The sequence below is a fragment of the Neoarius graeffei genome, chromosome 3 (assembly GCF_027579695.1).
Source record: "Neoarius graeffei isolate fNeoGra1 chromosome 3, fNeoGra1.pri, whole genome shotgun sequence".
Classification (NCBI taxonomy): domain Eukaryota; kingdom Metazoa; phylum Chordata; class Actinopteri; order Siluriformes; family Ariidae; genus Neoarius; species Neoarius graeffei.
In genome coordinates, this window is record NC_083571.1 from 19978072 (window position 1) to 20232553 (window position 254482).

A 254482-nucleotide genomic window follows, 5' to 3' on the forward strand; every position below is an offset into this window, starting at 1 on the left:
AATAGGCATAGTATGTAGAAAAACTGTCATTTTGGGTCTGGATGATCCTGCATGGTTATAGCACTCCCTCAAAGATGATCAAAATTTTATTGGAGTTTTTGGCTGTGCTCTGTTTAGGCCTTCAGAAGACACATTTTTACCCAACATAGGCTCTTGATTTTTTTCCCTTATTGAGATAAGTAGAAACACTCTCAAAAAAAGCAATAAACAGAAAGGAAACTCTATCAGTGTTTGAACAGAAGACCTCACAAGTCTGACAAATCATTTTGGATGTCATTTTCAGAGTGCCGTAACACCTTGTGGGAATGTGCGCAGATTTTTAAAAATATTTTTCTTTATTCTCCATGATCCCTTTTTTTTAAAAAAACACCAATTTGACTTGTCTTACTCGAATCATTTTTATTTTCCACCCTGAAAATGGGCAAAATGCACCATTGAGAGCAATATGTTTTCTATATCATTAATGTAAAGAGTAATTAACCAAAGGCCAATTTGTCCTAACATGGCCTGATGGAGCTAATGTGATCACCTGAAGGTACCCGAGTAGAGGTGGGGTAGAGGCCTTTTATTTCAGTGATTCCAGTGGCACCTTTTGTCACTCTTGAATCTTAAAATGGCCACAAATCTTCTAAGCTGTTCTTTTGGTTCTGCTGAAAGTGAATGTCATCTGTCTCATTATACAAAGGTTAGTAGTCTTTTATTCACTTAATTTATTTATTAATGATTCAACTCTGGAATAAAGTCTTATAAATATATTGTCACATCTCTTTGAAGGAAGCATGACCTTCTGAGGCTGAATGATTTGGCTGAAACTGATGTTGAACTCCTAATTATTCTCAGATTGCAGAATAAAGCTGGACCAGATGCAACAATATGCATTCATCACTGGAAGTTCTACATTGAAAAATATGAATACATGCAAAAAAAAAAAAAAAAAAATATATATATATATATATATACATATATATATAGACCCTCTGAGGCAACATTTAAAGGCAATACAAAAAACCTCAAAACTCTGAGCAAGGAGGATACTGACCAACTGAATGTGCTTAGTGATATTTCAGTGAGCCTTATTCCTGGTCAAAAAATGTGTTATAATTGTTGGTCAAAGCTCAACGCCCTGAATATCCCTTCAATGGAGCCAACTGAAGAGGTCACTATGGACTTCCAACCTTCAGGAGGTATCAACACTGAACACCAGCCTAAAAGAACTTGGAGTGTCTCCTGTCAGAACTTCTCGAGTCAGTAATATGTCAAGCTATGCCAAAAGAAAAGCAACGGAAGTTAATAAGGCCCTTGTAATGAAGATCTCCTTGGCTTGTGGTGTGCCTTCATCCATATTAGAAGAATGCTCAAATTGCAAGGACCTGAACATTCTGATGGACCTGCTGAAAGAAAAGATTGCTGTTTCCCCAAGGAATGTGCAGACCCAACTTCTTACTCTGGTATCTGACAACTGGACTGTGGAGAAAAGAACAGAAAAATTTGAAGCAAGTCCAAACATGGTGAAAGCTGCCTGAAAATTACGGCAAGAGCATGGTATCCTTGCAGAACCTCAGGCACGGAGAGGGAAATGTATATCACCAGAAATTCATGCAAGAGTCAAAACTTTCTATGAGAGTGATGAATTTACCAGATTACTTCTAGGGGCAAAGGATTACAAGTCTGTAAAGTCCAGTGAAACAGGAATGTGGGAGCACAAGCAAAAACAACTGATCCTGATGAATTTGAATGAACTCTTTGAAAATTATAAAGCCCAATTTCCTGAAGACAAAATAGGACTGTCCAAGTTCTGTATGCTACGACCCAGCCACTGCATCACTGTGGGGAGTAGAGGAACACACTCTGTATGCGTATGCCAAATTCATCAAAATATAAAATTAATGCTGGCTGCCCTGCCAAGTGGAGACCAGAGAATCACCTACCAAAGATTGTGTGTTCAGGAACATCAAAACTTTGTATGGTGCACAGATGTCCATGCTGCCCTGGGGTTGGTGTACTCAAGAGCTACCTGTGTGCTCTTGAGTACTGTGTGTTGTGTGCTGTGTGAATTAGATGACATGACTGAAGATTCTGATGTTTTGTTCAAGCAATAGATTTCAACTGATCGCACCACAATTCAAACATGCTCTAGCACATTGGTGGAATTTGTTGATACCATTGTGAAGAAGACTGACAAACTGACAAGTCATCATTTCATCTGGAAACACCAAGCAGCATTCTTGTCCACCTTTAAAGAACAGCTGGGACCAAATGAAGTGATAATCATCCTGGATTTTGCAGAGAATTACAGCTTTGTGGTACAAGATGCAGTTCAAGGATTTCACTGGGAGAATTCCCAAGCAACAATTCATCCTTTTGTTGCTTATTTCAAGCAGCTTGGTGAACTGCGACATGAGAGCATTTGTGTCATAAGCAATTGTCTGCAACATGACACAATAACTGTTCACAGATTCCAGAAGGATGTCCTGAGCTACCTGCAAAAGACAGCACCCCAACTAAGCAAAATCTTTTACTTCTCAGATGGAGTTTCATCTCAGTATAAACATTTCAAAAACTTTGCAAATCTTGTGTGTCATCAGCATGATTTTGGATTTGAAGCTGAACGGCATTTTTTTGCTACATCCCATGGCAAGAATGTCTGTGATGGCGTGGGTGGCACTATTAAAAGAGAAGCAGCAAAAGCCAGTCTCCAAGCAGCAACTTCAGGACACATTCTGACACCAGCAGATTTATATGAGTGGGGCGTAGGACATATAAAAAAATGTTCACTTTTTGTTCATATCAAATGAAGATGTCATATCTCATGCTGCTGAACAGAGGATGCAATTCTTCACGGCCAAAAGAGTACCTGGTACTCGAGAATACCACCGTTACATCTCTACAGAGGATGGCAGACTCAAAGTCGGGTGTCTGGGGAAGACAGTCAGCTGACTGTTCAAATATTCACTGAAGGAGCTGAGATGCTACTGTTTCCTGATCACATTCATGCTGCATCAGCAGTGTCCGTCACATTAGACCAGTGCCATATTGGAGGCTATGCTGGATGCATGTATGATGAAAAATGTTGGATTGGTATGATTTGTGACCAGAGTGAAGCGGAATCAGACATCCAGATATGTTTCATGCACCCAAACTATCCCGCTCCATCTTTCCACTGGCCAACAAGAGAAGATATTTGTTGGATGCCATTACAATGCATCGTTGCATTCCTTAGTGCACCTACAACTGTCAGTGGGAGGCAGTACCACCTTGATCTCAAAGACAAAGATGCTCTACACTCTGCACTTCAAATGAAACAGAAATGAGGCTAATTATGATTAATTGTTATAAAATGAGCATGATGTAAAATGAAGTACCATGTTTGTTTTGTGCTTAATGTGCCTCTGATTACTTATTTCTGATTTTTTTTCTTTCAGTTTTGATGTTTGTCATCATTGGGAGAAAGTGCATTTTGTCCATATTCAGAGTGGAAAATAAAAATGAAAGATTCACATAAGTAAAATTGGTGTTTTTAAAAAGAAGGGTTCATGGAGAATGAAGAAAAAAATCTGTGCACATTCCCACAAGGTGTTATGGTGCTCTGAAAATGACATCCAAAATGATTTCTCAGATTTGTGAGGTCTTCTGTTCAAACACTGATAGAGTTTCCTTTCTGTTTATTGCTTTTTTTGAGTGTTTCTACTTATCTCAATAAGGGAAAAAAAATCAAGAGCCTATGTTGGGTAAAAATGTGTCTTCTGAAGGCCTAAACAGAGCACAGCCAAAAACTCCAATAAAATTTTGATCATTTTGAGGGAGTGCTATGACCATGCAAGATCATCCAGACCCAAAATGACAGTTTTGCTACATACTATGCCTATTTATGTACCAGCAGGCAAAATTTGAGCCTCCTACATGGTTTAGTTCTTGAGCTATGGGCTTGTGAACTTTGACAAAAAAAAAAAAAAAGTCTGAACAAAATTGACACCCCCCTCTCCCAGTAAAACTGGCTGTAACATGGAAAGTACACATCTTACATTCAAATACATTTACAGTGTTTATCCTAGGTAACATGGGTACATCTGGTGATTTTTTCAGAATTTTTTGAGACCTAAGTGCGCGGGCCCCGGTTGATTTGACATGGAATGACCCGTATATGAAGTGCTGAACTTCTAGACAAGAAAGTTCTAGTGCCAACTGAACAAGTGACAGCAAACCTTAGTGTAATATACTGTTGAAATACCAATACTCAAACAGCCAAGGAAACAAAATCAACCATATAAAGTATAACAAAATAGAACTCAAAACAGCTAACCCCAGGCTAGACCATACACAGGCTGGGTTGGTCTAGTCTGAAACACAGTGACACAGTGGGCAGAGAAGAAGGGGAGAGGTGCAGCCTGAAAAGGTGAGTCTTCAGTCTGCACTTGAAGGTGGTCAGGGAGTCAGCAGTTCTGATCTCAATGGGGAGGTCATTCCACCAATGGGGAACCAGGACAGACAGTAGTCTTGAGCGGGCTGGGCAGAATCGGAGAGGAAGAGGGGCCAGGTGACCAGTAGTAGTGGAGCATAGGGATCTGGCTGGCATATACCTATAGAACAGACGCTGGAGATATGCTGATATGCTGGCCCTAACCCCTTGAGAGCCTGGTAAGCTAGCACCAATGTATTAAATTTGAATGCGAGCTGCGATAGGTAGCCAGTGCAGTTTGGCAAGCAGAGGGGTGATATGGCAAGAATGAGGGAGGTTGTAGACCAGGCAAGCTGCAGCATTCTGGATGAGCTGTAGGGGTCTGATGGCAGAAGCTGGAAGACCAGCAAGGAGAGAGTCCAAGTGGGAGAGGATCAGTGCTTGGACCAGGAGCTGAATAGAGTAGGTAGTAAGAAAAGAGCAGATCAATCAGATGTTGTAGATGAGGAATCTACTGTCTGCAGTTTGCGTACCGGGCAGGTGTCAGTGTGGAAGATGCAATTCTCTACCTGCTACACCGAGCCCACTCGCATCTGGATAAGGGAAATGGCACAGTGAGGATCCTCTTCTTGGACTTCTCAAGTGCCTTCAACACCATCCAGTCCCTATTGCTTCAGGAGAAACTGAACAGGATGCTAGTGGACCCCTGCCTGGTCACCTGAATCTCCAGCTACCTCACTGACAGGCCGCAGTACGTCAGGCTGAAGGACATCACATCTGACACTGTGATTAGCAGTGCCGGAGCACCCCAGGGCACGGTGCTGGCCCCTCTTCTCTTCACCCTGTACACTGCGGACTTCTGCTACAACTCAGAGCTGTGTCACATTCAGAAGTTTGCCGATGACACAGCCATCATTGGGTGTATCAGTGACGACAAAGAGGAGGAGTATGGTGAGGGACTTTGCTGTGTGGTGCAACAGGAACCATCTGCAGCTCAACACCTTGAAGACCAAGGAGCTGGTCACTGACTTTGGGAGGTCCAGACCAAGGTCACGACCAGTTCTGATTGAGGGAGTCAAGGTGGAGGCTATGGATTCCTACAAGTACCTTGGGCTGTGGCTGGACAGCAAGCTGGACTGGACTTACAAACACCAAACACTTATACAGGAAGGGACAGAGGCTTCCTTAGGAGGCTGCGGTCCTTTAACATCTGCAGGAAACTCCTGTGGTTGTTCTATCAGTCTGTGGTCGCCAGTGTCCTGTTTTACACCGTGGTGTGCTGGGGGGGCAGCACATCCAAGGACGACACATCCAGGCTGGACAAACTGATCAGGCGGGCCAGCTCTGTGGTCGGCATGAAGCTGGACTCTCTGGTGACCGTGGCAGAGGTCTATGGACAAACTATTGAACATCATGGATGATGCCAGTCACCCTCTGCACACCGTCATCAGCAACCAGAGGAGCCTGTTCAGAGACAGAATGCTCCTTCCCAAGTGCAGGACTAATAGACTTAAAAACTCCTTTGTCCCTCACGCCATCAGACTGTACAACTCCTCTCTGGGGGGAGGAGGGGTAACAAGAGGACAGAGGATGGGAAGGAGCAGTAGCCTTAGCCTAACAATAAGCAATACCAGACAATGTGCAATATAAAGTGCAATATCTCTCCTGCTGCCCCCTTCTCCCCACCTTTTTTTTTATTTTTTACCCCCTCTTTCCCCCTCCCCATATCTTATTCTTTTTATATTTGTATATGTAAATACTTAATTTATTTTAATTTATCTAGAAGTTTTCTCTATTTTTTGTCTCTGTTTATCTGTAATGATGCTGCTGGAATCTTAATTTCCCTGTGGGAACCTGCCCAAAGGGATCAATAAAGTTTTATCTAATCTATCTAATCTAACTGCAGCGATGTTTGCAGACGAGGAGAGTTTGTCATTGAACATGTCCCCTAGGATCTTTGCACTGGGTGAAGGAGACCTAGAGGTGTCCCCCATGGAAAGGACAATGTCCAGGGGTGGAGAAGATGGAACAGGAATGTAAATTACCTCCATCTTGCCTGGGTTGAGCTTCAGGTGATTGTTGTCCATCCAGCTCTGTATGTTATGCAGGCAAGCAGAGATGTGTTTGTCAGGAGGAGGAAAAGAGAGAAACAATTGGGTATCATCAGCATAGCAGTGGTAGGATAGACCATAAGCAAAGATAACTGGGCCAAGAGACTGGGTGTTGAGGGAGAAGTGGACCAACAACTGAACCTTGAGGGACACCAGTGGTAAATGGGCATAGTACTGATACAGAACCAGACCAGGTAACCTGGAATGAACAACCAGAGAGGTAGGACTTGAACCAGTCTAGGGCTTTTCCACAGAGTTTCCTAGAGCTGATAAGAATGACAGAAGGATGGAATGATCAGTGTCAAATACAGCAAAAAGATCAAGGAGAATCATTACTGAGGAAAGGGAGGCATCACATACTGCATGAAGTGCCTCACTGACTGAGAAAAGTGATCAAAAGACACTCAGTTGAGTGTCCAGCACAGAAGCCACACGGGTGAGGATCCAGGAGGTTGTTCCATGAGAGAAAAGAGTTGGTTAGCAACAGCACATTCAAGCATCTTTGACAAGAAGGGGAGGAGATAAACAGAATGGTTGTTCTGGATGACAGGGGTCCAAGGTGTGTGTCCCCTCCAGCAGATGGGTGATGTGGACCTATTTGAAGTTGGAAAGAAATTATCTGGAGGACAAGGAGTTGATGAGGGAGATGATGGTCTGGAGGATGGATGAGATGACATGGTCAAGGGCACAGGTAGTTGGATGGTGAGAGCAGGAGCTGGGAGACATCAGAAGTGAAAAGAGGGGGGGAAAGCAGAAAGCAAGGGGGAAGAGACAGGGAGGGTGGAGAGGGTGAGGTGGGCATGGTGAAGGAGTTGTGGATGGCTATAAGCTTCTCAAAAAGACTCCAAAGTCCTCTGCAGTGATGGAGGACTGAGGTGCAGGTGGTGGAGAGTGAAGGAGAGAAGAGAAAACAGGAAGCAGTTGACAAGGGTTGGAGATGGAGGTGTGAATTTGAGTGATAAAACTTCATCTTTGCTAATTTGCATGAGGCTGAGAACTCAACAAGGAGGGACTGGTAGCAGGAAAAGTCAGCAGGGGCCCTGGATTTTCTCCACTTCCTCTCTGCTGCACAGAGACTGATTCTGTAGGAGCAAAGACATCCAGGGACTAGGAAGGGAAGATCTTGCTGGCCTGGAGACAAGCAGAGATAATGTGTCCAGGAGAACAGGGAGGTTGAAGCAGATTCAGTGGACAGACTAGCAAAGGGGGGGAGTGGAGGTTATGATGGACTGTAAAGGCCAATTTATGCTGACAACCCAGTCCTTGCAGATGGCATCGCAGATGGCATCTGCATAGCCCCCCCCCTTTGCAGATGCTCTGAGCGCACCTCCCAAAAATTGTGACCACAGCAGAAGCCTCGCAGACAGCGTCACAGACAAGAGGGCTCTGATTGGTCCACTCTATATCCGCTGTACACGCACTTCCGCTTCCCTACTTTCCTAGTTTGGTTTGTTTTCACGACCGCCATTTTTAAAAACATGAGCGAAGATGGAGCAGCACAAAGAGTGGTTGATCGAGGAAGTGAGGAAGTACGTACATCTATACGACTCCAGTTCTAGTCATTATAAGTAACCGGAGAATAAACTAACCACACCCACCAACTACTCCTAGCGATTTCGTGACTTCGCGCCCCCTTGCGTTGTGGCGGTGAATAACATCGCGCACGCCTATTACTCCCCGCTCAACGATAAATCACAACTGTCTGTGAAAAGCTATCTGCGAAAGCCTTGTCGCAAGAGCATGCAGAGGCCCTAACAGTGGGGGTAGGAGGGGGAATGATTGGTGGAGAGGGAAAGGGAGCAAGAATGAAATTAAGTGGTGGTTAGACAGATGGAGGGGGTAACTGTGGGATTTGAGGCAGAGCAGTTTCAGAGGAAGACCAGGTCAAGAAGGTTGCCAGCTTTATGGGTTGGAGGAGAGTTCAGCAGGGAGAAATCAGAGAAGTGGAGTTGTGGAAGGTAGGCAGCAGAGTGGGAAGCTTCTAGGTGTACGTCTCCCAGGAGCATCAGTGGGGTGCCATCTTCTGGGAAAGAGCTGAGTAGGATGTCCAGTTCATCAAATAAACATCCCCTAGGGCATGAGGGCGATAAACAACCATGACAAAAAGGCTAACAGGAGAAGAGATTGAAACAAAAAATTCAAAGGAGGAGATAGAGAGGTGGGAGAGTAGAAGAGGTGAGAACTTCCACAACTGAGAAATCAATAAATCACCATGATGACCAGATGGGCAAGGAGTGTGGTAAAAGGAGAGGGAGAGGGCTGTAGGTGTTGTGGAGTTGTCAGGTGAAATCCAGGTCTCTGTTAACGTAAGGATGTGGAGGGTCAGAAGGGAGGCATGGGCAGAGATGAAGTCAGCCTTCTGTATGGCTAACTGGCAGTTCCATAGTCCAGCAGTGATCCAGAAGGTGTCAGTGGAGGTTGCTGAAGGGTAGATGAGGCTGGAGAAGCAACATCCTCATGGGGGGCCATAACCACGGAAGCGCTTCTTGCAGGTGAGAGAACAAATAGGAATGGAGTCAAGACACACGATCAACAGGTTATGGGAGATGTAGGAGAGGGGGAGAGATTTTGGGAAGGACATTGCTCAAAACCATGCTAAAACCCCAGCTAATTAGCAAAGGAAAAACAGTTGATTCCTTCTGCACATAGAAACTGATGTGTGAATCATGTCTAGTAGCAAACCAGATGTAAACAAGGAGCAGCACATGCCTAACAAGCAGCAGATAAGCAGAGTCTGCAACAGCAGAAAAAAAAACAGAAAAACAGCAGAAAAAACACACAGTATTTCAATCACAAAAAACAATTGGCAAAACACAAAACTTAGCCTGCTTTTGAAGTTACCCAAAGCTCCAGTAGCCAACAGTGTTCTTCCCAAGATTAAAATAAAGCCCTAACTTATGGGGAGCCAGCAGGGCCGTGCGGTGCACCAAAGGTGCATGGGGGGTAATGAGAGGGGGATGTCCCCCCTCTCATGGGGGAGGTGTCTTCCCTGGAAATCTTTTGAAAAAAGGGATCCTATTTGGTGGCATCTGGTGACTTTTAAGAGCATTTTATGGTGGTACGGACACTGTCATTTTATTGTTAACATGGTTGAACATAGCTGTCAACCCCAAAATGGAAGTGAGAAAGCCGGGTTCCAGGAGCTGCAAGCCTTGGTCAGCTCCAGGGCAAAGCCCCCAAGCCAAAAATGATTTTGCCAACTTTATGGGGGGATTGATGGCCTTAGGATGAATATTTAGTTTTCACCTTCTTATTATGATTAATGGAAAAAAATGGTTTCATAAGAACACCACATGTATTAACAAAACAATGCCAGGTAAACAATCACACATGCTCATGATGTGCAATGATCACATTTCAATAAGCTTTCACCACAAAACTACATATGCATGTCACTTCACAGGAAAACAAGAAACAATTTGAGTTGCACCCAAGTCATTTCTAAATCAATGCTTTAACTCCGTGAAAGTGCATGTGTTTGCAATTTATTGCAGCAGAGGTTTATTTTGCCCTTTATTTGCCTTTATTACAAAAAACCGTGAATATCACACTACAAGCTAAGTCAATTTAATATTCTGTCCCATATATTAAATATAATTTATAAAATATTTATTCATTATACTTAACATTAAATAAAAAGGATAATATTAAAGGAATATAAAATTACTGAATTACTCAAAGTAATACCATCACCAAAAATCCCAAAACCATTATGACAATATGTTCACAACTTCCAATTATATAGTTATAGATTTATACATTTGTGCTTATTTTTTATTTCCCATCACCAACAGAGACTAGCTAGGCTACTACTGTAACAATAATAAAAACATACCAAGCACAGCATGCAAAGTTCCTGTTTTAAAAAAAATTATATATATATGATAGATAGATAAATAGAGAGAGAGAGAGAGAGAGAGAGAGAGAGAATTTGACTATACATTTATGATAACATCTGTGGGACAGTTCAAAATAAGCTATTTTACTTTAACTTAGTAACTTTGCAAATAGATCTAGTTGAGCTTAGATTACCAAGGCACGTTTAACTTTTTTCAAACACGATAAAATAGAAAACCTCACTGACGGAAGTCTGTGCTGCAAACACGGTCAAGAGTGATCCTGATGAAGATCTCGCTTTTTCAAGCTCTTTGTGATACTTTCTTTGCATGTGAAGTTCAACATCTCGAAGACCTTGGTGTTTACAACTGATAGTCCTGTTGCACAGTGCATCGGAAATGGTGCTTGCTTGCTGAATTGGTGATAATGCATGGATAGATTTTGGTCCAGTTGGAATTAAACTTCATATCGTATTTAGCTGCTTGTTGATACTTGGGATTTTTTTTAAAGAACTTGGAAGGCCCTCTGATCCAGAATCACGTTCACTCATTTTCGCCAGGAACGTTTTTCCCACCGGTAAAGTGGAAATGATTCATCAAAGTGAGACGCAATATCATTGGTTGACTGCAGGAAGTCGCCCAATCACGAACGTCCTTTCAAAAGCTCCTTCAGTGGGCTTCTGGAAACATGGAGTCGTGTACATATCGTACATGCACTGGTGAATTGATAATGCTTTGTTTTCCATGAACATATTTTTTTTCTTAAAAATCATGAGAATGTGATAGTGAGAGCGTGATTCAGGGCAAAAAACCGTGAGTTTCACAGTAAAGTCGTGAGAGTTGGAGAATAAATAAATAAAAAATAATAATAATAAAGCATGTCTGCCCTGACACGCAAAAATGCTCCAGAGGGGAGAGTGCAACAACGAATGCACTGGACTGATTTACAACGGTAAACTCAATCTAATATAGTCGCTCGAAACAATGCTAAAACCCCAGCTAATTAGCAACAGCTGATTGCTTGCGGGCGGCACGGTGGTGTAGTGGTTAGCGCTGTCGCCTCACAGCAAGAAGGTCCTGGGTTCGAGCCCCGGGGCCGGCGAGGGCCTTTCTGTGTGGAGTTTGCATGTTCTCCCCGTGTCCGCATGGGTTTCCTCCGGGTGCTCCGGTTTCCCCCACAGTCCAAAGGCATGCAGGTTAGGTTAACTGGTGACTCTAAATTGACCGTAGGTGTGAATGTGAGTGTGAATGGTTGTCTGTGTCTATATGTCAGCCCTGTGATGACCTGGCGACTTGTCCAGGGTGTACCCCGCCTTTCGCCCGTAGTCAGCTGGGATAGGCTCCAGCTTGCCTGCGACCCTGTAGAAGGATAAAGCGGCTAGAGATAATGAGATGAGATGAGATGATTGCTTGCGCAAATCGAAACTGATGCATGAATACTCGTAGCAAACCAGATGTAAACACAAGGTTCTCTGGGTCCTCTGACCCAGATTTTCATAGATGACGTACACCCATATATGCCACAAAAAAATAAAAAATCAAAAAATAGCAGAAATGTTTAAACAATTCCTGATATATTTAGACATGGCTGTAACAACCGGCTGAGCTTTGAACAGCCATCTTCTTTATTTTTTCCCCTGGTGGAATAATTCTTCAGTTATTTGGAAGCTCTAGCTGAATTGTAGGGTGACCAGATTTGAGTTTGTGAGAAAGAGGACACCTCAGCATGGGGGGTGTATGTTCAAATACAAATATGTCCACAGACATGGTGACTAGATATGAAAATGAGCTTTATTGGCCCTTAACAACACTAACGTAGAAAAAAACATTGCCTCAAAATGTGCAAACACTGTTTCAAATGTGCAAAAACAAAATTAAACATTTCTGTGCCATTCAGTGCTGTGATAAAGTAATATATAAGGGAATATATTATATTATATAATATATAATATATATTATAATATATAATATATAATATATTAAGGGAATGGCCCTCTCCTGGCTCAGGTCTTATCTAACTGATCGTTATCAGTATGTCGATATAAATGGTGATATTTCTAGACGTACCGAGGTAAAGTTTGGTGTTCCACAAGGTTCTGTCTTGGGTCCACTGCTTTTTTCTCTATATATGTTACCTCTAGGCAATATTATTCGTAAACATTGTATTAGTTTCCACTGTTATGCTGATGACACACAGTTGTATGTCTCTGCAAAACCTGATGAGAGACACCAGCTTAATAAAATTGAGGAATGTGTTAAGGACATTAGACACTGGATGCTTATAAATTTCCTTCTGCTTAACTCTGACAAGACTGAAGTACTTGTGCTAGGACCACATACAGCTAGAAGTAAGTTTTCTGATTACACAGTAACTCTGGATGGCCTTTCTGTTTCTTCACGTGCAGCAGTAAAAGACCTCGGAGTGATTATTGACCCCAGTCTTTCATTCGAAACTCACATTGATAACATCACCCGGATAGCTTTCTTTCATCTCAGAAATATTGCAAAGATAAGAAATTTAATGTCATTGCATGATGCAGAAAAACTAGTCCATGCTTTTGTTACCTCCAGGTTGGATTATTGTAATGCCTTACTGTCTGGATGTTCCAGTAAGTGCATAAACAAGCTCCAGTTAGTTCAAAATGCAGCAGCAAGAGTCCTTACTAGAACTAGAAAATATGGCCACATCACGCCTGTCTTATCCACACTGCATTGGCTCCCAATCAAATTTCGTATTGATTATAAAATACTACTATTGACCTTTAAAGCACTAAATGGTCTCGCACCACAGTACCTGAGTGAACTTCTGCTCCTCTATGACCCGCCACGCCTACTTAGATCAAAAGGTGCAGGCTATCTGCTGGTACCTCGTATAGTGAAGGCTACATCAGGGGGCAGAGCCTTTTCTTACAAAGCCCCACTGTTATGGAACAGCCTTCCAAGTAATGTTCGGGAATCAGACACAGTCTCAGCATTTAAGTCTAGGCTGAAAACATATCTGTTTGCCTTTTGTTAATGGTGTTTATGAGGTAAAGGAGTAGATCTGGAGGGTCCTCAGACATAGAGTGTTTTGGTAAACTGGGATGTATGGATGCTGTCAGTCCCCACTCGCTTGCTCACTCGAGTTTGTTGATGGTGTAGTGGCTGGCTGCTTTATGTCCCGGGGCTCCCTCATGCCTGTGTTACCTTCTGGCTCTCTCCTTTTAGTTATGCTGTCATAGTTAGTTGCCGGAGTCCCTGCTTGTACTCGGTGCAATATGTATACTGTTCCTACTTATTCAGGTGACATTGGGCATACCTAACCACCTGTGTTTTCTTTCTCTCCCCCCCACCCCAAATCTGTCCCTCTGAGTTACATGGAGTCAACAGGAAATCTTTTGGTGGAGACGGTGGGGACCTCGACTGGCTATCGTAGCCTGCAGGGAATCGGCCGTCAGACATTCTGTCGCATGTCCCAGACCCGGTGAAATGTAACTGAATTGTCTTGGCCAGGCCTAAGGGTCCCATCTGCATCTCATCATTGCTGAGGAGTGTGCTCCCATCACCCAATCAAGCATCCAGCCAGAGCAGGTCATGATATATTTTTTACCATATTAACATGCCATTGTGTGTTATGCCTGATGTAAAGACTCTCGTCTCTGCGAGCCTACCACACAGATTTAATATTTGTCATTTTTAGGGCATACCTAACAACGTGTTTTCTTTCTCTCTCTCTCTTCCCCCCCCCATCTGTCCCTCTGAGTTACATGTTGATCCTGGGATTGAGATGCTGGCCTCTTCTGCCCCTCGGACCTGCTTGATCCATCCTGGTGCCCTGTGTCTGGTCGGAGTTTTATCGCCCCACTCCTGTGAAGGACGGCCCCATGAGGACAGTTGAGGGTTATACCTGTTAAAACTGTTAATATTATAGTCAGGCTGTCTGTTGTTGCCCAAATGAGGATGGGTTCCCTTTTGAGTCTGGTTCCTCTCGAGGTTTCTTCCTCATGTCGTCTGAGGGAGTTTTTCCTTGCCACCGTCGCCACAGGCTTGCTCATTGGGGATAGATTAGGGATAAAATTAGCTCATGTTTTAAGTCGTTCAAATTCTGTAAAGCTGCTTTGCGACAATGTTTATTGTTAAAAGCGCTGTACAAATAAACTTGATTTGATTTGATATAAAATATAAAGTAAAGGTTTTCAATGTTTGTCCCTATAAAACAATAATGGTAACCTAAAAAAATACAAAATAAAACACAATTTGTTAACATAAACATAATTATTTGTATGGGCACAAAGTAAAACATTTCAAAAAAAGTAATAGGCTACACTGGCCTATGGCTTTTTAGTCTTCCTCGCGTGGGGCATATTTCTCAGATGACTGAATCTTCCCCAACAGTTGTTTATTGCCGATTAAATAGGAATGGAAATCTTTGCAGGTCATGTTCTTGAAATTGTACTGTGTGCACAGAATCCCATTCAGTGAATCAACAGACAAGCGATTCCTCTCCTTGGTCCATTGGGCTTGCATCAGTGAAAAGATTCGCTCAACATTTGCATTGTTAGCAGGTCTCATCTCATCTCATTATCTCTAGCCGCTTTATCCTTCTACAGGGTTGCAGGCAAGCTGGAGCCTATCCCAGCTGACTACGGGCGAAAGGCGGGGTACACCCTGGACAAGTCGCCAGGTCATCACAGGGCTGACACATAGACATAGACATAGACAACCATTCACACTCACATTCACACCTATGGTCAATTTAGAGTCACCAGTTAACCTAACCTGCATGTCTTTGGACTGTGGGGGAAACCGGAGCACCCAGAGGAAACCCACGCGGACACGGGGAGAACATGCAAACTCCACACAGAAAGGCCCTCGCCGGCCACGGGGCTCAAACCCGGACCTTCTTGCTGTGAGGCGACAGCGCTAACCACTACACCACCGTGCCGCCCTTGTGAGCAGGTATGGCAAAAAAACAAACAAACCTGGCCCGTAGCCAGGGGGGATCGGAGGGTTCGTTCGATCCCCCCCCCCTCCCCGGACACACACGCCCCTCAAGATTACTCAAGATTTATTCATTTGTTCATGTCCGATGAATATACATTGATTCACATTTAAATTTACAATATCAAATCCAGACTAATCAAAAAAGAAAAGTAGACTAAGTGAGGACGAGTTAGAAAAACGGGTTAATTTCTCCTATGTTTATGTTTACACGTTTTGTTCAGACTGCTTTACACCCCAATCCAGTGGGTGGCGGTAATGCCCCCATTAGACCCCTTTCACTGACGTCACCCAAAACCGGAAGTAAACAAACCCTGCGCCATATTGGAAGACCAACAAACTCGTGATTAGGGGGAGGGAGAAGGGTGGAGTAACGTTAGAGGAGGGAGCCGCTGGGTTAGTGTGTGTGTGTGTGTGTTCGGGTTTATCTGGAGGAACATTACACAAGTTTGGTGGAAGCAGATGCAGCCCAGGCGTCGGGACAGGGTGATGAGGAGTGTTTTTTGGGGGCTTTGGTGGAGATGGAGAGAAGTGACGGTAGTTTGATTGGAGGTGAAATAGACATGGAAGGAGAAGGCGAGGGAAATTCAAAAGAGGAATGGCAGGTGGTAGGGAGAGGAGCGAAACGAGACAGAGTGTCCGAAGGTAATTTAGAGTCTGATAAAGGTAATCCCAATAAAGCAATGCAAGTGATAAATGACAAGGAACTAAAGGTCAAATTACAATTTGATTCACCTATCTCTATTAATCCACTGAAAATTACCAAAGCACTTCATGCAGCCGTAGGCACAGTGCAGGTCACACCTGTAAGAGATGGCAGCTTACTTATTGGTTGTTACAATGCCGCGCAGCGGGATAAACTTCTTGCAATGTCTGAAATGGATGGTAAGAAAATTAAGTGCACTTACTGGGAGCAAAAGAAACTTGAACTTGGAGTTATAACTGACGTGTCTACTGATTTGCCGTGTGAGGATATTATGAGCAATGTATCTGGAGCTAATGTTGTCAAATGTAGGAGATTGATGTTTACCCGAGATCGAATAAAAAAGGAGAGCCTTTCTGTTTTGTTATTTTTTGATGAGAAGGTATTGCCTACGAGGATTAGGGTAGGATATATGAGCTTCCAGGTTCGTCCATACATCCCGCCTCCATTGCGGTGCTTTAATTGCCAGAAATTTGGGCACGTAGCAGCCATTTGCAGAGGAAAAAGACGATGTGGTAAATGCGGAGGAGAAGATCATGAGTATGGTCAATGTAAGGAGGGTACTAGTGTTAAATGTTGCAACTGCGGGGGTTCACACAGTGCAGCATACAAGGGTTGTCAAGCACACAAAAAAGCGTCTGAAGTACAAAGAGTTAAGGTCGAGGAGAAACTTACCTATGCAGAGGCAATTAAGAAGGTTGATGGAAGAAGGAAGCTTGAAACGGGCCAATGACAGCAGGGACAAAGGCAAAGTGTTATTTCTCAGCAGAGTAAGGAATCACCTAGCCCTATATGTGCAGACGCTATAAAGGTGGATAGTGTGAAATTCTTGGCGTTCTTGGCTGAAGTCATAAACTGCTCAGCGGTCACAGAGAGCAGGAGTGAGAGGATTAAAGTTATTGTCAAAGCTGCACAGAAGCATTTTCGTGTGGGGGCGGAAGTTTCAGTCGATGAAATTACTAAAGCATTGAATATTCTCCAGGGCGTACAAGCCACCTCACAGTCAGCATCATGTGGGGGTTCCTAATGATTTTTAGTATTTTACAGTGGAATGCTAGAAGTCTTTGCTCTAATGGGCAGGAGTTTAAGAAATTTGTTGACGATTTGGATATTAAGCCAAATGTTATATGTGTTCAGGAGACATGGCTTAGGCCTCACCTGGACTTTGTCCTACAAGGATATGTAGCTGTGCGTAGGGACAGGGATAATGGCCCTGGTGGAGGGGTGGCTTTATTTATCATGCAGGGGTTGGGATATAGAATAATAAAGGTAAGTAGGGAGGTAGAGGGAATTATTATTGAGGTATGGATAGGTAGCTCCACCTTTTTGATTGTTAATTATTACAATCCCTGCATTGTCCTACACAAAGATGTTCTTGATAAGTTCCTGGGGGATGTATCCCACAAGATGGTATGGTGTGGGGATTTTAATGCATACAGCACCCTTTGGGGGAGCACAGACACCAATAGTAATGGTAAGGTAATTGAGGAGTTGCTAGAGGAAAGAGATCTAATTTGCCTCAATGATGGGAGGGGAACCAGAATTAATGTCTCAAGTGGGCGGGAGACAGCTATCGACCTCACCCTGGTGTCTGCGCAGTATGCAAGATGCTCTAAATGGAATGTATTGCAGGATGACTGTGTTGGTAGTGATCATCCTGTGTGAAATTGGAGTGGGATCTGTTCAGATTGAGGAAGTAATCTTCCCCAGGTGGGATTTTAAAAAGGCCAAATGGGAGGATTTTACCTCAAATTGTAGTACTAGGCTGATGTGTCTCAATTTGGATGTGTATGAGGATGTTAATATGGCTAACAGTAAGGTTACAGAGATATTGCATTCTTCTGCTTTAGAATTCATTGGGAAAACGTCAGGCAGTGGGAAGCGGAAAATGGTGCCCTGGTGGACAGATGAGTGTAAGGAAGCAATACAGGTAAGAAATAAGGCTTTTAAAAAGGTTAAGTCTACTTTCTCTTTCACTGATCTAGTTGAGTATAAAAAAGCCCAAGCTATGGTTAGGAGGGTGATTAGAAAGGCAAAGAGGGAGTGGTGGAGAGCATTTTGTGACACTATTGGAAGAGATACGGCAATTAATGAAGTGTGGGGGATGATTAGAAGAATGGGGGGAATTAGGAGGGAATATTCCTTACCAGCTATCAAGTTTAATGATGAAGTCATGGGAACAGACAAGGAGAAAGCAGAAGCCCTTGCTACAGTGTTTGCCAGAATTCATAGTATGAATAATGTGTCTGCTGAGGCTAGAGTGGCTAGGGAGGAATTGGTAAGGTTGCACCCTAATGTGTTAGAGAAAAAGATTATTACTGATGAGGCCTTTGATGCACCATTCTCTATGTTTGAGTTAAAGCGGGCCCTTAGGGGAGTTAGATCTACCTCTCCAGGGAAAGATGACATCTGTTATGTAATGGTGGATAAAGTAAGGCCTGAAGCACAAAAGGTACTTTTGAAGCATTTTAATTTGATATGGGAAATGGGGACTATTCCCCTAGCTTGGAAACACTCTGTTGTGGTACCAATTTTAAAACCTGGTAAGGAAAAGAGCGAGGCAACAAGCTACAGGCCCATTGCGTTGACCTCTAACCTCTGCAAGTTAATGGAGCGGATGGTCACAGATAGGTTGACTTATGTCGTTGAAAAGAGAGGTTTAATTACCTCATGTCAGAGTGGGTTTCGCAGGGGAAGGATGACTATGGACCCTGTGTTGTGCTTGGAGGATACTGTAAGGAAAGCTCAAGCAAACAAAGAGCAAGTCAATGCAGTTTTCTTTGACATAGAAAAGGCATATGATATGCTATGGCGTGAAGGACTCCTTATCAAGTTAGAGGCAATGGGAATAAGTGGTAGGCTGTATAACTGGGTCATGGACTTCCTGTTAAATAGGACCATTGAGGTGCGTGTTGGACAGTCATATTCTGGTACTTATCCTGTGGATAATGGAGTTCCACAGGGTAGTGTGTGCAGCCCTCTGTTGTTCAGTATAATGATTAATGATATTTTTTCTGGAATAGATGTTAATATTGGACGTTCATTGTATGCAGATGATGGAGCACTGTGGATTAGGGGCCGAAACTCAGTGTTCATTAGTCAGAAACTTCAGGCGGCGGTCAGTCTTGTGGAGAAGTGGGGCGATAAGTGGGGTTTTCGTTTTTCAGTGGAGAAGACACAGGTTATTTGTTTCACCAAGAGAAGACGTGTACCACCTGTGCAAATTATTTTATATATGCAGCCGCTCAAACAGGTTGAGGTGGTGAGGTTCTTAGGGGTTTGGATGGATAGTAAACTTACTTTTAGAGATCACATTCAGAGAGTTGTTGTCAAGTGTAAAAAGGCAGTAAATATACTGAGGTGTCTAGTGGGGAGTGATTGGGGTGTCACTATGATGGCATTAAAACGTGTCTATATAGCACTTATTAGATCGTCACTGGATTATGCGTGCATTGCGTATGGTTCGGCAGCAAAGACGCACTTATTGAAACTTGATGTGGTCCAGGCACAGGCCTTGCAGTGGGGCATTCACAACCTCTTCAGTCCCTGCACTTCAGGTTGAAGCAGGGGAGATGCCATTGGCTTTAAGGCGGCAGCAGTTGGGGATGGTGTACTGGACGAACCTGCAGGGTTATAAAGGGGATCATCCAACCAAGCATATCCTTAATCAATGTTGGGAGCATGGCAAGGCAAACTTTAATAGTTTTGGGTGGGTTGGAAATGATCAGGCTGGAGAGCTTGGCTTAACCAAGGTGGCCCATAGCTCTGTGGTACCACTGCCAGCTATTCCCCCCTGGTTTTTTATTATGCCTGAGGTGGATCTTAACCTGGTGAAGATGCGCGAGGAAGCTGAGGATGATAGTAATGTGAAATATTTAACCAACTTTCACATTCGCAATAACTATCCTGAAGGGGTTCAAATTTTTACAGATGGCTCTAAAGATCCTGAAACTGGGAAAACTGCAGCTGCGGTTTTTATCCCACAGTATAAGACAAAAATAGCAAAAAGGACGTCTGACCACCTTGCAATTTATTCAGTGGAGTTATTTGCCATCTATCTTGCTTTAATGTGGATTGATGACACTAAATCTAGATTCAATGTCATATGTTCTGACTCCCTGTCAGCACTGAATAGTATCCTTCACGGCAAGTCTAAGTGTAGGCCTGATTTACTTTGTGAGGTACTTCAATATCTTTTTAGACTACACCAGCAAGACATTTTAGTAAATTTCCTATGGGTTCCATCCCATTCGGGCATTGCAGGAAATGAGGCTGTGGATCAGCTTGCCAAAGAGGCTTTGAAATCTGAAATCCAGTCTAACATCCCACTAAGCAAAGCGGAGGTCAAGGTTATTATATTCAGGAAAATGTTGGGTGCATGGCAGGGGCAGTGGGATAGGGAAAGTAGGGGCAGCTTTCTACGAGCAATTCAAAAACAGGTCCCTTCAAGAAGACTGGGCAGCGGTAGCCGTAGAGAAGAACAAGTAATCACAAGGCTTAGAATAGGTCATAGTAGATTAAATGGCAACCTCCACACAATTGGCAAACATGCCACTGGTCACTGCATCTACTGTCAGGAAAGAGAGACTGTAAATCACATGTTATTAGAATGCCAAGCTTATAGTGTCCAGAGAGCAATTCTGTTAGAACGAGTTAGAGAGCTAGGGGAGACTAGGCTCACTCTTGATAGGTTACTTGCCTTCTCAGTACCATCTGCTTGGAAGCATGTTTTTGAGTTCCTTAAAAATACAGGCCTTTTAGGTAGGATTTAGTGTATTTATTGGGTTTTTTTTTTTTTGGTCACTCCTCCATTGAAACTCCAACTAGATAGTGTCGCAGTTCCGCAAAAATACAGTTGGTGGCGGTAATGCACCATAGTGGATGCCAACCGCCATTAAACCTGAAAGAAGAAGAAGAAGAAGAAGAAGAAGCGATTAGGGGGAAATAACGGCAGCGTGCGGTATGTGAACCCACGAGGCACTTGGTTCATCAAAAACCTACAATGGTAAACTTTTGTGCTGTGTTAGGGTTCTAACAAAGCTGATGGGAAAGGTGAAAAGAAGTCTTTCTACAGAATACCAGCTGTGATTGAGACACAAGGGGAGCAAACCAAGGAGCTTTCTGCCAGGAGACAGAGAGAGGATTTAGCTGCTTTATGCAGAGCGGATCTTCTTCTTCTTCTTTATGTTTATTGGCGGTTGGCATCCAACATGGTGCATTACCGCCACCAACTGTTATGGGTGTGGAGCATCAATGGGGATTTCAACGCTTAGTCCTACTTTATGTGTGAAAAAAAAATAAAAAATTGAAATTAAATTCTCTCGAATAACCTAGTAGCCTTTAGGAATGTCATAATATGTATCCATGCTAATGGTTTAACTGTGGAAAATGAAAGTAAATCTTCTATTGTTAATGTTGTGTATCCTAATGCTTTGACCCTTTCTAGTAGGAGTTCTCTTTCTGTATTGTAAGCTTGACACTGTAGCAAAACATGTTCCACTGTTTCTATTTGGTTGCATGATGCACATTGACCAGTATTATGTTTTCCTACTACATAGAGACCATGGTTAAGGCCGGTGTGTCCTATTCTTAACCTTGTAATTATTGTTTCCCCCCTTCTGTTCCAGTTACCCTGCCTTTTTGAAGGGACTACCTGCTGAATCTTGTGAAGAAATCTCCCCTTTGTATTTGTATGCCATTGTTTTTGCCATAACTTGCTTACTTTAGTTTTGATTATGGTTTTAACTTCGTTTTTACTTAATGGCACACCTAAATCACCCAAACTCAATTTAAGGGCTTTTTTGGCCAGAGAGTCCACTACTTCATTGCCATGTATTTCTACATGTGCTGGAACCCAAATGAAACTTACAGCTATATCCCTATGATTTAAACGGTATAAACTCTGATAAATTTCATATATTAAGTCAAGCCTGCAAGAAGACTGAAAGTTTAGAATACTGACCAAAGCTGCCATGGAATCTGAACATATAACAAAACTGTTTGGCTTAGAATCTTCTATCCAGACCAGTGCAAATAAAATAGCTAACAGCTCCACAGAATAAACTGCCAGGTTGTCTGATGTTCTACGCTTAAGTGATGTTTCAAACTCCGGTATGTATACTGCTGCTCCTGTCTTTCCTGTGTCTGGATCTTTTGGACCATCAGTGTATACTTGAACCATTCCATTATATTTAGTGCTTAGGTACTGTTGCACCATAGCATTCATCCCACCATATTCGTTACCATGCTTTGACAGCTTAGCAATTTCAAAATCTACTGTAGGCATGGGGAATAACCAAGGAGGAGTAGCTGGTAATGCTACTGTGCAGCTCAGAGATATTTTTGTCAAGCCCAACTTCTCAGCTTCACCATCTCCTATCCATCCAAAACTATTATATTGCTTGTGCCCATGTTCCCAACACTTTTCTAGGACTGCTTTAGTTGGGTGATCCTGTCTGTGTCCCTGCAATGTGGCCCAGTAAGTCATGTTTAGCTGTAGTCGTCGCAGTGAAAGTGGCATTTCACCAACCTCTACCTGCAGTGCCGGAACTGGTGAAGTCTTAAAAGCCCCACAACATAAACGTAAAGCCTGTGCCTGAATAGCATCCAGTTTCTGCAAATGGGATTTTGCAGCTGACCCATATGTAATACATGCATAATCTAGGGCTGACCTAATTAAAGCAGTATAGATGTGCTTAAGAGACCTCATACTTGCACCCCAGCTACTTCCTATGAGACATCTCATAATATTTACTGCCTTTTTGCACTTGGTTATGACCTTCTGGATATGTTCTCCATATGTTAATTTATAGTCCATCCACACACCTAGAAATCTAATACATAAGACTTGCTTAATTGGCTGCCCATAAAGAGTAATCTGAACATTAGGGTTAACTTGCTTTTTGGAGAAACACATTACTTGGGTCTTATCAACAGAGAAACGAAAACCCCATTTGTTACCCCACTCTTCCACATTATTGACAGCTACTTGTAGTTTCTTTTGCACAAATGCTGCATTACGGCCTCTGACCCATAGCGCCCCATCGTCTGCATATAATGACCTACCAAGACTAGCATCAACTCCAGAAAAAACATCATTAACCATAATGTTAAAAAGAATAGGACTACATACACTGCCTTGGGGAGTTCCATTTTCTATGGAGTAAGTATTAGAATGAGATGCCCCAACCCTTACTTCTATACTCCTGTCCCTTAAAAAATCCATCACCCAGTTATACATTCTCCCACCTATGCCCAAGGAATCTAACTTGATGAGAAGACCCTCTTTCCACAGCATATCATATGCCTTCTCCACATCAAAAAATACTGCATTCACTTGCTCCTTGTTGGTCTGAGCCTTCCTGATCTCATTTTCTAGACATACAACTGGGTCCATGGTGGTCCTTCCTTTCCTAAATCCACTCTGATGGCAAGTAAACAAATTTCTGCTTTCCACCACATATGTTAGTCTGTCTGTAACCATACGTTCCATAATTTTGCACATATTTGATGTTAAGGCAATGGGTCTATAGCTAGTTGCCTCACACTTATCTTTACCAGGTTTTCCAATAGGTATAATAACGGAGTGCTTCCAAGCCAGTGGTAGGGTCCCTGATTCCCATACCCTATTATATAGTTTTAAAATTATTTCCTGAGCTTCAGGGGTTAAACACTCCACCATCTTATAGCATATTTCATCCTTACCAGGGGATGTTGCTCTAACCCCAGCCAAGGCTCTTTTCAGCTCAAATAAGGAAAAAGGAACATCCAATGCTCCATTACCATCATTCTTTTTATCAAATATGTTAGGGTGATCTCTTAACATTTCATTTCTAGCTGCTCTTGCTTCTGCGGTCAAATTCTCAGAGCTATGAACTCTTACAAATGTTTTAGCTAATGCTTCAGCCTTGTCTTCATTGCTGATCATGACTTCATCCTTATACCTTATAGCTGGTAGTGTGAACTCCCTTCTAATCCCACCCATCTTCCTTATCATACTCCACACATCATTAATTTGAATATCCCTTCCTATTTTACTACAGAAATGTTGCCACTGTTGTCGCTTGGCTTGTCTAACTACTCTCCTAACAACTGCTTGGGCCTTCTTGTATGCCACTAAGTCATTAAAAGAAAATGTAGCTTTAACTTTCTTAAAAGCTTTGTTCCTTTCCTGTATAGCCTTTTTGCAGTCATCTGTCCACCAAGGAACCATTTTACGCTGTCCATGGCCACTGCCCTTACCAATAATCTGTAATGCAGTAGAATGCATAACTTCTGTTATTATTCCATTAAAATCATCCACGCTATCACAATTGTCTGTGTTTATTCCTTCCAACTTAACACTACTGAACATACTGTATGCTGTCCAGTTAGCATTCTTTAATTTCCATCTAGGGGAGCCTACCTCCTCCAGTCGAACATGCCCCACTCCAATTTCACACATAATTGGATAGTGGTCACTACCTATAGTGGTATCTCCAAACACTTCCCATTTAGTGACACTGGCTATTGGTTCAGATACCAAAGTAAGGTCAATTGGGGATTCCAATCCTCTTGCCACATCTACTCTAGTTCCCCTTCCATCATTCACACACACCAAGCCCCTATCCTCTAGGAATTCCTCGACCATATTACCATTGTGATCTGTGTGTGTACTACCCCAAAGTGTGCTGTGCGCATTAAAATCCCCACACCATACCATCTTATTAGTTACTTCTCCAATAATACTATCAAAGATCTCTCTACTTAATTTCTTACATGGGTTGTAAAAATTCACTATCCACACATTTGAGTTGCCTATCCATACCTCTACTACTATTGCTTCTGATTCTTTACTTACACTTATAACCCTATAGCCTAGCCCCTGTTGGATAAAGGTAACTATGCCACCTCCAGTACCACCTTCCCTGTCCCTTCGAATAGCAACATACCCATATAATACAAAATCTAACTGTGATTTGAGCCAAGTTTCTTGTATACATATTACTTGAGGTTTCAGAGCGGATCTGAATACTTCAAGTCTATTTTGTTACTGGTAAGTCACTAGGCTAGAGTGTTGTAGAACATTTTTTTAAAATGTTTACTGAATAAAAACATCCTTAATTTTATCAAATATACTCTACTCTATATTTCATTTCTCTTTTATTTTAATTTTCCTCCCTCCATCCCTCTTTAGATTTTAAATATAGTTTTTCCCCATGTCCAAGTAATTCAAATATATGTAAATAAAAACAGATAAGTAGTAAATTTAAAAATAAATTATGAAATAAAAAAACCCATTCTCCCTTGCCCCGAGTCTTATCATATGGGTCAAACCCATCAATCACAGCCAGTTTCTCCACATACCATGCCCTTTCTGCAACTGGTAATGTACTCCCACAACCAGAATTATCAGCCATCGTGTCACTTTACTCTCGCTCGTACTTTGTTTTATATTGTGAGCAGGGCCGCTGACAGCTTTGGCTGGGTCCGGGACAAAATGCTCTGAATGCCCCCCGGGCCAACCCACACACACACCTCTCTTATCCCAGTCTCTACTCACTCCAACCCTTAAATGACAGGTATTCAAAAACAATTCAACCGGTCAACAACCATTTCATTTTAGCATTTCAACATTTTTACAGTTTTAACATTTCCTTAGTCTGCAACTATTCAGGTGCGAAATGCAATGCGCCGGACTTTTGTTGTGCGGGCGTGCGTACTGTCCAGTGTGAAAAGCAGAGAAGAACACACCGCTCGAGAAACGGCGGGATATGATTGCGGGCTAATGTGAATATTCTTAGCTTCAATCAGATATATGAAACACAATGTTATTAAGCCGTTGTGGTTATGAAATGATTCAATGCCCTGTGCGTTTGATATGGTGTTCAGTGTGACTTGCTCTCCCCTCGTTTGTAACATGAATTGCGTGCCGCGCGTGCCTTAGTTGGGGTTACTTTACGGGGCTGGAAAAAGTTGGCTGTGTCTTACCCAGTGATGGGAATAACGGCGTTAGAAATAAACGTCATTACTAATGGTGTTACTTTTTTTAATAACGAGTAATCTAACTAATTACTTTTTAAATCGTTATAACACCGTTCCCGTTACTTACAATAAAATACTATGCGTTACTTTATTAAAGCTGTTCTCATCTGGCACGCTGCTTGCTCAGCCTTTCTTTACTCTGCTTTCGTGTGGGGCAGGGAGACACGAGACAACGGCACAGTAAGCCAATCAGAGTAGATTTGGACAACATAAGTAGGTAGGCCACACCTACTGCACTGCTGCACATTACCCCAATTCTAAGGTCCCTTCACTGGCTTCCAGTAAGCTACAGAATTGACTTTAAAGCATTGCTGCTGGTGTATAAATCTCTAAATGGTACAGGGCCCAATTACCTCTCTGATATGTTGCAGCGGCCTAACCCAATCAGATCTACCAGATCAAAACAGAAAAATTTACTATTAAAACCAGTTGTTAAAACAAAGTGTGGTGAAGCAGCTTTTAGCTACTATGCAGTACATCTATGGAACCAACTGCCAGAGGACATTAAAAATGCTCCTGCTGTTGGCAGCTTCAAATCTAGGTTAAAGACCAAGCTGTTTTCAGATGCTTTCTGTTAAATAATTAATATTTTTACATTTTTTATAATCTTTACTTTCTCTGCATGTTTTAAATTTACTTTAATTTTATTCTATTTTATTCCGCTGGTTTCTTTTTCTTTTTCTCCTTTTTTCTTTTTGGCATTTTATTATTTTATTTCTACTGTTGTTTAATTCTTATTTTCTTTTAATTTTTTTAATTAATTGTTTTAGATTAAAAATAAAATTATTTTATGTAATTTTATTTCTCTATTGTTTACTGTTTTTGTTTTTGCTTCTGTAAAGCACATTGAACTGCCATTGTGTATGAAATGTGCTATATAAATAAACTTGCCTTGCCTTGCCTTTCAATCAGAAGACCCAGCGATGGCGAGCAGTCAGCCCAGCACTGCGCTTTCACATTGGAAATACAGCCATTACTTTTCATTACTTGAAATAAAAGGCAAGAGTGTTTACGTGCAATGCACATTTATGTCGAGGAACAAAGCGTTTGTCCTCGTCAGTGGCCAGTAATTAGTAACATGATTTTAATAACTACAAAAATATATTACATTTGATAGATGTCTTATCTCACATTGTCCCACAAAAATATTAATATAGTGTAGATAACGTTACTAATTGGTTCTGTTAAGTGTCCATTTCAGTCATTAAACACATTTAACATTCACTTTTATTATGATTACACTAATTGAATTTCATTTTTTTTTTTTGAGGGGGAACAAAATGTAACGGAATAATTACTTTCTCTGGTAATTAGTTACTTTTATGACAAAGTAACTCCGTTACTAACTCAGTTACTTTTTGGGAAAAGTAACTAGTAACTATAATTACTTTTTGAAAGTAACGTGCCCAACACTGGTCTTACCTGGCTCAGCTGCCCCACTGCCTTTGCTAGTACCTGCTGCATCATCCGAATCTTTTTTAAAATATTTATGCAGTGAGCCCCTGAGTCTCTTGGTTTCTTCCTCTCTTTTTCTCTTTTCTTTTCTGTGCTCCTGACTTGTGCATGTTGGCAAATGGCACGCACCCTGATTGTCGAAGCGCTATGATCGAACGATGTTGTTTTTTTCCCCTTAATCAGAGTCAGACCAAACCATTTTTGCATTAGGGGTGGTAGGGGGTTCTTGACACCTTTTTCAAAGACAATAAAGGCAAAAGATCTAGAAATCATTTATTGAATGCAAATATAGCACATTTCTCCCCCAAATCAACACATTTTGAAATGAAATAAAATAATTGCAACTTCATGAGAGCCCAGTTCTGCCCCCCCCCCCCCCCCCATTCCTGGGCCCGGGACAACATACCCGTTTGTTCCCCCCTGTCGGCGGGCCTGATTGTGAGTATGTATGTATGTATGCATGTACTTGGTCTTCCAATATGGCGCCCTAGCACAATCTCGCGGTACGGTGACGTCACGCGGTGGCCCTGGATAGAAGAGAAAATGGGGAGGAAAAAAAAGATAAAGACAGAAAACGCAAGAAATCTGCTGCTACTTTGTCCCAAAATATTGGCGCCATGTTCCAAAAAAGGGCCAAAATGGGTAAGGTGCTGAGTGCAGGACTTTTGTTTTTCTTTTGTTTACAACAGTAGTGGTAGATCGATCTGTCAGAGTGATCAGTGGGGGTGGGGGGTAGCATCAGCCCGTCCGTCAGTCTATGTGTGTCAGTGACACGCGCACACAGAGATGAGTTAGGTGGCTCGATGGCTAGGTACTAGTAGCGTCGGACCTGGGGCTGCTTTTATTTATTTTTTTTCAGCTTGGGAAATCGGAGCTGTGGTGTGGTGTGAAGACAGTAAAATGCAAGACTTTAAGAGCACGTGTTTTTCAGTCGTCATGGTAACATGGCATCATGGTAACATGACGCCCTGTCAGTGGTTTGGCATTTGGATCAGAGTGAAAAGAAACGTGTGCACTAGCTGAAAAATGAAAATGTTCAGACCAGTGTGTGTGAAAACACCCACTGTTGCTGCATTTGGGCAATTTTAAATTAATTGTCCTTATAGGGCTGTGCGATATTATTTCAATCTCAGGATTACTTGAAACATTTATCTCAATTAGAAATTATTGTTGTTTTTTATGCTAAAGCATGGGCAGATCAGGAGTGTTCTGATGCCATAAACAACAACAGAGACAGACAATGAAGGAGAGCAACAACAGAGACAGACAATGAAAGAGAGCAACAACAGACAACTGAGGTGAGCAACAGAGACAGACAATGAAGTTACAGCACAGTTGTAGGAAGATAACAATAATACGTTAGACAACAGAGGACTTATAACGAATAAAAAAATGTCTAAATTAGAAGATTTGAAGTGTGCTCGTGTATTTGGGGGGTATGGGAGTAGGGGGCCAGATGAAGTCCACTTTTGGGGAAAAAAGATCCCCCCCTCCACAATGCTGGCTATGGGTCTGCAAACTATGTCATCTTAAGCAGCTCTGAATGAAAATCGACACTTTGGGATCTTTCAAAGAATTTGGTCCACCTCTGGTGTGCTAGTAGATCACTGAAGTCTGCATCACTGTTACTTCTCTCAATTAATTTCTTTAGATTGGTGACCTGATCAAAGCACTTTGAATCATCAATTTCCACCCCTTTCCCAGCTAGGTGCCTGATGCAGCCCTCTACATCATTCCAGTCAGGAATTTCACTCAGATCCATCCACATAAAAGTGGAAAACTCCTCCATGGGTGCCATCCATCTCTCTAGGCAGTCAGAACATGAACTGTACAGGTCCTGTGCTTGAGCACTGAAATGGTCACACCTTTGTCCATATCCATCCTTCTGCTTTTGTGCCAGCATACTCTTGACTTTAAGAGGCATGAAATTGTTCATCTTGCGTTCATGAAGCATGCTCTGGACCCCCACAAGGGTTACTTCCACAAGGGTTGTTTTACAATCAGGGTACAAAGTTTGTGTCACAGGGGTCCAAAATTCAAATAATAAAAAAAACCCTGTCAAATCTGCACTTTTGGAAATTAATACACATATGAACATAGGCATGTGTAATAGTTTGTATTATAACAAGATTAAGTGTAGCTTTAAGCAGGGCTGGGAGAAACAAATGAAGTGATTTCTTGGAGAGGACATTTTTTTTTGACAATTCAGAATCCACTATTTCCATAGTGCTTTTAAATATAAGGCTGTAAGCTTTGTGTTAGTTGTCTCTAATATTTATGTCCCAATATCTTGACCACATTTTAGGATTAAAATAATCATTTTAGATATGTTATTTTATATTGAAAAATTAGCTGTCTCAGAGAGGACATTTTTTCACACAATTACATACTAATTTGATCAAAATAGTCTGAAAACTTACTGGTATTCAACATTAAAACTTAACTATGTTTCCAATGATATGGAACCAAATATTTGTTTTATGGTATAAAGAATGATTTAAGTGCATCCCTTTTGGAGCTACCTGTGGTCAAAAAAGCATTTTTTCTAAATGACATGAGTAATTTTGCTAAATATGCCATATATTGCCATACATTCACCAAAAATAACGTTATCACCAAAATTTTTTTGCATGGTAAATAGAGCTATTACAGGGCTACAATAAACAACCAAGTTTATTTGTCAAAGTCAAGCCTTTTGATATTGAAGATAATAAGTGTTAAATGTGATTTTTAGCTTGCGTACCCTGATTGTAAAACAACCCACAACTGAATTGCTCTCCCTCTCCATCTCTTGGATATGCGACTAAAATACACACGAGTAAATCTCACTGAACTTGTCTTCAGAAAACTTCTTGATCTGCGTTGGTGGCTTTTCCTGTGACAAAAAGAATGCTTTCAAAGCTGGATACATCTGTAGCTATCTCTCAATCCCTGGGAATAATGACAGCCATCGTATCTTGCTGTGAGATTGGAGAGTTCTAAATTCAACTTCAGCAAACTCACAGTACTCCTTCAGACTCTCTGTGCGTACAGTGTAGATGTGGAAATGTTGATAAATTTTGAAAATGATGTGCTCAATGTCAACATCCAGTGTGTCTGCTCCATGGTGAACACAATTGTTCAGAATATGTGCTGGGCAGCCTACACCAATAAGAGCTCTGCAAGGACTTTTTTTAAATTGGCAAACACATTCTTCCCATCCTCATTACACCGGATTCCTCCAAACATTGTATTGCAGTTGTCACCAGTAAATGCAATGCATTTAGAAAATATCCCATTCTATTCCAGTGTGTCTTTTATGTACTGTGCAATAGTGTCAGCTGATTCATTTGGGGTGCTTTTAATTTCAAGTAATTTACTTTGCACACCACCGTTCTTCCAATCAAAATACTGAATGAGCAGAGGGAATATTTTCACTGCTCCGAAGAATTTTTTGAGCTTGAGAATTTTTGAGCTGTTGGGGAATCTGTGAAAACCTTTTTTAACAAGCCAGATGTGCAGTCCATTGACCTGTAGCTTTCATGGTGCTTAACCGTGTGAAAAGCATAGGCATCCTCTGCTGCAGTGACAGCTGCACTCTCGGATTTACTTACAAAAAACTTCATGAGTTTGGATGATGAGCTCTCACCCCTCACTGCCATTGTATGCTTGACACCTTTATTTGCCACTGACACGTAAGTGCCTGCTTTACACGTCAGACACTCAGCTTCGTATGGATCGCAACCAAGACGAAAGCATGGAAATTTCTTTTTTAGTTCATCTGTGAACTTACATTTACGTCTCAGCATAGCTGCAGAGATGCCGGGTACATGTGCTCTCTTTGATAAACAAGGAAGCTCGCGGCACGCTACTGAGGTGCACAGTGACCAATTAAATGATTAGGCCCACAGGGGAGTTCCGGTTGAGCATATGACACAAGTGGAGGTGGAGAGAGCTCCAGGGTGTTGCTAACAACTTTTCATTTTTCACAGACATAGTTACGCCCCCGTATTATTATCTTTAAAGTTTTAGAACATTTTTTTTTTACTGAAATGGCATCAGAGAAATCGCGTCGGTACAAGATTACTACCACAGCTACGCCTGCTACTAAGAACTCTGACCATGCTAGCGCTTCGTCTGCTAGTACTCATGGCGCCTCCCCTGTTAAACTACCTGTGGATTTGGACAATCTTCGTTCTGCTTTAATGTCTGATCTAACATCTGTCATTACTGATCAACTTAAATTGGCGATAGACACTGCTCTGGCACCAATTGCTGCTGCGATTGAGGGATTTACAGCAAAGATTGATTCTCAAAACCGCCGTATTGTTGATTTGGAGCAACACTTCTCCTGTTACAGTGACCGAGTTGTGTCGTGAGAAAGAGCGGTTGAAGATCTTGCCACGGCTAACAAGCGGCTAATTGATAAAATGGAAGACCTAGAATCCCGCTCCCGCCGCTGCAATCTTTGTGTCATTGGCATACCTGAGGGGGCAGAAGGAGCTGATCCAGTGGCATATATGTCCAATTTTTTTGCAGACGTTCTGGGAACAGGTGTATTCCAATCACCACCACTTCTGGACAGAGCTCATTGCATCGGCCCTAAACCATCGAACCCCAATGCCGAGGGGCTAAAGCCGAGGGTCTTCATCGTTCGGTTCCACTATTATCAGGACAAGGAGCGAGCCTGGCGCTGGGGGATTGGCAACAAGAAGCAGCTTATTCACAACGGTCGTAAGGTCTACATTTTCCCGGATTTCAATGCTAGTGTCGCTAAAAAGAGGGCTGCTTTCTCCAACATGAGACGATGTCTGAAGGAGAAAGATGTGCAGTTTTCCCTGCGTTTTCCTGCCCAACTTCGTATCGACCATGGCAATGAGAAACTACACTTCAATTTGCTGGTGGATGCACAGAGCTGGTTTGACAGTAACTTTCCTTCAGGGTGAAGTAAGGTCCATTGGACTTTCTATATGTGACAGTATTTTGGATCTTTTGTAGTTTGTACGGCGGTTTGCCTACTTATAGTTTACCCATCGATGGCAGTTAGCTTACTGGTAGGCTAGAACTAGCTATCTCATTAGCAGCTAATGTTACTTTACAGGTTAGCCTAGCTCTGTTAGCTTGCAAGCTAGCTTTGGAGGGAATGAACCTGTGCATGTTTTTATTTTAACTAAGGTTTGCTATTCCTGGGTCTTTTATAGATGTTTTGAAATGCTATTACTAGTTTACTTTGCTTATACATTCATATCCATAAACATGACTGATTTTGCATTGTGTTTAATGTTAGGTTCAAGGTGATTGAGCTGCGGTCTAGCTCTAGCCCAGTTAATACGGTTCTGACTTGCGTTTATCGCCGGGGTGTTTTGATAATCTAGTTTAAATACTAAATGTGAATTTTTTGCTGGGGAGCCTCTCTGTTCAGAAGAGATGACTTGTTTTGTTTACAGTGCCTTGAAAAAGTATTCATGCTCCTTGAACTTTTTCACATTTTTCCACCTTACAACCACGAACTTAAAAGTTTTTTATTGAGATTTTATGTGATAGACCAACACAGAGTAGCACATAATTGTGAAGTGAAATGAAAATGATAAATGGTCTTCAAAATTTTAAACAAATAAAAATCTGAAAAATGTGGTGTGCATTAGCATTCAGCCCCCTGTACTCTGATACCTCTAAATACAATCCAGTGCAATCAATTGCCTTCAGAAGTCATCTAATTAGTTAATAGAGTCCTACTGTGTGTAATTTACTCTCAGCATAAATACACTTGTTCTGTGAAGGCCTCAGTGGTTTGTTAGAGAACACTGAAGAACAAACAGCATCATGAAGACCAAAGAACTCACCAGACAGGTCAGGGATAAAGTTCTGGAGAAGTTTAAAGCAGGGTTAGGTTATAAAAAAAATATCCCAAGCTCTGAACATCTCAAGAAGCACTGTTCAATCCATCATTCAAAAATGGAAAAAGTATGGCACAACTGCAAACCTACCAAGACATGGCTGTCCACCTAAACTGACAGAGTGAGCAAGGAGAGCACTGGTCAGAGAAGCAGCCAAGAGGCCCATGATCACTCTGGAGGAGCTGCAGAAATCCACAGCTCAGGTTGGAGAATCTGTGCACACGACAACTATAAGTCGTACACTCCACAAATCTGGCCTTTTTGGAAGAGTGGCAAGAAGAAAGCCATTGTTGAAAGACAGGCATAAGAAGTCCCGTTTGCAGTTTACCAGAAGCCATGTAGGGGACACAGCAAACATGTGGAAGAAGGTGCTTTGGTCAGATGAGACCAAAGTTGAACTTTTTGGGCTGAACGCAAAGCGCTATGTGTGGCGGAAAACTAACACTGCTCATCACCCTGCACACACCATCCCCACTGTGAAACATGGTGGTGGCAGCATCATGCTATGGGGATGCTTTTCTTCAGCAGAGGCAGGGAAGCTGGTCAGAGTTGATGGGAAGAGGGATGGAGCTAAATACAGGGCAATCCTGGAAGAAAACCTGTTGGAGGCTGCAAAAGACTTGAGACTGGGAAGGAGATTCACCTTCCAGCAAGACAATGACCCTAAACATACAGCCAGAGCTACAATGGAATGGTTTAGATCAAAGAATATTCATGTGTTAGAATGGCCCAGTCAAAGTCCAGACCTAAATCCCATTGAGCATCTGTGGCAAGACTTGAAAATTGCTGTTCACAGATGCTCTCCATCCAATCTGGCTGAGCTTGAGCTATTTTGCAAAGAAGAATGGGCAAAAATTTCAGTGTCTAGATGTGCAAAGCTGGTAGAGACATACCACAAAAGACTTGCAGCTGTAATTGCAGCAAAAGGTGGCTCTACAAAGTATTGATGCAGGGGGGCTGAATACTAATGCACATCACATTTTTCAGATTTTTATTTGTTTAAAATTTTGAAGACCATTTATCATTTTCGTTTCACTTCACAATTATGTGCTACTCTGTGTTGGTCTATCACATAAAATCTCAATAAAAAACTTTTAAGTTCATGGTTGTAAGGTGGAAAAATGTGAAAAAGTTGAAGGGGTATGAACACTTTTTCAAGGCACTGTAGATGCATCGGAATCAGACTAGGAGTTTCCCCGTGATTTCTCTCCCATGGGGAGGGAGATTTAGGGACTGGGGGAGGGAGAGGGGGATACTTTTACCTGTGCGCGCATGTGACTTTGTTTCGTTTTTATGTGTTTATTTCCTCATTTATGTGTTTTGATGCGATTTTGTTAACCTTACAGTTTTTTTGTTTATATGGTGGTTGCGCTGATATTACCCCTCCTAGCTGAGGTCCTTTGGTTTTTGCTAGGTGTATGTGCTGTATTTCCAGTTTATTTCTTATACCCATCTTGCTGTTTTATTCACCCTGATTTAAGATATGGGTGATCATGTTAAAACTGATTCATCCCTGAGATTCTTGAGTTGGAATTTAAAAGGGATGAATAGCCCTGTGTCAAGGCCTAGGGGACACCTTGGCAATAAAGGAGGACGGAGACGTACCCACAATTAATTATATTTATTTAAACAGCGAAAATAGATACAACCAAAACTAGACTAAATGATTTATGAAAGATCATCAATGGTCAACAGCGTAATATTGAGTATTGAATGCTAGTAGTACGGGAAGTACATGTTGTCTGTTACAATCAATAATAAAGAGAAAAGAAAAAGAGCAGCCGCCTGGAAGTTAGAAACCGAACCAAAAAGGAAAGAGAAGAAAAAAAAAGGAGCCTCCTTCTGGGAAGGTCAGCGTGGCGCTACTTATAGGAAGGCAACACTGCGCTCTGGTGCTGCCAATTAGATGTCAAGAAGACACGCCCACAGATGCGATACCTGTAGTAGAAACTGAGAACAATTACAGGTAGCCCGCTAGGGCCATCACACCTCCCCCATAAAAGGGATCCTCCAGGATCACGAACAATGTGGGGACCAAAGAGGGTTAACAAACATCATCAGCTGCTGCTCAAATCATTAAAAAACATCAACTCAAATACTCAAATCAGTATTCAATAAATTCAATTACACTACTCAATATAACATTAAATATTCAAAAACAACCATCTTTTTTTTTTATTAAAAAAAAGTAGGCCTACACAAAACAAACACCCAATAACCAACACCCGTGCCACCACCAACATTTCAAACATATTACCCTTCTAAAGGGGCACCACCATATGCATATTCAATATAACAATTCCAAATCTGATAAACACAATTTACCAATACCATTTTTCCAATAATTTATCCCATCCAAATTACCAACCTATAAACTGCTGTCCAAAATTCTGGGCCCTGAAAAATAGACACAACAGAATAACACATTACTCACACAAACACTAAGGGGCAGGAACACGCAACAGCGCGTCCGCTGTCATGTTAGCCTTGCCCTTGATATGAATAATCTGAAGGTTATAGGGCTGGAGAAATAAACTCCAACGCATTAAACGTGCGTTCGGGTTTTGGAGGGAATTAAGAAAAACAAGTGGGTTATGATCGCAAAATACAACAATGGGTGTCGTACCCATTGTATACCTCCAAGGTATACTTCGAATGTTTGCAAAGCCCAAATCAAAGCTAGGGCTTCCTTTTCGATAATTGAGTAATTTGGTTGGTAAGAATTTAACTTTCTCGAAAAATAGCAAACCGGGCGTTCAACGGCATCATCGTCATCTTGCAGTAAGACGGCGCCAGCACCGACCTTACTCGCGTCTACTTGCAGCTTAAATGATCTATTCATTTGAGGAGCTGCAAGAAGAGGCGCAGAAGTGAGGAGGGACTTTGCTTTCTCAAACGGAGACTGACAGGCAGATGTCCAAACGAATGAGCGACCCTTTTTCAACAAGGCCGTCAACGGTACCACCACAGAGGAAAAGTTGGAACAAAAACTCCGGTAATAACCGATCATTCCCAGGAACCTCATAAGTTCAGGCCTATTAGATGGAGGAGGAAAGGCATCTATGGCGAGGACCTTAGCGCGTACCGGATGGACAAAACCCTGACCAACAACCTTGCCCAAATAAGTCACTGTCGCCCTGGCGAACTCACACTTTGCCAGATTGACAGTGAGATTGGCCTGGGCAAGGCAAGTAAACAACTGACAGAGACGGTCAAGATGTGACTCCCAAGTATCACTAAACATTACCACGTCATCCAAATAAACTGTACAACCCTCCAAATTCACTACAACTTGATTCATTAGTCTTTGAAACGTGGCGGCTGCGTTTCTTAAGCCAAATGGCATCACTTTGTAAGAATACAAGCCACTAGGTGTAATAAACGAGGACACCTCACCGGCGCGCTTAGTTAACGGTATCTGCCAGTACCCTTTCAACAAGTCTATTTTTGTAACAAACTTTGCTGAACCAATTTCATTCACACAATCCTCCATATGAGGAAGTGGGAATGAATCAGGCTTTGTTACATTATTTAATTTCCGATAATCAGTGCAAAAGCGGTTACCCCCATTCGCTTTCTTAACCAAAATACAAGGACTGGTCCAGCTGGAAAACGACTTTTCAGCCAACCCATTGTCCAACAGATACCGCACCTCGTTTTCTAAGAGTTGTCGCCTCTCACCCGACACTCTATAGAAATGTTGCCTAACTGGGGCAGCATCCCCAACATCAATATCGTGACTGATCCAATTTGTCTGTGACGGTATATCCGCAAACAACGATGGAAATTCTCTAATTAACGCACTTAACTCCGAAGGCTGATCTGGTGACAAATGACTCAATAACAGAGGTAAATTAGCCAGTGACTCGGAGTTATTGAGTTTACCCAACAGCACTGCATCGTCGGGTTCGCAGACAGCAACCTCCTCCAGTGCTGCCACTACTGGAGCAGGTGCGATGCAAGATGTAAGACAAGCGGCGCTGGTCCCATCCAGTGCCGCCACCACTGGACTGAGGGCAGAGCTGGAAGTGTTTGGGACTTTTAAAACACAATCACGATCATGGTAAGGCTTGAGTAAGTTGACATGGCACAATTGCGTGCGTCTTTTCCGGTCTGGTGTGGATACTATGTAATTGTCATTCCTCTCACATCACAGAATTTCATAAGGACCAGCAAACCTGGCTTGGAAGGGAGAATGAACTACTGGCAAAAGGACCATCACCTTATCCCCAGTTGTAAACGAATGGACTTCGGTTTTCTGGTCATAGACCCGTTTCATTTTTAATTGTGCTTTTTTCAACTGCTTCATAGCCAGTGCGCCAGCCTGATACAAACGCCTTCGAAACCCATTGACATAATCGGTCAATGACTCGGGTGGCTCACTGGTTACACAGTCATCGAACAGTGTTGACACCTGCCCTCTCACAGCATGTCCGAAGACCAATTAATTAGGGCTAAACCCAGTACTAGCCTGTGTCACTTCCCTGACCGCTAAAAGCAGCCAGGGAAGGCCATCCTCCCAGTCCCTGCCTAACTCAACGCAGTATGCTCGAAGCATAGACTTGTACGTCTGATGAAATCTTTCAAGCACACCTTGGCTCTGCGGATGCCTAGCAGAGGACTTATTATGCTTTACTTTCAGTACATGCAATACCTGAGCAAACGTTTTAGACGTGAAGTTGGTACCATGGTCTGACTGTATTATTTTAGGCAGTCCAAAAATTTATATAAACTGAGAATTTATATAAAAATTTATATAAACTTAGAACGGGGTAACGGGCCAACACAGTCTATCACTAAATGTTCAAAAGGTTTAAGCGCAGGTGGAATCGGCCTGAGTGGCACAGGTTTAGGCATTTGGTTTGGTTTTCCAGTTAACTGGCATACGTGACAGGTTTTAACATGAGATACCACATCACGTTTTATACGAGGCCAATAACAATGACGAACGATTCGGTCATACGTCTTTTTGACACCCATATGACCAGCATCATCGTGAGCAGTTGTCAAAACAATTTTACGCAGTGAGCATGGTACCACTACTTGCCACACAGAATCAAGACCGCTACGAGAGATGTTTTCGCAAAAGTACTCCCTCTTTAATTACATAGCCGTGGGTAATATCCCCGCTCTCGCTGTTGGTTTTATCAAATAAAGGTTGTAACGAAGTATCTGCTGTCTGTGCGTCCATTAACTGCTTACGCGAGATGGAATTGGGCAAGCCAGTTAATAGTGACAGCACAGAACTGTCACTTGCTGCCTGGGCCGCAGCGCGCTCCGCAGCCCGCGTTACAACCGACACTGGTGACTCACAGGGAATCTGCTCCTCATCGCAAAAAGGCAGTAGATTAGGTTCCCAAGCAAACTCACCTTCGGGAGGCGAACTCTCCACCCACACCAAAGATTTAGCCAAACCATTTCCCAAAAGCATTGAAACACCATATAGTGGAAGCGCAGGCCGCACTCCCACCAACACTTCACTGATTAAACTTGAGGATATATACACTTTATGTAACGGTACAGACACCACATTCATATCAATACCACGTACATAGACAGATTGGCCAGAATCAGATTTGGACGAAAACGGTAATACCGATTGCAAAATAAAAGACTCAACGGAACCAGTATCCCTTAATATTTTAATCGGCATCTTTTTACCATTAGAAGTTAGTGATACAGAGCCAGATGAAATAAAAGGAGCGAAACTAGATTCAAAATTATTTCCAAGTGGACCAGACGTAGATATCGCCAGCACAGAAGGATGAACTACATCCCTGGCTGGTTTGCGGTATCTAAATCTGTTTCCATTTTTCTGTTTCAACTTCTCACACTCAAATTTCCAATGCCCCACTCCAAGACAATAATTACAGGTTCTAATGGGGTCCCCGGTGATCGAAGGACACCCAGAGCGAGGGTTAACGGGCGAAGTGGCAACTGTATACGGAACTTGGTGACCCCTGTACGTGCGGTGACTGCGGATTGTTGGCGCGTGCAGAAACTTAGTTTTGTGGATCAGCACATAATCATCGGCCAAAACGGCGGCTTCAGACACAGTTGCAACCTGATGTTCGCTTACATAAGTTGCAATGTCTTCGGGAAGACAATTTTTAAATTGTTCAACCAGGATCAGATTGGGCAAATCTTCCTGGGATTCAACCTCCGTGGCTGTACACCAATGCTTAAACTGAATGGACAACTCAGGATTGTTTACACATACTCCGGAATTTTTGGCGATATGCCTCTGGCACCAACTCATACGCTTTCAACACCGCTTTTTTAACACACGAGTAGGTGCGGTTCTCAGGAGTGCCAAGTGCTGAATAAACCTGCGCTGCTCGACCGCTTAAAGTACATTGCAACAGTAAACAGCGCGTCGCATACTTCCAATTATACAGATCAGCCACTCGCTCGAAGAGATTGAAAAACGTATCAACGTTGGACTCATCAAATTTAGGCAAAAGTCAAATGTTTTTTGTAATGTCGGAATTACTCATGACAGACTCAATTTTACCCTCTTCAATTAAACCTAGATGCATACGTTCAAGCGCCAATCTCTCTCGCTCAAGTTCTTGTTTCCCCAGCTCGATATCGCGTTCCAACCTGCCTTTTTCAGCGAGAAACTCTTGCTTCTTCAGATGTTGCTTGCTATTATCAAGCTGGAGCAACAAGAGTTCTTTCTGCTGTTCGAATGTTAGGGCACTGGAAACTAATTCATCAAAGGAAACTGGAGGCAAAATTTCTCTTTTCACCAGTTCCTCATGAACAAATGTTTTCACCACTGGCTTACTCCTTTTATCATAACTGCTCAAGGGTACTTCATAGTGCTCAGCTAGGAGAATCAGCTGGTCCTTAGTAAAAGCATCAAACACCTCCCGAGTGGGAGTGGCAACAAAAATGTCAATTTCTGACATGGTCACTAATAACGCCCCAAACAAATTCTACCCAATAATAAATAAAAAAAACCTGAGAATCCTCTGGACACCCAAATTACACCTACTGTTCAAAATTAGACCCATGAGTATACAACCCCATCTATTATAGCTACGGAAAAAAAATTTGAACTAACCTACGTAGACCCTATTCTTCGACAGGTACCGGTAGGGGGTTGTTATGCACCTGAAACCAGGAGAACGAGACACTCCAAAACTGCAGCCTCTTGAATCTCCGGACGTGCTCCCAAGACAAATCGCTCTACCTACTTTCCCCGTTCGACCATCACAGGTCAAAACAATAAATGAGACCCCCAAAGGCGTCTCCTATACCTACCAGGGAAGATACTCATAAGCCAAACATGAACAGAAAAAGGGCCTAGATTAACCGATGATATTACACGAGGGTCTGACAATTAGTATACAAAACAAACAAACAAACAAAAAAATAACCAAACTAAGTGCAACACGCCCTACGCCCCCACAAAAAGCAGACTGCTACAGACGCAAAAGGAGCGAGCAGTCAGCCACACAAATAAAATAAAATAATAGCAATTCAGGCATACTGCAAAAAACAACAACAACAAAAAAACGAATCAACAAAATTACGGCTGTTTAGACAAGCCCCCATATTGTCAAGGCCTAGGGGACACCTTGGCAATAAAGGAGGACGGAGACGTACGCACAATTAATTATATTTATTTAAACAGCGAAAATAGATACAACCAAAACTAGACTAAATGATTTATGAAAGATCATCAATGGTCAACAGCGTAATATAAACGAGTATTGAATGCTAGTAGTACGGGAAGTACATGTTGTCTGTTACAATCAATAATAAAGAGAAAAGAAAAAGAGCAGCCGCCTGGAAGTTAGAAACCGAACCAAAAAGGAAAGAGAAGAAAAAAAAAGGAGCCTCCTTCTGGGAAGGTCAGCGTGGCGCTACTTATAGGAAGGCAACACTGCGCTCTGGTGCTGCCAATTAGATGTCAAGAAGACACGCCCACAGATGCGATACCTGTAGTAGAAACTGAGAACAATTACAGGTAGCCCGCTAGGGCCATCACACCCTGTGAAGAGATCTAGAGTGTTCTCTCACTTAAAACGGTTGATTGTAGATGTGGCTTTTCTCCAGGAGACTCATCTGCGTGTTAAGGACCAACATAGAATAAAACCCCCTTGGGCTGCACATTATTTTCACTCCAATTTTGATTCTAGGGCCAGAGGAGTTGCCATTCTAATCCACAAAACTTACACTTTTCCCCAGCTAAAGTTATAGCTGACAAAAATGGTAGATATTTAATCATAATGGGCTCTATTAACCACACACCTGTTCTTTTGGTGAATGTATATGCTCCTAATTTTGACAATTCAGAATTTGCTAATAACCTTCTAATGCAGATCCCAAACCTAAACACCCATTTATTAATATTTGGTGGAGACTTGAATTGTGTTATCAACCCTGTGTTGGATCGATCCAGTGCTCGAACCAGTGTGCCATCGGCCATGTCAAAAGCTTTCTCTGAGTTTATGATGCAGCATAAATACACTGACCCTTGGAGATTTAATAACCCTTTAGCTAGAGAATACTCATTCTTTTCCCACATACACCATACGTTTTCTCGTATAGATTACTTTTTTGTTGATGGCTCTCTACTACCAGAGGTTATAAACATAAAATATTTACCTATTGTTATTTCAGATCACACTCCCCTGGTTCTTGATATTGGTTTGAATTCCCATCATGTGGACCGACCCCCATGGAGACTGAATTCTTTACTTTTATCTGACCCCTCTTTCTGTGAATTAATTTCTTCATCCATTGACACTTAGGATAAACAAAACTCCTAACACATCTTACTCTTTACTATGGGAGACCCTCAAAGCTTACCTTAGAGGATACATCATATCTTATGCATCGCACCAAAATAAAATTAGGAAATCTAAACAGACGGACCTTTCCAATGCCATTCTTAACATTGATTGTCAGTATGCATTGAATCCATCTCCTGAGCTCTATAAACAACGCCTTGACCTTCAGGCCAAGTTTGACCTCCTGTCAACAGGGGCAGCAGAGAGGTTATTGCTAAAGTCTCGTGGTTCTTACTACGAATATGGTGATGAAGCCAGTCGTCTTCTAGCACATCAGCTAAAGCATCAGGCAGCAGAGCGCACGATTCCACAAATTAAAAACCTCTCGGGAACATTAACTTTTGACCCTGCTGAGATAAACTCTACTTTTAAGTCCTATTATTCTTCACTTTATACCTCTGAGTTCCCAACCAACTCCAACAACATGATCCATTTTCTTAATAGCTTGGATATCCCTAATATAAATTCCACTCTAGCTGATCAACTTGATGTCTCTATAAATTTGGATGAGGTTGTGGGTTCTATCATGTCATTGCAATCAGGCAAAACTCCTGGTCCAGATGGTTTTCCCCCTGAATTCTATAAGAAATTTCACATTCAATTAGCCCCATTGCTTCTATCTGTGTTTGAGGAATCTCTAAAGCAAGGTTCAATTTCTCTTCTGTTAAAGGAGGGGAAAGACCCTGATCTGTGTGGCTCCTACAGGCCCCTGAGTCTCCTCAATGCCGACATAAAGGTCCTGGCTAAGCTGTTAGCTACCCGCATTGAAAATGTTCTTCCCAGTATAATATCTGATGAGCAGACTGGTTTTATAAAAGGCAGGCATTCATTTTTCAATATTAGAATGCTGTTTAATATTATCTATTCCAAAGACACGAGTCAACTCTCTGAAGTAGTCATCTCTCTGGATGCTGAAAAGGCTTTTGATAGAGTTGAGTGGGAGTACCTTTTCACTGTTCTGAAAAAGTTTGGCTTTGGGGATACACTAATATCTTGGATATGCCTCTTGTACACCTCACCCCTTGCCTGTGTCAACACCAATAATATCAGGTCTGAATATTTCAATTTATCTCGTGGCACTTGCCAGGGTTGTCCACTCTCTCCCCTGCTTTTTGCCATTGCTATAGAGCCCCTCTCTATAGCTATCAGAAATTCACCTTAATTCCTGGGGATAACCCGTAGGGGCATTGAACACAGGCTTGCGTTGTATGCAGATGACTTGCTTTTGTATGTTACTGATCCTCTTTCTCAACTACCCAACACTCTGTCTTTATTACAAAACTTTGGCTCTTTTTCTGGGTACAAGCTCATTCTACAAAAGAGTGAGTGTCTCCCTATAAACTCAAAGGCTCTCCTGCTTTCTCAGTCTGACCTACCATTTCATCTGAATAACTGTAGCTTCAAGTACTTGGGAGTATCTGTTACTCGTACACTGTCTGCTTTATTAGATGCAAATTTTACCCCCCTACTCAGCCACATGAGGGCTGTTTTCCAGAAGTGGCGCAATCTGCCCCGTCAATGCTTGGTAAGATTAATGGAGTTAAGATGAACATTCTTCCAAAATTTCTGTATCTTGTTCAATGCATCCCTCTATTTTTGCCAAAATCATATTTTAAATCTATTGATCAAGCTGTCATTTCCTTCATATGGGGAGGAAAGACTCCTAGGATTAGGAAGTCCCTCTTGCAGCAGTGCTCACTCAGTGGAGGACTCTCATTGCCAAATTTTATGTATTATTACTGGGCAGCAAATATCCATAAATTTCTGTTTTGGGTACATAACCCCCAAACCCTGTGGTGCCAACTTGAGTTGAGGTCTTGTGTGTCGTCCTCTCTTCCTGCTCTTCTCTTCTTATCACTCCCGACATCTCCCTCTCGTTACACAGATAACCAAATTGTCTGTACCTCCTTGAAAATTTGGTATCAATTCAGGCACCATTTTAAGTCAGACTCCTTCTCTACTCTTATGCCTATAACCCGCAATCATCTTTTCCCACCTTCTCTTTTAGACCCTGCATTTCGCTTGTGGGAGAGAAATGACATACAGACGTTAAATTATACACAGGCAGAGTTTTTGGTAGCTTCACAGATCTTTCAGCTTCACATGATTTGCCCAAAACACATTTATTTAGATATTTTCATTGTGTCTTTAAATATTTTTTCTGACTTCCCCTCTCTACCCCCTAAGCAGCCACAGGAAGACTTCTTTAAACTCAAACCCAATCAGAGGTCACTTGTTTCCCAAATTTATCAAGGTCTTCTGTCATTGAACACTGAGCACTGCTCTAAAAGCTGTGCTGTCTGGGAGCAGGAGCTGGGCTTAGAGTTTGAGGAAGATTTCTGGGAGAGAGCCATTAGCAGAATACATCATTCTTCATCATGTGCCTGTTTGGGCTTGATTCAATTTAAAATTGTGCAAAGATTGCATCTGTCGAGTTCAAGGCTATCAAAGATATACCCTGACATTGAGGACACCTGTGTGAAGTGTGGAGGCACACCTTGCCACTTGAGTCATATGTTTGCGTTATGCCCCAAACTTGAATATTACTGGAACTCCATCTTTAAAATCCTCTCAGAAATATTAGGAATCACTCTGGAACCATGCCCTCTTGTAGCCATATTTGGTGTTTCACCCAGCCCACATGTCCTCAGCAAGACCCATGCAAATGTTGTGGCCTTTGCCACCCTACTGGCTAGGTGTAGAATTCTACTTAACTGGAAATCACCACAGCCCCCTCTTCTATCTGTCTGGTTGAAAGACCTCATGTTTTTCTTAAAATTAGAGAAAGTCAAATTCACTCTATGTGGAGACACAAGTAGATTCTTCAAGCATTGGGGTCCTTTTATAGAATACTTTACTGACTTACAAACACTTCCATGATCTAGTATGTTTAAGACTACTTTCCAACCCACCAACTTTTAACTGTTCTCCTTCTATACCAGCTTCCTACTTAGGACATGTATCTAATCTCCTCAATGGCACTCCTCAGTGGTACTCAAAGTCTTCCTATTTGTCACTTTAGGGCCTCTATTACTCTCTTGTTATGATGTTATCACAAATACACCATAACTGTGATTGTTATGCAGGCAACCACCAAGGATCTGGCCACCAATGTCCCCTATTTTTTTTAAATTATATATTTTTTGGGGGGTTGTATTTATTTGCAGTTTATTTGTCTTGTGTTTGCTTTGTTCTTATTTTTTTGTTCTCCCTTACTGTTAATGTTTTAGATGTCCTTGCTTGTGATTTGTGTGCCTGTGATGTATTTGTATGCCTTTTTTGTGAAGGGATGGGAATGGTTGGTTAGGTGGGCGGGAGGGGGTGGTGGAAGTTTGTGCTTTTTGACTTTCATACAAATATTTGTACTGTAAAATTTTATATTTGTGCTTTAAAAATGAATAAATAAACCTTGACCAAAATGATTAGCCCACAGAAAAGGCTATCGACCAATGATGGTAGCTCTACAGTCAGACCGTACACCACTCCCCCTACTCACTTCCACTCAAAGCAAAGCAAACAGAACTGAGTAGGGGGAGGGCGTGACTAGTTTGTGAGTGACACAGAGAAACGCAATGGAAATTCCGATGTTAAGCATGCTTGAGGGCTTTAGAACAAAATCCCGGACGATTTTGAAATTCTGCCTGGACATTTTTTTAGGTCTCAAAAAGAGTACATGTCCGGGCAAAAGAGTACGTCTGGTCACCCTAAATTATGGCATTTTGTAGTGTGGTCTATTTGCATATGAGAGAAGTAGTAGATTATCCAGGTAGTGTTGTAGTGCTTGAAACAAGTCTTGGTCTCGAGACCAGTCTCAAGACAACTTTTTGAAGGTCTCAGTTTCATCTCAGAATCGACTGCATTTTTACTTGGTTTTATCTTGGTCTTAGACATCAAATAATCAGGGTTTTATTTCAAGACCAGTCAAGACCACAACTGCAGGGATGTCACTAAATTGCTGATGCATTGTCTGATTTAATTAGTAACATTATTACTATGATTTGGAAGTAAAATTTCCTGCTGCAAATGTAACCAATAATGTGACTCATTGCTAATTTGAAATTTTTCTTCCCATTAATGGCTGTCACCCTTCCCCAAGCCCCTTCTCTCATATATACAAATATGTCTGGTCCTGGTTTTGACTTGGTCTTGCCCTGCATTGGTCTTGATTTTGTCTCAATACACTTTGGCGTTGGTCATGACTTGGTCTCGGTTTAGGTGGTCTTGACTACAACACTACATCCAGATACCTTGCAACTACTAGCAACTGCTTACAGACACCATACATACTACTTTGTTTTGTATTGATCATGTGGTAGTTGGTAGGTGGCATGGTGGTGTAGTGGTTAACACTGTCACCTCACAGCAGATAACCCAGAAGACCCTTTGAAAACAGCATTTGTGTCCATTTTAGATTCAGTAGGGGTTAATCAGAATGTCATAGGACCAACCCATAATGGGTCACACCCTCAATCTAATACTAACATTTGGGTTAAACGTAAAAAAATATAGTCGAACTTCCACAGTCTGAAGTTATCTCAGATCATTATCTCATCTCATTCAAAATATGTCTGAGTAATAATATATGCACCTCACTATGCTACTGTATTAAATGTACATTCACGTCAACTACTGCACAGAGCTTTATAAATGATCTCCCAGAGTTATCAACTTTGATTGGGTCACTGTCAGCCCCTGCAGAACTTGATCAGGCAACTGAATGTTTTAAGTCAACGTTCCGCTATACTTTAGATAATGTAGCTCCTCTTAAAAGGAAAATGATCAGAGAGAATAAATTAGCACCCTGGTATAATGATGACACTCACACTTTAAAACAGACCACTCGAAAATTGGAACGTAAATGGCGTCAAACAAAACTGGTAGCGTTCAAATTAGCGTGGAAGGAGAGCTTCCTGAAGTATAGAAAAGCTCTTAGTGCTGCTAGATCAACATATCTCTCCTCCCTAATGGAAGATAACAAAAATAATCCGAGATTCCTATTTAATGCTGTAGCAAAATTAATCAGGAATAAGTCCACTATAGATTCATGCACAACTGCAGTATGTAGTAGCAACAACTTCATGAGTTTTTTTTAATGACAAAATTGAAAATATCCGACAAAAATTTCAAACTATTAATTTAAGGTCAGACAATGTAAGTGACCCTGTAGTTAACAATATAACGGTATCAGATCAGCAGTTAGAATGTTTTACTCCCCTTAGAGCAATTGAATTACTTTCATGAATCTCCACATCAAAAGCCTCAACTTGTGTACTAGATCCCTTAGCTACACATCTATTCAAACAGATAATACCTGAAGTAATTTAACCGCTTCTAAAAATAATAAATTCTTCTCTTAGGATTGGCTATGTACCCAAATCCTTTAAACTAGCAGTTATCAAACCCTGATTAAAAAACCTGACCTTGATCCCTGCCAGCTGTCCAATTATCGGCCAATTTCAAACCTTCCTTTTATCTCCAAGATCCTTGAAAAAGCTGTGGCACAGCAGTTATTTACATAGGAATACCATTCATTAAATGTGTCAGTCAGAATTTAGACCTCATCATAGCACAGAGACAGCTCTGGTTAAAGTAATAAATGACCTACTGTTGGCTTCTGATCAGGGCTGTGTCTCACTGCTTGTGTTGCTTGACCTTAGTGCAGCATTTAATACCACTGATCATTCCATTCTTCTGGATAGACTAGAAAATGTTGTGGGAGTTAAGGGAACGGCCCTCTCCTGGCTCAGGTCTTATTTAACTGATCGCTATCAGTATGTTGATGTAAATGGTGATTTTTCTAGACATACTGAGGTAAAGTTTGGTGTTCCACAAGGTTCTGTCTTGGGTCCACTGCTTTTTTCTTTATATATGTTACCTCTGGGTGATATTATTTGTAAACATTGTATTAGTTTCCACTGTTATGCTGATGACACACAGTTGTATGTTTCTGCAAAACCAGATGAGAAGCCAGCTTAAAGGGCACATTGTGGGTATATTTAGGAGCAAGATCAATGTAATTCTCTTATTTTATATTAAACTTTGGTCAAATATCTGTCACATTTTTGCATTTTATGCAATTTTTTTTTTACCTTGCGCGATACCAGAAAAATTCAGTTGAAATCCAGCCATTTGAGGCAAATTCATCTGCCTCTGAAAAAATTTGGCATTTGGATTTCCTGGCAAACATTGATTTTCATGACATCACGTGTGGGATGTCTCCTTCTGAATCCCATGTCAGCGTTGGTTTGTTTATGAGAATATGACCTGGTGGTTTTCTGCAAATTTTTTCAATGTTATCATGTAATTATTAAAATGGTTAACAGATGTATCGTAGGAGGGTGTAGCAACACCAATCATGATGGGATTAGTACTCATCGTTTTCCAAAAGACCAGACAATGAGAGAGAAATGGGAGTGCTTCGTGCAAGGCACCCGGAAAAACTGGCAACATGCAACAGACCACAGCATCATATGCAGGGCTCACTTCATAAAGCCCAATTACTTTGAGAACTATTTGCAGTGGGAAATGGGCTTCAAGAAGCAACTTGATCTGAAAAATTATGCAGTTCCATCTGTTAGAATGCCCAAAGCAACACCGTCTCCATCTGTGTCAGCGTCATCAAAGGAGCCAGCCGTGTTCATCTCCCCTGATAGAAGGCAACGTGCTGCATCCACTGAGGCCCTCAAAGCCGAGGACCAAGCAGAGCCAAGAAAAAGACCAAGAAAATTGGCAATTCACAAGTTGACTGTTGCCAGGGTAAGAAATAAGAGAGACTATACGCTAAATTAGGTGTTCCTGTGTTTGTGTGGTACACGGATGATGTACCACACAAACACACACAAAAGTAAACAACACGAAAGCGCTGGGCAATAATACACTTACTTCACATGTATCAAGGGATATGCATGTCAGGGCTTGAGATCTTGGGACCTGTCAAACACATTGAATGTATATACAACCCTGCTTAGCTGATTCCATGTGTGCAGCTTATGAAATCTTTTTCCTACAGTAGCCAGTACTCTTCTAAATGAAGAAATATAAAATACATAACAGTAATTAGAAAAAATATGATTTATGTAACAATAGATAGATGAGCATTGATACATGAATCCATGGGTTTAGAAGCTGAAGCTTTTAACTATCATCATTTCAATGCAAAATCGCTAGCTGCTACACAGACTGTGCACTGAACCCATGCAGGGTCTCTCTGCCTGCTGGCAGATCCACACGTGATGCCATGAATCTGGATCAATATGGCTCCAGACTCCTTTGGGATTTTTCCAGACGCGTTTTATTTTATTTTTAACTGCTGTAGACAGATGGCCTTGTGCAAAATTACCCTTCTGGATGAGTGTGTAAAGGGACATACTTTCATATAAAAAACCCCACTAAATTGGTCCAGGATATGCCCTTTAATAGAATTGAGGAATGTGTAAAGGACATTACACACTTGATTCTTATTAACTTCCTTCTGCTTAACTCTGACAAGACTGAAGTACTTGTACTAGGACCACATGCAGCTAGAAGTAAGCTTTCTGATTACATAGCAGGTCTGGATGGCCTTTCTGTTTCTTCACGTGCAGCAGTAAAAGACCTCTGGGTGATTATTGACCCCAGTCTTTCATTTGAAACTCACATTGATAATGTTACCAGGATAGGTTTCTTTCATCTCAGAAATATTGCTAAGATAAGAAATTTAATGTCACTACATGATGCAGAAAAAACTAGTTCATGCTTTCGTTACCTCCAGGTTGGATTATTGTCATGCCTTGCTGTCTGGCTGTTCCAATAAGTGCATAAACAAGCTCCAGTTAGTTCAAAATGCAGCAGCAAGAGTCCTTACTAGAACTAGAAAATTTGACCACATAACCCCTGTCTTATCCACACTGCATTGGCTCCCAATCAGATTTCGTATTGATTATAAAATACTACTATTGACCTTTAAAGCACCGAATGGTCTCGCACCACAGTACCTGAATGAACTTCTGGTCATTTATGACCTGCCACACCTAGTTAGATCAAAAGGTGCAGGCTATCTGCTGGTTCCTCATATAGTGAAGGCTACATCAGGGGGCAGAGCCTTTTCTTACAAAGCCTTCCAAGTAGTGTTCGGGAATCAGACACAGTCTCAGCATTTAAGTCTAGGCTGAAAACATATCTGTTTAGTCAAGCCTTTTGTTAATGGTGTTTATGAGGCAAAGGAGTAGATCTGGAGGGTCCTCAGACATAGTGTTTTGGTAAATGGGGATGTATGGATGCTGTCAGTCCCCACTCGCTTGCTCACTCAAGTTTGTTGATGGTGTTGTGGCTGCTGCTTTATGTCCCGGGGCTCCCTCATGCCTGTGTTACCTTCTGGCTCTCGGGTCATTCCATGCCAAATCAACAAATATCTGACAAATTTATGCTCGACCATCTCAGATTTCAATGAAATTTGGAGGGCTCAGAGATACTTTTAAAAGACGTTAATCCCCAAAATTTGAGCTTCCTATCTCCAACAGTTTCAGAGATACAGGCATTTGATTTTTTTTTTTTGCATCTTGCTCAAAACATACATATTTCAAAGTGTAATATAATCTTTATTATGCAAGATAGAAACCTAAAATTTTGCACAGAGAGACTCAATGTCTTGTACTACAAGCTTCAACTTAGAATTTCAATGGTCATTGTATATCTTATCTCATCTCATTATCTCTAGCCGCTTTATCCTTCTACAGGGTCGCAGGCAAGCTGGAGCCTATCCCAGCTGACTACGGGCGAAAGGCGGGGTACACCCTGGACAAGTCGCCAGGTCATCACAGGGCTGACACGTAGACACAGACAACCATTCACACTCACATTCACACCTACGGTCAATTTAGAGTCACCAGTTAACCTAACCTGCATGTCTTTGGACTGTGGGGGAAACCGGAGCACCCGGAGGAAACCCACGCGGACACGGGGAGAACATGCAAACTCCACACAGAAAGGCCCTCGCCGGCCCCAGGGCTCGAACCCGGACCTTCTTGCTGTGAGGCGACAGCGCTAACCACTACACCACCGTGCCGCCCGTCATTGTATATAGTTTGGAGCAAATTTCATTAATTAAACAGAGAACTGAACTTGAGAACATTTCAAGCACAGACACAGTATGTCTGCATCATGAGAAACTGTTTCTGATGAAATATGAAGAGCTACAGAAAAGTTGTTGTGATCCATATGAAAGGCACAAGAAAAAAGTTAAAACAGAATTACGTTCAATTCTTCCTGAAACAGCAGATTCACTTTCAAAACTGATAAATAAAAATATTAAACCTGGACAAAAATTGTGTTCTAAATGTTCACAGAGAGTGAAAGAACATTTAAGCCAAGCAGATTCAGCAGGTTCTACAGAATCAGAACAAGACAGCATGTGTGTAGATGTGGATCCAACATACACTGGTGAGGTAGCTGAATCACTTGACAAAAGCCTTGTGTCAATTGGTTGCTCTCCACTGAAAATTGCCAAGTATAGCCACAAACAGAAAGCTGCATATGGCAAAGCAAAGCTGCAACGAGTAGAAGAAACTTTACGTTCTAAAATGAAATTTTATTAATTAATGAAATTTGCTCCAAACTATACTGAGAGAGTGTATTTAACTTACAATTTCTGTTGTATGTTAGTTTATACCACGGGGGACATTCTGTGGGGGGTGCTTACCGTGGTATTCTGTGGGGGGTGCTTCGGGAGTATGGGGTTCGGGGCTCTTTGCTAAGGGCTGTCCGGTCCCTGTACGAACGGAGCAGGAGTCTGGTTCGCATTGCCGGCAGTAAGTCAGACCTGTTCCCAGTGCATGTTGGACTCCGTCAGGGCTGCCCTTTGTCACCGGTTCTGTTCATAATTTTTATGGACAGAATTTCTAGGCGCAGCCAGGGGCCGGAAGGAATCCTGTTTGGGAACCACAGGATTTCATCTCTGCTTTTTGCGGATGATGTTGTCCTGTTGGCTTCTTCAAACCAGGACCTTCAGCATGTACTGGGGCGGTTTGCAGTCGAGTGTGAAGCGGCTGGGATGAGAATCAGCACCTCCAAGTCCGAGGCCATGGTTCTCGACCGGAAAAGGGTGGCTTGCCCTCTCCAGGTTGGTGGAGAAGTCCTGCCTCAAGTGGAGGAGTTTAAGTATCTCGGGATCTTGTTCACGAGTGAGGGAAGGATGGAGCGTGAGATCGACAGGCGGATCGGTGCAGCCTCCGCAGTGATGCGGTCGCTTTACCGGTCCGTCGTGGTGAAGAAGGAGCTGAGCCAAAAGGCGAAGCTCTCAATTTACCGGTCGATCTACGTTCCGACTCTCACCTATGGTCATGAGCTTTGGGTAATGACAGAAAGAAAAAGATCGCGGATACAAGCGGCTGAAATGAGTTTCCTTCGCAGGGTGGCTGGGCGCTCCCTTAGAGATAGGGTGAGAAGCACAGTCACTCGGGAGGAGCTCGGAGTAGAGCCGCTGCTCCTCCACATCGAGAGGAACCAGCTGAGGTGGCTCGGGCATCTTTTTCGGATGCCTCCTGGACGCCTCCCTGGGGAGGTGTTCCAGGCATGTCCCCCCGGGAGGAGGCCCCGGGGAAGACCCAGGACACGCTGGAGGGACTATGTCTCTCGGCTGGCCTGGGAACGCCTCGGTGTTCTTCCCGAGGAGCTGGCCGAGGTGTCTGGGGAAAGGGAAGTTTGGGCTTCCATGCTTAGACTGCTGCCTCCGCGACCCGGTCCTGGATAAGCGGAAGAAGACGAGACGAGACGAGATGTTAGTTTATGGCAGTCAGAATCTTTCTTTAGTCCAATTCCTATAGAACAGGGAGGAAGTTCAGCCATTTCTAGATGACTAAGAACAAACTCATTTATACTGATCTCAAATTGAAAGCAACTACAATTAAATTCCCTAGTCAACTATTCAAAATATCCAATTTAATAATTTACCAATTTTTACCAAAATTTACCAATGTTATTAACTGAATGTGTTTCTTTGCAAGGGCAAAGAAACACATTCAGTTAATAACATTGGTAAATTTTCTCAGTGCTCTGTATTACAATGTATTTAATATAATCCAAGCAATATAATGTTATCTGAACAAGTATGCAGTTTACAGACTCTAAAACTATAAGATATGAGCCACCTGTTCTGGTATCAAAGGTCACCTATTGTGCTGTGTTGATATTGATAAGGCTGGCTGTTGACTGGTACACAATAGCTGGTCATTGATTGCCAATGTTACATAGTCTTAGATTAAAATAAATTTACAAATAATTAATACTGAGCATTAATTGAAATTTTTTTTTAAAATTGAGGAAGAAACATGTCTCCTAACCTACTTGAGCCTTATTGAAGCATTTATTAACCCTCAAATATCAGTTATATGAAAATATATCAAAAATTCGAATTTGGTGAAAATGGATTTTTTAAACCCCTGTAGTTTAAAAATACTTGAGAGAGACAGAACAAAAATTTGGAAATATAAAATATGGGTCTTGGGGATTACTGAAAAAAATTTACAAGTTCCTAACTGCTATCCCACATTGGATTTCTTGCTACTGAAAATGGCATGTTTTAGAAATCAGCAAATTTCAAAACCCTATTACAGACAAACTAGGAATAGTGGAGACTTGGTAAAACTGAAATTGGTAGATATTTCTGTGTAGATTTGAATAACATTCTTCATTTAAGCATTACTGCCACAGGCAAGCTTCCAGAATGAGTTAAAAATGCAAAAAATGCAAATTTGTCTTTTTAATTTCCTTGTTAAAATCACCATCTAATATACAATGACCATTGAAATTCTAAGTTGAAGCTTGTAGTACAAGACATTGAGTCTCTCTGTGGAAAATTTTAGGTTTCTATCTTGCATAATAAAGATTATATTGCACTTTGAAATATGTATGTTTTGAGCAAAAAACAAAAAAATCAAAAAATTCAAATGCCTGTATCTCTGAAACTATTGGTGATAGGAAACTCAAGTTTTGGGGATTAACTTCTTTTAATAGTATCTCTGAGCCCTCCAAATTTCATTGAAATCTGAGATGGTCGAGCATAACCTCTTGTTGATTTAGCATGGAATGACCCTCTCCCCTTTTAGTTATGCTGTCATAGTTGCCGGAGTCCCTGCTTGTACTCAGCACAAAATGTATATTGTACCTACTTATTCAGGTGACATTGGGCATACCTAACAACCTGTGTTCCCACCTCCCCCCCAAAAAAAATCTGTCCCTCTGAGTTACATGTCAATCCTGGGATCGAGGTGCTGACCTCTTCTGCTCCTCGGACCTGCCTGATCCATTCTGATGCCCTATGTTTGGTTGGAGTCTCATCACATTACTCCTGTGGAAGACGGCCCCATATGGACAGTTGAAAGTCACACTTGGAAGACACTCTGGACACTTACAGTAATGCTTTTATGGCTGAGGACTACAGTTGACTTGCTAACTTTAGGACTTCAGTTGTCATAAACCGTTTTGCACTCAAGTTTCCATTAATGAAGAGTTATAACATCAAGTAAACTGACTTCATGTTAAAACTGTTATAGTCATGTTGTCTGTTGTTGTCCAGGTGAGGATGGGTTCCCTTTTGGGTCTGGTTCCTCTTGAGGTTTCTTCCTCGTGTCGTCTGGGGGAGTTTTTTCTTGCCACTGTTGCCACAGGCTTGCTCATTGGGGATAGATTAGGGATAAAATTGGCTCATGTCTTGGGTCATTCAGATTCTGTAAAGCTGCTTTGGGGCAATGTCTACTGTTAAAAGCCCTATACAAACAAACTTGACTTGAGAATTCACAGAAAGATGTAACTTCTGTTCAAACTAAAAAACCCCCACACAACTGAGGTTTTCTTCTTATTGTCCTTTTGTGTAATTTGTCCTGTGATTAGATAATGTGTGCTCAGTCAATCAAGTTTCAGTTTCTCCTCCCAACATCCATTCATCCATCCATCCATCCATCCATTATTTGTAGCCACTTATCCTGTTCTACAGGGTTGCAGGCAAGCTGGAGCCTATCCCAGCTGACTATGGGTGAGAGGCAGGGTACACCCTGGACAAGTCACCAGGTTGTCGCAGGGCTGACACAGACAAACAACCATTCACACCTACAGTCAATTTAGAGCCACCACATAGCCTAACCTTCATGTCTTTGGACTGTGGGGGAAACCGGAGCACCCGGAGGAAACCCACGCAGACACAGGGAGAACATGCAAACTCCACACAGAAAGGACCTGTGTCAGCCCTGCGACAACCTGGTGACTTGTCCTGGGCTTGAACCCAGGACCTTCTTGCTGTGAGGCAACAGTGCTAACCACTACACCACCATGCTGCCCTCCTCCCAATATATTTTAGTGAAAAAATAACAAGTTAACAGTCCACTTTGTTCACGTTCATTACACCTGCAACCGAGCCTGTAAGATGTGCACTGGTGACATATTCTAGAAATGTCAGCAAAATGGGCTAAAATATGTAATTACGGGACATGACTATCGCTGAACGGCTGCATGGACCTACAGCACTGGGCCCATTACCTCATTTCAGCTAGCCTACAGCCTCATTTCCTATCATTCTCTGTTATTTTTTGTATGACCACTCTTCGTGCTGTTGCACTCACTTATAAAAAAAAAAATCACAAATAATCCTCTTTAAAACATTTGTTAACCACAGATAAGTTTATGTGGATGCCCAAAATGAAACCCTGTACTGATTTTTATATGTTGTTGAGTATATTTTTGTTTTCAAAAAAAAATTATTAATAATACAATTTAAGTTTAAATGTTTGATAATTAAATTGGCAATTACAACCCCAATTCCAAAAAAGTTGGGACGCTGTGCAAACTATAAATAAAAACATAGTATGAAAATTTGCAAATCATTGAAACCCTATATTTCGTTGAAAATAGTACAAATATAACATATCAAATGTTGAAACTGAAAAATTTTTGTTTTTTGAAAAATATATGCTCATTTTGAATTTGATGTCAGCAACACGTTTCAGAAAAGTTGGGACAGGGGTAACAAAAGACTGAAAAAGTTGTGTAATGTGAAAAAAAAACCCAACCTAATTTGGTTAATTGGCAACAGGTCAGTAACATGATTGGGTATAAAAAGAGCATCCCAGAGAGGCGGAGTCTCTCAGAAGTAAAGATGGGGAGGGGTTCACTGCTCTGTGAAAGACTGCATGGGCAAACAGTGCAACAATTTAAGAATAACGTTCCTCAATATAAAATTGCAAAGGATTTGGGGATCACATCATCTATGGTACATAATATCGTTAAAAGATTCAGAGAATCTGGAGAAATCTCTGTATGCAAGAGACAAGGCTGAAAACTGACATTGGATGCCTGTGATCTTCAGGGCCTCAGGCGACACTGCATTAAAAGCAGACATGTGTCTGTAGTGGAAATTACTGTATGGGCCCAGGAACACTTCAGAAAATCATCGTCTGTGAAAACAGTTCATTACTGCATCCACAAATGTAAGTTAAAGTTTCAATCAATCAATCAATCAAGTTTATTTGTACAGCGCTTTTAACAATAAACATTGTCGCAAAGCAGCTTTACAGAATTTGAACGACTTAAAACATGAGCTAATTTTATCCCTAATCTATCCCCAATGAGCAAGCCTGTGTTAAAGTTAAAGCCAAATATAAACAATATCCAGAAACACCACCACCTTCTCTGGGCCTGAGCTCTTTTACGATGGACTGAGACGAAATGGAAAATTGTCCCGAGGTTTGACGAATCAAAAGTAGAAGTTCTTTTTAGAAGTCCTGGACACCATGTTCTCCAGGCTAAAGAGGAGAGGGACCATCCGGCTTATCATCAGTGCACAGTTCAAAAGTCAGCACCTGTGATGACATGAGGGTGCATTAATGCACATGACATAAGTAGCTTGTACATCTGGGAAGACAGAATTAATGCTGAATGATCTATACATGTTTCAGAGTGATATGCTGCCATCCAGACAAAATCTTTTTCAGGGAAGGCCTTCCTTCTTTCAGCAAGACTGAGATCAGTCAGCGGGCTGGTGACATCCAAATAATTATGTATAAACCTACGATAGTAGCCTGCCAGCCCCAGGAACTGTCTCACCCCCTTTTTGGTCTTGGGCCTCGGGCAGGCCGCAATCGCTGCTGTCTTATTAATTTGGGGACGCACCTGCCCATTGCCCAAGTGGAAACCCAGATACTGTACTTCCACCCGCCCAATCACACACTTCTTCGGGTTGGCTGTGAGACCCGCTCGCTTCAACAACCTAAGGACGACCCTTAGGTGTTCCACGTGCCACAGCCAATCATTACTATAATTAATAATGTCATCCAAATAGTCGGCCGCGTAGGTGGCATGGGGGCGGAGGACCCTATCCATCAGCCGCTGGAATGTAGCGGGCACCCCAAACAGCCCAAAATGAAGTGTGACGAACTGGTGGAAGCCAAACGGTGTGGCAAAGGCCGTTTTATCTCGGGATAGTGGAGTCAAGGGGATCTGCCAATATCCCTTTGTCAAATCCAGTGTCGAATAAAAATGAGCCGTGCTTAGTCGATCGAGGAACTCGTCAATACGAGGCATTGGGTACGTGTCAAACTTAGACACCATGTTGACTTTCCTATAGTCCACGCAGAACCGGACCAACCCGTCGGCCTTGGGAACCAAGACCACCGGGCTGCCCCAGTCGCTGTGGGACTCCTTGACGATGCCCATTTCGAGCATGGCCTCGAGCTCTTCCCAAACCACCTTTTTTTTTTGTGTTCGAGCAGTCTGTAAGGGTGGCTGCGCACTACTACCCCCGGGGCCAATGTAGTGTTCTATGAGGTGGGTGCGGCCGGGCAGCGGTGGGAACACATCAGAAAATTCTGTTTGCAACTGGGCGACCTCCGTGAGCTGGGTCGGGGAGAGGTGGTCTCCACAGGGAGCGGCGCAGTGAGCGATGTCAATTTCCCTTTTTGAACCTCTGGCCCCAGCTCCACCTTCTCCGGAACCACCGACACCAATGCCACAGGGACCTCCTCGTTCCAAAGTTTTAGTAGGTTGAGGTGGTATATCTGTACCGCCCCACCCCTGTCTGTTCGCCTCACCTCATAGTCGACGTCCCTGACTCGCCGTGTGACCTCAAAGGGTCCTTGCCACCTGGCGATTAATCAGCTCGACATGGGCAACAACACGAGTACTTTATCTCCTGGTGTGAATTCCCTAAGGCACGTGCCCCTGTCGTACAGACGGACTTGACGTTCTTGGGCCTGCCGCAAATTCTCCAGCGTTAGGTGCGTGAGTGTGTGGAGTTTGGTACGCAGGTCAATAACGTATTGAATTTTGTTTTTACTGGTTGAAGGTCCCTCCTCCCAATTTTCCCGTAGCACATCCAGAATGCCACGCGGCTTACGCCCATATAGTAATTTGAACGGGGAGAACCCCGTGGAGGCTTGTGGGACCTCTCGCACTGTGAATAACAGGGGCTCGAGCCATTTATCCCAGTTGCGTGCATCCTCGCTTACGAATTTTCTAATTGTTTTTGAGGGTGTGATTAAACCGTTTGACTAAGCCATCCATTTGTGGGTGATAAACGCTGGTGCAGATAGGCTTAATTCCCAGTAACCCATAAAGTTCGTGCAGTGTACGTGACATAAACGTAGTGCCTTGATCAGTCAGAATCTCTTTGGGGATTCCGACCTGGGAGATGACGCGGAAGAGTGCTTCAGCAATACTATGTGCTGAGATATTGCGAAGAGGCACTGCTTCCGGATATCGCGTTGCATAGTCTACCAGAACTAAAATAAAGCGATACCCTCGTGTTGACCAATCTAATGGCCCGACGAGATCCATCCCAATTCTTTCAAACAGGATCTCGATTAATGGCAGAGGGCGCAAAGGCGCTTTTGGGATGGCCTCAGGATTTACTAACTGGCATTCATGGCACGCCGTACACCACCTATGGACATCGCCGCAAATCCCTGGCCAGTAGAACCGGGCCATTATTCGGGCTTGGGGCTAGTCCTGCCCCAAGTGTCCGGTCATGGGATTAAAGTGAGCCACCTGGAATATAAATTCCCGGCGGCTCTTTGGGATTAAAAGCTGGGTTATTTGTTCCTTAGTCTGAGTGTCCTGCGTCACTCTGTATAATCTATCCTTCATAGATTCATAGGATGGGGTGGCATTTGGCTGGAGCATTTGACCATTGATTACTCTCACTTGGTCAAACACATGCTGCAGAGTCTTGTCTCGCAGCTGCTCTAACGGGAAATCCGTGAGGGAATCCCCGAGAGAGGGAGGAGGAGCCTGCTACTCCTCACTCTGACGTGGTGATGACATAGACGGCTCTGTGACAGCTGCTCCCGCCAATGCCACTCTGGGACCCCCCCCGCTGAACTATGGCAGGCCCCACTCTTCACTAAGTGTGTCATTAATTCCCGAAATCCTGGCCAATCAGTCCCCAAAATTATCGAGTGGGTAAGGCGAGGATTAACTGCCGCCTGTACTCTAAATTTCTCCCCTCGAAACAGAATGTGGACTGACATTAAAGGGTAGTTGTGAACATCCCCATGCACACACAACACCTTCACCAACTGTGCTCTTCCCAATGCCTCGTCTTGCACCAGGCTTTGGTGGGTTGAGGTCTGATTACAGCCAGAGTCCACCAAAGCCTGATACATATCCCCTTGGATACTCACCGGTATATGATACGCTCCAGCCCGATCGAGGGCGGTCTCTGGCGCGTCGAGGATCCAGACCACCGTGCCCACCTCCATCACCGAGCACTGATGCTGGAGGTGCCCGGGTTCCCCGCAGCGCCAGCATACCGACCCAGGCTCTCTCTCTGCACCGGTGTTCCGGATATCACTCACCTGAGGGGGGGAGACACAGACGCGGAAGTAGGAAACGGTAGGACACCGCGGGTGCGGCAGGCCGGCTGGGGCGAGGATGAGGAACAGAAGGGGGGAGAGAGGAGAAGGGGAGACACACTGTCCTGCCGTCAGAACGGCCGCCATATGGTCCTCCACCAGTTCGATGGCCTGATCCAGTGACGCCGGGCGATGGCACTGGACCCACTCTGTGGTTCCTTCCGGAAGTCGGGCGACGAATTGCTCCAGCGCCACCAGATCGATGATTCCCTCGGCGTCATGGTTGTCGGCCCTCAGCCACCACCAGCAGGTGTCCCGGAGTTGCTGGCCAAACGTGACTGGCCGGCTGACCTCCTCCAGGCGCAGCGCGCGGAAGCGCTGCTGCTGCTCCAGGATGCGCCCCATGCGCTGGAGGACGGCCCTGCGAATGTCCGTGTAGACCAGCTGGCTGTCGGCGGGGAGCTGTAGCGTGGCCAGCTGCAACTCACCCGTTAGCAGGGGGAGGAGGCATGCCGCGCGCTGTTCCACCGGCCAACGCCACCCCACCCCATGCCTCGGCTGCCTGCTCGAAAAGAGCGAGGAAGGCTTTGGGGTCCTCCTGCGGACTCCTCTTCATTAGGGTGAGGTGGGGACGGTCCGCGGCGGTGGTGATCGGGGCCCCTGCCGACGTGAGCAGGTGCCGCAATGCCTGGCGATCTTCCTGTTGTGCCAGTACCAGCGCTTCGAAGCGTTGCTCTTGCTCCTTCCGGAGGGCGATCAGCACCTGGTGCTGGCTCTGTTGGGCCATGGTGAGGGCGTGGACCAGGTCCTTGAAGGGGGAGGACTCCATGTGGCTGTTCCCTTCTGTACTTTTCCTGGGTTTTGGCACCACTGTTGTATTGGACCAGGTGGGTGGCGTACAGAAGCACAGCAGGCCAGAACTGAGTTTTCAACAAAACGATTTATTTTAGCTTTTCAGCCTTTTTCTAATTCCCAGCCACGCGCACAAACACACACACGCGCGCGCACACACACACACACACACACACACACACACACACACACGTGTTCTGGTTGGGGAGAGCTCCCTTTGCTCTGCTCTGCTCTCCTCTCCTTTTAAAGGGCATGGTCACTGGGGAAGACACACAAACACAGGTTAATTCCTGTCAGGTGCAATGATTCCACCACTTACCTTCCCTAACTCCGCCCTCCATTCACAGACCGACGCTTGGCCACGTCCCTGCTGCCACATATACATACATACATACATACATACATACATACATACATACATACATACAGTGATGCTGCTGGCCTATCTGTCAGTGGTAGACAGTGGTCAATCTATCCCTGTTGCCGAATATTTGAACAGACAAACCCCAAGCCAGCTGATTTTAAAAACTTAACCATGGCAAGGATAAGTTTAAGTATAACATATAAATAAAAATGTATATCTTTGTGACAGCACAAATTTTCTCCCTCTTGGGTGGGCCAGACCCCCCATGGAGCCCAGGCCCAGCATAAAATAAATCAGATATAATAACTTGGTGGAAAGATTCAGTTGCATGCTTTATTGTAAATGATTCTCCCTTCCTCACATTCTAAAAATAATATAAACCAATCTTGTTTTAACCTACTGTATTGTATACTTCAGTTGGAAACTTTTTTTGCATTTATTTTGTTAATCTTTCTTTTTCCAATGCATGAGTGAAAGTGCTCATCCAGAGATGTAAAAAAAAATGTTTAAACAGTCACCATATTTACAGTAATGAATAATGAAATAAACTAGCAAACAAATAAAAAAAACCCCACACCTTTCTTCATTCTCAAGAATAGTGCCTTTCCTAAATGTTCTGGCCTGCACTTACAAACCTGCATGCACACACACCCCGATCAGCCATAAAATTTAAAACACTGACACATAAAGTGGATTAGTGAATTACAAGCCCCTTACTCTGTGGCCTTCCTTCCATGACTCCACTCCTTTGATCTGTCCCTGCTGCACTCTCCTCCAACCCATAAAGGTAGCAACTTTCTTAACTTGGTCTTCCTAAGAAACTGTTGTGCCTTGAATCCCACAGTTACCCCTCTTCATCTGTCTGACCACAACTTCATTTCATTCCCCCTCCCTCTTCATCTCCACCTTCCCCTCCTACCTCCACTGTTACAGTCTGTCATAATCTCTGCTCCCTCTGTCCCTCCTCTCTTTCCTCTCTCCAACATCACTACAGAGGTCTTCATGGTCTTTTTTTGAAGAAAAGATCATAGCCATCTGCAACTTCTTCGCCAGGAATACCTCCCACCCGCTGTCCACCCTCCCTGTCTCTTCCCCTTGCTCCCTGCTTTTCCCTTCTTTCCACTTCAAATGTCTTCCAGCTCTTGCTCTCTCACCATCCTGTGCCCTTGACCCTATCCCCTCATCTCTTCTCCAGACATCACTCCTGACAGCCTCCCTTTTATCAACTGCCTTGTCAACTCCTCCTTGTCCTCCAGATGCTTTCCCTCCAGCTTCAAATGGACCCACATCACTCCTCTGCTGAAAAAAAAACCCTAGACCCCTCTGTCATCCAGAACTACCACCCCATTTCTCTTCTCCCCTTCCTATCAAAGACGTTTGAATGTGCTGTTTCTAACTAACTCTCCTCTTTTCTCTCTCAGAACAACCTCCTGGATCCTCACCAGTCCAGCTTCCAAACCAGATACTCAATCGAGACTGCACTTCTCTCCATCAGTGAGGCACTTTATGCAGCACATGCTGCCTCCCTCTCCTCTGTCCTGATTCTCCTTGACCTTTCTGCTGCATTTGACAATGTTGATCACCCCATCCTCCTGGCATCCTTATCAGCTCCAGGGATCTGTGGGATAGCCCTGAATTGGTTTAAGTCCTACCTCTCTGGTTGCTCCTTCCAGGATACCTGGTCTAATACTGTATCAGCACCACACCCACTTACCACCGGTGTCCTTCAAGATTCAGTCCTTGGTCCACTTCTCTTCTCCCTCTACACCCAGTCTCTTGGTCTGATTATCTCTGCTCATTGTCTATCCTACCACTGCTATGCTGATGACACCCAACTATTTCTCTCTTTTCCTCCTTCTGACATACATATCTCTGCTTGCATTTCTGCTTGCCTGCATAACGTCAAGAGCTGGATAGACAACGATCACCTGAAGGCAAGACAGAAGTGATCTACATTCCTGCTCTGTCCTCTCCACCCGGGACATCATCTCCTCCCTGGGGGACATATCTAGGTCTCCTTCACCCAGTGTGAAGAACTTAGAAGTCATGTTCAATGACAAACTCTCCTCCTCAGTGAACATTGCTGCAGTGATGCAGACATGTAGATTCCTCCTCTACAACATCTGGATAGACAACGATCACCTGAAGGCAAGACAGAAGTAATCTACATTCCTGCTCTGTCCTCTCCACCCCGGGACATCACCTCCTCCCTTGGAGACCTAGATATGTCCCTCAGGGAGGAGATGATGTCCCGGGGTGGAGAGGACAGAGCAGGAATGTAGATTACTTCTGTCTTGCCTTTACACCTAAAGGCAAGACAGAAGTAATCTACATTGTTGTCTATCCAGTGCTTCTCTACTCAGCTCCTGGTCCAAGCACTGATCCTCTCCCACTTGGACTACTGCAACTCTCTCCTTGCTGGCCTTCCAGCTTCTGCCATCAGACCCCTGCAGCTCATCCAGAACACTGGAGCTCACTTGCTCTACAATCTCCCTTATTCTTCCCATGTCACCCCTGTGCTTGCTGACCTGCACTGGTTGCTTATCACAGCTCATATCAAATTTAAGACGTTGGTGCTAGCCTACCAGGCCATCAAGGGGTTAGGGCCAGCATACCTCCAGAGTCTGATCCACCTCTACATGACAGCCAGATCCCTATGGTCTGCTATGACTGGCCCCTCCTCCTCTCTGCTCCTACTCTGCCAGCTCAAGACTGCTGTCTGTCCTGGTTCCCCATTGGTGGAATGACCTTCCCACTGAGATCAGAACTGCTGACTCCCTGACCACCTTCAAGCACAGACTGAAGATTCACATCTTCAGGTTGCACCTCTTCCCTTCTTCTCTGCCCATTGTAACTGTGTGTCCCCAGGCTGTGTACTGTCTAATCTGGGGTTAGCCATTTGAGTTCTCTATTTAGTTTTACTTTATGAGGTTGGTTTGTTTCATTGGCTGTTTAGTATTGATACTTCAGCAGAATACTACATAAAGTATTGTTGTCACTTATTCAGTTGGCACTCAAACTTTCTTGTCTAGAAGCACAGCACTTTGTGTACCTGACTTGTACTTGCTGTACGTCACTCTGGATAAAAGTGTCTGCTAAATGTCATGTAATGTAAATCAATGTAATTACATTACATATGATGTTACAATGGCACCTGTCAAGGGGTGGGATATATTAGGCAGCAAGAGAACAGTCAGTCCTCGAAGTTGATGTGCTGGAAGCAGGAAAAATGGGCAAGCGTAAAGATCTGAGTGACTTTGCAAGGGCCAAATTGTGATGGCTTGATGGCTGGGTTTGAGCATCTTCAAAATGGCACATCTTATGGGATATTGCCGGTCTTCAGTGGTTAGCACATACGGTACCAAAAGTGGCCCAAGGAAGGACAAATGGTGAACCAGTGACAGGGCCATGGGCAGCCAAACTCACTGATTTGCATGGGGCACAAAGGCTAGTCCATACGGTCCAATCCCACAGAAGAGCTACTGTAGCACAAACTGCTGAAAGGTTTTCAGCATTAACTTTTTCAGCAGTTTGTGCTACAGTAGCTCTTCTGTGGCATTGGACCATATGGGCTAGCCTTTGTGCCCCATGCGAATCAGTGAGCTTTGGCCACCCATGACCCTGTTGCCAGTTCACCGGTTGTCCTTTCTTGGATCACTTTTGGTATGTACCTGTAACCACTGCATACCAGGAACACCCCACAAGATGTGCCATTTTGGAGATGCTCAGACCCAGTCATTGAGCCATCACAATTTGACCCCTGTCAGAGTTGCTCAGATCTTTATGCTTGCCCATTTTTCCTGCTTCCAACACATCAACTTCGGGAACTAAGGCTACGTTCACACTGCAGGCTGAAGTGACTCAAATCCGATCTTTTCGCCCATATGTGACCTGTATCCGATCTTTTATTGACGATATGAACGACACAGATCCGATTTTTTCAAATCCGACCCAGGCCGTTTGGATATGTGGTCCTAATTCCGATTCCTATCCGCTCTTTTCATATGCGACTTCAGTCTGAACCGCCAGGTCGCATTCATCCGACTTACACGTCATCAACAAGCCACAAACGTCACTATTCTGCGCTGAAGTAGGCGGCGGGTCTCTCAAAAAAAGTTACAACAACATGGTGCATAATCACGGACGCAGATAGAAGGTGGGACGGGTGGGATTCGTCCCACCCAGATTTAAATTCACCTCGTTCGGTCCCCCCCACTTATAGGGAGGAAAAAACGTCTATGCTGTCTTTCTTTGCATAAGGCAAACCTCACGGAAAAATCAAAAGACTAATTACCATTCGGTTTATTGAGGTGCACAGCAGTGTATACATAGTTGCAACAACTCACATAAAACAAAACAAAGACTGATATTCGGTTGGTTGAGCTGCGCAGACTGCACAGGTTGCGAGCTCGAGCTTGGTTGCTATGGTTACTAACAACAAGTTTGACAGGCATATCGGGGTTGGGGTTGGTTTGCTGGCAGCTTTGTCCCCCCCAGTTTTTTGTCCCCCCCAGTTCAAAAAACGTATCTGCGCCCCTGCGCATGACATCAATGCGAGGGACGCTTCAGGCTGTGAAGGTTCTGAATCTTCTCAATGGAAGGACGCAGAGGTTAGGGAGCTGATTTCCATTTGGGGGGGGATACAGCTATTCAAGCTAGATTGGATGGGTCATACCGCAACCGGGCGGTTTTACTTCCGTAAACACTGGCCATGCTCACTGCGTGTGACGTCGTTGTATCCTGCAATGTGCATGTGGAACACTTTTAGGTCGCTTTTCGTTCATACTGAGGATCACATACAAGTCGCATGTGAACGACCTCACAAAAAAAATCGGATTTCACAAAAAAATCGGAATTGAGCATTAAGCCTTGCAGTGTGAACGTAGCGTAAGTGTTCTCTTGCTGCCTAACATGTCCCACCCCTTGACAGGTGCCATTGTAACCACATAATCAATGCAATTCACTTTACCTGTCAGTGTTTTTAATTTTATGGCTGATCGGTGTGTGTGCGCGCGTGTGTGTGTAAGCTTTCATACTTTTTAGCTACAATCCTCTACACCACAATCCTCACACAAGATGCATTAGCATATTTATGCTCTATTACTATTTTGTAGTTTCATCACACCTGTAATTAATCTATTTTGTCCCTCTTTCACAAAAAGCTGAGGTAAATATCAGTTTAAGAACCTAGCTTATATAAACACACACACACACACACACAAAAAAAACAAACAAACCCTGAGAATAACTGTCTAGTATGTAGTACATTTGGTCACACAAGAGAAAACAGTAATTATGAACAGAACCTGATGTACTATGCTGACTATGAAATAATTAATGAACTAATCATTTCTGAAAATGATAACAATGCAACCATGGATTTAACAACACATTGAGGAGGATATGCTCTTTTTCCTGTATCACTGGCTGCTCTTTTACACTGAGTACAAGAAGGACTTTTGCTCTTTGTGGGCTCCACATTTGACTTTAACTGAAAGGCTACAGAATGGATTCTAAACCTCCTAGCTGGTGTGGGGCAAAGCATGGGTGCAGTCATCTGGTTTGCATCTTCCATGTGGGCCCTGAGGTCCTGGGAGTCCTATCCCAGGTGGACCTAGGAGGAAAACAGAAGTAATTTGATAAAGAGGAATGATGACATTTTAAATACAATTCATTGCCGCTACTATTAACAATGCCCCGTACATAGTGGCTCATTAATACAGGGTGCAGGGGTGCCACCTCCCCCCTCCAAATATCTAGAGAAGAAAGTTGACAAACATGTTAAACATAAATAATTATATAATGCGAAGTAACTATGAAATTAAGAAAAAAATGTTTACTCTTGTCAGGGTGCTGACAGGAGATGGTGTCAGCATTCATTAAAAATTGGTTCCAAATTGTATATGCTTAATTTCTGTGTGAATACATATACTTGCTGGTTAGGGGCAGCAGCCAAATGAGTGTCTATGTAAGTCCTTAAACTTTTTGCAATCAGGTGATCTGAGGCTACAGGCAGCACAATGGTGTAGTGGTGAGCACTGTCACCTCACAGCAAGACGATTCTGGCTTCAAGTGCAATAGCCGATGGGGGCCTTTCTGTGTGGAGTTTGCATGTTCTCCCCATGTTTTCGTGGGTTTCCTCTGGGTGCTCCCCTTTCCCCCACAGTTCAAAAACTGGCTACTCTAAATTGTCCATAGGTATACAGTAAATGTGTGTGTGAATGGTTGAGAGGAGAAAACCTCTATAATAATCCCATAGAAGACAGTGAGAAGCCACTACTGTAATCCTTGCCTAGAAACTTTGATGGCTGAAGCCATCAGAGCAGACCTGCCATCAGGCAGAACACTAAAGAAGAATGTCTGAGGCCAAGTTTACATTAGACCGTATCTGTCTCGTTTTCTTCGCGGATGCACTGTCCGTTTACATTAAACCGCCTGGAAACGCCGGGAAACGGGAATCCGCCAGGGTCCACGTATTCAATCCAGATCGTGTCAGCTCCGGTGCTGTGTAAACATTGAGATACGTGGATACGCTGTGCTGAGCTCTAGCTGGCGTCGTCATTGGACAACGTCACTGTGACATCCACCTTCCTGATTCGCTGGCGTTGGTCATGTGACGCGACTGCTGAAAAACGGCACGGACTTCCGCCTTGTATCACCTTTCATTAAAGAGTATAAAAGTATGAAAATACTGCAAATACTGATGCAAATACTGCCCATTGTGTAGTTATGATTGTCTTTAGGCTTGCCATCCTTCCACTTGCAAGTGGTAAGTGATGTGCGCTGGGATCACACACACAGTGGCTCAGTCCCGAATCACAGCTTGTGCACTACACTCGCGCGCTATGTGAGCTGCGCAAGGCCGGAGTGCGCACCCTCCAGAGGGCACTCGCTGTTCAGGCCGGAGTGATTTGGAGCGCAGGATGCCTGCAGAGCTGAGCGTATCCGTGTATTGGTGTTGCTGTGTGCACGCAAATCGTGTATTGGTGTTGCTGTGTGCACACTAATCGTTTTAAAAACGTTAATCTGATGATCCGCTGATACGGTCTAATGTAAACATGGGCTCAGGCTGTTCTTCAATTGGTTGCCATCAGAATTCAGTTTCAGTTAAAAGTTTATTATGCTATAATAAATGCAATGATAACAATGCAAGCTTCATTACCAGCAATGATGTTCTTCATCTCGGAGTCAACTCAGCTTACATAATATATAAAATAAGATAGATAGACCTTTATTGTCATTGTAATGCAAGTACAGTACAACAAAATTGGTTGGCTGTCCTTTGCCAGTGCAAATAACACAAAAGATAAATAAAAGATCAATACTATGACACATATATTAAAAATACACACATATTCAAAAGATATTGCACATTCCAGGTATTGCACATCAATATTGCACATTCACTGATTAATGAAAATGTTGTACAGTATTATTAATATAGGGTATTCATGCTGTTTGAGTGTCCGTGTTCAGTGCTCTTATGGGTCTGGCATAAAAACTGTTTTTCAGTCCATTTGTTCTTGTTTTTATTGCCTTGAAATGCGTTCCAGAAGGCAACAATTCAAATAAATAGTGTCTGGGATGTGATGGGTCCTTGAAGATGCTGCAAGCTTTTCTGAGACAGCATGTTATGTTATATAATTTCCTCCAGGGAGGGTAGAGAGCAGCTGATAATTTTTTTGAGCTGTGGAGATGACACTCTGGAGTGCTTTCTTCTGTGTTGCTGAGTAACTGGTGAACTAAGCAGTGATGCAGTAACTCAGCACACTTTCAACAGAACTTTGGTAGAAGGACACCAGAAGTTTGTCAGCCGGGTTGTTTTTTCCAAGTATCCCCAGGAAATGGAGACCCTGCTGTGCCTTCTTTACCAGTGCTGTGGTGTTGGTATTTCAGGACAGGTCATCATCCACATGTATGCCCAGGCACCTGAAGTCCAAAACCCTCTCCATGCAGTCTCCATTGATGTACAGAGGCTGTGAATCAGACTTTTTCCTAAGTCATCAAATAGTAGTATGTAAATAAAATATGTAAATAACTATGTAGCAAAAATAAAGTGCAATACAGTTAAAGTGATGAGTTAAACTGACTAAAGTTAAACATAATGGTAAATGTTTTTTTGTTTTTTTCCATAAAGTGGCCAATTGTGTGACACAAAGATTCATTTTACTGTGGTTAGTGTATGCCATATATATGGTGTGTGTGCGTGCAAGTGTTAGTGTCATCAGTTCAGTAGCCTGATGGCTTGTGGGTAGAAACTGTCTTTGAAATCTGCTGGTTTAGTTCAAGATGCTCCTATACCACCTGCTAGATGGCATGAGCATGAAAAGTCTGTGGCTGGAATGGCTGGGGTCAGAGAAGATCTGCTGACTTCCTCATGTAGTGTTGACTGTAGAAGTCATGGATTACTGGCAGTCAAGGATGACGGCTCTGACCACCCTCTACAGAGTTACATGATAAATGATGGTGCAGTTGCTGTACCAGGCTGTGATGCTGCCAGTCAGGATACTCTCGATGGTACATCTGTAACAGCAGGTGAGTTTCCTAGTGTCAATGCTGAAACTCCTCAGCCACCAGAGGAAGAAGAGCTGCTCCCTCTCTGCCCCTGTGTGGTGTGACCAGTTCAGATCCTTGCTGATAGTAACTCTCAGGAATCTGAAGCAGCTGACTCTCTCCACTGTTGCCCCTCAATATGGATGGGCGTGTGCTCCTTTCCCTGCAGATTCCTGTAGTCCACAGTCAGCTCCTTGGTCTTGCTGACATTGATCAGGAGGTTGCTGTTCTGACACCGTCAGGGACAGCAACCCATGTAATATTACTCAAGGCCTCCCAACTGATGTGTCAGGTTTGCTTCATACTTCCATGTCATCAGCCCAATAAATAGTGTGCAAAATTTCATCTTTGTTAGTTTTTGAGATATAGGAACATGAATAAATGGGCATGGCTTGAATTTTACTGTAAAAATGTTATAGAAATACTCTGAAGTTTCATAAGCCATAACTTTTGAACTACAGGGTGTTTCAAAATTTTTTTATATCATTTCACAATCTAATAACTTTGACAATTCTCGTTCAATTGACCTCAAATTTTAACAGCATGTGTGGAAACACGTCAAACGTTTATGTTTAATGTTTTTTTTTGTTTTTATCTTTTTAGGTATAGAAATGCCATTCACTGGAAAAGACGTTGTGTGTGTTAGAGTACGCTCAAACACAGTTGAACAAGACTGTGCAGCGTGCATTTATGAGAGAATTCTCTAAAAAAGCACCAACTGCAATGCAGATTTGGACATGGCACAAAAAGTTCTAAGAGGAAGGCTGTCTGTACAAGGCAAAACGATCTGGATGTCCACCAGCATCAGAGGAGACGATCGAGCGGGTTCATGAATATTGAAAATTTGTGAAATAGTTTATGGTATCCACATACCTTTTGAATTTCTCATTCAAATTTTGAGGAACAAATCTTATATTGCTCAACATTAAGCCTGTTCAGTTTCATATGCCTAGACTATGTAGTTTCTGGGATATTTACATCTCAGATAATATAAATTTTTTTGAAACACCCTGTATTTAAGCTAGATGCATGAAAATTTCAAGAATTGTTCTTAGATATAGGATATCTTTTAAAATACTGCAGCTGAAGGTCCATGATTGCATATTTACCACTTTATGTATTGTTGAATTCTGTAAAAAGAGCATTTTTGGCCCTCTGTTTCTCCATATTTAAACATGTCAGGGCTTTCAAATTTTGGTATTTATTTCTCATATTGTAATACTGTTTTGGTTACTAAGTATTTGTCTAAAAGAGATCAAATTTTGAATTATGAGCCATTAAAAAAATCCATTTTGTGCCCATATTTCAAATGCATATTGCTCAAGAATGACAACATCTACCAAAAAAGGAATTATACCACTGGAAAGAGCAGGTCATAACTAATTATCATAATTACAAAATATGAAGTTGGTATCTTCAACCAGACTATATTTATGAAGGGATCAAATATGCCTTGTTTTACTATGGACAGAAATGTAAAATAGAGGAACACTTCTTACAATACAAATCACAAAACTATATCAGATAAATAATACATTAGCTAAATTAATTAATAGTTTTAAAATAATGATAAATGTTAGGTGGTCCTAGCTTCATTGTAAAATTCTATAGTGAAAGTGCAAACATAAATTTGTTTTTGTTAGGGAAACTATAATATGCTACAACCTGCACTAAAATTTCCAAGTCAAGTCAGTTGATTTGTATTGTGCTTTGTATTGTGCTTTTAAAATTATCGCAAAGCAGCTTTACAGAAAAATACAGACATTAAAATATGAACTAAATTTGTCCCAAATATTTGTGATGAGCAGGTCTTAGGTGATGGTGGTAAGGAAAAAAACTCCCTCAGATGACATGAGGAAGAAACCTTGAGAGGAAACAGACTCAAAAGGAAACCAATCCTCATTTGGGTGATAACACATAGTGTGATTATACAGTGGGGCTTAAAAGTTTGTGAACCCTTTAGAATTTTCTATATTTCTGCATAAATATGACCGAAAACATCAGATTTTCACACAAGTCCTAAAAGTAGATAAAGAGAACCCAGTTAAACAAATGAGACAAAAATATTATACTTGGTCATTTATTTAGTGAGGAAAATGATCCAATATTACATATCTGTGAGGAGTGAACGTATGTGAACCTCTAGGATTAGCAGTTAATTTCAGGTGTTTTCAATCACTGGGATGACAAATCAGGTGTGAGTGGGCACCCTGTTTTATTTAAAGAACAGGGATCTATCAAAGTCTGATCTTCACAACACATGTTTGTGGAAGTGTATCATGGCACGAACAAATTAGATTTCTGAGGACCTCAGAAAAAGTGTTGATGCTCATCAGGCTGAAAGAGGTTACAAAACCTTTTTCATCAGGCTAAAGGGTTTGGACTCCACCAAACCAGTCAGACAGATTGTGTACAAATGGAGGAAACTCAAGACCATTGTTACCCTCCCCAGGAGCAGTCGATCAACAAAGATCACTCCAAAAGCAAGGCGTGTAATAGTCGGCAAGGTCACAAAGGACCCCAGGGTAACTTCTAAGCAATTGAAGGCCTCTCTCACATTGGCTAATGTTAATGTTCATGAGTCCACCATCAGGAGAACACTGAAGAACAATGGTGTGCATGGCAGGGTTGCAAGGAGAAAGCCACTGCTCTCCAAAAAGAACATTGCTGCTCATCTGCAGTTTGCTAAAGATCACGTGGACAAGCCAGAAGGCTATTGGAAAAATGTTTTGTGACTGGATAAGACCAAAATAGAACTTTTGGTTTAAATGAGAAGTGTTATGTTTGGAGAAAGGAAAACACTGCATTCCAGCATAAGAACCTTATCCTATCTGTGAAACGTGGTGGTAGTTTCTTGGTTTGGGCCTGTTTTGCTGCATCTGGGCCAGGACAGCTTGCCATCATTGATGGAACAATTAATTCTGAATTACACCAGTGAATTCTAAAGGAAAATGTCAGGACATCTGTCTATGAACTGAATCTCAAGAGAAGGTGGGTCATGCAGCAAGACAACGACCCTAAGCACACAAGTCGTTCTACCAAAGAATGGTTAAAGAAGAATAAAGTTAATGTTTTGGAATGGTCAAGTCAAAGTCTTGACCTTAAACCAATCGAAATGTTGTGCAAGGACCTGAAGCGAGCAGTTCATGTGAGGAAACCCACCAACATCCCAGAGTTGAAGCTGTTCTGTACAGAGGAATGGGCTAAGGCTACATCCACACGACAACGGCAACGAGATGTTATTTAAAAATATATCGCGTCCAAATGGGCAACAGTCAGTAAAATATCAGGTCCATATGGCAACGCAACGCTTGCTGAAAATGATGCAATACACATGCCACACCTCTAGGGGCGCTGTAAGACGGTCCCTTCGGAGACACGAGAACAATAGAAGAAGTAAGGACGCATGCGCATAAACTATTATGCGCGAGACTTCATATTAGCCACAAAGTCAGGAAAATCTGTTCGGAAAATTACATTATAATGACCAAATACAATGAAAAGTATTTTTTCCAGTCTCACCTGTGAAAGGTAATCCCATGTGATCTCGTTTGGATGGCAAACCTGTTGGTACAGTTAAACGCAGCTAATCTTTATTCTCCGCTTTGACCTTTCCAATATGGCGGCGAGGATGACCTATGATTCTACGCGGAAGGCGGCGTCTTTAATGGTCTGGAATAAATTGAATACTACACGTTGATGGAATAATTTGTTGTTTCTCACCTGTGAAAGGTAATCCCATGTGTTCTCGTTTGGACGGCAAACCTGTTGGTACAGTTAAACGCAGCTAATCTTTATTCTCCGCTTTGACCTATCCAATATGGCGGCAAGGATGAAGTATGATTCTACGTGGAAGGCGGCGTCTTTAATGGTCCGGAATAAATTGAATGCTACGTTGATGGATTAATTTGCTCCTCTACGCCCTTTTTGAGGAATGTATTGTCGGACTTAAACCATCATCTGAAGAGGTGAGATCGCTCCTTTTTTTTGCTATTTTTGCTGGCGGGATTGACTCTGCCCTACGGGCTATTCTCTCTCTCTCTCACTTTGCACCATTACACAATAAATATTCACAGTGAAAATATTTTGTAAGCGCGTTTCATGAACCAAGTTATAGGATTTGTTGACAACTCGCATCGCAATGAGAAGATCATTGGCACTACTGGTGTTAAGAATCAGACCATTTCATAAATGAATATTTTGCTGTAGAGCTGCAGTGTTTGTACAATTGCATGTTTTTGCTTCACTATTACTGTCACTATTCTGCTTCTTGCATTACTACTGTGAACTAACACTGAACATAATAATAATAATAATAATAATAATATCCAAGCTCGTGTTTCACTCTCACTAGTGCTCTGTAAGGCTTTTTCCTGGTGATATCCTGGTGATATTCATTACATTTCTACCCGGCGTGAAGCACTCACAGTCATGTGGTTGTGACGTCATCGTAAACAAATCCGTTCTACTCATCCAGACGACTTCACAACGGCAACGTTGCCAGATCTTTCCACTCTGGAACCCATTCTCAAAAAGATTGCGTTTTGGGCACCCAAAACGCCGGTGCCGTGTGGACGCCAGGCCTAAACGATAAGCAATTGTATCGGAGTCACCTGAATCCATTGCCGTGTGGACAGGGCCTAAAATTCCTCCAAGCCAGTGTGCAGGACTGATCAACAGTTACTGGAAATGTTTAGTTGCGGTTATTACTGCACAAGGGGGTCACACCAGATACTGAAAGCAAAGGTTCACATACTTTTGCCCCTCACAGATATGTAATATTGGATAATTTTCCTTAATAAATAAATGACCAAGTATAATATTTGTGTCTCATTTGTTTAACTGGGTTCTCTTTATCTACTTTTAGGACTTGTGTGAAAATCTGATGTTGTTTTAGGTCATATTTATGCAGAAATATAGAAAATTCTAAAGGGTTCACAAACTTTCAAGCACCACTGTAAATAACTTGCTTCCATAACTATGTCCTATATAGTCACAAAGTACAATTGTGTAACTAGAAAATTCATTGTAGTTCCAGCATGAAGTATATTTTGTTGAAATTATCAATTTCCAGCCCTGTGATGACCTGGCGACTTGTCCAGGGTGTACCCCGCCTTTCGCCCGTAGTCAGCTGGGATAGGCTCCAGCTTGCCTGCGACCCTGTAGAACAGGATAAAGCGGCTACAGATAATGAGATGAATGAGATGAGATTATCAATTTCCACAAACAGGGCTCTCAAGTCTCACGCATTGGGCGTGAGACACACGCATTTCAAGCAGTTCACACGCCACACCTTGTATCTCTCACACACAGAAATTACTAAGACAACGCCCACCAAGGTGCACTGCTATTTTTTAACTGTGGACGAAGAGCAGGCATCAAGTGGTTTCCCGCAGAGTTCAGAAATAGCTTGCCACATACTGATCAATAAATTGAGAAATGTAGCTACCCAACAGCCAATCAAAAAATAGCATTGTTGTTGTCGCGGCGAACACCCTTTTAGGCTATATCCACACGACAATGGCAACGAGATTTTTTTTTTTAAATATCGCATCCACATGGGCAACGGATCAGTAAAATATCAGGTTCATATGGCAACGCAACGCTTGCTGAAAACGATGCAATACACATGCCACACCACTACGTGCGCTGTAAGACGGTCCCATTGGAGACACCAGAACAATAGAAGTAGACGCATGCGCATAACTGCGCATGCGCACAGTGACTATCCCTGTCACTGTCACACGCACACACTTTCTCACTCCCTATCCTATGGATATAGTCCCTTTAAATCACGTGCTCGGTTTTTGAATGGAGACGCGGAAAGAGGAATGAATGGGGGTAGATGGAAGCCAGTACGCCAACATTCTGATATCCTCCAGAATTCTTTCATGGTCCGGAATAAACATCTGAAGAGGTGAGATCGCTCCTTTTTTTCCCCTATTTTTGCTGGCGGGATTGACTCTGCCCTAAGGGCTATTCTCTCTCTCTCTCTCTCTCTCACTTTGCACCATTACACAATAAATATTCACAGTGAAAATATTTTGTAAGCACGTTTCATGAACCAAGTTATAGGATTTGTTGACAACTCGCATCGAGTTTGTTACACTTCTACCCGGCATGAAGCACATGTGGTTGTGACGTCATCGTAAACAAATCCGTTCTACTCATCCAGACGACTTCGCAATGGCTCCGTTGCCAGATTTTTTCACTCTGGAACCCGTTCTCAAAAGATTTCGTTTTGGGGCACCCAAAACGCCGGTGCCGTGTGGACGCCAGGTCAAAATGATAAACAATTTTATCAGATTCACCTGAATCCGTTGCCGTGTGGACAGGGCCTTAGTCAGCCGGTATGCAAGCGCGTTAATTACTCACCGGTGTGCAATCAAGGAGAACAAAGCGACATGCTGACTTCCTGGTCGGGTGCGAGGACTGAACAGCAAAAAAATAGGCTGCTGCAGCGCGAAATACAAACTCGATCACTTGCCGAGCATTTTGTGAAGCTGTGTAGAAGTTTTACCATTGTCAAGATCTGAACAGACAGCCGGTAAGCTCGCGTTTATTTTTATTTTGTTGTGAATGTGAGGAAATTGTTGCGCTGACAGGGCATTGAGATGTGGGGAAAATGTTTGTGTTTGTAGCGTCTTAAGGTTCAAATATTCACGTGGTGCTTTGTGTAATTGTTGGCTGGTAAGGGTTATTGCAACTTGCTTTGTTTGGTCCGGTAAAAGATGTGGCAACTTGCTTGGTCTCATGTTTGAAATGGCCCAATTTAGATGTAGTTTGATGCATGGGCTTTATTGTGCTGAATCCTTGGGTGCCAGTGAAGACATGGTTTAAAAGCATGTATCTTTTTCTACTTGCATACAGTGCATGTTTAAAACGAACTGGAAGTATTTCATTGCTAAAATGTTCATGGTGGATATGGTTTGTAAATATGTAGGTTGGCTTTTTACTTGGTAACTCATTTATTGGGTTTAGTAACTTGCTTAATTCATTATGGCCCTTGTGGTTAAAATGTATTTTAATATTTTGATGCATTTACATTGAAACAATTCATTCAAAATCTGTCTTAAGTTAAAGTAAATTCTATCTATTTTCACATACATGTATTTAATGTTAAGCTTTTGATAATCATTTTTTGTATAACTGCTTTTATAAAAAGAAAAAAAAACTGTGCAAATTGGTAAATGGATGGTGTTTGTCTTTTAAAGTGCCATTCCACCATTGGATGTATTCTTTGGCATAAAATACAATATATTTTATGACAACATGACTAGACAGAGAAATCTTTTAGCTTCAAAATTATATATCAAACATTATTTTTTGACAACGACAAGTATATTAATTTTGCGACCAAAGTCACCTACCCTTTTAATTTCCGCGCGGTAGTGAAACGTGATGTCATCGGCAGGTTCCCCTTCTTGTGTACCACATCATGTGTGACATGGCACAGATTATCAGCAATGGCGGATAGAACGCGATTTCCACCATCGACCGTCTCCTTTGGGCATCACTTGCTATTTTCCTTCGCTTCTTTTCCGAAGCTGACAATCGCGTTCTATCCGCCATTGCTGATAATCTGTGCCACGTCACACGTGACGTGGTACACAAGAAGGGGAATCTGCCGATGACATCACGTTTCACTACCGCACGGAAATTAAAAGGGTAGGTGACTTTGGTCGCAAAATTAATATACTTGTCGTTGTCAAAAAATTATGTTTGATATATCATTTTGAAGCTAAAAGATTTCTCTGTCTAGTCATGTTGTCATAAAATATATTGTATTTTATGCCAAAAAAATACATCCAATGGTGGAATGGCACTTTAAGGTTTTTCACCTGCAAAGGAAAAAGATGGAACAAAGGTCTGGTTTGAGTGAATTCCAGTTTTAATGTTCAGCGTTGGTATTACCCTTCAAGTGTGGGATAAGCACAGCAAAGGAGCAAAACACTTGACAGTTGTATCCGGGTAAAATTTACGTGAGCTTTCCGAAGAAGACGATGCGGTGAAGTGCAGACGGACACACATTGGAGGACGCGGGAGCGCCATATTTGATGCGTAGCCTACAGTACAGTAAATCATCTCATCATATGATTTTGTATTTCCTGAACGAAATTAGTACTTGCATCACAAAAATTATGAAAGCTGATGTTGGGGAATATTGTCTCCAGCTAATAATGTTAACTATCAGTTTGCCCAGAGTCTGTGAGCTTGTCTAGCCACTTCAATCTTGAATCCTTGCTAATTTCAACAGCTATTTTTGACACCTGTTTTTAGTCCTAGTGTTGCATACTTGAATGAAAACTCAGTGTGATTTTTTTTTCTCTTCCTTTACTGGGTACTTGCCAAACTGCAAAATACACAGATATAGTAGTACATTGTTATGCACTTCTGTTTACATGTTGCCCTTGACGGAACTCTCTTCTCAATCATGGCTGTTAAAATGGCAGGCCTGGAACCACTGTGTTTCAAGTGGGAGCCCCCCACCCCCGTCTTGAAGGCCTCTAAATCTGCCACTAACACAACACCAATCATACCCCCCCATCCCCCTGTGTGCCGCCGCCGACACCCCTCACCAGCACCACACCTGCCCTTCCTGACAAATCTCACTCTGAACTGACTTCAAAACTTGAGAGCCCTGTCCACAAATGTGGTATTTGGTTTTGAACAGACTTTATTAGAAACTCACTCTTAGCCATCAGCAATAAGAAAGGAAGTTGCAAAGTGAAGATTTGCAAAAAATCCATATTAGTACACATCATCTTTGTCATCATCAAAATATGGTTCCAATAAATAATTACATTCCCAGGGAAGTGCATACCTGGTGGGCCTGCAGGGCCTGGTGCACCTTGGATTCCCAGGCCTATTTGACCCCTCTCTCCTTTCTGTCCTCGATAGCCTAAACACAAAACAATAACTTACTCTAATCAAATACAAAATACTTAACTGGGGCCAAGCAGTGTTTCTACCTTTTCTTTTTATTCATCCTTTTCTTCTGGCTAGGTTGTCTGTATAGTAAAAAGTTTTGAAATTCAGCACACTGATTGGGGACAGTCCCCTGATAATTTTCACCAAATTTCATGTTTGTACCTTGACTGCTCTAGCACCACCAACAGGTCAAATTTGGAGGTGCATTAATGCATGTAACTTTTGAACCATTTTTCAAAAATAAGGTAAGCTTGGATTCCTTGGCTCAAACCAATTTCAACTCACCACATAACATAAATTTCTGCCATTTTGGATTTTATCAAAAATGCTTAGAATTATTCAGAGGTCACACATTTTGTGCAATTTTCATGAAATTTAGCACAGACAATCTTCAGACCAAGCATCATAAAAATATTTGTTGGCTTTTTGATTTGTGAAAGTTTGTCCCTCAGAGCCAATTGAAATTGGCAAACATGATCCTTGGCTGTATTGACACCAGACTTGGTTCATGAACTCAGAACCCGATTTTGAAGAAGCACAAAAAAGTGACATTTGACCACTAGGGGGTGCTGTAATAAGCAGACATGTGCTTTGGCTAGGTGGTGTAGTGGTTAGCACTGTTGCCTCACAGCAAGAAGGTCCTGGGTTTGAGCCCAGTGGCTGATGAGGGCCTTTCTGTGTAGAGTTTGCATGTTCTCCCCGTGTCTGGGTGGGTTTCCTCCAGGTGCTCTAGTTTCCCCCACAGTCCAAAGACATGCCGGTTAGGTGGCTCTAAATTGACCGTAGGTTTGAATGCGGGTGTGAGTAGTTGTTTGTCTCTATGTGTTAGCCCTGTGGTGACCTGGCGACTTGTCCAGGGTCAGCTAGAATAGGCTCCAGCTCACCTGCAACCTTGTACAGGATAAAGCGGCTACAGATAATGGATGGATGGTGTTTTGGCTAATGATTGTTGCTCTGTTTGCCTTAAAAAAATTTTTTAAAAATCTTGTGTTTGGATGACCCTGGTGTAATATTCTCTGTTAGTGACATTAAAGTGTCTTAAACTAAACAGAAGAACCAGCAAGCTTATTACAGCTTATCTAGGTGCTGCCACCTAGATAAGTATCATATGTTGGTCTGATCTAACCCAGCTGTATTGCCTTCAGCTATTTGAACATAATAACCATTTCATAACTTGTAACATAAGCATTTTCATTTTCAACATTCCATTAGTAAGATAAGTATTATAAAGCTTTTTTTTTTACATTTTACTTTTTTTCCCATTCTTTTTTTCCCTTCTCTCTTATCACATCTCACAAGTCCAATATCGCTCTTGGCTGTACAGTGTGGCCTGATCTTGTGGTAGTGCTGGGTGATGACCCTGTGGGGCCTGGTTGTGTTCCTTGTGTGAGTTCTGTGCTCTGCTGCAAAGTCTCAGACTCAGTGTTTCCAGGTTCTAGTCCATGACCATTTATTGGATCTTCTGGGCTGGTGTCACCTTCAGGAGTCTGGAGGAGGTGACACCGGTTGCGCCTGAGTGTTTGACCTTCATTGGTGCAAATGTTGTATGATCTCTGAGTACCTGCAGGTTCAATGACTGTTGCAGGTTAACACATCCCAGCTGGAAGCTGGTAGCGGATGGTGGCACCCATTGGTAAGGCAGGCTGTTCTGTCATAGTACTGCTTTTGCCAGCATTGGCACAGCTGTCACCTGCTGCGGACTGTGCTGCGGCAGGCAAGTTCTGACTGCAGGTGCTGTTCAGTGGCCAGGAGAATTGAATGCAAATGCCTGCTCATCAACAGCTACGCTGGCAATTTCAGTCCATCAACCGGGGTGTTCTCCAATAAGCTCAGGTAAGCATCCATTCTCTGTGCATGTGCTTTGTCCACGAGGGCTTTGGCTGTTTGGACAGTCTTTTCAGCCCACCTATTACTCTGTGGGTACAGCGGGCTGCTTGTGGTGTGCTCAAAGTCCCATGCATGAATGCTCGGAACTCCTGTGAACTCCTAACTGCTGTGAATTCATGCAAGGTCCATTGTTGCTGACCACAGACTGGGGTATTCCAAACCTAGCAAACATGGGTTTCAGCTTCTGGATGACGGTTGAAGATGTGAGGCTAGTGATCATACATATCTCTTGCTCGTTGTTGACACTTTTTCATCCCTAAATGTCCTGAATATATGCGTGTGAGCATTTTAGCCCCGAGTGTGTGTGGAACGATGATTTTCTCACCTTTTAGCAGGATACCACCTGTCTCTGAGATCTACCTCAAAGTATCTGCTATAGTGGTCAACTACCACTATATAGTCAGTGTTGTTCCATGTGAACAGGTCTGTAGCTATTATCTGCCAGGGGCGTTCGGGAATCAGGTGTGAGAGCATTGGCTCCTTCTGGGTGGAGTTGCATCGCTCGAGGCAGATGCTGCATGATCCTACTAGTGCCTATATCTGCTTACCCATTCTGGGCCAGAATAACATCTCTTGCTCGTTGTTGACACTTTTTCATCCCTAAATGTCCTGAATATATGCGTGTGAGCATTTTAGCCCCGAGTGTGTGTGTGGAACGATGATTTTCTCACCTTTTAGCAGGATACCACCTGTCTCTGAGATCTCATCTCAATGATTCCAATACTCTGTGATAGCAGGTGGGCATTTTTTTCTTGACTCAGGCCATCCTGACATGTCTCAGCACTGAGACCTGATCATCTTAGGTTGTTGCAGCTCTGATAATTTTCTGGTTGCTCACTGGGGCACTGATGATCACAGTGTGTATTTGTGAGTCCATACCTTCACTCAGTGACATGTCTGAGCATTCAACTGGCTTTCTGGACAGAGTGTTTGCAACTGGGATCTGTTTTCCAGGATTGTGTGTAATGTTGATGTCATACTGCTGTAGCTGCAGTATAATCCGTTGCAGCCTGGGCGGTGCAGCTACCAGTGGCTTTTGCATGATTGCCTCTAGTGGCCTGTGGTCTGACTTGACTATCACCTGTCGACTATACAGGTACTGGTGGAACCTTTTACATCCATAAAGCACTGCATAGAGTTCCTTCTTGATTTGAGCATAGTTCTTTTCAGTCTCATTTAGTGCCTTGGAAGCATATACGACTGGTTTCTCTGCCTGGAGTAAGACTGCTCCTAAGCCACATTTGGATGTGTCAACCTGTAGTTTCACTTCTTTGGTGTGGTCAAAATAAGTGAGGACTGGTCCAAGCTCCTTTCTTTCACTTGCTGGAATGCGATGTAGAGGTTTGAGTCCCACACAAACTCATTGCCCTCTTGGAGTGGGTCAGTGGTCTCTGAAAGCTTGGGGGCAAATCTGGAGAGGTAAGTGACCATGCCCAATATGGTCTCCAGCTCTGCTTTGTTGCATGGGAGAGCCATTTCTTTTATGGCCTTGATCTTGTTGGGGTCAAGCCTGGTGCCTTCTCGTGTCAATTTATGCCCAAAATAGCTTACCTCCAGCACACAGATGATGCTTTTGTCTTTGTTCAGTTTAAGGCCTCTCTCTCTTATTCTCTCCAGCATGGCCTGTAGGTTGGCATTGTGCTCCTGTTTAGTGCAGTCATAAACAAGAATGTCATCCACAATGGTGGCGACACCTGCCAGTCCCTCGTATGCTTCATCCACTTTTCTCTGGAACTTGTCTTGGGCTGAAATTATCCCAAAGGGCAGCCTCTTGAACCAGTAGCTGCTGTAGATGGTGGTAAAAGTGGTTAGCGTGGATGACTCATGGCTGAGCTTTATCGCCCAATACCCAGGACTGGCATCTAAGACGCTGAAGAACTGGGCACCGGCTAGTCTTGGCATGATGCCATCCAGAGTGGGAAGTGGGTAGTGGGGTCTCTGAATGGCTTTGTTCAGCGAGTGGGGGTCTAAGCACACTCTGAGCTTCCCTGCCTTTGGCTTTTCCACCACTACTAGTGCATTAACCCATTCAGTAGGTTCTGTAAGTTTCTGAATAATGTCAGTGTGGCAGCAGGGGTGTGGTCAAGCATCGGTCTGTGACTGGAGAGCAGAGTCAGGGAAGGTAAGTGGCAGAATCACTGCACCTGATGTGAGTTAACGTGTGTTTGTGTGTCTTCCCCAGTGACCGCACCCTATATAAGGAGAGAGAGAGAGCAGAGGAGAGAGCTCTCTCCCCAACCAGACGACCTGTGTGTGTGTGGCTGGGAGAGGTTAAAGATCACTGAAAAGTGCAAATAAAGAGGTTTTTTTTAACTCAGTTCTGGCCTGCTGTCCTTCTGTGCTCCACCCACCCGTCCGAATTGCCACAGTGGTGCCGAAACCCGGGATCGTAGCACAGAGAAAAACAGCCTCATGGAGTCCTCCCCCTTCACGGACCTGGTCCACGCCCTCGCCACGGCCCAGCAGAGCCAGCACCAGGCGCTAGTCGCCTTCCGGAAGGAGAGGGAGCAAAGGTTCGAGGCCCTGGTACTGGTGCAGCAGGAAGATCGTCAGGTGTTCTGGCACCTCCTCGCGTCAGCGGGGTCCACCACCTCCACGGGCCCTCCCCGCCTTCCTTGCGCTCTTTGAACAAGCAGCAGAGGCCTCGGGCTGGCCAGTGGAACAGTGCGCAGCACGCCTGCTCCCCCTGCTAACGGGCGAGGCACAGCTGGCCGCGCTACAGCTCCCTGCCGACAGCTGGCCGGTCTACGCAGACCTGCGCCGGGCCGGTCTACGCAGACCTGCACCGGGCCGGTCTACGCAGACCTGCACCAGGCCATCCTCCAGCATGTGGGGCGCACCCCAGAACAACATTGACAGCGCTTCCACGCTCTACACCTGGAGGAGGTTGGCCGGCTGTTCGCGTTTGGCCAGCAACTCCGGGACGCCTGCCGGTGGTGGCTGAGGGCTGACAACCGCGACACCGAGGGAATCGTCGATCTGGTGGTACTGGAACAGTTCATCGCCCGACTACCCGAAGGGACCATGGAGTGGGAACAGTTCATCGCCTGACTACCCGAAGGGACCATGGAGTGGGTCCAGTGCCATCGCCCGGCGTCGCTGGATCAGGCCATCGAGCTGGTGGAGGACCATTTGGCGGCTGTTCCAACGGCAGGACAGCAGATCTCCTCTTCTCCCCTCTCCTCTCTCTCCCCCTCCCCTTCTGTGTCTCGTCCTCGCCCCATTCCCCCACCGTGGAGGCGGGGCCCGGTTCCACCCCAGCCGGCCCGCTGCACCCGCGGTGCCCTCCCGTTTCCCACTTCCGTGTCTGTCTCTTCCCCCCCTCAGGTGAGTGACCCCCAGAGTGCCGGTGCAGAGAGAAAGCCCAGGCCGGTTTGCTGGCGCTGCACCTCCAGCAGCAGTGCTCGGCAATGGAGGTGGGCGCAGTGGTCCAGATCCCTGACGCGCCAGGAGCCGCCCTTGATTGGGCCGGAGCATATCGCATACCGGTGAGTGTCCAAGGGGATATGTATCAGGCTTTGGTGGACTCTGGCTGTAATCAGACCTCAATCCACCAAAGCCTGGTGCAAGACGAGGCATTGGGGGAGCACAATTGGTGAAGGTGTTGTGTGTGCATGGGGATGTTCACAACTACCCTGTAGTGTCGGTCCACATTCTTTTTCCAGGGGAAAAATTTAGTGTAAAGGTGGCGGTTAATCCTCGCCTTACCCACTCGATAATTTTGGGGACGGATTAGCCAGGATTTCAGGAATTAATGACTCATTTAGTGAAGAGTGGGTCCTGCCGTAGTTCAGCAGGGGGAGGTCCCGGTGTGGCATTGGCGGGAGCAGCTGTCACAGAGCCGTCTACGTCATCACCGTGTCAGAGCAAGGAGCCACAGGCTCCTCCTCCTTCTCTCAGGGAATCCCTCGCAGATTTCCTGTTAGAACAATCGCGGGATGAGACTCTGCAGCATGTGTTTGACCAAGTGAGAGTAATCGATGCTCAAACGCTCCAGCCAAACGCCACCCCGTCCTTCCCCTATTTCTCCATTATGAGGGATGGGTTATACCGAGTGATGCAAGACACTCAGACTAAGGAGCCGATTACACAACTTTTGATTCCAAAGAGCCACCGGGAATTTGTATTCCAGGCAGCTCACTTTAATCTGATGGCTGGACACTTGGGGCAGGATAAGACACTCGCCCGAATAACGGCCCGGTTCTATTGGCCAGGGATTCATGGCGATGTCCATAGGTGGTGTACGGCGTGCCGCGAATGCCAGTTAGTAAATCCAGCAGCCATTCCAAAAGCGCCTTTGTGCCCTCTCCCATTAATCGAGACCCCATTCGAAAGAATTGGGATGGATTTCGTCGGGCCATTAGATCGGTCAACACAAGGGTATCGCTTTATTTTAGTTCTGGTGGACTATGAAACACGATACCCGGAAGCAGTGCCTCTTCGCAATATCTCAGCACGCAGTATTGCAGAAGCGCTCTTCCACGTCATCTCCCGAGTTGGAATCCCCAAAGAGATTCTGACTGATCAAGGCACCTCATTTATGTCAGCACACTGAGCGAACTGTATGGGTTATTAGGAATTAAGCCAATCCGCACCAGTGTTTATCACCCACAAATGGATGGTTTAGTCGAACGGTTCAGTCACACACTCAAGAACATAATTAAAAAGTTTGTTCATGAGGACGCATGCAATTGGGATAAACGGCTTGAACCCCTGTTATTCGCAGTGCGAGAGGTCCCACAAGCCTCCACGGGGTTCTCCCCGTTCGAATTATTATATGGGTGTAAGCCGCATGGCATCCTAGATGTACTGCAGGAAAATTGGGAGGAGGGACCTTCCCCGAGCAAAAATGAAATTCAATATGTTATTGACCTGCGTGCAAAACTCCACACACTCACGCACCTAACCCAGGAGAATTTGCGGCAGGCCCAAGAACAGCAAACCCGCCTGTATGACGGGGTACATGCCTTAGGGAGTTTGCACTGGGAGATAAAGTACTCGTACTGTTGCCCACGTCGAGCACCAAATTGGTCGCCAAGTGGCAAGGACCCTTTGAGGTCACACGGCGAGTCGGGGACATTGACTTTGAGGTGAGGCAAACGGACAGGGGTGGGGCACTACAGATTTTCCACCTCAATCTGCCCAAACTCTGGAATGAGGAGGTCCCCGTGGTGTTGGTGTTGTTGGTTCCGGAGAAGGTGGAGCTGGGGCTGGAGGTTCAAAAAGGGAAATTGACATCACTTACCTCTCTGGTCCCCTGTGGAGACCACCTCTCCCCGACCCAACTCACGGAGGTTGCCCGGTTGCAGACCAAATTTTCGGACGTGTTCTCGCCCCTGCCCGGCCACACCCGCCTCATAGAACACCACATTGAGACATCCCCGGGGGTGGTAGTGCGCAGCCGCCCTTACAGGCTACCCAAACACAAGAAAAAAAGTGGTTCGGGAAGAACTCGAGGCCATGCTCGAAATAGGCATCATCGAGGAGTCCCACAGTGACTGGAGCAGCCCGGTGGTCTTGGTTCCCAAGGCCGACGGGTCGGTCCGGTTCTTTGTAGACTATAGAAAAGTCAACGCGGTGTCTAAATTCGATGCATACCCAATGCCTCATATTGATGAGTTGCTGGATTGACTAGGCACGGCTCGCTTTTATTCGACACTGGATTTAACAAAGGGATATTGTTAGATTCCCTTGACTCCACTATCCTGAGGAAAAAAACGGCCTTTTCCACACCGTTTGGCTTACACCAATTTGTCACACTTCCTTTTGGGTTGATTGGGGTGCCCACTACGTTCCAGTGGCTTATGGACAGGGTCCTCCGCCCCCACGCCACCTATGCGGCCACATACTTAGATGATATTATAATCGATAGTAATGACTGGCCATCTACAACACTTGAGGGCCGTTCTTGGGTCGCTGAGGCGAGCGGGTCTCACGGCCAACCCAAAGAAGTGTGCGATTGGGCGGGTGGAAGTATGGTATCTGGGCTTCCACTTGGGCAATGGGCAGGTGTGTCCCCAAATTAATAAGACCACAGCAACTGTGGTCTGCCCAAGGCCCAAGACCAAAAAGGGGGTGAGACAGTTCCTGGGGCTGGCTGCCTACTATCGTAGGTTCATACCTAATTATTCGGACGTCACCAGCCCGCTGACTGATCTCACTAAAAAGGGAGCACCAGATCCGGTCCAGTGGACAGAGCAATGCCAGCGGGCTTTCTGAATGCTGCACTGTGTAGGGGGCCACTGTTACACTCCCCTGACTTTTCTCTCCCCTTTATGTTGCAGACGGACTACTACCCACTGGGACGCCTTTTCACCCTCTGTTCAGACCATGCACCCCTCCAGTGGCTCCACCTCATGAAGGATGCCAACGCGTGGATCACCCGCTGGTATCTGGCACTCCAGCCCTTTAACTTCAAGGTGATCCACAGGCCAGGGGTGCAGATGGCCGTGGTGGACTTCCTCTCCCATCGGGGGGGGGTCGGCTTCAGGCCGGACGGCTGCCCAGCCTGAGTCGGGCGGTGGGGGTATGTGGCAGCAGGGGCATGGTCAAGCATTGGTCTGCGACTGGAAGGTGGAGTCAGGGAAGGTAAGTGGCAGAATCACTGCACCTGATGTGAGTTAACATGTGTTTGTGTCTTTCCCAGTGACCGTGCCCTATATAAGGAGGGAGAGAGAGCAGAGGAGAGAGCTCTTTCCCCAACCAGACGACCTGTGTGTGTGTGTGTGTGTGTGTGTGTGTGTGTGTGTGTGGCTGGGAGAGGTTAAAGATCACTGAAAAGTGCCAATAAAGAGGTTTTTTTGAACTCGGTTCTGTCCTGCCGTCCTTCTGTGCTCCACCCACCCGTCCGAATTGCCACAGTCTGTTTTTTCCATTTCATTTAATTCATCTTTGAGGCGGCTGTGCAAGGCAAATGGGATGTGGTGAGGCGGACACACCACTGGTGTTACGGAGGGTTTTAGATGAAAGGTACAGTCCCCAGGAAACAGTCTAATGCCTTCAAACATGTTGACAAACTCCTTTGTGATGCTGGTGTTTGGCTGTGTATTGACCATGTTCAAATCTAGACATACTCTCAGGCCCAAAATAGGAGGTGTGTTTTTTGCACATACTATGTCAAAGTCCAGCTTTGCTATTTTTCCCTTGAACCTGCATGTGAGCTTGCAGGAGTCTTCCACTGTGAGCCTCTGTCCACCATATCCCAAAATGTTACAGTCTGGTGGGCTCAGCACAATGTTCCCAAATAGGTTGTGGAATTTATCAGCTGGGATTATGTTAGCCTGGGCACTAGGGTGGCCCAAAAAAATCAATCATTTTATAGATATTGTTCAAGACACCCCCTAATTTTTTTCCTTTTCCCACAAAGACTTTCCACAAAAAGTTTCAGGTTTTTAAACAAAGGGGAAGTGGATGCTCACTGATGCTCCAATTTTGCTGATTTAGCTTATAGACAGCAATGCTTACTGGCAACTCCACACTCATATCCAAAGAAGTTTTTAGTAGGAAACAGGAGGACTGACTTCAGTGACTTGCACATAAACTGTGTAGTGTAACAACAGCTCAGTTTTCTTGTCCACAATTGATATTACTGAATACCTTCTAAAGCGTGCTACAAGACACTGCCAAAGATAACATATACAGTGTTTTGGTGGACAAGCTAGGATGGCCACCACAAGACTCAGTAGGGAAATTTGGCAAAAGGCCAAACTATTATTAAGTATAGTAGTAGGTTTTTGAGTGGCAGGTTTTTTTTTTAAACAATTGTAAATGTTGATATATTGTAAATGTTTGATATATGGTCATCTTTTACTTTTTTTATACATGTATAATTGCTGTATGGAACATGTAATTCAGCCTTCAGGCTGTGAATTGTTCTTAAGAATAAAACTCAGTTAAAAGTTATCAGACAGATACCGGATTTTCTGCTATTCTGCTACGCATGTGCCTGGAGCTGGGGCGGAAACTGTTGTACACGGCGAGAGGCGCTGCTGGGAGCTGGGGCAGAAACTGTTGTATGCTCAGCTAGCTCAGCTGGGAAACACTTGCCAGTCATAACCAGACGGTCATAAAGTCGATCGGTCGTAAGTCGCATAGGTCGTAAGTCGATGACTACCTGTACAATCAAACATGGAACTTTTGTACCATATGAGGGAAATAAAAAAAAATTAGGTAGGACTGGATTCCATGAATCAAGCAGAGTTTAGCATAGTCAAGGATATCAGGTTCTGCAATATTGGGGTTTTCCACAATTTTTAAACATTTTTTTAAAAAGTGTTTTTTCTGCTCCTCCTCCGAAAAACTTTGACCAATCTTCAGCAAATTTGTCTCTAACCCTATCACATGGATTTTTGATTTTTGAAAGCATACCACCATAACAGCAACTGAAATTTGGCAGCAAGCCGCCAAACAGGAAGTGAGTGCAAAATCTCAGCAACACTTTAATGTATCTACACCAAACATAGGTTGTAAGACCTGCAAGACCCTACTGGAAAGGAGTCTAGAAAATTTTGCCCTGTTTTACACTTGGGAGTGCTATAAAAAAAAAAAAAAAAAAAAATATATATATATATATATATATATATATATATATATATATATATATATTTGTGGCAGCAGGGCTGTGATCAAGTGTCTGCTGTGGGCAGCAAGGTGTCAGGAAGAACTGGCAGATAACGTGATGAGTTTCACCTGTGTTTGCCATTTTACTTATGTGTCACTTGTGGGGTGGCACGGTGGTGTAGTGGTTAGTACTGTTTCCTCACAGCAAAAAGGTCCTGGGTTCGAGCCCAGAGGGCCTTTCTGTGTGGAGTTTGCATGTTCTCCCTGTGTCTGCGTGGGTTTCCTCTGGGTGCTCCGGTTTCCCCCCACAATCCAAAGACATGCAGGTTAGGTTAATTGGTGGCTCTAAATTGACCATAGGTGTGAGTGTGAGTATGAATGGTTGTTTGTCTATGTGTCAGCCCTGTGATAACCTGGTGACTTATCCAGGGTGTACCCTGCCTCTCGCCCATAGTCAGCTGGGATAGGCTCCAGCTTGCCTGCGACCCTGTAGAACAGGATAAGCAGCTACAGATGGATGGATGGATGGATGGGTGTCACTTGTGTTCTTGCAGGAAGAAGCCAGTATCTAGAGAGATAGCTGAGCAACCCAGTGCCATGTGTATGCTCACGTGCATGTATGCGTGTGTGTGTGTGCCTAAAGTGCAGAGAACAAAAAGTCTATGAAAAGTGATGTCAAACCTAAAAATAAAATGCACTTTGAGTTGTCAAGCCTGTCTCCTACTTCCACGTTTCCTAAGAGCCATGAGGGTGCTACACTGGTGCCGAATCCCATGAATTGAGGAGAAACATCATCATGGAGTCCATGCCAGTCACGGAGATCCTCCAGACCCTCGTCAACATCCAATAAACTCAACATCAGGCCTCATCTCTCTGTGTGCAGAGCAGGAGCAGTGCTTCTGGGCTCTGCTTCAGGCCCAGGTGGAGGACCAGCAGGTGATGCAGAGCCTGCAGCCATTCCTGTTGATGCTGCAGCACCACACAATGTTATGTTGGTCAAGATGGGTCTACAGGATTATCCTGAGGCCTTCATCGAGCTGTTTGAGCATGTTGCGGAAGCATGCTTGTGGCCAACCTTGCAGTGGCTGGTAAGTCTATTTCTGCTTCTGTTGGGGGAAGCCCAGCTTGCAGCCCAGAAGCTCTCAGCTGCCAACCTGCTGTAGTATCCAGACCTGAAGTGGGCCATCTTGCAACTGCAAGAACAGTATCACATCTAAGAGTATCAACAGCACTTCTATGAGCTGGCATTTAGTGAGTTTGGCTGCCTGTTCAGCTTCACCCAACAGCTCCGAGAAACATGCAGATGGTGGCTGCTGACAGAGGAGTGCAACACAGATGGACATCATCAACTGAGTGGTACTAGAGGAGTTCATTATTCTGCTGACTGAAGGAGTATCAGCCTGGGTCCAGTGCCACCATGAAAAGCATAGTGTGGAGCAGCCCTTCTCAACCAGGGTGCCGCGGCACCCTGGGGTGCCATCTGGTTTCGTTAGGGGTGCCGTCAAAAAATTATATATTCTAACATTGAAATAAATAAAATGAATTAAAATTCCAAAAAATGATAGTTACACTAATGCAGATCATCACCGCCTCATGCTTCATCAAAATTTGTCTCACGGCCCCCTTTCCCATATCATAATGTCACTGCCAGGGTCTGCGTATATTTTATATGGGGGTGCCTTGAGAATTTGCATACTTCTGAAGGGTGTTGTGACTGAAAAAAGGTTGAGAAACGCTGGTGTGGAGGCAGCAATTGCTAATTCTGGGGACAAATTGCCCAGGGTTTAAAGTATTAGTAAAGCTTATATTTGTGGATGGGTCCTGCTGCAATGAAACTCGGGGGACTCCAGTGCAGCGTTATATGGGGAGGTGGTCCTAGAGTTGTCTGTGTCAAGCTCTGCATCAGGAGGACATAGAGGGTGGGGAGAGCTCTGCCCCTTCATTCTCTGCAGGGATTTCCCTTTGGGATTTCCTTTTGTAGCAGTTGCAAGATGAAACCCTGAGGCACACTTTTTTACCATGGAAGAATAATAGGTGTCGTAAGGGAGTCCCGACAAATTTAACCCATTTTACCATTCAGGGGCATGATAACGGGGGGCGGGGGGACAAAAAACAACAACTTTTTTTTGTCATTACTCTGCAGTTCTTTGGTATAAAATTTGGTATTAACATTATTAAAAAGGTATTACAAGTTATATTAATAAGTTTAATTGGCATAAAAGTTATTAGAAGTTATGCCTTTTTAGATCTTGAGGTCTGAAAATGTAGCCATTTTCTGTTCAGCCATTGTATTTGACACCAAAGCTGCCAAACAGCAAGTGAGGCTATTTCTTAGTAATGCTTTTATGTATCCACACCAAACTTGATGAACTTGCACTGGGTTCCCCCCTAAGGGAACTCAGCAACAATTACCTCATTTGACAACTCATGCCCCTTTTCCACCAAAGCAGTTCCAGGGCTGGTTCGGGGCCAGTGCTTAGTTTGGAACCGGGTTTTCTGTTTCCACTGACAAAGGCTCTGGCTCTGGCTCGGTTTTTCTGGCTCTGGGGCCAGAAAAACCGGTTCCAGGCTAGCACCAACTCTTTGCTGGGCCAGAAGAAAAAGAACCGCTTACGTCAGCAGGGGGTGGAGTTGTTAAGACCAACAACAATAACACGACCGCGAAAGATCGCCATTTTTAAGCGACGAGAAGCAGCAGCTGTACAAACGCGAAGTCATCCATTATTATTGTTGCTGCTGCTTCTTCTGCGTTGTTTTTGCTTCGATATTCGCGCTGAGGTTTATGCAAATTTAGCGATGTAACTGACGTATACAGCGATGTAACTGACGTATACAGCGACGTAATGACATTGCTTCCCTTAGCAGTTTGCTTCCCTTAGAAAAGCAAACTGGTTCTCAGCTGGCTCGCAAGTTGAACGAGTTGTGAACCAGCACCAGCCCTGGCCCTGAACCAGCCCTGGAACTGATTTGGTGGAAAAGGGGTATCAGTGTTCTAGTGCCACAAACAGGTCAAACTTGGAGGGGCATTTATGCATATAACTATTTAAATGTAAGTCCAATTTTCAAAATTGAAGTACCACTGAATCCCTTGGTTCAAGCAGAATTCAACGTACCCCATGTTGATTTTACCATATTCCATTTTCCTGCATTTCAGATTTTATAAAAAAAAAGCTTAAGTTTTTACAGGTCACAAACTTTGTCCAAGCTTCATGAAATTTGGCCCAGATGATCTTCGGTCAAAGCTTCACAAAATGCATTTCTTGGCTTTTCATTTTGTAAAATTGTTTTTGTCACAGCCAACTGAATGTGGTGGCAAAGCTACATTTTGTCCAATCTCAACAAAATTTGCCATAGACGATCTTAAGATCTTGTTGGTCAAACACTTTTCACAAATCGAAATGCCAACAAGATCTTAAGATTGTCTATGGCAAATTTTGTTGAGATTGGACAAAATGTAGCTTTGCCACCACATTCAGTTGGCTGTGACAAAAACAATTTTACAAAATGAAAAGCCAAGAAATACATTTTGTGAAGCTTTGACCGAAGATCATCTGGGCCAAATTTCATGAAGCTTGGACAAAGTTTGTGACCTGTGAAAAGTTTTAAGCATTTTTAATGAAACTCAATATGGCAGTCACATTAATTAGGCAAGCATAACAAAATTTATTAGCCCAAACATATTTTTGCATGTTGCAGCACCCCATAGTTATTAAATAACTTTTTTTTGTGCTTCATCCAAATGGGGTCCCAAGTCTCTGTACCAAGTTTGGTTTTGATACAGCTAAGCATTACTGAGGCATGACTTCACAATCCATTTTGGCAGCTTTATGGTAGATTTCGATTGGCTGTGATGGTCAAACACTTTTCACAAATCGAAATGCCATCACAGCCAATCAAAATCTACCATAAAGCTGCCAAAATGGATTGTGAAGTCATGCCTCAGTAATGCTTAGCTGTATCAAAACTAAACGTGGTACAGAGACTTGGGACCCCATTTGGAGAGAGCACAAAAAAAGCTATTTAATAACTATGGGGTGCTGCAACATGCAAAAATATGTTTGAGCTAATAAATTTTGTTATGCTTGCCTAATCAATGTGACTGCCATATTGGATTTCATTAAAAATGCTTAAAACTTTTCACAGGTCACAAAATTTGTCCAGTCTTCATGAAATGCGATCAGCAGACCACATCTCACAAAGCTTATATGTTGACTTTTTGATTTGCCAAAGCATTCGTCCATTATAGACTATCAAATTCAGCAGTAATGCTGCCAAAAATGTAGTGAGGTTATATCTCAGCAATTCTTTAGCATATCAAAAACAAAATTTGGGACATGAACTTGAGACCACATTTTGAGGAAGCATAAAAATAATTGTGACATTTGGTCACTAGGGGGTGCTGCAATAAGCAAAAATGCATTTTTGCTAATAACTGTTGCTGTGTTTACCCTAATAAACTAATTGTTGTGTGATCATACAAGGTCCCAAAGCTGAGAACTGGCAAGTTGCCAACCTTACTGATGTTGCCACCATACTGGATTTCATTAAAAACATTTGAAAAATTTTAACAGGCCACACATTTTGTCCAATGTTCACAAAATTTGGCTCAGATCATTTTGAGACACACAATTTCTCACAAAATTAATTTGTTGACATTTCAATTGAAATAAGTGTTCCTCCATCACAGTCAACAGAAGTTGGCAGTGAAGCCAGCAAACAGGAAGTAAGATTATATCTCAGCAATGCTTTGATGTAACAGAATCAAACTTGGAACATGGACTTGGAACCCTATTTTTTGGAAGTGGCAAAATGTATTCTTCATTTGACCACTGTGGGAGGGCACTGCAATAAGAAAATGTGTTTCAGTGAATAATGGTCAACTTTTCAAATCAACATAATTGATCCGGCAGTCATCCTCGATTTATCAAATGGTTTAAAAAATTTTCACAGGCCACAAATTTTGTCCAATCTTCACCAAACTTGTCACAGATGATCTTCAGACAAAGCCTTGGGAAAGATATCAGATGGATTTTTTTTTTTTACATTTCAAAAAACAGTTAATCTGTTAAAGCCTCAGGAATCTGGTGGTGAAACCACCAAACAAAAGGTGAGCTATGGATCTTTGGGTCAGTTGACTTGACCCTTGCTGTGAGTGCATACAGCCATGCCATTAACAAAATGACATGAAGTTTCCATGGCATCTATGCCCTGCTGACTGCTTGGCCCTCTCATCACTGCCTGCAGCTATTTTTAAGTATGCATTTTATAGAGGATGATATATGATAATGGTTGCAATAATAATACAATCTCATTTGAATAAGGTTGTGAAATTTCAAATAATTCATTGCATTTCCTTGGAGTTAATTCATTTGTCAGTATATTCTCATTTTATTATAACAATTTTGATTATTTTCTTAAAATAGCATTTGCATAAATTTTACATTTCTAGTAAACTATTGAATAGCAGAGTTTCTGTGCATTTAAAAACAGACAATACAAATCTTTTTGGCGTCCTTGGAAAAAGGTGTTTAATACAAATACTCAGCTATAATAATAATAAATAGATATTTTTAAATGAGGGGAATTTCTGACCGCTGTCTGTGAAGGAGATGGAATACGAAATCCATTTTAATAAGGAAGCTTATAGATTTAGCATCTAGCTTCCATGCATAATAATGGTTTTGCTGTAGATGCACTGCAAAAAATTATAGCAAGTGAAAATATCTTGAGAATAATTGAAACGATCTAGCATTTCCAATTAGAAGAATTGGAATGAGAGAGATTATATATTTTTGAAAAGAACTTCAAGCAAGTCCAGTTGCCTCCTTTAGCACCTATGGTTTATAATACATGAAAGTTTACCTTTTTGAATTAAATTACCAAAAAAAAAAAGGGATAGACACCAATTCTGAGATTATTAAACTTAGTTCTATATTGCAACCAACTGATTCTAAGATGTCTTATCAAGTAAAAATATCTGTCCATGCAGCAAGATAATTTCACTAGTATTCAGTAATTTTCTCCTCAAATTCAGTTTTCAATTTTTTGCAGTGTGCAAAAAAGCAAAGCACATATAAGTAAACAGAGCAGGCAAAGGTACAAAAACTAACAAGAAAACAAATAAAATTGACTCCTGACACACATTAACCCATTCTTCACTGAACATTTTAAAATGAGATCTGTAACAACATGCAGAGGTTGGCTACACTCATAAGTCTAGATGCAGAACAAATGACAATGAAGTGTTGATACTGCTCCCAATTACAAGCAATTTCCCGCAAGGAATGTTTAATCCAGCAGAGCATCCCCACAGATTGCATAATGCATTCTTATAAAGGCCTAGAGGGTAAATACCTCAAAGAAAAATAGCACACTGTTATTCCATGTGCTTTTCTAATCTAGTGTCACACATCCACCCAAGAACATGCATATGCTTGGAGCACTCTAAAATGCATTCACTGAGACAGATGGCATTCCATGGGCAGAAAAGCACTGTACCTTCAGCCTCATATAATGGTTCCCTGTGGTTGTATATATACTTATTGGTGAGTGCTTTATTATTTGAAACTCTATACACACAATGTCCTCTGCAGTCTGGCAAAGAACAATCCAACACAACACTGCAAAGATGTGGCTTTGTTCTACAAGGATAATTTACTTTTTGGGCCACATTTTAATGACAGTGTCTTGCAAAAGTATTCATCCCCCAGATGGTGGGGGGACAAAGTAGTCAATGAACCAAAGTAGTCAAATTTTGAAATGCAAAGTAGAACTGATAATGTTTTATCATATGAGACGATAAAAAGGTTTTAGAAATCTCAAAATGTAAACAAAACACGTCCGGACAAAAAAAAAAAAAAACGTTTTCTGTGAAATTGACTCATATACAGAACTGTACAGTGTTCACTCACTTGAGGATTTTCATACGCAAGAATAAAAATCACTTTTTCACTAAACAACATTCACAAAAAATGTGTTTGCTGAATCCATTCAATCCAATCAGAAGTCTGTGAAGAAGCCAATATCTCTACTCATATTTCTGAAAGGCGGGGTACACCCTGGACAAGTCGCCAGGTCATCACAGGGCTGACACATAGACACAGACAACCATTCACACTCACATTCACACCTACGGTTAATTTAGAGTCACCAGTTAACCTAACCTGCATGTCTTTGGACTGTGGGGGAAACCGGAGCACCCGGAGGAAACCCACGCGGACACGGGGAGAACATGCAAACTCCGCACAGAAAGGCCCTTGCCGGCCACGGGGCTCGAACCCGGACCTTCTTGCTGTGAGGCGACAGTGCTGACTGCTACACCACCGTGCCACCCTTAATTTTTTTTTATTGCTGTAAATTTTGTTAATTATGCCTTAGATATCACGGTAATGTGTAAATAATATCTCAGGGATGTGATTTGGGGCTGGTGAAATTATCTGAAAATTTTAGCCGGGGGGCTGGGGGCCACAGGCCCCCAGCTGGTCCAGGGCAGCGGCCTGGTGGGGGGACAAGGGGGGAAGCCCCCCGAAGCTCCTGGGTTCTGGGGTTTTCTGACTTAAAATTGTACTAAAATGGCAAGCAAACACACAAGAAAAAACTTGTCATGATTAACAAATTCAAGCCAATTTAATGGTCAATATGCAACTCTGACACACACACTCTCGCTCGCTCACACACACACTCTCGCTCGCTCACACTCTCTCACACACACACACACACACACACCCCAAAGAACCAGCGCGAGCAGGGCCCGCTAGCCCCGCGCCTTGTGACGTAATTCGCCCCAAGGCAAGCCGCGGTTTTTCTCCAACCATTCCCAGCGGAACTTTTTTTTCACTATTCTGTCGATTTCTTTAACTCGATTTGCATCTTTACGCCTCGATCACGGAGGCTGCCATCTTTCAACTCTTTGTTTGAAGCGAGCTTACGTACGGCTATCTAACAAGCGCGTTCATTGGTTGTTACAGAGCGATGAGCCAATCACGTACCTCGTTTCATCTCATTGACGTAATTACGTCATTTACGCAATTACGTCATTGAGATGAAACGAGGTACGTGAATGGCTCATCGCTCTGTAACAACCAATGAACGCGCTTGTTAGATAGCTGTACGTAAGCTCGCTTCAAACAAAGAGTTGAAAGATGGCAGCCTCCGTGATCGAGGCATAAAGATGCAAATCCGAGGCTGCCATCTTTCAAACAAAGTCAGAACGAATAGGATACGAATGTGGATGAGGGAAAAATCGGAAAAAAAATTTTCTTCAAGTTTTGAGGTGAAAAAAGCGGAATTCCGCGAATTCGCGGAAAAATCACATCCCTGTATATATCATTAGAACCGGTGACAAAGGGCAGCCCTGCCGGAGTCCAACATGCACTGGGAACAGGTCTGGCTTACTGCCGGCAATGCGAACCAGACTCCTGCTCTGTTCGTACAGGGACCGGACAGCCCTTAGCAAAGAGCCCGAACCCCATACTCCCGAAGCACCCCCACGGAATACCACGAGGGACACGATCGAATGCCTTCTCCAAATCCACAAAGCACATGTGGACTGGTTGGGCAAACTCCCATGAACCTTCGAGCACCCTATGAAGGGTATAGAGCTGGTCCAGTGTTCCGCAACCAGGACGAAAACCACATTGTTCCTCCTGGATCCGAGGTTTGACTATTGGCCGAATTCTCCTCTCCAGTACCCTGGAGTAAACCTTCCCTGGGAGGCTGAGAAGTGTGATTCCCCTATAATTGGAGCACACTCTCTGATCCCCTTTCTTAAAAAGAGGGACCACCACCCCAGTCTGCCACTCCAGAGGCACTGTCCCCAACCGCCACGTGATGCTGCAGAGGCGCGTCAGCCAAGACAGCCCCACAACATCCAGAGACTTGAGATACTCGGGGCGGATCTCATCCACCCCCAGTGCCTTGCCACCGAGGAGCTTGCTAACCACCTCAGTGACTTCGGCTTGGGTAATGGACGAGTCCACCTCTGAGTCATCAGCCTCCACTTCCTCAATGGAAGACGTGACAGTGGGATTGAGGAGATCCTCGAAGTATTCCTTCCACCGCCCGACAATGTCCCCAGTCGAGGTCAACAGCTCCCCACCCGCACTGTAAACAGTGTTGGCAGAGTACTGCTTCCCCCTCCTGAGGCGCTGGACGGTTTGCTGGAATTTCTTCGAGGCTGACCAATAGTCCTCCTCCATGGCCTCACCGAACTCCTCCCAGTTTCGAATTTTTGCTTCCGCAACTGCCCAAGCTGTGGCATGCCTGGCCTGCTGATACCCATCAGCTGCCTCAGGAGTCCCGGAGGCCAACATGGCCCGATAGGACTCCTTCTTCAGCTTGACAGCATCAGCTGAACACAGATGAAACAGAAGTAATTCTATTTGGAAAAAAAGATGAAAGACTCAGGATTACCACTATTCTTGACACAAAGGGGATTAAAACAAAAGAAATGGTTAAAAATCTTGGTGTTTTCATTGACAGCAAGCTAAACTTTGACAGGCACATGAAAGCAATCACTAAAACAGCATTTTATCAACTAAAAAAACATTTCCAAACTAAGAGGACTTATGTCAAAAAATGATCTGGAAAAAACTTATACATGCCTTCATCTCTAGTAGGGTTGATTACTGCAATGGCCTTTTCACAGGCCTGCCAAAAAAAACCCGTCAAATGACTTCAGCTGGTTCAAAATGCAGCAGCTAGGGTTCTCACACGAACAAAAAGAACAGAGCACATTACTCCAATTCTAAGGTCCCTTCACTGGCTTCCAGTAAGCTACAGAATTGACTTTAAAGCATTGCTGCTGGTGTACAAATCTCTAAATGGTACAGGGCCAAATTACCTCTCTGATATGTTGCAGCGGCCTAACCCAATCAGATCTACCAGATCACAGCAGAAAAATTTACTGTTAAAACCTGTTGTTAAAACAAAGTGTGGTGAAGCAGCTTTTAGCTACTATGCAGTACAGCTATGGAACCAACTGCCAGAGGACATCAAAAATGCTCCTGCTGTTGGCAGCTTCAAATCTAGGTTAAAGACCAAGCTGTTTTCAGATGCTTTCTGCTAAATTATTAATATTGCCTTCTCTACATGTTTTAAATTCTTTACTTTTACAATCTCTCCATGTTTTAAATTTTACTTAACTTTTATTCTATTTTATTCTGCTGTTTTTTTTAAATTGAATTTTTATCTCATTTTATTATTTTATTTCTACTATTGTTTAATTCTTATTAATTTTCTTCCCCATTTATTTTATGTAATTTTATTTTCTATTGTTTACTGTTTTGCTTTTACTTCTGTAAAGCACATTGAACTGCCACTGTGTATGAAATGTGCTATATAAATAAACTTGCCTTGCCTTATTTCCGGTGTCCACCACCGGGTTCGGGGATTGCCGCCACGACAGGCACCGGAGACCTTGCGGCCACAGCTCCGAACAGCCGCGTCAACAATTGAGGCAGAGAACATGGTCCACTCAGACTCAATGTCCCCCGCCTCCCTCGGAAGCTGGGAGAAGTTCTCCCGGAGGTGGGAGTTAAAGACCTCCCTGACAGAGTGCTCGGCCAGACGTTCCCAGCAGACCCTCACCATACATTTGGGCCTGCCAGGTCTGTCCGGCTTCCTCCTCCATCAGCGGATCCAACTCACCACCAGGTGGTGATCAGTTGACAGCTCAGCCCTCTCTTCACCTGAGTGTCCAAGACATAGGGCCAGAGATCTGATGAAACGACAACAAAGTCGATCATCAACCTCCGACCTAAGGTATCCTGGTGCCACGTGCACTTATGGACACCCCTATGCTCGAACATGGTGTTCGTTGTGGACAAACCGTGACTAGCACAGAAGTCCAATAACAAAACACCACTCAGGTTCAGATTGGGGAGGCCATTCCTCCCAATCACGCCCCTCCAGGTGTCACTGTCATCGCCCACGTGAGGATTGAAGTCCCCCAGTAGAACAATGGAGTCCCCAGTCTGAGCACCTCTCAGTACCTCTCCCAGGGACTCCAAGAAGGCTGGATACTCTATACTGCTATTCGGCACGTAGGCACAAACAACAGCAAGAGCCCTCTCCCTGATCCTAAGGCGCAGAGAGGTGACCCTCTCGTTCACTGGGGTAAACTCCAACACATGGCGGCTGAGCTGGCCCATAAGCAAGCCCACACCAGCTTGCTGCCGTTCACCATGGGCGACTCCAGAGAAGTGGAGAGTCCAGCCCTTCTCGAGGAGCTGGGTTCCGGAGCCCAAGCTGTGCGTGGAGGTGAGCCCGACTATCTCTAGCCAGTACCTCTCAACCTCCCGCACAAGCTCAGGCTCTTTCCCCCCCAGCAAAGTGACATTCCATGTCCCAACAGCTAGCCGCTGTGTTCGGGGATCAGGTCGTCGAGGTTCTGTTCATAATCTTTATGGACAGAATTTCTAGACTCAGCCAGGGGCCGGAAGGAATCCTGTTTGGGAACCACAGGATTTCATCTCTGCTTTTCGCAGATGATGATGTCCTGTTGGCTTCTTCAAGCCAGGACCTTCAGCATGCACTGGGGTGGTTTGCAGTCGAGTGTGAAGCGGCTGGGATGAGAATCAGCACCTCCAAGTCAGAGGCCATGGTTCTCGACTGGAAAAGGGTGGCTTGCCCTCTCCAGGTTGGTGGAGAAGTCCTGCCTCAAGTGGAGGAGTTTAAGTATCTCGGGATCTTGTTCACAAATGAGGGAAGGATAGAGTGTGAGACCGACAGGCGGATCGGTGCGGCCTCCGCAGTCATGCGGTCGCTTTACCGGTCCGTCGTGATGAAGAAGGAGCTGAGCCAAAAGGCGAAGCTCTCGATTTACCGGTTGATCTATGTTCCGACTCTCACCTATGGTCATGAGCTTTGGGTAATGACCGAAAGAACAAGATCACGGATACAAGCGGCCAAAATGAGTTTCCTTCACAGGGTGGCTGGGTGCTCCCTTAGAGATAGGGTGAGAAGTACAGTCACTTGGGAGGAGCTCGGAGTAGAGCCGCTGCTCCTCCACATTGAGAGGAATCAGCTGAGGTGGCTCGGGCATCTCTTTCGGATGCCTCCTGGACGCCTCCCTGGGGAGGTGTTCCAGGCATGTCCCCCCGGGAGGAGGCCCCAGGGAAGACCCAGGACACGCTGGAGGGACTATGTCTCTCAGCTGGCCTGGGAACGCCTCGGTGTTCTTCCCAAGGAGCTGGCCGAGGTGTCTGGGGAAAGGGAAGTTTGGGCTTCCATGCTCAGACTGCTGCCTCCGCGACCCGGCCCTGGATAAGCGGAAGAAGACGAGACGAGACGAGATATTTCTGCATTTATTGAGGTACATGTAAATATTTTCCCTATATTTTGCAGGGGCTAATTTAGAATAAAAATCCACAAACCAATCTGTATTTCCAATTCTCTCTAGCTGGTGGTGCGCTATCAGGACAGTGGGAGTGTTGTGAACCGAGTGAGCTGGCATCTGTTTCTTGTCTTGGGGCCTCGAAACAATAACTAATTTGTCTGGAATATTCTTGATAATCTTCTGCCCCTTCATCCGACATGTAAGAATCCCAATCACTATCAGAATTCTCTCCAAAACGTGATTCCATATCGAGACTGGTCTAACCACTGCTGTGCATATGAACAAAACTGATACCTGGATCTTTGTTACACATGTGACGTCACACACCCCTTTGGGATCTTCCGAATCAGTCTCTATAAATTCCGTGAAAATCAGCTGATTTTATTGATTTTCCATCAATTTATGGCCTTTTGGATCAGCTATGGCTCAAAAACACATGGTCAATCAACATAATGATTGTTGCTTTGTACAATGAAAAAAAGTGTTGTTTAGGGACATTAAATTTGCTTTAATCAACTAATTACATGACTTATGAAGTGAATTGGTTGGACCAGTTCTTATTTAGGGGTTTCATACGAAAGGGGGTGAATACCTATGCACACTCCAGATTTCTGTTTTTTCAACTTAATTATTGTTTTTATCACAATAAAACAACAATTTTGACCTTTAAAGTGGTAAGCATGTTATGTAAACCAAATGGTGCTAACCCTCCAAAAATCCATTTTAATTCGATCTTGTAATGCAACAAAACAAGGACAAACACCAAAGGGGATGAATACTTTTGCAAGACACTGTATCTAATTGCATGGTCTTAAGCACATGGTGTATGTCTAAATGGGGTATGTACAAATCCACTTTTGGTGGATTTTTTAAAGGTGCATGGTTCAGAAGGGCTGAACTTAGTCTCTTAATTAATCATCGGTTTGTTTTGGGCATAACATGCAATAATCCAATCATAGAGCCTCAAGATAGCAATGTGCCAACAAGATGCCTGAACACACCTCATTTTAAGACCAACATGTCCATGGGCACTCAAATGAGTACAAGTGCATTTGATATTTAAGCAATGTGGGCACTGGATGGGAAAATGACAACTATGTCGACTTCAAGCTAGCAGTAATACTTGCACCTGCTTTGTGTTGGGTGTAAGATACGGCCCTTTCTCTTTGTCTACTATCCATTTCATTTTAATATAAGACTATTAATTTTAAATAATACACAATGCTCAACCTTCACTATGTGTGAATGGTAAATAATATTTTGGGCGCACAGATAAAACTGTACAGTATGTATTCTGTGTAATGTCTCAACATTAGCTAACACTAAAGTAAACAGTTCTAGGCATTTTCAGTTTCTTGTTTTTGGCTCCTACCTTGAGGACCTGGAGGTCCTGGCTTTCCAGGAGGACCTGGGGACCCATCATTCCCAGGGGGCCCTGGGGGGCCTTGGCGACCATTTGCAGCCATTATTGCTGTAGGCAGCTTCTCCAGCAGGGTGTAACTTGATAACTTTTCTACAAAATCATAATTCACAAGGTAGCAGGGACATCCATAAGTAAAGTAGGTAACAATTAAATGGATAGAAAATGAGAGCAAACATACTAGGAATCACAAAAAAATATAACAGACAGTATTGATACAAAAAGAAATGCAAGAGTTATGCAGTCTTATCTTTTAAAACACTCAGGGACAGAGTTCATTCCCAATGTGTACACAAAATGACAGTGAGTGAGAGAGAGCAAAGCAACTACTGCCAGAAATCCTAACAAAGACGACTTATCAAGATAACACTAAAGTAGACTTATTTAGCAGAGCAAAGCAACTACTGTTTAGTTACTACTTAGCAGATGTACCTTCAAACATACGCAATACTTCATTTTGGATGAACATCTTAATTTCCTTCATGGAGTTGTAATCATTCTGCAGGAAAAAGAACAGGATTTTTTAAAAAAATGTATAACATTTAAAAAAATTAATTATTTAATTCATAGTGAGATTAGGAATTCCTTTAGAGATAAAAGAATATTTGGCATTTTAGCAGATTATGATCTGCATTAACTGTAGATGTCATCTTGTCAAGTGTGTGATCACAGATTATCTCCAACCAAATAAACCCAATTTCCATCCATTTCTACCCAACATACAGACATGTACAACAACAAACTTATTTTCTTTTATTTTACAAACCCAAATCAGAAAAATGGGAAAAAGTGGATGAAAGAAAAATCCAAATAAAGAAATGGGTGACTTCAAATTTTACTTTGACTTTTATTTCATTGCAGACAGTATAAGCCTAAGATATTTCATATTTTGTCTTGTCAAATTGATTTCATTTGTTAATACACATCCATTCGGCATGGTGGGCGGCATGGTGGTGTAGTGGTTCGCACTACAAGAAGGTTCGGGTTCGAACCCAGCGGCCAGCGAGGGCCTTTCTGTGTGGAGTTTGCATGTTTTCCCCGTGTCTGTGTGGGTTTCCTCTGGGTGCTCCGGTTTCCCCTAGGTTGATGTGGGGCGCCCTTGGGCTGAGGTGCCCTTGAGCAAGGTACCTGACCCCTGACCACTCACCGGGTGCTCTGGTGTGGCTGCCCACTGCTGAGTGTGTGTATGTGTGTGTTCACTGCTTCAGATGGGTTAAATGCAGAGGATGAATTTCACTGTGCTTGAAATGTGCATGTGATGAATAAAGGTTTCTTCTTTTTTTCTTTTCTTCTTCCTTCACTTCAGGTATGCAATACAAAAAAATTAAAATAAATAAATAAATAAAAAGTTCAATTCAGGGCAGCACGGTGGTGTAGTGGTTAGTGCTGTCACCTCACAGCAAGAAGGTCCGGGTTTGAGCCCCGTGGCCGGCGAGGGCCTTTCTGTACGGAGTTTGCATGTTCTCCCTGTGTCCGCGTGGGTTTCCTCCGGGTGCTTTGGTTTCCCCCACAGTCCAAAGACATGCAGGTTAGGTTAACTGGTGACTCTAAATTGACCGTAAGTGTGAATGCGAGTGTGACTTCCGGTGTAGCGACTAATGGAGTAGGACGTGTTTCTCCGAGCTCCTGCAGCAACCTTTAAAAAAACCTATTTTAGGTACACCTTTTGTATCTTTTTTCGGTGTCTGTGTTCTCCACCACCATAATTTGAATTTAACGCTGTTTTTTTGCCGATCTAAATGCCTCCAAAGCCTAAAGTACCTGTGCAGCCACCGCGGCCTGCTTTGCACGTTGCATCCCCGCTTCGTAGTGATTCTCCTTCTGGTCTGGCCGAAGCCGCAGGCGGCGCTGCTTTCCACGACTTTAAGGCCGAGCTGCTCTGGTCACTCCATGTTGAGATGTCGGCTATTTTTAAAACTGAGCTTCAGGCTGCCTTGACCGAAAACTTGTCAAATATCAAGGCTGAGCTACAGGCAGTGAAGACTGAATTATCCAGTAGCATTACAATCATCCAGTCTGATGTGTGCACTCTGAAGACTACCGTAGGTGAAATGGAGACATCGCTGTCCTCCTGCGCCAACGACATTACTACCTTACAGGCTAAAGTGGAGCATCTGTCAACTGAACTGACGAGATTGGACAATAAATGCGAGGATTTGGAGGCGAGATCGCGGCGTAACAACATACGGCTAGTGGGCATTCCCGAAGACTTTTCCACCTCCTTTACTGCTACAGCTGTTTCCTCTCTGCTCAAGGAGGCCTTTAACCTCGCGAAGGAGCCTCTCGTGGACCGCGCTCATCGTACTCTCCAGCCGAAACCGAAGCCCGGAGAGCGCCCGCACCCCATAATCGCTCGTCTGCACTACCATACAGACTGTGTGGACATACTGCGCCGAGCCAGGGCTCAGCAACGGATCAAGATTGGAGACATGAGTTTTTCTGTCTTCCCCGACCACACTCTGAGGACGGCCCGTGCCCGAGCCTCCTTTAGTGAGGTCCAACGCCAGCTCCGCGAAATACCGGGGATTCGCTTTGGTTTGCTGTACCCGGCGCGCCTCCGGGTCACTCATAATGGTGCAGAGAAGGAGTTTAAATCACCAGAAGAGGCCAGCGCATTCATCAGATCGCTCAGTAGTGAGAGAACCGAGAAATGATACACAACCTTGAGGAAGCAGAGTCAGTTAATATTGACAGTTATTACTTTATTTCATTTGTTTCCTCTTTTCTTTACTATTCTCATATACACACACTGTGTGGTTTTCAGTTTTCACTTTAACTTGGACTTGATTGGTTGTACCGATCTGTCAAATGTTGCTAGGACTGCAGGAGCTCAATCCGAAGCTCGATAGTCATGCTCAAAGCCGCAAGTTTTCGTTTTGGGGATCTGACTCCTTGTGGAGTTAGCACTGGGTTCTCCATCGTTTGGGGGTGGGGTGGGGGGTTCAATTTGTAAGTGTGGTGGGGTTTTTTGTGTGTGTGTGTGTGTGTGTGTAGTTTTTTTTTTTGCGTTTTTTCCACTCTTTTCCTTCCTTCCCTGGGGGTCCACTTTCAGTCTATTTCTATCTCTAGGAACTTAACATATGTCCACCAATGCTCGTACTTCTGATATTCCACATATTGGGTCCTCCGTGAGATTTTTGAGCTGGAATATTAATGGCATGGGGAGTCCAATTAAGAGATCAAGGATATTTGCTCATTTGAAACGTCTTAAAGCTGACCTAGTGTTTCTGCAGGAAACCCACATGCGCGTCAAAGATCAGGTCAGACTTAAATGTTCCTGGGTTTCTGAGGTGTTTCACTCTAATTTCAACTCTAAAGCCAGGGGGGTTGCTATTTTAATTGGTAAGTCAATCCAGTTTTCAGCTTCTAAGGTGATATCAGACAAAAATGGCAGATACTTAATTGTTACAGGCATGCTATTCCATACTCCCGTTTTATTAGTTAACATATATGCCCCCAATTTTGATGATCCACACTTTATGAATAAACTTTTTGAATGTCTTCCCTCATTGAACAACAGCCTTCTTATAATTGGAGGGGACATGAACTGTGTAATTGATCCCAACCTAGACCGCTCTAACCCACGAACTCTGATCCCTTCTTTAATGTCAAGGTCACTTTCAGATTTTATGTCTAAGAACAGTTGCATTGATCCTTGGAGATTTTTTAACCCTTGTACCAAGGAATATTCATTTTTTTCTCAGATGCATCAGTCTTTCTCTCGGATTGATTATTATTTCATTGATGCTAAACTAATTCCCAAAGTACTGTCTGTTAATTATCACCCGATTGTTATTTCTGACCATGCTCCTCTTTCTTTAGATATTCAGTTTTCTTCACAACCCCGTTACTCAACACCTTGGAGGTTCAATACATTACTTCTCTCAGATGATAAGTTCACAGAATTTATTGCAACTAATGGCCCTTTTCCACTACCCTTTTTCAGCTCGCTTCAGCTCACTTCAGCCCGACACGGCTCGCGTTTCGACTACCAAAAACCAGCACGACTCAGCTCGTTTCAGCCCTGCTTAGCCCCTAAAACTCGCACGGTTTTGGAGTGGGGCTGAAGCGAGCCAAGCCGTGCCGAGTGAGGCTGGGGGCGTGAGCAGACACTCCCCTGTGCACTGATTGGTGAGGAGGAGTGTCCTCACATGCCCACACACGCCCCGCGAGCGCGCTGGGATCTGTAAACACCGCAAACCCGGAAGGAGAATAATTACGAATTACGAGAATTTCTGAAGCCTTATGCGCCTCGCCTCATCTATACGCTCTTGCCAGTATCTGTCCGCGTTGTCGGTGACAACAAGCCACAGCACCAAGACCAGCAACACTAACGACTCCATGTCCTCCATGTTTATTGTTTACTATTCGGGTTGTGAGACTACCGCTTAAAAGCTCACTGATGTCACTGTTTGCGCTGCTTAACGACATCACCTGACGTCCACCCACTTTCGCCAACTCCACCCAATGTGTCCACCCACTTCCAGCCAGCACGGTTCAGCGCGGTTGTAGTCGAAATGCAACTCCAACAGCCCCGCTCAGCCCGACTCAGCACGGCACGGCTCAGCCCGACTCAGCCGCGTTTGTAGTGGAAAAGCGGCATAAAATTGATGATTATATCTCTATAAATCAGAATGATATGGAACCTGTTTCTTGTTCACTGCTGTGGGAATCATTAAAAGCATACTTGCGGGGACAAATTATTTCCTACTCTGCCCACTTGAATAAGTCCCGTAAAACCAAATTGCAAGAACTCTCTATTAATATCACCAAATTGGACCGACAACTCGCTACTTGCCCCCCTCCCAGTTTACTTAAACAACGTGTTGATTTACAGACTGAATTTGATCTCATCACCACTAGTGATGCAGAGCGACTTCTCTTACGATCACGCTCCACATATTATGAACATGGCGACAAGGCAAGTCGGCTCCTGGCTCATCAACTACGTCGCCAGGCAGCCTCACGTATGATCCTTCAGATAAAAGATTCATCTGGCTCATTGCATAAGGATCCCATTACCATTAATTCTGTTTTTCACTCATTTTATTCCTCTTTATATACATCTGAATCTTCACCTGACACCACTGAAGTGAATTCATTCCTAGATAGCCTCAATTTTCCTGTGTTAAGCTTAGATGCTGCTAAAAAACTAGACTCCCCATTAACGGTAGAAGAAATCACTCTCGCTGTGAGTAGCATGCAAAATAAAGCTCCTGGCCCTGATGGATTCCCAGTTGAATTTTTTAAGAGATTTCAGGAAAAACTGCTCCCTTTACTGCATGCTGTTTATAAAGAATCACTGGAACATGGCACTCTCCCTCCCACTTTAAGGCAAGCCTCCATAAGTCTCCTCTTAAAAGATAAGGATCCAAATCTCTGCAGCTCATACAGACCTCTCTCATTAATAAATGTAGATGCTAAGATCCTTGCTAAAGCTTTGGCCTGTCGCCTGGAAAATATTGTACCAACTATTGTCTCACATGAGCAAACTGGATTTGTTAAGGGGCAGCAGTTATTTTTTAATGTCCACACACTCCTAAATATTATTTATTCTAAAACTACCACAACAACACCCGAAGTAGTAATCTCGGTTGATGCAGAAAAAGCTTTCGACAGGGTTGAATGGGACTATTTATTTACTGTACTAAAGAAATTTGGACTGGGAAATTGCTTCATTTCATGGATACGTCTCCTTTATACATCTCCACAAGCAAGCATCTCCACTAATGGCATCCAATCCAGTTTTTTTTACTCTAACCCGTGGTACCAGACAGGGGTGTCCCCTATCTCCTCTATTGTTCGCACTAGCTATAGAGCCCTTGTCAATCTTTCTGAGGTCCTCCTCAACTTTTAGAGGGATCTCACGATTGGGCACAGAATTTGTCACTTTATGCTGATTTATTGTTGTATGTCTCAGATCCTGTCCTTTCCATTCCCACAATTTTATCTGCTTTCCAGAGATTTGGATCATTCTCAGGCTATAAAGTGAATATCTCTAAAAGCGAATGCTATCCTATTAATGCTTCAGCATCACAGCTTACACAGTCAGATGTCCCTTTTAAGATGAATCTGTCTGGCTTTAGGTATCTTGGGATCAGCGTTACCAGAACGTTAAAGTCACTTTTTTCTGCTATTTTTTTACCTTTAATGTCTAAAATTAAATCTGACTTCCAAAGATGGAGAAGCTTGCCTCTCTCGTTAATTGGAAGAATTCACGCAGTTAAAATGAACATCTTGCCCAAATTTCTATTTTTGTTCCATTGTCTCCCACTTTTCCTGCCAAAGCAGTTTTTTAAAACAATTGATCAAACAATTTCTGATTTCTTATGGTGTGGAAAGGCTCCCAGGATCCGTAAATCCATACTTCAGAGATGTAAATTCAATGGTGGATTGACACTTCCGAATTTCCAACTGTATTATTGGGCGGCACATATTCATAAAATTTCATTTTGGTTCAAATCTACCAATCTGCCATGGTGCTACTTGCAGGCACAGTCATGTGTTTCATCCTCCTTACCTGCTTTACTTACCTCTTCTATTCCATCTAACCCCTCTGGCTTTACAAATAATCAAGTGGTTCTCTCCACACTTAAAATTTGGTATCAGTTTAGGAAGCACTTCAAATTTAAGTCAGCATCTACATTAGCTCCGTTACTGAAGAATAATTTATTTCAACCTCCGTTTACCTGTTCAACCTTTCTTGCATGGCATAATAAAGGCCTGAAATGTTTTAAAGACCTTTACAAGGATGGTATTTTTCACAGCTTTATAGATCTCTCAAAAGAATTTCATCTCCCACCTTCTCATCTCTTTCGATACTTTCAAATTAGACACTGCGCTAAAGCTTTGTTTCCAGTTTTTCCTTCCTTACCGCCTACTCTACACTGGGAGGTGTTTTTAAACCGCGATCCACTTCAAAAATCATTTATTTCTAAAGTTTATAACGAACTTCTTTCTTTTGATTGCTCACCAGTTACTAAAGTTAAGACTGCCTGGGAAGATGAACTGGATCTAAACTTGGAGGATGACTGGTGGGACACTGCTCTTAAGAAAATTCACACAAGCTCATCCTGTGCTCGTCTCACACTTGTACAGTTTAAAGTACTGTTTAGAGTCCATTTTTCCAAAGCTTGATTGTCTCAAATCTATCCCAGTATTGCTGACAAATGCGACAAATGTCATGCCTCATCCTGCAATTTAACCCATATGTTCTACTCTTGTCCGCTACCCTCTTGCTTCTGGTTGAATTATTTTGATACCATGTCTAAAATACTATCAGTGACCATAAAAGTCTCCCCCCATGTTGCTATATTCGGGCTCCCAGAGGACCATAACCGGTTTACCTCTCATCAATTGGATATTTTAGCTTTTACTTCCTTACTGGCAAGACACCACCTTCTACTCCACTGGAAGTCAACTAAAGCTCCCTCGAGTCGTCAGTGGCTCAATGACGTCATGTCTTTTCTAAAGTTGGAAAAGATCAGATATTCAGTGAACGGTAACTCTGCTAAATTTTATAACAAGTGGCTTCCCTTTCTTACATTCTTCCACTCTCTCCAGTCTCTGCCCCCTAACTGACGGACCCTCTCGCTCCCTTTTTTTATTTATTTTATTTTTTTTTTCCTTTTGGTTTTATTTGTACTGTGCAGTTTTAATATTTAATTATTACATAATAGAATTTCGTTATCAATTATTTTTATTTTTTGTATTGTGTAATGTTCTTGTTTGTATGAAAAAAAAATCCTAATAAAAATATTTTTTAAAAAAAAGTGTGAATGCGAGTGTGAATGGTTGTCTGTGTCTATGTATCAGCCCTGTGATGACCTGGCGATTTGTCCAGGGTGTACCCCGCCTTTCGCCCATAGTCAGCTGGGATAGACTCCAGCTTGCCTGCGACCCTGTAGGACAGGATAAAGCGGCTACAGATAATGAGATGAGAAGTTCAATTCAAATTCAAAAAAGTTGGGACGGGGCAATGTAGGATGAGTAATGAGGTACAGTGTCTGACAAAATTATTCATCCCCCTTGGTGTTTGTCCTGTTTTGTTGCATTACAAGCTGGAATTAAAATGGATTTTTGGGGGTTAGCACCATTTTATTTACACAACATGCCTACCACTTTTAAGGGGCATTTTTTGAAAATGTTACACAAACAATAATTAAGATAAAAAACCCAGAAATCTAGAGTGTGCATAGGAATAGCACTCAAGCATAACTACATCATCATTTGTTTACTGCAATGCATTGTGGGGGGATAGCCAGGGTCAGTAGTTGAGCAGTATGACGGATGTCAGATTAATTTTACATGAGAGCGATGTGAGAGGAGTGATTTTGGGAAGACAATGAAATTGGGGATTTAAAGAGGTGGATAACATGTCAAGGGTTTACAGCAGGAAAATCGGAATCCAAATCAAGCTTGGTGAGAAGGTCTAGACTGAGTCTACCACACCATACAACATCATCAAATCTCAGAATGTCTTATTTCTGAGGACATATATTGCACCAGCTAAAATTTATTGAGAGAACAAATCTATCTGAATATCGGGAATTGTATGTACAACCAATTTCACAGAGGCTAATATCTATAGTGTTCATGGCGAATTTACATTCATGTTAGGCCTACTGCCAGGTCCTGCGGCCAGATATAGCAAAACTGTATAGGTTTAATCAAAGAAAACGTGCAAAAAACAAATTATTTTTATGCTAAATAATTTCATTCCTAATTTTGAGAACCCTTTGTGGTTTGGGAGTTTTATCGGCCTGACAGGCTCGTTCGGCTGCTGAGTCCTGAGTCCATTGAGAAGCAAAGGCTGAAGAATGCTTCCTTGTTTTACAGGCTTTGAAATATCACTAGTTTCAGACAATGAACAGTGTCAATTGCTATAATCTTCTATAACTGAAGGCCATTCCGCAGATCATGGAAATATTGCTGGGTCACAGTTTAAGTACGTCTTTTTCCCACCAGAATAATTTAAGCTACAAACACTTGTCAATTTCAATTCAGTTCAAAGGTTTTCATTGCGGATTAAACTTATCCACTTCTTTCTTCTCGTCTTCAAGACTGGCAGCTGATAAAAGCTCAAATTAGGTGTTTTCCTTGTTATGAAGACACAATAAGGCACATAGCAATTCACTTTAGGTATGGTTAAAACCCATTACAAAGAACAATGCAGTGTTTAACAAAGGTGAAAGTAAACATTATGGTGGAGCTGACCCTGGGTATCACCCATAATGCAATGTGGTAAACAAGCAATGACGTAGTTATGGTAACCCTCTTTCATATGAAACCCCTAAATAAGAGCTGGTCCAACCAATTAACTTCATAAGTCACATAATTAGTTAAGATCCACCTGTGTGCAATCAAAATGTCACACGATCTGTCACGTAATGTCTGTATAAATCATCTCATCTCATTTTCGCTAGGAGCTTTATCCTGTTCTACAGGGTCGCAGGCAAGCTGGAGCCTATCCCAGCTGACTATGGGCGAAAGGCAGGGTACACCCTGGACAAGTCGCCAGGTCATCACAGGGCTGACACATAGACACAGACAACCATTCACACCTACGGTCAATTTAGAGTCACCAGTTAACCTAACCTGCATGTCTTTGGACTGTGGGGGAAACCGGAGCACCCGGAGGAAACCCACGCGGACACGGGGAGAACATGCAAACTCCGCACAGAAAGGCCCTCGCCGGCCACGGGGCTCGAACCCGGACCTTCTTACTGTGAGGCGACAGCGCTAACCACTACACCACCATGCTGCCTCTGTATAAATCATATATATAAAAATATCAAACATTGAATATCCCACATAGCACCATTAAATCCATTATAGCAAAATGGAAAGAATATGGCACCACTACAAACCTGAAAACAGAAGGCTGTGGGTGTTCTTCTGTTTTCAGGTTTGTAGTGGTGCCATATTCTTTCCATTTTGCTATAATGACTCACAGACCAGGCAAGGAGGATGTTAATCAGAGATGCAACAAAGACACCAAAGATAACACTGAAGGCACTGCAAAGCTCCACAGCGGAGATGGGAGTATCTGCCCAGTGGACCACTTTAAGCCATACACTCCACAGAGTTGGGCTTTATGGAAGATTGGCAAAAAAAAAAAAAAGCCATTGCTAAAAGAAAAACATAAGAAAACACATTTGGAGTTTGCCCAACAGCATGTGGCAGACTCCCTAAATGCACTGCAAAAAACTGAAAACTGAATTTGAGGAGAAAATTCCTTAATACTAGTGAAATTATGGACAGATAATTTTACTTTACAATACATCTTGGAATAAGTTGGTTACAACCTAGAATTAGTTTTAATAATCTCAGAGTTGGTGTCTTGTATTCTTCTACACTGCAAAAATGATATCTTAACAAGTTAGAATATCTTGAATATAGTTGAAACAATCTAGCATTTCCGATTAGAAGAATACAAGACACCAACTGTGAGATTATTAAAACTGGTTCTAGATTGTAACCAACTTATTCCAAGATGTAGTGTCAAGTAAAATTATCTGTCCATGCAGCAAGATAATTTCACTAGTATTAAGGAATTTTCTCTTTAAATTCAGTTTTCAGTTTTTTGCAGTGTGCATGGAAAAAGAGTCACTGGTCAGATGATACTAAAATAGAACTTTTTGGCCATCATGGGAAATGCCATGTGTGGCGCAAACCCAAGTCACGTCAAGTTTATTTTTATAGCGCTTTTAACAACAGACATTGTTGCAAAGCAGCTTTACAGAATTTTAATGACTTTAAAATTTAATGAATTTAAAATTTTAATGAATTTAAAATTTAAGCATATGGCAGAATCCCCAAACACATGGAAGAACATTCTCTGGTCAAATTAGACTAAAATTGGATCTTTTTGGCCATCATGGGAAATGCCATGTGTGGCGCAAACCCAACACCCTGAGAATACCATTCCTACAGTGAAGCATGGTGGTGGCAGCAGCATTCTGTGGGGATATTTTTCATGTGCTGGAACAGGAAAGCTGGTCAGGAGTGAAGGAAAATTGATGGCACTAAATACAGGGCAATTCTGGAGGAAAACCTGTTTCAGTCAGCCAGAGGTTTGAGACTGGGATGAAGGCTTACATTCCAGCAGGGCATTGATCCTAAACATACTGCTAAAGCTACACTGGAGTGGTTTAAAGGGAAACATTTAAATGTCTTGGAATGGCCTGGTCAAAGCCCAGACCTCAATCCAATTGAGAATCTGTGGCATAACTTGAAGATTGCTGTACACCAATGCAACCCATCTAACTTGAATGAGTTGGAGCAGTTTTGCCTTGAAGAATGGGAAAAACTCTCAGTGGCTAGATGTGCTAAGCTAATAGAGACATACCCCAAGAGACTTGCAGCAAACGGTGACTCTCCAAAGTATTGACTTTAGGGGGTGAATACCTATGCACACTCCAGATTTATGGATTTTTTAAAAAAATTTGAAATTATTGTTTCTGTCACAATTTTAAAGAAATTGCACCTTTAAAGCGGTAGGCATGTTGTGCAATAGGGTGCATCAGTTGCCCCCTAAAAATGAAAAGTTCCTCCGAGTATGATGCATTTTTGTTTTTATGTTCCTTTTGGTAAGAAAACACACTGGGTGAAATATTTTGGCAAAATTCAAAAGTTTAATGGTGGCACCAGCAGCTCAAAGTTATGGAACAGGCTGCTATTTTATGACAAAATTTCGATCACTTTTCATGAAACATTATGGCACCTTATAGAGTATACCAAATATCTTAGATACAAATTTTTAGTACATATTCTAAATATATTATCAAGCACAGTTTAAGTTTTAGCTGTTCACTGAATCATTGTTCAACTACTTTTAAACAATACAAATGTATTATGAATCAATTAATGCTTCTCAATCCCTTGCAAAGGTTCTTAACATGATCTCTAGGTCACAAGAAATCAATAAATGGAGTCCAACATTGTGATTCAAACCTTACGCGAAAACATAAAATAAGCGTTTTTTGGCAAAAAATTAACCTCATGGTGCCACCATTAGACTTTTGAGTATGGTCAAAAAAAATTTACAGGATGTCTTTATTGGTGAAAAGGAACACTCAAACAAAAATGCATCAGATTTTATGAAAGTGAGGGCAACTGAGGCACCCTATTGTGCAAGTGGTGCTAACCCCCCAAAAATCCATTTTAATTCCAGCATGTAATGTGACAAAACAGGACAAACACCAAGGGGGATGAATACTTTTGCAAGACACTGTTAAACAATTAAATAATGATGTGATTTGAACACCTTTGGCCCAGCAGAGGTTGTACTTTCTGCACCAGCTCAGGAAGCTCAACCTGTCTAAGGAGCTGCTGACACAATTCTACTCTGCCATCATTCAGTCTGTTCTCTGCTCTTCCATCACTGTTTGGTTTGGATCAGTCACCAAACAGGACAAGAACAGACTGCAATGGACAATAAGGTCTGCAGAGAAAAATACTGGTGTCAGCCTGCCCTCCATCCAAGACCCGTACCTGTCCAGAGTCAGGAAACGGGCAGGTAACATCTCTGCAGACCCATCACACCCTGGTCACAAACTGTTTAAACTTCTCCCCTCTGGGAGACGCTACAGAACACTGTATGCAAAAACAACCAGACACAAGAACAGTTTTTTTCCCCTCAGGCTGTCTCTGTGATGAACAGCTAAAACCGGACTCAAATATCAGTAACATCAACTGTGAAGTATCTACACACTCATACCATCAGTCTGTGCACACTGTATATTTATATTTACTAATTCATCCTTGCACTATGCTGTCAATACATATATTTACCCTTCTACATGTACATAGCTTTTTGTTTTTTTCTATGCTTTTTATCTTTTTCTACTAAGAGAGCTAAGTGAAACCGGAGTCAAATTCCTCGTGTGTGTTCACATACCTGGCAAATAAAAGTTTTTTTATTATTATTATTATTATTATTTTAATAGGTGAGTGTATTCATGATTTGGTACAAAATTCAATATCCAGGAAAGGGCGAGTGTAGCAGTTCGTAGGGGTGGAGCACAGAAAAGACGGCAGGCTAGAACTAAGTTCCCCAAGAAAACTCTTTATTATAGCTTTTCAGCTTTAAACTATACACACACACACAAGCCTCCTGGCTGGAGACAGTCTCCTTCCTCTGCTCTCGCTCTCCTTATATAGGGTGTGGTCACTGGGTAAGACACACAAACACAGATTAACCAACATCAGGTGCAGTGATTCTGCCACTTACCTTCCCTGACTCCGCCCTCCGGTCACAGACCGACGCTTGACCATGCCCCCGCTGCCACATACCCCCACCGCCTGACTCAGGCCGGGCAGCCGTCCGGCCCGCAGCCGACTCCCTCCCTGACGGGAGAGGAAGTCTGCCACGACCATCTGTGCCCCCGGCCTGTGGACCACCTTGAAATTAAAGGGCTGGAGTGCCAGATACCAACGGGTGATCCGCGTGTTGGCATCCTTCATGCGGTGGAACCACTGGAGGGGTGCATGGTCCGAACAGAGGGTGAAAGAGTGCCCCAGGAGGTAGTAGCGGAGGGCAAGGACCGCCCACTTGATTGCCTTTTCGATGGTGCTGTAGCGCCTCTCACGCACCGACAGCTTCCTGCTTATGTACAGGACGGGGCAGTCCTCCCCCTCCACCTCCTGGGACAGAACAGCCCCCAGCCCTCTGTCCGACGCGTCCGTCTGCAATGTAAAGTGGAGAGAAAAGTCAGGAGAGTGTAACAGTGGGCCCCCCACACAGTGCAGCCTTCACCTCAGAGAAAGCCGCCTGGCATTGCTCTGTCCACTGGACCGGATCTGGTGCCCCCTTTTTAGTTAGATCAGTCAGCGGGCTGGTGACATCCGAATAATTAGGTATAAACCTATGATAATAGCCAGCCAGCCCCAGGAACTGTCTCACCCCCTTTTTGGTCTTGGGCCTCGGGCAGGCTGCAATCGCTGCCATCTTGTTAATTTGGGGATGCACCTGCCCGTTGCCCAAGTGGAAGCCCAGATACCGTACTTCCACCTACCCAATCGCACACTTCTTCGGGTTGGCTGTGAGACCCGCCCACCTCAGCAACCTAAGGACGGCCCTCAGGTGTTGTAGGTGCCGCGGCCAGTCATTACTATTATGTCGTCGAGGTGCGCGGCCGCATAGGTGGCATGGGGGTGGAGGACCCTATCCATCAGCCGCTGAAACAGGCGCCCCAAACAGCCCAAAAGGAAGTGTGACAAACTGGTGTAAACCAAACGGTGTGGAAAAGGCTGTTCTTTCTTGGGATAATGAAGTCAAGGGGATCTACCAATAACCCTTTGTCAAATCCAGTGTTGAGTAAAAGCGAGCTGTGCCTAGTCGATCAAGCAACTCATCAATACGAGGCATTGGGTACGCGTCAAATTTAGACACCGCATTGACTTTTTTCTATAGTCCACACAGAACCGGACCGACCCGTCGTCCTTGGGTACCAAGACCACCGGGCTGGTCCAGTCACTGTGGGACTCCTTGACGATGCCCATTTTGAGCATGGGCTCGAGTTTTTCCCGAACCACTTTTTTCTTGTGCTCGGGTAACCTGTAAGGGTGGCTGCGCACTACCACCCCCGGGGGCATCTCAACGTGGTGCTGCATGAGGTCGGTGCGGCCGGGCAGGGGCGAGAACACGTCCAAAAACTCGGTCTGCAACTGGGCGACCTCCGGACTCGGTCTGCAACTGGGTCGGGGAGAGGTGGGCTCCACAGGGGACCGGATGTGTACGCGATGCCAATGTTGCCTTTTGAACCTCTGGCCCCAGCTCCGCCTTCTCTGGAACCACCGACACCAATGCCACAGGGACCTCCTCGTTCCAGAGTTTGAGCAGATTGAGGTGGTAAACCTGTAGCGCCCCATCCCTGTCCATTTGCCTCACCTCGTAGTCGTCATCCCTGATTCGCCGTGTGACCTCAAAGGGTCCTTGCCACTTGGCAATTAATTTGGAGCTCGATGTGGGCAACAGTACGAGGACTTTATCTCCCGGTGCGAACTCCCTAAGGCGCGTACCCCTGTCGTACAGGCGGGTTTGCCGTTCTTGGGCCTGCCACAAATTCTCCTGGGTTAGGTGTGTGGAGTTCTGCGCACAGGTCCATAATGTATTGAATTGGATTTTTACTGGGCGAAGGTCCCTCCTCCCAATTTTCTCGCAGCACATGTAGAATGCCGTGCGGCTTACGCCCATATAACAATTCGAATGGGGAGAACCCCGTGGAGGCTTGGGGGACCTCTCGCACTGCAAATAACAAGGGTTCGAGCTATTTATCCCAATTACATGCATCCTCACTTACGAATTTTTTAATTATATTTTTGAGGGTGTGATAAAACCGTTCAACGAAACCGTCTGTTTGTGGGTGATGAACGCTGGTGCGGATCGGCTTAATACCTAATAACCCATACAGTTCGTGCAGTGTACGTGACATAAACGAGGTGCCTTGATCAGTCAGAATCTCTTTCGGGATTCCAACTCGGGAGATGACGTGGAAGAGCGCTTCCGCAATACTGCGTGCCGAGATATTGCGAAGAGGCACTGCTTCTGGGTATCGCGTTGCATAGTCCACCAGAACTAAAATAAAGCCCTCGTCATACCCTCGTGTTGACCGATCTAATGGCCCGACGAGATCCATCCCAATTCTTTCGAACGGGGTCTCGATTAATGGGAGAGGGCGCAAAGGCGCTTTTGGAATGGCCGCTGGATTTAGGTGGAGTTAGCAATCCCCCAACTCCGGCATTAGAGCCCTTACAGCGGGGCGAATGGGTGACGGCTCGGCGGCATAAGCGTAGAGCCAAAGCTACCGCTGAGGCTCGCCCACGGGAGCACCACTCCTCTCCGCGTCACGTGTCGAACAGGTTTGCTCTCCTTAGTGATGCACCCACTGAGAAACCTGAAAGAGCTCTGGTTATAGGGGACTCTATCATACGGCACGTGAAATTAGCTCAGCCTTTAGGGGCACCAGCAGCTTTAGTCAGGTGTATACTGGGAGCCAGGGCGCCGGACATAGCAGGTAATCTTAGGGTCCTAGGCAAGCACAGGTTCTCAAAGATAGTTATCCATGCAGGAGCTAATGATATACGCCTTCATCAGTCTGAGGTTACTAAGAGTAACTTTGTAGAGGTGTTTAAATTAGCGAAGGCGATGTCTGATGCTGTAGTATGCTCTGGCCCCATCCCAATGCGGTGTGGCGATGTAGCTTACAGCAGGTTATGGTCGCTGAACTGCTGGCTGTCCAGGTGGTGCTCTGAAAACAGTGTGGGCTTTATAGATAATTGGGCTAATTTTGAGGGCACTGCTGGCCTGTTAGGGCGGGACGGTATCCATCCCACTCGGGAAGGTGCTGCTCTCATTTCCTGCAGCATAGGTCATAGTCTCAGAACAGGCCTAGTTAATTTCTGACAATCCAGAGCCAAGGCCAGGGAGCAGACGAACAGGCTAAACTGACTGTCTGCTAGCTGCACAGAGTCGTCACTCAGGGCCCACTACATCGAGACTGTGTCTGTTCCCCGAGCTCAACAAAAAGGTAGAAATTTTCAGAGAGTTTGTTCCAGTAACCTAATCAATATAAAATTAGATCAGACTGACTGTACAGCTGCTTCCAGCACCTTTGATCTAAAGGTGGGGCTATTAAATATTAGGAGGAGGCGTCGCGGTTATTTATAATGATTATCTAGGTGTAACACACAAACCTGGTTATAAATTTAATACATTTGAAGTTCTTCATACTCATATAATGTATGTAGCCTCGAAAAATAAGTCTACCCAGTTAATTCCATTGCTTATTATTTACAGGCCCCTGGGGCCATATTCTGAGTTTCTTTCTGAATTTGCAGATTTTATCTCAGATTTGGTTATTTCCTTAGACAAAGCTTTAGTTGTCGGAGATTTTAATATTCACTTCGATAACCCAGAAGACCCTTTAAAAACAGCGTTTGTGTCCATCTTAGATTCAGTCGGGATTAAGCAGAATGTCATAGGACCGACCCATAATGGTGGTCACACCCTTGATCTAATACTAACATTCAGATTAAACGTAGACAATATAGTCATACTTCCACAGTCTGAAGTTATCTCAGATAATTGTCTCATCTCATTCAAAATATGTCTGAGTAATAATATATGCACCTCACCACGCTACTGTATTAAACGTACTTTCACGTCAACTACTGCACAGAGCTTTATAAATGATCTCCCAGAGCTGTCAACTTTGATTGGGTCACTGTCAGCCCCTGCAGAACTTGATCAGGCAACTGAATGCTTAGAGTCAACATTCCGCCATACTTTAGATAATGTAGCTCCTCTAAAAAGGAAAATGGTCAGAGACAAATAATTAGCACCCTGGTATAATGATGACACTCGCACATTAAAACAGACCACTCGAAAATTGGAACGTAAATGGCGTCAAACAAAATTGGTAGTGTTCAAATTAGCTTGGAAGGAGAGCTTCCTGAAGTATAGAAAAGCTCTTAGTGCTGCGAGATCAACATATTTCTCCTCCCTAATAGAAGATAACAAAAATAATCCTAGATTCCTATTTAATACTGTAGCAAAATTAGCCAGGAATAAGTCCACTATCAACACATGCACACCTGCAGTATGTAGTAGCAACGACTTGATGAATTTTTTTAATGACAAAATTGAGAATATCCGACAAAAAATTCAAACTACTAATTTAAGGTTAGACAATGAAAGTGACCTTGTAGTTAACAATATAACTGTATCAGATCATCAGTTAGAATGTTTTACTCCCCTAAAAGAAACTGAATTACTTTCATTAATCTCTACATCAAAAGCCTCAACTTGCGTACTAGATCCCTTACCGACACATCTATTCAAACAGATAATGCCTGGAGTAATTGAACCGCTTCTAAAAATAATAAATTCTTCTCTTATGATTGGCTATGTACCCAAATCCTTTAAACTAGCAGTTATCAAACCCCTGATTAAAAAACCTGACCTTGATCCCTGTCAGCTGTCCAATTATCGGCCAATATCAAACCTCCCCTTTATCTCCAAGATCCTTGAAAAAGCTGTGGCACAGCAGTTATGCTCATATTTACATAGGAATAACATCCATGAAATGTATCAGTCAGGATTTAGACCTCATCATAGCACAGAGACAGCACTGGTTAAAGTAGTAAACGACCTACTGTTGGCGTCTGATCAGGGCTGTGTCTCGCTACTTGTGTTGCTTGACCTTAGTGCAGCATTTGATACCATTGATCATTCCATTCTTCTGGATAGACTAGAAAATGTTGTGGGAGTTAAGGGAATGGCCCTCTCCTGGCTCAGGTCTTATCTAACTGATCGTTATCAGTATGTCGATATAAATGGTGATATTTCTAGACGTACCGAGGTAAAGTTTGGTGTTCCACAAGGTTCTGTCTTGGGTCCACTGCTTTTTTCTCTATATATGTTACCTCTGGGCAATATTATTCGTAAACATTGTATTAGTTTCCACTGTTATGCTGATGACACACAGTTGTATGTCTCTGCAAAACCTGATGAGAGACACCAGCTTAATAAAATTGAGGAATGTGTTAAGGACATTAGACACTGGATGCTTATAAATTTCCTTCTGCTTAACTCTGACAAGACTGAAGTACTTGTGCTAGGACCACATACAGCTAGAAGTAAGTTTTCTGATTACACAGTAACTCTGGATGGCCTTTCTGTTTCTTCACGTGCAGCAGTAAAAGACCTCGGAGTGATTATTGACCCCAGTCTTTCATTCAAAACTCACATTGATAACATCACCCGGATAGCTTTCTTTCATCTCAGAAATATTGCAAAGATAAGAAATTTAATGTCATTGCATGATGCAGAAAAACTAGTCCATGCTTTCGTTACCTCCAGGTTGGATTATTGTAATGCCTTACTGTCTGGATGTTCCACTAAGTGCATAAACAAGCTCCAGTTAGTTCAAAATGCCGCAGCAAGAGTCCTTACTAGAACTAGAAAATATGACCACATCACGCCTGTCTTATCCACACTGCATTGGCTCCCAATCAAATTTCGTATTGATTATAAAATACTACTATTGACCTTTAAAGCACTAAATGGTCTCGCACCACAGTACCTGAGTGAACTTCTGCTCCTCTATGACCCGCCACGCCTACTTAGATCAAAAGGTGCAGGCTATCTGCTGGTACCTCGTATAGTGAAGGCTACATCAGGGGGCAGAGCCTTTTCTTACAAAGTCCCACTGTTATGGAACAGCCTTCCAAGTAATGTTCGGGAATCAGACACAGTCTCAGCATTTAAGTCTAGGCTGAAAACATATCTGTTTAGTCAAGCCTTTTGTTAATGGTGTTTATGAGGTAAAGGAGTAGATCTGGAGGGTCCTCAGACATAGAGTGTTTTGGTAAACTGGGATGTATGGATGCTGTCAGTCCCCACTCGCTTGCTCACTCGAGTTTGTTGACGGTGTAGTGGCTGGCTGCTTTATGTCCCGGGACTCCCTCATGCCTGTGTTACCTTCTGGCTCTCTCCTTTTAGTTATGCTGTCATAGTTAGTTGCCGGAGTCCCTGCTTGTACTCGGTGCAAAATGTATACTGTTCCTACTTATTCAGGTGACATTGGGCATAGCTAACCACCTGTGTTTTCTTTCTCTCCCCCCCACCCCAAATCTGTCCCTCTGAGTTACATGGAGTCAACAGGAAATCTTTTGGTGGAGACGGTGGGGACCTCGACTGGCTATCGTAGCCTGCAGGGAATCGGCCGTCAGACATTCTGTCGCATGTCCCAGACCCGGTGAAATGTAACTGAATTGTCTTGGCCAGGCCTAAGGGTCCCATCTGCATCTCATCATTGCTGAGGAGTGTGCTCCCATCACCCAATCAAGCATCCAGCCAGAGCAGGTCATGATATATTTTTTACCATATTAACATGCCATTGTGTGTTATGCCTGATGTAAAGACTCTCGTCTCTGCGAGCCTACCACACAGATTTAATACTTGTCATTTTTAGGGCATACCTAACAACGTGTTTTCTTTCTCCCCCCCCCCCATCTGTCCCTCTGGGTTGCATGTTGATCCTGGGATTGAGATGCTGGCCTCTTCTGCCCCTCGGACCTGCTTGGTCCATCCTGGTGCCCTGTGTCTGGTCGGAGTTTTATCGCCCCACTCCTGCGAAGGACGGCCCCATGAGGACAGTTGAGGGTTATACCTGTTAAAACTGTTAATATTATAGTCAGGCTGTCTGTTGTTGCCCAAATGAGGATGGGTTCCCTTTTGAGTCTGGTTCCTCTCGAGGTTTCTTCCTCATGTCGTCTGAGGGAGTTTTTCCTTGCCACCGTCGCCACAGGCTTGCTCATTGGGGATAGATTAGGGATAAAATTAGCTCATGTTTTAAGTCGTTCAAATTCTGTAAAGCTGCTTTGCGACAATGTTTATTGTTAAAAGCGCTGTACAAATAAACTTGATTTGATTTGATTTACTAACTGCCATTCGCGGCATGCCATACACCACCTATGGACATCGCCGCGAATCCCTGGCCAATGGAACTGGGCCATTATTTGGGCTAGTGTTTTATCCTGCCCTAAGTGTCCAAGCATGGGATTAAAGTGAGCCGCCTGGAATACCAATTCCCGGCGGCTCTTTGGAATCAAAAGCTGCGTGACTTGCTCTTTAGTCTGAGTGTCCTGCGTCACTCATTATAACCTATCCTTCATAATAGAAAAATAGGGGAAGGACGGGGTGGAGTTTGGCTGGAGCATTTGACCATCGATTACTCTCATTTGGTCAAACACATGCCGCAGAGACTCGTCTCGTGATTGCTCTAATGGGAAATCCCCAAGGGATTCCCCGAGAGAGGGAGGAGGAGCCTGCTGCTCCTCACTCTGACGTGGAGATGACGTAGACGGCTCTGTGACAGCTGCTCCCGCCAAAGCGACACCGGGACCTCCCCGTTGAATTACAGCAGGACCCACTCTTCACTAGATGGCTCATTAAACCCCGAATCCCGGCCAATCAGTCCCCAAAATTATCGAGTGGGTGAGGCGAGGATTAACTGCCGCCTTTAATCTAAGTTTTTCCCCTCAGAAAAGAATGTGGACTGACACTAAAGGGTAGCTGTGAACATCCCCATGCACACACAACACCTTCACCCCCTGTGCTCCCCCCAATGCCTCATCTTAAACCAGGCTGTGGTGAATTGAGGTCTTATTACAGCCAGAGTCCACCAAAGCCTGATGTGTATCCCCTTGGATACTTGCCAGTATGCGATACGCTCCAGCCCGATCAAGGGCGGCTCCTGGCGCGTCGGCGATCCGAACCACCGCGCCCACTTCTATCGCCGAGCACTGCTGTTGGAGGTGGCCCGGCTCACCGCAGCGCCAGCAAACTGGCCCGGGCTTCCTCTCTGCACTGGTGCTCTGGGGCTCACTCACCTGGGGGGGGGAGACAGACACAGAAGGGAAAAACGGGAGGGCACTGCAGGTGCGACGGGCCAGCTGGGGTGGGGCCAGCCCCTGCCTCCGTGGTGGGGGAATGGGGCGGGGACGAGACACAGGAGGAGAGGGAGAGAAAGAGAGAGAGAAGAGGGAAGAAGAGGATGTCCACTGTCCTGCCGTCGGAACAGCCACCAAATGGTCCTCCACCAACTCGATGGCCTGATCCAGTGAGGCTGGGCGGTGGCACTGGTCCCACTCCATGGTTCCCTCTGGTAGGCGGGCAATGAACTGCTCCAGTACCACCTGATCGATGATCCCCTTGGCGTCACGGTTGTCGGCCCTCAACCACTGCCAGCAGCTGCTGGCCAAACGTGAACGGCTGGCCGACTTCCTCCAGACGCAGAGCGTGGAAGCGCTGACGCTGTTGTTCAGGGGTGCGCCCCACCCGCTGGAGGACGGCCCGGCGAAGGTCCACGTAGACCAGCGTAGACCGCATAGACCACGTAGACCAGAAGGTCGGCAGGGAGCTGTAGCGCGGCCAGCTGCACCTCGCCCGTTAGCAGGGGGAGGAGGCGCGCCACGTGCTGTTCCACTGGCCAGCCCGAGGCCTCTGCTGCCTGCTCGAAGAGCGTGATGAAGGCCTCGGGGTCGCCATGCGGGCCCATCTTAGTGAGGGTGAGGGGAGAAGGGCCCATGGAGGTGGTGGACCCCGCCGACGCGAGGAGGTGCCGGAACGCCTATCGGTTTTCGTGATCCGCCAGCACCAGGGCCTCGAACCGGTGCTCCTGCTCCTTTCGGACGGTGACTAGCGCCTGGTGCTGGCTCTGCTGGGCCGTGGCGAGGGTGTGGACCAGGTCCGCGAACAGGGAGGACTCCATGGGGCTGTTCTTTTTCCCGTGCTTGAGTCCTGGGTTTCGGCACCACTGTAGCAGTTCGTAGGGGTGGAGCACAGAAAAGACGCCAGGCCAGAACTAAGCTCCCCCAAGAAAACTCTTTTTATTATAGCTTTTCAGCTTTAAACTATACACACACACAAGCCTCCTGGCTGGAGAGAGTCTCCTTCCTCTGCTCTCTCTCTCTCTTTCTCCTTATATAGGGCGTGGTCACTGGGGAAGACACACAAACACAGATTAACCAACATCAGGTGCAGTGATTCTGCCACTTACCTTCCCTGACTCCGCCCTCCGGTCACAGACCGATGCTTGACCATGCCCCCGCTGCCACAGTGAGCCTTTGTGGAGTAAAGATAGGCCAAGGGTCTCCCGTTTGTTAACATGTGTGAAAAAATTATTGAAATGTTTAAAAAAAACAATGGTTCCTCAAAAAAAAAATTATAAAGGGCTTTGGATATTTCACCCTATTTGGTGCGTGAAATGATTCATATGATTGAATGATTCAAAGAATCTGGAGGAATTTTGGTGCATAGAGGGCATAGGTGCAAGCCTAAATTTAACATGCATGATCTCCAATCACTCAGATGGTACTGTATCAAGAACCATCTTTCATCTATAGCTGATATAATCACATGGGCTCGAGATTACATTGGCAAACCTTTGTCAAGCACAAATATGGAGTTGCACAGGCACGCGCGCTTGCACGCGCGCACACAATTTTTTTCTTAAATCAGCTTCTCGATGTATGGCAGCCATTTCATTCCAGTGTCTGTGCTGGAATTCCAACACAAATACTCAATGGGGTACTGATTAGGTGATCACCTGAATCAAATTATTTAACGAGGAAAAGTATAACTACAACTGCTGTGGTCATCACTATACTCTTGCAATAGGACCAGACTGGATGGTAAAAATAGTGCTAATAGTACCTTAAATTGAATTGGAATACAAAAATATCTATTCATCATGAAAAAAAAAGTTTTGAGTGAGAAAAAGAAGGGTTCAAGTCTAGTTTTACTTGCAGAGGGATACAGTGTGCATCAGGTTGCTCCCATCTGCAAAATTTCAAAGACAGCAGTTCATGAGAACAAAGTCAAGCAGCAGACATTGGGGACAACAAAGTTACAGACTGGCAGAGGGTGAGAATGACTCTCCACTGACCAGGATGGTTATCAACTCCTTTGAATGTCACTCAACAACTGTAGGATGACATCAAGTGAATGGCAAATGGCAGCTGGAATTAAGTGCACAGCACAGACAATTCAAAATAGGCTTCTCCGGGTGAGCTTGAAATCATACAAAGCTAGAAAAAAGCCCTTCATCAATGAGAAGCAAAAAAGACCCAGGATGAGGTTTGCTAAAATCCATCAGGATTGGACCATAGAGGACTGGAGGAAGGTGATCTTCTCTAAGGAGTCCAATTTTCAACTTTCCCCATCACCTGGTCATCTAATGGTTCAACGGAGACCTGGAGAGGCCTACAAGCCACAGTGTCTCACACCCATTGGGAAATTTGTTGGCGGATCAGTGATGATCTGGGGGCACATCAGCGTGGCTGGAAAGGGGCAGATTTTTGTTTGTGAAGAACACATTAATCAAGCCATGTACAAGGTTATCCTGGAAAAACACTCGCTTCCTTCTGCTCTGACAATGTTCCCTAACTCTGAGGATTGGGTTTTCCAACAGAACAATCAAGGTATGAATGGAGGACGACAAGATCAAAAGCCTGTCACCGCCAGCCCAATCTCCAGATCTGAACCCCACTGAAAACCTCTGGAATGTGATCAAGAGGAAGACAGATGGTCACAAGCCATCAAACAAAGCTGAGCTGATTGAATTTTTGCACCAGGTGTGGCATAAAGTCACCCAAGAGCAACATGAAAGACAGATGGAGAGCATGCCAAGATGCATGAAAGCTGTGAGTAAATGTCAAGGTTATTCCACCAAATATTGATTTTTGAAGTCATCCCAAGTTAAAATATTACTATTGTGCTGTTTACAGTGGTGCTTGAAAGTTTGTGAAAATTTCTAAAATTCCTTTAGAATTTTCTATATTTCTGCATAACTATATCCGATATTACATATCTGTGAGTGGCAAAAGTATGTGAACCTCTAGGATTAGCAGTTAATTTGAAGGTGAAATTAGAGTCAGGTGTTTTCAATAAATGGGATGACAATCAGGGGTGAGTGGGCACCCCGTTTTATTTAAAGAACAGGGATCTATCAAAGTCTGATCTTCACAACACGTTTGTGGAAGTGTATCATGGCACGAACAAAGGAAATCTCCTTTGTTTCTGAGGACCTCAGAAAAAGCGTTGTTGATGTTCATCAGGCTGGAAAAAGTTACAAAAGCATCTCTAAAGAGTTTGGATTCCATCAATCCACAGTCAGACAGATTGTGTACAAATGGAGGAAATTCAAGACCATTGTTACCCTCCCCAGGAGTGGTCAACCAACAAAGATCACTCCAAGAGCAAGGCATGTAATAGTCAGCAAGGTCACCAAGGACCCCAGGGTAACTTCTAAGGAACTGAAGGCCTCTCTCACATTGGCTAATGTTAATGTTCATGAGTCCACCATCAGGAGAACACTGAAGAACAATGGTGTGCATGGCAGGGTTGCAAGGAGAAAGCCACTGCTCTCCAAAAAGAACATTGCTGCTCATCTGCAGTTTGCTAAAGATCACGTGGACAAGCCAAAAGGCTATTGGAAAAATGTTTTGTGGATGGATGAGACCAAAATAGAACTTTTGAAAATAGAAGTGTTATATTTGGAGAAAGGAAAACACTGCATTCCAGCATAAGAACCTTATCCCATCTGTGAAATATGGTGGTGGTAGTATCATGGTTTGGGCCTGTTTTGCTGCATCTGGGCCAGGACGGCTTGCCATCATTGATGAAACAATGAATTCTGAATTATACCAGCAAATTCTAAAGGAAAATATCAGGACATCTGTCCATGAACTGAATCTTAAGAGAAGGTGGGTCATGCAGCAAGACACTGACCCTAAGCACACAAGTCATTCTACCAAAGAATGGTTAAAGAAGAATAAAGTTAATGTTTTGGAATGGCCAAGTCAAGGTCCTGAGCTTAATCCAATGGAAATGTTGTGGAAGGACCTGAAGCGAGCAGTTCATGTGAGGAAACCCACCAACATCCTAGAGTTGAAGCTGTTCTGTATGGAAGAATGGGCTAAATTTCCTCCAAGCGAGTGTGCAGGACTGATCATCAGTTACCGGAAATGTTTAGTTGCAGTTATTGCTGCACAAGGGGATCACACCATATACTGAAAGCTTAAATAAAACAAGTTTAAATAAAACAAGGTGCCCACTCACACCTGAATGTCATCCCATTGATTGAAAACACCTGACTAATTTCACCTTCAAATTAACTGTTAATCCTAGAAGTTCACATACTTTTGCCACTCACAGATATGTAATATTGGATCATTTTCCTTAATAAATAAATGACCAAGCATAATATTTTTGTCTCATTTGTTTAACTGGGTTCTCTTTATCTACTTTTAGGACTTGTGTGAAAATCTGATGATGTTTTCGGTCATATTTATGCAGAAATACAGAAAATTCTAAAGGGCTCACAAACTTTCAAGCACCACTGCATGTGTATACACTGTATATCCCCACTCCCTTCCTTTGGGTGGTCTTTTTTCTCCCTCAAACTTGGGTCCTTTACCCGAGGCCTGGGAGTTTGAAGGTCCTGCACAGTATGTTAGCTCTTACTAGGAGTGCACTTTTCTAGACAGAGATCTCAGATGTTGTTCCTGGAATCTGTTGGAGCCACTCTCCCAATTTGGCAGTCACTGCACCAAGGGCTCCTATCACCACGAGGACTACTGTTGTCTTCATGTTCCACATCTTTTCTAATTCTTCTTTCAGCCCTTGATACTTCTCAAGCTTCTCAAGTTCCTTTTTCCTGATGTTCTTGTCACTTGATATTGCCACATCTATCACCACAGTTTTGTTCTCCCATTTGTCCATGTCCAGATGGTTAGCCATTACCAGTTTGTCCGTCTGCATCTGGAAGTCCCACAGGATCTTAGCTTGGTCATTCTCAACCACCTTTGGAGGTGTGTCCCACTTTGACCTTGAGACTTCCAGTCCATACTTGGCACAGATGTTTCTGTACCTTATGCCAGCCACTTGGTTATAGCGTTCCATGTATGCTCTTCCTGCTAGCATCTGTTATGTGTTGGATTGTCTCGGGGACATCTTTGCACAGTCTGTCCCTGGGGTCTTGCCTCATATTTTTTCAATATCAGCCACTTCTTCTATCTGCCAGTGGTACATCCCGTGCAGTGGTTTGTCTTTCCATGATGGTTCCTCTTGCACTTCCTTCTTGGGTTTCTGCTGCCTGAGATATTCACTAAGCATTTCATGATTCGGGGCCATCTCCCTGATGTACTCATGAATCTTTGTTGTTCCATCCTGGATAGGGGCTCAGACGCTCACTAGTCCTTGGCCTCCTTCATTCCTCATAGCGTGCAGCCTCAGTATGCTGGACTTGGGGTGAAACCCTCCGTGCATGGTCAGGAGTTTTCTTATAACTTACCACAGTAGGGATCATTCATACTGCTGCATTCACATTTCTCAGGACTTTCAGGAGGTACTTCACACAGTTTTGGTAGTTGGGCACGGTGGTTCCAGGGGTTTAGCTTTGTTACTATCTTCAATTTCAGGTCAGCTGCTCATGGACTAAGTTCTTGGTCACAAGAGTGTATTGCTGCAGGGTACCCAGTTTCAGTCTCTGAGTATGAAGATGATGATAATGAACCCCCATGACCTGGCATCCTGACTCCTTGTCATAGCATTTGTTATGTATTTCATCAATCTCTAGTTGTGATAGCAGTTGCCATTTGTGGACATAGAAACATTGAGTTACTAGTTGTTCAGGTGTTACTGTAGATGTTTGGTATCAAAGCAGTGAGAGGGGTTACTTACTGTACATAGTAGCATTCCAACAGTCCAGTGTTCTCAGCTTTTGTCCATGATTGTCTTGCTCTTGTTCCAGTAGCCCATTTCTCATTAGGTGACCCTGGTTCCTCAACACCTGATGTGGACCTTGTTGTACTGGGAAATGTCCGAGCCAGTATGAATCTTGTTTTTCTGTCTCTCCTTAATGAGGTAGGCAGGTAGCATTAAGGGCCTTGCCTACAGGCCCTCACTGGAGCTCCCTCAAACAGGGCACGAACCCATGACCTCCTGCATTAGAGTGCACCAAGTCAGTGAGCTATCCACCCACCAACCAACCAACCATCCAGCCATCCATCCACCCATTACCTGTAACCACTTATCCTGTGCAGGGTCATGGGCGAGCTGGATCCTATCCCAGCTGACTATGGGGGAGAGGCTGGGTACACCCTGGACAAGTTACCAGATCATCACAGGGCTAGCTATCCACCAGAAGATATATATGTATGTGTGCATGTGGTTTTTTTTCCTCTATGTTGACATTATTATTATTATTATTATTATTATTATTTTCCTTTCAGCAATGGCTTTTTTTCTGGCCACTCTTCCATAAAGCCCTGCTCTGTGGAATGTATGGCTTAAAGTGGTCCTATGGGCAGATACTCCCATCCCCACTGTGGATCTTTGCAGCTCTTTCAGTGTTATCTTTGGTGTCTTTGTTGCATCTCTGATTAATGTCCTCCTTGCCTGATCTGTGAGTTTTGGTGGGCAGCCTTCTCTTTTCAGGTTTGTGGGGTGCCATATTCTTTCCATTTTGCTACTATGGACTTAATGGTGCTACATGGGATATTCAATGTTTGGGATATATACCGTATATTACACTGTGTGTGTGTGTGTGTGTGTGTGTGTATCCTTCCAGAACAGGTTGATTCATACAAACATTATGACTGCTCATGTGACACTTTGCACACAGGTGGATCTTAATGAAATAATTATATGACTTATGAAGTTGATTGGTTGGACCAGCTCTTATTTAGGGGTTTCATACAAAAGGGGGCAAATGTGTATTTCACACTCCAGATTTCTGTTTTTTCATCTTATAATTACTGCTTGTGTCACAATTTAAAAAAAAATGCACTTTTAAAGTGGTAGGCATGTTGTGTAAGTCAAATGGTGCTAATCCCCCCAAAATCTATTTTAATTCTAGCTTGTATTGCAACAAAACAGGACAAACACCATGGGTGATGAATACTTTTTCAAGACACTGTCAATAAAGAGAAATGACAGTTCATCATTACTTTAAGACATTATGTGTCTAGGGTGCCATAAGGCTTGCCCGCATACAACAATTTGAATGGGAAAAGTCCCATGGAGGCTTGTGGAAACTCTCATACTGTGAATAACAGGGGATCAAGCCATTTATACCAGTTATGTATGTCTTTGCTCACAAACTTATAAATTAAGTTTTTAAGTTGGTCAAATTACTCAACAAAGCCATCTATCTTTGGGTGATAAACACTTGTGTGGATGGATTTAATCCCCAGCAACTCTCAGAGTTTGCAAAGGGTGCATGACATGAAACTAGTGCCCCAATCAGTTAGGATTTCTTTCAGAATTCCAACTTGGGAGATAACTTTAAACAATGCCATTGTGACATTGCATGTAGCAATGTTATGCAGTGGTACTGCTTCCAGGTATCACATTGCCTAGTTCTGCCCTCATGCAGACCAATGTAATAGCCCAACGAGATCCATCCCAATTCTTTTGAAGGGGAACACAATTCAAGGAAGAGGGTGCAATGGCACCTTTGGCATGGCCACTGGATTCACCAGCTGGCATTTGTGGCATGCTGCACACCACCTCTGAACATTCCTGTGAATCCCTGGCCAGCAGAAAAAGGCCATGAGATAGACTAGTGTTTTATTCTGCCCTAGGTGTCTGTCCCTAGGGTTATGATGTGCCACATGGAATACAAGTTTCCTATGGCTTTTTGGAACTAACAATTGGGTCATTTTCTCACCAGCTTGAGTGTCCTGTGTAACTCAATATAATTTATCCTTGACTACTGAAAAGTATGGGCCAGACAGTGTCACATTCAGCTGGAGGGATTGACCATCAATTTGTCTCATTTGGTCAAAAGTCAAGTCAGGGGGTGTCGTGGCTCAGGTGGATAAGGCACCATACCATAAATCTAGGGACTCAGATTTGATTCCGACCCGAGGTCATTTCCTGATCCCCCCCGCTCATTTCCTGTCTCTGCACTGTCCTATCCAGTGAAAAAAGCTCCCCAAAAATTAAAAAAGTCAAGTTTGTTTGTATAGCTCTTTTAACAATAGACATTGTCCCAAAGCAGCTTCACAGAATTTGAATGACTCAAGACATGAGCCAATTTAATCCCCAATCCATCCCCAATGAGCAAGCCTGAGGCAATGGCGGCAAGGAAAAACTCCTCCAGACAACACGAGGAATAAACCTCAAGAGGAACCAGACCCAAAAGGGAACCCATCCTCATCTGGGCAACAACAGACAACATTAACAGTTTTAACATGAAGTCAGTTTTGTTGATGTTATAACTCTTCATTAATGGAAACTTGAGTGCAAAACTGCCCAAAAGCTTGTTGCAAGTTCTCATCTCACACTTGCTCCAGAGGGAAATCCTTGAGAGAATTCATGAGAGAGAGGGGACAGGCGAGCCGCTCCCCCCTCTCTGTGTCACTATGACTTGATGCTAATGTAGATGGCTCTGTGACAGCCTCCCCAGACAATGCTACATTGGGATCCCCCATGACATGTTACTGCAGGACTCACCCACCAATACCTGCTCCATTAAATACTTAAATCCCAGCCAATCTGTTCTGAGAATTAGTGGGTGGGTGAGTCACAGGCTAACTGCCACCTCTATACTATGATTAGTTCCCCCAAACTGGATTCAGACAGACACCAGTGGGTGTTCATGAACATCCCTGTGCACACACAGTACCTTCACCAAACATGTTGTAACCAATGCCTCACCTTGAATCAAGCTTTGGTGGATGGAGGTCTGATTACAGCCTGAATTCACCAATGCATGATAGGTACCCCCTTGGATATGCAATATGCTCCAGCTCAATCAAGAGCAATCTCTGGCGTGTCAGGGATTCGGACCACTGCCCCCATCTCCACTGCATGGCACTGGTTCTGGAAGTGCCCTGGCTCCCTGCAGCACCAGCATACTGGCTCAGGCCTTGTCCCTGCACAGGTGGCTTCAGGGTCACTTACCTGAGGGGTTGGAAACACAAACATAAGGGCAGGAAGGTCTGGGGACATCGAGGGCTTGGTGAGTTGACAACAATGGGGTTGAGCCCTGCTTCCATGATGCAGGAACAGGGAAAGGATGGGAGGAAAGGATGGGATGAGAGCGATAGACAGAGGGAGGGAGAGGGGAGGCAGGATGTCCACCCGCTGCTAGAACCACCACTCAGCCAGCACAATATTTCTGTCCAGTGATGCTGGGCAGTGGCACTGGAAACACTCCACTGTCCCTCCTGGCAGTTGAGTGATGAATTGTTCCAGGTGTGACCACATTGATGATCCCCTCGGTGTCAAGGTCTTCTGCATTCAACCACTGCTGGCAGGAGTCCTGGAGCTGCTGGCCAAATGCGAATGACTGGCCGACATATTCCAGGGTCAGTGCATGGAAATGCTGGCAGTGTTGCTCAGAGATGTGGCCAACACGTTGCAGGATGGCTCACTTTAGGTCCACATACTTGAGCCTATTTTGGGTGGGCAGCTGCTGGGTTGTGAGCTGGACTTTTCTGGTCAGGAGTGGCAAGAGGCAAGCTGCTCGCTGCTTGACTGGCCATCACCACACCTACATGACTTGCTTGAGGAGCACCTGGAAGGCCTTCAGGTCATCATGGGGCCCCATCTTTGTAAGAGTGGCATGGAGGAAGCCTGCAGATACGGTGGGTGGGATGCCCACCGAAGCGAGCAGATTCCAGAATGCTTGGCAATACTCCTGCTGGGCCTGCAGCAAGGCTTTGAAGCACTACTCTTGCTCACTGTGCAAGGTGACCAGCACTTGGTTCTGGTTCTGTTGGGAGGCAGCAAGGACATGGATGAGCTTCTTAAAGGGCAAGGATTCCATGTCGGCAGTTCCCTTCAGTATTCCCAAGTTTAGGCACCAGTGTGAGAGTCCCTGAATTTCTGGAACACTGAAGCACAGGACAGGCGGTTTTTCATTCCTATTTCTTTTACTAAAGTAAATAATGGCTTTTCATCCAGTGGAGAATGACACACACAGATATTAATTGGACACAGGTTTTGCCACTCACCTCCTCCGGCCTCACTCTCCATTTACAAGCCAGTGCTTGACCATGCACCTGCTGCCACAGATATATAAACCTGTGTTGTGAATATCAGACTTTGATAGATCCCTGGCACCCACTAACATCTGTCACCCTATTGATTGAAAACACCAGACTCTAATTTCACCTTCAAATTAACTGCTAATCCTAGAGGTTCAGATACTTTTGCCACTCACTGATATGTAATATTGGGTTCATTTTCCTCAATGAATAAATTAGCAAGTTTAATGTTTTGTCTCATTTGTTTAATTGGGTTCTCTTTATCTATTTTAAGAGAAGAAGCCTTTATTTGTCACATATACTTTAGAGAACAGTGAAATTCTTTTTCTGCATTTAACCCATCTGAAGTAGTGAAAACACAAATGCACACACAAGTCAACAGTGAACACATGCATATCCAGAGCAGTAGGCAGCTGTGCTGCAGCACCCAGGAGCAGTTAGGTGAGGTGCCCTGCTTAAGGGCACTTCAGCCATGGATGTAGAGGGAGGAGAAAGTGCTGTTCATTCATTCCTCCCATTTTCCTGCTGGTTCAGGGAATCAAACTGGTGACCTTTTGGTCCTAAATCTTCTGTAAACTTTAGGCCATGGCTGCCCCATAGGAATTTCACATATTAGGACTTGTGTGAAAATCTGATGTTATAGGTCAGAAAACTGTAAAGGGTTCACAAAGTTTTAAGCACCACTTATATATATATATATATATATATATATATATATATATATATATATATATATATATATATATATATTCATTCACAAGTCATACATCATATGTGCAAGATATTTTACAGGCCAGTTTCAACCTGTTCGCCATCGTGTTCAACACACAAACAGTGAGCAACAGTACCATTTAAAGCCTGGACACAGGAGAAAAATAATCCATTAGTGTTAACATAATTTTGACTAACCCTGTGTGTGTATATAGTGTGGCTATTAAATAAGACTCATGCTGTAAATCAATTTCATGTAAAACCCAGGAGCTTTTTTAATTCGTTGTTTTTTTACAGACAGAAACATTTCTAATACAAATACAGATTATTTGTTGGGAAAGCAATGTTTTTCAAAATATAAAAATTATTAATTACCCACAAACTAAAATTGTTTGCTTTTTCATTACAAGATATACCTACCAGCAGTGATCCTACAGGACCAGGTGGGCCAGGATAGCCTTTCTCCCCTGGTAGGCCTTGTGTCCCCGGAGGCCCTCTTTCTCCAGCTCGTCCCCTCTCTCCCTGAACACCTCTTTCTCCAGGGATCCCAGAGTCACCCTGAAGCATTTCATCATTGGCACGATGCAAATGACACAGCACAGTAAATGGGCTAATGTTTATTTTTTGAGATTATTTTGAAATTTTTGAGGTTTATTTTGAGTGATGATTCACTAGAACATTAAAAATCACTGTAGCTATAGTGTCTTGGAATGTATATCCCATTATCTGACCACACAATTTGATTATCGTAAACTATATTATTAATATACAGAGTTTCAAGATTAATGACAAGTATAAAATGCTAAGCAAGCTTGATGAGTGTCACACACAATGCAGGCTTATGCAATTGTTTACAAAAGCTCTAATATCTGATGATGATAATATATGATGTTTATTTTGAACGATTTCTCAGTGACAGCATGGTGCTGCCCTGTAAAGAAAATAGACAAGGAGCATAGAACACAAGATCTAACCCGCTCTCCTTTGGAACCTCTATCACCAGGCCTGCCAGCTGGCCCCTGTATGAAGGAAAGAAATATGAAATAATGGAAGGTACCAAGTAAAGGTTGGAATAGACAGATGGTCAGAAAAAGGGTTTTCAGAGTAAAGTGGATATTAGCAAATATTTGGTACACTACTGGATAGATTAAGACAGAGGCTGAGCCAAAGGCTCACACTACCAGTGCTGCAAAGCAATTATTTTTATTTAGAGAGGTCCATACTGCATGTGTTCATGCATTTTTGCATACAGACAGCACCACACTTTCCGTCTTACTCTTATGAAAATGTACACTCAGTCACTTTGACACCTGAACACCTGTTCATTTATGCAGTTCAATCATCCAGTCATGTGTTAGCAGCACAACTTTAAAACATTATGCAAAACCTTCTTAAGTGTTTCTAGGGGGGACCCCTTTCAATGCATCTCAGACTTTTAACCCCTTAGTAAATACCCCTAATATTAGTAGGGAAGAGCAGGGAAACTTGGGACAAATTTTCAGCTTTTGTAGACTGTGTGAAACTCTTTGCAGGTAGCAGTCACATTCATATTACATTTGAGAGTATTTCTATACTCTCTAGCCACAAGATTAGTTTCTCCACTTGTCACATATACTGACCTTTCTGTCATTATTTTTGTGGGGGGACATGAGACATTGAGGGGAGATATGGGACATTATGCTGGGAGACTTGTGACATAGTGGGGAGACATGGAACAAAAATAAATGTTGAATTTGTATATCATCAAAGCTTGTGACATATGAACTGTATGAGCACAAAATACTGGTAGAGCTATAGAAAAATGTCTGTTTACCCAAACCTTACTAGACAAAATAGTTCCATTCTCAAGAAGGAATCAAATTCCTTCCCATGCCATGTGGTGCCACCGATCTCCGTAGCCCTCAGCCTCTTGCTCTATTACATAGCTAGGGTTACAGTGAGGGGCTAGTCCTCTGGTAACCACAAGAGTTTGGCTGCCCACTCACATCTGTATTGCAGCATGCCTTGCCAGACAGCATGACCATGAATAGAACTCGCGATCTCCCGATCAAGAGGCAGACACGCTAACCACTAGGCCAACTCACGGTAGTGCCAAGAAGGAATGAAACAAGCTTAATCCTCATGCAGGTACACTCCCACATTTTTAACAAAAAAATTTGAATAATTTTATATCTGTAAACCACAAGAAAAACATGAACTCTCCAAAATCTCCCCATCTGGACATTTTGGGGAAAAAAAACTCCTAAAATGTTTTTTTTTTCCTAAGAATACAAGTTTAATAAATAATACATTTTAATTCCTAACAAATTCCGAATTCACCAGCATACATTACACCATTGAATGGAGGTGGATTGCAAAGTAGAAAATACAAGTTTTGGTTGACAAAAATATTTAACTGCACATACCTTGCTGCAGAGTCCAACTTCATGCCCCTTAAAATAGCCTGCTTCCAAGGGAAGTAGGCTACTTTAAGGGGCACCATCTAACTTCTGATGTAATCTAAAACTTGATTGGTTGAAATTAATTTATGGGAATGCAAAATGTCCCATGGGATCACTCTCCCCTACTGGTGGAATAAATACGTGTGTGTGTGTGTGTGTGTGTGCGCACTTGTATTTGGTATGTATTGAGGATCAGAATACAGGACATTTTTGGGAAGTGAGGACATTTTGTCTGGTCCTCAGTTCTTCAAAAGGCTGTTTGAGGGTTAAAACTTAGTTTTAGGGTTCAGATTAGAATTAGGTTTAGGTTAGGCATTTAGTTGTGATGGTTAAGGTGAGGGTAAGGGGGCATGGAATGCATTATGACAATGAGTAGGGGATATCCCAATATCCCCACAAAGATAGAAGTACAAGAATGTGTGCATGTCCATGCATTCTTATAACCCCTACTTATACCCCTATCCCCTGAGGATCAAATGTCCCCACAACAATAGTAAAGTCTGACCATTTGGATGGTCCCCACAAGGAAAGTCTTGTTTTAACATGAACAACCAACCAAAAAAATAAATTAATAAATGAGCCAAAAAGTTTCCTTTTCATTACTGAGGTTAAGGTTTGGTTCGGGTGCAGGAATAGCATTAACTACATTAATTATGTCAGTAGAAGGTCCTCAGAAGGATAGTAAGACAGACATAGTTTATCTCAAACAATTAGAATATTGTGAAAAAGTTCAATATTTTCCATCAGTTATTGAAGAATAAATAAAAAAAAATTGTGTATATATATATATATATATATATATATATATATATGTAGAATAGAAACATTTCAGGCGGCACAGTGGTGTAGTGGTTAGCGCTGTCGGCTCACAGCAAGAAAGTCCGGGTTCGAGCCCCGTGGCTGGCGAGGGCCTTTCTGTGCGGAGTTTGCATGTTGTCCACGTGGGTGTGCTCCGGTTTCCCCCACAGTCCAAAGACATGCAGGTTAGGTTAACTGGTGACTCTAAAGTGAGTGTGAATGGTTGCCTGTGTCTATGTGTCAGCCCTGTGATGACCTGGCGACTTGTCCCCGCCTTTTGCCCGTAGTCAGCTGGGATAGGCTCCAGCTTGCCTGCGACCCTGTAGAACAGGATAAAGTGGCTAGAGATAATGAGATGAGAAACATTTCACTCAGACACCCAACTATTAAACATTATTAAAAAATTTTTCTCGACAAACGTTTCGGCCTTCTTCAGTGTCGTAAAAAACTACATAGTGCTGTGGGCTTGGTCTTATATATACAAAATTGTGAATTCTATACACTTCAAAATAAAAGACAAAGACAAAAATAAACTATTAATTACAAAATTTAATAATTAAATATTATTAAAAATAATGTGATTTTTAGATTTATATTCTTTTCGCTTGTTTAACCCATAAGGGGCTAAAGTAAACAATTGCGACATCCAGTACGCTTCCCTATTTAGAAGCACATTGTCTAAACTATCTTGAGCAGCATTAACTATTGTTTCTATACAAATGAATTCAAAATCATTCAAATTATGGGGAGACGGATTAAAATATTTGGCTACTTTGCATGTTTTTTTGTTGTTTTTCATACTAGATTTATGGTTACGAAAATGTACTTTAAACTCTGTAGTACAACAGCCAACATATTGGAGATTACATTTACAGCAAGTTGCTAAATATATTGTATGGAGCACTTGCATGTGACGTCACAGCCGATCCAGATTGTGACAGACGCCATCTTGTCGGTCAAACGCCAATGCTTCCTGTTTCCTGAGTTGTTCGCGCTGAGTCCTTTTTCCCGCGAGTGCCGGCGTTAATTACTAATCCTGTTTTAACTTTTTTTCTATAAATAAATTTCCAGTATCCTCTTCATTTTTATTATACTGTCGCTTTCATTTTTGTACTTTTCACTTTCGCTTTCCTTTTTCCGTTTTTTTTCCCGGTTTTTTCTCTTTCTTTTTTCGGAAGAACGCCGAGACCGGAAGCTTTCTTTTTCTCTCCTCCTGTGTAAAGTCCACAAGTGGAGGCCATCTGATCTGCTTTAATATCAACAGATCTTCATTTAAGGTACGTGAATCTTTTCATCATGGCACATCTTCAGCCTGTTCAGTGTGCTGAGTGCAGGATGTTTAGTCATTCTTCCTCCGTCACTAGCGATAGCTCTATTAGCTTTACTTGTGATAAGTGCAGATTAGTTAGCTCTCTGATGGAGAAGATTACAGTGCTAGAAGCGCGTGTCCAGGCTTTAGAGCAGGTTAGTGAGCGTGAGAACAGTGTAGTGTCTGTTAGGGAAAGTCTGGACGCCCTAGGTGGAGTTAGCAATCCCCCAACTCCGGCATTAGAGCCCTTACAGCGGGGCGAATGGGTGACGGCTCGGCGGCATAAGCATAGAGCCAAAGCTACCGCTGAGGCTCGCCCACGGGAGCACCACTCCTCTCCGCGTCACGTGTCGAACAGGTTTGCTCTCCTTAGTGATGCACCCACTGAGAAACCTGAAAGAGCTCTGGTTATAGGGGACTCTATCATATGGCACGTGAAATTAGCTCAGCCTTTAGGGGCACCAGCAGCTTTAGTCAGGTGTATACCGGGAGCCAGGGTGCCGGACATAGCAGGTAATCTTAGGGTCCTAGGCAAGCACAGGTTCTCAAAGATAGTTATCCATGCAGGAGCTAATGATATACGCCTTCGTCAGTCTGAGGTTACTAAGAGTAACTTTGTAGAGGTGTTTAAATTAGTGAAGGTGATGTCCGATGCTGTAGTATGCTCTGGCCCCATCCCAATGCGGCGTGGCGATGTAGCTTACAGCAGGTTATGGTCGCTGAACTGCTGGCTGTCCAGGTGGTGCTCTGAAAACAGTGTGGGCTTTATAGATAATTGGGCTAATTTTGAGGGCCCTGCTGGCCTGTTAGGGCGGGACGGTATCCATCCCACTCGGGAAGGTGCTGCTCTCATTTCCTGCAGCATAGGTCATAGTCTCAGAACAGGCCTAGTTAATTTCTGACAATCCAGAGCCAAGGCCAGGGAGCAGACGAACAGGCTAAACCGACTGTCTGCTAGCTGCACAGAGTCATCACTCAGGGCCCACTACATCGAGACTGTGTCTGTTCCCCGAGCTCAACAAAAAGGTAGAAATTTTCAGAGTTTGTTCCAGTAACCTAATCAATATAAAATTAGATCAGACTGACTGTACAGCTGCTTCCAGCACCTTTGATCTAAAGGTGGGGCTATTAAATATTAGATCTCTTACATCTAAAGCGCTAATGGTTAATGAACTCATTACTGATCAGGAGTTTAATGTACTGTGTTTAACAGAAACATGGATTAAGCCAAATGAATATATAGCATTAAATGAAGCGAGTCCTCCTGGATACAGTTATATACACCAACCTCGTCTAACTGGCAGAGGAGGAGGCGTCGCGGTTATTTATAATGATTATCTAGGTGTAACACACAAACCTGGTTATAAATTTAATACATTTGAAGTTCTTCATACTCATATAATGTATGTAGCCTCGAAAAATAAGTCTACCCAGTTAATTCCATTGCTTATTATTTACAGGCCCCTGGGGCCATATTCTGAGTTTCTTTCTGAATTTGCAGATTTTATCTCAGATTTGGTTATTTCCTTAGACAAAGCTTTAGTTGTCGGAGATTTTAATATTCACTTCGATAACCCAGAAGACCCTTTAAAAACAGCGTTTGTGTCCATCTTAGATTCAGTCGGGATTAAGCAGAATGTCATAGGACCGACCCATAATGGTGGTCACACCCTTGATCTAATACTAACATTCAGATTAAACGTAGACAATATAGTCATACTTCCACAGTCTGAAGTTATCTCAGATAATTGTCTCATCTCATTCAAAATATGTCTGAGTAATAATATATGCACCTCACCACGCTACTGTATTAAACGTACTTTCACGTCAACTACTGCACAGAGCTTTATAAATGATCTCCCAGAGCTGTCAACTTTGATTGGGTCACTGTCAGCCCCTGCAGAACTTGATCAGGCAACTGAATGCTTAGAGTCAACATTCCGCCATACTTTAGATAATGTAGCTCCTCTAAAAAGGAAAATGGTCAGAGACAAATAATTAGCACCCTGGTATAATGATGACACTCACACATTAAAACAGACCACTCGAAAATTGGAACGTAAATGGCGTCAAACAAAATTGGTAGTGTTCAAATTAGCTTGGAAGGAGAGCTTCCTGAAGTATAGAAAAGCTCTTAGTGCTGCGAGATCAACATATTTCTCCTCCCTAATAGAAGATAACAAAAATAATCCTAGATTCCTATTTAATACTGTAGCAAAATTAACCAGGAATAAGTCCACTATCAACACATGCACACCTGCAGTATGTAGTAGCAACGACTTGATGAATTTTTTTAATGACAAAATTGAGAATATCCGACAAAAAATTCAAACTACTAATTTAAGGTTAGACAATGAAAGTGACCTTGTAGTTAACAATATAACTGTATCAGATCATCAGTTAGAATGTTTTACTCCCCTAAAAGAAACTGAATTACTTTCATTAATCTCTACATCAAAAGCCTCAACTTGCGTACTAGATCCCTTACCGACACATCTATTCAAACAGATAATGCCTGGAGTAATTGAACCGCTTCTAAAAATAATAAATTCTTCTCTTATGATTGGCTATGTACCCAAATCCTTTAAACTAGCAGTTATCAAACCCCTGATTAAAAAACCTGACCTTGATCCCTGTCAGCTGTCCAATTATCGGCCAATATCAAACCTCCCCTTTATCTCCAAGATCCTTGAAAAAGCTGTGGCACAGCAGTTATGCTCATATTTACATAGGAATAACATCCATGAAATGTATCAGTCAGGATTTAGACCTCATCATAGCACAGAGACAGCACTGGTTAAAGTAGTAAACGACCTACTGTTGGCGTCTGATCAGGGCTGTGTCTCGCTACTTGTGTTGCTTGACCTTAGTGCAGCATTTGATACCATTGATCATTCCATTCTTCTGGATAGACTAGAAAATGTTGTGGGAGTTAAGGGAATGGCCCTCTCCTGGCTCAGGTCTTATCTAACTGATCGTTATCAGTATGTCGATATAAATGGTGATATTTCTAGACGTACCGAGGTAAAGTTTGGTGTTCCACAAGGTTCTGTCTTGGGTCCACTGCTTTTTTCTCTATATATGTTACCTCTGGGCAATATTATTCGTAAACATTGTATTAGTTTCCACTGTTATGCTGATGACACACAGTTGTATGTCTCTGCAAAACCTGATGAGAGACACCAGCTTAATAAAATTGAGGAATGTGTTAAGGACATTAGACACTGGATGCTTATAAATTTCCTTCTGCTTAACTCTGACAAGACTGAAGTACTTGTGCTAGGACCACATACAGCTAGAAGTAAGTTTTCTGATTACACAGTAACTCTGGATGGCCTTTCTGTTTCTTCACGTGCAGCAGTAAAAGACCTCGGAGTGATTATTGACCCCAGTCTTTCATTCAAAACTCACATTGATAACATCACCCGGATAGCTTTCTTTCATCTCAGAAATATTGCAAAGATAAGAAATTTAATGTCATTGCATGATGCAGAAAAACTAGTCCATGCTTTCGTTACCTCCAGGTTGGATTATTGTAATGCCTTACTGTCTGGATGTTCCACTAAGTGCATAAACAAGCTCCAGTTAGTTCAAAATGCCGCAGCAAGAGTCCTTACTAGAACTAGAAAATATGACCACATCACGCCTGTCTTATCCACACTGCATTGGCTCCCAATCAAATTTCGTATTGATTATAAAATACTACTATTGACCTTTAAAGCACTAAATGGTCTCGCACCACAGTACCTGAGTGAACTTCTGCTCCTCTATGACCCGCCACGCCTACTTAGATCAAAAGGTGCAGGCTATCTGCTGGTACCTCGTATAGTGAAGGCTACATCAGGGGGCAGAGCCTTTTCTTACAAAGTCCCACTGTTATGGAACAGCCTTCCAAGTAATGTTCGGGAATCAGACACAGTCTCAGCATTTAAGTCTAGGCTGAAAACATATCTGTTTAGTCAAGCCTTTTGTTAATGGTGTTTATGAGGTAAAGGAGTAGATCTGGAGGGTCCTCAGACATAGAGTGTTTTGGTAAACTGGGATGTATGGATGCTGTCAGTCCCCACTCGCTTGCTCACTCGAGTTTGTTGACGGTGTAGTGGCTGGCTGCTTTATGTCCCGGGGCTCCCTCATGCCTGTGTTACCTTCTGGCTCTCTCCTTTTAGTTATGCTGTCATAGTTAGTTGCCGGAGTCCCTGCTTGTACTCGGTGCAAAATGTATACTGTTCCTACTTATTCAGGTGACATTGGGCATAGCTAACCACCTGTGTTTTCTTTCTCTCCCCCCCACCCCAAATCTGTCCCTCTGAGTTACATGGAGTCAACAGGAAATCTTTTGGTGGAGACGGTGGGGACCTCGACTGGCTATCGTAGCCTGCAGGGAATCGGCCGTCAGACATTCTGTCGCATGTCCCAGACCCGGTGAAATGTAACTGAATTGTCTTGGCCAGGCCTAAGGGTCCCATCTGCATCTCATCATTGCTGAGGAGTGTGCTCCCATCACCCAATCAAGCATCCAGCCAGAGCAGGTCATGATATATTTTTTACCATATTAACATGCCATTGTGTGTTATGCCTGATGTAAAGACTCTCGTCTCTGCGAGCCTACCACACAGATTTAATACTTGTCATTTTTAGGGCATACCTAACAACGTGTTTTCTTTCTCCCCCCCCCCCCATCTGTCCCTCTGGGTTGCATGTTGATCCTGGGATTGAGATGCTGGCCTCTTCTGCCCCTCGGACCTGCTTGGTCCATCCTGGTGCCCTGTGTCTGGTCGGAGTTTTATCGCCCCACTCCTGCGAAGGACGGCCCCATGAGGACAGTTGAGGGTTATACCTGTTAAAACTGTTAATATTATAGTCAGGCTGTCTGTTGTTGCCCAAATGAGGATGGGTTCCCTTTTGAGTCTGGTTCCTCTCGAGGTTTCTTCCTCATGTCGTCTGAGGGAGTTTTTCCTTGCCACCGTCGCCACAGGCTTGCTCATTGGGGATAGATTAGGGATAAAATTAGCTCATGTTTTAAGTCGTTCAAATTCTGTAAAGCTGCTTTGCGACAATGTTTATTGTTAAAAGCGCTGTACAAATAAACTTGATTTGATTTGAAACTTGATATTCTGCCTTTTACTTCTACTTCTGGTTCTACTTCTGCTTTTACTTCTACCTTTTCTTCTGGAAAACCCTACTATATACAATTCTACCTCAACGGCTGTGGCTACAAGCTCTCCGTACCTGTGCACGTTTTTTATGTTTCTTGTGTGTATTTTTGCATGTTGTTCGTCTGTACCAGACTTCAATATCCACTACAACCGTATGGACTTACTGGACATTGGTTTCCAGCAGAAAATGACGGTTTGTAGCGATTTCCATCGCATGCACAACATTCCGGACGAGATAGCGAGACCAGCGGGGTCTCCGTGGATTGTTATCGGAAGCAAAGCGAAGGAGGCGGCGCCGGGAGAGGAAGCAAGAGCGAGGCTGCAGAGCCGGCCTGTTGACTAAGCTCAGAAAACAGCCACTCAAACCTCCACTGCCAAGCCTCTACCTCTCCAATGCCAGATCCATGTAAACAAGACGGACGATTTGGAATTACAGCTGGAATTACCTTATTCTATTCTATAATCGGCTGGTCAGTGCTATACTCAATACTTAAGTGACTTACCCATCCAATGAGGATTCTTGTTTACAAGATGCCACATCTGAGTCGCTGACAAATCCTGAATTTCTGTAAAGATAACTGTCCAGGGATTTATAAGCACGCAGTGCTTCACCACTGAACAGCGAGGGAAAGTTAATGAGGTAATTATACACATCTGGGTATTCCGCTGGCAGTTCAAAATCCGGTCGTGAAAACTCCGTCCGGTAAGCCATAAGGGTCACTAATCTGTAGATTGTTTATTTTAGACATATATCTAGTTATCTGTTCATTAGAAAAATGAGCCGTGTAGTCCGTCGGTTGAAATTGATCCATTCTGTACACGAGTGCAGCAGTATTAAGCGGTGTTTTTGACCGACAAGATGGCGGTTGTGTACTTTCCGGTCACGTGACTGCAAGATCTCTATTGCGGGAAGTACAAGAAAGATGTTGACGAATTTTGTATTTCCTTCCGGTTACGGAGCTGACAAAACAATTTAACTCAGCAAAAAAGTTATTACATAAATTGCATTTTTTGTTACACCTAAAGCAACCTTGTTCACGCCCTTGATTATTGACTTCCATGTCACCACGCTTGAGTTTAGAAGGCGCCAGAATATCCTTAAGATCTTTAGGCCTTCTAAAAGCCGAAATAATACTACCCTCTGGAAATACTTCTTGCATGAAAGTAGAGGAATGCAGAAAGCTGAGATTGTTCTGCAAAATCTTACTGATATCCCGAAGGTTAGGATTAAAGTCAATAACCAAGGGCGTAACCTTACGCTCAGGCTTAATTGCCCTAGGCTTAAGTAACTCACTCCTAGGGAGAGAAGCTACTTGACCAAATTTACCAGAAACCAGGTTAGGGTCATAACCTTGATCTACTAAATACTTCTTGTATTCCGAATTTCTGCAGTTAAGAAAGCCCTCATTAGAACAGTTGCGTTTGAGACGCAACGCTATAGGGGATGGCATGCTTGGAATGCTCAGGGTGACAACTAGTGGGGGGAAGATAGAGGTGACTGTTGGTAGGTTTCGAATAGACATTTGTCTGAATGAAACCATCAACTAGGTGCAGGGTCAGGTCTAATACGTTGAGCTTTTGCTCAGAAAAAAAAAAAACAATTCGAATTTGATGGTAGGGTACAACCCGTTAATGTATTCCGTAAATTCATGTAATTTATCCTGACCTTGCACCCAGATGTCGACTATGTCATCTCTATAATGCAGCCAAAGCAAGGGTTTGATCGTGTAACCATTTTTAGCTAGGTTATCGATCTCACCCATAGCTATATTCGCATAGCTGCAGGCGTTCTTGGGGCCCATAGCAGTACCCATGCATTGCAAAAAATTAAACTGGCCAAATTGTGAATTATTATGTAAAAGGCAAATTTCTACTGCCTCCAAGAGGCATTCCATAGAGGGCTGCAGGACTGTTCTAGACAGAGACTTTTTACTCTACTTTATACATAATTATTCTACTCATCGTCACCGTAGAATCGCTATTGATCCAACCATGTCGTCAAATTATCCACTTTTTAGAAAGCTAGAAAATATGTGGGCTAAACTTGCTAGACATCAACACCATCTACGGTTCTTGCAAGATTGTATTTCTAGGAACATTGTTCCTTCAGGACTTTTAGGGCCCGTTTACATGAGGACGCTGTCGGGTAAAAACGACTAAATATTTTATCGGAAGTGCCTTTCGCCTACACGGGGACGGCGTTTCCGAGGCTGAAAAACGGAAAAAATTGAAAATGCCTTCCAAAGTGGATAAGTTAAAAACGGCCCCCGTTGCATATCCGTCTAAACTACCCAATACGCGAAACTCTGCTCGGATCTGCTCACGTCGGGTACGCGTTTACGTCATACATATGTCATATACTGTACATGCCAGCCCGGGAAGTAAGAAAGTAAGTAAAAAAGTAAGAGCATGTCTGATTACATCGATCCAACGGACCTTCAAGCTGCTCTGGCAGCTTTAATAAACGTCCAGGAGTCCTTCGAACATCTATACCGAATCTGCACATATACCGTTAATGAACAGAGGCGGGTATAGCATGCTCTTACTTTTTTACTTACTTTCTTACTTACCATAGCCAGAGTAGTCAAAGTTTTCGCGGCGCAGATGTGCAGATCAGACAAGACGGAAGACGTTGCGCATGCGTGCAGACATAGCGGAGGTCTTTCACAGCACCACCTGGCATGCACATCTGTGACAGAGCGCAATGCGTCTGTCACTAAACAGCGGTTCCTCCCGCTGGTCATGTTTCAATGGTCAAGTGCAATGGACTAAACCACAGTTGCAAAGACATTCCAAATACAATCTGTGTTGTATGTCTGTAGTGGGTTTGGTAATGGGGGCTTTACAAGTATGTTTTGTTACGGGTACATTTGTTACAACTTTTAGATATGTAAACCTGAAATGTCTGGTCCATGTGTTCATAGTAAAAGACGCGACACAGGTTTAAACAGCGCAAGCATTTATTAGTTTTCACTATAAACAATAGCGTGTAAAGATTCATTAAGTGCACACGTTTAACATCTGAATCCTTTTCTGCTAGAGTTTATCTAACATCAGCCAGAAATGTTTGTAGCCATTTACCTGCTGTAGTCTTCCGGGTGCGGGACCAAACCAGAATGCAGGTCTGAAAGCGCTTTTCAAGGTTTCTTCCGCGATGCGCGGGAAAGCAGCTCATTAGAGCGGAGAGAAATGGTCTAAAAATCTTAAGTAAGTGTTTGTTGTAATATTTAAGGTCTGCACATAGTTGTAGGAGTGTAATGCATGCAGTGAAAATGTTTAGAACTGTTAAAATCTGTCTAGATGTGTTGACTGATTTTAATTGTGTTAAGACTGTGACGTAGTCTTTTAAATATGCGCTGCACTGTTCATTGGGGAGATGGCCTCGGCAGGGAGAGGACGCATGACTTGAGCTCTGTGTGAGTAATGCCAGAGTAGCCTAGCTTGCGTGGGCATTTTGTCCCAGAATTTTTTTTTTTTTTTGGTTGGTTGGTTTTGTCATCAGTGTTTTTTTTTTTTTTGTTTGTTTGTCCTGTTTGTGTTAACTGCCGGCTTAAGAATAAAAAGAGAACTATTTTTGTACAAGAATTTTCCTTGTTTTGCTCATCATTCTGACTGACTACTCCATCCGCTCGGCACACTCTATTACAACATCCAATTGAATTCCACACATTTATGCGTCACCGTATAGACGCAGATTTCCTCCTTGAAAACGGTCGTGTAGACGCGGAAAAAAGTGAGAACAAAAATGGACTTTTGCGTTTTTGTTTCAGACCGTCCCCGTGTAAAGTGGGCCTTAATGTGCTGCAACCTTAATTTGGTTTGCCATGATTAAAGCACTTAAAGCAATTTTGTGAACAGCAGACTTTTCAGTCATCCAGCATTATTCTCCATGAGGTTTGGGGCGCGGTCAAGATAGAAGTTTCAAGACTACAGAGCCTACTGCAAGAGATGCAAAAAGAAGCTTTGCAGAGCATTGACTACAGCACAGCACTCAGTATTTGGCATGAGATTCGTATCAAGATTCGGAAGTTACAGGACAATCTGAGGAATAAGGAGAAAACCAAATTGGCTAAAGCCATTTCATTTAAACATATAACTACAGTTTTGGATGAGGGTGGAAGGTTACGTGGAACTGGCTGTGGAACGAAGAGAAAGGCTCGACGTTTCAGACTGAGACTGAGGAAAAGGTGTAGACCGAATAAGCGAGCAGGGGGGTTCTATCATGCAGACTCAGCACAGGATAGGAGCGCTACTCTCGAGTCGGGGTCGCAAGACAAATTGGGTTTAGAAGCAATTAACTTGAGTGAGAAGCTGCTGACAGAAGAACAACCAAAGTTGTTATGAAAGGGTCCAGCATTCTGCCCTACTCCGAAGGATGTTAACTGGCTCAAGGTCCAGGAGGACTGGGACAACTCTGAAAGGAGAATGAGGCTGAAAGTGTTCTTCCACAATAAAGAAAAGGAAAGTGCAGACCCTGAGGATCTTCACACGAAGGAGTTCCCAGTTGCCAAGAAAAGCACGTGGAGTCCACCTATCTCCAGTCATCCTGAGCTGGAACTCTTCCTCGCTAAAGTCAAGGAAGGTATATTTAATCCTAAGAACTTTAGAAAACCTAAGGACAATCTATCTAAGGGAGAGTGATTAGCGATAAAGGAACTCAAATTGGATAACCATAGAATTATTCGGATACAAGATAAAGGTTCTAGGTTTGTAATGCTTAATAAGTCTGAATATTCTAGTAAGATGCTGGGACAATTACAGAATCCCCTTCATTATAAGGAGCTTAATTCCGATCCTACGGATCTACATTTAAGGAATGTTAAAGAATGGGGGGAGAAATGGCTCGGTGAAGGTCAGATTAGTCTTGATATAGCCCAGTGGGTTATAGACATCAAGGCCAAACCAGGTGTGGCCTTCAGTAATGTTAAAACCCATAAACCGAATAACCCACTACGTCTTATTACTTCGTGCTGTGGCACGGCTATAGAGATCTTGCAGTCACGTGACCGGAAAGTACACAACCGCCATCATGTCGGTCAAAAACACAGCTGAATACTGCTGCACTCGTGTGCAGAATGGATCAATTTCAACCAACGGACTACACGGCTCATTTTTCTAATGAACAGATAACTAGATATATGTCTAAAATAAACGATCTACAGATTTGTGACCCTTATGGCTTTCCGGACGGAGTTTTCACGACCGGATTTTGAACTGCCAGCGGAATACCCGGACGTGTATGATTACCTCATCAACTTTCCCTCGCTGTTCAGTGGTGAAGCACTGCGTGCTTATAAATCTCTGCACAGTTATCTTTACAGAAATTCAGGATTTGTCAGCGACTCAGATGTGGCATCTTGTAAACAAGAAAATGATCCTCACTGGATGGGTAAGTAAGTATTGAGTATAGCACTGACCAGCCGATTATAGAATAGAATAAGGTAATTCCAGTTGTAATTCCAAATCGTCCGTCTTGTTTACATGGATCTGCCGTTGGAGAGGTAGAGGCTTGGCAGTGGAGATTTGAGTAGCTGTTTTCTGAGCTTAGTCAACAGGCCGGCTCTACAGCCTCGCTTTTGCTTCGGCTCCCGGCGCACCTCCTTCGCTTTGCTTCCGATAACCCACGGAGACCCCACTGGTCTCACTATCTCGTCCGGAATGTTTTTTTTTTTTCGTCCGGAATGTTGTGCATGCGATGGAAATCGCTACAAACTGTCATTTTCTGCTGGAAAGTCCATACGGTTGTAGTGGATATTGAAGTCCGGTACAGACGAACAACACGCAAAAATACACACAAAAAATGATACATTCATGGTACATTTTACCATATTAACATGCCATTGTTGTGTGTTATGCCTGATGTAAAGAGACTCGTCTCTGCGAGCCTACCACACAGATTTAATACTTGTCATTTTTAGGGCATACCTAACAACGTGTTTTCTTTCTGCCCCCCCCCCAATCTGTCCCTCTGAGTTACATGTTGATCCTGGGATTGAGATGCTGGCCTCTTCTGCCCCTCGGACCTGCTTGATCCATCCTGGTGCCCTGTGTCTGGTCGGAGTTTTATCGCACCGCTCCTGTGAAGGACGGCCCCATGAGGACAGTTGAGGGTTATACCTGTTAAAACTGTTAATATTATAGTCAGGCTGTCTGTTGTTGCCCAAATGAGGATGGGTTCCCTTTTGAGTCTGGTTCCTCTCGAGGTTTCTTCCTCATGTCATCTGAGGGAGTTTTTCCTTGCCACCGTCGCCACAGGCTTGCTCATTGGGGATAGATTAGGGATAAAATTAGCTCATGTTTTAAGTCGTTCAAATTCTGTAAAGCTGCTTTGCGACAATGTTTACTGTTAAAAGCGCTATACAAATAAACTTGATTTTTGATTTGATTTGAAACAACAGCGCCACCCCCTTACAATTTTTGTTGTTGCTGTTATGGACCCTTTTCACGTGACGTCACGACAAACTTGGCCGCCATTTTGGACATAAACTACCAGTAGTCTACCACAGCCAACAACGAGGAACGACGGCGAAGCATCGAAAGGAATATAGCCATCAAAGAAAGTTTTTACTTTCAGCAAGACTTCCATCATGCCGTTATATTGTTGTGCAGGGCTGTGCAAAGACTTTTGGAGGGGCAGGGGCTCAACATTCAAAAAAAGGCACTTGGAACAAATTTTTCACACAAGTTAACTTTATTCAAAACTATTCAGCCTTAAGTTTTCGAAGCTGCTAGAATGTTATTAACGCCGTCGTTCAAACTAAAGTTTCCAAATCTGCCACGTTAATGAAATGGATGGAGCAAACGGTTTAAATATAGCCTAGGCGGCTTCATTAAATGATAAACAACCCTACGCATTTACTGTTGTGTTCTAAGCTGCACAATATTGCATGTTCAGATAAGAAATGAAAGGAGACTTTCAGTGTGACCTTACCATGCCGTTCCTCGCACTGTCTCCCACTGTCAACCGCCTGCATGCGCTTTCTGCACAGAGGTTCACTGAATGCATGACGTCACGGATTGATGCCCGCATTTACATAGAAAAACGTTATTTTATAAATCTATAATTTCATACATTATTGTCAAATTGTAGAGAATATTGATGTTGGACCTAACTTATCTTTTACAAATATAAAAAAAAAAACAACAACAACAAAACAGTCCCGATGAAAAGGGCACTTTGGACAGCAAACAGAAAAGGGGCAGGGGCTAGAGCAATCTGTAGCACCGGTTCATTGCACGTGGGTGTTGTTGTGCACCTGGATGTAGTAACCATCAACACACAAGGCAAGATTTATCATTTTATCGGATCCCGACAGATGCTGACCGACAGAGAAGATGGATGGTCTCTAAAATATTGGCAAAATGATGTTTATTGACATAGCAATCGTGTGTAACGGGAAGCATTTGCATATCCAAAGTGTTGTGTTTACATCAAAGATAAAATAAACCAATATGACAATGACTGCTGCTGCCAGGTTGGGGACACAAACTAGTAGAAAGGAAGTGTGCCAACAGACTTCCTTTGTGGTTGATTCTGCTTTAAGGTAAGATGCATTTAATTATTCGTCTGCTGTGGGTTTGGAATCGGTAGCCTGACTGATTCGTTCATGTTTGTGGTGCCATTTGTTTGTTGACGCATGTTGAAATGGAAGATTGGTTGTTGACATGATTTCCAGTGATGCTTTGGTGCTGCTGTGGATCAGATGTGTTGAGTAGCCTGACTGTTTTTTTTTTTCTTGCGTGTGGTATCATTGTTGACGCAAGGTTGTTTTTTGAACATGCCAATGCGGACACGATTTCCCCTGATGAGTTATGACTTCAGACGCGATGCGTGTGTGGAGGTGTGGAGTCCGTGTGATATGTGCGTAAGATAGGCTTCTCATGTGTTTGGAGATCCACGCTCTGAGACAAGCGCAAGCACCCCCCAAGAGAAAAAAAGGGACCCCCCGAAAATATCGGCATAGTTCGAACACTGGGTTGGAGAAAGTAATGGCAAATAGTGAGTGCACAAACCATAGAAGGTAACCTGTACACAGCGCCAGGGCAGTGTGATGGTATGTCTACTTTTAGATTGTGTTAGCTTATCAATGAACACACTCGTCACTCGACGAGTTTCACGTCTTTACGACGGATACTTAAATGTGTGTTAGGTATTATTGTTGCAGTCTAAGCAGTCATTGTAGCAGCTAGATGAGCGAGAACCGAAATAGTCTGTGCCATAAACCGTTATTTCTTCATGTCCAAAATGGCGGTCGCGCTTATGAAGGTCACGTGAGTGAAAAGGGTCCATACTTAATGTTCCATTCTTATTTAAAAAAATGGTTGTTGTACACATTTTTATTTTTTTCTTTTACACATTTTAAACATCTGTGCTTTTTTAAAACATCTTTTTTTTACACATTTTAAACATCTGTGCTTTTTAAAACATTTTTTACACATTTTAAACATCTGTGCTTTTTTAAAACATCTTTTTTACATATTTTAAACATCTGTGCTTTTAAAAACATCTTGTTTTACACATTTTAAACATCTCTGCTTTTTTTAAAACATCTTGTTTTACACATTTTAAACATCTCATAGCATCGTTAGCTAGCACCTCTTGGCAGACAACACACTGTGGCAGTGGAGCATCTTCAGATCCAGTCCATAAAAATCCAAACTTTAAATAATCGTGGTCATACTTCCTTCTTTTTTTGCTTGGCCCAGACTCTGTCTCCTCACTCACTGTAACTTTAGGTACTAAAAATCGATCCATTTAGTCTCTGGCAAAGGCTAGCTGAAGTTCGCTAAATGTCCGCAATAGTAACTTATTCTGGTTTATTTTTCCTCATGTTGCGCCCCCCCCCCCGAAGAACTCTGGCGCCCCCTAGGGGAGGCACGCCCCACACTTTGAAAAGCCCTGCCCTAAAGCGTTGCGTTGCGTCTCAAATGCAACTGTTCTAATGAGGGCTTTCTTAACCGCAGAAATTCGGAATACAAGAAGTATTTAGTAGATCAAGGTTATGATCCTAACCTGGTTTCTGGTAAATTTGGTCAAGTAGCTTCTCTCCCTAGGAGTGAGTTACTTAAGCCTAGGGCAATTAAGCCTGAGCGTAAGGTTACGCCCTTGGTTATTGACTTTAATCCTAACCTTCCGGATATCGGTAAGATTTTGTGGAACAATCTCAGCTTTTTGCATTCCTCTACTTTCATGCATGAAGTATTTCCGGAGGGTAGTATTATTTCGACTTTTAGAAGGCCTAAAAATCTTAAGGATATTCTGGCAGCTTCTAAACTCAAGCGTGGTGACACGGAAGTCAATAATCAAGGGGGTGAACAAGGTTGCTTTAGGTGTAACAAAAAATGTGATTTATGTAATAACTTTTTCGCTGAGTTAAATTATTTTGTCAGCTCCGTAACCGGAAGGAAATACAAAATTCGTCAACATCTTTCTTGTACTTCCCGCAATACAATATATTTAGCAACTTGCTGTAAATGTAATCTCCAATATGTTGGCTCTTGTACTACAGAGTTTAAAGTACGTTTTCGTAACCATAAATCTAGTATGAAAAACAACAAAAAAACATGCAAAGTAGCCAAACAATTTAATCAGTCTCCCCATAATTTGAATGATTTTGAATTCATTTGTATAGAAACAATAGTTAACGCTGCTCAAGATAGTTTAGACAACGTGCTTCTAAATAGGGAAGCGTACTGGATGTCGCAATTGTTTACTTTAGCCCCTTATGGGTTAAACAAGCGAAAAGAATATAAATCTAAAAATCGCATTCTTTTTAATAATATTTAATTATTAAATTTTGTAATTAATAGTTTATTTTTGTCTTTGTCTTTTATTTTGAAGTGTATAGAATTCACAATTTTGTGTATATATATATATATATATATATATATATATATATATATATATATATATATATATATATATATAAGACCAAGCCCACAGCACTATGTAGTTTTTTACGACACTGAAGAAGGCCAAAGGCCGAAACGTTTGTCGAGAATAAATTTTTAATAATGTTCAAAAGTTGGGTGTCAGAGTGAAATGTTTCTATTCTACATTATCTATATCTACACTGCTGGGACCTGTGGTATCCTTTGGATCCTTTTGGACAGACTGGTTGTTGGCTGACAGAGACTTTTTACTCTATTTTATATATATATATATATATATATATAAAATTTGTGTGTGTATATATATATATATATATATATATATATATATATATATATACACACACACAAATTTTTATATATATATATATATATATATATATATATATATACCCCTCCTAGAACTGCCACCTTATTGTGGTGGAGGGGTTTGTGTGCTTGAATGATCCTAGGAGCTATGTTGTCGGGGGCATTATGCCCCTGTTAGGGTTTCCCAAGGCAGACAGGTCCTAGGTGACAGGCCAGACCAAGAGCAGTTCACCAAAAAACCCCTATGGAGAAAAAATCCAGGACCGTGACGTCGCCCGGTAGGACGCAGCCGGGGCCCCACCCTGGAGCCAGGCCCGGGGTTGGGGCTCGTATGCGAGCGCTTGGTGGCCGGGCCTTTGCCCATGGGGCCCGGCCGGGCTCAGCCCGAAGAAGTGACGTGGGCCCGACCTCCTGTGGGTTCACCACCCACAGAGGTAGCAGTAGGGGTTTGGTGCAGTGTGGATTGGGTGGCAGTCGAAGGCAGGGGCCTCGACGACCTGATACCCGGACACAGCGGCTGGCTGTTGGGACATGGAATGTCACTTCGCTGGGGGGGAAGGAGCCTGAGCTTGTGCGGGAGGTTGAGAGGTACCGGCTAGAGATAGTCGGGCTCACCTCCACGCACAGCTTGGGCTCTGGAACCCAGCTCCTCGAGAGGGGCTGGACTTTCCACTTCTCTGGAGTCGCCCGTGTACAGCCGCCATGTGTTGGAGTTTACCCCAGTGAACGAGAGGGTCGCCTCTCTGCGCCTCCGGATTGGGGAGAGGGCTCTTGCTGTTGTTTGTGCCTACGGGCCAAATAGCAGTATAGAGTATCCGGCCTTCTTGGAGTCCCTGGGAGAGGTACTGAGGGGTGCTCAGACTGGGGACTCTATTGTGCTACTGGGGGACTTCAATGCTCACGTGGGCGATGACAGTGACACCTGGAGGGGCGTGGTTGGGAGGAATGGCCTCCCTGATCTGAACCCGAGTGGTGTTTTGTTATTGGACTTCTGTGCTAGTCACAGTTTGTCCATAACGAACACCATGTTCGAGCATAGGGGTGTCCATAAGTGCACGTGGCACCAGGACACCTTAGGTCGGAGGTCGATGATCGACTTTGTAGTCGTGTCATCTGATCTCCGACCCTATGTCTTGGACACTCGGGTGAAGAGAGGGGCTGAGTTGTCAACTGATCACCACCTGGTGGTGAGTTGGATCCGCTGGCGGAGGAGGAAGCTGGACAGACCTGGCAGGCCCAAACGTATGGTGAGGGTCTGCTGGGAACGTCTGGCCGAGCACTCTGTTGGGGAGGTCTTTAACTCCCACCTCCGGGAGAGCTTTTCCCAGCTTCCGAGGGAGGCGGGGGACATTGAGTCTGAGTGGACCATGTTCTCTACCTCCATTGTGGATGCAGCTGTTCGGAGCTGTGGCCGCAAGGTCTCCGGTGCCTGTCGTGGCGGCAATCCCCGAACCCGGTGGTGGACACCGGAAGTAAGGGATGCCGTCAAGCTGAAGAAGGAGTCCTATCGGGCCATGTTGACCTCCGGGACTCCTGAGGCAGCCGACGGGTATCGGCAGGCCAGGCGTGCTGCAGCTCGGGCAGTTGCGGAGGCAAAAACTCGGAACTGGGAGGAGTTCGGGGAGGCCATGGAGAAGGACTATCGGTCGGCCTCGAAGAAATTCTGGCAAACCGTCCGGCGCCTCAGGAGGGGGAAGCAGTACTCTGCCAACACTGTTTACAGTGCGGGTGGGGAGCTGTTGACCTCGACTGGGGACATTGTCGGGCGGTGGAAGGAATACTTTGAGGATCTCTTCAATCCCACCGTCATGTCTTCCACTGAGAAGACTGAGGCTGATGACTCAGAGGTGGACTCGTCCATTACCCAAGCCGAAGTCACTGAGGTGGTTTGCAAGCTCCTCGGTAGCAAGGCACCGGGGGTGGATGAGATCCGCCCTGAGTATCTCAAGTCTCTGGATGTTGTGGGGCTGTCTTGGTTGACACGCCTCTGCAACATCGCGTGGCGGTCGGGGACAGTGCCTCTGGAGTGGCAGACTGGGGTGGTGGTCCCTCTTTTTAAGAAAGGGGACCGGAGAGTGTGCTCCAATTATAGGGGAATCACACTTCTCAGCCTCCCAGGGAAAGTTTACTCCAGGGTACTGGAGAGGAGAATTCGACCAATAGTCGAACCTCGGATCCAGGAGGAACAATGCGGTTTTCGTCCTGGTCGCGGAACACTGGACCAGCTCTATACCCTTCATAGGGTGCTCGAGGGTTCATGGGAGTTTGCCCAACCAGTCCACATGTGCTTTGTGGATCTGGAGAAGGCATTCGACCGTGTCCCCCGTGGTATTCTGTGGGGGGTGCTTCGGGAGTATGGGGTTCGGGGCTCTTTGCTAAGGGCTGTCCGGTCCCTGTACGAACGGAGCAGGAGTCTGGTTCGCATTGCCGGCAGTAAGTCAGACCTGTTCCCAGTGCATGTTGGACTCCGTCAGGGCTGCCCTTTGTCACCGGTTCTGTTCATAATTTTTATGGACAGAATTTCTAGGCGCAGCCAGGGGCCGGAAGGAATCCTGTTTGGGAACCACAGGATTTCATCTCTGCTTTTTGCGGATGATGTTGTCCTGTTGGCTTCTTCAAACCAGGACCTTCAGCATGCACTGGGGCGGTTTGCAGTCGAGTGTGAAGCGGCTGGGATGAGAATCAGCACCTCCAAGTCCGAGGCCATGGTTCTCGACCGGAAAAGGGTGGCTTGCCCTCTCCAGGTTGGTGGAGAAGTCCTGCCTCAAGTGGAGGAGTTTAAGTATCTCGGGATCTTGTTCACGAGTGAGGGAAGGATGGAGCGTGAGATCAACAGGCGGATCGGTGCAGCCTCTGCAGTGATGCGGTCGCTTTACCGGTCCGTCATGGTGAAGAAGGAGCTGAGCCAAAAGGCGAAGCTCTCAATTTACCGGTCGATCTACATTCCGACTCTCACCTATGGTCATGAGCTTTGGGTAATGACAGAAAGAACAAGCTCGCGGATTCAAGCGGCTGAAATGAGTTTCCTTCGCAGGGTGGCTGGGCGCTCCCTTAGAGATAGGGTGAGAAGCACAGTCACTCGGGAGGAGCTCGGAGTAGAGCCGCTGCTCCTCCACATCGAGAGGAACCAGCTGAGGTGGCTCGGGCATCTTTTTCGGATGCCTCCTGGATGCCTCCCTGGGGAGGTGTTCCAGGCATGTCCCCCCGGGAGGAGGCCCCGGGGAAGACCCAGGACACGCTGGAGGGACTATGTCTCTCGGCTGGCCTGGGAACGCCTCGGGGTTCTTCCCGAGGAGCTGGCCGAGGTGTCTGGGGAAAGGGAAGTTTGGGCTTCCATGCTTAGACTGCTGCCTCCGCGACCCGGTCCTGGATAAGCGGAAGAAGACAAGACGAGACGATATATATATATATATATATATATATATATATATATATATATATATATATACACACTTTTTTCTAGACTCATTAACACAATCAAATGTTTAGGCATTTTTTTCTATCTTAATTTAGATAATTATTGCCAATAGTGCAATTAAAAAAAACAACTCAAAATATGAGAATATTTCATTCTGAGTTTAAGTAAAACAGTATAAAATACTGTGTATCTCTCAGTCGAGTGCAGGACACACAACCACAATCATGGGGAGGACTGCCAACTTGACAGTTGTCCAGAAGATGATCATCGATGCCCTCCACATGGAGGATAAGCCACAGGAGATCATTGCTGAAAAGGTTGGCTGGAAAAGGTGCATAAGCAAAAGGGATGACCACAAACTTGAGGGAAAGTCAAGAAAAGTTGATTCAAGAACTTGGGAGAACTTCACAAGGAGTCAACTGAGGCTGGTGTCAGAGCATCAAGAGCCAACATGCACAGGTGTCTTACAGAAAGGGGCTCCAACTGTTGGATTCCTAATATCAAGCTACTGCTGAACCAGAGACAAAATTCAGAAGAGTCTTACCTGGGCAAAGGAGAGAAAGAATTGGACTGTTGGTCAGTGGTCCAAAGTCCTCTTTTCAGACGAAAGTAAATTTTGCATTTCATTTGGAAATCAATGCCCTAGAGTCTGGAGGAAGGGTGGAGAGGCACAGAATCCAAGATATTTGAAGTTCAGTGTGAAGTTTCCACAGTCTGTGTTGATTTGGGGTGACATGTCATCTGCTGCTGTTGGTTCACGGTGTTTCATCAAGTCCAAAGTCAATGCAGCTGTCTACCAGGAGATTTTAGAGCCCTTCACGTTTCCATCTACTGACAAGCTTTATGGAGATGCTGATTTCCTTTTCCAGCAGGAACTGGCACTTGTCCCCAATGTCAAAAATCGAGCATAGCGTAATTCAGGAAGGTCATGAAGTCAAGCTCAGCCCTCAAATCACAACTACATCAGCTGACCTCAAGCCAGCCCATTTCAGCTGACAGCTCAGCCAATTCTCTTCTCCTATTGGCATCTCTCTCATAGGGCACCTTAGTTAAGCTACTTTAACCTGCCTGCTTCCTCTGCAAGCCATTTTTGCAAGCTCTCTACATGTAAACATTCAAAGATGTCTACTCTCCAACTTACCTTGCCGTTCATCATGTCAATTTCCACTCAAAATAACGATCCCTGGCAGATCGATGGCATCACGGACTCTCAACAGCCATGTGGACTAGAGGAAGCAAAGGCTCTGTTTCCATTATTTGCTCTTTTGGTAAATAAATGTTTTGCTCCCAAAATTAATGAATGGGCCGTATCTAAACGCCTGGAAACCTTGTTTAAAAATAACAATCATGGCTCCATTCAGAGCCATGATTGTTTGCATTTTTCATGGAAAACTTCCGCATCGAACCCCCAACTGCAGAACTTTGCAGGCCCTCTGTGGAAAGCCACAAAGAAATGAAAACACTGCTGCTGCACTTCTGCTACAGCTGCTCTGGTGCCCAAGAAAGCTTGAGTTCTAGCCCCAGCAGCCACACCTGCAGACCTGAATAACTCCATCTTGTCAGCCTTGTCCAGCATCCAGTCATCACTCGCCAACAGGAACTCCAGAATCCAAGCCCTGGAGTCTGGTTTGGCTCCGTCTACAAGTTCATTTTTCTCAACAATAGTGCATCTGTTTACATCTAACTGAGCAGTGGGGCCAGCTCCTGTACTGTAGAATGATTATGTCACCACCCAATCACTCACCGATGACATCACAATACCGCGGAGAACACTGGGAACTGCATTCCCAGTCTCCAGTGGAGATCCATTCTTCCCTTCTGCTGCACCAATTTCTCCCAGTTTCAGAAGCCAAATCTGAGCAAGTAATGATGTCATTCTGATTAAAATCTTTCTGTGCTCTGAGCTGAGTGACAGGTGTATTGTCACTTGTGGAGATGTATCAGTGATGCTAAAAGATAGCAACCCTCAGCTTTCAAAAACCTTAAGTCTGCCTGAATTTAATATGTCTTTTGGGGTATTCAGCAATGTGATATGCAAAATAAAGTCAAATCAAGTTTATTTTTATAGCGCTTTTAACAATAGATATTGTCGCAAAGCAGCTTTAAAGAAAATTTAAAATTTTAAACATGAGATAATTTTATCTGTAATTTATCCTCAATTTATCCCCAATGAGCAAGTCTGTGGCTGCAAGGAAAAACTTCCTCAGTGGTATGGTGGTTAGCATGGTCACTTCACAGCAAGAAGCAACCGCTGGGTTTGAGCCCAGCGGCCGGCAGGGGCCTTTTTTTAGTGGAGTTTGCATGTTCTCCCCATGTCTGCGTGTGTTTCTTCCGGGTGCTCCGGTTTCCCCCATAGTTCAAAGACATGTAGTTAGGTTAATATGGGATGGCCTTGGGCTGAGGTGCCCTTGACCAAGACACCTAACTCCCAACTGCTCCCCAGGCGCTGTTAGCATGGCTGCCCGCTGCTCTGGGTTTGTGTGTGTGCTCATTGCTCATGTGTGTGGGCATGTGTGTGTTCACTGCTTCAGATGGGTTAAATGCAGAGAGGAATTTCACAAGCGTGTGATAAATAAAGTTGTTGTTCTTCTAGATGACATGAGAAAGAAACCTCAAGAGGAACCAGACTCAAAAGGGAACCCATCCTCATTTGGGTGATAACAAATAGTGTGATTATAAATAACTCATTTCAATAACTGTGTCCTGTGGAGTCACAAAGTATAACTGTGAACCATCTAACCTCTATAACCCCTTATCCTGTGCAGGGTTATGGACAAGCTGGAGCCTATCCCAGCTGACTATGGGTGAGAGGCAGGGTACACTCTGGACAAGTCACCAGATCATTGCAGGGCTGACGCATAGAGACAAACAACCATTCACACTCACACCTACAGTCAATTTAAAGCCACCAATTAGCCGAACCTGCATGTCTTTGGACTGTGGGGGAAACCAGAGCACCCAGAGGAAACCCATGCAGACATGGGGAGAACATGCAAACTCCACACAGAAAGGTCCCTGCTGGCCACTGGACTCAAACCCAGTCCACTTCTTGCTGTGAAGTGACAATGCTAACCATTACCCCACCGTGCCGCCCACTGTGAAACCAGGAAAGTCATTAAAGTTTTTACATGAAGTCTGTTTTGTTGAAGTTATAAACTGTTCACTGATGGAAGCTTGTGTGCAAAACTGTTCATGAAAACTGCAGTCCTAATGTTAGCAGTCCTCAGATAGAAATGTATTACAACTGTCCAGACCTTGCATTTTCCAACATGACAATGCCAAACCACATACTGCATCAATTACAGCATCATGGCTGCATAGAAGAAGGGTCTGGGTACTGAACTGGCCAGCCTGCAGTCCAGATCTTTCACCCATAGAAAACATTTGGCGCACCATAAAACGGAAGATACGACAAAAAGACCCAAGACAGTTGAGCAACTAGAATCCTACATTAGACAAGAATGGGTTAACATTCCTATCCCTAAACTTGAGCAACTTGTCTCCTCAATCCCCAGACGTTTACAGACTGTTGTAAAGAGAAAAGGGGATGTCTCACGGTGGTAAACATGGCCTTGTCCCAACTTTTTTGAGATGTGTTGTTGTCATGAAATTTAAAATCACCTAATTTTTCTCTTTAAATTATACATTTTGTCTGTTTAAACATTTAATATGTCATCCATGTTCTATTCTGAATAAAACATGGAATTTTGAAACTTCCACATCATTGCATTCTGTTTTTATTTATAATTTGTACTTTGTCCCAACTTTTTTGGAATCGGGGTTGTAAGTAGAGGAATATAAGTAAATATAAATATAAGTAGAGGAATCTTCCAAGGTGATTGTCTGTCACCACTGTTATTTGTGTTAACTCTGATCCCATTGTCAATGGTGCTGAGGAGGGTTAAAGCCAGTGATGAGTTGATAGATAGGAAAGAAATTGTAAATTACCTTTTATTTATGGATGATTTCAAACTTTATGGAAAGAACAAGAAACGGGTAGATACCCTTATAAACACCATTTGCATTTTCAGCAGTGATATTGCAATAGAGTTTGGAATTGATAAATGTGCGGTTCTTGTCATGAAAAGGGGAAAGCTGTCTAACTGTGAAGGTATTGTGATACCAGATTGTCAAGTGTGCGAGGGAGGTGGATGTATGTGCAGAAGTTTTTTATTGAACAAAGTGTGAGCTATACATAAAGTGCATAAAACACACACAAAAGGCAAACAGTCCAAATCGGCAGGCAAGGTCATAAACAAGAAAACAGGCAAAGGGTCAATTGAGGTGCAAACAGTATGTTGGAGGCAAAATGAGAACTAGAAACAGGAGTTGAGAAACCAGGAAAACCACACACACACGGGAAGAAAGGCTCAGTAATGCGCACTGAACGTGGTGTAATACTTTGCATCGCCTTTGCATCAGCACAGTTCTTAAATAGCCCAACACATAGTTCTCTAATTGAGTTCAGGTGCGCCTTGTTCACGGCACACGTGCTGGAGTTCACTCGGCATGCGCGCAGCCTGAGATGCGCCTTCAGGTGCACGCGCCACAGTGCACAGGACTGATAGAACCCCCTCCCAAAAAGCTCCCTCTGGGAGTGAAAATTCATCATACTTGAGGGTTCGGGCTGAGGCTCTGGGCACGACTTGGGTTCTTGGTTAGAAGTAGACTTGACCTTGGGACTTGATGTGGACTCTGGACTGGGTTCGAACTCTGAAGATGGCTTGGACTCTGGACTGGGCTCGAGCTCTGAAGATGGCTCGGACTCTGGACTGGGCTCGAGCTCTGAAGATGGCTCGGACTCTGGACTAGGCTCGAGCTCTGAAGATGGCTCGAACTCTGGACTGGGCTCTCTTTTGAACTCTGGACTTGGCTCAGGTACAGGTTTGAGCTCTGTCAGCGCACTGCTTTGGTCCGGGTTAGGACCTGGCGATGAGACGACACTGACGTCTTCATAACCGGCTGTGGCAGGGGTCGTTCCGTCGTCCTCTGACTCCGGTTCAGGAACAGTCTCAGGTTCTGGCCTTAACTCTGGCACCGGCACTGAAGATGGCACAGGTGCTGACTCTGGCACTGACTCTGATGCAGGTTCTGATGTTGTTTTTGGCAGTGGCTCTGAAGCAGGCTCTGGAGTAGCCTCTGAGGCAGACTCTGGCACTGGAGTAGACGCAGGCTCTGATGCTGGCTCTGGAGTAGGTACTGACGCTAGCTCTGGCACTGGAGCAGGCACTGACGCTGACTCCACCTTTGGCATGGGAGCAGATGCTGGTGCTGACTCTGGCATGGGAGCAGATGCTGGCACAGGAGCAGGAACAGATGCTGGCACGGGTTCAGGCTTCAGGTGCTGGCTCTGGCTGATAAACCAGCTCAAAAGAGACAGCCTCTTCTGCTGTCTCTGTATCAGCCACTGGGAGGAGCTCTGAAGAGACAGCCTCCTCAGCTGAGTCGGCCACTGGCAAGATTGCCCCTCCCCAAAAATTTTCATGGGGTTCCTCCTTTACTAATGATTCAAAGATAAACTTGAGCATGGCAAAGAAAGTCTGAGAGTTTTGAAGGCATGGGTGTTCCACCCGAATCAGATATTCCACCCATCTGTGTGCTCGTCCAGCAGTGAACGTCAGGATGAAGCTTAACCAGATGGGTTCAGGTGGCTTGGACTCTTAGAAGTAGTCATAGAGGACCCCACACTGGATGCAGAATCCACATGGGTGATATTCCCCATTGTAGGGTGTAGGAGGGTAAGCATCGGTATGCTGGCGGAAATATGAGGCTAGCGGCAGGGACAAGGAAACCCAGAAGCGGCATGGGATGGCAAACTGGTACACGTCTGCTACATCCATTGTATGGGAAAGTATTCTGTCAAGTGCGCGAGGGAGGCAGATGTATGTGCAGAAGTGTTTTATTGAACAAAGTGCGATCTATACATAAAGTGCATAAAACACACACACAAAAGGCAAACAGTCCAAATAGGCAGGCAAGGTCATATATAAGAAAACAGGCAAAGGGTCAATTGAGGCACAAACAGTATGTCAGAGGCAAAATGAGAACTAGAAACAGGAGTCGAGAAACCAGGAAAACCACACACACGGGAAGAAAGGCTCGGTAATGCGCAATGAACATGGCATAATACTTCGCATCGCCTTTACATCAGCGCAGTCTTTAAATAGTCCAACACATAGTTCTCTAATTGAGTTTAGGCGCGCCTTCAGGTGTATGCGCCACAGTGCGCAGGACTGACACGGATGACAAAAAGTTATCAGTGGTTTAGAAGAAGGAGATGGATATAAATATCTTGGGATATTAGAGGCAGATGACCTAAAACAAAGTGATATGAGAAAGGCAATATCCAAAGAGTACTTGAGAAGGATACAAAGGATACTAAAGTCAAAACTGAATGGTGGAAACATGATGAATGTAATCAATTTAAGGGCAGTTTCAGTAGTAAGGTATGGTGCAGGAATTATCAATTGGACCAAAGAAGAACTCAGGAAATTGGCTCAGAAGACGAGAAAGTTCTTAACCATTAATAGAGCACTTGACTCACAGGTGGATGTCGATAGACTAAGTGAAAAGATCAGTGGGCGGATGAGGTTTATTAAGTGTAGAAGACTGTGTAAACATTGAAGTAGGTAGTTTATAAAAGTATGTTGAAGCAAGTACCGAAAGGTTACTTTGTTTTGTAGCAGATGAAACATTTTTGGATGAGGGGTGAGAAAGCAAAGTATAGCCAAAGAAAGAATGAACAGATATAGAAACAAGACACTGCATGGACAACTTATGAAGGGAACAGGGGAAGTGAGAGGTCCGGATTCATGGAACTAGTTAAAAAGAGGTACCATAAAGAAAGAAATGGAAGGACTTAACTGCTGCACAAGATTAAGCATTATGAACCAACAGCATCAAAAACAGAGCCAACAAGGACAATGTGTCCCTACTGTGCCAATTTTGTGGAGAAAGAGAAGAGATAATTAGTCATCTAACAACAGAATGCAAGAAACTAGCGCAAAAAGAATACAAGATGTGGAGACATGATAAGGTTGGACAAGCCATTCATTGGAATCTCTGTCAGAAGTTCAGTCTCCCAAGCAAGGATAAGTGGTATGACTACACTCCAGGGGTAATGGAAAATGATCAAGTGAAGGTACTATGGAACTTCAGGGTTCAAACAGACCATCATCTTAAACATAATAGACCTGATATTATAGTATTGGAGAAGGAGGGGAGAACATGTAATGTAATTGACATAGGAGACCCCTTTGACATGTGAGTGTTGGAAAAGGAACATGAGAAAATTGAAAAATATCAAGACCCTAAAAGAGAGATTAGGAAGATCTGGAACTGCAGGAGAGCAAATGTAGTACTAGTTGTTATGGGAGCACTTGGGACAAATCACTAAGAACTTCAAGGCATCGATAAACAAAATTGGATTGAATGACAAGCTTCAGAAAGCTTGCTTGTTGGGAACAGCAAAGATTTTAAGAAAGTCACTAGACACCTCAGGTTGTAGGCTATAGCTTGATGTCTAGATTACAAAAAACACATTAACAGCTTACCACGTGAATTGCTGAAATAATACTAATAATATTAATATGGGCACTAGGGTAGGACAGGCTTGGAGTCTCAACCTGCCATGGGAATGTGGACGCTTCTGCCCAGCAGAGTCTGGGGTAACATCTTTGGCAAGTGCTAGCAACCCTGTGGCCACTCAAGTTAGGGCTACAACACAATAATAGTAATAATAATGGGGTAGATGGGGCTCCAAAGTCAATAAAACCACAGTGACGGCATCCCATCTAGGAGAAGTAAAACTGAATAAAAACCAAGTGAAACCTTTAAAATACCAGGTTGGGATCTGGCATGTATGGTAGAAATAAGTTCTGCATCTGCAGGTACCCTGTGGCAAGTTATTTCTGAGGGTAGGTCAGACCATCCAAGTCTTGTTAGACATCCAACCTAGTACTGGTGTTCTAGTTCAGGTGACTTGGTAGATGAAAAATCACAAAAAAAAAACACCAGGTGAGAACACAAACAAATATCACTCTCATTTTTCAAATGATGCAAGAAAATTTTGATTCAGTTAACAGCGTAGGGATGGTGACTGCAAACCCTCACCCTCGCTCGGCAGGTGGAAAGTAGAGGCCAAGGCTACCACCAGTCGTCATCCTGCTACAGGCCAGAGCAATACACTGCAAGTGTATAATCACAGAAATCATACAGTATGAAATGAGGAAGGTGGAAGAAAGAAATGGAGCAGAGAAGACAATTAAGTAGCACTAAAGTGCTATTTTATGGCCGAGGATGGAACTCGTGATGTTGGTGCAGGAGCACCTGAATATTGGAAGAAAATGGGTATTTTTTAAATCATGGAGAATAAGTTGATGGGACAAATTTGGAAGATTAGGAATAGCCAACTGGTTTACAAATGTTGAGATGGAGGCAATTAAGGAAAATGCTAGAGAGGAAAGCATTGATGTAAGAGGTTATGTGGGTAGGAATGGTGAAAGGGCAGGAGAGGAAAGGATGGTGGAAGAAGACAGTGCTGGGAGATGGTGGAGATGAAATTGAAGGTGGTGATGGTATTGTAGATAGAATGAATGCAGTTGATGGAGTAGATGACCATGCAGGAAGAAAGATTGAGTAATTTGGCTGAAGAGGAAGAACTTGATGAAGGAGGACATGATATCCTTGCAAGATTGATGGCATTGATTAAGGAGGACAGGTTACAGGTAATTTTGAATCTCCGCTACGCCCCTGGATATACAGTGCAGAAGGAAGTCAGCAAGGTGAACGCTGCATTGAAGTATGTTCACACTACAGATGTCACAGACATCAGGAAAGTTGTATGTACTGCAGGGTACTTTGTTGGGGAGAGGCTTGGTATAAGGAAAAAGGAGAAGAGATGAGAAAAAGAACTATGGTGGAAAAGGAGACTCAAAGGAGACAAAGTTGAGGGCACACCTTAGTAAAATCAATTCTTGGCACAATGGTGAGTGGAGAAGGGGCAAACAAGGGGAAAAGAGAAGGATTGACAGGACATATAAAATCAAGGAGAAAGGGTTTAAGGCAACAATAGAATAACTAAAACAGAGAATCTCTGTTAAGGCAAATCAAGTCACAAGGTATACAAACAGACAAAGACAGTTTGAACAAAACAGACTGTTTACCAGTAACCAAAAGCAGTTTCTGCAGAATCTTTCAGGGATACCGGGGAGACAATCCCACGAAACCCAGAAGAAGTGACCCAGTTTTGGTCTGAGCTCTGGGGTGTTCCTGTCCAACATGATGATAGGAATGATTAATGAGGTAGGAAGGAAGTTACAAAAGCAAATAGATATAGTTATCACAGAAGAGTATGCTTAAGTGGAAGTCTCCTGGGCTGGATGGGATTCAAAGGTTCTGGTTCAAGAGTTTCACAAATCTGCATGGTCAAATAGGACAACATCTCAAGGAAAGTCTAAGAACTGGCCATGTGCCAGGCTGGATGGTAGAAGGTCAAATGACACTAATAATGAAGGATAAGACCAAGGGGCCATTGGTGGGAAACTGCCAACCAATTTCATGCCTTAATTTAACTTCCTGTTTACGAGTTGTTTGCGAGGAGTCTTTTTTCCAGGAGTGTTGGCATTAATCACCAATCTTCTTATTTTCTCTACAAATAATTTTCTACACGGTTGCATGCTTGCAACCCTGTAGAACAGGATAAAGTGGCTAGAGATAATGATGTCACTACACAACACAGAAGAACTAGTTCATGCTTTTATTACCTCCAGGTTGGATTATTGTAATACCTGTCTGGACATTCCACTAAGTGCATAAACAAGCTCCAGTTATTTCAAAATGCAGCAGCAAGAGTCCTTACTAGAACTAGAAGATATGACCACATCACCCCGGTCTTATCCACACTGCATTGGCTCCTAATCAAATTTCATATTGTTTATAAAATACTACTATGATTTTAAAATACTGAATGGTCTTGTGTCACAGTACCTGAGTGAACGGTCTTGTGCCACAGTACCTGAGTGAACTTCCTTTATGACCCTCCACATCTCCTTAGGTCAAAAGGTGCAGGCTATCTGCTGGTACCTCATATAGTGAAGGCTACATTAGGAAGCAGAGCCTTTTCTTACAAAGCCCCACATTTATGGATTAGCCTTCCAAGAAGTGTTCGGGACTCAGACACAGTCTCAGTGTTTAAGTCCAGGCTGAAAACATATCTGTTTTGTTAATTTTATTCGGTAAAGGAGTACAGTGGTGCTTGAAAGTTTGTGAACCCTTTAGAATTTTCTATATTTCTGCATAAATATGTCATCAGATGATTTTCACACAAGTCCTTAAAGTAGATAAAGATTACCCAGTTAAACAAATGAGACAAAAACATTATACTTGGTAAATTGAGGAAAATGATCCTGTGAGTGGCAAAAGTATGTGAACCTTTGCTTTCAGTATCTGGTGTGACCCCCTTGTGCAGCAATAACTGCAACTAAACGTTTCCGGTAACTGTTGATCAGTCCTGCACACTGGCTTGGAGGAATTTTAGCCCATTCCTCTGTACAGAACAGCTTCAACTCTGGGATGTTGGTGGGTTTCCTCACATGACCTGCTCGCTTCAGGTCCTTCCACAACATTTCGATTGATTTTAAGGTCAGGACTTTGACTTGGCCATTCTGAAACATTAACTTTATTCTTCTTTAACTATTCTTTGGTAGAACGACAGCCCTGTGATGGCCTGGCAACTTGTCCAGGGTGTACCCCGCCTTTCGCCCGTAGTCAGCTGGGATAGGCTCCAGCTTGCCTGCGACCCTGTAGAACAGGATAAAGTGGCTAGAGATAATGAGATGAGATGAGATGAGATGGTAGAATGACTTGTGTGCTTAGGGTGGTTGTCTTGCTGCATGACCCACCTTCTCTTGAGATTCAGTTCATGGACAGATGTCCTGACATTTTTCTTTAGAATCTGCTGGTCTAATTCAGAATTCATTGTTCCATCAATGATGGCAAGCTGTCCTGGCCCAGATGCAGCAAAACAGGCCCAAACCATGATACTACCACCACCATGTTTCACAGATGGGATAAGGTTCTTATGCTGGAATGCAGCGTTTTCCTTTCTCCAAACATAATGCTTCTCATTTAAACCAAAAAGTTCTATTTTGGTCTCATCCATCCACAAAACATTTTTCCAATACCCTTCTGGTTTGTCCACGTGATCTTTAGCAAACTGCAGATGAGCAGCAATGTTCTTTTTGGAGAGCAGTGGTTTTCTCCTTGCAACCCTGCCATGCACACCACTGTTGTTCAGTGTTCTCCTGATGGTGGACTCATGAACATTAGCCAATGTGAGAGAGGCCTTCAGTTGCTTAGAAGTTACCCTGGGGTCCTTTGTGACGTCGCCGACTATTACACGCCTTGCTCTTGGAGTGATCTTTGTTGGTCAACCACACCTGGGAAGGGTCACAATGGTCTTGAATTTCCTCCATTTGTACACAATCTGTCCACCTGTGGATTGGTGGAGTCCAAACTCTTGAGAGATGGTTTTGTAACCTTTTCCAGCCTGATGAGCATCAATAATGCTTTTTCTGAAGTCCTCAGAAATCTCCTTTGTTTGTGCCATGATACACTTCCACAAACATGTGTTGTGAAGATCAGATTTTGATAGATCCCTGTTCTTTAAATAAAATGGGGTGCCCACTCACACCTGATTTCAGTCAATGGGATGACAAACACCTGACTCTAATTTCACCTTCAAATTAACTGCTAATCCTAGAGGTTCACATACTTTAGCCCCTCAAAGATAGGTAATATTGGATCATTTTCCTCAATAAATAAATGACCAAGTATAATATTTTTGTATCATTTGTTTAACTGGGTTCTCTTTATCTACTTTTAGGACTTGTGTGAAAATCTGATGTTGTTTTAGGTCATATTTATGCAGAAATATAGAAAATTCTAAAGGGTTCACAAACTTTCAAGCACCACTTTAGATCTGGAGGGTCCTCAGGTATAAAGTGTTTTAGTAAACTGGGATGTATGGATGCTGTCAGTCCCCCACTCAATTGCTCACTCGAGTTTTTTGATGGTGTAGTGGCTGGCTGCTTTATGTCCTGGGGCACCCTCATGCCTGTGTTACTTTCTGGCTCTCCCCTTTTAGTTGTGCTGTCAGTTTGCCAGAGTCCCTGCTTGCACTCACCGGAAAATGTATACTGTTCATATCATCAGGTGATATTGGACATACCCAATAACCTGTGTTTTCTCTTGCTCTGCCGCTCCCCCTCCCAAACTCTGACTGTCCCTCTGAGTTACATGTCAATCCTGAGATCGAGATGCTGACCTCTTCTGCTCCTCAGACCTGCCTGATCCATCCTGATGCCCTATGTCTGCCTGGAGTCTCATCACACCGCTCCAGTGGAGGATGGCCCCATATGGACAGTCGAAAGTTGCACTTGGAAGATGCTCTGGACACTTACAGTAATGTTTTTATGACTGAGGACTACAGTTGACTTGCTAACTTTAATTAACTTTAAATTCTAAAGGGTTCACAAACTTTCAAGCACCACTGTAGATCTGGAGGGTCCTCAGGTATAAAGTGTTTTGGTAAACTGGGATGTATAGTGCGGCGTGGTCAAGCGCCGGTCTGTGACAGGAGGGCGGAGTCAGGGAAGATGAGTGGCAGAATCACTACACCTGAGAGCAATTAACCTGTGTTTGTGTGTCTTCCCAGTGACCGCGCCCTATATAAGGAGGGAGAGCAGAGAGCAGAGGAGCTCTTCCCGGAACCGACACCCGTTGTGTGCGTGTGTCTGTCTGAGTAAAGGTTATACTGAAAAGTGTGACAATAAATACTAAATTGGAACCTGATCTCTGTCCTGCCGTCTTCTGTGCTCCACCCACCTGCTCCAAACTGCCACAGTGGTGCCGAAACCCGGGATCTGGAGCACAGCAGCCTCACTGCCCCATGGAGTCCTCCCCGTTCGCTGAACTGGTTCATGCCCTCACCATGGCCCAGCAAAGCCAGCACCAGGCGCTACTCACCCTCCGAAAGGAGCAAGAAGAGCGGTTCGAGGCCCTGGTGTTGGCCCAACAAGATCGACAGGAGTTCCGGCACCTCCTTGCGTTGGCGGGGCCCACCAGCGCTCCTACCGCGGGCCTGTCTCCCCTCACTGTCACCAAGATGGGCCCGCAGGACGACCCTGAGGCGTTCATCATGCTCTTTGAGCAAGTCGCTGAAGCCTTGGGGTGGCCGATGGAGCAGTGCGCGGCGCGCCTCCTCCCCCTGCTCACGGGAGAAGCACAGCTGGCCGCGCTACAGCTCCCCGCCGACCGCCGGCTGGCCTACGCCGACCGCCGGCTGGCCTACGCGGACCTCCGCCGGGCCGTCCTTCAGCGCGTGGGGCGCACTCCAGAACAGCAGCGCCAGCGCTTCCGTGGGCTGCGCTTGGAGGAAGTCGGCTGGCCGTTCGCGTTTGGCCAGCAGCTCCGGGACGCCTGCTGGCGGTGGCTGAGGGCCAACAACCGCAACGCCGAAGGAATCCTCGACCAGGTGGCACTGGAACAGTTCGTCGCTCGCTTCCCAGCAGGAACTGCGGAGTGGGTCCGGTGCCACTGCCCGGCATCGCTGGATCAGGCAGTTGAGCTGGCGGAGGACCATTTGGCGGCTGTCCCGGCGGCAGGACAGCAGATGGCATCTTCTCTTCTCTCCTCTTCTCTCTCTCTCTCCCTCCTCCTGTGTCCCGTCCTCGCCCCATTCCCCCTCCGCAGAGGCGGGGGCCGGCACCACCCCAGCCGGCCCGCCGCACCCGCGGTGCCCTCCCGTTTCTCCCTTCTGTGTCTGTCTCTCCCCCACCTCAGGTGAGTGAGCCCCAGATCACCGGTGCAGAGGGAAAGCCCGGGCCGGTTTGCTGGCGCTGCGGGGAGCCGGGCCACCTTCAACAGCAGTGCACGACAATGGAAGTGGGCGCGGTGGTTCGGATCCCCGACGCGCCAGAGGCCGCCCTCGATCGGGCCGGAGCGTATCGCATACCGGTGAGTATCCCAGGGGCTACATATCAGGCGTTGGTGGATTCTGGTTGTAATCAGACCTCAGTTCGCCAAAGCCTGGTTCAAAACGAGGCATTGGGGGGAGCACAAGGGGTGAAGGTGTTATGTGTGCACGGGGATGTTCACCGCTACCCTTTGGTGTTGGTCCACATTATTTTCAGAGGGGAAAAATTTATAGTGAAGGCGGCGGTTAATCCCCACCTTACCCACTCTCTAATTTTGGGGACTGATTGGCCGGGATTTCAGGGTTTAATGACATGCCTAATAAAGAGTGGGTCCTGCCATTTAACAGGGGGATGTCCCGGTGTCGCTTTGGTGGGAGCAGCTGTCGCAGAGCCGTCTACGTCATCTCCGCGTCAGAGTGAGGAGCCGCCGGCTCCTCCTCTCTCTATTGGGGAATCCCTCGCAGATTTCCCATTAGAACAATCGCGAGATGAGATTCTGCGACATGCGTTTGACCAAGTGAGAGGAATCGATGGTCAAACGCTCCAGCTGAACGCCACCCCGTCCTTCCCCTACTTCGCAATTATGAAGGCTAGATTATACCGAGTGACGCAGGACACTCAAACTAAAGAGCGTGTCACGCAGCTTTTAATTCCGAAGAGCCGCCAGGAATTGGTATTCCAGGCGGCTCACTTTAATCCCATGGCTGGACACTTAGGGCAGGATAAAACACTAGCCCGAATAATGGCCCAATTCTACTGGCCGGGGATTCGTGGCGATGTTCGTAGGTGGTGTACGGCATGCCGTGAATGCCAGTTAGTAAATCCAGCGGCCATTCCAAAAGCGCCTTTGCGCCCTCTTCCATTAATTGAGACCCCGTTTGAGAGAATTGGGATGGATCTCATCGGGCCATTAGATCAGTCAGCATGAGGGTACCGCTTTATATTAGTTCTGGTGGACTATGCAACGCGATACCCGGAAGCAGTGCCTCTGCGCAATATCTCAGCACGCAGTATTGCAGAGGCGCTCTTCCGCGTCATCTCCCGAGTTGGAATCCCGAAAGAGATTCTGACTGATCAAGGCACTACATTTATGTCACGGACACTGCGCGAACTATATGGGTTATTGGGGATTAAGCCGATCTGCACCAGCGTGTATCACCCATAAACGGACGGTTTAGTAGAACGGTTCAACCGCACCCTCAAAAATATTATTAAAAAATTCGTAAGTGAGGACGCACGTAATTGGGATAAGTGGCTCGAGCCCTTGCTGTTCTCAGTGCGAGAGGTCCCCCAAGCCTCCACTGGGTTCTCCCCGTTCGAATTATTATATGGGCTTAAGCCACGCGGCATCCTAGATGTGCTGCGGGAAAATTGGGAGGAGGGACCTTCACAAAGCAAAAACGAAATTCAGTACGTTATGGACCTGCGCGCAAAACTCCACACGCTCACCCACCTAACTCAGGAGAATTTGCGGCAGGCCCAGGAACGGCAAGCCCGCCTGTACAACAAGGGTACGTGCCTTAGAGAGTTCACTCTGGGAGATAAAGTACTCGTACTGTTGCCCACGTCGAGCTCCAAATTGATCGCCAAGTGGCAAGGACCCTTTGAGGTCACACGGCGAGTCGGGGACGTCGACTATGAGGTGAGGCGAATGGACAGGGGTGGGGCACTACAGATTTACCACCTCAATCTGCTTAAACTCTGGAACGAGGAGGTCCCCGTGGCATTGGTGTCGGTGGTTCCGGAGAAGGCGGAGCTGGGGCCAGAGGTTCAAAAAGGGAAATTGGCATCACGTACCTCTCCGGTCCCCTGTGGAGACCACCTCTCCCCGACCCAACTCATGGAGGTCACCCAGTTGCAGGCCGAGTTTTTGGATGTGTTCTCGCCCCTGCCCGGTCGCACTAACCTCATAGAGCACCACATCGAGATGCCCCCGGGGGTGGTAGTGCATAGCCGCCCTTACAGGCTACCCGAACACAAAAAAAAGGTGGTTCAGGAAGAACTTCAGACCATGCTCGAAATGGGCATCGTCGAGGAGTCCCACAGTGACTGGAGCAGCCCGGTGGTCTTGGTACCCAAGGCCGACGGGTCGGTCCGGTTCTGTGTGGACTATAGAAAAGTCAACGCGGTGTCTAAATTTGACGCGTACCCAATGCGTCGTATTGACGAGCTGCTCGATCGACTAGGCACGGCTCGCTTTTACTCGACACTGGATTTGACGAAGGGATATTGGCAGATCCCCTTGACTCCACTATCCCGAGAAAAAAACGGCCTTTTCCACACCGTTTGGGTTACACCAATTCGTCACACTTCCGTTTGGGCTGTTTGGGGTGCCCGCTACGTTTCAGCGGCTGATGGACCGGGTCCTCTGCCCCCACGCCACCTATGCGGCCGCCTATCTTGATGACATCATATATAGTAATGACTGGCTGAGGCACCTAAGGGCCGTCCTTAGGTCGCTGAGGCGAGCGGGTCTCACAGCCAACCCAAAGAAGTGTGCGATTGGGCGGGTGGAAGTACGGTATCTGGGCTTCCACTTGGGCAACGGGCAGGTGCGTCCCCAAATTAACAAGACCGCAGCAATTGCGGCCTGCCCGAGGCCCAAGACCAAAAAGGGGGTGAGACAGTTCCTGGTGCTGGCTGGCTATTATCGTAGGTTTATACCTAATTATTCGGACGTCACCAGCCGGCTGACTGATCTCACTAAAAAGGGGGCACCAGATCCGGTCCAGTGGACAGAGCAATGCCAGCGGGCTTTTTCAGAGGTAAAGGCTGCACTGTGTGGGGGGCCACTTCTACACTCCCCTGACTTTTCTCTCCCCTTTATGTTGCAGACCGATGCGTCGGACAGAGGGCTGGGGGCGGTTTTGTCCCAGGAGGTGGAGGGGGAGGACCGCCCCGTCCTGTATATCAGCAGGAAGCTGTCGGTGCGTGAGGGGCACTACAGCACCATAGAGAAAGAGTGTCTGGCCATCAAGTGGGCGGTCCTACCCTCCGGTACTACCTGCTGGGGCACCCTTTCACCCTCTGTTCGGACCACGCGCCCCTCCAGTGGCTCCACTGCATGAAAGATGCCAACGCGCGGATCACCCGTTGGTATCTGGCACTCCAACCCTTTAATTTCAAGGTGGTCCACAGGCCGGGGGCGCAGATGGTCGTGGCGGACTTCCTCTCCCGTCAAGGGGGGGGGGAGTCGGCTGCAGGCCGGACAGCTGCCCGGCCTGAGTCGGGCGGTAGGGGTATGTGGCAGCGGGGGCGTGGTCAAGCGCCGGTCTGTGACAGGAGGGCGGAGTCAGGGAAGGTGAGTGGCAGAATCACTACACCTGAGAGCAATTAACCTGTGTTTGTGTGTCTTCCCAGTGACCGCACCCTATATAAGGAGGGAGAGCAGAGAGCAGAGGAGCTCTTCCCGGAACCGACACCCGTTGTGTGTGTGTGTGTCTGTCTGAGTAAAGGTTATACTGAAAAGTGTGACAATAAATACTAAATTGGAACCTGATCTCTGTCCTGCCGTCCTCTGTGCTCCACCCACCTGCTCCGAACTGCCACAATAGATGCTGTCAGTCCCCCACTCGCTTGCTCACTTGAGTTTGTTGACGGTGTAGTGGCTGGCTGCTTTATGTCCCAGGGCTCCCTCATGCCTGTGTTACCTTCTGGCTCTCTCCTTTTAGTTATGCTGTCATAGTTAGTTTTGCCGGAGTCCCTACTTGTACTCAGTGTAAAATCTATACTGTACCTACTTATTCAGGTGACATTGGGCATACCTAACAACCTGTGTTTTCTTCAACCTCTTCTTTCCTGAAAAAAATCTGTCCCTCTGAGTTACATGTCAATCCTGGGCTCGAGGTGCTGACCTCTTCTGCTCCTCGGACCTGCCTGATCCATCCTGATGCCCTATGTCTGCCTGGAGTCTCATCACATCGCTCCTGTGGAGGACAGCCCCATATAGACAGTCAAAAGTCGCACTTGGAAGATGCTCTGGACGCTTACAGTAATGTTTTTATGACTGAGGACTACAGTTGACTTGCTAACTTTAGTACTGCAGTTATCATGAACAGTTTTGCACTCAAGTTTCCATCAATGAACAATTTATAACTTCAACAAAACAGACTTCATGTTAAAACTGTTAAAACATTATAATCACATTATCTGTTATCACCCAAATGAGGATGGGTTCCCTTTTGAGTCTGGTTCATCTGAAGGTTTCTTCCTCATTTCGTCTGAGGGAGTTTTTCCTTGCCACCATTGCCACAGGCTTGCTCATTGGGGATAGACTAAGGATAAAATTAGCTCATGTTTAAAGTCACTATAATTCTGTAAAGCTGCTTTGTGACAATGTCTATTGTTAAAAGTGCTATAAAAATAAACTTGACTTAATTTGTTGTAGAAGCTATTAACCTCGATCTTTGCAGAGAAAGTGTATGTGCATTTTTCTACCAACAACCTGTTACCTGAACAGCAGAAGGAAGGTCATAAAGGCTCAAGAGGGACGAAGGATCATCTTGCAATCGATAAAGCGGTGTTGAGGAATTGCAAACAGAGACATAGTAACCTATGCATAGCCTGGATAGATTTTCCAAAGACATACAATATGGTCCCACATTCTTGGGCACTAAAGTGCTTAAGGATGTTTGGTATTGCGGACAAAATCATTTATATTATTTCAACAAGTATGCCATCATGGAAGACCAATTTATATGTCAACAACCAGCATCTTGGGTCTGTCTCTATTAAAAGAGGTATTTTTCAAGGTGACTTGTTCTCACCACTTCTATTTATCATCACCTTAATACTGTTAACAATGGTATTACAAGTGACAGAAATAGGATATCACCTGGAGAAAGTAGGACCTTCTCTTAACCATCTTCTGTTCATGCACTACCTTAAGCTTTTTGCTAAGAGTGAGGCACAGATTGATTCTCTGGTTCAGACCGTCTTTGTTGTAAAGACATTGGAATGAAATTTGGCATGACTAAATGTGCTGTGCTTACCATGCAAAGAAGTGTGCAAAAGGAGAGTCGTGAGCTTAACCTACCAACAGGGGAGTCCATTAATTATCTGAACCAGGACGGATACAAGTATCTGGGAGTTCTTGATCTTGACTATTCTCGATGAAGAAATGAAGAAAAATGTAAAGGAGTCATACATGAGCAGACTGAAAATGCTCCTGAAATCTAAACTGAATGGTTGATCATGCCGATCAACTCGTGGGAAGCTGCAATTGTTAGGTACAGCACAGCAATGGTGGACTAAAAAAGAGCTTGAGGAGATGGACAGACACACCAGGAAAATGATGGAACAGTATGGAGCTCTCCACCAACAAGCTAATGTACTGGGTCTGTACATGCCATGGAAATGTGGAGGTTGTGGTCTAATTGGAGTTGAAGAGTGTGTAGCCAGTGAGCATAGATCCTTAGACCTGTATCTGGCTAGCAGCAAAGAGGATCTGCTGAAGTATATAGCAGTCATAAACAATCTGGTGAAGGAAAACATTGAGGGAAAGAATGAGTATAAGGAAAGTATAATGAGAGAGAAGGTTGCTTTAACGGCGGCTATGCCACTACATGGGCAGTTTGATAGAGACACCAACATGTTAAAAGACAGAGAGCTCATGGGATTGGCTTGTGGCTTGAAGCATGAAACTGAAAGTCTGTTGGTTGCTGCCCAAGATCAGGCACTGAATACAAATTCAGTCAGAAAGAATATCTACCATCAGGTTGAATCTGATAAGTGTAGGTTATGTGGTGAAAAGGTTGAGTGTGTAGCACACATTGTGAGCACCTGCAAAATGCTGGTGCAGAACGACAAGTGACACCATGATAAAGTGTGCTGTCACCTCCACTGGTGTCTCAGTAGGAAATATGGTATTGAGACCGATGAAAAATGGTGCACTCATAAGTCAGAATCTGTAGTAGAGAATGAAGAGGTAAAGATTTTGTAGGATTTTAACATCCAAACAGACCATATCATTGAACACAGACATCCTGATATCATGGTGGTCAAGAAAGTAAGAAGAAGGTGCTACTTGGTAGATGTAGCCATCCCTGGAGATCACAATATTACCAAGAAGGAGATCGAGAAATTTGACAACCATGCCAATCTAAGGTTGTCACATTGCCAGGATGTGGGATATGGAGACTACAGTAGTCCCTATAGTGATCGGTGGATTGTGCTCTGTACCAAAGAACTTGAATGCCAACCTTGATAAAATAAGCATTAAGCCTTTTGCACCAAGGCGAAGTTTTGCTTTGCCAAGCAAAACTGCAAAAGTCAGTTTTGCTTGGCATTGCCAACATTCTGCGAAAAGTGCTCTCAGTCTGAGGTCATGTACTTTACATTTAGAGCAAATCTCAAAGTGCTGCAAAGTAGAAACATAATTAAAAGGGCAGATAGAAACCACATTAAATGACCAGAAATAAAACAGAATTAAGAGTCATAAGTTCTGCTAAAAAGAAAGGTTTAAGTCCTTTTTTAAAATTCTCAGTAGTCTGTGGTGCCCTCAGATGTTCAGGGAGGGCGTTCCATAGGCAAGGGGCAGCAGAACAGAAGGCTCGATCACCCATGGTGCTGAGCTTAGTCCTGGGGTGGTGGAGGCGATTTGAGTGGGTAGAGTGGAGGGATCACATTGAGGTTAGTGGGGTGAGTAATTCTTTCAAGTATATGGGGGCATTTCTGTAGCGGCACTAGTGAGTAAGAAGGGAGACCTTGTATTAAATCCTGGCAGAGTCAGGCAGCCAGTAAAGTGAACAGAGAATGGATGTGATGTGTTCATATTTAAACCTGAAATTCAGAACCAAACAGAATGCTAGTCTGGAATGGGTCATTGTAGATGGCTCTAGGGATCATCTCAGCAAAATGGTTGGAGAACTGCCCTGCATGTGCTGACAACTGGTATAGGTTGACCTTGTGACCAAACCCAGAGTTCTACCTTCTCTAAGTAGAGGTGGGTCCATCCATTAGGTGACAGGACATCATTAAGGCCTACAAATGGGCTAGAATCCTGGTCTTACTGTGAATTCCATTCATCCATTATCTGTAGCCACTTATCCTGTACAGGGTTGTAGGCAAGCTGGAGCCTATCCCAGCTGACTATGGGCAAGAGGCAGGGTACACCCTGGACAAGTTGCCAGGTCATCACAGGGCTGACACATAGAGACAAACAACCATTCAGACTCACAATCACACCTACAGTCAATTTAGAGCTACCAATTAGCCTAACCTGCATGCTGTTGGACTGTGGGGGAAACTGGAGCACCCGGAGGTGATCCACACAGTGGTGCAAACTCCACACAGAAAGGCCCTCGTCAGCCACTGGGCTTGAACTCAGGACCTTCTTGCTGTGAGGCACCCACTGTGAATTACCATTCCACAAAAAAAATGTTCTGTCCTCCTAGACACTACTTAGAAGGTCTGTACTGCAGATGTCTAGGCATCACTTTCTCCAGATTTTATGTCACCCCTCACAGTCAGTCCTAGGGTGGATCTTGGTATAGGTTGACCAGGCGTTCACCAAACACTGGTGAGCAGTTAGGCAGGATAAAACAAAATTCTATTTCTGTATGGAACTATGGTTCTATGAACACCAGATAACTACAAGCATTCCCTGTCATTCAGAACCAGCACTGACCTTTGTTCCTGATTTAAGTGTTCTCTCCATTTCTTCCCAGATGCAAGGCAGCCTAAATGCAGTGCAAGATGGAAATCCAGTTTAGCTTTATATGATCCTTTAATTTTAAGGTTTTGTAAGTGCAAGCCTAAAATGAAGTGAAGGCTACATCAGGGGGCAGAGTCTTTTCTTACAAAGCCCCACAGTTATGAAACAGCCTTCCAAGTAGTGTTCAGGAATCAGACAGTCTCAGCATTTAAGTCTAGGCTGAAAACATATCTGGTTAGTCAAGCCTTTTGTTAATGGTATTTATGAGGTAAAGGTGTAGATCTGGAGGGTCCTCAGACATACAGTGTTTTGGTAAACTGGGATGTATGGATGCTGTCAGTCCCCCACTTGCTTGTTCACTTGAGTTTGTTGATGGTGTAGTGGCTGGCTGCTTTATGTCCCAGGGCTCCCTCATGCCTGTGTTACCTTCTGGCTCTCTCGTTTTAGTTATGCTGTCATAGTTAGTTTTGCCGGAGTCCCTGCTTGTACTCAGTGCAAAATGTATACTGTTCCTACTTATTCAGGTGACACTGGGCATACCTAACAGCCTGTGTTTTCTCTCTCTTCTTTCCTCCCAAAAATCTATCCCTCTGAGTTACATGTCAATCCTGGGCTCGAGGTGCTGACCTCTTCTGCTCCTCGGACCTGCCTGATCCATCCTGATGCCCTATGTCTGCCTGGAGTCTCATCACATTGCTCCTGTGGAGGACAGCCCCATATGGACAGTTGAAAGTCACACTTCGAAGACACTCTGGACACTTACAGTAATGCTTTTGTGGTTGAGAACTACAGTTGGCTTGCTAACTTTGGGACTGCAGTTATCATGAACAGTTTTGCACTCAAGTTTCCATTAATGAAGAGTTATAATATCAATGAAACTGACTTCATGTTAAAACTGTTAATGTTACAGTCATGTTGTCTGTTGTTGTCCAGGTGAAGATGGGTTCCCTTTTGGGTCTGGTTCCTCTGAAGGTTTCTTCCTCGTGTCATCTGAGGGAGTTTTTCCTTGCCACTTTTGCCATGGGCTTGCTCACTGGGGATAGATTAGGGATAAAATTGGCTCATGTCTTGGGTCATTCAGATTCTGTAAAGCTGCTTTGGGACAATGTCTATTGTTAAAAGCGCTATACAAACAAACTTGACTAAAATTTTAAAAAACATTTGAGATTTACCATGGGTCTGCAGAGCCCTCTAAGCAGAAGGCAAACATAGAACTGAAAAGTTGTGCAGAGCATGATAGTTGCGAAAATCACAAAGAAACTGCCGATTAGGTGTTTTTACATGATTTGACCTTGGTGACCTTGACCCACCAAAAACTAATGATGTCTTTGTGTGACCCCACTGAATTGTCCTGTGCATTTTGGTGAAGATTGGTCAAGAAATGATGATGCTTAGAGCACCAACAAACACAAACGGACAGATCAGAATACTTGCAAAAATCTCCACTTTTTGCAAGTAATTACAGATAGACATTTTATTTTAATGCTGTATATGCAGCATTAAGTGCATGTGCATTTGCCACATTGTGTTCTTGTAGCTGAATCATCCTGTGTAGTACCTCAAAATGAAGCACATATGTATGTTAAATGTGATACATGACTTTTCATTAATAGCCTGTTCATGTTACAGAGAATCTTTAGAAAAATTTAAATTTATTTTTAATTTAACTGTGCGGTGGGGCACATCAAGCATGTTTGCCATGCTGGGCAAACAGCATTTATTTTATGGTTTTCTTCGACTTTAAACCAGAGTAACAAACAAGGCTATGAAATATGGAAAACAATACAGTATACTTTGTGAAACTTTGGGTGTTTGCAGAGTCATTATACAAGTGTGCTGATTGCACTAAAAGCAGCAACAGGTGGATCCAATGATAATTGGTCCTAACAGCACGCAGCATGCTCCATGTGCATGAATGAGATCAGCTGCTTGAGCTACACCAGGCTTGAGCATTTGAAGATGTGACAGAACACCCATGCCCCACCACCACCCCAAAGCTCCCTCCAGGAGTTAAAAATCCTCCTTTGGCTGCCCCAGAGTTAAGGACCTAGCATGAGAAGATGCCCCCTCAATGCTCCACTATGGCTCTGGGCAGACATGGCACCAGAACCTGGCTTTAGGTGGAGGTTTAGGTTCTGGTTGAGCCTCAAACAGGGGTATGAGGATGGTCAGGGGCTCAGGCATAGACATGGGCTTGGGTGTGGACATGGGCATGGACTCTGGTACAGATTCAGGCATGGTCAGCAGTGGGCTCAGGCATAGACTTGGCCTTTGGCATAGAATCAGGCAAGGTCATGGGCTCTGGCATGGGCCTGGACGTGGGCTCTGGACTAGACATGGACACGGGTATGGACCTGGGATTGAGCATGGGCATGGATCCTGGTATCATCATGGGCATGGATTCAAACATGGGCATGGACTCAGGCATCAGCATGGGCATGGACTCAGGCATGAATCTGGGCTTGAGCACAGGCATATGGACCTGGGAGCCACCTGGTGTCAACATGGGCATGAATTTGAACATAGGCATGGACTCAGGCATGTACTCTGGCTTAGACTCTGACCTTGGCATGGATATGGCCCGACTCAGGCCTGAATGTGGACTTGGACATGGACTCTGTCCTTGACATGGATTTAGATCTTGGCTTAGGCAACAGCATTAGCATGGACATGGACTTGAACATGGGTTTGGATCTTGGCATGGGTTCTGGTGTGAGCATGGGCTTGGACTTGGACATGAGCTTGGTTTGTGTGAGGACATCCTCACTGAAGCCAGGCTGCAGAGCAACAAGCGCATCCCCACTGAAGCCTGGTGGTGGAGCAATGACCTCATCCCTGCTGAAGCCTGGCAATGGAGTGATGAATTCTTCAAAGCCAGGTGAAGGAGCAAAGAGCTCATTTCTGTTGAAGCCGGGCGGCTGAGCACTGACCTCTTCAAAGACAGGTGAAGGAGAGAAGAGCTCATCTTTGCTGAAATCTGGAGTGGAGGCCACCCTGTTGGCCCCTGGAGCAAGCAGTGGAGTGGAGGTTGCCCTGTCAGCCTCCCAGGTATCAATCACCCTCCTCCTAGAAGCCTGGACTTGAATTGATTTGAATTCCTTGCTGAATAACTTGGAGCTCCGGATGCATGGGTGCTGCACTCTGACTAGGCCTTCGGCCCACCGGCATGCTGGTCTAGTGAGACAATAAATCATGCAGCCAATACACAACAGGTTTAGGCTCCACCAAATCCACATAGAAGTGGCATTGCAACAAGAATCCATTGGCCGGCTGCTCCGCCCCATCATATGGCGCCAGAATATCCAGCCCTAGCCGCTGGAGAAAAAAAAACAAAAACAAATCCCAGCTTAAGCTAAGTGTGGGACTGCACATTATGTCTGTTCCTTCCCTCTACATCCATGGTTGAAGCAAAGTATTCTGTCAGAGAAGAGGGGGTTGCAGATGGATGTAAATGCAGGAAGGTTTTTCATTTTGATGCATGCTATTATAATACAAAACATGGTGCAAATTCAGAGTCACAAAAATAAATGAAACAGAAATGAGTCATTAAACCAGAGTGACATAAACAAGGCTAGAAAACATGGAAAACATCTACTTTGCGAAGCTTTGGGTGTTTGCAGAATCCTTATATGAGTGCACTGATTGTACTCAAAGCAGCAACAAATGGATTCAATGATAATTGGTCCTAATGGCATGCACAATGTGTTCTGTATGCATGAACAAAAGCTTGAGCTGCGCCAGGCTCAAGCACACAAAGACATGACACTCGGCACCAATAGTTGATTTGCACAATTCTCAAACAAACTTAAACTGTATCAGCTCCTATTAGTGGTCAGGTACTTAGTGTACTGTAATTGTAATGTAGTCAGAAAAGAATGTACCTCCAAGATAGAAAATTTGTGTAATTCCCAACACATTCAAACTGCTCAAATACAAAGGATGCAGGCAACCATGAATAGTTTTTGATAGTAGATTGATTGTGTCAATTCAGTGGACAGTTATGAGGAGGCTAGAATTTAAAGTGACAAAATGTGCTCAAGTCAAAGTGTGCAAGCCCACTCACATAAGTAAGGGAACTTCTGTTCCTTCTGCCAAAAAAAATTGGCCATGAAATCCAGAAATGCTGGTCTTTAAGAAACAGCTGTCCATCACCTCATTTTGTTCAGCACAAAAACATGCATTCTGATAACCCAGAGCAGACAAATGTGCATATAAAATAAACTCTGAACCAACAGCTGTGTTTAATAAAGTTTTGGGGTTGTTGCAAAAGCATTAGCTGTCAAATATTGTTTCTGATGATACATGGGTTAATGACCTCCTCTGGTTTTATGCATTTCTATTCTGAGAAAGGTACCTGAGATGTCCAAGTAGCAATCTATTGTACCCTGCAAGGCTGATTTATGAAATACTGTTACAGTGTCTTGCAAAAGTGTTAATCCCCCTTGGTGTTTGTCCTGTTTTGTCACATTACAAACTGGAATTAAAATGGATTTTTGGAGGGTTAGCACCATTTGATTTACACAACATGCATACCACTTTAAATGTGCAAATGTTTTATTTGACACAAACAATAATTAAGATGAAAAAATAGAAATCTTGAGTGTGTATAGGTATTCACCCCCTTGCGTATGAAACCCCTAAATAAGAGCTGGTCCAACCAATTAACTTCATAAGTCACATAATTAGTCGATTAAGATCCACCTGTGTGCAATCAAAGTGTCACATGATCTGTCACATGATGTCTGTATAAATCAGCCTGTTCTGGAAGGACCCTGACTCTGCAATACTACTAAGAAAGCAATATGAAAACCAAGGAGCACACCAAACAGGTCAGAGACAAAGTTGTTGAGAAGTATAGCTCATGGTTAGGTTATAAATAATATCCCAAACTTTGAATATCTCAGGGAGCACCATTACATTCATTATACCACAATGGAAAGAATATGGCACCACTACAAACCTGAACAGAGAAGACCACCCACCAAAACTCACAGATCAGGCATGGAGGGCATTAATCAGAGATGTAACAAAGACACCAAGGATAACACTGAAGGAGCTGCAAATATCCACAGTGGAGATGGGAGTATCTGCCCATAGGACCATTAGCAGTACACTCCACAGAGTGGGGCTTTATTTCCATAAAGCCCCACTCTGTGGAGTGTACTGCTTAAAGTGGTCCTATGGGCAGATACTCCCATCTCCACTGTGGATATTTTCAGCTCCTTCAGTGTTATCCTTGGAGTGGCCAGAAAAAAAAAAGTCATTGCTTAAGAAAACATGTTTGGAGTTTGCCCAACAGCATATGGCAAACACATGGTAGAAGTTTCTCTGGTCAGATGAGACTAAAATTGAACTTTTTGGCCATCATGGGAAATGCCATGTGTGGCGCAAACCCAACACTTCCCTTCACCCTGAGAACACCATTCCTACAGTGAAGTATGTTGGTGGCAGCATCATGCTGTGGGGATGTTTTTCATCTGCAGGGACAGGAAAGCTGGTCAGGACTCAAGGAAAGTTGGAAGGCACTAAATACAGGGCAATTCTGGAGGAAAATCTGTTTGAGTTGGCCAGAGGATTGAGACTTGGATGAAGGTTCATGTTCCAACAGGACAGTGACCCTAAACATACTGCTAAAGCTACACTGGAGTGGTTTAAAGGGAAACATTTAAATATCTTAGAATGGTCCAGTCAAAGCCTAGACCTCAATCCAATTGAGAATCTGTGGCATAACTTGAAGATTTCCAAGTTTTTAATCTGAATCAAAATATTTTACTATTAAAAACTGGAAAAAAATTTGTCCTTGTCAAAATGGCAGTGTCAACAGATTTGTCGATTTTCAAAGGTTAACCTGCCATAATTTTCTTGTTTTTGGTGTTATTAACATCAGGTTTGAACTGCTATGTAGCTTAAATCATTCCCTTTTAAGAATTTACAATTTTGCTTTTAATTTTAGTTCCATTTTTTTCCATTTGATTATTCTTCTTTGTGACATTCGTTTGAAAACTCTGTATGCCATATTTTTTCTGTATTAGTTCTGACAGGGTACACAGTTGCATTTCTTGTACTTTTTCTTTGCTACTGTTTTTCTTTTTTTCTAAAATTACTTTCATTTTCTATAATGGTCACAACCTGATGCTGACAGTTTTCTTTTTTTCTGAGGAGTTTTTTTTTAGGTGGGCTTTATCTTTGAACATTCTAGGAAACAGCCTCAACAACCCAAAAGTGTTCAATTCCTGTACAAAATTTTGAATATCTACCAATGAACCACTGCGGACTTTGTACTTAGGAACAATTATGGTCTGAAGTGGATCTAATAATAATGTTCATGTAATGTTGCAGGAATCTGTAAATTTCCTTGTGAAGTCCAGATTTATTATCTTATCATGAAACACTGGCCTGTTTTCTGGCTTGCATCTGCCTTCTGCTCATAAAGCCTGTTTCACCAGGACTTTGAATTTCCCACATATACTTGGAAATTGTTGTTGGAAATTCACACATAATTAATTGCTTGGGGGACTACCTTTGCCTGATTTGAGAAACTTGCTCTATCTTTCCAATAGTTTCATCACGTGAAAAAAAAAATCGGATAAAAAATGACAACCAAAATCCCAAAGTCCACCACTGCATCCAGAAATGCAACCTGAAAGTGTATTGCGCAAGAAGGAAGCCATTCATCAATTCTGTGCAGAAGCGACACATATTTCTCTGGGTCCAAACTCCTCTCAGATGGCCTGAAAGACATGTGTGCTGTGGTCATATGATCCTACATTTCAGCTTGTTTTTGGGAAAACCAGACGTCGAGTTCTCCGTGCCAAAGGTGAGCACGATCATCTAGTTATCAGAGAAAGGTTCAAAAGGCAGCATCTGTGATGGTGTGGGGGGCTGCCCATGGCATGGGTCAGTTGCATGTGTGTGAAGGTACCATTGACTTGGATGCATATATTGGGATTTTCGAGAGACACATGCTGCCATCAAGGCAACAGCTCTTCCTGGAAAGTCTATTCTTATTTCAGCAGGATATTGCCAAGGCTCATTCTGCATGGGCTGAAATAGCATAGCTTCATGGACTGACCTACCGCCAGTGCAGATCTGTCTCCTACTGAGAATATATTTTGCATCATGGAGAGGAGAATCAAACAGTGACCACAGACTGTTAAGCAGCTGACGTTTTGTATCAAGCAAGAATGAACAAATTCTAATTGTAAAACTTCAATAATTAGTATCCTCAGTTCCCATATGATTGAAAATTGTTATTAAAAGGAAAGGTGATGTAACACAATGGTAATTATGTCTCTGTCCCAAATTGTTTTGAGTGTATTTCAGACATCAAATTCTAACTTTGTTTATATTTACAAAATACAATTAAGTTGGCCAGCAAAACTATTCAAACTATTTTCTTTGTACTTTTTCAGTTAAATAACGGTTTATGTGAATTAACAACCCACATATTTGTTTTTATGGCATTTTGAAAAATATCCCAACTTTTCAGGAAATGGGGTTTGTATGAAAAATGCATATTGTGGGAGAAATACATTTCTAAACCACACAGTTAAACACACATGACATTCTTACCACAGATCCAGGAATTCCATCCTTTCCAGGTCTACCCTGCAGAAAGAATAAAAAAGTGGGTGCAATTAATTAATTGGTATGACTACTTTCTTATGACATGTTCCTGTCACATACTGCTTTAAATGAAATCCTCAAAGACTCGCAAAAACATTGCTGCAAATCTCCCAAACGTTCCTTATGAATTCTCTTTGCCATATTATTAATTCTTCAATGTAAATCAGTATACTTTATCATTGTGTAATATAATTGCAGCTCTCAATACAGGATGGTGACATATCTCCTTTAACAAGGAATATTTTTCCAATCTCAGAAACAGCACTTTCCCTACTCCACACCTGCTCAGCCAAAACGTACATGACTGAAAAGGTGCATCAGGTCTCTAGGTTAGGGACAGAAAAATACTGTTGCACAGCACTGCAGCAAAACAGGATGCAGTAGTACAGGAAAAGATAGGGTATGATTTCTTACAGGTACACCTGGAGGTCCTTCAGGTCCAGGGAATCCTGTCTCTCCCACAGGCCCTCGTATTCCCTGAAAGGAATAATAAAAGAAGAGGAATTAGAAATTGAGTCTAGCCTTATTCCTCCTTTATAAGTGCTTAAATAATGTGATTTACAATTGTCAATGAGCAAAAAAAAATAATCTTACAGGTTCTCCTGGGATTCCTGGCTCACCACGAGCACCAGGTTTCCCCTGCCAGCCAAAGAAGAAGAAAAAAAGAGAGAGAACAAAACTACTTGGAAAACCAACTAGGCAGAGAGTCAGAAAGCCTAACAAGGCAAAACCGGCTAGCTGTTCAAACTGTGCACTAAAAAGAGCAACACACAGAAGGACAAAAATAGAATAGAAGATACAGTACATTAGTGGTGGGTATGGACAAGATTCTGTGTTAGATCTTATAATAATCATGCCAGTGAAATAACATTGTAGTATGTCCCTGATGTGGGTGGAATACTGAAGCGCAGACAGGCGGGAAATTATGTCGACACAGACTTTATTTTTACTTCTACCTGCTTTTCAGCTTCACTATCCTTGTTCACTCATTCACAATGATCTGGTCAAATTAGACTAAAATTGAACTTTTTGGCCATCATGCCACATGTGGCGCAAAGCCAATACCCTGAGAACACCATGCTACAGTGAAGCATGGTGGTGGCTTCATGCTATGGGGATGTTTTTCATCTGCAGGGACAGGAAAGTTGGTCAGGGTTGAAGGAAAGATGGATAGCAAGAAATTCAGGGCAATTCTGGAGGACAACCTGTTTGAGAAGGCCAGAGGATTGAGACTGGGACAAAGGTTCATGGTTCAGCAGGACAATGACATAGTGCTAAAACTACACTGGAGTGGTTTAAACGGAAACATTTAAATGTCTTGGAATAGCCTAATCAAAGCCCAGATGAATCCAACTGAGAATCTGTGGCATAACTTGAAGATTGCTGTAGACCAATCCATCTAACTTGAAGTTGGAGCAGTTTTGCCTTGAGGAATGGGCAAAAAATGCAAGTAACCAAAGACTGAAAAAGATATACATCTTCGGATGTGTAATCTTTAAGGTATCTATGTGCCTATATCCACAGCAATTTAGGTAGTCCATGTGAAACCATCCACAATAGCAATAAGTGAGTCACAAGTGCAGAAGAGGTGTCAGACTGAATTAGGCAGGTTCAGAGGGTGAGAAGTGCCATCACATCACTTTTTCACTAGAGAACATAAAAGCAATGCACTGCAGGGTTTGCTCTTTAGTGTGTAATGTTTTCTATACCTCAAAAAAATAAAAAAACAATACCTTTTGTGTGTTGCATTTTATATTATTTCACCTGTGTAATTGTACAAGCATTTCAATGTACAACTGTCCATGACATTTTGTGCAAATGATAAATAAACTTGAAATTAATTGCATTTCAGTCTGGTATGGAATTTTCTTTTCCATAGGATGGAGAAAGGTAGTAGAAGGGAATATCTGTTGGATTAAAAAGACTGTACTCTTACTGTGTGTAGCCAGTTGTCAGTAAACCTGCTGAGACCGCCGTGACTACAAACATGAACTCCCTGAACTACAGTTCCCAAGACCCACAGTGCCCTCTGTCTCCCGATTACTAATCACAGCTGTCACGCATCTTCCCAATTACCTCTTCCGCTATTTAAGCCACTCTCTCGCTCTCCTCCAGTACGAAGTATTGTTCTGCTCTCACAGTTCATACCAAGCCTTGTATCTTTCTGAATGTCTTTTGCTTATCCTCTCACATTTTCACTCTGTCTCCCCTTTATTACGTTGTTCGCTCGACCCACGCTAGTTTACTGACCACGATTCCTGTCTCTCATCTTGGTTTTGGTTACTGTTTGCATCCCGTACCGGTAAGTGCCTGCATTCTGACACCAGTGAGGGTGTGAAAAGTACTGTATTTGTTACACATTTCTAGTAAGTAGTTGGAAGGCATTACAATTAATTTATTTTGGTGAAAACATTATGGTTTTCTTGTGCCCTGCCCCTTGTTTCCACTTATGCTTTCATGCACATTAACGTTTTCAATGCTCTTACGCTCCAAGAATTTGTTCCAAGATTTTCATGCCTGCTAGAACAATTCCATGCATCTCCAAATTGGTGATGCTTAAGAACCCCACACCCCAGCAACAGGAAAAGGAAAACTTGGTAAATTCAGGTAGTATTCACTAATGTTAAATTGTATAATTTTAAAAGAAGAATAAAATACATACAATTGGGCCTGAGACTCCAGGTGGACCAGGCATGCCAGGGTCTCCCTAGAACAACAACATCCAACAATAAAATACAAATCTACAAATGTTATATGATTTAACGTATGTTATGTAGCTTAACTCCCCTCCCCCCCCCTTTAAACATGCTAGCAATATATACACTATATGGTTGAACTTCTTAGGCCATGGTCACACTACAGCTTGTGATGGGTTTGCAAATACTTGGCAATGAAAAATTGGTGGCATCCCCTCCAATCATGCGATGCATTGAAAATGTTCTCCGAGCTTCGCGAGTTTTTTTTTGGTGTGTCTCCATCTGGTGAGTGGCCAAAAACATTGCAAAAAATTTCAATGCATGCATTAAAATTTGGTGGTGATGTTTTCATCACTAAAACAAGTGGCAAATAATCACAGATGGGTTTGGGAATACTTCCTGAAGCTCAGGGAACCTTCGTTGAACCTCTTGAGATGCATTTGTCTCGACTCCATGTCCCCGATGCTCGTAGGAGAATCCCTCATCAGCACAGTGGCTCAGTATAGCCTAACCTTTGCTGAGACTTGAAAAGTGTATTTATATTTGGGAGAGCATTGTGCACACTCTTGGGACCCAATCATTATGAGAAACACCTGATGCTGATTTAAGCACAATCAGCATGCTCCTATAAGGATGCTGTTTTCACAGACATTTTGCAAAGTATTCTGTAAGGTATGCAGCAGTAGATGGCTATAAGTACAGGAAGAGTGTTTATTAGTGAGCTTGATATTTACAAAAACAAAATGTGAGGCAATGTCAGACTAGCAATACACAAATGAAACCAAAAATAAAGCAGAGTCATAAACATGGCTAGAAACAAATGTGACCATGATAATACTTTGCAAAACCTCTGTGAAAACAGTGTGCATGCTGATTTTGCTCAAGTCAGCTTCAGGTGTTCCCCAGAACATGATCTGTGTGAGCATGGTCGCTCAAGTTGTGCCAGGCTCAAGTGCATGAAAGGTGTGACAGTCAAGTGTTCACCTGCTATGTGACCACACCTTTTAGCTCACCTGAATATCGCCATGAATTGCCACCAAAATGCCTCAATTTTATCAATAATCCATCACAAAGCATCGCAAGCTGTAGTGTGACCATAGCTTGAGGCATGTAATAATGCAAAGAAGCATCCAGCTTCACCCCTTCAGAGCTGCTGAAACATAGCAATATATTCATAGTGGAGACATCTTACCAAACACAAATATGCTCAAACACATGCAAACATTGTCTGAAATTGTTTAAGACAAACTTTAATTTGGTCATGCTTACTATATTATTCCTTCAATATGGAGTCATAAATTTTAAAATGATAATTAAAGGCAATATAACTACACACATGAATCTCACAAGTGTAAAATCAGGGGCCCTGGGTAAGTCAAAGTAGGAGTCACCACTTTATCACTGTACAGTCATCCCAGACACACTGATTCCCAAACTAAGACTCCCTCAAACCATCTACCACTGGATCAAGGACTTCCTCACCAACTGCTCCCAGATGGTAAGACTAGGCCCCCACACCTCGTACACCCTCATACTCAGAACTGGAGACCCACAGGGCTGTGTGCTGAGCCCCCTCCTCTATGCCCTTTCTACCCACAACTGCACTCCCACCCACCCTACCAACACCATCATCAAGTTCGCAGATGACACAACTGTGGTTGGACTTCTCAAGAGATGACAAGACAGCCTACAGGGAAGACATCCAGAAACTGACAAGGTGAAGAAAACAACCTAGACCTGAGCCTCATAATAGGAACTCATAATAGATTCTTGTTGAAAAACACAACAAGGATTACACTCCATTGCTAATCAGTGGAGTCGGAGTGGAAAGAGTGCCCACTTTCAAGTTCCTGGGGACACATGTTGCAGAGGACCTCACCTTGACCACAAACTGCACAGCGGCAGTGAAAAAGGCACAGCAGTGACTGTACTTCCTGAGGATACTCAAGAATAATCTCCATGAGCAGCTGCTAGTGACCTTCTACCATTGCTCGCTTGAGTGTGCTGACATACTGCATCGCTACGTGGTACACCAGCAGCTCTGTGGCAGACAAGAAAGCCCTTCAAAAGGTCATCGACTCTGCACAGATCACTCTGCCCACTGCCCTCTCTAGAACAACTCTAGGTAACGCTTCATATTAAGGTCCTTGTAATAAGCGTTAATAATCAATAGTTAGTAGCTAATAAGGCCCTTATAAGATATTAAGGTCCTTGTAATAAGCGTTAATAATCAATAGTTAGTAGCTAATAAGGCCCTTATAAGATATTAAGGTCCTTGTAATAAGCGTTAATAATCAATAAGGGCCTTATTAGCTACTAACTATTGATTATTAACGGTTATTACAAGGACCTTAATATCTTATAAGGGCCTTATTAGCTACTAACTATTGATTATTAACGCTTATTACAAGGACATTAATATCTTATAAGGGCCTTATTAGCTACTAACTATTGATTATTAATGCTTATTACAAGGACCTTAATATGAAGCGTTACCCAACTCTACACCACCTGTTGCCTCAGCAGAGCCACCAACGTCTTAAAGACCCTTCCCACCATGGACACCAGCTTCTTGAACCACTGCCCTCTGGTAGACGGTTCAGGTCCATTGCATCATGGACAAATAGACTAAAGAACAGCTTTTACCCGAGTGTCATACATGAACTGAACAAAGCCAGTCACCTACACAGATGCCAGCAGTACGGACAGAAACAGGACTTAACTGTAACACAAACTGTCTACACCTGTACATGCCTACCACTTACCTAAATACTATGCATTTTTACAACCACATGCACCTTATTCTCTCAACTTATTCTATTCTTATTATAACCCTCAGTTCAAACAACTGCACCCAGGGCTCTCAAGTTTTGAAGTCAGTTCAGAGTGAGATTTTGTCGGGAAGGGCAGGGGTGGTGTTGGTGAGGGGTGTCAGTGGCAGTGCACAGTGGGATGGGGGGGTATGATTGGTGTTGTGTGTTGTGTTAGTGGAAGATTTTGAGGCCTTCATTATGGGGGTAGGGGGCTCCCACTTGAAACACAGTGGTTCCAGGCCTGCCATTTTAACAGCCATGATTGAGGAGAGAGTTCCATCAAGGGCCAAGCTGTTTCTGGTCTTAGTCTTATTTAAGCCAACCATGGAGAAAACCCTCTCTGCATCGGCATTAGAGTGAGGGAGCACTAAAACTAATTCTGCTATCTTGGATAGCCTCCCAAACTGACTCTAACCGGCGACCTTTGGAAAAAAAAAAGGAACAGAGGTCCTCCATTACTCAAAAAACAGATAATGGAAATATGACTACACTACTGTAAGGACAAGAAATAACAGAATAAGCCACCCCCCTTCCAATATATTTTTCAAGTTATTTCGTTTCAAAGGTTTTGCATGTATTGTATATGTGTTGTTCTATGTAGCAGTATAGTAGAGCCCTGCACTCCCGCGGGGGTCCCGCAGGACCCGCCGCAAAGCAGTGCGGCGCGGGACAAATTTTGAAAGCTCATTGCGGGCGCGGGCGGGACCGGAAGTGTACATATGCGCATGTGGGCGGGAGCGGGAGTGCATATATGCGGCACGGGCAGGAGCGGTGATAAGCTGCAGTCCCGCTAACTAAAAATGTGTTTGAAATAAAATTTATAAATTATTAATTTATGTCTATCATATATAATTTGTGCTGGATATTTTATTTGGCATTAATAAAAACATTTTAAGATGCCTAAATTTGCAGAGAGAGTCAGATTGGGAAATCCTTTGATCACACTAATGACTCGCAGTTCACACCCAGCTAGCAAGAGAACCATGAGTGAAATGATTTACTGCTTGGGTTAGTCTACAACTTTAATCAGAGAGACAGGTTACACAGTGACGGTAGGCTTGACTCAATGCTATCCCAGAAATCCTTCCTGTAATATGCAAATTTGGCTGTCCAATCAGAGGTGGCCAAATTTGCATATTAGAGGAAGGATTTCTGGGATAGCATTGAGTCAAGCCTACCGTCACTGTGTAACCTGTCTCTCTGATTAAAGTTGTAGACTAACTCAAGCAGTAAATCAATTCACTTCTCTTGCTAGCTCTGCTTTGCAATAAAAAAAAAACACCACACACCCCCCCCATTGGTACAAAGCAAGCCCATTCACTTTTTTATGCTGATCAGAGAATTACAATGGTTTCTCATGTGATAAAAATATGCGATTCGCGATTAAATATTTTAATTGCTTGACAGCACTAATTATTATTATTAGAGACACTACATGCTGAATTCAGAAACAAGGTAAATAAATGTGAAAGTGAGCTGTAGATATTTATGCTCAAATCCACTCAAAGTAGAGGGCGGGGCACCATCACGCTGTGTCAAGACAAGAACTTTCCTGAGAAATAACGCGAACGTCTGCATCATGTGGGATTTGCGGGCGGGAGCGGGACAAAATATGGCAGGCGCGGGCGGGAGCGGGACTGAAAATCAATTTTTTTGTGGGCGCAGGCGGCAGCGGGACTGAAAATCATAATTCTTGGCGGGCGCGGGCGGGAGTGGGACTGCACAATGCAGGCGCGGGCGGGAGCGGGACTGAAAAATCAGACCAGCGCAGACCTCTACAGTATAGCTCACAAAATAGTATCTATGCTCCAATTTCTGTGATGAGAAGTACCGGTAGTACATAAAGAGAGGTGTGGTTTCTCCTTTTGGCCACAAGGTGGAGTATCCACTGCTCAGGAGTAAACAAGGCAAGCACATGTACTGTACTGCTAAGCGAGAGACCGTGTAAACACTAGCGCCTAACGATCTACTATTATATCTGTGTATTTTGCAGTTTGGCAAGTACCTAGTAAATGAAGAGATTAAAAAAAAAATCACAGTTTTCATTCAAGTGTGCAACAATAGGACTAAAAACAGGTGTCAAAAATAGCTGCTGAAATTAGCAAGGATTCAAGATTGAAGTGGTGAGACAAGCTCACAGACTCTGGGCAAACTGATAGTTAACATTATTAGCTGGAGACAATATTCGCCAACATCAGCTCTCATTATTTTTGTGATGCAAGTACTAATTTCGTTCAGGAAATACAACCCCGATTCCAAAAAAGTTGGGACAAAGTAGAAATTGTAAATAAAAACGGAATGCAATGATGTGGAAGTTTCAAAATTCCATATTTTATTCAGAATAGAACATAGATGACATATCAAATGTTTAAACTGAGAAAATGTATAATTTAAAGAGAAAAATTAGGTGATTTTAAATTTCATGACAACAACACATCTCAAAAAAGTTGGGACAAGGCCACTGTGAGACATCCCCTTTTCTCTTTACAACAATCTGTAAACGTCTGGGGACTGAGGAGACAAGTTGCTCAAGTTTAGGGATAGGAATGTTAACCCATACTTGTCTAATGTAGGATTCTAGTTGCTCAACTGTCTTAGGTCTTTTTTGTCGTATCTTCCGTTTTATGATGCGCCAAATGTTTTCTATGGGTGAAAAATCTGGACTGCAGGCTGGCCAGTTCAGTACCCGGACCCTTCTTCTATACAGCCATGATGCTGTAATTGATGCAGTATTTGGTTTGGCATTGTCATGTTGGAAAATGCAAGGTATTCCCTGAAAGAGATGTCGTCTGGATGGGAGCATGTGTTGCTCTAGAACCTGGATATACCTTTCAGCATTGATGGTGTCTTTCTAGATGTGTAAGCTGCCCATGCCACACGCACTAATGCAACCCCATACCATCAGAGATGCAGGCTTCTGAACTGAGCGCTGATAACAACTTGGGTCGTCCTTCTCCTCTTTAGTCCAAATGACACGGTGTCCCTGATTTCCATAAAGAACTTCAAATTTTGATTTGTCTGACCACAGGACAGTTTTCCACTTTGCCACAGTCCATTTTAAATGAGCCTTGGCCCAGAGAAGACATCTGCACTTCTGGATCATGTTTAGATATGGCTTCTTTGAACTATAGAGTTTTAGCTGGCAACGGTGGATGGCACGGTGAATTGTGTTCACAGCACAGGCGATTGCTCTAAGACAACGAGGGAGGCTCAGCCTCCTCTAAAAATGACGAACATCGTGTAGGATGAATTGCGCTAGGCTTATGTTATAGTCGACCTTATAACGTTGCTATTTCAGATCCAGAATCATAGAAATATGTGCTCAACTCAACTACAGTGCGAAATCTTTCCGTTATAACTTTCCCCAGTTCGCCTAATGTGTGCGTGAGTTTTTCCCCCTTGTGACAGTGCGATGCAGCCCAGCCTCAGTGCACTTCAATGGCATTTGGGAGCTATGCGCTTTTAAATCTCAAAATGCAAGATGATTATTGGACAAATACTGCGAAAACGCCTGCCCACGGAGTCCCACGGACTCCCAGCCTCAGTGGACTTCAATGGCATTTGGGAGCTATGTGCTTTTCAATATCAAAATGCAAGACGGTTATTGGACAAATACAGCGAAAACACCTGCCCACGGACTCCCAGCCTCACAGTGGGAGGGACATGGCAAAGCTTTCCGCGAGGAGACTGGTGATTGGTGAAAGCGGCCGGATATTTTCTTTGATTGACAGCTCGTTTCAAATATAGACAGGCAGCGGTGAAATTCAGTTCAGTCCCATGCAGATTTGCAAGTGCTGTGCTGTATTTTAAGAGATCAGCTTACATTTCGATTTCATTCATTATATACGGTTTCTACCAGCTTTTTTAGTTTGTATATATTTTCATTGTAAATAAAGTGTAAATATAGTGTTGTCAAGTTTGCTATCTTAGTTCCAGAAATTTCATTTATTTGAGTAACTGAACTTGAACTTGAGGGGGCTAGTCAGCTAGCAAGAAAGCTGCGCACCGATGCCAAGCATTGCTGATTTAATTTTGGTGAAGCCATTTGCCAGTCTTCCTTTTGAGGAAAACATTTAAATTAAAGAGCAGGGTAGACCAACGCCTCAAATTGACTTGGTGAAAAAGGTAGGGAATAATACTCGTTACTTTCAGCTCTCCTGGTACGAGAAGGTGAATTGGCTAACAGCAAGTGACCCACATCAACAACAGTAAATAGGCTACTTTAGTAATATGTCATGGATGGACCAAAAATATAGAATCTATTGAAAATGTTTATGCTGAGTATATTATATTGGAATATATATTTTTCTGGATATGAATTAAACACAGCTACAATTTGGAAAACATTTTTAAACAAAAACACAGCCGAGAACATTTCACACTACAGACCTGGATTAAAAGTGAAGGGTTATCAAAATTGTCAATAAAACATTTCTCAGTCAAAATAAGTAAAATATAGGGAAAGTGTCATTGAATGAAATGTGTGGCACCCAGCTCTATGTTTGGCTCCCCAAGCTTGTGCCTATTCCAGAACACACTGCTGAGGTTCCTGACAACGAGCTGCTTTCAATAATGATCAATTTTTAAACAACATGCCACAATTTTAAAATATAAAATGTTAAAATATACCCCCCCAACACCACCATCATGTATATTGGACAGTAGACTAATGGGCCAAAAGAACCTGTTATTTCACAGTTTGTGACCCTGCCAACAATCAGCCAGATCAGAGGCAAGAGTATGGGCAAAATTGATGTGTTTTTTCTTTTTTCTTTTAAAATCTGGAAATATCGTAACCGACCAGCCTCCCCTGTTTGAAAGACTACCAGCCGCCACTGGTTCACAGATAATGTTCTCTAGAAATATTCCTGAGCCCATTTTGTGATTTCCAATACAGAAGCATGCCTGTATGTGATGCAGTGCCGTCTAAGGGCCTGAAGATCACGGGCACCCAGTATGGTTTTATGGCCTTGACCCTTGCGCACAGAGATTCTTCCAGATTCTCTGACTCTTTTGATGATATTATGCACTGTAGATGATGATGATATGTTCAAACTCTTTGCAATTTTACACTGTCAAACTCCTTTCTGATATTGCTCCACTATTTGTCGGCACAGAATTAGGGGGATTGGTGATCCTCTTCCCAGCTTTACTTCTGAGAGCCGCTGCCACTCCAAGATGCTCTTTTTATACCCAGTCATGTTAATGACCTATTGTCAATTGACCTAATGAGTTGCAATTTGGTCCTCCAGCTGTTCCTTTTTTGTACCTTTAACTTTTCCAGCCTCTTATTGCCCCTGTCCCAACTTTTTTGAGATGTGTTTTTGTCATTAAATTTCAAATGAGCCAATATTTGGCATGAAATTTCAAAATGTCTCACTTTCGACATTTGATATGTTGTCTATGTTCTATTGTGAATACAATATCAGTTTTTGAGATTTGTAAATTATTGCATTCCATTTTTATTTACAATTTGTACTTTGTCCCAACTTTTTTGGAATCAGGGTTGTACAAAATCATATGATGAAATGACTTACTGTAATGTAGGCGACTCATCGAATATGGCGCTTCCGCGTCGTCTAATGTGTGTTGGTCTGTACTTCACTGCATCGGCTTCTTTGGAAAGTTATTGATGGGATCACGTAAATTTTACCCGGATACAACAATGCTATTTTTTTTTATTGGCTGTTGGGTAGCTACATTTCTCAATTTATTGACTGTGTGGCAAGCCATTTCTGAACTCTGCGGGAAACCGCTTGATGCCTGCTCTTCGTCCACAGTTTTAAAAAAAATAGCGGTGCACCTTGGTGGGCATTGTCCTAGTAATTTCTGTGCGTGAGAGATACAAGGTGTGGCGTGCAAGTGTGTGAACTGCTTGAAATGCGTGTGTCTCATGCCCAATGCGTGAGACTTGAGAGCCCTGGCACTTGTGGGTATGGCCTCTCAAAGGGAGGCAAAGGTCCATGGAAACTGTACTGTGAATGTTGAGCACTTCAGACAGATCCAGTGTATTCTGTAGGGTAACCCTGTGGCCAAATCCAAGGTTTCTGCCTCGGGCCACATCAACCACCTTTCTGAAATAATCTGTTGACCTCACAGCATCCCATGAATATGAACCATTTTACCAATCTTCTGCTGTGCCCAGTGTGCATCTTAAGGTATTACATGTACTAGACAGTGGCAATTGGAATGTCAGACTGTTTATCTGTTATGGGATGGGGACACCAGGTGCCTACCCTGTGTAAGCAAGCATGGTCTATTGGCACAAGGAAGTACCACTCCAGGAGGTTTGTGCACTGCTACCTGGATGATTCATTCATCTTTTCCAAATTTTATAAGAGAAAATCACCCCACCCAGTGGAGTGAGTGCAGCAATGATATTTGATTGCCCTTCCAATCATTCTTAAGGTGAGTAGGTTCCTTGTGACCCAGGAGTGGTAAAATAGAAATGTTAAGTGACGTATATAACCCTGTACTACAAACTCAGGATAATCACTGGGGTTCCCCACTACTCACAACCAATGCTGAACTCTGTGAGTAGCTTCCAGGGATTGTCAGCTCTCAATGACAGCCTTTTCCTCAGATCAGTTGATGGCTTTGCGGTAAAGACATCCAGTTGCTGAAACAAATGTTTTTCCCATCTGACTGGCATAAGGCTTAATGACTTTGTCCACAGTATATGTATGAACACAAAGTGAATGATAACTGGCTCAATTTCTTAGCATCTGTGGTGTTTACCCACACTGATTTCTCTCTTCATTTTGCTTTATATAATGTGACTGAAGCTGTGTACTTTGCAAAGCAAGTAAGGTTTTTCTGACTTGCTGTATGGAACTGTTCATTTTCTTTCTTAACCAAGTTGAATTTGTAATTTTTAAAATGCAAGGATCTTTACTAAATATTGCTATAGCAGTTCAGCCTACCAGTCTTTCATAAGTCACTTAAGGATTTTCTTTGGTCTCTGAACTGTTCCAAATTTAACAAATTGGAGTAGAATTTGGATTGCTTAAAATCTGCAATACAACAAATTCATAAATATTTCTAAAATACTTTTAGAAAACATATTTAAGGGCCTTTATCTCACACACACACACACACACACACACACACACACACACACACACACACACACACACGAAACAGATGGCTCACTAACTTGAACACTATACGAGTTAAACTCACTTTAGCTCCTGGCAGTCCTTCAAAGCCTGGCAATCCCATTGGCCCTGGTTCACCCTGGATACAGAATACAGAATATTAAATTTAAAGTCTCACAATTGACTGACCAAACATTTATGAATGAACGAACGAATGAACCCTTTATTGTCACAAGTACCAGTGAAATTGACCATCAACCTGTCCTTACATACACACATTCGACAGAGGGGGAGTAACAGGACAGGAAGACAGGGATGAAAAGAAAAAAAAATACAGATGCACATGAGGAGAGGGAAGGAGAAAAAAAAGCAACCCCCACACTATGCTCCTGTGAGGAGTACAGTGTGGGAGCATTAAAAAAAAAAAAAAACCTCAGCACATAAGCACAAAATAACACAAGTACACCTTACAACATGAAAATTTGGGACTTGAAGGGGGGAAGGGGGGGCGATCAGGGGTGGGGGTAAAAAGGGGGGAGGGGGGATGGGAGTAGGTAGAGGTAACTCAGCGGAAGCAAACAGCCGTCCGCTCCTGCAGCCATGATGGCGCTGGTCACGCACCCGCTTGGCACACTGGGGGTGAGGCAGCAACCGCGGGAAGAGGGGGGAGGAATACGAGAGAGTCTAACAGCAGTGACGTCCGGGGGGAATTGTTATGGTTTTTAGTTTACACACACCAAAAAAAAAAAAAAAAACACATGAGAAAGAGGCCATTCCGTAGCCTGGCCAGACTCTGAGACCTTATCCAATGTCTCATTTTGAACATCCAGTGTTCCATCTGGATACCATAGATAATTTCAAAGAACAAAGGCATAATCTCCAGTTACAATTCTGACAAGTGCATTAAAAATAACTCTACAAACATACTGCAATGTCACTATGTATTTCTCTTAACAAACTACTCACAATCCAACTTCTTGAGCAGAGTAGAACTACTGGTTGTAATAGCCTTGCCCTGCATGCATTCATGCTGAATTGATACATCTCTGCAGATTGCTGCAGGAATCTTCTCATTAGCAACAGAGCCCAACTTGCAGAGTGTAGGGGTTTTAGCTCAGATTAAAGGGGAATTTAAATATTACCACAGAATTATTGTATTATTCTAACTTAAATGGGAACAATTTTGTTCACCAAAAGTAGTCAAAAATAGGTGCTTGTAATAAGACTAGTGAAACTGCTCTTACTGCACAGTTAAAAACAGTTCTGTTGTAACTTGGGGGAAAGATTAGTTAATTTAAAAGCTTAGTTCATTGAAAGCTAGCAATTCAGGGACCAAAATCATAAGAAATGCAGACATTGCATCACAAATCCTTATAACACACAACATTTATTCCTAAAACTATGAACCAAGACAAACACACTAACAAACACAAATAATATGAAATCAGTGGAGAATGGGGATGGATTTAAACAGAGTAAATTTATAGGGAAATCAACAGAAAGCACCCAAGTTATCAAAATGAATGCAATGGAATTTTGTTCATTATGCATTTGCTCTGTAAGTTCTTGTATGGCTTTGAAGATGAGCTTCCGTTGGAAGCATTTGAAAGTATTTGTGCAGCTGGACTATTTAGAATGTTCTTGAGGAGTTCAATGGGTCTCAAAACAGAGCTTCAAATTATTATGTTTGACAAACAGTCTTGTCAGAGTTAAGTCTTGCTTAACTCTGACAAGACTGAAGTACTTGTACTAGGACCACATGCAGCTAGAAGTAAGTTTTCTGATTACACAGTAACTCTGGATGGCCTTTCTGTTTCTTCACATGCAGCAGTAAAAGACCTTGGAGTGATTATTGACCCCAGTCTTTCATTGGAAACTCACATTGACAACATTACCCGGATAGCTTTCTTTCATCTCAGAAATATTGCGAAGATAAGAAATTTAATGTCACTACGTGACATGGAAAAACTAGTTCATGTTTTCGCTACCTCCAGGTTGGATTATTGTAATGCCTTACTGTCTGGATGTTCCAATAAGTGCATAAACAAGCTCCAGTTAGTTCAAAATGCAGCAGCAATAGTCCTTACTAGAGCTAGAAAATATGACCACATCACCCCTGTCTTATCCACACTGCATTGGCTCCCAATCAAATTTCGTTTTGATTATAAAGTACTACTATTGACCTTTAAAGCACTGAATGGTCTCGCACCACAGTACCTGAGTGAACTTCTGCTCCTCTATGACCTGCCACGCCTACTTAGATCAAAAGGTGCAGGCTATCTGCTGGTACCTCGTATAGTGAAGGCTACATCAGGGGGCAGAGCCTTTTCTTACAAAGCCCAACAGTTATGGAACAGCCTTCCAAATAGTGTTTGGGAATCAGACACAGTCTCAGCATTTAAGTATAGGCTGAAAACCTATCTGTTCAGTCAAGCCTTTTGTTAATGGTGTTTATGAGGTAAAGGTGTAGATCTGGAGGGTCCTCAGACAGTGTTTTGGTAAACTGGGATGTATGGATGCTGTCAGTCCCCACTCGCTTGCTCACTCAAGTTTGTTGACGGTGTAGTGGCTGGCTGCTTTATGTCCCAGGGCTCCCTCATGCCTGTGTTACCTTCTGGCTCTCCCCTTTTAGTTATGCTGTCCTAGTTAGTTGCCAGAGTCCCTGCTTGTACTCGGTGCAATATGTATACTGTTCCTACTTATTCAGGTGACATTGGGCATACCTAACAACCTGTGTTTTCTCTCCCTCTCCCCCCAAATCTGTCCCTCTGAGTTACATGTTGGTCCTGAGATCGAGATACTGACCTCTTCTGCTCCTCGGACCTGCTTGATCCATCCTGGTGCCCTGTGTCTGGTTGGAGTCTCATTGCATCGCTCCTGTGGAGGACGGCCCCATGAGGACAGTTGAAAGTCACACCTGGAGGATGCTCTGGACTCTTACAGTAATGCTTTTATGGCTGAGGACTACAGTTGACTTGCTAACTTTAGGACTGCAGTTGTCATGAACAGTTTTGCACTCAAGTTTCAATCAGTGAAGAGTTTTTATAACATCACCGAAACTGACTTCATGTTAAAACTGTTAATATTATAGTCATGCTGTCTGTTGTTGTCCAAATGAGGATGGGTTCCCTTTTGAGTCTGGTTCCTCTCGAGGTTTCTTCCTCATGTCGTCTGAGGGAGTTTTTCCTTGCCCCCGTCACCACAGGCTTGCTCATTGGGAATAGATTAGGGATAAAATTAGCTCATGTTTTAAGTCATTCAAATTCTGTAAAGCTGCTTTGTGACAATGTTTATTGTTAAAAGTGCTATACAAATAAACTTGACTTGACAAACATACTTATTAGATTAGAAATAGGTAGGACACATTTACATGGATTAAAATACTGATTGCTATAATCTGTAGACAAACAGTCAGATGAATAAACACATTGGTCTGGCAATAATTCCATTCTTAAACACTTTCTCTGACTAAGCAACATATCCCTTTGTTCTAACCATGTGATGACTGGTGTGTGCATGCACACACACGCGCATTTGAGAAATGTTTTATTGTTTCAGTTTGGCTAAGCCATCATTATGGGCAACAGATAATATCAACAGTTCATAAAATTGCTGAGGTAGTTTTAAAGGTTTGTTGATTTGATTGGGTGACCTTTCATTATTAAGAATAAAATCTTTGTGCCAAGGTTTTTTTGTTTGTTTTTTGAGACTTTGTGCCAGAGGTCGTCAGTTTGGGGTCATAAAATATTGGATGGTGGACTTTTGACTGTCCAACAATCTTCAACTATCTGTAACAATCTGCAAATGGGTTTTTGTTCAAGTTATCTTCTGGTGATAGACCTTGTTAATAAGTGGTAAACTCCAGATGTCTGTGGTCTTGAGATCTGCATGGTGCTTAAACCAAAGAGGTTGGGTTTTTCCTTCTGAATCAGCAATTTGGACCCTCGGGGGGGGGGGGGGGGGTGTCTGTGTGATTAAATTCATGTATCTTCAGCATGGCTGAGGGACACATGAATTTGTAGGCTAAAATAATGTTGGAAATGTCAGTACTGGGGCATTTCTCCGACTTCAGTTGGTGAAGTTGTGCTGTACAGATGAAGAGAATCAAACAGACATGGAACATGGTAAGGCAACATTTCCAATCATTTGATAATCAGAGTATTGCCAGAATGAAATTTGAAATGAATGAAAAGTGAAGAATGAAGATTGTCACCTAGCTTAATGTGGAAGAGCATCATCCTTGTGAGTATAGAGAACATGTACGCAGCTCAGTTAGTGGGAGTGAGGCTTATATGGTTGACCTCCACTTAGTGAGGGGGCACAGAGTTAAGGCATTCCTATAAAGTTACACTTGGGATGACTAGATGTTTATGAAGAGAATTTGAGTAGTTTTATTCCATTTTAGGCTGTATTAGATGTATTAGATTTTGGGAGTCAAATTTGATTGAATTTGAGGTTTAGGGCTGTTAAACAAGCTGACATACAAGGGAAGAGATTGATACTTTGAGAAGCAACCACAGAGCAGAACAAAACAGATCAAAATAAAACAAGGAAACCAATGCTGCTATTCCCTGGTGAGCTTTGGAAATTTCCCAGGCAAGCATGAGTGACTGACAGACAGACAAATAAGGAAAAGGAGAGAAACCAAACTTAAAGGACTGTTGTGAGTCCAGTCCCCACCACTTTATTTCCAGGGAGTTTTTCCAAGGACTTTGTCTCTATATAGTGGCCTTTTTATTTTTTATTTTTCTTAAAGTTGGTTGGTCTGCTGGAGGAACTTTTTGTGAAAATGCCTTGCAGAACCTATAGAAGCTTTGACTCCTTTGAAAATGCATGTTGGGAATTTGACTTGTAGTTATTCCATCAGTCCTGGTGGTACCTTGGTGGGTTCTATTTGGATTTTGGGAGTCTATTTTCTTGACTGCACCCATGGTATTGGTGGTTTGTCCTTGGCCTCTCAGAGAATCACTGCTTGGCCCTTGCAGTTCTGTGTGACTTGGAAAAGAATGAACATGGTTGAGAATGGGCATATCCAACCTTTGTCTCTGGTTCTGGACTGATGGTCATGATAGGCATCTTCTTGCACTGAGTTTGGGATTGATGCTGTAAGGTCATCTTTTGGGATGCTGACCTTTATCTGCAATATGCCTTTGTCACTAGGTCACACAGTTGTTGGATGGTCAGTGTCTAGGGGCAGCCTGTGAGACCCAAATAATGACTTAGAGTTGGGCAGAGGTTCCAGAGGAAAAGGACATTGAAGTGGTGTTCTTATTCCATGTCTGACTCATTCCTGGAACTGAAATAGGTTTGATGGAGGCAGTTGTAGTAGTTCTCATTGGCCTTGTTTGAAATCCAGGGCAAGGATCAGGCCCTGTTCCAATTCTGGTTCAGAAAATTCCTTTTTCTGAGCCTTATGTAGGGGCTTGGGCTCAACTTAAACTGTCAGATTGCCAATTTAGAAAGCTGTGGATTACTAGGCTTTACCTTAATCAGGTAAAATAATTTTCTTGTAGTTGCGTGGTTAAGTCTGTGTAGGTGAAATGTCCTATAGGTAGGCATGTATGTTGGAGCCACATGAAGGGCAAGGTTTGAATGGTGTCAATATTCCAGGCTACCTTGTGTACCTCTTTGGTGGAGGCTCCTCCTTGTCATGGGATCTGCCTGGGAAGGCTGACTACTTTGTCATTCTCCATAAGGTGACTTTCTGGGTTTTGGAAGCTGGTATCTGGGGACATTCTTTGTGGCATGCCATTCTTGGACATAGGACAGCTGGCTTTGTCAAGTGGATGATGTCTCATGGTATGGCAGTGATCTCAGTGGGTGGGGACTCGCTAAGAACTCATGGTTCACATCATTTGATGGTTTCAGTTGGACATCATGGAGCTGTTCTCAGTTCTTGCTGAGGTCATCTGCATGTCTTTGGGCTTCTGCTCACTGAAAGGTGAAAAAAAGGTGGAGGCCTCTCTTCTTCATCTCTGAGTTTTTTGTTGCTGCATCTGTGCTTCCAACTCTGTGCTCTGAGCTTAGGGCAAGTTTTATTGCCTTAGGGTTAGTAGTTGCTGGGTCAAGGTTCGGTCCTTTTGCTCCAATCAGGCTGTGTTCTGCTCACTTAGTTTCAGCTGAATTAGCAGATTGGATGTATAAGAACCTGGGATTCTGGTCCATCCCTTGTTCCCATATTTTTGGTCAGGTTCATTCATTATGAGTTTGGTGTTGTTCTGATTGCATTGGTTGGGTTCTTGTGATCACAGCTTACCCACATATTCAGGTAAGGAGTCACTTATCATGACACTTGGCCAAGCAGCCAAGTCCTCCTGGTGATTGAAGGAGCGGACTCTGTGGGTTGTGTTGGCTGTTTGTTGGCACTGATTCTCCACTTTACATTTATAACTGTTCTTTACTTGGAGTGGGTTGTGACTAAGTTGGCAGACTGACACATTACACCTGGTGGGTAGGTAACTCAAAAAGAAAAAAGAAAAAATGATGACCTAGCCATAGAGTGACAAAGAAAAAGTAACCAAATAAGAAAATAATAAATAAAAACAAAAAGTGTATTTGATTGTTGATTCATTGATAAAGTGTGGAGCTAGTGCTAGAACATGGTACAAACACAAAAGGGAAAGGAGTGTGTTGCATATGAGTTTGTGAATGCACATTTGATGTTCATAGCCGGTGAAAGTGTGTCAGGGAAGGAAAGTCACATAAAAGAAGTGGGTAAAAGACAGTTGCTTCAAAACCAGTGTTTAAATTCTACCACCACAATTAACTCACTGTGGTGTACTTTTACTGGCTGGGTAAAAGTAAATAGAAATAAGAAGAGTAACATATAGTAAACTCAAGGTAAAGGTGGGTATAGATTATGAATGCAGATTCTTAAACTACTTAAAGGATAGTGTGGGTAAATAAAAAGGCCTGCCTAGAATGTTATTCACTATACTTGTACCAGGTAAAGGTGACCTAAAATAAAATAAAATATGAAATTGAAATATGACCTGAATTAAAAGAGAGGCAAGTATAATTTAGTTAGACTGCTTGTCTAACTGTGATACCTCTGTGTCAATATGAGGGAGTCATTTAGGTGCTTTCAGTTAAAGCTCCCTAGGCAAGGCTAGCCTTACACACAAAATCTTGGCTGAATAGTCCTGGGGCTTAGACTTGCACTCAAAACTCACTTCACCACCTGGAGAACTGGCTTGGTCAAAATTGACAAAGTACCCAACAAATGGTGTCATCCAATCAATTGGGATTCCACATGATGGCAGTTCACAGAACTCTACCCTCAGCAAGGTTTTACTCAAAACTTGTAATGACAGCCTGAAATATGAGTAAAATTTGACTTTAATGGGCCAGCAAGTGTAGTCGACTCCGCAGAATTTAAGTGTCCAATTGCTGAGAACTCCATAACAAGTCAAGTCAACTTTATTGTCAAATATGCTATGCTCAACATACAGCACAGATGAAATTTCAGTCCTCTCTGACCCACGGTGCAAACAGGCAATGCAATAAATAAAAACTGAACAATTGAAATGAACAATATAAACAGTACAAACACTCTAGATAAGAACTAGACACAGACTAAACACTCATACACACACAGACACGCATATATATACACACACATACATATACACACGGGTGCACACACACACACACACACACACACACACACACATATATATATATATATTGGAGCAAATAAACAGTCAAGGGCACTTGAGGTATAGCAGGTAAACATGAAATAAGCAATATAAACAATAAACTAATAGCTGTTAAGGTGAGGTAGTGCGGAATAGTGCAAATGAGCAGTCCCTGAGTTCAGTATGTGAATGAACATTGAGAGCGCGCACGCGCATGTGTGTGTTGGGGGGGGGAACTGTGAGGGTGACATGTCAGATGCTGAAGGGGTGTGCGGGCAGAAACTGTGGCAGGGGGCAGAGGGGGGAGGAGGGGCAGAACAGGGAGGGAGTTGAGCCTCCTGACCGCCTGGTGAAAGAAACTGTCCTTGAGCCTGCTGGTTTTGGCCCTGAGACTCCGCAGTCTCCTCCCCGATGGCAGCAGACTGAAGAGGCTGTGAGATGGGTGGGTGGGGTCATCTGCAACCCTGATGGCTTTGCGGGTGAGGCAGGAGTTATAGATATCCATAAGAGAAGGGAGAGAGACACCAATGATCCTCTCAGCTGCTCTCACGATGCGCTGCAGAGTCTTGCAGCAGGACACAGTGCAGGTGCTGTACCACACGGTGATGCAGCTGGTCAGGATGTTCTCAATGGTGCCTCTGTAGAATGTGTGCATGATGGGGGCCAGGACTCTTGCTCTCCTCAGTTTGCAGAGGAAATACAGATGCTGTTGGGCTTTTTTGGCCAGTGATGCGGTGTTGTTGCTCCAGGACAGGTCTTCAGAGATGTGCACACCCAGAAACTTGGTGCTGCTCACCCTCTCCACTGCAGCACCGTCAATAGTTAGTGGAGCATGCTGGGTGCGCACTCTCCTGCAGTCCACCACAATCTCCTTCATCTTCTCCACATTCAGGCGGAGATTGTTGTCCTTGCACCACATGGCCAAGCGGCTCACCTCACTCCTGTGGATTGTCTCATCGCCATTGTTGATGAGACCCACCACAGTCGTGTCATCCACAAACTTAATAAAGAGATTAGAGCTGGATGTTGGTGTGCAGTCGTGGGTCAGCAGAGTGAAGAGGAGAGGGCTCAGCACACATCCTTGGGGGGCCCCCCATGTTCAATGTGATGGTGCTGGAGGAGTTGCTGCCGACCCATACAGCCTGTGGTCTCCCTGTCAGGAAGTCCAGCAGCCAGCTGCACAGGGAGGTGTTGAGTCCCAGCTGGTCCAGTTTGTGAATGAGCTGCTGAGGAATGATTGTGTTGAATGCTGAGCTAAAGTCTATGAACAGCATTCTGACATACGAGTCTTTTGTCTCCAGGTGGGTGAGGGCTGAGTGGAGGGCAGTGGAGATGGCATCATCGGTCGAACGGTTGGACTGATATGCAAACTGGAAAGGGTCCAGGGCGGGGGGGAGGGCAGACTTGATATGCCGCATGACTAGCCACTCGAAGCACTTCATGAGGATGGGAGTGAGTGCGACAGGGCGGTAGTCATTGAAGCAGGAGGGAGACGGCTTCTTCGGGACCGGGATGATGGTGGTGGCTTTGAGGCACATGGGGACAACAGCCTGGCTCAACGAGATGTTGATGTATGTAAAGACATCTGTGAGCTCCTCGGCACAGTCTATCAGGACACGACCAGGAATGTTATCAGGACCCAGGGCTTTCCGTGCATTTGTCGTCCTGAGAGCTCTCCTCATGCTGTCTGGGGACAGCGTCAACACCTGGTCACCGGGAGGTGGTGGGGTCTTCTGTGCTGTGGTGCTGTTGTCTGCCTCAAAGCGAGCGAGGAAGTCATTCAACTGATTCAGCAGAGAGGTGGAGTTATCACAGGTCTGTGGCGAGGGCTTGTAGTCTGTGATGGTCTGAATCCCCCGCCACAGGTTCCTGGTGTCTCTGCAGCAATGTTCCTGGAATACTGTCTCTTGGCCACCCTGATGCCTCGTGACAGGTTGGCCCTAGCTATCCTCAGGCCCACCTTGTCCCCAGCTCTGAAGGCGGCGTTCTGAGCCCTCAGGAGCCTGTGGACTTCCCCCATCAGCCATGGCTTCTGATTGGCCCGAATGGAGATGGTTCTGGTGACTGTAATGTCGTCCATGCACTTCCTCATGTAGGCAGTGATGGTCTCCGTGTACTCCTGGAGATCTGTGGTGTTGTTGTGGGTGGCCGCCTGTCTGAAAATGCTTCAGTCAGTGGTGGAAAAACAGTCCTTGAGTGCCTCTGAGGACCCCTCTGGCCACACCCGTATCTACTTTGTAGCTGGTTTGGTGACTTTAATCAGCTGCCTGTATGCTGGCATTAGCATAACAGTGAAGTGATCTGAGGCCCCAAGGTGGGGGAGGGGGAGGGCTTTGTAGGCATCTTTGTGCATGGTGTAGACATTGTCCAGAGTATTGTTTCTATGTGTGGGAAAGTTGATATGTCCTTAGAGTTTTGGAAACACGCTCTTGGGGTTTGCATGGTTGAAATCCCCAGCTAGGATGAGGAAAGCATCTGGGTGGGCTGTCTGCTGCTCACTGATATGCTGATAGAGTTCATTCAGTGCTTCACTCCTGTTGTTATTGGAGCCTGGAGGGATGTACATTGCTACCAGCAACATGGCTGTAAATTCCCTCGGCAGGTAGAATGGCCGGCACTTTATAATTATAAACTCCACCAGTGGTGAGCAGTGTTTGCAGACCACAACAGCATCGTGGCACCAGGCATCACTGATGTAAACACAAAGTCTTCCGCCGCGAGTCTTCCTCCCCTCGACTAGCACTCTGTCTGACCGGTAGCATGTTAGCCAGGCTAGCTGAATGGCACAGTCCGGGATACTGTCGTTAAGCCATGTTTCCACAAACACGAGGACACAACACTCACTCACAGACTTAGATGATGAGCGGAGCAGGTGGACATATACCCTGTCCACACTAGGGATTTTGTACCGATACAATACTACTTTCGTACCGCAACACCTGTCCACACTAGCAACTATGCCGGTACTGTAGCGGTATAAATGTATCGGTACGAAACCCACAAATGTAGGGGTTTCGTACCGGTACAGTATCGGTACTGTAGCGCTTCGCTGTAGTGTGGACAGATGAAGCGGTTCTGTATCGATACAAATATAATGCGCAAGCGCAATGAACCATTCCTACGTCTTCCGGGTTATTCATACAATACAATACGCACTTGCTTTCCAGCTGTAAATAAAACGTCAAAATGGCTCAAAACGACCGTGGAGCTACATGGAGCAAAGAAAGGGGGGAGAAAGGGAGAGGGGGAGGGAGGAAGAAAGGAGGAAGAGGGGAAAAAGGAGAGAAAGGGAGGGGAAGAGAAGGAAAGAGGGAGAAAGTGAGGGGGGAGAAAGGGAGATTTGTTTTCTTTGTTTCTTTCTCAACTGCCTCGCGCATTTTATACGATTCAACTGAATAAATGACCACCAGAAATACAGACTGTACATTGACAACAAAAAGCACATACAGGTTGTTTCATCCGCCATATTCTTGGAAGGAAGTTACTCGGTAACCACGGAAACATTTCGCGCACGCGCATTTCAACTACCGTGAAAGAAAACCGCAAAAATTTTTCGCTAGTGTGGACAGATGCACTAAACTGTATCGATACAGTTATACCACTATCGTACCAGTATATATGTGAACACAGCAATAATCCAGCTTGTTGTCCAGCGAGCGTACATTGGCCAGAGTGATGGTAGGGATAGCCGGCCCGTGAGGGCTAGCCGCTAGCCTAGCCCAGATACCTCCACGCTTGCCCCTCTTCTGCTTCCGCATGTTCCTCCTGTGGCACTTCCACTGTAGGCTGGATGCAGGAGTGGGGGTTGGTGGTTGAGCAGGCCTCCGGAGCAAACCATAGTCGCATAGCACTTCCGCGTCTGCTGCAAGGGCGGCTGGTGCATAAGGCCGATTGGGCGACGCACTGCCAAAACGAAAAAAAAAGTTTTTTTTCTTTTTTTAAAACAAACTTTCACCAGTGCTGCTCGAGGCCGTTTTAATCTGTCTCTGGGTATCATTGTCCAATCAGGGTGGGCTTGCTTCTAGAGTACCGCCCCTTTTGGGGCAATTTCAGTCACGCTGAAAATCGCCCAAGAGTTCACTGATAGAGTCCCATGTTAATATATTTTTTTTCTCCTGACTGACACTTCAATGCAATCTCTATGGGTTCCGGGGGGGCTTGCCCTAACGTGCTTACGTCACTGTGAAGCGCGGCAAAGTTGCGTTCGAGCCGCTCAGTTTCTGAGGTGAGATGGATGCGGAAAGCAATTCAGTGCGGTCCTTAAAAGAAGTTCCATTTAGTCAGCGATCAAATCGAGCTAAATTGGCAACAAAACAAGCTGGACCCCTTCGACCAAATCTAAACATAAAACAAATTTCGACAAGGGGGGGGGAATCATATACTCGAGGTTTTACTTCAACATGGTCCCAGCGCAAATCCTGGCGAACTGGCTGCGAGGACGCCTCAGCAGTTTTCTGCTCCCCCTGCTTACTTTTCCACCCTGGAGGTGGCTCCATGGACAACACTGCTTGGACGGTCACTGGAGTTTTGGACATGCATCATTTGTCGGAGAAAATAAAAAAAACATGAGTCATCAAAGATTCACATGGGCAGCTGCCTGAAATTTTCGGCTTTTGGGAGAGTGAACATCGCTACACAACTGGATGAGGGCTACAGGCTAGCAGTTCACCGCCACAACGATGAGGTGAGCAAGAACAGGCACATATTAAACCGGCTCATCCAATGCGTGAAATTTTGTGGAGTGTTCGAGTTAGCTCTACGAGGCAAAGACGAAACTGAGGGCTCCAGTCACCGTGGTGTTTTTCTGGGTTTGGTTGACTTCGTGACTCTCTCTCTCTCGCACACACACACACACACACACACACACACACACACACACACACACACACACACACACACAGTCAAGAATCTGTTCACTTTTGATGTTTTCAATGTGCATTTTTATATTTGCCACACTTTGCTCTGAGAGTTAGCACTTTGGTAATATCCTTGGTAAATACCAGTAATTGCAAGATCTAAAGATCCACTCATCTATTTATTCAACTGCTATTGTTATGTTAGCCAACTATTTACAATGTTTTGTTACAGTAAGTTCACTTTTCTGTTTGTCCTTAAGTTGCACAGTCTGTAAAATTCTTGCTGGTCATGGAGTTTGAAGTACAAAATCTATTTACAGAACATTCTGTAGAACAGTTGACTTGCTACCTAGGTCAATTTACTTCAGTCCTGTGGACATTTATGGTCCCTGTAGACATAATGGGGGAAAATTGCCCCCCCTGAAAAAAAAATTCAGGAGCCGCCACTGGTCTGCTGGATTCATATCTGTGAATATAGTTCTGCGGATGTCGAGCAGAAACTCACGGGAGTATGTGCGGCTTAAGACTGATGGACGCAACAAAGACAAACAGATACACACTGTTTTAAAACACAAAAAACATGAAAACACCGTTTTGTTGGGACAGAGAGGAGCTGCTGCGTGTGTACACGCTGCCATCTTGGATAGCATGGGGTGTAAGAATGAAAACCATGTATGCAAAATTGCCACAGCAGTCACAGAGAGAGTGCAGTTGTCAGAGAAACCAGCTTTGGAATCTCATAGATCACATCCAAATGTTTCACAGACTATTTGTTCTCAACAATTGTAATGAGAAAAAAAAGCAACTTACTATTTCTTTAGTAGTAATTAATTAATTACTATTTCTAGTTTTTTGTTTGGATTCAATAAAAACCTTTAATCAAATTGCTGGGTATGGAGGAAAAAGGAAAATAGTCTGTTTTCAATTTAATTTAAAAATAACTGAGATATAAAATAATTGTTTCGAGATGTTGTGATACTGCACACACCATGTACCCTATGTGTCACTATTTTGCCAAGATATAAAATGCAGGATGCATTTTGACACTAAAACTTGCCGAAGCAAGTGAGCAGCAATATCACGTGACCACCATGGGGTGTTTGACTGACTTTTAACCAAAACAAGTCAGCGTTGGCAAACATGGCGGACTCTGCTCTCCCGTGGACTAAACACATAGACTAAACATCTCCAGATAAACTTTTAGAAGTTATATATAAAAGAACAATGCCAGAGACCTGTAGTATTTTTGGATGTAATAAATATGGAGACGCCTGGTTTAACTTTTCACTGCTTTCCGGCGAACCCAGAAAGATGAGAAAAATCATGGTGAACTGCAGTTAAACAGGAAGCCTGGATGACAACAAAACATCTCCATGTTAGACCCCGAAGCCGTTTGTTTTCAGGATAATGGCTGGCTGATGAAATTATTGGCTGGCTAGCTGACTCAGCCAAAACCTTAATGGCTGCTGCAGCCACCAAAATGTTTATGGCTACAAATGGCTGATACTGTTTCTTCACACCTATGGTCTACGTTCAATTGATTATAAGATGCAGTGTACTGGTTACACAGATACATAGGCTATTTCCACAACACAGTTTGGTTAAAAAACTGATTGTACTACAACAAATGGTGTATTTATGATAGCATTTATTGATTATAAGATTATAAGTTATTTATTTATTACATTTATTTATTATAAGTACTTAGATGTATTATTATTATCTCTCTCTCACACACATACACACGGGTCATTTAACATGAAATCATATGAATTATGAGATATTAAAATATAGTAGGCCCTAGTAGACTTTATTCTGTGCAGTGTACGGCGACGGATTCGCTCTAAATTATCTCCGACCGCCAAGTTCACTAATGTTCTGTCTGCCTTGCCTACCAGGCAAACAGAGCGGTCAGTATATTGCTAGCTGTGGTCCGACTGCAAAGTATGAATCATGAAAGAGTGTCTCTGAGGGAGTCCCGCTTAATTAATGGACGTCACTGTGTGGCATATATCCGGGCGAATGGATCAAACAAATGGTGGGAATAAAAAGCAAATTACCACAGGTCCCCTGGTCTCTTACTTCATTGTAAATATAAATCTAGCAAGATTGTAGTTCAATGCTAATAATAAGCTAATCTGGATTGTTCGAGGAAGGCATCTAGCTATCTACTCTCACTAGCAATGACCAGTGAAGGACTGGCAGCTATCTTACTATGATGAAAGTAGAGTGGTGGAGTACTTTTTTTATCAATCTCGAAGTATGTGAAACAAACAAACAAACAAAAAATACCTTTACACTTTCCCTCAGCAGCGGCAAAGAATGCAGCCATCTCGTCGATATCGGAGTCGATTGATGCTCTGGGTGGGTTCCCGGGTTCCCCAGTGTATCGTGGTAACGGTGTGAGGGGCGGGAAGCCAGACAGGTAGTCACAACGGCAAGCTTGTGGTGGCTCTCTGTGCTGTGATATCAGTTCTAAATCTCTACAGTGTATGCCTATACGTCTCTATTGTGTTACTACTAGTGTGTACAGTTGATCATGTTTGTGTCACTTTTCTTGTAGCTCATGATGTGGATAAACCCATTATTTGATGTACACAATTCTTAGTGGCTCAGCCAAATTTTATTAGATAGCGGCTCAAATTGGCTTACAAAATTATTGGCTGGCGGCGGCTCAAATTCTAAATGGCGGTTTTAGCGGCGCCTGGCGGCGGCTTCGGGGTCTACTCCATGTGTATGGAAAACATTTTATATCAACTTAGCTTGAAAGCTCTGTGCACCGTTAAAATGTATCTCTGGATATGGGCTTTGGACATGATATATTTTAATAGACCTAACGCTTGGCTCGACTAGAAGCATGTTTATGTACTGATAATGTAGATGAGGCTAACAACCATAATATATGTTAGATCTATGCCTTGGCTTATTTATTGCTATTAGAAATCCACATTTGAGCTTACCTTTGTCATAATAAGGTATTTTTCTTTATCAGGAATTTCCCGTAACATTCTGGCATGCACAAAACCTGCCTTGTTAGGCATCTGTAATGTTCTAAGTCCCAAATACTAAATAGTCCAGGATGTTGTAGTGTCCCAAATCTGGTAACTCGTCTTCCATACACTTTGCAAGTGGAATAAATACATTTGTGGGTAAATTAGGAAGAAGCCTTTATTTCTGTCACGTGTACTAAAGCACAGTGAAATTCCTCCTCTGCATTTAACCCATCTGAAGTTGTGAATGCGCACACACAAACATACAGACAGAGAGAGCAAGCGAGCTCAAGCATGCAGTGGGCAGAATAAATATGTTTGTGGATAAATTACATGTATTTGTATCAGTTCCACAGTTATGCCAATTAGTTAAAGCTCCTCACATTCGGAAAAAAAGAAAAGCAAAAAAAAAAAAAAAGCTCCTCATGTTCATCTATTTCCATAGGGCCATACTGTTTACTTCAAGAGGTAGGAAAACGGTCCCAAAATGGAGAAAAGTGACCCTCAGCACATCAAAATGATCAAATCTGGTCCTCGTGATATTGTTTTTTGAGAGACATAGAAAAATGCCGTGCACAATAAAACATTTTGAAAATTTCAGATGACTTTGCAGTCGAGGGCGGCACGGTGGTGTAGTGGTTAGCACTGTCGCCTCACAGCAAGAAGGTCCAGGTTCGAGCCCCGTGGCTGGCGAGGGCCTTTCTGTGCGGCAGGGACGTCACTAGGTTTGAGAGACAGGGGTAGCTTAGCACCCAGAGGAGAAAAGGTATTGTGCGCGCGCAACGCGCGCCGAACATTTTTCAGAGCACCTACTAAGGCTGTCAATCAATTCATTATTTCAAGAGCATCACACCTTGGGGACACACTTCCCACCATTTCTATTCTATTTTAAAATTGCTTTCATCATTTAATTGCTTGCTGAAGCAACTTCACCAGCTAAACTACAAAAATGTGAAAAAACCAATGGTAGGTGTCATGCATTCCTGCGCAAACTGAAGAGGGCAAGTGCTTCACAAATCATCATGTAAACATTCTACAGAAGACTCAATATAGCCTAGGTAAAGTTAAGCAAATGCAAACCACTGACATCAAATTACAATCTCACCGTGTGTGTCTGCAAATGAAAGCATAGAATTCTGACTCTCTGCAAACCCAACTCAATGGAAGCCCGCACCGCGCCTGCTGCAGAATGCCCGCGTAGTTTTTTAAGTCCTACTAGCCTACCACTCGACGTGATGCTTGACACAGAGCCAATGAGGAGGAATCATAACGATATTAATAATATTGCATTAAACAATAAATAAGCAAGCAGAAACTGTTGTTCGAATTAACTTGCGTTCTTGATGGCTCATGTTCAGTGCTTTACTGCCTTTGTTTTTTTTTGGGAAAAAAAATAAAAATATAAATAATTTAAAAAAGGGCAAAAAATATAGGGTGGCTTTGCCATAAGATAGGGTGGCTGGAGCTACCCTAAAATGGGTCTGGCGACGTCTATGCTGTGCGGAGTTTGCATGTTCTCCCCGTGCTTGCGTGGGTTTCCTCCGGGTGCTCTGGTTTCCCCCACAGTCCAAAGACATGCAGGTTAGGTTAACTGGTGACTCTAAATTGACCGTAGGTGTGAATGTGAGTGTGAATGGTTGTCTGTGTCTATGTATCAGCCCTGTGATGACCTGGCCACTTGTCCAGGGTGTACCCCGCCTTTCGCCCATAGTCAGCTGGGATAGGCTCCAGCTTGCCTGCGACCCTGTAGAAGGATAAAGCGGCTAGAGATAATGAGATGAGATGAGACTTTGCAGTCAGCACCTTTAAGCAATTGTTTTTTTTTATTTAATTCCTATTTGAAAATTGCAATTCGTTAAAACTGAAAGAAAATAGAGTACGGAGTTATTACACAGATGTTTATTAAATTCTGAGAAGAGAAGCAGAACCAATGTTAATTTGTGTTAATAAAATAAAATTGTTTACTTTTTCCAAAAAGTAGATTATAGTCAACTCCATAGTCTCATCTCATTATCTCTAGCCACTTTATCCTGTTCTACAGGGTCGCAGGCAAGCTGGAGCATATCCCAGCTGACTACGGGCAAAAGGCGGGGTACACCCTGGACAAGTCATCAGGTCATCACAGGGCTGACACATAGACACAGACAACCATTCACACTCACATTAGAGTCACCAGTTAACCTAACCTGCATGTCTTTGGACTGTGGGGAAAACCGGAGTACCCGGAGGAAACCCACGCGGGCACGGGGAGAACATGCAAACTCCGCACAGAAAGGCCCTTGTCGGCCACGGGGCTCAAACCCGGACCTTCTCGCTGTGAGGCGACAGCGCTAACCACTACACCACCATGCCGCCCAGTAGTGTGGCCCAGAATGTTAATTCAATTTAAATATAATTTTAATTAAGTGAAGTGGCGCTCACATTAAAATGATAGACAAAACAGCACAGTTTTACTATTAGCACTCCTCTTAAAAGTTTTCTGGCCTCGGTGGGTCAGACAACAAAAACAGCAACTTTATTAGAATAGATTATTATACCTTTCAGGTGGTTTCATGCAAAGCTTAGATCACTTTTGCTCTTGTCACTCAGGCATACATACATGCATATGTGCATACATAGCTTAGAAGGTGCAAGCACAATGAATCAAAAAGTGAAAACTATGTCAAATACAGTTAATCAAATGTAGCTAGAATCTCATAGCAACCACTCTTACTTAAATACAGATCTCTGAGGACTTAGAATTTGGAGAAAATTTGTCTGAACTCACGTCCTTAATTTGTAATTTGTTTAGGGTTAACTGTGATTTCACATGTGTCCTAGACTACGTTCAGGCTGCACCCTGAAATGACCCATATCCGATTTTTTTGCCCATATGTGACCTGTATCCGATTTGTTATTGACAATCTGAACGACACAGGTCCGATTTTTTCACATGCGACCCAGGCCGCTTGGATATGTGGTCCTAAATCCGATGCATATCTGATATTTTCACATGCGACTGCAGTCTGACCGGACAGGTCGCATTCATGCGACCTACACGTCATCAACAAGAGACAAACGTCACTATTCTGCGTTGGCTAATCCCGCCTCTTTGGTGGAAAACAACAACATTTGTACAGTTTTCAGAATTTAAATACACTTTTATAGAATTGATCAAGCTAATGGTGGATTTGGTAGGGACCTGGATAGCCTGTTAGCCTGATTAAATAAAACAGTTTCTATAACTGATTTATAACTTAAACCATCCTGTATTACAAGATTATAAGATTGTTCTGGAAATGTCCAGTAATTTGACACCTTTGGTTTCATTAATCTGCTGTTAATCAGATTATTGTGTGAGCTCTGCCGCCGCCACAAAAACCACATCGCCAGGTCTCGCCTCATCTCCATAGCAAACTGCACTGGTGTTTATGCACCTTGAGCCAGTGCTGAGAGAAGTTGCAGAATTCAGCTGGCTATAAACAATCTAAATAAATATTTATAAAAATGTAGAAAAAGTTTATTAATATGACAAAATAAATATGTGCAAATTATTAAGCCTGAATTAAGAGTTTGGTAATACAGCGGCCGTATCCCAAATGACTGCCTACTGAAGCTCGAGTGCACTATATAGAGTTTAAAAATCCATTACTTCCTAGTAACATGTAGTGCACTTATATAGAAATTAGAGAGACATTTAGGAGTCAACCCTCGTTACCAGGCTACACGTTTTCATTTCAGTTCAGAAACAAAAACACACACGAGACCTCACACTTTAACACTAACCAGATAATTAAACAAACAAACAAAAAAAGAAATCATTAAACATGAAGAGTGTGCTTTTTTTTTGTTTACGTATTACGTAGATGTGCTTATTACGTGTCAATTTGCGCATGCGGGACACTTTTGGGTCGTTTTCCGTTCATATTGGAGATCGCATACAAGTCTCATATAATTGGTAATGTGAACGGCCTAACAAAAAAATCGGATTTCACAACAAATCGGATATGGGTCGTTTCAGGTTGCAGTCTGAACGTAGTGCTAGAGACAGAAACAAAGAGAGCTAAGGTGCATCTATGCAAGTTAAAGCTGGCTGCTACATGCTCACCAACTGCAATGGAACCAGCAATGACAGAAAATACATAATCATGCTTAACACAGTTTTTCTCAGAATTTCAGTTTGCTGCTTGCCAAATTCTCCACCATAAAAATGTATGAGTTTTTAGCTCAGATTAAAGGGGAAATTAAATAGTAACAATGATTTCTCCACTATAAAAATGTATAAGATTTTAGCTCAAATCTCTCTCTTTTCTGGCATGTCACTACAGTAACATGGCAGCTCTGACATTAGCAGATGAACAGGCTAAACTGACTGTCTGATAGCTGCACAGAGTCGTCACTCAGGGTCCACTACATCGAGACTGTGTCTGTTCCCCGAGCTCAGCAAAAAAGTAGAAATACTCAGAGTTTGTTCCAGTAACCTAATCAATATAAAATTAGATCATACTGACTGTACAGCCGCTGCCAGCACCTTTGATCTAAAGGTGGGGCTATTAAATATTACATCCCTTACATCTAAAGTGCTAATAGTTAATGAACTTATTACTGATCAGGAGTTTAATGTATTGTGTTTAACAGAAACATGGATGAAGCCAAATGAATATATAGCATTAATGAAGCTAGTCCTCCTGGATACAGTTACATACACCAGCCTCGTCTAACTGGCAGAGGAGGAGGCGTCGCTGTTATTTATAATGATTATGTAGGTGTAACACACAAACCTGGTTATAAATTTAATACATCTGAAGTTCTTCATACTAATATAATGTATGTAGCCTCGAAAAATAAGTCTAACCAGTTAATTCCGTTATTATTTATAGGCCCCCGGGGCCATATTCTGAGACAAACAAGTATGGCGACTTAAATGCCAACTGATGTTTAAAGTTCAGAACGGCCTGGCACCAAAGTATCTCACTGAAAAATTGGTTAATTTCAGTAGTGTCCATGATAAGAATACAAGGTCTGCTGCTTATCACCTTTTGTTACCTCATGTGAATCGAAGTTTCGGACAAAAGACATTTTTATTTAGTGGAGCTAAAATCTGGAATTCTCTACCTAGAGAAATAAGAGAAATCAAAATCATATTTTGTATTCTGCGATTTGATTAAGACCTTACAATAAAGTTAGGTTCATTAGGTTAGTTTTTATTGTTATTAGAAATTGATAATTTAGTAAGTTTAGTTTTTCATTTTTAGTTTCATCAATTTGTTTACTTATATTTTTGATCGTTTATTTTGAGACCCATATGTATTTTATCACATTTTGATATTCTATGCAACTCTCGTTAAATAAAGTTATTCTATTCTATTCTGAGTTTCTTTCTGAATTTGTAGATTTTATCTCGGACCTGGTTATTTCCTTAGATAAAGCTTTAGTTATTGGAGAGTTTAATATTCACTTAGATAACCCAGAAGACCCTTTGAAAACAGCGTTTGTGTCCATTTTAAATTCAGTAGGTTAATCAGAATGTCATAGGACCAACCCATAAAGATGGTCACACCCTGACTCTAATACTAACATTTGGGTTAAACGTAGAGAATATAGTCACACTTCCACAGTCTGAAGTTATCTCAGATCATTATCTCATCTCATTCAAAATATGTCTGAGTAATAATATATGCACCTCACCACGCTACTGTATTAAACATACATTCATGTCAACTACTGCACAGAGCTTTATAAATGATCTCCCAGAGTTATCAACATTGATTGGGTCACTGTCAGCCCCTGCAGAACTTGATCAGGCAACTGAATGCTAAGAGTCAATGTTCCGCTATACTTTAGATAATGTAGCTCCTCTTAAAAGGAAAATGATCAGAGATAAAAAATTAGCACCCTGGTATAATGATGACACTCGCACTTTAAAACAGACCACTCGAAAATTGGAACGTAAATGGTGTCAAACAAAATTGGTAGCATTCAAATTAGTGTGGAAGGAGAGCTTCTTGATGTATAGAAAAGCTCTTAGTGCTGCTAGATCAACATATCTCTCCTCCCTAATAGAAAATAAAAATAATCTGAGATTCCTATTTAATACTATAGCAAAATTAACCAGGAATAAGTCCACTATAGACACATGCATATCTGCAGTATGTAGTAGCAACAAATTCATGAATTTTTTAATGACAAAATTGAGAATATCCGACAAAAAATTTAAACTACTAATTTAAGGTCAGACAATATAAGTGACCCTGTAGTTAACAATATCACTGGATCAGATCAGCAATTAGAATGTTTTACTCCCCTTAGAAAAATTGAATTACTTTCATTAATCTCTGCATCAAAAGCCTCAACTTGTGTATTAGATCCCTTACCTATATGACTTTTCAAACAGATAATACCTGAAGTAATTGAACCGCTTCTAAAAATAACAAATTCTTCTCTTAGGATTGGCTATGTACCCAAATCCTTTAAACTAGCAGTTATCAAACCCCTGATTAAAAAAACCTGAGCTTGATCCCTGTCAGCTATCCAATTATGGGCAATATCAAACCTCCCCTTTATCTCCAAGATCCTTGAAAAAGCTGTGGCACAGCAGTTATGCTCATATTTATATAGGAATAACATCCATGAAATGTATCAGTCAGGATTTAGACCTCATCATAGCACAGAGACAGCTCTGATTAAAGCGGTAAATGACCTACTGTTGGCATCTGATCAGGGCTGTGTCTCGCTGCTTGTGTTGCTTGACCTTAGTGCAGCATTTGATACCATTGATCATTCCATTCTTTTCGATAGACTAGAAAATGTTGTGGGAGTTAAGAGAACGGCCCTCTCCTGGCTCAGGTCTTATTTAAGTGATCGCTATCAGTATGTTGATGTAAATGGTGATTTTTCTAGACATACTGATGGTGTTCCACAAGGTTCTGTCTTGGGTCCACTTCTTTTTTCTTTATATATGTTACCTGGGTAATATTATTTGAAAACATTGTATTAGTTTCCACTGTTATGCTGATGACACACAGTTGTACGTTTCTGCAAAACCAGATGAGAGACACCAGCTTAATAGAATTGAGGAATGTGTAAAGGACTTTAGACACTGGATGCTTATTAACTTCCTTCTGCTTAACTCTGACAAGACTGAAGTACTTGTACTAGGACCACATGCAGTTAGAAGTAAGTTTTCTGATTACATAGTAACTCTGGATGGCCTTTCTGTTTCTTCACGTGCAACAGTAAAAGACCTCGGGGTGATTATAGACCCCAGTCTTTCATTTGAAACTCACATTGATAACATTACCCAGATAGCTTTCTTTCATCTCAGAAATATTGCTAAGATAAGAAATTTAATGTCACTACATGACGCAGAAAAACTAGTTCATGCTTTCATTACCTCCAGGTTGGATGATTGTAATGCCTTACTGTCTGGATGTTCCAATAAGTGCATAAACAAGCTCCAGTTAGTTCAAAATGCAGCAGCAAGAGTCCTTACTAGAACTAGAAAATATGACCACATAACCCCTGTCTTATCCACACTGCATTGGCTCCCAATCAAATTTCGTATTGATTATAAAACTATTGACCTTTAAAGCACTGAATGGTCTCGCACCACAGTACCTGAGCGAACTTCTGGTCCTTTATTACCCGCCACACCTACTTAGATCAAAAGGTGCAGGCTATTTGCTGGTACCTCGTATAGTGAAGGCTACATCAGGGGGCAGAGCCTTTTCTTACAAAGCCCCACAGTTATGAAACAGCCTTCCAATTACTGTTCGGGAATCAAACACAGTCTCAGCATTTAAGTCTAGACTGAAAACATATCTGTTTAGTCAAGCCTTTTGTTAATGGTGCTTATGAGGTAAAGGTGTAGATCTGGAGGGTCCTCAGATGTAGTGTGTTTTAGTAAACTGGGATGTATGGATGCTGCCAGTCCACCACTCGCTTGCTCACTCAAGCTTGTTGACGGGTGTAGTGGCTGGCTGCTTTATGTCCCGGGGCTACCTCATGCCTGTGTAGGGACAGCGGCCATGCCCGTAACCATGGTAACCCTTTTTCACAACCAGTTTGAAACACACCCATCTCTGTACTCGATGCCATACTTTATCTCCTCCCCTTCCTCTGATTTCCTGTAACGGTATTGGACAGAGAGGGTCAATCAATCAATCAATCAAGTTTATTTGTACAGCGCTTTTAACAATAAACATTGTCACAAAGCAGCTTTACAGAATTTGAACGACTTAAAACATGAGCTAATTTTATCCCTAATCTATCCCCAATGAGCAAGCCTGTGGCGACGGTGGCAAGGAAAAACTCCCTCAGACGACATGAGGAAGAAACCTCGAGAGGAACCAGACTCAAAAGGGAACCCATCCTCATTTGGGCAACAACAGACAGCCTGACTATAATATTAACAGTTTTAACAGGTATAACCCTCAACTGTCCTCATGGGGCCGTCCTTCACAGGAGTGGGGCGATAAAACTCCGACCAGACACAGGGCACCAGGATGGATCAAGCAGGTCCGAGGGGCAGAAGAGGCCAGCATCTCAATCCCAGGATCAACATGTAACTCAGAGGGACAGATTGGGGGGGGGGGGGGGGGAAGAAGAGGGTACCTGGTACCAGGTACAGTGATGTCACGACTGCTTTAAATCAGCGAGGGAAACAAAATCTCCCTCTCTCTGGCCATGGATGTCCTCTCTGGTGGACTACACATGTGAAAGAGAGGCCGATGCATTTGGCGCTACAGAAGGACAGAGAACAAAGGACGAGCTATTGATACCGGACTTTAGCCAAAGTTCAATGTATTTGGTCTTCGCAGAGTTGTAATAATAACGGAACTAGTTAGTTACTGCAGCCCAAGCAGTATTTCAAAGAGGAAAGGCGACCGGATCCCTTTTCCCTTTTTCAATATCGACGAATTATAAATCGTTTGCAAAAAACAGGGTTTATTCCTATAATAGAGCAACCCTTGAGAACTGAGTAGAAAGAGAAAAATAAAGAAATGTTTGTATGTCTGTCCTCTACTTACAATTCATACTATACAGCTACAACAGGTAACATATAACACAAAATAGCAGATAGCATTGTGGCAGCAGGGGCGTGGTTGAGTGTCAGCTGTGAACAGTGAGGAGGCAGAGTGAACCAGCAGGTAACGTGATGAGGTGCACCTGTGTTGAATTACTGGCTGTCTATTAACCTGCATTTCTGTGTGTCTTTCAGACAGCGAGGAATAAGAGAGAGAGAAAGAGAACTGTGACACCCCATCGTGTGTGTGTGTAGTCATTATAAGTTACAGTGGTGCTTGAAAGTTTGTGAACCCTTTAGAATTTTCTATATTTCTGCATAAATATGACCTAAAACATCATCAGATTTTCACACAAGTCCGAAAAGTAGATAAAGAGAACCCAGTTAAACAAATGAGACAAAAATATTATACTTGGTCATTTGTTTATTGAGGAAAATGATCCAATATTACATATCTGTGAGTGGCAAAAGTATGTGAATCTTGGCTTTCAGTATCTGGAGTGACCCCCTTGTGCAGCAAGAACTGAAACTAAACATTTCCGGTAATTGTTGATCAGTCCTGCACACTGGCTTGGAGGAATTTTAGCCCATTCCTCTATACAGAACAGCTTCAACTCTGGGATGTTGGTGGGTTTCCTCACATGAACTGCTCGCTTCAGGTCCTTCCACAACATTTTGATTGATTTAAGGTCAGGACTTTGACTTGGACATTCTGAAACATTAACTATATTCTTCTTTAACTGTTCTTTGGTAGAACGACTTGTGTGCTTAGGGTGGTTGTCTTGCTGCAAGACCCACCTTCTCTTGAGATTCAGTTCATGGACAGATGTCCTGATATATTCCTTTAGAATTCACTGGTCTAATTCAGAATTCATTGTTCCATCAATGATGGCAAGCCGTCCTGGCCCAGATGCAGCAAAACCGGCCCAAACCATGATACTACCACCACCATGTTTCACAGATGGGATACAGTTCTTATGCTGGAATGCAGTGTTTTCCTTTCTCCAAACATAACGGTTCTGTTGGGGAGTGCTGGGTCCCTGACAGAAGTGTTATGTTTGGAGAAACGAAAACACTGGATTCCAGCATAAAAACCTGTAGAAAGAACCTGATGTGGGTGGAGCACAGAAGCACAGCAAGGGGTTGTTTGTATCTTAGTTCTTTTCTTTATTCCTGCTTTTCAGCACAAAATTCAAAAATTCTCTCTCCCTTGCACACGCACACACATACAGACACAGGCTACAAGCAAGCCCTCTGCGCCGGCCTCCCGTTCTCACTCTCCTTTTATCGGGCACAGTCACTGGAGGAGACACACAAACACACATTAATTGACAACAGGTGTAGTGACACGACCACTCACCTTCCCTGACTCCACCCTCCATTCACAGACTGACACTCGGCTACGCCCCTGCTGCCACATACCCCCACTGCCCGACTCAGGCCAGGGAGCCGTCCGGCCTGAAGCTGACTCCCCCCCCTTGAAGGGACAGGAAGTCCACCACCACCATCTGCACCTTGGCCTGTGGACCACCTGAATTTAAATGGCTGGAGTGCAAGATACAAATGGGCGATCTGCGCATTGGCATCCTTCATGCGGTAGAGCCACTGGAGGGGTGTGTGGTCCGAACAGAGGGTGAAAGGGTGTCCCAGCAGGTAGTACCCCAGGGCGAGGACTGCCCACTTGATGGCTAGGCACTCTTTTTCGATCGTGCTGTACCTGCCTTCCTGCATCGACAGCTTCCAGATAATGTACAGCACGGGACGCTCCTCCCCCTCCCCCTTCTGGGACAGAACGGCCCCCAGCCCAATGCGTCTGTCTGTAAAATAAAAGGGAGAGAAAAGTCAGGGGAGTGTAACAGTGGCCCCCCACACAGTGCAGCCTTTACCCTGGAGAAAGCCTGTTGGCATTGCTCCATCCCCTGGACCAGATCTGATGCTCCCTTTTTAGTGAGATCCGTCAGTGGGCTGGTGACGTCCGAATAATTAGGTATGAACCTCCGATAGTAGCCAGCCAGCCCCAGGAACTCTCTTACCCCCTTTTTGGTCTTGGGCCTTGGGCAGGTCGCAATCGCTGCCGTCTTATTAATTTGGAGATGCACCTGCCCATGGCCTAAGTGGAAACCCAGATACCATACTTCCACCCGCCCAATTGCACATTTCTTTGGGTTGGCTGTGAGACCTGCCTGCCTCAGCCACTTTAGGATGGCCCTAAGGTGTTCGAGGTACTGCGGCCAGTCATTGCTGTAGATGATAATGTCATCCAGATACGTGGCTGCGTAGGTGGCGTGGAGGCGGAGGACCCTGTCCATAAGCTGCTAGAACATAGCGGGCGCCCCAAACAGACCAAAAAGAAGTGTGACAAATTGGTGTAAGCCAAACGGTGTGGAAAAGACCGTTTTCTCTTGGGACAGAGGAGTCAAGGGGATCTGCCAATATCCCTTTGTAAAATCCACTGTCGAATAAAAATGGGTAGTGCCTAATCGATCGAGCAACTCGTCAATGCATGGCATTGGGTGCGCGTCAAATTTAGACACTGCATTGGTTTTCCTATAGTCCACACAGAACTGGACCGACCCATCGGTCTTGGGGACCAGGACCACTGGGCTGCTCCAGTCACTGTGGGACTCCTCAATTATGCCCATTTCGAGCATGGCTTCAAGTTCATCCCGGACCACCTTTTTTGTGTGTTCGGGCAGGCGGTAATTGCAGCTACGCACTACCACCCCTGGGGGCATCTCAATGTGGTGTTCTATGAGGTGGGTGTGGCCGGGCAGGGGCAAAAACATGTCGGAAAATGCTTTCTGCAACTGGGCTACCTCCAGGAGCTGAGTCAGGGAGAGGTGGTCTCCACAGGGGACCGGAGCGGTGGGCGGTGTCAATTTTTTTTTGAACCTCCGGCCCCAGCTCCGCCTTTTCCAGAATTACCGACACCAATGCCATGGGGACCTCCTCATTCCAACGTTTTAATAGATTGAGGTGGTAAATTTGTAATGCCCCACCCCTGTCTGTTTGTCTCACCTCATAGTCGACATCCCCGACTCGCTGTGTGACCTCGAAGGGCCTTTGCCACTTGGCGACCAATTTGGAGCTTGACATGGGCAGTAATACGAGTACATTTTCCCCCCCGTGTGAACTCCCTAAGGTGCATGCCCCTGTCGTACAGTCGGACTTGACGTTCTTGTGCCTGCTGCAAATTCTCCTGGGTTAAGTGTGTGAGTGTGTGGAGTTTGGCGCGCAGGTCAAGAACATATTGAATTTTGTTCTTACTAGGTGAAGGTCCCTCCTCCCCATTTTCACACATCCAAAATGCTACACGGCTTACGCCCATATAACAATTCAAACGGTAAAAACCCTGTGGAGGCTTGCAGGACCTCTCATACTGCAAATAACAGGGGCTCGAGCCACTTATCCCAATTACTTGCATCTTCACTTATGAACTTCTGAATTATATTTTTGAGAGTTCGATTAAACCGTTCCACTAAGCCATCCATTTGTGGCTGATAGACGCTGGTGCAGATAACCCATACAGCTCGCGCAGTGTGCGTGACATAAATGTAGTGCCTTGGTCTGTCAGGATTTCTTTTGGAATCCCGACCCGGGAGACAAAGCGGAAGAGCTCTTCTGCAATACTGTGTGCTGAGATATTTCGAAGTGGCACTGCCTCTGGGTATCACGTTGCCTAGTCTACCAGGACTAAAATAAAGTGATATCCCCATGCTGACCAATCTAATGGCCTGATGAGATCCATCGCAATTCTTTCAAAAGGGGTCTCAATTAAAGGGAGAGGGCGCAAAGGTGCTTTTGGAGTGGCTGCGGGATTTACTAATTGGCATTTGTGGCATGCCACACACCACCGAAGGACATCCCCATGAATCTCTGGCCAATAGAACCAGGCCATTATCTGGGCTAGTGTCTTATCCTGCCCTAAGTGTCCGGCCATGGGATTAAAGTGAGCAGCCTGGAATATGAGTTCCCAGTGGCTCCTTGGAATTAATAGCTGCATTATCTTTTCACCAGTTTGAGTGTCCTGCATCACTCGGTATAACCTATCCTTCATAATAGCAAAGTAGGGGAAGGCCAGCGTCGCATTTGGCTGGATAATTTGACCATCGATTACTCTCACTTGGTCAAATGCATGCCGCAGAGTCCCATCTAATGACTGCTCTAACAGGAAATCCCCAAGGGAATCCCTGAGAGAGGGAGGAGGGGCAGGGCGCTCCTCACTCTGCGTATTGCCCTGATGCGGTGCTGACGTAGACAGCTCTGTGACAGCTTCTCCCGCCAATGCTACTCCGGGGCTTTCCCCGGATGGATTACTGCAGGACCCACTCTTCACTATGTGCATCATTAACTCTTTTAAAACCTGGCCAATCAGTCCCCAAAATCAGCGAGTGGGCGAGACGAGGGTTAACTACTGTCTTTACACTATGCTTTTGCCCTCGAAATAGAATGTGGACGGACACCAAAGAGTAGTCGTGAACATCCCCGTGCACAGGCAACACCTTCACTACTCGTGCTCTCTCCAATGCCTCATCTTGCACCAGGCTTTGGTGGATTGAGGTCTGATTACAGCCGGAATCCACCAAAGCCTGGTATGTATCCTTTTGGACACTTACCGGTATACGATACTGTGGCAGTGGGGGCTTGGCCAAGCGTCGGTCTGTGACCGGAGGGCGGAGTCAGGGAAGGTGAGTGGCAGAATCAGTACACCTGAGGTCAATTAGCTTGTGTTTGTGTGTCTTCCCCAGTGACTGCGCCCTATTTAAGGAGAGAGCGAGAGCAGAGGGGGGCTCTCTCCCGAACCAGACGACTTGTGTGTGTGTGTGTGTGTGTGTGTGTGTGTGTGTGCGCGCATGGCTGGGAGAATTGATTTAGAACTGAAAAGCACTAAATAAACAAGTTTTAGAACTTGAATTCGGGCCTGCCGTCTTTCTGTGCTCCTCCCACTCTTACGAACTGCCACAGTGGTGCCGAAACCCGGGATGAGCACAGGAAAAGAACAGCCCCATGGAGTCCTCCCCCTTCGCAGACCTGGTCCACACCCTCGCCATGGCCCAGCAGAGCCAGCACCAGGTGCTAATCACCCTCCAGAAGGAGCAAGAGCACCGGTTCGAGGCCCTAGTGTTGGTGCAGCAGGAAGATTGACAGGCGTTCCGGCACCTCCTCGAGTCGGCGGGGTCCACCACCTCCACGGGCCCTTCTCCCCCTCACCCTAACTAACATGGGCCCGCATGATGACCCCGAGGCCTTCCTCACGCTCTTCGAGCAGGCAGCAGAGGCCTTGGGCTGGCTGGTGGAACAGCGCGTGATGCGCCTCCTCCCCCTGCTAACGGGCGAGGCGCAGCTGGCCGCGCTACAGCTCCCCACCGACCGCCCTACGCGGACCTTCGCCGGGCCGTCCTCCAGTGGGTGGGGTGCACCCCCGAACAGCAGCGACAGCGCTCTGCGTCTGGAGGAAGTCGGCCAGCCATTCACGTTTGGCCAGCAGCTCCGGGACGCCTGCTGGCGATGGTTGAGGGCCGACAACCGCGACGCCGAGGGAATTATCGATCAGGTGGTGCTGGAGCAGTTCATTGCCCGCCTACCCGAGGGGACTGTGGAGTGGGTCCAGTGCCACTGCCCGGCGTCGCTGGATCAGGCCATCGAGTTGATGGAGGACCATTTGGCGGCTGTTCCAATGGCAGGACAGCGCACATCCTCTTCTTCCCTCTCCTCTCTCTCTCTCCCCTCCTGTGTCTCGTCCTCGCCCCGTTCCCCCACAGTGGAGGTGGGGGCCGGCCCCACCCCAGCTGGCCCATCGCACCCGCGGTGCCCTCCTGTTTTTCCCTTCTGTGTCTGTCTCTTCCCCCTCCCAGGTGAGTGGGCCCCAGAGCCCCAGTGCAGAGAGGAAGCCCGGGCCGGTTTGCTGGCGCTGCAGGGAGCCGGGCCACCTCCAACAGCAGTGCTTGGTAATGGAAGTGGGCACGGTAGTTCGGATCCCCGATGCGCCAGGAGCCGCCCTCGATCGGGCCGGAGTGAAGGTGTTGTGTGTGCACGGGGATGTTCACAGCTACCCTTTAGTGTCGGTCCAGATTTTTTTCAGAGGGGAAAAATTTAGAGTAAAGGAGGCGGTTAATCCTCGCCTCACCCACTCGATAATTTTGGGGATGGATTGGCCAGGATTCGGGGAGTTAATGAGCCATTTAGTGAAGAGTGGGTCCTACCGTAGTTCAGCAGGGGGAGGTCCTGGTGTCGCATTGGCAGGAGCAGCTGTCACAGAGCCGTCTACGTCATCTCCACATCAGAGTGAGGAGCAGCAGTCTGCTCCTCCCTCTCTCGGGGAATCCCTCGCAGATTTTCTGTTAGAGCAATCGCGAGATGAGACTCTGTGACATGTGTTTGACCAAGTGAGAGTAATCGATGGTCAAACGCTCCAGCCAAACGCCACCCCGTCCTTCCCCTATTTTTCTATTATGAAGGATAGGTTATACCGAGTGACGCAGGACACTCAGACTAAAGAGCAAGTCACACAGCTTTTGATTCCAAAGAGCCACCGGGAATTGCTATTCCAGGTGGCTCACTTTAATCCCATGGCTAGACACTTAGGACAGGATAAAACACTAGCCTGACTAATGGCCCGGTTCTATTGGCCAGGGATTCGCAGCGATGTCTGTAGGTGGTGTACGGCATGCCGCGAATGCCAGTTAGTAAATCCATTTGCCATTCCAAAAGTGCCTTTGCGCCCTCTCCCATTAATCGAGACCCCGTTTGAAAGAATTGGGATGGATCTCATTGGGCCATTAGATTGGTCAACACGATGGTACCGCTTTATTTTAGTTCTGGTGGACTATGCAACACGATACCCGGAAGCAGTGTCTCTTCGCAATATCTCAGCAAGCAGTATTGCGGAAGTGCTCTTCCGCATCATCTCCCGAGTTAGAATCCCGAAAGAGATTCTGACTGACCAAGGCACCTTGTTTATGTCACATACACTGAACGAACTGTATGGGTTATTAGGTATTAAGCCGATCCACACCAGCGTGTATCACCAACAAACGGACGGTTTAGTTGAACGGTTCAGTCGCACCCTCAAAAATATAATTAAAAAATTCATAAGTGAGGATGCACGTAATTGGGATAAATGGCTCGAACTCTTGTTATTTGCAGTGCGAGAGGTCCCCCAAGCCTCCACGGGGTTCTCCCCGTTCGAATTGTTATATGGGCATAAGCTGCATGGCATTCTAGATGTGCTGCGAGAAAATTGTGAGGAGGGACCTTCACCAAGTAAAAATGAAATTCAATACGTTATTGACATGCGCGCAAAACTCCACACACTCACACACCTAACCCAGGAGAATTTGCGGCAGGCCCAAGAATGGCAAATCCGCCTGTACGACAGGGGTACGCACCTTAGGGAGTTTGCACGTGGAGATAAAGTACTCGTACTGTTGCCCACATCGAGCTCCAAATTGATCGCCAAGTGGCAAGGACCCTTTGAGGTCACACGGCGAGTCGGGGACGTCGACTACGAGGTAAGGTGAACGGACAGGGGTGGGGTGCTACAGATTTACCACCTCAATCTGCTCAAACTCTGGCACGAGGGGTTCCCCGTGGCATTGGTGTCGTTGGTTCCGGAGAAGGCGGAGCTGGGGCCGGAGGTTCAAAAGGGAGCATTGGCATCGCGTACCTCTCCGGTCCCCTGTGGAGACCACCTCTCCCCGACCCAACTCGCGGAGGTTGCCCAGTTGCAGACCAAGTTTTTGGATGTGATCTCGCCCCTGCCTGGCCGCACCAACCTCATAGAGCACCACATTGAGACACCCCCGGAGGTGGTAGTGCATAGCCGCCCTTACAGGCTATCCGAACACAAGAAAAAACTGGTTCGGGAAGAACTCGAGGCCATGCTCGAAATGGGCATCGTCGAGGAGTCCCACAGTGACTGGAGCAGCCCGGTGGTCTTGGTACCCAAGGCCGACGGGTCAGTCTGGTTCTGTGTAGACTATAGAAAAGTCAAAGCGGTGTCTAAATTTGATGCGTACCCAATGCCTTGTATTGATGAGTTGCTTGATTGACTAAGCACGGCTCGTTTTTACTCGACACTGGATTTGACAAAGGGTTATTGGCAGATCCCCTTGACTCCATTATCCCGAGAAAAAAATGGCCTTTTCCACACCGTTCGGCTTACACCAGTTTGTCACACTTCCTTTTGGGCTGTTTGGGGCACCCTCTATGTTCCAGTGGCTGATGGATAGGGTCCTCCGCCCCCACGCCACCTATGCGGCCGCGTAGCTCGACAACATCATTATTTATAGTAATGACTGGCCGCGGCACCTACAACATCTGAGGGCTGTCCTTAGGTTGCTGAGGCGGGCGGGTCTCACAGCCAACCCGAAGAAGTGTGTGAATGGGCAGGTGGAAGTACGGTATCTGGGCTTCCACTTGGGCAATGGGCAGGTGCGTCCCCAAATTAACAAGACAGCAAAAATTGCGGCCTGCCCGAGGCCCAAGACCAAAAAGGGGGTGAGACAGTTCCTGGGGCTGGCTGGCTATTATCGTAGGTTTATACCTAATTATTTGGATGTCACCAGCCCGCTGACTGATCTCACTAAAAAGGGGGCACCAGATCCGGTCCAGTGGACGAAGCAATGCCAGCGGGCTTTCTCTGAGGTGAAGGCTGCACTGTGTGGGGGGCCACTGTTACACTCCCCTGACTTTTCTCTCCCCTTTATGTTACAGACGGCTGCGTCGGACAGGGGGCCATTTTGTCCCAGGAGGTGGAGGGGGAGGACCGTCCAGTGCTGTACATCAGCAGAAAGCTGTCAGTACGTGAGGGGCGCTACAGCACCACTGAAAAAAAAAAAGAAAAAAAAAGAGTGCCTCGCAATCAAGTGGGCGGTCCTCGCCCTCCACTACTACCTGCTGGGATGCCCTTTCACCCTCTGTTCAGACCACGCGCCCCTCCAGTGGCTCCACCGCATGAAGGATGACAACGCGCGGATCACCCGTTGGTATCTGGCACTCCAACCCTTTAACTTCAAGGTGATCCACAGGCAGGGGGGGCAGATGGCCATGGTGGACTTCCTCTCCCATAGGGGGGAGGAGTTGGCTGCAGGCCGGACAGCCACCCGGCCTGAGTCGGGCGGTGGGGGTATGTGGCAGCGGGGGCGTGGTCAAGCGTTGGTCTGTGACCGGAGGGCAGAGTCAGGGAAGGTGAGTGACAGAATCACTACACCTGAGATCGATTAACATGTGTTTGTGTGTCTTCCCCAGTGACCGCGCCCTATTTAAGGAGAGAGTGAGAGCAGAGGGGGGCTCTCTCCTCAACCAGACGATTTGTGTGTGTGCGTGCATGGCTGGGAGAGTTGATTTAGAACTGAAAAGTGCTAAATAAATGAGTTTTGGAACTTGAATTCTGGCCTGCCGTCTTTCTGTGCTCCTCCCACTATTACGAACTGCCACAGATGCGCTCCAGCCCGATTGAGGGTGGTTTCTGGTGTGTCAGGGACCCGGACCTCCATCGTGGAGCACTGATGTTGAAGATGTCCCAGCTCCCCGCAGCGCCAGCACACCGGCCCAGGCTCTCCCTCTGCACTGATGTTATGGGAATCACTCACCTGGGGGGAAGAAGACACAGACAAGGAAGGGGAAAACAGAAGGACAGCACGGGTGCACTGGTCCGGCTGGGGGGGGAGCCGGCCCCTGCCTCCACGGTGGGGGAATGGGGCAAGGATAGGAAGCAGAGGGAGAGAGAGGGGAGAGCGGAGAAGAGCACACCCGCCTCCCTGCCATCAGAACTGCCACCATGTGGTCCTCTGCCAGCTTGATAGCTTGGTCCAGCGATGCCGGGCGATGACACTGGACCCAGTCCACTGTTCCTTCCGGAAGTTGTGCAACAAATTGCTCCAGTGTCACCAGGTCGATCACTCCCTTGGCGTTGCGGTCATCTGCTCTCAGCCACCGCCGGCAGGCATCCCAGAGTTGTTGCCCATATGCGAACAGTTAACCGACCTCCTCCAAACACAGCGAGCAGAAGCACTGCCGTTGTTGCTTCGGGGAGCGGCCAACACGCTGGAGGATGGCTCACCAGAGGTCAGTGTACACAAGCCGGCTGTCGGCGGGAAGCTGCAGCACGGCCAGTTGTGCCTCACCCGTCAGCAGGGGGAGGAGGCTTGCCACGCGCTGGTCGACCGGCCAACCCCAGGCCTCTGCTGCTTGCTCAAAGAGCATGAGGAAGGCCTCTAGATCATCGTATCATCGTGCGGACCCATCTTCGCTAGGGTGAAGTGGGGAGGGTCCACTCCGCTGGCGATCATGGGCCCCGCTGACATGAGCAGGTGCTGGAATGCCTGATGGTCTTCCTGTTGGGCCAGCACCAAGGTTTCAAACTGTTGTTCTTGCTCCTTCCGGAGAGCAACCAGTGCTTGGTGCTGTTTCTGCTTGGCTGTGGCAAGGGCATGGATCAGCTCCTTGAACGGCGAGGACTCCATGGGGCTGTTCCCTTCTGAACTCTCCCGGGTTTCGGCACCACTGTAGAAAGAACCTGATATGGGTGGAGCACGGAAGCATGGCAGACGGATTTTGTATCTTAGTTCTTTTCTTTATTCCTGCTTTTCAGCACAAAACTCAAAAAACTCTCTCTTGCTCACGCGTGCGCACACACACAGGCTATAAGCAAGCCCTCGGCGCCAACCTCCCCTTCTCACTCTCCTTTTATCGGGCACGGTCACTGGAGGAGACACACAAACACACATTAATTGACAACAGGTGTAGTGACAACCACTCACCTTCCCTGACTCCACCCTCCATTCACAGACTGACACTCATCCACGCCCCCACTGCCACAGAACCTTATCCCATCTGTGAAACATGGTGGTGGTAGTATCATGGTTTGGGCCTGTTTTGCTGAATGCCTTCTATGCTCACTTCGAGGACTCCAATACCACCACTCTGTCCTGGCTCACCCCTTCCCCCAATGAGCCCTCAGCATAACAGCAGCAGAGGTGAGGAAAACACTGCAGAGAGTCAATCCCTGTAAAGCCCCAGGCCCTGATGGGATTCTAGGTAGGGTTCTTAGGGACTGCACTCACCAGCTGTTTGAGGTTCTGATGGACATATTCAACATCTTGCTGACTCAGGCCAGTCTCATCATGCCTCAGGACAGCCATGATCATCCCTGTACTGAAGACCTCCATAGCGTTGTGCCTTAATGACTACCACCCCATTGCACTCACCCCTATCATCATGAAGTACTTTGAGAGGCTGGTGATGAGGCACTTGAAGCAGACCATCAATGTGACAGAGGACCCACACCAGTATGCTTACAGGCAGAACTGGTCCACAGCTGATGCCATCTCTGCTGTGACACACCAGGCCCTCTCTCACCTGGAGTACAAGGACTTCTACATGAGGCTGCTGTTTCTGGACTTTAGTTCTGCATTTAATACCATCATCTCACAGAAACTGGTGGCCAAGTTGGCAGCGCTGGGGACCTAATCCCTGTGCAACTGGGTCCTGGATTTCCTGACCTGCAGGCCACAGCGTGTCAGGATTAACAACACTTCCTCCACCATCACCCTCAACACTGGCACCATCTTGTGGTGAAGTTCACTGATGACATAGTAGTGGTTGGACTCATCACCAGCGGGGGACGAGTCATCGTACAGGATGGAGGTGAAGGACCTGACAAGGTGGTGCGGGGACAACAACCTCATCCTCAACATCAAGAAGACCAAGGAGATGGTTGTGGATTTCCGCAGGACTGGCACCACCACCCCCTCCTCTCCACATCGATGGAGCAGCTGCGGAGATGGTTCCCTCTGTCAGGTACCTTGGAGTTCACCTGACCAACACGTTCACCTGGCGCACCAACACCACGGCCGTCATAAAGAAAGCCCACCAGCACCTCTACTTCCTGAGGAAACTGAAGAGGGCAGGACTGGGGGCTGATGTCCTCAGGTCCTTTTACAGCTGTGTGGTGGAGAGCATCCTGACCTCCTGCCTCACGGTGTGGTATGCTGGCTGCACTGTGGCTGAGAAGGAGGTGCTGCAGAGGGTGGTCAAGTCTGCACAGAGGACCATCAGGCGCAGCTAACCACCCATCAGTGACATCTAAACCACTAGATGTAGAGAAAGAGCCACCTGCATCCTCCATGACCCCACTCATCCTGCACTTGGACTTTTCACTCCCCTGCCCTCTGGAAGGAGGCTGCGCTGCATCCAGGGCAAAAAAACATCTAGACTGAAAAACAGCTTCTACCTAGATGCAGTTAGGCTTCTGAACTGCTCCACCTCCCATATATTGAATGCTCCCATATACTGAACACTATGCATCTTACCAACATGCCTTAATTCTGTAAACTGTTGCTGCTCATGGTTTTGCTGCTGTACTGTTGCACTGAACATCCTTAAGTTGTGCCACTGCAGTACATTGTGCAATATTTTATTTTATTGTGCTTTGAATTTTAATGTTATCTTGATAGCTTTTATTTTAGTTTATTCTATTTTTAAGTCCATCTCATCTCATCTCATTATCTCTAGCCGCTTTATCCTTCTACAGGGTCGCAGGCAAGCTGGAGCCTATCCCAGCTGACTATGGGCGAAAGGCGGGGTACACCCTGGACAAGTCGCCAGGTCATCACAGGGCTAACACATAGACACAGACAACCATTCACACTCACATTCACACCTACGGTCAATTTAGAGTCACCGGTTAACCTAACCTGCATGTCTTTGGACTGTGGGGGAAACCGGAGCACCCGGAGAAAACCCACGCGGACACGGGGAGAACATGCAAACTCCACACAGAAAGGCCCTCGCCGGCCCCGGGGCTCGAACCCAGGACCTTCTTGCTGTGAGGCGACAGCGCTAACCACTACACCACCGTGCCGCCATTTTTAAGTCCAATCTTAGTTTATTCTATTTTATTCTATTTGTTATTTAACTATTTTACTTATTAGTTAATTTAGTTATTTATTCATGCTGCACACACCGAGACCTGGGTAACTGTGTCCCATTCTTATCATGTCACATTGTTGAATAACAATAAATCTGAGTCTGAGTCATTTAAACCAAAAAGTTCTATTTTGGTCCCATACATCCACAAAACATTTTTCCAATAGCTTTCTGGCTTGTCCACATGATCTTTACTGTAGGAGTAGGATGCTTCTTTGCTTTGCTCCTGCTTGATCTTTATTTTACTTTACTTTCTCATTTAATTTCCACTATTTTTTCATTTTATTTTTCATCTTTATAAGTTAGCTTTTAAAACAAAATGCCAGGGGGCAAAAAATCCAGGAGATCTTGCAGAAAATGCACAGAACTACAACCCCGATTCCAAAAAAAGTTGGGACAAAGTACAAATTGTAAATAAAAACGGAATGCAATGATGTGGAAGTTTCAAAATTCCATATTTTATTCAGAACAGAACATAGATGACATATCAAATGTTTAAACTGAGAAAATGTATCATTTAAAGAGAAAAATTAGGTGATTTTAAATTTCATGACAACAACACATCTCAAAAAAGTTGGGACAAGGCCATGTTTACCACTGTGAGACATCCCCTTTTCTCTTTACAACAGTCTGTAAACGTCTGGGGACTGAGGAGACAAGTTGCTCAAGTTTAGGGATAGGAATGTTAACCCATTTTTGTCTAATGTAGGATTCTAGTTGCTCAACTGTCTTAGGTCTTTTTTGTCGTATCTTCCGTTTTATGATGCGCCAAATGTTTTCTATGGGTGAAAGATCTGGACTGCAGGCTGGCCAGTTCAGTACCCGGACCCTTCTTCTATACAGCCATGATGCTGTAATTGATGCAGTATGTGGTTTGGCATTGTCATGTTGGAAAATGCAAGGTCTTCCCTGAAAGAGACGTCGTCTGGATGGGAGCATATGTTGCTCTAGAACCTGGATATACCTTTCAGCATTGATGGTGTCTTTCCAGATGTGTAAGCTGCCCATGCCACACGCACTAATGCAACCCCATACCATCAGAGATGCAGGCTTCTGAACTGAGCGCTGATAACAACTTGGGTCGTCCTTCCCCTCTTTAGTCCGAATGACACGGCGTCCCTGATTTCCATAAAGAACTTCAAATTTTGATTCGTCTGACCACAGAACAGTTTTCCACTTTGCCACAGTCCCTTTTAAATGAGCCTTGGCCCAGAGAAGACGTCTGCGCTTCTGGATCATGTTTGGATACGGCTTCTTCTTTGAACTATAGAGTTTTAGCTGGCAACGGCGGATGGCACGGTGAATTGTGTTCACAGATAATGTTCTCTGGAAATATTCCTGAACCCATTTTGTGATTTCCAATACAGAAGCATGCCTGTATGTGATGCAGTGCCGTCTAAGGGCCCGAAGATCACGGGCACCCAGTATGGTTTTCCGGCCTTGACCCTTACGCACAGAGATTCTTCCAGATTCTCTGAATCTTTTGATGATATTATGCACTGTGTTCAAACTCAATATGTTCAAACTCTTTGCAATTTTACACTGTCGAACTCCTTTCTGATATTGCTCCACTATTTGTCGGCACAGAATTAGGGGGATTGGTGATCCTCTTCCCATCTTTACTTCTGAGAGCCGCTGCCACTCCAAGATGCTCTTTTTATACCCAGTCATGTTAATGACCTATTGCCAATTGACCTAATGAGTTGCAATTTGGTCCTCCAGCTGTTCCTTTTTTGTACCTTTAACTTTTCCAGCCTCTTATTGCCCCTGTCCCAACTTTTTTGAGATGTGTTGCTGTCATGAAATTTCAAATGAGCCAATATTTGGCATGAAATTTCAAAATGTCTCACTTTCGACATTTGATATGTTGTCTATGTTCTATTATGAATACAATATCAGTTTTTGAGATCTGTAAATTATTGCATTCCGTTTTTATTTACAATTTGTACTTTGTCCCAACTTTTTTGGAATCGGGGTTGTAGAACAGAGGATTTCTATCCTGGAATCAAAGATTGATGTCCTGCCAAAGACAGAATTAAGAGCAATATCTCAGGAAAGGAGTACAGAAACAGTGGCTGAGAATGCAGAGATTGCACCCTGACAGGCCGATGGCACTGCAGATCGAGTGGATGAATTCATCGATCTAACAGGGCAAAATGTGAGTACAGAAAACTGGCACATGATGGGTGGCAGGTCCAAAAATAAAAACAGAAGAGTAATTACCTCAACACCAGTTCGTTCTGATACTATGCAACCCATGCTCCACAGCCATGCTATTAGAAATAGAGCCAGGTCTACAAACTACAATAGGATTTACAATCCTTTGGAAAATCCACAGCCCATAAGGCTTCAGAACAAATTTGAATGCCTCAGGGATGTGGAAGCGGAATTTTCAGGCGGACAAACACCATAGAAAGAGATCGCACCACAACCAAAGAGCTGTGGGAAGAGGCAAAAAGCAGCTCGTAACACCACCTGATCCCACAACCCTTGTTCTTGGTGATTCCACTGTAAGACATTTAAAAGGACATGGGATGATTATTTGCTGCCTTCCAAATGCATCCATCTCTGACACCAAAGACAGTATTTTGAAACTCATGTCCGAGCATAAAACTATCAAACGTATTGTTGTGCATGTGGGAGCAAATGATGTTTTCAGAGAACAGCTGTTTGTCCAAGATGATTTCAGAAAACTTTTTTCTGATCTCTATAAGACTGGAATACAATCTTTTATCAGTGGCCCACTCCCTGCAAGGGGAAGCTTTGCATTTACTCGACTCTTCAGTCTTAACACCTGGCTTGGAAAAACTTGTTTTTTATTTGGTATGAACTTCATAGACAATTTTAACCTTTTCTGGAATCGCAGAGAATTCTTCAAGCCAAATAGCACTGAACTCAGCCGGATTGGGACCAAAGTTTTAGCGGATCACTATAGCCTCGCTCTACAACATGCAATTTTCTCTCAGCCAACATTGAGGAAAACAGTTGATAAGATATCGCAGACTGACCCAGTTACAAATATCAACAATACCTCTGCAAAGCCAAAAACAATCATCCATGCAAGTCTTCACCAAGGACACACAGCCATCTGGGGCAGACTGCCAAGAACCATCTGGGGCAGACTGCCAAGGACATCAACAATCACATGAAGAATGTGAGCATGCGATTCCATCATGCGATTCCATCCAGATTGAGGACCTGACCAAAGACAATCATGCCAAGGCTGCATCATCTACATCTCGACCCCATGCAAGTATCACAGAGACTGTCAGGGAGACAGTCACTACAGAGACAGTCATGAAGACACTCACAAAGACCTCACCAAAGTCCCAATCTCAGTCTCGCTCTTCTGACTTTATTGTACCATCTCTGTCTCCCCCCTGCATGGATTTCCCTAAAAGTATGCAGAGACTGCTGCCAATGGCTGCACTCTCTTTTTCCAGCCCAAATCATTCGCGACAAGCAGTGTACCCAGTTCATCAAAAATCAACCAACAGACTGAATTGTGTTCACCCAGGACTTTCAACTGGCTACCAATATTTTTCACCATCTAAAAAATACATGACATCTCCAATCCTTCCCCCCCCCAATGTCATGAAACATACAGAGAGTCTTGTATGATGTGCTGTGGGTCCCTGCATTGAGTGTAGTTTTGAAAACAAGCTGGGACCCAGTATGCCTATGCCATTCTCTATTCCTGTGTTGATAAGAAATAGAAAACAGAGCATATTTAACCCAGGGGGTAAACCAGTCTAGTCTCCTTCCTGTTTCAAAACAAGATCAGAGTGCCCAAGCGGATATTACTTCTAGAATTTCTGTAAAGCTAGCTCTTCTGAACGTTAGATCACTTTCAAACAAGTCATTTTTAATTAATGATCTTATCTGCAAACACAATCTTGATTTTTTGCTTTTAACTGAAACTTGGCTGGATCAAGCAAATAGTGCTACCACCCTTATTGAAGCAGCTCCCCCAAATTTTAATTTTATGAATGCTACCCGACAGGGTGGAGGGATCGCAAATATATTCAAAGCCTCTTTTCAATGTAAACAATCCTCACTTGGTGATTTTACATCCTTTGAACACTTATGTGCACTTGTTACATGCTCTCCTAACATATTGTTATTAAATATTTACAGGCCTCCGAGACATTCAGCCAAAGTTTTTCTAGAAGAGTTTGGTGAACTGTTGTCAGTCATTTGCTTAGAGTTTGACTGTCTTATTATATCTGGGGATTTTAACTTGCATGTAGATAATCCTGAAAACACTTATGCCAGAGAACTACTTGCACTTATTGACAACTTCAACCTAGTACAACATGTCCAGGGGCCGACCCACTCTCGTGGTCATACCCTTGACCTCGTCATCACAAAGGGTCTTACTGTTTCTACTACTGTTGTTGACCTGGCCTTATCTGATCATTTCTGTGTTTTCTCTGATGTTTCTATGTCCCCTCACATTCAGAACAGCTCAATGACTATGGGTAGGAGAGTCATAAACGAGAACACGTGTTCTCTTTGAGCAAGCTCTCTCTCGGATCTCAACCAAGATGTCAGACTCTGTAGATGATTTACTGGAAATTTTTAATTTAAATATGACCCAAATTATGGATGACATTGCTCCATTCAAAATCAAAAGAGTCAATGACAAGCAGAAAGCACCATGGAAGCAATACCCAGCTGTTAAATTGCTAAAGAGAGAATGTAGAAAGACTGAAAGAAAATGGCGTAAATCTAAACTTCACATCCATTATCAAATTCATAAAGGGATGCTTTGTAAATATAATTATGAAATTCGTAAAGCAAGACAATCTTTCTTCTCCAGCATCATCAACAGGAATATAAACAATGCCCATGTGCTATTTTCAACAGTAGAGAAGCTAACTAATCCCCCACCACATTTAGTACCTGATCTTCTCTCAGTTAAAAAATGCAATGAGTTTGCATCCTTCTTCAAAGGTAAAATTGATAAAATACGGCAGAATATTGCTCATAATATATCTCAGTTGCAAATAATTGAAAAGCTGCAATCACCAGTGACACAGACAGACAACTTCAACACAATGTTAGAATTTTGTTTAATTGATTATGAGACTCTTGAAAAACTGTTCAAAATCTCAGTTCCTCAACATCTGAATTGGACATTCTGCCCACCAACTTTAAGTCTGTTCTTCACCTTATAATTACAGATGTGCTTCAGATCATAAATATATCCCTAGAGCATTGTTCCTGTGTCCCTGAAAAAAGCCGTTGTAAAGCCCCTACTTAAAAAGAATAATCTGGATGCTTCAGTATTAAACAACTACAGGCCAATATCAAATCTACCATTCATCGGGAAAATCCTTGAAAAAATTGTCTTCAATCAATTAACTGCCTTCTTGATATCAAGCAGCTGTTTTGATAACTTTCAGTCAGGATTTCGTGCCAATCATAGCACTGAAACAGCACTGATTAAAGCTCACTGGCTTCCAGTAAGCTATAGAATTGACTTTAAAGTATTGCTGCTGGTGTACAAATCTCTAAATGGTACAGGGACCAATTACCTCTCTGATGTGTTGCAGCGGCCTAACCCAATCAGATCAACCAGATCGCAGCAGCAAAACTTACTGGTAAAACCTGTTGTTAAAACAAAGTGTGGTGAAGCAGCTTTTAGCTACTATGCAGTACAGCTATGGAACAAACTCCCAGAGGACATTAAAAATGCTCCTGCTGTTGGTAGCTTCAAATCTAGACTAAAGACCAAGCTGTTTTCAGATGCTTTCTGCTAACTGATTAATATTGTCATCTTTACATGTTTTAAACTTTCTTAACTTTTACAGTCTCTGCATGTTTTAAACTTTACTTAACTTTTATTCTATTTTATTCTGCTGTTTTTTTAACTGAATTTTTACTTGATTTTATTATTTTATTTCTACTATTGTTTAATTCTTATTATTTTTCTTCCCCATTTATTTTATGTAATTTTATTTTCTATTGTTGACTGTTTTGCTTTTACTTCTGTAAAGCACATTGAACTGCCACTGTGTATGAAATGTGCTATATAAATAAACTTGCCTTGCCTTTAGCAAACTGCAGATGAGCAGCAATGTTCTTTTTGGAAAGTAGTGGCCTTCTCCTTGCAACCCTGCCATGCACACCATTATTGTTCAGTGTTCTCCTGATGGTGGACTCATGAACATTAAAATTAGCCAATGTGAGAGAGGCTTTCAGTTGCTTAGAAGTTACCCTGGGGTCCTTTGTGACCTTGCCGACTATTACACGCCTTGCTCTTGCAGTGATCTTTCTTGGTCGACCACTCCTGGAGAGGGTAACAATGGTCTTGAATTTCCTCCATTTGTACAGAATCTGACTGTGGATTGGTGGAGTCCAAACTCTTTAGAGATGGTTTTGTAACCTTTTTCAGCCTGATGAGCATCAACAATGTTTTTTCTGAGGTCCTCAGAAATCTCCTTTGTTCATGCCATGATACACTTCCACAAACATGTGTTGTGAAGATCAGACTTTAATAGTTCCCTGTTCTTTAAATAAAACAGGGTGCCCACTCACTCTTGATTGTCATCCCATTGATTGAAAACACCTGACTCTAATTTCACCTTCAAATTAACTGCTAATCCTAGAGGTTCTTATTGGATTATTTTCCTCAATAAATAAATGACCAAGACCATGTTTGTCTCATTTGTTTAACTACCCAGTTAACTTTATCTACTTTTACACCTTGTGTGAAAATCTGATGTTTTAGATCATATTTATGCAGAAATATAGAAAATTCTAAAGGGTTCACAAACTTTCAAGCCCCACTGTATGTTTCACGTTAAGTCACTGAAAAGTGCCAAAATAAAAAGAACATACCTGTTCTGAAGCCTGCATCCAGTTCCTCTGTTTCCCATGAGTTAAAGAATTGTTACACTGGTGCCAAAACCCGGGACTGAGGAACGAACACTGCCATGGAGTCTGAACCAGTCAGAGAGCTCCTCCAAACACTTGCCAGTGACCTCCAGCATCAGCAGCATGCACTCATCGTGCTGGCAGTAGATCAGAGCTGGTGCTTCCAGACCCTGCGTGAAGCTCAAGTGGAAGAGTGGCAACTGATTTGGAGCTGAATCTCATCCACAGGTGCTCCACCCATCATCCTTATGGCCAGTGTGCTCATCCAACTAGTCAACATGGGGCTGCAGAATGATCCCGACACCTTCCTTGAGCTGTTTGAGTGTGTTGCAGAGGCGAGCTCGTGGCCAACCTCACAGTGGGTGGCTTACCTACTGCTGCTCCTGTCAGGGGAAGCCCAGCTCATGGCTTGCAGCTTCAACATGCTGGAGTACCCCCACTGGAAGCGAGCCATCCTACAGCAGGTCAGCCACGGCCCAGAAGATCAGTGCCAGTGCTTCTACTTGCTGGCATATGGTGAAGTAAGCCAGCTATTTGCGTATGCACAACGGCTCTGTGATGCCTGCTGACAGTGGCTGCTGACTGGTGAGTGCAATGTCAAGTCCATCATCGAGCGAGTGACACTGGAGTAGTTTATCACCCAGCTGCCAAGTGAGATCAATGTGGATCCGGTGTCACCGAATGATGTCGCTGGAGGAGGACCACCTTGCAGTGTTTCTGGAAGCAGGCACTGTTACAATTTCTCTTTTCTCTCTCTCACTTTCGTTTTCTCCTTCTCCCCCTGCCTCTTCTTGCCCCTTGCCTACCCTACCCCAACCCCATGGAAATGGGGGCCAATTCCCATGAAACCCACTCCCCTCACTCATGTTTGTCCTCATGTTTCTATTCTCCCTTCTCCTTCTGTGTCTGTGCCGCCATTAACCCCCTCTCTCTCTCCCCAGGTGAATTCATCCATGCCCACCAGAACCGAGAGCAAGCCCAGGCAGGTCTTGAGGTACAGAGGGAAGGCAGGGAATCAGTGCTTCCACAAGACAGCAAGGCTACTGATTCGCATCTCTAATGCACCACAGGCTTCCCCTGATTAAGCAGGGGTGTACAGGATAGTTGTGAGTATTCAAAGGGGTACACATCAGGTTTTAATGGATTTGGGTTGTAATCAGACCTCCATACATCAAAGCCTGACTCAATGCGGGGCACTGGGGAATGCACATTTGGTGAAGGTTAAGTGTGTGCACAGTGATATGCAAAAATATCCACTAATGCCCATCATTATTCACTTCTGGGGAGAAAAACATCACATGGAGGCAGCAGTTATTCCGAGCCTCACTCACCTGCTGATCCTGGGAACTGATTAGCTAGGGTTTAAAACATTAAACAAACAGATAGTAGTGTGTAGGTCTTGCAGTAGCACGTCACGGGGGAATCCCACTGCAATGTTGGCTGGGGAGGCAGTCCCAGAGCTGTCCACATCAGCACTATCATGATGACACAGATAGTGTCTCTCTCTCTGCGGAATCCCTTCAGGGACTTCCCATTGGAGCAGGCGCATGACACGCTTTTGACCAAGTGAAAGTAATTGATGGCTAAATCCTCCAACCTAACATTGTGCTTTCCTTCCCATACTTTTGTAGTATTAAGGATAGGCTGTATCAAGTAACACAGGATACTCAAACTAAATAAAAGATGACACAGTTGTTGGTCCCGAAGAGCTGGAGAGAACTTTTATTCTATGCGGCTCATCATAATCCTATGGCTGGGCACATGGGTCAGGATAAAACATGAAATGGTCTCATAGCCTGTTTCTATCAGCCAGGGGGATTCACACCGATGTCTGCAAGTGGTGTGTGGCATGTCACGAATGCCAGCTGGTAAATCCAGTGGCCACACCAAAAGTGCCATTGTGCCCCATTGCTAATCATTGAGATCCCCTTCGAAAGAATTGGCATGGATCTAATCGGGCCATTAGATTGATCTGAATGTGGGTATCACTTTGATTTAGTCATAGTGGATTATGCAATGCGATAGCCGGAAGCACTACCTCAGCACATAGTGTTGCGGAGGCACTCTTCTGCATTATCTCCTGAGTCGGGATTCTGAAAGAAATCCTGACTGACCAAGGCACTACTTTTCTGTCATGCATACTGCCTAACTGTGGGTGGTAAAAGAGAGCAACTGGACTTGCTTGAAGATTCTTGAAGACAAGTCAAGCAAGTCCAGTTGCTCTCTTTTACCACCCACAGTTTACCTGGATGACTGAGAATCTTCACAGACATGTGTGGGCACAAGTCCCGTGGTGTCTTAGACATCATTAGAGAAAATTGGGAGGAGGAGCCTTCTCAAAGCAAAAATAAAATTCAATATGTTCTTGACCTGAGAGCAAAACTCCATGTCACATAACTTAGGAGAATTTGCTACAGGCCCAAGAACGTCAAGCTCACCTGTACAACAGAGGGGCACAGCTAAGGGAATTTGCACCTGGAGATAAAGTCCTCATTTTACTGCCCACTTCAAGTTCAAAACTGCTTCCCAATTGGCAAGGGCCCTTTGAGGTCACATGGTGAATTAGGGAGTTCAACAATGAAGTCAAATGGCCAGATGGGGCGACACGTCAAATTTACCATCTCCTGAAACCGTGGAGAGAGGAGGTTCCTGTGGCTCTGGCAATAGTATTTCCAGAGAGGGTGGAGCTGGGAGGTAAGTCTATAAAGTGTGGCCCAATTCAACCCGGTCCCCTGTGGAGACCACCTCTCACCATCCCAGAGAGCACAGGTCATTAGCTTGCAGGAGGAATTCTCTGATGTGTTCTCACCCCTCCCTGGTCACACTGACCTCATAGAACACCACATTGAGACTCTCCCAGGGGTGGTGGTGCGCAGCCGCCCATATTGGCTCCCCAAGCACAAAAAAAAATGTGGTTTGGGATGAACTCCAGGCTATGCTTAAGATGGGAGTAATTGAGGAATCGCACAGTGACTGGAGCAGCCTGGTGGTCATGGTTCCCAAGACCGATAGGACAGTTCTGTGTAAAAGTCAATGCAGTGTCTAAATTTAATGCATACCTGATGCCTTGCATTGATGAACTGCTTGATCAGTTAGGTGTGGTTTGCTTTTACACGGCACTGGATTTAACAAACGGATATTGGCAGATCCCCTTGACTCCATTATTCCGTAAGAAAATGGCCTTTCCCACTCCATTAAGTTTACACCAATTTGTCACCTTTCCTTTCAGGTTGTTTGGGGCTCCAGTGATGTTTCAGCATCTCATGGACTGAATTTTCCATCCCCACAATGCGTATGCGGTGGCCTACTTAGATGACAATCATTTATATTAATGGTTGGGAGTGGCATTTACAGCATCTTGGGGTGGTCCTGAGGTTGCTGAGGCACACTGGGCTCACAGCAAACCCAAAGAAGTGTGCAATTGGACAGGTGGAAGTATGGTATCTGGGCTTCCACTTGGGTCATGAGCAGGTGCATCCCCAAATTGATAAGGCTGCAGTGATTGCAGCCTGCCCGAGACCTAAGACCAAAAAAGGGGGTGAGGCAATTCCCAGGGTTCCTAGTTATTATAAGAGGTTCGTGCCTAACTTTTCAGATGTCACCAGCCCACTGACTGACCTCACTAAAAAGGGGGTGGCAGATCTGGTCCACTGGATGGATCCATGCAAATGGGCTTTTGCACAGGTAAAGGCAATTTTGTGTGGGGGCCCGCTGTTGCATTCTCCTGACTTTTCCCTCCCTTTTGTTTTTTTACAGACTGACACATCAGACAGAGGGCTAGGGGCCATTTTGTCCTAGGTGGTGGAGGAGCGTCCGGTGCTGTACATCAGCCGCAACCTCTCCATGCTGAGTCCAAGTATAGCACAGTAGAAAAGGAGTGTCTGGCCATCAAGTGAGTGGTCCTAACTCTCCAGTACTACCTGCTAGGATGCCCATTCACCCTCTGTTCCAACCATGCCCCACTCCAGTGGCTCCACTGCATGAAAGATGCCAATGCACAGATCACTCATTGGGATCTGGCCCTTCATCCCTTTAAATTTGAGGTGGTGCACAGGCCGGGGGCACAGATGGTGGTGGCAGGTTACCTCTCCTGCTGGGTGGGTGGGGGGGTTTGTCAGCTGCATGCTGGACAGCTTCCCAGCCTGAGTCGGGCAGTGGGGATATGTGGCAGTGGGGGCGTGGTTGAGCATTGGCTGTGAATAGTGAGGAGGCAAGTTGAACCAGCAGGTAATGTGATGAGATGCACCTGTATTGAATTACTGTCTGTCTATTAACCTGTGTCTCTGTGTGTCTTTCAGACAGCCAGGAATGAGAGAGAGAGCTGTGACACCCCAACACGTGTGTGTAGTGCATTTATGTGTCATTATACGATACTGAAAAGTGCCAAAATAAAAAGAATACACCTGTTCTGGAGCTTGCTTCCAGTTCCTCTGTTTCCCACAAGTTAGAGAGTTGTTACAAGTATAAACAAACTCCCTTTCTCTCTCTCTCTCTCTCACACACACACACACACACACACACAAAGGAAACACTTTGCATTCCCTACCAGCCAAACTCTTCAGAGTGATCTCCAAAGGCTTCTCCTGACACCTAACACCAGTTCACATCTCTGACTGATTTTAGGGAGGTGGTCACCATTGCTGCTGACTTCCAATCCCATGTAAACAAATGACGTGATGAATTGAATGTGATTGATGTGATCCCTTGACTATGCCCTACCTGCCATCAGATGCTGCCCTCAACAGGTGGGATTCATGCCCAGTCAAACAACTATTGACCACATCTTCGCTTTACAGCTCCTCATCGAGAACTTTTGCGAGTTCCACAAGGACGGCATCTTTTTATCACCTTAATTGACCTCAAGGCTGCCTTTGAAAAAAAAAAAAAAAATATATATATATATATATATATATATATATATATATATATATATATATATATATATTTTTTTTTTCCACCTACCAGGTGGAATATCCTCTGCATCTCAACCCTCCCACTGAAGCTCATCACACTCTTCATGATACTCTACAATGATGCTGAGAGCTGTCTTCAGATCAACAGTAAGGATTCCAACTGTGTGGCTGCCCCCGACCTGTCCAACTGCATTATAGGTCACCAGTGTGCGACCACTTACCAGGTGTCCAGCTCAGATACTACAGCTCAGAGATGGACTTGTATCATGCTGATGACACAATGTTGTTCTGCTGCCCATTGGCAGAATTGAAAGCAGCACTTCATGCTTTTGATGAGGAGACATTAGCTTGGGCTAATTGTCAACTGGTCCAAAACCAAGCTAATGCATATAGGTAATGGACCAGTTGATTAAGCTAATGCATATAGGTAATGGACCCTTCATGCATCATCATTGGCACCGATCACATTGAATTCATCACGTCATTTGTTTACGTGGGATTGGAAGTCAGCAGCAATGGTGACTACCTCCCTGAAATCAGTCAGTGATGTGAACTGGTGTTAGGTGCCAGGAGAAGCCTTTGGAGATCACTCTGGAGATGATGTGACATCTCCCAATGCACCAAGCATCGGTCTACAACGCTGCAGTTTTGTCTGTGCTGCTCTATGGTGTTGAGATCTGGCCTCTCAGCAAAACCTTGGCCACCCATGTCCTCAGCTTTGAGACTGATGCCCTCAGGACTATTGAGGGGGTGTGCTGGTATGTCCATGTCACCAACGAGGACCTCTGCCAGAGGACTAACCAACCAAACATCCTCTACACCATCATACAGCACCGTGTTCATTGGCTTGGACCTGTTCTCTGCTGCACAGACAGCCACCCTAAAAGAGCCATTTATGAGTTTGACCTGCCAGCGGTGGGATGGAGTTGCCCTCATGGCCAATCACGCACCCGTAGATCAGTGTGAGGCTGGAGGATCTCCCGGCACTCAGCCAAGACTGTGAGAGATGGCAGAGTTCAGTGACACTGGTGGCCTCAAACACCATGCTGGCATGAGATTTTGGAGGAGGAGGCAGATAGAAGCAGTCTGTGCAGCAATGGACATTCATACAGGTGAAAAAACAAAGAGCTCCAAGTTTTGGGGTTTGCATAAGAGTTTTGTTGTGAGAGGGTAATGCATATGAAATTATGCAAAACAGCAATCCAGTCAATGGACTTTTGACCTCGCTTTTTGGGATGTTTTGGAGAAATGTGATCTCATACATTCCTGAGGTGCAATTTTTAAACTGGTTTTATACGTGGTTACAAAACTTATGGATAAACACATACTAATAAAAATTACATATCAGATTAAAACTAGGAGAATCAGAGCTTCAAAACTACAGTGGTGCTTGAAAGTTTGTGAACCTTTTAGAATTTTCTATATTTCTGCATACAAATGATCTAAAACATCATCAGATTTTCACACAAGTCCTAAAAGTAGATAAAGAGAACCCAGTTAAACAAAAATATTATACTCGGTCTTTTATTTATTGAGGAAAATGATCCAATATTACATAGTTGTGAGTGGCAAAAGTATGTGAACCTCTAGGGTTAGCAGTTAATTTGAAGGTGAAATTAGAGTCAGGTGTTTCTCATTCCACTGATTGAAATCAGGTGTGAGTGGGCACCCTGTTTTATTTAAAGAACAGGGATTGATCAAAGTCTGATCTTCACAACATGTTTGTGGAAGTGTATCATGGCATGAACAAAGGAGATTTCTGAGGACCTCAGAAAAAAGTGTTGTTGATGCTCATCAGGTTGAAAAAGGTTACAAAACCATCTCTAAAGAGTTTGGACTCCACCAATCCACAGTCAGACAGATTGTATACTGTCAGTGGGGGCATGGCCAAGCAGCAGTCTGTGAATGGAGGGCGGGATCGGGGAAGGTAAGTGGCCAAGTCATTCCACCTGCGGTCAATTAATGTGTGGGTGTGTGTGTTTGTTACATGGATGGAGCATAAAAGGAGAGAGAGAGCAGAGAAAAGGAGCTCTCTCTCCCCAACCACAACGCACATGTGAGTGAGTGAGTGAGTGAGTGAGTGAGTGAGTGAGTGAGTGAGTGAGCGAGCAAGCTGGAAAGCTAAATAAAAGTGGTTTGTGTAAACATCAACTCTCACCTGCTGTGCTTCTGTGCTCCACCCACATCAGGAACTGTTACAGTGGTGCTGAAACCTGGGAGCACAGAAGGGAACCACCCCATGGAGTCCTCCCCATTCGAAGAGCTCATCCTTGCCCTCGCTACCACCCAGCAGAACCAGCATCAAGTGCTGATCACACTCCGAAAAGAAGAGGAGCAATGCTTCAAAGCCTTGATCCTGGCCCAGCAGGAAGATTGCCAGGTGTTCTGGCACCTGCTCACGTCAGCAGGGCCGTTGGCCACCGCTGCCACCACCCTCATGAAGATGGGACCGCAGGACGATCCGTAAGCATTCCTCGCTCTCTTCGAGCAAGCAGCCAAGGCGTGGGGGTGGCCACCAGAGGAGTGTGTGACACGCCTTCTCCTGCTCCTGACTGGCGAGGCACAGCTCGCAGCGCAGCAGCTCCATGCTGACAGCAGACTGGTCTATGCTGACCTGAGGAAGGCCATCCTCCAGCAGCTTGGACGCTCCCCAGAGCAACATTGCCAGTGCTTCCGGACGCTGGCACTGGAGGAGGTTGTTTGTATTCGTCCAGCAACTCTGGGACGCCTGCTGGCGGTGGCAGAGGGCGGAAGACCACGATGCCGATGAGATCATTGATTTGGTGGCACTGGAACAATTTCTCTCTTGACTTCTGGAAGGAATGGCGGAGTGGGTCCAGTGTCACCGCCTGGTGTTGCTGGAACAAGCCATCGAGCTGGCGGAGGACCAGCTGCAGGAGGCTCTGACGGCAGGTAGACGAGGCGTCTCCCCTCGCTTCTCTTCTCTCTCTTTCTCTTCTCCCTGTCTCTTGTCCCCCTCTCCACCCCATTCCCCTGCCACGGAAGCAACGGCTGGCTCCTCCCCAGCCAGCCCATCGCACCCGTGGTGTCCTCCCATCTCCCTCTTCTGTGTCTGTGTTGTCTCCCCCTCAGGTGAGTGACACCCATAACACCAGTGCAGAGGGAAAGCCTGGGCCGGTGTGCTGGCACGGCGGGGAATCGGAGCATCTCCAGAGTCAGAGCTCCGCAAGGGAGATGGGTGCTGTAATCCAGATCCCCGACACACCAGAAACCGCCCCCGATCGGGCCAGAACGCATCACATACCGGTGAGTATTCAAGGGGGATACACATCATGCTTTGGTGGATTCCGGGGTTTTCTCCCTTTGAATTATTATATGAGCTTAAACCGCGTGGCATTCTGGACATGCTACAGGAAAATTGGGAGGAGAGACCCTCACCTTGTAAAATGAAATCCAGCATGCTCTTGACCTGCACACAAAACTCCACACCCTCATGCACCTAACACAGGAGAATTTGCGGCAGGCGCAAGAACATCAAAGCCGGCTGTATGACAGGCACGCGCCTTAGAGAGTTCACGCCGGGAGATAAAGTGCTCATATTATTGCCCACATCGAGTTCTAAATTAGTCACCAAGTGGCAAGGGCCCCTTCAAGGTCATATGGCGAATGGATAGGGATGGGGCACTGCAAATCTACCACCTCAACCTTTTAAAATGCTGGAATGTGGGGGTCCCCATGGCGTTGGCGTCGGTAGTCCCACAGAAGGCGGAGCTGGGGCTGGAGTTAAAAAAGATAACATCTCAGACCACTCCAGTCCCTTGTGGAGACCACCTCTCACCGGCCCAACTCACGGAGATAGCAAAGTTGCAGAAGGAATTTTTTGATGTGTTCTCACCCCTTCATGGTCATACCCACCTCTTAGAACACCACATCGAAACGCCCCCAGGGGTGGTAGTGCGTAGCCGCCCTTACCGATTGCCTGAACACAAGAAAAAGGTGGTTCAGGACGAACTCAAGGCCATGCTCGAAATTGGCATAATCGAGGAGTCCCACAGTGACTGGAGCAGCCCAGTGGTCCTGGTTCCCAAGACCGGCAGGTCGGTCCAGTCCTGTATGGACTATAGAAAGGTCAATGCAGTGTCTAAATTTGACGCATACCCAATGCCTTGCACTGACGAGTTGCTTGATCGGTTAGGCACTGCTCACTTTCATTTGACACTGGATCTAACAAAAGGATATTGGCAGATCCCCTTGACTCCTCTATCCGAGAGAAAATGGCCTTTTCAACACTGTTTGGTTTACGCCAATTTGTCACACTCCCTTTTGGGTTGTTTGGGGCGCCCGCTACATTCCAGCGGCTTATGGACAGTGTCCTCCGCCTTCATGCTGCCTATCTAGACAACATCATAATTTACAGTCATGATTGGCCGCGGCACTTGGAACACCTAAGGGTCGTTCTAAAGTTCCTGAGGTGAACGGGCCTCACAGCTAACCCGAAAAAGTGTGCAATTGGGTGGGTGGAAGTACAGTATCTGGGGTTCCACATGGGCCATGGGCAGGTGCATCCCCAAATTAACAAGACTGCAGCGATTGCGGCCTGTCCGAGGCCCAAGACCAAAAAGGAGGTGAGACGGTTCTTGGGGCTGGCTGGCTGGCTGGCTATTATCGCAGGTTTCTACCTAATTATTCAGATGTCACCAGTCTGCTAACCGTTCTCACTAAAAAAGTGGGCTCCAGATCCGGTCCAGTGGACGGAGCAGTGCCAACAGGCCTTCTCTGAGGTAAAAGCTGCACTGTGTGGGGGGCCACTTTTACACTCCCCTGACTTCTCTCTCCCCTTTATTTTGCAGACTGATGCATCGGACAGAGGGCTGGGGGCCGTTTTGTCCCAGGAGGTGGAGGGCAAGGAGCGCCCCGTGCTGTACATCAGCTAGAAACTGTCGAT

At 44.1% G+C, this 254482-nt stretch overlaps 1 protein-coding gene across 1 annotated transcript; it reads right to left on the reverse strand.

Annotated features, from left to right (window-relative positions):
- Window positions 1-66735: 66735 nt before the first annotated feature.
- On the reverse strand, window positions 66736-235995 carry LOC132882505 (collagen alpha-1(XIX) chain-like). Its single transcript, XM_060915619.1, has 10 exons — window positions 235918-235995; window positions 200450-200503; window positions 188353-188397; window positions 188173-188235; window positions 187705-187740; window positions 136155-136199; window positions 135601-135738; window positions 103333-103399; window positions 102853-102993; window positions 66736-66827 (listed from the first exon to the last, which is right to left on the reverse strand). Exons 1-10 carry the CDS (start codon window positions 235993-235995, stop codon window positions 66736-66738), a joined length of 759 nt encoding a protein of 252 aa, XP_060771602.1.
- Between the last annotated feature and the right edge of the window lie 18487 nt (window positions 235996-254482).

Excerpts from the sequence above, each read along its gene's own strand:
- LOC132882505 (XM_060915619.1), bottom strand. The coding sequence starts at position 235,995 with ATGGCTGTCCTGAGGCATGATGAGACTGGCCTGAGTCAGCAAGATGTT. Across the intron at positions 187,741-188,172 it reads AAGGACCTCCAGGTGTACCT|GGTAGACCTGGAAAGGATGG; the intron begins GTAAGAAATCAT and ends TTCTTTCTGCAG. Across the intron at positions 102,994-103,332 it reads AGTATTGCGTATGTTTGAAG|AAAAGTTATCAAGTTACACC; the intron begins GTACATCTGCTA and ends ATGATTTTGTAG.